The sequence below is a fragment of the Pithys albifrons genome, chromosome 9 (genome assembly GCF_047495875.1).
Source record: "Pithys albifrons albifrons isolate INPA30051 chromosome 9, PitAlb_v1, whole genome shotgun sequence".
In the NCBI taxonomy this organism is placed as follows: Eukaryota; Metazoa; Chordata; class Aves; order Passeriformes; family Thamnophilidae; genus Pithys; species Pithys albifrons.
The window spans coordinates 75,239-319,031 of NC_092466.1; the positions used below are offsets into that span (position 1 = coordinate 75,239).

At 50.8% G+C, this 243,793-nt stretch overlaps 4 protein-coding genes and 5 long non-coding RNA genes across 21 annotated transcripts; 2 read left to right on the forward strand and 7 right to left on the reverse strand.

The window, feature by feature from the left end:
- Positions 1-42,392: 42,392 nt before the first annotated feature.
- LOC139675795 (uncharacterized) lies at positions 42,393-44,700 on the reverse strand. Its single transcript, XR_011698546.1, has 3 exons — positions 44,507-44,700; positions 44,211-44,296; positions 42,393-42,884 (listed from the first exon to the last, which is right to left on the reverse strand). It is a non-coding gene; the product is annotated as an uncharacterized lncRNA (long non-coding RNA).
- Positions 44,701-57,595: 12,895 nt separating this feature from the next.
- LOC139675784 (uncharacterized) lies at positions 57,596-59,903 on the reverse strand. Its single transcript, XR_011698541.1, has 3 exons — positions 59,710-59,903; positions 59,414-59,499; positions 57,596-58,087 (listed from the first exon to the last, which is right to left on the reverse strand). It is a non-coding gene; the product is annotated as an uncharacterized lncRNA (long non-coding RNA).
- Positions 59,904-67,961: 8,058 nt separating this feature from the next.
- Positions 67,962-70,273, reverse strand: LOC139675812 (uncharacterized). The gene is made up of 3 exons (XR_011698550.1): positions 70,076-70,273; positions 69,780-69,865; positions 67,962-68,453 (listed from the first exon to the last, which is right to left on the reverse strand). It is a non-coding gene; the product is annotated as an uncharacterized lncRNA (long non-coding RNA).
- A 16,694-nt stretch (positions 70,274-86,967) lies between these two features.
- On the reverse strand, positions 86,968-89,222 carry LOC139675830 (uncharacterized). Its single transcript, XR_011698553.1, has 3 exons — positions 89,029-89,222; positions 88,733-88,818; positions 86,968-87,406 (listed from the first exon to the last, which is right to left on the reverse strand). It is a non-coding gene; the product is annotated as an uncharacterized lncRNA (long non-coding RNA).
- An 11,881-nt stretch (positions 89,223-101,103) lies between these two features.
- On the reverse strand, positions 101,104-103,137 carry LOC139675807 (uncharacterized). Its single transcript, XR_011698549.1, has 3 exons — positions 102,926-103,137; positions 102,630-102,715; positions 101,104-101,303 (listed from the first exon to the last, which is right to left on the reverse strand). It is a non-coding gene; the product is annotated as an uncharacterized lncRNA (long non-coding RNA).
- A 9,073-nt stretch (positions 103,138-112,210) lies between these two features.
- On the forward strand, positions 112,211-118,807 carry REC8 (REC8 meiotic recombination protein). The gene is made up of 17 exons (XM_071564058.1): positions 112,211-112,266; positions 112,351-112,401; positions 113,131-113,248; positions 113,290-113,458; positions 113,702-113,777; positions 114,248-114,341; positions 115,005-115,050; positions 115,388-115,464; positions 115,566-115,635; positions 115,893-115,934; positions 116,108-116,277; positions 116,697-116,763; positions 116,857-116,954; positions 117,197-117,245; positions 117,466-117,508; positions 117,935-118,009; positions 118,161-118,807. The coding sequence occupies exons 1-17, from the start codon at positions 112,211-112,213 to the stop codon at positions 118,360-118,362; spliced, it is 1,503 nt and encodes a 500-aa protein (XP_071420159.1). The 3' UTR covers positions 118,363-118,807.
- A 2,121-nt stretch (positions 118,808-120,928) lies between these two features.
- ALDH18A1 (aldehyde dehydrogenase 18 family member A1) lies at positions 120,929-149,868 on the reverse strand. 8 transcript variants are annotated; one of them, XM_071563303.1, is made up of 18 exons: positions 149,787-149,868; positions 145,798-145,921; positions 143,262-143,482; positions 141,530-141,679; positions 141,341-141,445; positions 139,898-140,056; positions 139,226-139,316; positions 137,539-137,663; positions 133,260-133,404; positions 131,575-131,648; positions 130,821-130,920; positions 129,541-129,761; positions 126,235-126,372; positions 125,935-126,130; positions 125,679-125,800; positions 123,159-123,345; positions 122,166-122,261; positions 120,929-121,712 (listed from the first exon to the last, which is right to left on the reverse strand). In XM_071563303.1, exons 2-18 carry the CDS (start codon positions 145,889-145,891, stop codon positions 121,531-121,533), a joined length of 2,406 nt encoding a protein of 801 aa, XP_071419404.1. In that variant the 5' UTR covers positions 145,892-145,921; positions 149,787-149,868; the 3' UTR covers positions 120,929-121,530. The 8 variants fall into 8 exon arrangements, with proteins under 8 accessions (XP_071419404.1, XP_071419406.1, XP_071419407.1 ...); XM_071563305.1 differs by lacking the exon at positions 149,787-149,868 and adding an exon at positions 149,642-149,679; XM_071563306.1 differs by lacking the exon at positions 149,787-149,868 and adding an exon at positions 149,469-149,553 and having other exon boundaries at positions 139,904-140,056.
- Positions 149,869-152,949: 3,081 nt separating this feature from the next.
- TCTN3 (tectonic family member 3) lies at positions 152,950-166,567 on the reverse strand. 5 transcript variants are annotated; one of them, XM_071564377.1, is made up of 13 exons: positions 166,312-166,567; positions 165,593-165,711; positions 163,716-163,846; positions 162,693-162,801; positions 162,504-162,622; positions 161,379-161,414; positions 160,899-160,973; positions 160,672-160,797; positions 159,630-159,725; positions 159,346-159,443; positions 158,587-158,752; positions 157,769-157,906; positions 152,950-154,482 (listed from the first exon to the last, which is right to left on the reverse strand). In XM_071564377.1, exons 1-13 carry the CDS (start codon positions 166,425-166,427, stop codon positions 154,261-154,263), a joined length of 1,551 nt encoding a protein of 516 aa, XP_071420478.1. In that variant the 5' UTR covers positions 166,428-166,567; the 3' UTR covers positions 152,950-154,260. The 5 variants fall into 5 exon arrangements, with proteins under 5 accessions (XP_071420478.1, XP_071420479.1, XP_071420480.1 ...); XM_071564378.1 differs by lacking the exon at positions 166,312-166,567 and adding an exon at positions 165,995-166,208; XM_071564379.1 differs by lacking the exons at positions 165,593-165,711; positions 166,312-166,567 and having other exon boundaries at positions 163,718-163,806.
- Positions 166,568-167,451: 884 nt separating this feature from the next.
- Positions 167,452-243,071, forward strand: CFAP46 (cilia and flagella associated protein 46). Of its 2 annotated transcripts, none has more exons than XM_071564374.1 (59): positions 167,452-167,744; positions 168,251-168,375; positions 169,183-169,314; positions 171,528-171,592; positions 172,086-172,250; positions 173,491-173,614; positions 174,997-175,091; positions 175,887-175,994; positions 176,363-176,462; positions 178,157-178,255; positions 179,569-179,759; positions 181,681-181,909; positions 182,898-183,018; positions 184,906-185,020; positions 185,891-186,021; positions 187,339-187,484; positions 188,018-188,151; positions 189,656-189,868; positions 191,155-191,368; positions 191,695-191,844; positions 192,559-192,666; positions 194,476-194,657; positions 196,494-196,625; positions 197,931-198,096; positions 200,749-200,833; positions 200,938-201,076; positions 201,575-201,758; positions 208,575-208,734; positions 209,946-210,169; positions 211,998-212,099; positions 212,477-212,632; positions 212,974-213,122; positions 214,511-214,609; positions 214,871-215,000; positions 215,883-216,029; positions 217,308-217,508; positions 218,444-218,550; positions 220,184-220,366; positions 221,162-221,297; positions 222,059-222,238; positions 222,654-222,842; positions 223,285-223,419; positions 224,290-224,469; positions 225,821-225,988; positions 226,815-226,912; positions 227,611-227,690; positions 228,110-228,261; positions 230,066-230,187; positions 230,605-230,690; positions 231,432-231,596; positions 233,291-233,367; positions 233,955-234,006; positions 234,094-234,129; positions 235,257-235,359; positions 236,559-236,671; positions 238,777-238,858; positions 240,707-240,843; positions 241,242-241,328; positions 242,108-243,071. In XM_071564374.1, exons 1-59 carry the CDS (start codon positions 167,693-167,695, stop codon positions 242,242-242,244), a joined length of 7,878 nt encoding a protein of 2,625 aa, XP_071420475.1. In that variant the 5' UTR covers positions 167,452-167,692; the 3' UTR covers positions 242,245-243,071. The 2 variants fall into 2 exon arrangements, with proteins under 2 accessions (XP_071420475.1, XP_071420476.1); XM_071564375.1 differs by having other exon boundaries at positions 222,059-222,226.
- Positions 243,072-243,793: the final 722 nt, after the last annotated feature.

Here is a 243,793-nt window from a genome sequence, read left to right on the forward strand (position 1 = left end):
GGGGGTCCCTGAGGGGTCTCTGCGGGTCCCTGAGGGATCTCTGGGAGTTTCTGGGGGCCCCTGGGAGTCTCTGGGGGTGTCTGGGGGTCTGGGGGGGTCCTTGGGCGGTCCCTGGTGATCTATGGGGAGTCTCTGGGGGTCCCTGGGGAGTCCCAGTGGGCTCTCTGGGGGTCCCTGGGGGGTCTCTGAGAGTCTCTGGGGGTCTCTGGGAGGTCCCTGGCGGGGCCCTGAAGGTCCGTGGGGGCGTCTGGGAGTCCCTTGGGGGTGTCTGGAGGTCTAGGGGTGTCCCTGGGGTGTCTGGGGGTGTCTGGGGGTCTCTGACAGTTTCTGGGCGGTCTCTGGGGGAAACTGGGGGTTCTCTGGGAGATCTCTGTAGCGTCCTGGGGGTCCCTGGGTGTCCCTGGGAGTGTCTGGGAATCTCTGGGGTCTCTGGGGGTCCCTGTGGAGTCCCTGGGGGGGTCCTCTGGGGGTCTCTGGGGTCCCCAAGGAGGTTGGCCGAGGGACGGCATTTCGGGCACCGGGGCTCCCCACGGGGTGTTGCCGAGGGGCGACACCTCGGGCACCGGGGGTCCCCAAATGGGGGGTCCCCAAGGGGCGACATTTCGGGCGCCGGAAGTTCCCGAAGTGGGGGGTTGCCGAGGGGCGACACCTCGGGCGCCGGGGCTCCCCAAGGGGGTTCCCCGAGGGACGACATTTCGGGCACCGGGGGTCCCCAAGGGGGTTCCCCGAGGGACGACATTTCGGGCACCGGGGATCTCTGTGGGGGTCTCTGGGGTGTCTCCGGAGCATCTCTGGTGGTCTCTGGGGTTCTCTGGAGGTCTCTGTGGGATCTATGGGGGTCTCTGGTGGATCTATGAGGGGTTCCTGTGGGTCCCTGGGGTCCTCTGGGGGTCCCAAGGTGGGTCCCTGGGGGTCTCTGGAGGTCCCTGGGGGTCTCGGAGGGGTTTCTCGTGATCTCTGGAGGGGTCTCTGGAGGTCCCTGGGGGGCATCTCGTGATCTCTGGGCGGTCTATGGGGGTCCCTGGGGGGTCCCTGAGGGTCTCTGGGGGTCTCTGGTGGATCTTTGAGGGGTTCCTGTGGGTCCCTGGGGGATCTCTGAGAGTCTCTGGGGGTCTCTGGGGGTCTCTATGAGTCTCTGGGGGTGTCTGAGGGTCCCTGGGGGGTTTCTGGGAGTCTCTGGGGCTTTCTGGGGGTTTCTGGGGGGTCCCAGGAGATCCCCAGGGGAGTTCTTTGGGGGTCACAGGGGGGGTCTCTGGGGTTCTGTGGGGGTCCCTAGGGGGTCCTTGGGGTCCCTGTGGGGTCTCTGGGGGATCTCTGAGAGTCTCTGGGGGTCTCTGGAGGGTCTCTGGGGGTCCCTGGGGGTCTGGGGGTCTCTTGGGGTGTCTGGGTGTCCCTGGAGGGGTCTGGGGGTCTCTGGTGATCTCTGGGGGTCTCTGGGGGCATCTGAGGGTCCCTGGCGGGTGTCTGGGGGTCTCTGGGGGTCCCTGGGGTGTCTCGGCGTGTGTCTGGGAGTCCCTGGAGGTCTCTGAGAGTCTCTGGGGGGTCTCTGGGGGTCCCTGGGGGTCCCTGCGGGTCTCTGCGGGTGTCTGGGTGTCCCTGGAGGGGTCTGGGGGTCTCTGGGGATCTCTGGGGGTCTCTGGGAGCATCTGAGGGTTCCTGGCGGGTGTCTAGAAGTCTCTGGGGGTCCCTCAGGGGTCTCTGCGGGTCCCTGAGAGGTCTCTGGGAGTTTCTCGGGACCCCTGGGAGTCTCTGGAGGTGTCTGGGGTTCTGTGGGGGTCCTTGGGCAGTCCCTGGTGATCTATGGAGGGTCTCTGGGGGTCCCTGGGGGGTTTCGGCGGGTGTCTGGGAGTCCCTGGAGGTCTCTGAGAATCTCTGGGGGGTCTCTGGTGGTCCCTGGGGGGTCCGTTGGGGTCTCTGGGGGTCTCTTGGAGTCTCTGGGGTCTCTGGAGGTCCCTGGGGGGTCTCTGAGGGTTTCTGGGAGTCTCTGGGGTGTCTGGGAGTCTCTGGGGGTCCCTGAGGGGTCTCTGCGGGTCCCTGAGGGATCTCTGGGAGTTTCTGGGGGCCCCTGGGAGTCTCTGGGGGTGTCTGGGGGTCTGCGGGGGTCCTTGGGCGGTCCCTGGTGATCTATGGGGAGTCTCTGGGGGTCCCTGGGGAGTCCCAGTGGGCTCTCTGGGGGTCCCTGGGGGGTCTCTGAGAGTCTCTGGGGGTCTCTGGGAGGTCCCTGGCGGGGCCCTGGGGGTCCGTGGGGGCGTCTGGGAGTCCCTGGGGGGTGTCTGGAGGTCTAGGGGGGTCCCTGGGGTGTCTGGGGGTGTCTGGGGGTGTCTGACAGTTTCTGGGCGGTCTCTGGGGGAAACTGGGGGTTCTCTGGGAGATCTCTGTAGCGTCCTGGGGGTCCCTGGGTGTCCCTGGGAGTGTCTGGGAATCTCTGGGGTCTCTGGGGGTCCCTGTGGAGTCCCTGGGGGGGTCCTCTGGGGGTCTCTGGGGTCCCCAAGGAGGTTGGCCGAGGGACGGCATTTCGGGCACCGGGGCTCCCCACGGGGTGGTTGCCGAGGGGCGACACCTCGGGCACCGGGGGTCCCCAAATGGGGGGTCCCCAAGGGGCGACATTTCGGGCGCCGGAAGTCCCCGAAGTGGGGGGTTGCCGAGGGGCAACACCTCGGGCGCCGGAGCTCCCCAAGGGGGTTCCCCGAGGGACGACATTTCGGGCACCGGGGGTCCCCAAGGGGGTTCCCCGAGGGACGACATTTCGGGCACCGGGGATCTCTGTGGGGGTCTCTGGGGTGTCTCCGGAGCATCTCTGGTGGTCTCTGGGGTTCTCTGGAGGTCTCTGTGGGATCTATGGGGGTCTCTGGTGGATCTATGAGGGGTTCCTGTGGGTCCCTGGGGTCCTCTGGGGGTCCCAAGGTGGGTCCCTGGGGGTCTCGGAGGGGTTTCTCGTGATCTCTGGAGGGGTCTCTGGAGGTCCCTGGGGGGCATCTCGTGATCTCTGGGCGGTCTATGGGGGTCCCTGGGGGGTCCCTGAGGATCTCTGGGGATCTCTGGTGGATCTTTGAGGGTCTCTATGAGTCTCTGGGGGTGTCTGAGGGTCCCTGGGGGGTCTCTGGGAGTCTCTGGGGGTGTCTGGGGGTTTCTGGGGGGTTCCAGGAGATCCCCAGGGGAGTTCTTTGGGGGTCACAGGGGGGGTCTCTGGGGTTCTGTGGGGGTCCCTAGGGGGTCCTTGGGGGTCCCTGTGGGGTCTCTGGGGGATCTCTGAGAGTCTCTGGGGGTCTCTGGAGGGTCTCTGGGGGTCCCTGGGGGTCTCTTGGAGTCTCTGGGGTCTCTGGAGGTCCCTGGGGGGTCTCTGAGGGTTTCTGGGAGTCTCTGGGGTGTCTGGGAGTCTCTGGGGGTCCCTGAGGGGTCTCTACGGGTCCCTGAGGGATCTCTGGGAGTTTCTGGGGGCCCCTGGGAGTCTCTGGGGGTGTCTGGGGGTCTGCGGGGGTCCTTGGGCGGTCCCTGGTGATCTATGGGGAGTCTCTGGGGGTCCCTGGGGAGTCCCAGTGGGCTCTCTGGGGGTCCCTGGGGGGTCTCTGAGAGTCTCTGGGGGTCTCTGGGAGGTCCCTGGCGGGGCCCTGGGGATCCGTGGGGGCGTCTGGGAGTCCCTGGGGGGTGTCTGGAGGTCTAGGGGGGTCCCTGGGGTGTCTGGGGGTGTCTGGTGGTCTCTGACAGTTTCTGGGCGGTCTCTGGGGGAAACTGGGGGTTCTCTGGGAGATCTCTGTAGCGTCCTGGGGGTCCCTGGGTGTCCCTGGGAGTGTCTGGGAATCTCTGGGGTCTCTGGGGGTCCCTGTGGAGTCCCTGGGGGGGTCCTCTGGGGGTCTCTGGGGTCCCCAAGGAGGTTGGCCGAGGGACAGCATTTCGGGCACCGGGGCTCCCCACGGGGTGGTTGCCGAGGGGCGACACCTCGGGCACCGGGGGTCCCCAAATGGGGGGTCCCCAAGGGGCGACATTTCGGGCGCCGGAAGTCCCCGAAGTGGGGGGTTGCCGAGGGGCAACACCTCGGGCGCCGGAGCTCCCCAAGGGGGTTCCCCGAGGGACGACATTTCGGGCACCGGGGATCCCCAAGGGGGTTCCCCGAGGGACGACATTTCGGGCACCGGGGATCTCTGTGGGGGTCTCTGGGGTGTCTCCGGAGCATCTCTGGTGGTCTCTGGGGTTCTCTGGAGGTCTCTGTGGGATCTATGGGGGTCTCTGGTGGATCTATGAGGGGTTCCTGTGGGTCCCTGGGGTCCTCTGGGGGTCCCAAGGTGGGTCCCTGGGGGTCTCTGGAGGTCCCTGGGGGTCTCGGAGGGGTTTCTCGTGATCTCTGGAGGGGTCTCTGGAGGTCCCTGGGGGGCATCTCGTGATCTCTGGGCGGTCTATGGGGGTCCCTGGGGGGTCCCTGAGGATCTCTGGGGATCTCTGGTGGATCTTTGAGGGTCTCTATGAGTCTCTGGGGGTGTCTGAGGGTCCCTGGGGGGTCTCTGGGAGTCTCTGGGGGTGTCTGGGGGTTTCTGGGGGGTTCCAGGAGATCCCCAGGGGAGTTCTTTGGGGGTCACAGGGGGGGTCTCTGGGGTTCTGTGGGGGTCCCTAGGGGGTCCTTGGGGGTCCCTGTGGGGTCTCTGGGGGATCTCTGAGAGTCTCTGGGGGTCTCTGGAGGGTCTCTGGGGGTCCCTGGGGGTCTCTGGGGGTCTCTGGGGGTGTCTGGGTGTCCCTGGAGGGGTCTGGGGGTCTCTGGGGATCTCTGGGGGTCTCTGGGGGCATCTGAGGGTCCCTGGCGGGTGTCTGGGGGTCTCTGGGGGTCCCTGGGGTGTCTCGGCGTGTGTCTGGGAGTCCCTGGAGGTCTCTGAGAGTCTCTGGGGGGTCTCTGGGGGTCCCTGGGGATCCCTGCGGGTCTCTGCGGGTGTCTGGGGGTCCCTGGAGGGGTCTGGGGGTCTCTGGGGATCTCTGGGGGTCTCTGGGAGCATCTGAGGGTTCCTGGCGGGTGTCTAGAAGTCTCTGGGGGTCCCTCAGGGGTCTCTGCGGGTCCCTGAGAGGTCTCTGGGAGTTTCTGGGGACTCCTGGGAGTCTCTGGGGGTGTCTGAGGTTCTGTGGGGGTCTTTGGGCAGTCCCTGGTGATCTATGGAGGGTCTCTGGGGGTCCCTGGGGGGTTTCGGCGGGTGTCTGGGAGTCCCTGGAGGTCTCTGAGAATCTCTGGGGGGTCTCTTGGGGGTCCCTGGGGGGTCCGTGGGGGTCTCTGGGGGTCTCTTGGAGTCTCTGGGGTCTCTGGAGGTCCCTGGGGGGTCTCTGAGGGTTTCTGGGAGTCTCTGGGGTGTCTGGGAGTCTCTGCGGGTCCCTGAGGGATCTCTGGGAGTTTCTGGGGGCCCCTGGGAGTCTCTGGGGGTGTCTGGGGGTCTGCGGGGGTCCTTGGGCGGTCCCTGGTGATCTATGGGGAGTCTCTGGGGGTCCCTGGGGAGTCCCAGTGGGCTCTCTCGGGGTCCCTGGGGGGTCTCTGAGAGTCTCTGGGGGTCTCTGGGAGGTCCCTGGCGAGGCCCAGGGGGGTCCGTGGGGGTGTCTGGGAGTCCCTGGGGGGTGTCTGGAGGTCTAGGGGGGTCCCTGGGGTGTCTGGGGGTGTCTGGGGGTCTCTGACAGTTTCTGGGCGGTCTCTGGGGGAAACTGGGGGTTCTCTGGGAGATCTCTGTAGCGTCCTGGGGGTCCCTGGGTGTCCCTGGGAGTGTCTGGGAATCTCTGGGGTCTCTGGGGGTCCCTGTGGAGTCCCTGGGGGGTCCTCTGGGGGTCTCTGGGGTCCCCAAGGAGGTTGGCCGAGGGACGGCATTTCGGGCACCGGGGCTCCCCACGGGGTGGTTGCCGAGGGGCGACACCTCGGGCACCGGGGGTCCCCAAATGGGGGGTCCCCAAGGGGCGACATTTCGGGCGCCGGAAGTCCCCGAAGGGGGGGGTTGCCGAGGGGCGACACCTCGGGCGCCGGGGCTCCCCAAGGGGGTTCCCCGAGGGACGACATTTCGGGCGCCGGGGCTCCCCAAGGGGGTTCCCCGAGGGACGACATTTCGGGCACCGGGGATCTCTGTGGGGGTCTCTGGGGTGTCTCCGGAGCATCTCTGGTGGTCTCTGGGGTTCTCTGGAGGTCTCTGTGGGATCTATGGGGGTCTCTGGTGGATCTATGAGGGGTTCCTGTGGGTCCCTGGGGTCCTCTGGGGTTCCCAAGGTGGGTCCCTGGGGGTCTCTGGAGGTCCCTGGGGGTTTCGGAGGGGTTTCTCGTGATCTCTGGAGGGGTCTCTGGAGGTCTCTGGGGGGCATCTCGTGATCTCTGGGAGGTCTATGGGGGTCCCTGGGGGGTCCCTGAGGGTCTCTGGGGGTCTCTGATGGATCTTTGAGGGGTTCCTGTGGGTCCCTGGGGGATCTCTGAGAGTCTCTGGGGGTCTCTGGGGGTCTCTATGAGTCTCTGGGGGTGTCTGAGGGTCCCTGGGGGGTCTCTGGGAGTCTCTGGGGGTGTCTGGGGGTTTCTGGGGGGTTCCAGGAGATCCCCAGGGGAGTTCTTTGGGGGTCACAGGGGGGGTCTCTGGGGTTCTGTGGGGGTCCCTAGGGGGTCCCTGTGGGGTCTCTGGGGGATCTCTGAGAGTCTCTGGGGGTCTCTGGAGGGTCTCTGGGGGTCCCTGGGGGTCTCTGGGGGTCTCTGGGGGTGTCTGGGGGTCCCTGGAGGGGTCTGGGGGTCTCTGGGGATCTCTGGGGGTCTCTGGGGGCATCTGAGGGTCCCTGGCGGGTGTCTGGGGGTCTCTGGGGGTCCCTGGGGTGTCTCGGCGTGTGTCTGGGAGTCCCTGGAGGTCTCTGAGAGTCTCTGGGGGGTCTCTGGGGGTCCCTGGGGGTCCCTGCGGGTCTCTGCGGGTGTCTGGGGGTCCCTGGAGGGGTCTGGGGGTCTCTGGGGATCTCTGGGGGTCTCTGGGGGCATCTGAGGGTTCCTGGCGGGTGTCTAGAAGTCTCTGGCGGTCCCTCAGGGGTCTCTGCGGGTCCCTGAGAGGTCTCTGGGAGTTTCTGGGGACCCCTGGGAGTCTCTGGGGGTGTCTGGGGTTCTGTGGGGGTCCTTGGGCAGTCCCTGGTGATCTATGGAGGGTCTCTGGGGGTCCCTGGGGGGTTTCGGCGGGTGTCTGGGAGTCCCTGGAGGTCTCTGAGAATCTCTGGGGGTCTCTGGGAGGTCCCTGGCGAGGCCCTGGGGGTCCGTGGGGGCGTCTGGGAGTCCCTGGGGGGTGTCTGGAGGTCTAGGGGGGTCCCTGGGGTGTCTGGGGGTGTCTGGGGGTGTCTGACAGTTTCTGGGCGGTCTCTGGGGGAAACTGGGGGTTCTCTGGGAGATCTCTGTAGCGTCCTGGGGGTCCCTGAGGTGTCCCTGGGAGTGTCTGGGAATCTCTGGGGTCTCTGGGGGTCCCTGTGGAGTCCCTGGGGGGGTCCTCTGGGGGTCTCTGGGGTCCCCAAGGAGGTTGGCCGAGGGACGGCATTTCGGGCACCGGGGCTCCCCACGGGGTGTTGCCGAGGGGCGACACCTCGGGCACCGGGGGTCCCCAAATGGGGGGTCCCCAAGGGGCGACATTTCGGGCGCCGGAAGTTCCCGAAGTGGGGGGTTGCCGAGGGGCGACACCTCGGGCGCCGGGGCTCCCCAAGGGGGTTCCCCGAGGGACGACATTTCGGGCACCGGGGGTCCCCAAGGGGGTTCCCCGAGGGACGACATTTCGGGCACCGGGGATCTCTGTGGGGGTCTCTGGGGTGTCTCCGGAGCATCTCTGGTGGTCTCTGGGGTTCTCTGGAGGTCTCTGTGGGATCTATGGGGGTCTCTGGTAGATCTATGAGGGGTTCCTGTGGGTCCCTGGGGTCCTCTGGGGGTCCCAAGGTGGGTCCCTGGAGGTCTCTGGAGGTCCCTGGGGGTCTCGGAGGGGTTTCTCGTGATCTCTGGAGGGGTCTCTGGAGGTCCCTGGGGGGCATCTCGTGATCTCTGGGCGGTCTATGGGGGTCCCTGGGGGGTCCCTGAGGATCTCTGGGGATCTCTGGTGGATCTTTGAGGGGTTCCTGTGGGTCCCTGGGGGATCTCTGAGAGTCTCTGGGGGTCTCTGGGGGTCTCTATGAGTCTCTGGGGGTGTCTGAGGGTCCCTGGGGGGTCTCTGGGAGTCTCTGGGTGTCTCTGGAGGGTCTCTGGGGGTCTCTGGGGGTCTCTGGGGGTCTCTGGGGGTGTCTGGGTGTCCCTGGAGGGGTCTGGGGGTCTCTGGGGATCTCTGGGGGTCTCTGGGGGCATCTGAGGGTCCCTGGCGGGTGTCTGGGGGTCTCTGGGGGTCCCTGGGGTGTCTCTATGAGTCTCTGGGGGTGTCTGAGGGTCCCTGGGGGGTCTCTGGTAGTCTCTGGGGGTGTCTGGGGGTTTCTGGGGGGTCCCAGGAGATCCCCAGGGGAGTTCTTTGGGGATCACAGGGGGGTCTCTGGGGTTCTGTGGGGGTCCCTAGGGGGTCCTTGGGGGTCCCTGTGGGGTCTCTGGGGGATCTCTGAGAGTCTCTGGGGGTCTCTGGAGGGTCTCTGGGGGTCCCTGGGGGTCTCTGGGGGTCTCTGGGGGTGTCTGGGTGTCCCTGGAGGGGTCTGGGGGTCTCTGGGGATCTCTGGGGGTCTCTGGGGGCATCTGAGGGTCCCTGGCGGGTGTCTGGGGGTCCCTGGGGGTCCCTGGGGTGTCTCGGCGTGTGTCTGGGAGTCCCTGGAGGTCTCTGAGAGTCTCTGGGTGGTCTCTGGGGGTCCCTGGGGGTCCCTGGGGGTCTCTGCGGGTGTCTGGGGGTCCCTGGAGGGGACTGGGGGTCTCTGGGGATCTCTGGGGGTCTCTGGGGGCATCTCAGGGTTCCTGGCGGGTGTCTAGAAGTCTCTGGGGGTCCCTCAGGGGTCTCTGCGGGTCCCTGAGAGGTGTCTGGGAGTTTCTGGGGACCCCTGGGAGTCTCTGGGGGTGTCTGGGGTTCTGTGGGGGTCCTTGGGCAGTCCCTGGTGATCTATGGAGGGTCTCTGGGGCTCCCTGGGGGATTTCGGCGGGTGTCTGGGAGTCCCTGGAGGTCTCTGAGAATCTCTGGGGGGTCTCTTGGGGGTCCCTGAGGGGTCCGTGGGGGTCTCTGGGGGTCTCTTGGAGTCTCTGGGGTCTCTGGAGGTCCCTGGGGGGTCTCTGAGGGTTTCTGGGAGTCTCTGGGGTGTCTGGGAGTCTCTGCGGGTCCCTGAGGGATCTCTGGGAGTTTCTGGGGGCCCCTGGGAGTCTCTGGGGGTGTCTGGGGGTCTGCGGGGGTCCTTGGGCGGTCCCTGGTGATCTATGGGGAGTCTCTGGGGGTCCCTGGGGAGTCCCAGTGGGCTCTCTCGGGGTCCCTGGGGGGTCTCTGAGAGTCTCTGGGGGTCTCTGGGAGGTCCCTGGCGAGGCCCAGGGGGGTCCGTGGGGGTGTCTGGGAGTCCCTGGGGGGTGTCTGGAGGTCTAGGGGGGTCCCTGGGGTGTCTGGGGGTGTCTGGGGGTCTCTGACAGTTTCTGGGCGGTCTCTGGGGGAAACTGGGGGTTCTCTGGGAGATCTCTGTAGCGTCCTGGGGGTCCCTGGGTGTCCCTGGGAGTGTCTGGGAATCTCTGGGGTCTCTGGGGGTCCCTGTGGAGTCCCTGGGGGGTCCTCTGGGGGTCTCTGGGGTCCCCAAGGAGGTTGGCCGAGGGACGGCATTTCGGGCACCGGGGCTCCCCACGGGGTGGTTGCCGAGGGGCGACACCTCGGGCACCGGGGGTCCCCAAATGGGGGGTCCCCAAGGGGCGACATTTCGGGCGCCGGAAGTCCCCGAAGGGGGGGGTTGCCGAGGGGCGACACCTCGGGCGCCGGGGCTCCCCAAGGGGGTTCCCCGAGGGACGACATTTCGGGCGCCGGGGCTCCCCAAGGGGGTTCCCCGAGGGACGACATTTCGGGCACCGGGGATCTCTGTGGGGGTCTCTGGGGTGTCTCCGGAGCATCTCTGGTGGTCTCTGGGGTTCTCTGGAGGTCTCTGTGGGATCTATGGGGGTCTCTGGTGGATCTATGAGGGGTTCCTGTGGGTCCCTGGGGTCCTCTGGGGTTCCCAAGGTGGGTCCCTGGGGGTCTCTGGAGGTCCCTGGGGGTTTCGGAGGGGTTTCTCGTGATCTCTGGAGGGGTCTCTGGAGGTCTCTGGGGGGCATCTCGTGATCTCTGGGAGGTCTATGGGGGTCCCTGGGGGGTCCCTGAGGGTCTCTGGGGGTCTCTGATGGATCTTTGAGGGGTTCCTGTGGGTCCCTGGGGGATCTCTGAGAGTCTCTGGGGGTCTCTGGGGGTCTCTATGAGTCTCTGGGGGTGTCTGAGGGTCCCTGGGGGGTCTCTGGGAGTCTCTGGGGGTGTCTGGGGGTTTCTGGGGGGTTCCAGGAGATCCCCAGGGGAGTTCTTTGGGGGTCACAGGGGGGGTCTCTGGGGTTCTGTGGGGGTCCCTAGGGGGTCCCTGTGGGGTCTCTGGGGGATCTCTGAGAGTCTCTGGGGGTCTCTGGAGGGTCTCTGGGGGTCCCTGGGGGTCTCTGGGGGTCTCTGGGGGTGTCTGGGGGTCCCTGGAGGGGTCTGGGGGTCTCTGGGGATCTCTGGGGGTCTCTGGGGGCATCTGAGGGTCCCTGGCGGGTGTCTGGGGGTCTCTGGGGGTCCCTGGGGTGTCTCGGCGTGTGTCTGGGAGTCCCTGGAGGTCTCTGAGAGTCTCTGGGGGGTCTCTGGGGGTCCCTGGGGGTCCCTGCGGGTCTCTGCGGGTGTCTGGGGGTCCCTGGAGGGGTCTGGGGGTCTCTGGGGATCTCTGGGGGTCTCTGGGGGCATCTGAGGGTTCCTGGCGGGTGTCTAGAAGTCTCTGGCGGTCCCTCAGGGGTCTCTGCGGGTCCCTGAGAGGTCTCTGGGAGTTTCTGGGGACCCCTGGGAGTCTCTGGGGGTGTCTGGGGTTCTGTGGGGGTCCTTGGGCAGTCCCTGGTGATCTATGGAGGGTCTCTGGGGGTCCCTGGGGGGTTTCGGCGGGTGTCTGGGAGTCCCTGGAGGTCTCTGAGAATCTCTGGGGGTCTCTGGGAGGTCCCTGGCGAGGCCCTGGGGGTCCGTGGGGGCGTCTGGGAGTCCCTGGGGGGTGTCTGGAGGTCTAGGGGGGTCCCTGGGGTGTCTGGGGGTGTCTGGGGGTGTCTGACAGTTTCTGGGCGGTCTCTGGGGGAAACTGGGGGTTCTCTGGGAGATCTCTGTAGCGTCCTGGGGGTCCCTGAGGTGTCCCTGGGAGTGTCTGGGAATCTCTGGGGTCTCTGGGGGTCCCTGTGGAGTCCCTGGGGGGGTCCTCTGGGGGTCTCTGGGGTCCCCAAGGAGGTTGGCCGAGGGACGGCATTTCGGGCACCGGGGCTCCCCACGGGGTGTTGCCGAGGGGCGACACCTCGGGCACCGGGGGTCCCCAAATGGGGGGTCCCCAAGGGGCGACATTTCGGGCGCCGGAAGTTCCCGAAGTGGGGGGTTGCCGAGGGGCGACACCTCGGGCGCCGGGGCTCCCCAAGGGGGTTCCCCGAGGGACGACATTTCGGGCACCGGGGGTCCCCAAGGGGGTTCCCCGAGGGACGACATTTCGGGCACCGGGGATCTCTGTGGGGGTCTCTGGGGTGTCTCCGGAGCATCTCTGGTGGTCTCTGGGGTTCTCTGGAGGTCTCTGTGGGATCTATGGGGGTCTCTGGTAGATCTATGAGGGGTTCCTGTGGGTCCCTGGGGTCCTCTGGGGGTCCCAAGGTGGGTCCCTGGAGGTCTCTGGAGGTCCCTGGGGGTCTCGGAGGGGTTTCTCGTGATCTCTGGAGGGGTCTCTGGAGGTCCCTGGGGGGCATCTCGTGATCTCTGGGCGGTCTATGGGGGTCCCTGGGGGGTCCCTGAGGATCTCTGGGGATCTCTGGTGGATCTTTGAGGGGTTCCTGTGGGTCCCTGGGGGATCTCTGAGAGTCTCTGGGGGTCTCTGGGGGTCTCTATGAGTCTCTGGGGGTGTCTGAGGGTCCCTGGGGGGTCTCTGGGAGTCTCTGGGTGTCTCTGGAGGGTCTCTGGGGGTCTCTGGGGGTCTCTGGGGGTCTCTGGGGGTGTCTGGGTGTCCCTGGAGGGGTCTGGGGGTCTCTGGGGATCTCTGGGGGTCTCTGGGGGCATCTGAGGGTCCCTGGCGGGTGTCTGGGGGTCTCTGGGGGTCCCTGGGGTGTCTCTATGAGTCTCTGGGGGTGTCTGAGGGTCCCTGGGGGGTCTCTGGTAGTCTCTGGGGGTGTCTGGGGGTTTCTGGGGGGTCCCAGGAGATCCCCAGGGGAGTTCTTTGGGGATCACAGGGGGGTCTCTGGGGTTCTGTGGGGGTCCCTAGGGGGTCCTTGGGGGTCCCTGTGGGGTCTCTGGGGGATCTCTGAGAGTCTCTGGGGGTCTCTGGAGGGTCTCTGGGGGTCCCTGGGGGTCTCTGGGGGTCTCTGGGGGTGTCTGGGTGTCCCTGGAGGGGTCTGGGGGTCTCTGGGGATCTCTGGGGGTCTCTGGGGGCATCTGAGGGTCCCTGGCGGGTGTCTGGGGGTCCCTGGGGGTCCCTGGGGTGTCTCGGCGTGTGTCTGGGAGTCCCTGGAGGTCTCTGAGAGTCTCTGGGTGGTCTCTGGGGGTCCCTGGGGGTCCCTGGGGGTCTCTGCGGGTGTCTGGGGGTCCCTGGAGGGGACTGGGGGTCTCTGGGGATCTCTGGGGGTCTCTGGGGGCATCTCAGGGTTCCTGGCGGGTGTCTAGAAGTCTCTGGGGGTCCCTCAGGGGTCTCTGCGGGTCCCTGAGAGGTGTCTGGGAGTTTCTGGGGACCCCTGGGAGTCTCTGGGGGTGTCTGGGGTTCTGTGGGGGTCCTTGGGCAGTCCCTGGTGATCTATGGAGGGTCTCTGGGGCTCCCTGGGGGATTTCGGCGGGTGTCTGGGAGTCCCTGGAGGTCTCTGAGAATCTCTGGGGGGTCTCTTGGGGGTCCCTGAGGGGTCCGTGGGGGTCTCTGGGGGTCTCTTGGAGTCTCTGGGGTCTCTGGAGGTCCCTGGGGGGTCTCTGAGGGTTTCTGGGAGTCTCTGGGGTGTCTGGGAGTCTCTGCGGGTCCCTGAGGGGTCTCTGCGGGTCCCTGAGGGATCTCTGGGAGTTTCTGGGGGCCTCTGGGAGTCTCTGGGGGTGTCTGGGGGTCTGCGGGGGTCCTTGGGCGGTCCCTGGTGATCTATGGGGAGTCTCTGGGGGTCCCTGGGGAGTCCCAGTGGGCTCTCTGGGGGTCCCTGGGGGGTCTCTGAGAGTCTCTGGGGCTCTCTGGGGGTCCCTGGCGGGGCCCTGGGGGTCCGTGGGGGCGTCTGGGAGTCCCTGGGGGGTGTCTGGAGGTCTAGGGGGGTCCCTGGGGTGTCTGGGGGTGTCTGGTGGTCTCTGACAGTTTCTGGGCGGTCTCTGGGGGAAACTGGGGGTTCTCTGGGGGTCTCTGGGGGTCTCTGGGGGTCTCTGTGGGATCTATGGGGGTCTCTGGTGGATCTATGAGGGGTTCCTGTGGGTCCCTGGGGTCCTCTGGGGGTCCCAAGGTGGGTCCCTGGGGGTCTCTGGAGGTCCCTGGGGGTCTCGGAGGGGTTTCTCGTGATCTCTGGAGGGGTCTCTGGAGGTCCCTGGGGGGCATCTCGTGATCTCTGGGCGGTCTATGGGGGTCCCTGGGGGGTCCCTGAGGATCTCTGGGGATCTCTGGTGGATCTTTGAGGGGTTCCTGTGGGTCCCTGGGGGATCTCTGAGAGTCTCTGGGGGTCTCTGGGGGTCTCTATGAGTCTCTGGGGGTGTCTGAGGGTCCCTGTGTGGTCTCTGGGAGTCTCTGGGGGTGTCTGGGGGTTTCCTGGGGGTCCCAGGAGATCCCCAGGGGAGTTCTTTGGGGGTCACAGGGGGGGTCTCTGGGGTTCTGTGGGGGTCCCTAGGGGGTCCTTGGGCGTCCCTGTGGGGTCTCTGGGGGATCTCTGAGAGTCTCTGGGGGTCTCTGGAGGGTCTCTGGGGGTCTCTGGGGGTCTCTGGGGGTGTCTGGGTGTCCCTGGAGGGGTCTGGGGGTCTCTGGGGATCTTAGGGGGTCTCTGGGGGCATCTGAGGGTCCCTGGCGGGTGTCTGGGGGTCTCTGGGGGTCCCTGGGGTGTCTCTATGAGTCTCTGGGGGTGTCTGAGGGTCCCTGGGGGGTCTCTGGTAGTCTCTGGGGGTGTCTGGGGGTTTCTGGGGGGTCCCAGGAGATCCCCAGGGGAGTTCTTTGGGGATCACAGGGGGGTCTCTGGGGTTCTGTGGGGGTCCCTAGGGGGTCCTTGGGGGTCCCTGTGGGGTCTCTGGGGGATCTCTGAGAGTCTCTGGGGGTCTCTGGAGGGTCTCTGGGGGTCCCTGGGGGTCTCTGGGGGTCTCTGGGGGTGTCTGGGTGTCCCTGGAGGGGTCTGGGGGTCTCTGGGGATCTCTGGAGGGTCTCTGGGGGCATCTGAGGGTCCCTGGCGGGTGTCTGGGGGTCTCTGGGGGTCCCTGGGGTGTCTCGGCGTGTGTCTGGGAGTCCCTGGAGGTCTCTGAGAGTCTCTGGGGGGTCTCTGGGGGTCCCTGGGGGTCCCTGGGGGTCTCTGCGGGTGTCTGGGGGTCCCTGGAGGGGACTGGGGGTCTCTGGGGATCTCTGGGGGTCTCTGGGGGCATCTCAGGGTTCCTGGCGGGTGTCTAGAAGTCTCTGGGGGTCCCTCAGGGGTCTCTGCGGGTCCCTGAGAGGTGTCTGGGAGTTTCTGGGGACCCCTGGGAATCTCTGGGGGTGTCTGGGGTTCTGTGGGGGTCCTTGGGCAGTCCCTGGTGATCTATGGAGGGTCTCTGGGGCTCCCTGGGGGATTTCGGCGGGTGTCTGGGAGTCCCTGGAGGTCTCTGAGAATCTCTGGGGGGTCTCTTGGGGGTCCCTGGGAGGTCCGTGGGGGTCTCTGGGGGTCTCTTGGAGTCTCTGGGATCTCTGGAGGTCCCTGGGGGGTCTCTGAGGGTTTCTGGGAGTCTCTGGGGTGTCTGGGAGTCTCTGGGGGTCCCTGAGGGGTCTCTGCGGGTCCCTGAGGGATCTCTGGGAGTTTCTGGGGGCCTCTGGGAGTCTCTGGGGGTGTCTGGGGGTCTGCGGGGGTCCTTGGGCGGTCCCTGGTGATCTATGGGGAGTCTCTGGGGGTCCCTGGGGAGTCCCAGTGGGCTCTCTGGGGGTCCCTGGGGGATCTCTGAGAGTCTCTGGGGGTCTCTGGAGGGTCTCTGGGGGTCCCTGGGGGTCTCTGGGGGTCTCTGGGGGTGTCTGGGGGTCCCTGGAGGGGTCTGGGGGTCTCTGGGGATCTCTGGGGGTCTCTGGGGGCATCTGAGGGTCCCTGGCGGGTGTCTGGGGGTCTCTGGGGGTCCCTGGGGTGTCTCGGCGTGTGTCTGGGAGTCCCTGGAGGTCTCTGAGAGTCTCTGGGGGGTCTCTGGGGGTCCCTGGGGGTCCCTGCGGGTCTCTGCGGGTGTCTGGGGGTCCCTGGAGGGGTCTGGGGGTCTCTGGGGATCTCTGGGGGTCTCTGGGGGCATCTGAGGGTTCCTGGCGGGTGTCTAGAAGTCTCTGGCGGTCCCTCAGGGGTCTCTGCGGGTCCCTGAGAGGTCTCTGGGAGTTTCTGGGGACCCCTGGGAGTCTCTGGGGGTGTCTGGGGTTCTGTGGGGGTCCTTGGGCAGTCCCTGGTGATCTATGGAGGGTCTCTGGGGGTCCCTGGGGGGTTTCGGCGGGTGTCTGGGAGTCCCTGGAGGTCTCTGAGAATCTCTGGGGGTCTCTGGGAGGTCCCTGGCGAGGCCCTGGGGGTCCGTGGGGGCGTCTGGGAGTCCCTGGGGGGTGTCTGGAGGTCTAGGGGGGTCCCTGGGGTGTCTGGGGGTGTCTGGGGGTGTCTGACAGTTTCTGGGCGGTCTCTGGGGGAAACTGGGGGTTCTCTGGGAGATCTCTGTAGCGTCCTGGGGGTCCCTGAGGTGTCCCTGGGAGTGTCTGGGAATCTCTGGGGTCTCTGGGGGTCCCTGTGGAGTCCCTGGGGGGGTCCTCTGGGGGTCTCTGGGGTCCCCAAGGAGGTTGGCCGAGGGACGGCATTTCGGGCACCGGGGCTCCCCACGGGGTGTTGCCGAGGGGCGACACCTCGGGCACCGGGGGTCCCCAAATGGGGGGTCCCCAAGGGGCGACATTTCGGGCGCCGGAAGTTCCCGAAGTGGGGGGTTGCCGAGGGGCGACACCTCGGGCGCCGGGGCTCCCCAAGGGGGTTCCCCGAGGGACGACATTTCGGGCACCGGGGGTCCCCAAGGGGGTTCCCCGAGGGACGACATTTCGGGCACCGGGGATCTCTGTGGGGGTCTCTGGGGTGTCTCCGGAGCATCTCTGGTGGTCTCTGGGGTTCTCTGGAGGTCTCTGTGGGATCTATGGGGGTCTCTGGTAGATCTATGAGGGGTTCCTGTGGGTCCCTGGGGTCCTCTGGGGGTCCCAAGGTGGGTCCCTGGAGGTCTCTGGAGGTCCCTGGGGGTCTCGGAGGGGTTTCTCGTGATCTCTGGAGGGGTCTCTGGAGGTCCCTGGGGGGCATCTCGTGATCTCTGGGCGGTCTATGGGGGTCCCTGGGGGGTCCCTGAGGATCTCTGGGGATCTCTGGTGGATCTTTGAGGGGTTCCTGTGGGTCCCTGGGGGATCTCTGAGAGTCTCTGGGGGTCTCTGGGGGTCTCTATGAGTCTCTGGGGGTGTCTGAGGGTCCCTGGGGGGTCTCTGGGAGTCTCTGGGTGTCTCTGGAGGGTCTCTGGGGGTCTCTGGGGGTCTCTGGGGGTCTCTGGGGGTGTCTGGGTGTCCCTGGAGGGGTCTGGGGGTCTCTGGGGATCTCTGGGGGTCTCTGGGGGCATCTGAGGGTCCCTGGCGGGTGTCTGGGGGTCTCTGGGGGTCCCTGGGGTGTCTCTATGAGTCTCTGGGGGTGTCTGAGGGTCCCTGGGGGGTCTCTGGTAGTCTCTGGGGGTGTCTGGGGGTTTCTGGGGGGTCCCAGGAGATCCCCAGGGGAGTTCTTTGGGGATCACAGGGGGGTCTCTGGGGTTCTGTGGGGGTCCCTAGGGGGTCCTTGGGGGTCCCTGTGGGGTCTCTGGGGGATCTCTGAGAGTCTCTGGGGGTCTCTGGACGGTCTCTGGGGGTCCCTGGGGGTCTCTGGGGGTCTCTGGGGGTGTCTGGGTGTCCCTGGAGGGGTCTGGGGGTCTCTGGGGATCTCTGGGGGTCTCTGGGGGCATCTGAGGGTCCCTGGCGGGTGTCTGGGGGTCCCTGGGGGTCCCTGGGGTGTCTCGGCGTGTGTCTGGGAGTCCCTGGAGGTCTCTGAGAGTCTCTGGGGGGTCTCTGGGGGTCCCTGGGGGTCCCTGGGGGTCTCTGCGGGTGTCTGGGGGTCCCTGGAGGGGACTGGGGGTCTCTGGGGATCTCTGGGGGTCTCTGGGGGCATCTGAGGGTTCCTGGCGGGTGTCTAGAAGTCTCTGGGGGTCCCTCAGGGGTCTCTGCGGGTCCCTGAGAGGTCTCTGGGAGTTTCTGGGGACCCCTGGGAGTCTCTGGGGGTGTCTGGGGTTCTGTGGGGGTCCTTGGGCAGTCCCTGGTGATCTATGGAGGGTCTCTGGGGCTCCCTGGGGGATTTCGGCGGGTGTCTGGGAGTCCCTGGAGGTCTCTGAGAATCTCTGGGGGGTCTCTTGGGGGTCCCTGAGGGGTCCGTGGGGGTCTCTGGGGGTCTCTTGGAGTCTCTGGGGTCTCTGGAGGTCCCTGGGGGGTCTCTGAGGGTTTCTGGGAGTCTCTGGGGTGTCTGGGAGTCTCTGCGGGTCCCTGAGGGGTCTCTGCGGGTCCCTGAGGGATCTCTGGGAGTTTCTGGGGGCCTCTGGGAATCTCTGGGGGTGTCTGGGGGTCTGCGGGGGTCCTTGGGCGGTCCCTGGTGATCTATGGGGAGTCTCTGGGGGTCCCTGGGGAGTCCCAGTGGGCTCTCTGGGGGTCCCTGGGGGGTCTCTGAGAGTCTCTGGGGCTCTCTGGGGGTCCCTGGCGGGGCCCTGGGGGTCCGTGGGGGCGTCTGGGAGTCCCTGGGGGGTGTCTGGAGGTCTAGGGGGGTCCCTGGGGTGTCTGGGGGTGTCTGGTGGTCTCTGACAGTTTCTGGGCGGTCTCTGGGGGAAACTGGGGGTTCTCTGGGGGTCTCTGGGGGTCTCTGGGGGTCTCTGTGGGATCTATGGGGGTCTCTGGTGGATCTATGAGGGGTTCCTGTGGGTCCCTGGGGTCCTCTGGGGGTCCCAAGGTGGGTCCCTGGGGGTCTCTGGAGGTCCCTGGGGGTCTCGGAGGGGTTTCTCGTGATCTCTGGAGGGGTCTCTGGAGGTCCCTGGGGGGCATCTCGTGATCTCTGGGCGGTCTATGGGGGTCCCTGGGGGGTCCCTGAGGATCTCTGGGGATCTCTGGTGGATCTTTGAGGGGTTCCTGTGGGTCCCTGGGGGATCTCTGAGAGTCTCTGGGGGTCTCTGGGGGTCTCTATGAGTCTCTGGGGGTGTCTGAGGGTCCCTGTGTGGTCTCTGGGAGTCTCTGGGGGTGTCTGGGGGTTTCCTGGGGGTCCCAGGAGATCCCCAGGGGAGTTCTTTGGGGGTCACAGGGGGGGTCTCTGGGGTTCTGTGGGGGTCCCTAGGGGGTCCTTGGGGGTCCCTGTGGGGTCTCTGGGGGATCTCTGAGAGTCTCTGGGGGTCTCTGGAGGGTCTCTGGGGGTCTCTGGGGGTCTCTGGGGGTGTCTGGGTGTCCCTGGAGGGGTCTGGGGGTCTCTGGGGATCTTAGGGGGTCTCTGGGGGCATCTGAGGGTCCCTGGCGGGTGTCTGGGGGTCTCTGGGGGTCCCTGGGGTGTCTCTATGAGTCTCTGGGGGTGTCTGAGGGTCCCTGGGGGGTCTCTGGTAGTCTCTGGGGGTGTCTGGGGGTTTCTGGGGGGTCCCAGGAGATCCCCAGGGGAGTTCTTTGGGGATCACAGGGGGGTCTCTGGGGTTCTGTGGGGGTCCCTAGGGGGTCCTTGGGGGTCCCTGTGGGGTCTCTGGGGGATCTCTGAGAGTCTCTGGGGGTCTCTGGAGGGTCTCTGGGGGTCCCTGGGGGTCTCTGGGGGTCTCTGGGGGTGTCTGGGTGTCCCTGGAGGGGTCTGGGGGTCTCTGGGGATCTCTGGAGGGTCTCTGGGGGCATCTGAGGGTCCCTGGTGGGTGTCTGGGGGTCTCTGGGGGTCCCTGGGGTGTCTCGGCGTGTGTCTGGGAGTCCCTGGAGGTCTCTGAGAGTCTCTGGGGGGTCTCTGGGGGTCCCTGGGGGTCCCTGGGGGTCTCTGCGGGTGTCTGGGGGTCCCTGGAGGGGACTGGGGGTCTCTGGGGATCTCTGGGGGTCTCTGGGGGCATCTCAGGGTTCCTGGCGGGTGTCTAGAAGTCTCTGGGGGTCCCTCAGGGGTCTCTGCGGGTCCCTGAGAGGTGTCTGGGAGTTTCTGGGGACCCCTGGGAATCTCTGGGGGTGTCTGGGGTTCTGTGGGGGTCCTTGGGCAGTCCCTGGTGATCTATGGAGGGTCTCTGGGGCTCCCTGGGGGATTTCGGCGGGTGTCTGGGAGTCCCTGGAGGTCTCTGAGAATCTCTGGGGGGTCTCTTGGGGGTCCCTGGGAGGTCCGTGGGGGTCTCTGGGGGTCTCTTGGAGTCGCTGGGATCTCTGGAGGTCCCTGGGGGGTCTCTGAGGGTTTCTGGGAGTCTCTGGGGTGTCTGGGAGTCTCTGGGGGTCCCTGAGGGGTTTCTGCGGGTCCCTGAGGGATCTCTGGGAGTTTCTGGGGGCCTCTGGGAGTCTCTGGGGGTGTCTGGGGGTCTGCGGGGGTCCTTGGGCGGTCCCTGGTGATCTATGGGGAGTCTCTGGGGGTCCCTGGGGAGTCCCAGTGGGCTCTCTGGGGGTCCCTGGGGGATCTCTGAGAGTCTCTGGGGGTCTCTGGAGGGTCTCTGGGGGTCCCTGGGGGTCTCTGGGGGTCTCTGGGGGTGTCTGGGGGTCCCTGGAGGGGTCTGGGGGTCTCTGGGGATCTCTGGGGGTCTCTGGGGGCATCTGAGGGTCCCTGGCGGGTGTCTGGGGGTCTCTGGGGGTCCCTGGGGTGTCTCGGCGTGTGTCTGGGAGTCCCTGGAGGTCTCTGAGAGTCTCTGGGGGGTCTCTGGGGGTCCCTGGGGGTCCCTGCGGGTCTCTGCGGGTGTCTGGGGGTCCCTGGAGGGGTCTGGGGGTCTCTGGGGATCTCTGGGGGTCTCTGGGGGCATCTGAGGGTTCCTGGCGGGTGTCTAGAAGTCTCTGGCGGTCCCTCAGGGGTCTCTGCGGGTCCCTGAGAGGTCTCTGGGAGTTTCTGGGGACCCCTGGGAGTCTCTGGGGGTGTCTGGGGTTCTGTGGGGGTCCTTGGGCAGTCCCTGGTGATCTATGGAGGGTCTCTGGGGGTCCCTGGGGGGTTTCGGCGGGTGTCTGGGAGTCCCTGGAGGTCTCTGAGAATCTCTGGGGGTCTCTGGGAGGTCCCTGGCGAGGCCCTGGGGGTCCGTGGGGGCGTCTGGGAGTCCCTGGGGGGTGTCTGGAGGTCTAGGGGGGTCCCTGGGGTGTCTGGGGGTGTCTGGGGGTGTCTGACAGTTTCTGGGCGGTCTCTGGGGGAAACTGGGGGTTCTCTGGGAGATCTCTGTAGCGTCCTGGGGGTCCCTGAGGTGTCCCTGGGAGTGTCTGGGAATCTCTGGGGTCTCTGGGGGTCCCTGTGGAGTCCCTGGGGGGGTCCTCTGGGGGTCTCTGGGGTCCCCAAGGAGGTTGGCCGAGGGACGGCATTTCGGGCACCGGGGCTCCCCACGGGGTGTTGCCGAGGGGCGACACCTCGGGCACCGGGGGTCCCCAAATGGGGGGTCCCCAAGGGGCGACATTTCGGGCGCCGGAAGTTCCCGAAGTGGGGGGTTGCCGAGGGGCGACACCTCGGGCGCCGGGGCTCCCCAAGGGGGTTCCCCGAGGGACGACATTTCGGGCACCGGGGGTCCCCAAGGGGGTTCCCCGAGGGACGACATTTCGGGCACCGGGGATCTCTGTGGGGGTCTCTGGGGTGTCTCCGGAGCATCTCTGGTGATCTCTGGGGTTCTCTGGAGGTCTCTGTGGGATCTATGGGGGTCTCTGGTGGATCTATGAGGGGTTCCTGTGGGTCTCTGGGGTCCTCTGGGGGTCCCAAGGTGGGTCCCTGGGGGTCTCTGGAGGTCCCTGGGGGTCTCGGAGGGGTTTCTCGTGATCTCTGGAGGGGTCTCTGGAGGTCCCTGGGGGGCATCTCGTGATCTCTGGGCGGTCTATGGGATCCCTGGGGGGTCCCTGAGGATCTCTGGGGATCTCTGGTGGATCTTTGAGGGGTTCCTGTGGGTCCCTGGGGGATCTCTGAGAGTCTCTGGGGGTCTCTGGGGGTCTCTATGAGTCTCTGGGGGTGTCTGAGGGTCCCTGGGGGGTCTCTGGGAGTCTCTGGGGGTGTCTGGGGGTTTCTGGGGGGTCCCAGGAGATCCCCAGGGGAGTTCTTTGGGGGTCACAGGGGGGGTCTCTGGGGTTCTGTGGGGGTCCCTAGGGGGTCCTTGGGGGTCCCTGTGGGGTCTCTGGGGGATCTCTGAGAGTCTCTGGGGATCTCTGGAGGGTCTCTGGGGGTCTCTGGGGGTCTCTGGGGGTCTCTGGGGGTGTCTGGGTGTCCCTGGAGGGGTCTGGGGGTCTCTGGGGATCTCTGGGGGGTCTCTGGGGGCATCTGAGGGTCCCTGGCGGGTGTCTGGGGGTCTCTGGGGGTCCCTGGGGTGTCTCGGCGTGTGTCTGGGAGTCCCTGGAGGTCTCTGAGAGTCTCTGGGGGGTCTCTGGGGGTCCCTGGGGGTCCCTGGGGGTCTCTGCGGGTGTCTGGGGGTCCCTGGAGGGGACTGGGGGTCTCTGGGGATCTCTGGGGGTCTCTGGGGGCATCTGAGGGTTCCTGGCGGGTGTCTAGAAGTCTCTGGGGGTCCCTCAGGGGTCTCTGCGGGTCCCTGAGAGGTCTCTGGGAGTTTCTGGGGACCCCTGGGAGTCTCTGGGGGTGTCTGGGGTTCTGTGGGGGTCCTTGGGCAGTCCCTGGTGATCTATGGAGGGTCTCTGGGGCTCCCTGGGGGATTTCGGCGGGTGTCTGGGAGTCCCTGGAGGTCTCTGAGAATCTCTGGGGGGTCTCTTGGGGGTCCCTGGGGGGTCCGTGGGGGTCTCTGGGGGTCTCTTGGAGTCTCTGGGGTCTCTGGAGGTCCCTGGGGGGTCTCTGAGGGTTTCTGGGAGTCTCTGGGGTGTCTGGGAGTCTCTGGGGGTCCCTGAGGGGTCTCTGCGGGTCCCTGAGGGATCTCTGGGAGTTTCTGGGGGCCCCTGGGAGTCTCTGGGGGTGTCTGGGGGTCTGCGGGGGTCCTTGGGCGGTCCCTGGTGATCTATGGGGAGTCTCTGGGGGTCCCTGGGGAGTCCCAGTGGGCTCTCTGGGGGTCCCTGGGGGGTCTCTGAGAGTCTCTGGGGGTCTCTGGGAGGTCCCTGGCGGGGCCCTGGGGGTCCGTGGGGGCGTCTGGGAGTCCCTGGGGGGTGTCTGGAGGTCTAGGGGGGTCCCTGGGGTGTCTGGGGGTGTCTGGGGGTGTCTGACAGTTTCTGGGCGGTCTCTGGGGGAAACTGGGGGTTCTCTGGGAGATCTCTGTAGCGTCCTGGGGGTCCCTGGGTGTCCCTGGGAGTGTCTGGGAATCTCTGGGGTCTCTGGGGGTCCCTGTGGAGTCCCTGGGGGGGTCCTCTGGGGGTCTCTGGGGTCCCCAAGGAGGTTGGCCGAGGGACGGCATTTCGGGCACCGGGGCTCCCCACGGGGTGGTTGCCGAGGGGCGACACCTCGGGCACCGGGGGTCCCCAAATGGGGGGTCCCCAAGGGGCGACATTTCGGGCGCCGGAAGTCCCCGAAGGGGAGGGTTGCCGAGGGGCGACACCTCGGGCGCCGGGGCTCCCCAAGGGGGTTCCCCGAGGGACGACATTTCGGGCACTGGGGGTCCCCAAGGGGGTTCCCCGAGGGACGACATTTCGGGCACCGGGGATCTCTGTGGGGGTCTCTGGGGTGTCTCCGGAGCATCTCTGGTGGTCTCTGGGGTTCTCTGGAGGTCTCTGTGGGATCTATGGGGGTCTCTGGTGGATCTATGAGGGGTTCCTGTGGGTCCCTGGGGTCCTCTGGGGGTCCCAAGGTGGGTCCCTGGGGGTCTCTGGAGGTCCCTGGGGGTCTCGGAGGGGTTTCTCGTGATCTCTGGAGGGGTCTCTGGAGGTCCCTGGGGGGCATCTCGTGATCTCTGGGCGGTCTATGGGGGTCCCTGGGGGGTCCCTGAGGATCTCTGGGGATCTCTGGTGGATCTTTGAGGGGTTCCTGTGGGTCCCTGGGGGATCTCTGAGAGTCTCTGGGGGTCTCTGGGGGTCTCTATGAGTCTCTGGGGGTGTCTGAGGGTCCCTGGGGGGTCTCTGGGAGTCTCTGGGGGTGTCTGGGGGTTTCTGGGGGGTCCCAGGAGATCCCCAGGGGAGTTCTTTGGGGGTCACAGGGGGGGTCTCTGGGGTTCTGTGGGGGTCCCTAGGGGGTCCTTGGGGGTCCCTGTGGGGTCTCTGGGGGATCTCTGAGAGTCTCTGGGGGTCTCTGGAGGGTCTCTGGGGGTCCCTGGGGGTCTCTGGGGGTCTCTGGGGGTGTCTGGGTGTCCCTGGAGGGGTCTGGGGGTCTCTGGGGATCTCTGGGGGTCTCTGGGGGCATCTGAGGGTCCCTGGCGGGTGTCTGGGGGTCTCTGGGGGTCCCTGGGGTGTCTCGGCGTGTGTCTGGGAGTCCCTGGAGGTCTCTGAGAGTCTCTGGGGGGTCTCTGGGGGTCCCTGGGGGTCCCTGCGGGTCTCTGCGGGTGTCTGAGGGTCCCTGGAGGGGTCTGGGGGTCTCTGGGGATCTCTGGGGGTCTCTGGGGGCATCTCAGGGTTCCTGGCGGGTGTCTAGAAGTCTCTGGGGGTCCCTCAGGGATCTCTGCGGGTCCCTGAGAGGTCTCTGGGAGTTTCTGGGGACCCCTGGGAGTCTCTGGGGGTGTCTGGGGTTCTGTGGGGGTCCTTGGGCAGTCCCTGGTGATCTATGGAGGGTCTCTGGGGCTCCCTGGGGGATTTCGGCGGGTGTCTGGGAGTCCCTGGAGGTCTCTGAGAATCTCTGGGGGGTCTCTGGGGGGTCCCTGGGGGGTCCCTGGGGGTCTCTGGGGGTCTCTTGGAGTCTCTGGGGTCTCTGGAGGTCCCTGGGGGGTCTCTGAGGGTTTCTGGGAGTCTCTGGGGTGTCTGGGAGTCTCTGGGGGTCCCTGAGGGGTCTCTGCGGGTCCCTGAGGGATCTCTGGGAGTTTCTGGGGGCCCCTGGGAGTCTCTGGGGGTGTCTGGGGGTCTGCGGGGGTCCTTGGGCGGTCCCTGGTCATCTATGGGGAGTCTCTGGGGGTCCCTGGGGAGTCCCAGTGGGCTCTCTGGGGGTCCCTGGGGGGTCTCTGAGAGTCTCTGGGGGTCTCTGGGGGGTCCCTGGGGGGGCCCTGGGGGTCCGTGGGGGCGTCTGGGAGTCCCTGGGGGGTGTCTGGAGGTCTAGGGGGGTCCCTGGGGTGTCTGGGGGTGTCTGGGGGTGTCTGACAGTTTCTGGGGGGTCTCTGGGGGAAACTGGGGGTTCTCTGGGAGATCTCTGTAGCGTCCTGGGGGTCCCTGGGTGTCCCTGGGAGTGTCTGGGAATCTCTGGGGTCTCTGGGGGTCCCTGTGGAGTCCCTGGGGGGGTCCTCTGGGGGTCTCTGGGGTCCCCAAGGAGGTTGGCCGAGGGACGGCATTTCGGGCACCGGGGCTCCCCACGGGGTGGTTGCCGAGGGGCGACACCTCGGGCACCGGGGGTCCCCAAATGGGGGGTCCCCAAGGGGCGACATTTCGGGCGCCGGAAGTCCCCGAAGGGGAGGGTTGCCGAGGGGCGACACCTCGGGCGCCGGGGCTCCCCAAGGGGGTTCCCCGAGGGACGACATTTTGGGTACCGGGGGTCCCCAAGGGGGGTTCCCGACGGACGACATATTGGGCACCAGGGGTCCCCAAGGGGGTTCTCCGAGGGACGACATTTTGGGCACCGGGGGTCCCCAAGGGGGTTCCCCGAGGGACGACATTTCGGGCACCGGGGATCTCTGTGGGGGTCTCTGGGGTGTCTCCGGAGCATCTCTGGTGGTCTCTGGGGTTCTCTGGAGGTCTCTGTGGGATCTATGGGGGTTTCTGGTGGATCTATGAGGGGTTCCTGTGGGTCCCTGGGGTCCTCTGGGGGTCCCAAGGTGGGTCCCTGGGGGTCTCTGGAGGTCCCTGGGGGTCTCGGAGGGGTTTCTCGTGATCTCTGGAGGGGTCTCTGGAGGTCCCTGGGGGGCATCTCGTGATCTCTGGGCGGTCTATGGGGGTCCCTGGGAGGTCCCTGAGGATCTCCGGGGATCTCTGGTGGATCTTTGAGGGGTTCCTGTGGGTCCCTGGGGGATCTCTGAGAGTCTCTGGGGGTCTCTGGGGGTCTCTATGAGTCTCTGGGGGTGTCTGAGGGTCCCTGGGGGGTCTCTGGGAGTCTCTGGGGGTGTCTGGGGGTTTCTGGGGGGTCCCAGGAGATCCCCAGGGGAGTTCTTTGGGGGTCACAGGGGGGGTCTCTGGGGTTCTGTGGGGGTCCCTAGGGGGTCCTTGGGGGTCCCTGTGGGGTCTCTGGGGGATCTCTGAGAGTCTCTGGGGGTCTCTGGAGGGTCTCTGGGGGTCCCTGGGGGTCTCTGGGGGTCTCTGGGGGTGTCTGGGTGTCCCTGGAGGGGTCTGGGGGTCTCTGGGGATCTCTGGGGGTCTCTGGGGGCATCTGAGGGTCCCTGGCGGGTGTCTGGGGGTCTCTGGGGGTCCCTGGGGTGTCTCTATGAGTCTCTGGGGGTGTCTGAGGGTCCCTGGGGGGTCTCTGGGAGTCTCTGGGGGTGTCTGGGGGTTTCTGGGGGGTCCCAGGAGATCCCCAGGAGAGTTCTTTGGGGATCACAGGGGGGTCTCTGGGGTTCTGTGGGGGTCCCTAGGGGGTCCTTGGGGGTCCCTGTGGGGTCTCTGGGGGATCTCTGAGAGTCTCTGGGGGTCTCTGGAGGGTCTCTGGGGGTCCCTGGGGGTCTCTGGGGGTCTCTGGGGGTGTCTGGGTGTCCCTGGAGGGGTCTGGGGGTCTCTGGGGATCTCTGGGGGTCTCTGGGGGCATCTGAGGGTCCCTGGCGGGTGTCTGGGGGTCTCTGGGGGTCCCTGGGGTGTCTCGGCGTGTGTCTGGGAGTCCCTGGAGGTCTCTGAGAGTCTCTGGGGGGTCTCTGGGGGTCCCTGGGGGTCCCTGGGGGTCTCTGCGGGTGTCTGGGGGTCCCTGGAGGGGTCTGGGGGTCTCTGGGGATCTCTGGGGGTCTCTGGGGGCATCTGAGGGTTCCTGGCGGGTGTCTAGAAGTCTCTGGGGGTCCCTCAGGGGTCTCTGCGGGTCCCTGAGAGGTCTCTGGGAGTTTCTGGGGACCCCTGGGAGTCTCTGGGGGTGTCTGGGGTTCTGTGGGGGTCCTTGGGCAGTCCCTGGTGATCTATGGAGGGTCTCTGGGGCTCCCTGGGGGATTTCGGCGGGTGTCTGGGAGTCCCTGGAGGTCTCTGAGAATCTCTGGGGGGTCTCTTGGGGGTCCCTGGGGGGTCCGTGGGGGTCTCTGGGGGTCTCTTGGAGTCTCTGGGGTCTCTGGAGGTCCCTGGGGGGTCTCTGAGGGTTTCTGGGAGTCTCTGGGGTGTCTGGGAGTCTCTGGGGGTCCCTGAGGGGTCTCTGCGGGTCCCTGAGGGATCTCTGGGAGTTTCTGGGGGCCCCTGGGAGTCTCTGGGGGTGTCTGGGGGTCTGCGGGGGTCCTTGGGCGGTCCCTGGTGATCTATGGGGAGTCTCTGGGGGTCCCTGGGGAGTCCCAGTGGGCTCTCTGGGGGTCCCTGGGGGGTCTCTGAGAGTCTCTGGTGGTCTCTGGGAGGTCCCTGGCGGGGCCCTCGGGGTCCGTGGGGGCGTCTGGGAGTCCCTGGGGGGTGTCTGGAGGTCTAGGGGGGTCCCTGGGGTGTCTGGGGGTGTCTGGGGGTCTCTGACAGTTTCTGGGGGGTCTCTGGGGGAAACTGGGGGTTCTCTGGGAGATCTCTGTAGCGTCCTGGGGGTCCCTGGGTGTCCCTGGGAGTGTCTGGGAATCTCTGGGGTCTCTGGGGGTCCCTGTGGAGTCCCTGGGGGGGTCCTCTGGGGGTCTCTGGGGTCCCCAAGGAGTTTGGCCGAGGGACGGCATTTCGGGCACCGGGGCTCCCCACGGGGTGGTTGCCGAGGGGCGACACTTTGGACACCGGGGGTCCCCAAATGGGGGGTCCCCAAGGGGCGACATTTCGGGCGCCGGAAGTCCCCGAAGGGGAGGGTTGCCGAGGGGCGACACCTCGGGCGCCGGGGCTCCCCAAGGGGGTTCCCCGAGGGACGACATATTGGGCACCGGGGGTCCCCAAGGGGGTTCCCCGAGGGACGACATTTCGGGCACCGGGGATCTCTGTGGGGGTCTCTGGGGTGTCTCCGGAGCATCTCTGGTGATCTCTGGGGTTCTCTGGAGGTCTCTGTGGGATCTATGGGGGTCTCTGGTGGATCTATGAGGGGTTCCTGTGGGTCTCTGGGGTCCTCTGGGGGTCCCAAGGTGGGTCCCTGGGGGTCTCTGGAGGTCCCTGGGGGTCTCGGAGGGGTTTCTCGTGATCTCTGGAGGGGTCTCTGGAGGTCCCTGGGGGGCATCTCGTGATCTCTGGGCGGTCTATGGGGGTCCCTGGGGGGTCCCTGAGGATCTCTGGGGATCTCTGGTGGATCTTTGAGGGGTTCCTGTGGGTCCCTGGGGGATCTCTGAGAGTCTCTGGGGGTCTCTGGGGGTCTCTATGAGTCTCTGGGGGTGTCTGAGGGTCCCTGGGGGGTCTCTGGGAGTCTCTGGGGGTGTCTGGGGGTTTCTGGGGGGTCCCAGGAGATCCCCAGGGGAGTTCTTTGGGGGTCACAGGGGGGGTCTCTGGGGTTCTGTGGGGGTCCCTAGGGGGTCCTTGGGGGTCCCTGTGGGGTCTCTGGGGGATCTCTGAGAGTCTCTGGGGGTCTCTGGAGGGTCTCTGGGGGTCTCTGGGGGTCTCTGGGGGTCTCTGGGGGTGTCTGGGTGTCCCTGGAGGGGTCTGGGGGTCTCTGGGGATCTCTGGGGGGTCTCTGGGGGCATCTGAGGGTCCCTGGCGGGTGTCTGGGGGTCTCTGGGGGTCCCTGGGGTGTCTCGGCGTGTGTCTGGGAGTCCCTGGAGGTCTCTGAGAGTCTCTGGGGGGTCTCTGGGGGTCCCTGGGGGTCCCTGCGGGTCTCTGCGGGTGTCTGGGGGTCCCTGGAGGGGACTGGGGGTCTCTGGGGATCTCTGGGGGTCTCTGGGGGCATCTGAGGGTTCCTGGCGGGTGTCTAGAAGTCTCTGGGGGTCCCTCAGGGGTCTCTGCGGGTCCCTGAGAGGTCTCTGGGAGTTTCTGGGGACCCCTGGGAGTCTCTGGGGGTGTCTGGGGTTCTGTGGGGGTCCTTGGGCAGTCCCTGGTGATCTATGGAGGGTCTCTGGGGCTCCCTGGGGGATTTCGGCGGGTGTCTGGGAGTCCCTGGAGGTCTCTGAGAATCTCTGGGGGGTCTCTTGGGGGTCCCTGGGGGGTCCGTGGGGGTCTCTGGGGGTCTCTTGGAGTCTCTGGGGTCTCTGGAGGTCCCTGGGGGGTCTCTGAGGGTTTCTGGGAGTCTCTGGGGTGTCTGGGAGTCTCTGGGGGTCCCTGAGGGGTCTCTGCGGGTCCCTGAGGGATCTCTGGGAGTTTCTGGGGGCCCCTGGGAGTCTCTGGGGGTGTCTGGGGGTCTGCGGGGGTCCTTGGGCGGTCCCTGGTGATCTATGGGGAGTCTCTGGGGGTCCCTGGGGAGTCCCAGTGGGCTCTCTGGGGGTCCCTGGGGGGTCTCTGAGAGTCTCTGGGGGTCTCTGGGAGGTCCCTGGCGGGGCCCTGGGGGTCCGTGGGGGCGTCTGGGAGTCCCTGGGGGGTGTCTGGAGGTCTAGGGGGGTCCCTGGGGTGTCTGGGGGTGTCTGGGGGTGTCTGACAGTTTCTGGGCGGTCTCTGGGGGAAACTGGGGGTTCTCTGGGAGATCTCTGTAGCGTCCTGGGGGTCCCTGGGTGTCCCTGGGAGTGTCTGGGAATCTCTGGGGTCTCTGGGGGTCCCTGTGGAGTCCCTGGGGGGGTCCTCTGGGGGTCTCTGGGGTCCCCAAGGAGGTTGGCCGAGGGACGGCATTTCGGGCACCGGGGCTCCCCACGGGGTGGTTGCCGAGGGGCGACACCTCGGGCACCGGGGGTCCCCAAATGGGGGGTCCCCAAGGGGCGACATTTCGGGCGCCGGAAGTCCCCGAAGGGGAGGGTTGCCGAGGGGCGACACCTCGGGCGCCGGGGCTCCCCAAGGGGGTTCCCCGAGGGACGACATATTGGGCACCGGGGGTCCCCAAGGGGGTTCCCCGAGGGACGACATTTCGGGCACCGGGGATCTCTATGGGGGTCTCTGGGGTGTCTCCGGAGCATCTCTGGTGGTCTCTGGGGTTCTCTGGAGGTCTCTGTGGGATCTATGGGGGTCTCTGGTGGATCTATGAGGGGTTCCTGTGGGTCCCTGGGGTCCTCTGGGGGTCCCAAGGTGGGTCCCTGGGGGTCTCTGGAGGTCCCTGGGGGTCTCGGAGGGGTTTCTCGTGATCTCTGGAGGGGTCTCTGGAGGTCCCTGGGGGGCATCTCGTGATCTCTGGGCGGTCTATGGGGGTCCCTGGGGGGTCCCTGAGGATCTCTGGGGATCTCTGGTGGATCTTTGAGGGGTTCCTGTGGGTCCCTGGGGGATCTCTGAGAGTCTCTGGGGGTCTCTGGGGGTCTCTATGAGTCTCTGGGGGTGTCTGAGGGTCCCTGGGGGGTCTCTGGGAGTCTCTGGGGGTGTCTGGGGGTTTCTGGGGGGTCCCAGGAGATCCCCAGGGGAGTTCTTTGGGGGTCACAGGGGGGGTCTCTGGGGTTCTGTGGGGGTCCCTAGGGGGTCCTTGGGGGTCCCTGTGGGGTCTCTGGGGGATCTCTGAGAGTCTCTGGGGGTCTCTGGAGGGTCTCTGGGGGTCCCTGGGGGTCTCTGGGGGTCTCTGGGGGTGTCTGGGTGTCCCTGGAGGGGTCTGGGGGTCTCTGGGGATCTCTGGGGGTCTCTGGGGGCATCTGAGGGTCCCTGGCGGGTGTCTGGGGGTCTCTGGGGGTCCCTGGGGTGTCTCGGCGTGTGTCTGGGAGTCCCTGGAGGTCTCTGAGAGTCTCTGGGGGGTCTCTGGGGGTCCCTGGGGGTCCCTGCGGGTCTCTGCGGGTGTCTGAGGGTCCCTGGAGGGGTCTGGGGGTCTCTGGGGATCTCTGGGGGTCTCTGGGGGCATCTCAGGGTTCCTGGCGGGTGTCTAGAAGTCTCTGGGGGTCCCTCAGGGATCTCTGCGGGTCCCTGAGAGGTCTCTGGGAGTTTCTGGGGACCCCTGGGAGTCTCTGGGGGTGTCTGGGGTTCTGTGGGGGTCCTTGGGCAGTCCCTGGTGATCTATGGAGGGTCTCTGGGGCTCCCTGGGGGATTTCGGCGGGTGTCTGGGAGTCCCTGGAGGTCTCTGAGAATCTCTGGGGGGTCTCTGGGGGGTCCCTGGGGGGTCCCTGGGGGTCTCTGGGGGTCTCTTGGAGTCTCTGGGGTCTCTGGAGGTCCCTGGGGGGTCTCTGAGGGTTTCTGGGAGTCTCTGGGGTGTCTGGGAGTCTCTGGGGGTCCCTGAGGGGTCTCTGCGGGTCCCTGAGGGATCTCTGGGAGTTTCTGGGGGCCCCTGGGAGTCTCTGGGGGTGTCTGGGGGTCTGCGGGGGTCCTTGGGCGGTCCCTGGTCATCTATGGGGAGTCTCTGGGGGTCCCTGGGGAGTCCCAGTGGGCTCTCTGGGGGTCCCTGGGGGGTCTCTGAGAGTCTCTGGGGGTCTCTGGGGGGTCCCTGGGGGGGCCCTGGGGGTCCGTGGGGGCGTCTGGGAGTCCCTGGGGGGTGTCTGGAGGTCTAGGGGGGTCCCTGGGGTGTCTGGGGGTGTCTGGGGGTCTCTGACAGTTTCTGGGGGGTCTCTGGGGGAAACTGGGGGTTCTCTGGGAGATCTCTGTAGCGTCCTGGGGGTCCCTGGGTGTCCCTGGGAGTGTCTGGGAATCTCTGGGGTCTCTGGGGGTCCCTGTGGAGTCCCTGGGGGGGTCCTCTGGGGGTCTCTGGGGTCCCCAAGGAGGTTGGCCGAGGCACGGCATTTCGGGCACCGGGGCTCCCCACGGGGTGGTTGCCGAGGGGCGACACCTCGGGCACCGGGGGTCCCCAAATGGGGGATCCCCAAGGGGCGACATTTCGGGCGCCGGAAGTCCCCGAAGGGGAGGGTTGCCGAGGGGCGACACCTCGGGCGCCGGGGCTCCCCAAGGGGGTTCCCCGAGGGACGACATTTTGGGCACCGGGGGTCCCCAAGGGGGGTTCCCGACGGACGACATATTGGGCACCAGGGGTCCCCAAGGGGGTTCTCCGAGGGACGACATTTTGGGCACCGGGGGTCCCCAAGGGGGTTCCCCGAGGGACGACATTTCGGGCACCGGGGATCTCTGTGGGGGTCTCTGGGGTGTCTCCGGAGCATCTCTGGTGGTCTCTGGGGTTCTCTGGAGGTCTCTGTGGGATCTATGGGGGTTTCTGGTGGATCTATGAGGGGTTCCTGTGGGTCCCTGGGGTCCTCTGGGGGTCCCAAGGTGGGTCCCTGGGGGTCTCTGGAGGTCCCTGGGGGTCTCGGAGGGGTTTCTCGTGATCTCTGGAGGGGTCTCTGGAGGTCCCTGGGGGGCATCTCGTGATCTCTGGGCGGTCTATGGGGGTCCCTGGGGGGTCCCTGAGGATCTCTGGGGATCTCTGGTGGATCTTTGAGGGGTTCCTGTGGGTCCCTGGGGGATCTCTGAGAGTCTCTGGGGGTCTCTGGGGGTCTCTATGAGTCTCTGGGGGTGTCTGAGGGTCCCTGGGGGGTCTCTGGGAGTCTCTGGGGGTGTCTGGGGGTTTCTGGGGGGTCCCAGGAGATCCCCAGGGGAGTTCTTTGGGGGTCACAGGGGGGGTCTCTGGGGTTCTGTGGGGGTCCCTAGGGGGTCCTTGGGGGTCCCTGTGGGGTCTCTGGGGGATCTCTGAGAGTCTCTGGGGGTCTCTGGAGGGTCTCTGGGGGTCCCTGGGGGTCTCTGGGGGTCTCTGGGGGTGTCTGGGTGTCCCTGGAGGGGTCTGGGGGTCTCTGGGGATCTCTGGGGGTCTCTGGGGGCATCTGAGGGTCCCTGGCGGGTGTCTGGGGGTCTCTGGGGGTCCCTGGGGTGTCTCGGCGTGTGTCTGGGAGTCCCTGGAGGTCTCTGAGAGTCTCTGGGGGGTCTCTGGGGGTCCCTGGGGGTCCCTGCGGGTCTCTGCGGGTGTCTGAGGGTCCCTGGAGGGGTCTGGGGGTCTCTGGGGATCTCTGGGGGTCTCTGGGGGCATCTCAGGGTTCCTGGCGGGTGTCTAGAAGTCTCTGGGGGTCCCTCAGGGATCTCTGCGGGTCCCTGAGAGGTCTCTGGGAGTTTCTGGGGACCCCTGGGAGTCTCTGGGGGTGTCTGGGGTTCTGTGGGGGTCCTTGGGCAGTCCCTGGTGATCTATGGAGGGTCTCTGGGGGTCCCTGGGGGATTTCGGCGGGTGTCCGGGAGTCCCTGGAGGTCTCTGAGAATCTCTGGGGGGTCTCTGGGGGGTCCCTGGGGGGTCCCTGGGGGTCTCTGGGGGTCTCTTGGAGTCTCTGGGGTCTCTGGAGGTCCCTGGGGGGTCTCTGAGGGTTTCTGGGAGTCTCTGGGGTGTCTGGGAGTCTCTGGGGGTCCCTGAGGGGTCTCTGCGGGTCCCTGAGGGATCTCTGGGAGTTTCTGGGGGCCCCTGGGAGTCTCTGGGGGTGTCTGGGGGTCTGCGGGGGTCCTTGGGCGGTCCCTGGTCATCTATGGGGAGTCTCTGGGGGTCCCTGGGGAGTCCCAGTGGGCTCTCTGGGGGTCCCTGGGGGGTCTCTGAGAGTCTCTGGGGGTCTCTGGGGGGTCCCTGGGGGGGCCCTGGGGGTCCGTGGGGGCGTCTGGGAGTCCCTGGGGGGTGTCTGGAGGTCTAGGGGGGTCCCTGGGGTGTCTGGGGGTGTCTGGGGGTCTCTGACAGTTTCTGGGGGGTCTCTGGGGGAAACTGGGGGTTCTCTGGGAGATCTCTGTAGCGTCCTGGGGGTCCCTGGGTGTCCCTGGGAGTGTCTGGGAATCTCTGGGGTCTCTGGGGGTCCCTGTGGAGTCCCTGGGGGGGTCCTCTGGGGGTCTCTGGGGTCCCCAAGGAGGTTGGCCGAGGCACGGCATTTCGGGCACCGGGGCTCCCCACGGGGTGGTTGCCGAGGGGCGACACCTCGGGCACCGGGGGTCCCCAAATGGGGGGTCCCCAAGGGGCGACATTTCGGGCGCCGGAAGTCCCCGAAGTGGGGGGTTGCCGAGGGGCGACACCTCGGGCGCCGGGGCTCCCCAAGGGGGTTCCCCGAGGGACGACATTTTGGGCACCGGGGGTCCCCAAGGGGGTTCCCCGAGGGACGACATATTGGGCACCAGGGGTCCCCAAGGGGGTTCCCCGAGGGACGACATTTCGGGCACCGGGGATCTCTGTGGGGGTCTCTGGGGTGTCTCCGGAGCATCTCTGGTGGTCTCTGGGGTTCTCTGGAGGTCTCTGTGGGATCTATGGGGGTCTCTGGTGGATCTATGAGGGGTTCCTGTGGGTCCCTGGGGTCCTCTGGGGGTCCCAAGGTGGGTCCCTGGGGGTCTCTGGAGGTCCCTGGGGGTCTCGGAGGGGTTTCTCGTGATCTCTGGAGGGGTCTCTGGAGGTCCCTGGGGGGCATCTCGTGATCTCTGGGCGGTCTATGGGGGTCCCTGGGGGGTCCCTGAGGGTCTCTGGTGGATCTTTGAGGGGTTCCTGTGGGTCCCTGGGGGATCTCTGAGAGTCTCTGGGGGTCTCTGGGGGTCTCTATGAGTCTCTGGGGGTGTCTGAGGGTCCCTGGGGGGTCTCTGGGAGTCTCTGGGGGTGTCTGGGGGTTTCTGGGGGGTCCCAGGAGATCCCCAGGGGAGTTCTTTGGGGGTCACAGGGGGGGTCTCTGGGGTTCTGTGGGGGTCCCTAGGGGGTCCTTGGGGGTCCCTGTGGGGTCTCTGGGGGATCTCTGAGAGTCTCTGGGGGTCTCTGGAGGGTCTCTGGGGGTCCCTGGGGGTCTCTGGGTGTCTCTGGGTGTCCCTGGAGGGGTCTGGGGGTCTCTGGGGATCTCTGGGGGTCTCTGGGGGCATCTGAGGGTCCCTGGCGGGTGTCTGGGGGTCTCTGGGGGTCCCTGGGGTGTCTCGGCATGTGTCTGGGAGTCCCGGGAGGTCTCTGAGAGTCTCTGGGGGGTCTCTGGGGGTCCCAGGGGGTCCCTGCGGGTCTCTGCGGGTGTCTGGGGGTCCCTGGAGGGGTCTGGAAGTCTCTGGGGATCTCTGGGGGTCTCTGGGAGCATCTGAGGGTTCCACGCGGGTGTCTAGAAGTCTCTGGGGGTCCCTCAGGGGTCTCTGCGGGTCCCTGAGAGGTCTCTGGGAGTTTCTGGGGACCCCTGGGAGTCTCTGGAGGTGTCTGGGGTTCTGTGGGGGTCCTTGGGCAGTCCCTGGTGATCTATGGAGGGTCTCTGGGGGTCCCTGGGGGGTTTCGGCGGGTGTCTGGGAGTCCCTGGAGGTCTCTGAGAATCTCTGGGGGGTCTCTTGGGGGTCCCTGGGGGGTCCCTGGGGGTCTCTGGGGGTCTCTTGGAGTCTCTGGGGTCTCTGGAGGTCCCTGGGGGGTCTCTGAGGGTTTCTGGGAGACTCTGGGGTGTCTGGGAGTCTCTGGGGGTTCCCGAGGGGTCTCTGCGGGTCCCTGAGGGATCTCTGGGAGTTTCTGGGGGCCCCTGGGAGTCTCTGGGGGTGTCTGGGGGTCTGCGGGGGTCCTTGGGCGGTCCCTGGTGATCTATGGGGAGTCTCTGGGGGTCCCTGGGGAGTCCCAGTGGGCTCTCTGGGGGTCCCTGGGGGGTCTCTGAGAGTCTCTGGGGGTCTCTGGGAGGTCCCTGGCGGGGCCCTGGGGATCCGTGGGGGCGTCTGGGAGTCCCTGGGGGGTGTCTGGAGGTCTAGGGGGGTCCCTGGGGTGTCTGGGGGTGTCTGGGGGTCTCTGACAGTTTCTGGGGGGTCTCTGGGGGAAACTGGGGGTTCTCTGGGAGATCTCTGTAGCGTCCTGGGGGTCCCTGGGTGTCCCTGGGAGTGTCTGGGAATCTCTGGGGTCTCTGGGGGTCCCTGTGGAGTCCCTGGGGGGGTCCTCTGGGGGGTCTCTGGGGTCCCCAAGGAGTTTGGCCGAGGCACGGCATTTCGGGCACCGGGGCTCCCCACGGGGTGGTTGCCGAGGGGCGACACCTCGGGCACCGGGGGTCCCCAAATGGGGGGTCCCCAAGGGGCGACATTTCGGGCGCCGGAAGTCCCCGAAGGGGGGGGTTGCCGAGGGGCGACACCTCGGGCGCCGGGGCTCCCCAAGGGGGTTCCCCGAGGGACGACATTTCGGGCACCGGGGGTCCCCAAGGGGGTTCCCCGAGGGACGACATTTCGGGCACCGGGGATCTCTGTGGGGTCTCTGGGGTGTCTCCGGAGCATCTCTGGTGGTCTCTGGGGTTCTCTGGAGGTCTCTGTGGGATCTATGGGGGTCTCTGGTGGATCTATGAGGGGTTCCTGTGGGTCCCTGGGGTCCTCTGGGGGTCCCAAGGTGGGTCCCTGGGGGTCTCTGGAGGTCCCTGGGGGTCTCGGAGGGGTTTCTCGTGATCTCTGGAGGGGTCTCTGGAGGTCCCTGGGGGGCATCTCGTGATCTCTGGGCGGTCTATGGGGGTCCCTGGGGGGTCCCTGAGGGTCTCTGGGGGTCTTTGGTGGATCTTTGAGGGGTTCCTGTGGGTCCCTGGGGGATCTCTGAGAGTCTCTGGGGGTCTCTGGGGGTCTCTATGAGTCTCTGGGGGTGTCTGAGGGTCCCTGGGGGGTCTCTGGGAGTCTCTGGGGGTGTCTGGGGGTTTCTGGGGGGTCCCAGGAGATCCCCAGGGGAGTTCTTTGGGGGTCACAGGGGGGGTCTCTGGGGTTCTGTGGGGGTCCCTAGGGGGTCCTTGGGGGTCCCTGTGGGGTCTCTGGGGGATCTCTGAGAGTCTCTGGGTGTCTCTGGAGGGTCTCTGGGGGTCTCTGGGTGTCCCTGGAGGGGTCTGGGGGTCTCTGGGGATCTCTGGGGGTCTCTGGGGGTATCTGAGGGTCCCTGGCGGGTGTCTGGGGGTCTCTGGGGGTCCCTGGGGTGTCTCGGCGTGTGTCTGGGAGTCCCTGGAGGTCTCTGAGAGTCTCTGGGGGGTCTCTGGGGATCCCTGGGGGTCCCTGCGGGTCTCTGCGGGTGTCTGGGGGTCCCTGGAGGGGTCTGGGGGTCTCTGGGGATCTCTGGGGGTCTCTGGGGGCATCTCAGGGTTCCTGGCGGGTGTCTAGAAGTCTCTGGGTGTCCCTCAGTGGTCTCTGCGGGTCCCTGAGGTGTCTCTGGGAGTTTCTGGGGACTCCTGGGAGTCTCTGGGGGTGTCTGAGGTTCTGTGGGGGTCCTTGGGCAGTCCCTGGTGATCTATGGAGGGTCTCTGGGGGTCCCTGGGGGATTTCGGCGGGTGTCTGGGAGTCCCTGGAGGTCTCTGAGAATCTCTGGGGGGTCTCTGGGGGGTCCCTGGGGGGTCCCTGGGGTCCTCTGGGGGTCCCAAGGTGGGTCCCTGGGGGTCTCTGGAGGTCCCTGGGGGTCTCGGAGGGGTTTCTCGTGATCTCTGGAGGGGTCTCTGGAGGTCCCCGGGGGGCATCTCGTGATCTCTGGGCGGTCTATGGGGGTCCCTGGGGGGTCCCTGAGGGTCTCTGGGGGTCTTTGTGAGTCTCTGGGGGTGTCTGAGGGTCCCTGGGGGGTCTCTGGGGGTGTCTGGGGATTTCTGGGGGGTCCGAGGGGATCCCCAGGGGAGTTCCTTGGGGGTCCCTGGGGGGTCTCTGGTGGATCTTTGAGGGGTTCCTGTGGGTCCCTGGGGGATCTCTGAGAGTCTCTGGGGGTCTCTGTGAGTCTCTGGGGGTGTCTGAGGGTCCCTGGGGGGTCTCTGGGAGTCTCTGGGGATGTCTGGGGGTTTCTGGGGGGTCCCAGGAGATCCCCAGGGGAGTTCTTTGGGGGTCACAGGGGGGGTCTCTGGGGATCTGTGGGGGTCCCTATGGGGTCCTTGGGGGTCCCTGTGGGGTCTCTGGGGGTCTCTGGGGGGGTCTCTGGGGGTCCCTGGGGGTCCCATGAGGGGTCTGGGGGTCTCTGGGGATCTCTGGGGGCATCTGAGGGGCCCTGGCAGGTGTCTGGGGGTCTCTGGGTGTCCCTGGGGGGTCTCGGCGTGTGTCTGGGAGTCCCTGGAGGTCTCTGAGAGTCTCTGGGGGGTCCCTGAGGGTCTCTGGGGGTGTCTGGGGGTCCCTGGAGGGGTCTGGGGGTCTCTGGGGATCTCTGGGGGTCTCTGGGGGCATCTGAGGGTTCCTGGCGGGTGTCTGGGAGTCTCTGGGGGTCCCTCAGGGGTCTCTGCGGGTCCCTGAGGGGTCTCCGGGAGTTTCTGGGGGCCCCTGGGAGTCTCTGCGGGTGTCTGGGGGTCTGTGGGGGTCCTTGGGCAGTCCCTGGTGATCTATGGAGGGTCTCTGGGGGTCCCTAGGGGGTCTCGGCGGGTGTCTGGGAGTCCCTGGAGGTCTCTGAGAATCTCTGGGGGGTCCCTGGGGGGTCCATGGGGGTCTCTGGGGCTTTCTGGTGGTCCCTGGGGGGTCCATGGGGGTCTCTTGGAGTCTCTGGAGGTCCCTGGGGGGGTCTCTGAGGGTTTCTGGGAGTCTCTGGGGTGTCTGGGAGTCTCTGGGGGTTCCTGAGGGGTCTCTGCGGGTCCCTGAGGGATCTCTGGGAGTTTCTGGGGGCCCCTGGGAGTCTCTGGGGGTGTCTGGGGGTCTGCGGGGGTCCTTGGGCGGTCCCTGGTGATCTATGGGGAGTCTCTGGGGGGTCCCTGGGGAGTCCCAGTGGGCTCTCTGGGGGTCCTTGGGGGGTCTCTGAGAGTCTCTGGGGGTCTCTGGGGGGTCCCTGGGGGGGCCCTAGGGGTCCGTGGGGGCGTCTGGGAGTCCCTTGGGGGTGTCTGGGGGTCTCTGACAGTCTCTGGGGGGTCTCTGGGGGAAACTGGGGGTTCTCTGGGAGATCTCTGTAGCTTCCTGAGGGACCCTGGGGGTCCCTGTGAGTGTCTGGGAATCTCTGGGGTCTTTGGGGGTCCCTGGGGGGTCCCTGGGTGGGTCTCTGGGGTCCCCAAGGAGGTTGTCCATGGGGCGACACCTCGGGCGCCGAGGCTCCCCAAGGGCGTGCTGGCCGAGGTGCGACACCTTGGCCGCCGGGGTTCCCCGAGGGGGTGTTGCCGAGGGGCGACACCTCGGGCGCTGGGGCTCCTCGAAGGGGGGGTTCCCGAGGGACGACATTTCGGGCACCCGGGGTCCCCAAGGGAGGTTCCCGAGGGCCGACATTGCTGGGCTGTGGGCAATGGGGGTCCCTGAGTTCCCCAGGCACCCCCTGACCACTCTTACCTCCCCTTACCTCCCTGTGACTCCTCTGAGACCCACGATCCACTGTGAGACCCCCCTCATTTCTCTCTGACTTCTCCTGGATCGCTTTGGACCCTCCTGAACTCCCCTGGACCCCCCTGAATCCCCCTTGGACTTTCCTCAACTCTCTTGGACCACTTTGCACCCCCCCCCAGCCCCCCTTGACACTCTCAAAAACCTTGGACCCTCTTGAATCACACTTGGACTCCCCTGGACCCCTCCAAACCCCCTGAAGCCCCCTGGACCCCTCTCAAACCTGCCTGGGACCCCTTGGACCCTCCTTAGACCCTTCTGGACCCCTTCGAACCTTTCTGGACACCTCTGAGACTCCCCTGGACACTCCTGGACCCCCCCCAAAACCCCCTGGACCCTCCGAATCTCTCCTGGACCCCCTTGGACCCCTCTGAAACCCCCTTCCACTCCCTTAAAACACCCTGAACCCTCCTGAACATTCCTGGACCACCTTGAATCCTCCTAGGGCCCCCATGGACCACCCCCTCATACCCCCAGGGAAAACCCCTGGACCCTCCTGGACCAACTTGAACTCTCCTGGACCCCCCAAAACGCTTTGGACCCCTCTGGACCCCCCTGGGCCCTCTCGGACTTCCCTGGACGTCCCATGTCCCCTGCATGTCCCCCCATAGCCTTCCCATGTCCCCAATGTTCCCCCCATGTTTCCTCCATGTCCCCTGCGTCCCCCATGTCCACCCCATCTCCCTCATGTCCTCCCCATGTCCCCTCGATGTACCCCCATGTCCCCCTGGTGTCCTCCCATGTCCCCCTGATGTCCCCCCCCATGTCCTCCCCGTGTCCCCCCCCATGTCCTCCCCTTGTCCCCCCATGTCCCCCCAATGTATGTCACTCCATGGCCTCCCAAGACACGCAGCTGCCAGCACAGGACACACACAAATCCCTCCGAAATTCTGGAACACGACATTCCTCTGCAGGGCTGAAAACAAGACGGGGAGGCTTTTTTCCTTTCCGTAGGTGGACTAATGCCCCCAAAACCAGGGAGCTGGGACAGTGGCTGCTCCCTGCACTCTGCTGCACTTTCCACAGCTCCTTCGTTGACTTCCTGGTGGATTTGTGCATCCTCTGAAGGTGGCACTTCTCTGCAAAGCAACTCAGCAAATCCCTTCAGTTTGATTTGTTTCCAGATTTTTCTCCCTAGCACCACAGAGCTCAAAAAGGAAATCAGAAAACCAAGAAAAAAACCCAAAGAACAAAAAATCGCACCGTGCCAACCCCCAGCTCCTCCCACAAAGCTCAAGGGGTCCCATGTGTGTCCCCGCCACCTCCAGCTGGCCACCAGGCCCCCAGAGCTGAGGGAAATCTGAGCAGATACTGAGAAACCTCCTTTGCTGAGCACACTCATCACTGCAGTCCTTCAGGCTTTGCAAGAGTCTGTAGGGATCAGACCCCAATTCCAATCCCTGACTACCTTTCTAACAGGTTTTGTTAGACACACACGGGGTGGTCACTCCAAGAACAGCACACAGAGACTGCACAAGGCATTACAGGATTGCCACAAAGAACAGAAGTACCTTTTCTTTCGCATGGTTTTTCCTCTGCAATAACTACCGACTGGTCTGGTTCCTACTGGACATTTCCCTTGAGGGTTCAGGGCCCTCTGGTGAGGTGGGGTTGTTTAGGGCTGATCCTCACAGGCCCAGACCAAACCCAGCCACCCCATCACTGCTGCACCTGGGAGCAGATGGAAATCTCAATACAGCATATAAATGCTCCCCTTCCCTACTACTCAGTCTTTCCTTACAGATGCAAGGAGCAGATTTACTCCATCCTTTGCAGGGACTTGCTTAACTCCTGGCACTGTCCCTGTCCCAGGGAAGCTGCACTAGGACTGTGGGTCTGGGTCCTCTCCAGGCACAATGCAGCTGCTCATATTAACAGCATCAGCAATGCCCTCATTTTTTAGCAGGTCAAACTGCCGAGATACAATCCCAAGAAAAGCAATTCTTTTCCAGATTGTCACTGCATTCAGGCTGGTGCTCACCATGCACAGAACCTGCAGCACAGACACAGCAGAGGGCTCAGGGACACTCAGCATGCACAGACAGAGCAGCACAGACACAGCAGAGGGCTCAGGGACACTCAGCATGCACAGAATCTGCAGCACAGACACAGCAGAGGGCTCAGGGACACTCAGCATGCACAGAACCTGCAGCACAGACAGAGCAGAGGGCTCAGGGACACTCAACATGCACAGAACCTGCAGCACAGACAGAGCAGGGGGCTCAGGGACACTCAGCAGGCACAGACAGAGCAGCACAGACAGAGCAGAGGGCTCAGGGACACTCAGCAGGCACAGAACCTGCAGCACAGACACAGCAGAGGGCTCAGGGACACTCAGCATGCACAGAACCTGCAGCACAGACACAGCAGAGGGCTCAGGGACACTCAGCAGGCACAGAACCTGCAGCACAGACACAGCAGAGGGCTCAGGGACACTCAGCCACTGCCATGGCTCTTCATGCACAGGGCACAAGCTCAGACACTCTCAGAGCAGCAGTTATTGAGGGTGAAACAGCTCATCTCTCAGACAATCTTTACTTACCCAAATCTTGAACAAAACAAACACTATCTGGGGTAAGAGTTAACTGTGCACTCAAAATGTCTAATTTTATATGAGCTGCCTGAATCTCCCAAGTCCATGCAACTGAACAGGAGACAACCATTACTTATAGGCCATCAAGTGGATAAATCTTCATCTTTTAAATAGCATATATTTGAGCTGATTGCTAAACTAAGTGCTGTGAAAAATAAGGCCTTTCTGAGGTTACCAGGAAAACCTTACAAAAGCCAAGTTCCAATGAACAAGAAGACACAGCAAGACCTTGCCTTCTGCCTACAACACACTTCATTTTGCTGATTATCAAACCTTAGCAAGAGACCATTCTCACAGAGGCATTTCTTCTCTGCTGAATGCAGCCCAGGGATGCAGAGCCCAAGCCACCTACCCTGCCTGGGCACGCTGTGAACAGTTTGTGCAGAGACTGGGCCAGCTGGATCCTGGGATTGTTCACCATTTGCCCCACAGGATCATGTTCTTCCTTCCCAGCAAAGGCCAGCTGGGAGAATGCAGTCTGATAGCCTGGAGTATCCTCTGTGTCAATGAAGTGCTCCTTGTCAGGGGTCGTGTCATCCTCAGGCAGCTCGAACAAGCCAAGGAGGGAGGGCCTGCAGCAAAGGAATCCTGGGGGGAGAGGGGAGGGGAACAGTGAACAGGTGAGGACAGCCTGTGCTTCACAAGAACGCTCAGATTACCTGGAACCCCTTTGCAGGGACTTGCTTAACTCCTGGCACCGTCCCTGTCCCAGGGAAGCTGCACTAGGACTGTGGGTCTGGGTCCTTTCCAGGCACAATGCAGCTGCTCATATTAACAGCATCAGCAATGCCCTCATTTTTTAGCAGCTCAAATTGCTGTGATACAAACCCAAGAATAGCAATTCTTTTCCAGATTACAGCTTTTCTCTAAGTACATTCAAAAAGAGTTCTAGTCCAGGACCTGGTTACTGTCATTCAGTTCAGGCTACCTGAGCCCCCAGACTGCTGGACTGCCTTTCAGTCTCCAGAGCTTTCCCCCAGATTCCACTTTCAGGCTAAGACTCTACAGCCTGTCAGGTTGTGAGTATTCTCAGGCCTCCTGACTATGACAGTTACAAGTCAAAAGTGGGCCCAGCTTTCCAGAAGGAATGCAAGCTGACAGTAGCCTAATTCCCTTCAGTGGAGCTCTACTCAGCCAAATCCAGGCTCAAACACATCTCAAACCAGCTCTGCCATTTGCTTTGAAAACACACTTCCCTTTGTGCAGTGAAGGATGAAAAGGTATGAAAAGCCTCAAGCTGAGTCTCACCACAACAGTGGGCCTGAAGAAATGCCAAAGGAGTTTATTGGAGGGGCCTATTCTGGTGAAAGCTTCTACTTTCCAGACCTTCAACAGCATCACCAGCAGACCCTGAAGAAGTGTGGCACCTACCACAGCTTGGGGTACTCAGTGTCCATCACGGGAGGACATTCTGTTAATGTCTTGGTGATGCCAACAGCACGGATCTGCTTTTCAACTTCTCCAAGACTCTTTCTGGATTTCAGGAATCATCATTTTCTCCAAGCCTGTTTCAAACATCCTAGTATGACAGTTAGAGAAAAAGTATCAGAACGATTTATCACCCTATGGTGACCAAAGAAAAGCAGAAACCACACAAAGCACCAGGAAACAGAGAACACAAGACAATTTGTTTCTTAACAATTGCTGCCCTCTTACATAGATCTTTGCACATACAAACTTTTTACAAAGGATAAAAACCAGAGACAGCAATGATTCCCTTTTATGACCCGCTCAGGAGATCAGTAACTTGAACTATCAGTGAGGAACTGTGGGCAGAAAATCAGAAATGAACCCCAAAAGGAGAGGCACCCGGGCAGTCAGATTAGCGCCAAACCTCCTTTGCCATTTCAGCCAGAGAGACAACTCTTTCCTGCTTCAAAGGCAAAAACTGCACAGCAGCCTGAAATACAACCCAAGCCAACAGAACACACTCCCTTTGGCTGTATGCTGCCAAGTATTTCCTGCAGAGCTCATGCCCCATTTCCTGTGCCATACTAGTTAATGAAGACGAGAAAGCAACGAGAAAAAGGATGAAGTAAAACTCCAGATGAAAACAAGAGAATTGCTTTAGAGTCAGCAGCAAAATGCATTCTAAGAAGGAGACAGGAAGGGCAGCCTTCATAAATGTTCCCTTTTACTGAAGGGCATTAACTTGCTGCTCCAAAGTTTGCCTAAAAACTGCTCATCTTCTCGGGCACCACAACACTGAAACGTGGAACGCTGGAAGCACCACTTCCATTTGGTTGGTGGAACACCATTGGAAGAACCCTGTAATTCTTGCTCCTCTACAGGAGGCATCAAGCAGATTTTAAAGGATTAATAACAGACCTTGTGTGATCTGTGTAGAGATAACATCACGAATTTCATCAGCATGGCCATCTGCCTGGGGATGATTTCAACAATGTGTCACAGCTTTGACAGAGGAACGTAAACCCTTCCTCATAACTTTATTCCCATGAAGGCCAAAATGACACAAAAGCATGGAATGTTTCCCAGCATGAACACAAACTGCAGAGAGCAGTGGTCAGAATGGCTGTGCTGTGTGGCAGGGCAAGTGTGTTGCTATTAGCTGGAGATTAAATGGAGACACTTTCAGACAAGTAACGACATCACACACACCAGGAAAGGAGGAGAACTACACAAGTCCTTTAGTTCCATTCCCTCAGTTTTCATGGAGTGTCACCTGCTGTGGCCACTGCCCTTTATGCCCCCTTGACTCCAGAGCATTTGGAGCAAGTCCCTGGAGCCACCAGAGTCCCACCCATGTACAGGATGCCTGATCTGTGCAACTGCACACTCTGAACCGCTCGTGTCACACTGGAGCTTTTCAGAGCAAGGAACTTACTTTTGATAAGTTTTGTTGGTTTGGAACTTGGAAGTCTTTGGAATAGCAGAATGAAGACCTGTTTCCTGTACCAGTCAACTGATTCACTGGAAATTTAAAAGAACAGTTATTCAGTTCACAGTGGGCTTTGACTGGTGCTGTCACTTTACAGAAAACACAGAGAAAGTTGTTCCCATCTCTTTAACTGATAAATGTGACATTTTTGCTCCTGAAGTGTTAACCTTTGGCATGACTGCACACTGCAGAACCAAAGCCCACAGAAGTCAGTTTTGAATGCAATTTGAGCTCATACTCACGGGGGCATATGCTCCATGATGCTGTTTAGCAGGTCAAAGCCTTGGGGATCACTGGCTTTCAAGGCAATCAGCTTCAGGAATCCCCCCAACACTCCAGGCTGCAAGGAAAGCAAACATGAAGCTCTAGGCAACTGTTCTTCCTAAGTGGCCCAGCAGAAAGTTGGCTCTGACCATCGAAGACACACACCAGTGCAAAAGCATCCCTAACCTAAACCAGGATTCTGATCCTGCAGTGCAGGACAAGGAAGACACGTTGTGGCTCCTTCTCACTCACTCACTCACTCACTCACTCACTCACTCCACTCACTCACTCACTCACTCACTCACTCACTCCACTCACTCATTCACTCCCTCACTCACTCACTCACTCACTCCACTCACTCCACTCACTCATTCACTCCCTCACTCACTCACTCACTCACTCACTCCACTCACTCACTCACTCACTCCACTCACTCACTCACTCACTCACTCACTCATTCACTCATTCACTCACTCACTCACTCACTCACTCACTCACTCACTCCACTCACTCATTCACTCCCTCACTCACTCACTCCACTCACTCACTCCACTCACTCCCTCACTCACTCACTCACTCACTCCACTCACTCCACTCACTCATTCACTCCCTCACTCCACTCACTCATTCACTCACTCACTCACTCACTCACTCACTCACTCCACTCACTCACTCACTCCACTCACTCACTCACTCACTCACTCACTCCACTCACTCACTCACTCACTCACTCACTCCACTCACTCACTCACTCACTCACTCACTCACTCACTCACTCCACTCACTCACTCCACTCACTCACTCCACTCACTCACTCACTCACTCACTCACTCACTCACTCACTCTCCTCAAGCCTGTTCTGAACACAAGCCCTGAGAGTTCTGCTGGTCCACATGTTCCACAGGAAGCAAACAAGGCAAGAAAATTCTGGGAAACTGCCACTTGCCAAAACCAAGTGCAGGAATTTTCCATCTCGGCTGACAAAAGCACAGGAGCCCAGGATTCACCTCACCCCCAGGACGGGAAAGCACCCACCGAGCTGCATGCAGAGTATTTGTCCGTGCATGGAGCGCCACTGAGGCCCAGCCCAGCCCAGCCCCTGCCCCGCGGCCCCGGCACTCACGATCTTGGCGGCGGCGCTGCGGGCGATGGTGCCGGCGCCGCGCTCCAGGAACGCCTCTGCAGCAGCCGCACCGGCGGCGGGATGTTCCCCGCGCGCTCCCGCGGCACCGGCTGCGGCAGGTGCGGGAAAACAGCGCCATGAACGAACACGGGATGTGGCATCGAGCAGGAGAGACAGAGAGGCGGACTCCGGGCGAGCACAGGAGGGACGGCGCGCTGTGCTCCGCGCATGCGCAGTACCGACGGCGCTGTGTATACCGCGCGTGCGCAGTAGGGACGGCGCTCCGTACTCCGCGCATGCGCAGTAGGGACGGCGCTCTGTACTCCGCGCATGCGCAGTTGGGACGGCGCGCTGTACTCCGCGCGTGCGCAGTTGGGAGGGCGCGCTGTACTCCGCGCATGCGCAGTATCGACGGCGCGCCGTACTCCGCGCTTGCGCAGTACCGCCGAAGCTCCCTAATCCGCACGTGCGCAGTAGCGATGCAGATACCGCTGCCCAAACGCCGGTTCGAATCCCGCCCTCGCCGGCCCTTCTCCCTCGCTGGCGCCGCCTGCCGGACATGTCCAAGAACTGCATCGTAGTCCAGCCCCCACCACCTCCAATGCCCGCCGGGGGTCCCCAAGGAGGGGCGTGACGAGGGGCGACACCTCGGTCGCCGGGGGTCCGCAAGGCGAGGTTGCCGAGGGCCGACACCTCGGGCGCCGAGAGTCATCGGGTTGAGGTTGCCGAGGGGCGACACCTCGGGCGCCGGGACTCCCCAAGGGGGGATTGCCGAGGGACGACAGTTTTGGGCACCGGGGGTCCCCAAGGGGGTTCCCGGAGGGACGACAGTTTTGGGCACCGGGGGTCCCCAAGGGGGTTCCCCGACGGACGACATTTTGGGCACCGGGGGTCCCCAAGGGGGTTCCCGGAGGGACGACAGTTTTGGGCACCGGGGGTCCCCAAGGGGGTTCCCCGACGGACGACATTTTGGGCACCGGGGGTCCCCAAGGGGGTTTCCCGACGGACGACATTTTGGGCACCGGGGGTCCCCAAGGGGGTTCCCCGACGGACGACATTTCGGGCACCGGGGGTCCCCAAGGGGGTTCCCCGACGGACGACATTTCGGGCACCGGGGGTCCCCAAGGGGGTTCCCCGACGGACGACATTTCGGGCGCCGGGGCTCCCCAAGGGGGTTCCCCGACGGACGACATTTTGGGCACCGGGGGTCCCCAAGGGGGTTCCCCGACGGACGACATTTCGGGCACCGGGGGTCCCCAAGGGGGTTCCCCGAGGGACGACATTTCGGGCACCGGGGATCTCTGTGGGGGTCTCTGGGGTGTCTCTGGAGCATCTCTGGTGGTCTCTGGGGTTCTCTGGAGGTCTCTGTGGGATCTATGGGGGTCTCTGGTGGATCTATGAGGGGTTCCTGTGGGTCCCTGGGGTCCTCTGGGGGTCCCAAGGTGGGTCCCTGGGGGTCTCTGGAGGTCCCTGGGGGTCTCGGAGGGGTTTCTCGTGATCTCTGGAGGGGTCTCTGGAGGTCCCTGGGGGGCATCTCGTGATCTCTGGGCGGTCTATGGGGGTCCCTGGGGGGTCCCTGAGGATCTCTGGGGATCTCTGGTGGATCTTTGAGGGGTTCCTGTGGGTCCCTGGGGGATCTCTGAGAGTCTCTGGGGGTCTCTGGGGGTCTCTATGAGTCTCTGGGGGTGTCTGAGGGTCCCTGGGGGGTCTCTGGGAGTCTCTGGGGGTGTCTGAGGGTCCCTGGGGGGTCTCTGGGAGTCTCTGGGGGTGTCTGGGGGTTTCTGGGGGGTCCCAGGAGATCCCCAGGGGAGTTCTTTGGGGGTCACAGGGGGGGTCTCTGGGGTTCTGTGGGGGTCCCTAGGGGGTCCTTGGGGGTCCCTGTGGGGTCTCTGGGGGATCTCTGAGAGTCTCTGGGGGTCTCTGGAGGGTCTCTGGGGGTCCCTGGGGTGTCTCGGCGTGTGTCTGGGAGTCCCTGGAGGTCTCTGAGAGTCTCTGGGGGGTCTCTGGGGGTCCCTGGGGGTCCCTGGGGGTCTCTGCGGGTGTCTGGGGGTCCCTGGAGGGGTCTGGGGGTCTCTGGGGATCTCTGGGGGTCTCTGGGGGCATCTCAGGGTTCCTGGCGGGTGTCTAGAAGTCTCTGGGGGTCCCTCAGGGGTCTCTGCGGGTCCCTGAGAGGTCTCTGGGAGTTTCTGGGGACCCCTGGGAGTCTCTGGGGGTGTCTGGGGTTCTGTGGGGGTCCTTGGACAGTCCCTGGTGATCTATGGAGGGTCTCTGGGGGTCCCTGGGGGGTTTCGGCGGGTGTCTGGGAGTCCCTGGAGGTCTCTGAGAATCTCTGGGGGGTCTCTTGGGGGTCCCTGGGGGGTCCCTGGGGGTCTCTGGGGGTCTCTTGGAGTCTCTGGGGTCTCTGGAGGTCCCTGGGGGGTCTCTGAGGGTTTCTGGGAGTCTCTGGGGTGTCTGGGAGTCTCTGGGGGTCCCTGAGGGGTCTCTGCGGGTCCCTGAGGGATCTCTGGGAGTTTCTGGGGGCCCCTGGGAGTCTCTGGGGGTGTCTGGGGGTCTGCGGGGGTCCTTGGGCGGTCCCTGGTGATCTATGGGGAGTCTCTGGGGGTCCCTGGGGAGTCCCAGTGGGCTCTCTGGGGGTCCCTGGGGGGTCTCTGAGAGTCTCTGGTGGTCTCTGGGAGGTCCCTGGCGGGGCCCTCGGGGTCCGTGGGGGCGTCTGGGAGTCCCTGGGGGGTGTCTGGAGGTCTAGGGGGGTCCCTGGGGTGTCTGGGGGTGTCTGGGGGTCTCTGACAGTTTCTGGGGGGTCTCTGGGGGAAACTGGGGGTTCTCTGGGAGATCTCTGTAGCGTCCTGGGGGTCCCTGGGTGTCCCTGGGAGTGTCTGGGAATCTCTGGGGTCTCTGGGGGTCCCTGTGGAGTCCCTGGGGGGGTCCTCTGGGGGTCTCTGGGGTCCCCAAGGAGGTTGGCCGAGGGACGGCATTTCGGGCACCGGGGCTCCCCACGGGGTGGTTGCCGAGGGGCGACACCTCGGGCACCGGGGGTCCCCAAATGGGGGGTCCCCAAGGGGCGACATTTCGGGCGCCGGAAGTCCCCGAAGTGGGGGGTTGCCGAGGGGCGACACCTCGGGCGCCGGGGCTCCCCAAGGGGGTTCCCCGAGGGACGACATTTTGGGCACCGGGGGTCCCCAAGGGGGTTCCCCGAGGGACGACATATTGGGCACCAGGGGTCCCCAAGGGGGTTCCCCGAGGGACGACATTTCGGGCACCGGGGATCTCTGTGGGGGTCTCTGGGGTGTCTCCGGAGCATCTCTGGTGGTCTCTGGGGTTCTCTGGAGGTCTCTGTGGGATCTATGGGGGTCTCTGGTGGATCTATGAGGGGTTCCTGTGGGTCCCTGGGGTCCTCTGGGGGTCCCAAGGTGGGTCCCTGGGGGTCTCTGGAGGTCCCTGGGGGTCTCGGAGGGGTTTCTCGTGATCTCTGGAGGGGTCTCTGGAGGTCCCTGGGGGGCATCTCGTGATCTCTGGGCGGTCTATGGGGGTCCCTGGGGGGTCCCTGAGGGTCTCTGGTGGATCTTTGAGGGGTTCCTGTGGGTCCCTGGGGGATCTCTGAGAGTCTCTGGGGGTCTCTGGGGGTCTCTATGAGTCTCTGGGGGTGTCTGAGGGTCCCTGGGGGGTCTCTGGGAGTCTCTGGGGGTGTCTGGGGGTTTCTGGGGGGTCCCAGGAGATCCCCAGGGGAGTTCTTTGGGGGTCACAGGGGGGGTCTCTGGGGTTCTGTGGGGGTCCCTAGGGGGTCCTTGGGGGTCCCTGTGGGGTCTCTGGGGGATCTCTGAGAGTCTCTGGGGGTCTCTGGAGGGTCTCTGGGGGTCCCTGGGGGTCTCTGGGGGTGTCTGGGTGTCCCTGGAGGGGTCTGGGGGTCTCTGGGGATCTCTGGGGGTCTCTGGGGGCATCTGAGGGTCCCTGGCGGGTCTCTGGGGGTCCCTGGGGTGTCTCGGCATGTGTCTGGGAGTCCCTGGAGGTCTCTGAGAGTCTCTGGGGGAGTCTCTGCGGGTCCCTGGGGGTCCCTGCGGGTCTCTGCGGGTGTCTGGGGGTCCCTGGAGGGGTCTGGAAGTCTCTGGGGATCTCTGGGGGTCTCTGGGAGCATCTGAGGGTTCCACGCGGGTGTCTAGAAGTCTCTGGGGGTCCCTCAGGGGTCTCTGCGGGTCCCTGAGAGGTCTCTGGGAGTTTCTGGGGACCCCTGGGAGTCTCTGGAGGTGTCTGGGGTTCTGTGGGGGTCCTTGGGCAGTCCCTGGTGATCTATGGAGGGTCTCTGGGGGTCCCTGGGGGGTTTCGGCGGGTGTCTGGGAGTCCCTGGAGGTCTCTGAGAATCTCTGGGGGGTCTCTTGGGGGTCCCTGGGGGGTCCCTGGGGGTCTCTGGGGGTCTCTTGGAGTCTCTGGGGTCTCTGGAGGTCCCTGGGGGGTCTCTGAGGGTTTCTGGGAGACTCTGGGGTGTCTGGGAGTCTCTGGGGGTTCCTGAGGGGTCTCTGCGGGTCCCTGAGGGATCTCTGGGAGTTTCTGGGGGCCCCTGGGAGTCTCTGGGGGTGTCTGGGGGTCTGCGGGGGTCCTTGGGCGGTCCCTGGTGATCTATGGGGAGTCTCTGGGGGTCCCTGGGGAGTCCCAGTGGGCTCTCTGGGGGTCCCTGGGGGGTCTCTGAGAGTCTCTGGGGGTCTCTGGGAGGTCCCTGGCGGGGCCCTGGGGGTCCGTGGGGGCGTCTGGGGGTGTCTGGGGGTCTCTGACAGTTTCTGGGCGGTCTCTGGGGGAAACTGGGGGTTCTCTGGGAGATCTCTGTAGCGTCCTGGGGGTCCCTGGGTGTCCCTGGGAGTGTCTGGGAATCTCTGGGGTCTCTGGGGGTCCCTGTGGAGTCCCTGGGGGGGTCCTCTGGGGGGTCTCTGGGGTCCCCAAGGAGTTTGGCCGAGGGACGGCATTTCGGGCACCGGGGCTCCCCACGGGGTGGTTGCCGAGGGGCGACACCTCGGGCACCGGGGGTCCCCAAATGGGGGGTCCCCAAGGGGCGACATTTCGGGCGCCGGAAGTCCCCGAAGGGGGGGGTTGCCGAGGGGCGACACCTCGGGCGCCGGGGGTCCCCAAGGGGGTTCCCCGAGGGACGACATTTCGGGCACCGGGGATCTCTGTGGGGTCTCTGGGGTGTCTCCGGAGCATCTCTGGTGGTCTCTGGGGTTCTCTGGAGGTCTCTGTGGGATCTATGGGGGTCTCTGGTGGATCTATGAGGGGTTCCTGTGGGTCCCTGGGGTCCTCTGGGGGTCCCAAGGTGGGTCCCTGGGGGTCTCTGGAGGTCCCTGGGGGTCTCGGAGGGGTTTCTCGTGATCTCTGGAGGGGTCTCTGGAGGTCCCTGGGGGGCATCTCGTGATCTCTGGGCGGTCTATGGGGGTCCCTGGGGGGTCCCTGAGGGTCTCTGGGGGTCTTTGGTGGATCTTTGAGGGGTTCCTGTGGGTCCCTGGGGGATCTCTGAGAGTCTCTGGGGGTCTCTGGGGGTCTCTATGAGTCTCTGGGGGTGTCTGAGGGTCCCTGGGGGGTCTCTGGGAGTCTCTGGGGGTGTCTGGGGGTTTCTGGGGGGTCCCAGGAGATCCCCAGGGGAGTTCTTTGGGGGTCACAGGGGGGGTCTCTGGGGTTCTGTGGGGGTCCCTAGGGGGTCCTTGGGGGTCCCTGTGGGGTCTCTGGGGGATCTCTGAGAGTCTCTGGGTGTCTCTGGAGGGTCTCTGGGGGTCTCTGGGGGTCTCTGGGGGTCTCTGGGTGTCCCTGGAGGGGTCTGGGGGTCTCTGGGGATCTCTGGGGGTCTCTGGGGGTATCTGAGGGTCCCTGGCGGGTGTCTGGGGGTCTCTGGGGGTCCCTGGGGTGTCTCGGCGTGTGTCTGGGAGTCCCTGGAGGTCTCTGAGAGTCTCTGGGGGGTCTCTGGGGATCCCTGGGGGTCCCTGCGGGTCTCTGCGGGTGTCTGGGGGTCCCTGGAGGGGTCTGGGGGTCTCTGGGGATCTCTGGGGGTCTCTGGGGGCATCTCAGGGTTCCTGGCGGGTGTCTAGAAGTCTCTGGGTGTCCCTCAGTGGTCTCTGCGGGTCCCTGAGGTGTCTCTGGGAGTTTCTGGGGACTCCTGGGAGTCTCTGGGGGTGTCTGAGGTTCTGTGGGGGTCCTTGGGCAGTCCCTGGTGATCTATGGAGGGTCTCTGGGGGTCCCTGGGGGATTTCGGCGGGTGTCTGGGAGTCCCTGGAGGTCTCTGAGAATCTCTGGGGGGTCTCTGGGGGGTCCCTGGGGGGTCCCTGGGGTCCTCTGGGGGTCCCAAGGTGGGTCCCTGGGGGTCTCTGGAGGTCCCTGGGGGTCTCGGAGGGGTTTCTCGTGATCTCTGGAGGGGTCTCTGGAGGTCCCCGGGGGGCATCTCGTGATCTCTGGGCGGTCTATGGGGGTCCCTGGGGGGTCCCTGAGGGTCTCTGGGGGTCTTTGTGAGTCTCTGGGGGTGTCTGAGGGTCCCTGGGGGGTCTCTGGGGGTGTCTGGGGATTTCTGGGGGGTCCGAGGGGATCCCCAGGGGAGTTCCTTGGGGGTCCCTGGGGGGTCTCTGGTGGATCTTTGAGGGGTTCCTGTGGGTCCCTGGGGGATCTCTGAGAGTCTCTGGGGGTCTCTGTGAGTCTCTGGGGGTGTCTGAGGGTCCCTGGGGGGTCTCTGGGAGTCTCTGGGGATGTCTGGGGGTTTCTGGGGGGTCCCAGGAGATCCCCAGGGGAGTTCTTTGGGGGTCACAGGGGGGGTCTCTGGGGATCTGTGGGGGTCCCTATGGGGTCCTTGGGGGTCCCTGTGGGGTCTCTGGGGGTCTCTGGGGGGGTCTCTGGGGGTCCCTGGGGGTCCCATGAGGGGTCTGGGGGTCTCTGGGGATCTCTGGGAGCATCTGAGGGGCCCTGGCAGGTGTCTGGGGGTCTCTGGGTGTCCCTGGGGGGTCTCGGCGTGTGTCTGGGAGTCCCTGGAGGTCTCTGAGAGTCTCTGGGGGGTCCCTGAGGGTCTCTGGGGGTGTCTGGGGGTCCCTGGAGGGGTCTGGGGGTCTCTGGGGATCTCTGGGGGCATCTGAGGGTTCCTGGCGGGTGTCTGGGAGTCTCTGGGGGTCCCTCAGGGGTCTCTGCGGGTCCCTGAGGGGTCTCCGGGAGTTTCTGGGGGCCCCTGGGAGTCTCTGCGGGTGTCTGGGGGTCTGTGGGGGTCCTTGGGCAGTCCCTGGTGATCTATGGAGGGTCTCTGGGGGTCCCTGGGGGGTCTCGGCGGGTGTCTGGGAGTCCCTGGAGGTCTCTGAGAATCTCTGGGGGGTCTCTGGTGGTCCCTGGGGGGTCTCTGGGGCTTTCTGGTGGTCCCTGGGGGGTCCATGGGGGTCTCTTGGAGTCTCTGGAGGTCCCTGGGGGGGTCTCTGAGGGTTTCTGGGAGTCTCTGGGGTGTCTGGGAGTCTCTGGGGGTTCCTGAGGGGTCTCTGCGGGTCCCTGAGGGATCTCTGGGAGTTTCTGGGGGCCCCTGGGAGTCTCTGGGGGTGTCTGGGGGTCTGCGGGGGTCCTTGGGCGGTCCCTGGTGATCTATGGGGAGTCTCTGGGGGGTCCCTGGGGAGTCCCAGTGGGCTCTCTGGGGGTCCTTGGGGGGTCTCTGAGAGTCTCTGGGGGTCTCTGGGGGGTCCCTGGGGGGGCCCTAGGGGTCCGTGGGGGCGTCTGGGAGTCCCTTGGGGGTGTCTGGGGGTCTCTGACAGTCTCTGGGGGGTCTCTGGGGGAAACTGGGGGTTCTCTGGGAGATCTCTGTAGCTTCCTGAGGGACCCTGGGGGTCCCTGTGAGTGTCTGGGAATCTCTGGGGTCTTTGGGGGTCCCTGGGGGGTCCCTGGGTGGGTCTCTGGGGGTCTCTGGGGTCCCCAAGGAGGTTGTCCATGGGGCGACACCTCGGGCGCCGAGGCTCCCCAAGGGCGTGCTGGCCGAGGGGCGACACCTTGGCCGCCGGGGTTCCCCGAGGGGGTGTTGCCGAGGGGCGACACCTCGGGCGCTGGGGCTCCTCGAAGGGGGGGTTCCCGAGGGACGACATTTCGGGCACCCGGGGTCCCCAAGGGAGGTTCCCGAGGGCCGACATTGCTGGGCTGTGGGCAATGGGGGTCCCTGAGTTCCCCAGGCACCCCCTGACCACTCTTACCTCCCCTTACCTCCCTGTGACTCCTCTGAGACCCACGATCCACTGTGAGACCCCCCTCATTTCTCTCTGACTTCTCCTGGATCGCTTTGGACCCTCCTGAACTCCCCTGGACCCCCCTGAATCCCCCTTGGACTTTCCTCAACTCTCTTGGACCACTTTGCACCCCCCCCCAGCCCCCCTTGACACTCTCAAAAACCTTGGACCCTCTTGAATCACACTTGGACTCCCCTGGACCCCTCCAAACCCCCTGAAGCCCCCTGGACCCCTCTCAAACCTGCCTGGGACCCCTTGGACCCTCCTTAGACCCTTCTGGACCCCTTCGAACCTTTCTGGACACCTCTGAGACTCCCCTGGACACTCCTGGACCCCCCCCAAAACCCCCTGGACCCTCCGAATCTCTCCTGGACCCCCTTGGACCCCTCTGAAACCCCCTTCCACTCCCTTAAAACACCCTGAACCCTCCTGAACATTCCTGGACCACCTTGAATCCTCCTAGGGCCCCCATGGACCACCCCCTCATACCCCCAGGGAAAACCCCTGGACCCTCCTGGACCAACTTGAACTCTCCTGGACCCCCCAAAACGCTTTGGACCCCTCTGGACCCCCCTGGGCCCTCTCGGACTTCCCTGGACGTCCCATGTCCCCTGCATGTCCCCCCATAGCCTTCCCATGTCCCCAATGTTCCCCCCATGTTTCCTCCATGTCCCCTGCGTCCCCCATGTCCACCCCATCTCCCTCATGTCCTCCCCATGTCCCCTCGATGTACCCCCATGTCCCCCTGATGTCCTCCCATGTCCCCCTGATGTCCCCCCCCATGTCCTCCCCGTGTCCCCCCCCATGTCCTCCCCTTGTCCCCCCATGTCCCCCCAATGTATGTCACTCCATGGCCTCCCAAGACACGCAGCTGCCAGCACAGGACACACACAAATCCCTCCGAAATTCTGGAACACGACATTCCTCTGCAGGGCTGAAAACAAGACGGGGAGGCTTTTTTCCTTTCCGTAGGTGGACTAATGCCCCCAAAACCAGGGAGCTGGGACAGTGGCTGCTCCCTGCACTCTGCTGCACTTTCCACAGCTCCTTCGTTGACTTCCTGGTGGATTTGTGCATCCTCTGAAGGTGGCACTTCTCTGCAAAGCAACTCAGCAAATCCCTTCAGTTTGATTTGTTTCCAGATTTTTCTCCCTAGCACCACAGAGCTCAAAAAGGAAATCAGAAAACCAGGAAAAAAACCCAAAGAACAAAAAATCGCACCGTGCCAACCCCCAGCTCCTCCCACAAAGCTCAAGGGGTCCCATGTGTGTCCCCGCCACCTCCAGCTGGCCACCAGGCCCCCAGAGCTGAGGGAAATCTGAGCAGATACTGAGAAACCTCCTTTGCTGAGCACACTCATCACTGCAGTCCTTCAGGCTTTGCAAGAGTCTGTAGGGATCAGACCCCAATTCCAATCCCTGACTACCTTTCTAACAGGTTTTGTTAGACACACACGGGGTGGTCACTCCAAGAACAGCACACAGAGACTGCACAAGGCATTACAGGATTGCCACAAAGAACAGAAGTACCTTTTCTTTCGCATGGTTTTTCCTCTGCAATAACTACCGACCGGTCTGGTTCCTACTGGACATTTCCCTTGAGGGTTCAGGGCCCTCTGGTGAGGTGGGGTTGTTTAGGGCTGATCCTCACAGGCCCAGACCAAACCCAGCCACCCCATCACTGCTGCACCTGGGAGCAGATGGAAATCTCAATACAGCATATAAATGCTCCCCTTCCCTACTACTCAGTCTTTCCTTACAGATGCAAGGAGCAGATTTACTCCATCCTTTGCAGGGACTTGCTTAACTCCTGGCACTGTCCCTGTCCCAGGGAAGCTGCACTAGGACTGTGGGTCTGGGTCCTCTCCAGGCACAATGCAGCTGCTCATATTAACAGCATCAGCAATGCCCTCATTTTTTAGCAGGTCAAACTGCCGAGATACAATCCCAAGAAAAGCAATTCTTTTCCAGATTGTCACTGCATTCAGGCTGGTGCTCACCATGCACAGAACCTGCAGCACAGACACAGCAGAGGGCTCAGGGACACTCAGCATGCACAGAACCTGCAGCACAGACAGAGCAGGGGGCTCAGGGACACTCAGCAGGCACAGAACCTGCAGCACAGACACAGCAGAGGGCTCAGGGACACTCAGCAGGCACAGACAGAGCAGCACAGACACAGCAGAGGGCTCAGGGACACTCAACATGCACAGAATCTGCAGCACAGACACAGCAGAGGGCTCAGGGACACTCAGCATGCACAGAACCTGCAGCACAGACAGAGCAGAGGGCTCAGGGACACTCAACATGCACAGAACCTGCAGCACAGACAGAGCAGGGGGCTCAGGGACACTCAGCAGGCACAGACAGAGCAGCACAGACACAGCAGAGGGCTCAGGGACACTCAGCAGGCACAGAACCTGCAGCACAGACACAGCAGAGGGCTCAGGGACACTCAGCATGCACAGAACCTGCAGCACAGACACAGCAGAGGGCTCAGGGACACTCAGCAGGCACAGAACCTGCAGCACAGACACAGCAGAGGGCTCAGGGACACTCAGCCACTGCCATGGCTCTTCATGCACAGGGCACAAGCTCAGACACTCTCAGAGCAGCAGTTATTGAGGGTGAAACAGCTCATCTCTCAGACAATCTTTACTTACCCAAATCTTGAACAAAACAAACACTATCTGGGGTAAGAGTTAACTGTGCACTCAAAATGTCTAATTTTATATGAGCTGCCTGAATCTCCCAAGTCCATGCAACTGAACAGGAGACAACCATTACTTATAGGCCATCAAGTGGATAAATCTTCATCTTTTAAATAGCATATATTTGAGCTGATTGCTAAACTAAGTGCTGTGAAAAATAAGGCCTTTCTGAGGTTACCAGGAAAACCTTACAAAAGCCAAGTTCCAATGAACAAGAAGACACAGCAAGACCTTGCCTTCTGCCTACAACACACTTCATTTTGCTGATTATCAAACCTTAGCAAGAGACCATTCTCACAGAGGCATTTCTTCTCTGCTGAATGCAGCCCAGGGATGCAGAGCCCAAGCCACCTACCCTGCCTGGGCACGCTGTGAACAGTTTGTGCAGAGACTGGGCCAGCTGGATCCTGGGATTGTTCACCATTTGCCCCACAGGATCATGTTCTTCCTTCCCAGCAAAGGCCAGCTGGGAGAATGCAGTCTGATAGCCTGGAGTATCCTCTGTGTCAATGAAGTGCTCCTTGTCAGGGGTCGTGTCATCCTCAGGCAGCTCGAACAAGCCAAGGAGGGAGGGCCTGCAGCAAAGGAATCCTGGGGGGAGAGGGGAGGGGAACAGTGAACAGGTGAGGACAGCCTGTGCTTCACAAGAACGCTCAGATTACCTGGAACCCCTTTGCAGGGACTTGCTTAACTCCTGGCACCGTCCCTGTCCCAGGGAAGCTGCACTAGGACTGTGGGTCTGGGTCCTTTCCAGGCACAATGCAGCTGCTCATATTAACAGCATCAGCAATGCCCTCATTTTTTAGCAGCTCAAATTGCTGTGATACAAACCCAAGAATAGCAATTCTTTTCCAGATTACAGCTTTTCTCTAAGTACATTCAAAAAGAGTTCTAGTCCAGGACCTGGTTACTGTCATTCAGTTCAGGCTACCTGAGCCCCCAGACTGCTGGACTGCCTTTCAGTCTCCAGAGCTTTCCCCCAGATTCCACTTTCAGGCTAAGACTCTACAGCCTGTCAGGTTGTGAGTATTCTCAGGCCTCCTGACTATGACAGTTACAAGTCAAAAGTGGGCCCAGCTTTCCAGAAGGAATGCAAGCTGACAGTAGCCTAATTCCCTTCAGTGGAGCTCTACTCAGCCAAATCCAGGCTCAAACACATCTCAAACCAGCTCTGCCATTTGCTTTGAAAACACACTTCCCTTTGTGCAGTGAAGGATGAAAAGGTATGAAAAGCCTCAAGCTGAGTCTCACCACAACAGTGGGCCTGAAGAAATGCCAAAGGAGTTTATTGGAGGGGCCTATTCTGGTGAAAGCTTCTACTTTCCAGACCTTCAACAGCATCACCAGCAGACCCTGAAGAAGTGTGGCACCTACCACAGCTTGGGGTACTCAGTGTCCATCACGGGAGGACATTCTGTTAATGTCTTGGTGATGCCAACAGCACGGATCTGCTTTTCAACTTCTCCAAGACTCTTTCTGGATTTCAGGAATCATCATTTTCTCCAAGCCTGTTTCAAACATCCTAGTATGACAGTTAGAGAAAAAGTATCAGAACGATTTATCACCCTATGGTGACCAAAGAAAAGCAGAAACCACACAAAGCACCAGGAAACAGAGAACACAAGACAATTTGTTTCTTAACAATTGCTGCCCTCTTACATAGATGTTTGCACATACAAACTTTTTACAAAGGATAAAAACCAGAGACAGCAATCCTTCCCTTTTATGACCCGCTCAGGAGATCAGTAACTTGAACTATCAGTGAGGAACTGTGGGCAGAAAATCAGAAATGAACCCCAAAAGGAGAGGCACCCGGGCAGTCAGATTAGCGCCAAACCTCCTTTGCCATTTCAGCCAGAGAGACAACTCTTTCCTGCTTCAAAGGCAAAAACTGCACAGCAGCCTGAAATACAACCCAAGCCAACAGAACACACTCCCTTTGGCTGTATGCTGCCAAGTATTTCCTGCAGAGCTCATGCCCCATTTCCTGTGCCATACTAGTTAATGAAGACGAGAAAGCAACGAGAAAAAGGATGAAGTAAAACTCCAGATGAAAACAAGAGAATTGCTTTAGAGTCAGCAGCAAAATGCATTCTAAGAAGGAGACAGGAAGGGCAGCCTTCATAAATGTTCCCTTTTACTGAAGGGCATTAACTTGCTGCTCCAAAGTTTGCCTAAAAACTGCTCATCTTCTCGGGCACCACAACACTGAAACGTGGAACGCTGGAAGCACCACTTCCATTTGGTTGGTGGAACACCACTGGAAGAACCCTGTAATTCTTGCTCCTCTACAGGAGGCATCAAGCAGATTTTAAAGGATTAATAACAGACCTTGTGTGATCTGTGTAGAGATAACATCACGAATTTCATCAGCATGGCCATCTGCCTGGGGATGATTTCAACAATGTGTCACAGCTTTGACAGAGGAACGTAAACCCTTCCTCATAACTTTATTCCCATGAAGGCCAAAATGACACAAAAGCATGGAATGTTTCCCAGCATGAACACAAACTGCAGAGAGCAGTGGTCAGAATGGCTGTGCTGTGTGGCAGGGCAAGTGTGTTGCTATTAGCTGGAGATTAAATGGAGACACTTTCAGACAAGTAACGACATCACACACACCAGGAAAGGAGGAGAACTACACAAGTCCTTTAGTTCCATTCCCTCAGTTTTCATGGAGTGTCACCTGCTGTGGCCACTGCCCTTTATGCCCCCTTGACTCCAGAGCATTTGGAGCAAGTCCCTGGAGCCAGCAGAGTCCCACCCATGTACAGGATGCCTGATCTGTGCAACTGCACACTCTGAACCACTCGTGTCACACTGGAGCTTTTCAGAGCAAGGAACTTACTTTTGATAAGTTTTGTTGGTTTGGAACTTGGAAGTCTTTGGAATAGCAGAATGAAGACCTGTTTCCTGTACCAGTCAACTGATTCACTGGAAATTTAAAAGAACAGTTATTCAGTTCACAGTGGGCTTTGACTGGTGCTGTCACTTTACAGAAAACACAGAGAAAGTTGTTCCCATCTCTTTAACTGATAAATGTGACATTTTTGCTCCTGAAGTGTTAACCTTTGGCATGACTGCACACTGCAGAACCAAAGCCCACAGAAGTCAGTTTTGAATGCAATTTGAGCTCATACTCACGGGGGCATATGCTCCATGATGCTGTTTAGCAGGTCAAAGCCTTGGGGATCACTGGCTTTCAAGGCAATCAGCTTCAGGAATCCCCCCAACACTCCAGGCTGCAAGGAAAGCAAACATGAAGCTCTAGGCAACTGTTCTTCCTAAGTGGCCCAGCAGAAAGTTGGCTCTGACCATCGAAGACACACACCAGTGCAAAAGCATCCCTAACCTAAACCAGGATTCTGATCCTGCAGTGCAGGACAAGGAAGACACGTTGTGGCTCCTTCTCACTCACTCACTCACTCACTCACTCACTCACTCCACTCACTCACTCACTCACTCACTCCACTCACTCACTCCACTCACTCATTCACTCACTCACTCACTCACTCACTCACTCACTCACTCACTCACTCCACTCACTCATTCACTCCCTCACTCACTCACTCACTCACTCCACTCACTCCACTCACTCATTCACTCCCTCACTCACTCACTCACTCACTCACTCACTCACTCACTCCACTCACTCACTCACTCACTCACTCATTCACTCACTCACTCACTCCACTCACTCATTCACTCCCTCACTCACTCACTCACTCCACTCACTCATTCACTCCCTCACTCACTCACTCACTCACTCCACTCACTCCACTCACTCATTCACTCCCTCACTCCACTCACTCATTCACTCCCTCACTCACTCACTCACTCACTCACTCACTCACTCACTCCACTCACTCATTCACTCCCTCACTCACTCACTCACTCACTCACTCCACTCACTCCACTCACTCATTCACTCCCTCACTCCACTCACTCATTCACTCCCTCACTCACTCACTCACTCACTCACTCCACTCACTCCACTCACTCACTCCACTCACTCACTCCACTCACTCACTCACTCACTCACTCACTCACTCACTCACTCTCCTCAAGCCTGTTCTGAACACAAGCCCTGAGAGTTCTGCTGGTCCACATGTTCCACAGGAAGCAAACAAGGCAAGAAAATTCTGGGAAACTGCCACTTGCCAAAACCAAGTGCAGGAATTTTCCATCTCGGCTGACAAAAGCACAGGAGCCCAGGATTCACCTCACCCCCAGGACGGGAAAGCACCCACCGAGCTGCATGCAGAGTATTTATCCGTGTATGGAGCGCCACTGAGGCCCAGCCCAGCCCAGCCCCTGCCCCGCGGCCCCGGCACTCACGATCTTGGCGGCGGCGCTGCGGGCGATGGTGCCGGCGCCGCGCTCCAGGAACGCCTCTGCAGCAGCCGCACCGGCGGCGGGATGTTCCCCGCGCGCTCCCGCGGCACCGGCTGCGGCAGGTGCGGGAAAACAGCGCCATGAACGAACACGGGATGTGGCATCGAGCAGGAGAGACAGAGAGGCGGACTCCGGGCGAGCACAGGAGGGACGGCGCGCTGTGCTCCGCGCATGCGCAGTACCGACGGCGCTGTGTATACCGCGCGTGCGCAGTAGGGACGGCGCTCCGTACTCCGCGCATGCGCAGTAGGGACGGCGCTCTGTACTCCGCGCATGCGCAGTTGGGACGGCGCGCTGTACTCCGCGCGTGCGCAGTTGGGAGGGCGCGCTGTACTCCGCGCATGCGCAGTAGCGACGGCGCGCCGTACTCCGCGTTTGCGCAGTAGGGACGGCGCTCTGTACTCCGCGCATGCGCAGTTGGGACGGCGCGCTGTACTCCGCGCGTGCGCAGTTGGGAGGGCGCGCTGTACTCCGCGCATGCGCAGTAGCGACGGCGCGCCGTACTCCGCGCTTGCGCAGTACCGCCGAAGCTCCCTAATCCGCACGTGCGCAGTAGCGATGCAGATACCGCTGCCCAAACGCCGGTTCGAATCCCGCCCTCGCCGGCCCTTCTCCCTCGCTGGCGCCGCCTGCCGGACATGTCCAAGAACTGCATCGTAGTCCAGCCCCCACCACCTCCAATGCCCGCCGGGGGTCCCCAAGGAGGGGCGTGACGAGGGGCGACACCTCGGTCGCCGGGGGTCCGCAAGGCGAGGTTGCCGAGGGCCGACACCTCGGGCGCCGAGAGTCATCGGGTTGAGGTTGCGGCGGGGCGACACCTCGGGCGCCGGGACTCCCCAAGGGGGGATTGCCGAGGGACGACAGTTTTGGGCACCGGGGGTCCCCAAGGGGGTTCCCGGAGGGACGACAGTTTTGGGCACCGGGGGTCCCCAAGGGGGTTCCCCGACGGACGACATTTTGGGCACCGGGGGTCCCCAAGGGGGTTCCCGGAGGGACGACAGTTTTGGGCACCGGGGGTCCCCAAGGGGGTTCCCCGACGGACGACATTTTGGGCACCGGGGGTCCCCAAGGGGGTTTCCCGACGGACGACATTTTGGGCACCGGGGGTCCCCAAGGGGGTTCCCCGACGGACGACATTTTGGGCACCGGGGGTCCCCAAGGGGGTTCCCCGACGGACGACATTTCGGGCACCGGGGGTCCCCAAGGGGGTTCCCCGACGGACGACATTTCGGGCACCGGGGGTCCCCAAGGGGGTTCCCCGACGGACGACATTTTGGGCACCGGGGGTCCCCAAGGGGGTTCCCCGAGGGACGACATTTCGGGCACCGGGGATCTCTGTGGGGGTCTCTGGGGTGTCTCCGGAGCATCTCTGGTGGTCTCTGGGGTTCTCTGGAGGTCTCTGTGGGATCTATGGGGGTCTCTGGTGGATCTATGAGGGGTTTCTGTGGGTCCCTGGGGTCCTCTGGGGGTCCCAAGGTGGGTCCCTGGGGGTCTCTGGAGGTCCCTGGGGGTCTCGGAGGGGTTTCTCGTGATCTCTGGAGGGGTCTCTGGAGGTCCCCGGGGGGCATCTCGTGATCTCTGGGCGGTCTATGGGGGTCCCTGGGGGGTCCCTGAGGGTCTCTGGGGGTCTTTGTGAGTCTCTGGGGGTGTCTGAGGGTCCCTGGGGGGTCTCTGGGGGTGTCTGGGGATTTCTGGGGGGTCCGAGGGGATCCCCAGGGGAGTTCCTTGGGGGTCCCTGGGGGGTCTCTGGTGGATCTTTGAGGGGTTCCTGTGGGTCCCTGGGGGATCTCTGAGAGTCTCTGGGGGTCTCTGTGAGTCTCTGGGGGTGTCTGAGGGTCCCTGGGGGGTCTCTGGGAGTCTCTGGGGATGTCTGGGGGTTTCTGGGGGGTCCCAGGAGATCCCCAGGGGAGTTCTTTGGGGGTCACAGGGGGGGTCTCTGGGGATCTGTGGGGGTCCCTATGGGGTCCTTGGGGGTCCCTGTGGGGTCTCTGGGGGTCTCTGGGGGGGTCTCTGGGGGTCCCTGGGGGTCCCATGAGGGGTCTGGGGGTCTCTGGGGATCTCTGGGGGCATCTGAGGGGCCCTGGCAGGTGTCTGGGGGTCTCTGGGTGTCCCTGGGGGGTCTCGGCGTGTGTCTGGGAGTCCCTGGAGGTCTCTGAGAGTCTCTGGGGGGTCCCTGAGGGTCTCTGGGGGTGTCTGGGGGTCCCTGGAGGGGTCTGGGGGTCTCTGGGGATCTCTGGGGGTCTCTGGGGGCATCTGAGGGTTCCTGGCGGGTGTCTGGGAGTCTCTGGGGGTCCCTCAGGGGTCTCTGCGGGTCCCTGAGGGGTCTCCGGGAGTTTCTGGGGGCCCCTGGGAGTCTCTGCGGGTGTCTGGGGGTCTGTGGGGGTCCTTGGGCAGTCCCTGGTGATCTATGGAGGGTCTCTGGGGGTCCCTAGGGGGTCTCGGCGGGTGTCTGGGAGTCCCTGGAGGTCTCTGAGAATCTCTGGGGGGTCCCTGGGGGGTCCATGGGGGTCTCTGGGGCTTTCTGGTGGTCCCTGGGGGGTCCATGGGGGTCTCTTGGAGTCTCTGGAGGTCCCTGGGGGGGTCTCTGAGGGTTTCTGGGAGTCTCTGGGGTGTCTGGGAGTCTCTGGGGGTTCCTGAGGGGTCTCTGCGGGTCCCTGAGGGATCTCTGGGAGTTTCTGGGGGCCCCTGGGAGTCTCTGGGGGTGTCTGGGGGTCTGCGGGGGTCCTTGGGCGGTCCCTGGTGATCTATGGGGAGTCTCTGGGGGGTCCCTGGGGAGTCCCAGTGGGCTCTCTGGGGGTCCTTGGGGGGTCTCTGAGAGTCTCTGGGGGTCTCTGGGGGGTCCCTGGGGGGGCCCTAGGGGTCCGTGGGGGCGTCTGGGAGTCCCTTGGGGGTGTCTGGGGGTCTCTGACAGTCTCTGGGGGGTCTCTGGGGGAAACTGGGGGTTCTCTGGGAGATCTCTGTAGCTTCCTGAGGGACCCTGGGGGTCCCTGTGAGTGTCTGGGAATCTCTGGGGTCTTTGGGGGTCCCTGGGGGGTCCCTGGGTGGGTCTCTGGGGTCCCCAAGGAGGTTGTCCATGGGGCGACACCTCGGGCGCCGAGGCTCCCCAAGGGCGTGCTGGCCGAGGTGCGACACCTTGGCCGCCGGGGTTCCCCGAGGGGGTGTTGCCGAGGGGCGACACCTCGGGCGCTGGGGCTCCTCGAAGGGGGGGTTCCCGAGGGACGACATTTCGGGCACCCGGGGTCCCCAAGGGAGGTTCCCGAGGGCCGACATTGCTGGGCTGTGGGCAATGGGGGTCCCTGAGTTCCCCAGGCACCCCCTGACCACTCTTACCTCCCCTTACCTCCCTGTGACTCCTCTGAGACCCACGATCCACTGTGAGACCCCCCTCATTTCTCTCTGACTTCTCCTGGATCGCTTTGGACCCTCCTGAACTCCCCTGGACCCCCCTGAATCCCCCTTGGACTTTCCTCAACTCTCTTGGACCACTTTGCACCCCCCCCCAGCCCCCCTTGACACTCTCAAAAACCTTGGACCCTCTTGAATCACACTTGGACTCCCCTGGACCCCTCCAAACCCCCTGAAGCCCCCTGGACCCCTCTCAAACCTGCCTGGGACCCCTTGGACCCTCCTTAGACCCTTCTGGACCCCTTCGAACCTTTCTGGACACCTCTGAGACTCCCCTGGACACTCCTGGACCCCCCCCAAAACCCCCTGGACCCTCCGAATCTCTCCTGGACCCCCTTGGACCCCTCTGAAACCCCCTTCCACTCCCTTAAAACACCCTGAACCCTCCTGAACATTCCTGGACCACCTTGAATCCTCCTAGGGCCCCCATGGACCACCCCCTCATACCCCCAGGGAAAACCCCTGGACCCTCCTGGACCAACTTGAACTCTCCTGGACCCCCCAAAACGCTTTGGACCCCTCTGGACCCCCCTGGGCCCTCTCGGACTTCCCTGGACGTCCCATGTCCCCTGCATGTCCCCCCATAGCCTTCCCATGTCCCCAATGTTCCCCCCATGTTTCCTCCATGTCCCCTGCGTCCCCCATGTCCACCCCATCTCCCTCATGTCCTCCCCATGTCCCCTCGATGTACCCCCATGTCCCCCTGGTGTCCTCCCATGTCCCCCTGATGTCCCCCCCCATGTCCTCCCCGTGTCCCCCCCCATGTCCTCCCCTTGTCCCCCCATGTCCCCCCAATGTATGTCACTCCATGGCCTCCCAAGACACGCAGCTGCCAGCACAGGACACACACAAATCCCTCCGAAATTCTGGAACACGACATTCCTCTGCAGGGCTGAAAACAAGACGGGGAGGCTTTTTTCCTTTCCGTAGGTGGACTAATGCCCCCAAAACCAGGGAGCTGGGACAGTGGCTGCTCCCTGCACTCTGCTGCACTTTCCACAGCTCCTTCGTTGACTTCCTGGTGGATTTGTGCATCCTCTGAAGGTGGCACTTCTCTGCAAAGCAACTCAGCAAATCCCTTCAGTTTGATTTGTTTCCAGATTTTTCTCCCTAGCACCACAGAGCTCAAAAAGGAAATCAGAAAACCAAGAAAAAAACCCAAAGAACAAAAAATCGCACCGTGCCAACCCCCAGCTCCTCCCACAAAGCTCAAGGGGTCCCATGTGTGTCCCCGCCACCTCCAGCTGGCCACCAGGCCCCCAGAGCTGAGGGAAATCTGAGCAGATACTGAGAAACCTCCTTTGCTGAGCACACTCATCACTGCAGTCCTTCAGGCTTTGCAAGAGTCTGTAGGGATCAGACCCCAATTCCAATCCCTGACTACCTTTCTAACAGGTTTTGTTAGACACACACGGGGTGGTCACTCCAAGAACAGCACACAGAGACTGCACAAGGCATTACAGGATTGCCACAAAGAACAGAAGTACCTTTTCTTTCGCATGGTTTTTCCTCTGCAATAACTACCGACTGGTCTGGTTCCTACTGGACATTTCCCTTGAGGGTTCAGGGCCCTCTGGTGAGGTGGGGTTGTTTAGGGCTGATCCTCACAGGCCCAGACCAAACCCAGCCACCCCATCACTGCTGCACCTGGGAGCAGATGGAAATCTCAATACAGCATATAAATGCTCCCCTTCCCTACTACTCAGTCTTTCCTTACAGATGCAAGGAGCAGATTTACTCCATCCTTTGCAGGGACTTGCTTAACTCCTGGCACTGTCCCTGTCCCAGGGAAGCTGCACTAGGACTGTGGGTCTGGGTCCTCTCCAGGCACAATGCAGCTGCTCATATTAACAGCATCAGCAATGCCCTCATTTTTTAGCAGGTCAAACTGCCGAGATACAATCCCAAGAAAAGCAATTCTTTTCCAGATTGTCACTGCATTCAGGCTGGTGCTCACCATGCACAGAACCTGCAGCACAGACACAGCAGAGGGCTCAGGGACACTCAGCATGCACAGACAGAGCAGCACAGACACAGCAGAGGGCTCAGGGACACTCAGCATGCACAGAATCTGCAGCACAGACACAGCAGAGGGCTCAGGGACACTCAGCATGCACAGAACCTGCAGCACAGACAGAGCAGAGGGCTCAGGGACACTCAACATGCACAGAACCTGCAGCACAGACAGAGCAGGGGGCTCAGGGACACTCAGCAGGCACAGACAGAGCAGCACAGACAGAGCAGAGGGCTCAGGGACACTCAGCAGGCACAGAACCTGCAGCACAGACACAGCAGAGGGCTCAGGGACACTCAGCATGCACAGAACCTGCAGCACAGACACAGCAGAGGGCTCAGGGACACTCAGCAGGCACAGAACCTGCAGCACAGACACAGCAGAGGGCTCAGGGACACTCAGCCACTGCCATGGCTCTTCATGCACAGGGCACAAGCTCAGACACTCTCAGAGCAGCAGTTATTGAGGGTGAAACAGCTCATCTCTCAGACAATCTTTACTTACCCAAATCTTGAACAAAACAAACACTATCTGGGGTAAGAGTTAACTGTGCACTCAAAATGTCTAATTTTATATGAGCTGCCTGAATCTCCCAAGTCCATGCAACTGAACAGGAGACAACCATTACTTATAGGCCATCAAGTGGATAAATCTTCATCTTTTAAATAGCATATATTTGAGCTGATTGCTAAACTAAGTGCTGTGAAAAATAAGGCCTTTCTGAGGTTACCAGGAAAACCTTACAAAAGCCAAGTTCCAATGAACAAGAAGACACAGCAAGACCTTGCCTTCTGCCTACAACACACTTCATTTTGCTGATTATCAAACCTTAGCAAGAGACCATTCTCACAGAGGCATTTCTTCTCTGCTGAATGCAGCCCAGGGATGCAGAGCCCAAGCCACCTACCCTGCCTGGGCACGCTGTGAACAGTTTGTGCAGAGACTGGGCCAGCTGGATCCTGGGATTGTTCACCATTTGCCCCACAGGATCATGTTCTTCCTTCCCAGCAAAGGCCAGCTGGGAGAATGCAGTCTGATAGCCTGGAGTATCCTCTGTGTCAATGAAGTGCTCCTTGTCAGGGGTCGTGTCATCCTCAGGCAGCTCGAACAAGCCAAGGAGGGAGGGCCTGCAGCAAAGGAATCCTGGGGGGAGAGGGGAGGGGAACAGTGAACAGGTGAGGACAGCCTGTGCTTCACAAGAACGCTCAGATTACCTGGAACCCCTTTGCAGGGACTTGCTTAACTCCTGGCACCGTCCCTGTCCCAGGGAAGCTGCACTAGGACTGTGGGTCTGGGTCCTTTCCAGGCACAATGCAGCTGCTCATATTAACAGCATCAGCAATGCCCTCATTTTTTAGCAGCTCAAATTGCTGTGATACAAACCCAAGAATAGCAATTCTTTTCCAGATTACAGCTTTTCTCTAAGTACATTCAAAAAGAGTTCTAGTCCAGGACCTGGTTACTGTCATTCAGTTCAGGCTACCTGAGCCCCCAGACTGCTGGACTGCCTTTCAGTCTCCAGAGCTTTCCCCCAGATTCCACTTTCAGGCTAAGACTCTACAGCCTGTCAGGTTGTGAGTATTCTCAGGCCTCCTGACTATGACAGTTACAAGTCAAAAGTGGGCCCAGCTTTCCAGAAGGAATGCAAGCTGACAGTAGCCTAATTCCCTTCAGTGGAGCTCTACTCAGCCAAATCCAGGCTCAAACACATCTCAAACCAGCTCTGCCATTTGCTTTGAAAACACACTTCCCTTTGTGCAGTGAAGGATGAAAAGGTATGAAAAGCCTCAAGCTGAGTCTCACCACAACAGTGGGCCTGAAGAAATGCCAAAGGAGTTTATTGGAGGGGCCTATTCTGGTGAAAGCTTCTACTTTCCAGACCTTCAACAGCATCACCAGCAGACCCTGAAGAAGTGTGGCACCTACCACAGCTTGGGGTACTCAGTGTCCATCACGGGAGGACATTCTGTTAATGTCTTGGTGATGCCAACAGCACGGATCTGCTTTTCAACTTCTCCAAGACTCTTTCTGGATTTCAGGAATCATCATTTTCTCCAAGCCTGTTTCAAACATCCTAGTATGACAGTTAGAGAAAAAGTATCAGAACGATTTATCACCCTATGGTGACCAAAGAAAAGCAGAAACCACACAAAGCACCAGGAAACAGAGAACACAAGACAATTTGTTTCTTAACAATTGCTGCCCTCTTACATAGATCTTTGCACATACAAACTTTTTACAAAGGATAAAAACCAGAGACAGCAATGATTCCCTTTTATGACCCGCTCAGGAGATCAGTAACTTGAACTATCAGTGAGGAACTGTGGGCAGAAAATCAGAAATGAACCCCAAAAGGAGAGGCACCCGGGCAGTCAGATTGGCGCCAAACCTCCTTTGCCATTTCAGCCAGAGAGACAACTCTTTCCTGCTTCAAAGGCAAAAACTGCACAGCAGCCTGAAATACAACCCAAGCCAACAGAACACACTCCCTTTGGCTGTATGCTGCCAAGTATTTCCTGCAGAGCTCATGCCCCATTTCCTGTGCCATACTAGTTAATGAAGACGAGAAAGCAACGAGAAAAAGGATGAAGTAAAACTCCAGATGAAAACAAGAGAATTGCTTTAGAGTCAGCAGCAAAATGCATTCTAAGAAGGAGACAGGAAGGGCAGCCTTCATAAATGTTCCCTTTTACTGAAGGGCATTAACTTGCTGCTCCAAAGTTTGCCTAAAAACTGCTCATCTTCTCGGGCACCACAACACTGAAACGTGGAACGCTGGAAGCACCACTTCCATTTGGTTGGTGGAACACCACTGGAAGAACCCTGTAATTCTTGCTCCTCTACAGGAGGCATCAAGCAGATTTTAAAGGATTAATAACAGACCTTGTGTGATCTGTGTAGAGATAACATCACGAATTTCATCAGCATGGCCATCTGCCTGGGGATGATTTCAACAATGTGTCACAGCTTTGACAGAGGAACGTAAACCCTTCCTCAGAACTTTATTCCCATGAAGGCCAAAATGACACAAAAGCATGGAATGTTTCCCAGCATGAACACAAACTGCAGAGAGCAGTGGTCAGAATGGCTGTGCTGTGTGGCAGGGCAAGTGTGTTGCTATTAGCTGGAGATTAAATGGAGACACTTTCAGACAAGTAACGACATCACACACACCAGGAAAGGAGGAGAACTACACAAGTCCTTTAGTTCCATTCCCTCAGTTTTCATGGAGTGTCACCTGCTGTGGCCACTGCCCTTTATGCCCCCTTGACTCCAGAGCATTTGGAGCAAGTCCCTGGAGCCACCAGAGTCCCACCCATGTACAGGATGCCTGATCTGTGCAACTGCACACTCTGAACCGCTCGTGTCACACTGGAGCTTTTCAGAGCAAGGAACTTACTTTTGATAAGTTTTGTTGGTTTGGAACTTGGAAGTCTTTGGAATAGCAGAATGAAGACCTGTTTCCTGTACCAGTCAACTGATTCACTGGAAATTTAAAAGAACAGTTATTCAGTTCACAGTGGGCTTTGACTGGTGCTGTCACTTTACAGAAAACACAGAGAAAGTTGTTCCCATCTCTTTAACTGATAAATGTGACATTTTTGCTCCTGAAGTGTTAACCTTTGGCATGACTGCACACTGCAGAACCAAAGCCCACAGAAGTCAGTTTTGAATGCAATTTGAGCTCATACTCACGGGGGCATATGCTCCATGATGCTGTTTAGCAGGTCAAAGCCTTGGGGATCACTGGCTTTCAAGGCAATCAGCTTCAGGAATCCCCCCAACACTCCAGGCTGCAAGGAAAGCAAACATGAAGCTCTAGGCAACTGTTCTTCCTAAGTGGCCCAGCAGAAAGTTGGCTCTGACCATCGAAGACACACACCAGTGCAAAAGCATCCCTAACCTAAACCAGGATTCTGATCCTGCAGTGCAGGACAAGGAAGACACGTTGTGGCTCCTTCTCACTCACTCACTCACTCACTCACTCACTCACTCCACTCACTCACTCACTCACTCACTCCACTCACTCACTCCACTCACTCACTCACTCACTCACTCACTCCACTCACTCCACTCACTCACTCACTCACTCAGTCACTCCACTCACTCATTCACTCCCTGACTCACTCCACTCACTCACTCACTCCACTCACTCACTCCCTCACTCACTCACTCACTCACTCACTCACTCACTCACTCCACTCACTCACTCACTCATTCACTCACTCACTCACTCCACTCACTCACTCACTCCACTCACTCACTCCACTCACTCCACTCACTCACTCACTCACTCATTCACTCACTCACTCCCTCACTCACTCACTCACTCACTCCCTCACTCACTCACTCACTCACTCACTCACTCACTCACTCACTCACTCATTCACTCCCTCACTCACTCACTCACTCACTCACTCCACTCACTCCACTCACTCACTCCACTCACTCACTCCACTCACTCACTCACTCACTCACTCACTCACTCACTCACTCTCCTCAAGCCTGTTCTGAACACAAGCCCTGAGAGTTCTGCTGGTCCACATGTTCCACAGGAAGCAAACAAGGCAAGAAAATTCTGGGAAACTGCCACTTGCCAAAACCAAGTGCAGGAATTTTCCATCTCGGCTGACAAAAGCACAGGAGCCCAGGATTCACCTCACCCCCAGGACGGGAAAGCACCCACCGAGCTGCATGCAGAGTATTTATCCGTGTATGGAGCGCCACTGAGGCCCAGCCCAGCCCAGCCCCTGCCCCGCGGCCCCGGCACTCACGATCTTGGCGGCGGCGCTGCGGGCGATGGTGCCGGCGCCGCGCTCCAGGAACGCCTCTGCAGCAGCCGCACCGGCGGCGGGATGTTCCCCGCGCGCTCCCGCGGCACCGGCTGCGGCAGGTGCGGGAAAACAGCGCCATGAACGAACACGGGATGTGGCATCGAGCAGGAGAGACAGAGAGGCGGACTCCGGGCGAGCACAGGAGGGACGGCGCGCTGTGCTCCGCGCATGCGCAGTACCGACGGCGCTGTGTATACCGCGCGTGCGCAGTAGGGACGGCGCTCCGTACTCCGCGCATGCGCAGTAGGGACGGCGCTCTGTACTCCGCGCATGCGCAGTTGGGACGGCGCGCTGTACTCCGCGCGTGCGCAGTTGGGAGGGCGCGCTGTACTCCGCGCATGCGCAGTAGCGACGGCGCGCCGTACTCCGCGTTTGCGCAGTAGGGACGGCGCTCTGTACTCCGCGCATGCGCAGTTGGGACGGCGCGCTGTACTCCGCGCGTGCGCAGTTGGGAGGGCGCGCTGTACTCCGCGCATGCGCAGTAGCGACGGCGCGCCGTACTCCGCGCTTGCGCAGTACCGCCGAAGCTCCCTAATCCGCACGTGCGCAGTAGCGATGCAGATACCGCTGCCCAAACGCCGGTTCGAATCCCGCCCTCGCCGGCCCTTCTCCCTCGCTGGCGCCGCCTGCCGGACATGTCCAAGAACTGCATCGTAGTCCAGCCCCCACCACCTCCAATGCCCGCCGGGGGTCCCCAAGGAGGGGCGTGACGAGGGGCGACACCTCGGTCGCCGGGGGTCCGCAAGGCGAGGTTGCCGAGGGCCGACACCTCGGGCGCCGAGAGTCATCGGGTTGAGGTTGCGGCGGGGCGACACCTCGGGCGCCGGGACTCCCCAAGGGGGGATTGCCGAGGGACGACAGTTTTGGGCACCGGGGGTCCCCAAGGGGGTTCCCGGAGGGACGACAGTTTTGGGCACCGGGGGTCCCCAAGGGGGTTCCCCGACGGACGACATTTTGGGCACCGGGGGTCCCCAAGGGGGTTCCCGGAGGGACGACAGTTTTGGGCACCGGGGGTCCCCAAGGGGGTTCCCCGACGGACGACATTTTGGGCACCGGGGGTCCCCAAGGGGGTTCCCCGACGGACGACATTTTGGGCACCGGGGGTCCCCAAGGGGGTTCCCCGACGGACGACATTTCGGGCACCGGGGGTCCCCAAGGGGGTTCCCCGACGGACGACATTTCGGGCACCGGGGGTCCCCGAAGGGGGTTCCCCGACGGACGACATTTTGGGCACCGGGGGTCCCCAAGGGGGTTCCCCGACGGACGACATTTCGGGCACCGGGGGTCCCCAAGGGGGTTCCCCGAGGGACGACATTTCGGGCACCGGGGATCTCTGTGGGGGTCTCTGGGGTGTCTCTGGAGCATCTCTGGTGGTCTCTGGGGTTCTCTGGAGGTCTCTGTGGGATCTATGGGGGTCTCTGGTGGATCTATGAGGGGTTCCTGTGGGTCCCTGGGGTCCTCTGGGGGTCCCAAGGTGGGTCCCTGGGGGTCTCTGGAGGTCCCTGGGGGTCTCGGAGGGGTTTCTCGTGATCTCTGGAGGGGTCTCTGGAGGTCCCTGGGGGGCATCTCGTGATCTCTGGGCGGTCTATGGGGGTCCCTGGGGGGTCCCTGAGGATCTCTGGGGATCTCTGGTGGATCTTTGAGGGGTTCCTGTGGGTCCCTGGGGGATCTCTGAGAGTCTCTGGGGGTCTCTGGGGGTCTCTATGAGTCTCTGGGGGTGTCTGAGGGTCCCTGGGGGGTCTCTGGGAGTCTCTGGGGGTGTCTGAGGGTCCCTGGGGGGTCTCTGGGAGTCTCTGGGGGTGTCTGGGGGTTTCTGGGGGGTCCCAGGAGATCCCCAGGGGAGTTCTTTGGGGGTCACAGGGGGGGTCTCTGGGGTTCTGTGGGGGTCCCTAGGGGGTCCTTGGGGGTCCCTGTGGGGTCTCTGGGGGATCTCTGAGAGTCTCTGGGGGTCTCTGGAGGGTCTCTGGGGGTCCCTGGGGTGTCTCGGCGTGTGTCTGGGAGTCCCTGGAGGTCTCTGAGAGTCTCTGGGGGGTCTCTGGGGGTCCCTGGGGGTCCCTGGGGGTCTCTGCGGGTGTCTGGGGGTCCCTGGAGGGGTCTGGGGGTCTCTGGGGATCTCTGGGGGTCTCTGGGGGCATCTCAGGGTTCCTGGCGGGTGTCTAGAAGTCTCTGGGGGTCCCTCAGGGGTCTCTGCGGGTCCCTGAGAGGTCTCTGGGAGTTTCTGGGGACCCCTGGGAGTCTCTGGGGGTGTCTGAGGTTCTGTGGGGGTCCTTGGACAGTCCCTGGTGATCTATGGAGGGTCTCTGGGGGTCCCTGGGGGGTTTCGGCGGGTGTCTGGGAGTCCCTGGAGGTCTCTGAGAATCTCTGGGGGGTCTCTTGGGGGTCCCTGGGGGGTCCCTGGGGGTCTCTGGGGGTCTCTTGGAGTCTCTGGGGTCTCTGGAGGTCCCTGGGGGGTCTCTGAGGGTTTCTGGGAGTCTCTGGGGTGTCTGGGAGTCTCTGGGGGTCCCTGAGGGGTCTCTGCGGGTCCCTGAGGGATCTCTGGGAGTTTCTGGGGGCCCCTGGGAGTCTCTGGGGGTGTCTGGGGGTCTGCGGGGGTCCTTGGGCGGTCCCTGGTGATCTATGGGGAGTCTCTGGGGGTCCCTGGGGAGTCCCAGTGGGCTCTCTGGGGGTCCCTGGGGGGTCTCTGAGAGTCTCTGGTGGTCTCTGGGAGGTCCCTGGCGGGGCCCTCGGGGTCCGTGGGGGCGTCTGGGAGTCCCTGGGGGGTGTCTGGAGGTCTAGGGGGGTCCCTGGGGTGTCTGGGGGTGTCTGGGGGTCTCTGACAGTTTCTGGGGGGTCTCTGGGGGAAACTGGGGGTTCTCTGGGAGATCTCTGTAGCGTCCTGGGGGTCCCTGGGTGTCCCTGGGAGTGTCTGGGAATCTCTGGGGTCTCTGGGGGTCCCTGTGGAGTCCCTGGGGGGGTCCTCTGGGGGTCTCTGGGGTCCCCAAGGAGGTTGGCCGAGGGACGGCATTTCGGGCACCGGGGCTCCCCACGGGGTGGTTGCCGAGGGGCGACACCTCGGGCACCGGGGGTCCCCAAATGGGGGGTCCCCAAGGGGCGACATTTCGGGCGCCGGAAGTCCCCGAAGTGGGGGGTTGCCGAGGGGCGACACCTCGGGCGCCGGGGCTCCCCAAGGGGGTTCCCCGAGGGACGACATTTTGGGCACCGGGGGTCCCCAAGGGGGTTCCCCGAGGGACGACATATTGGGCACCAGGGGTCCCCAAGGGGGTTCCCCGAGGGACGACATTTCGGGCACCGGGGATCTCTGTGGGGGTCTCTGGGGTGTCTCCGGAGCATCTCTGGTGGTCTCTGGGGTTCTCTGGAGGTCTCTGTGGGATCTATGGGGGTCTCTGGTGGATCTATGAGGGGTTCCTGTGGGTCCCTGGGGTCCTCTGGGGGTCCCAAGGTGGGGTCCTCTGGGGGTCCCAAGGTGGGTCCCTGGGGGTCTCTGGAGGTCCCTGGGGGTCTCGGAGGGGTTTCTCGTGATCTCTGGAGGGGTCTCTGGAGGTCCCTGGGGGGCATCTCGTGATCTCTGGGCGGTCTATGGGGGTCCCTGGGGGGTCCCTGAGGGTCTCTGGTGGATCTTTGAGGGGTTCCTGTGGGTCCCTGGGGGATCTCTGAGAGTCTCTGGGGGTCTCTGGGGGTCTCTATGAGTCTCTGGGGGTGTCTGAGGGTCCCTGGGGGGTCTCTGGGAGTCTCTGGGGGTGTCTGGGGGTTTCTGGGGGGTCCCAGGAGATCCCCAGGGGAGTTCTTTGGGGGTCACAGGGGGGGTCTCTGGGGTTCTGTGGGGGTCCCTAGGGGGTCCTTGGGGGTCCCTGTGGGGTCTCTGGGGGATCTCTGAGAGTCTCTGGGGGTCTCTGGAGGGTCTCTGGGGGTCCCTGGGGGTCTCTGGGGGTGTCTGGGTGTCCCTGGAGGGGTCTGGGGGTCTCTGGGGATCTCTGGGGGTCTCTGGGGGCATCTGAGGGTCCCTGGCGGGTCTCTGGGGGTCCCTGGGGTGTCTCGGCATGTGTCTGGGAGTCCCTGGAGGTCTCTGAGAGTCTCTGGGGGGGTCTCTGCGGGTCCCTGGGGGTCCCTGCGGGTCTCTGCGGGTGTCTGGGGGTCCCTGGAGGGGTCTGGAAGTCTCTGGGGATCTCTGGGGGTCTCTGGGAGCATCTGAGGGTTCCACGCGGGTGTCTAGAAGTCTCTGGGGGTCCCTCAGGGGTCTCTGCGGGTCCCTGAGAGGTCTCTGGGAGTTTCTGGGGACCCCTGGGAGTCTCTGGAGGTGTCTGGGGTTCTGTGGGGGTCCTTGGGCAGTCCCTGGTGATCTATGGAGGGTCTCTGGGGGTCCCTGGGGGGTTTCGGCGGGTGTCTGGGAGTCCCTGGAGGTCTCTGAGAATCTCTGGGGGGTCTCTTGGGGGTCCCTGGGGGGTCCCTGGGGGTCTCTGGGGGTCTCTTGGAGTCTCTGGGGTCTCTGGAGGTCCCTGGGGGGTCTCTGAGGGTTTCTGGGAGACTCTGGGGTGTCTGGGAGTCTCTGGGGGTTCCCGAGGGGTCTCTGCGGGTCCCTGAGGGATCTCTGGGAGTTTCTGGGGGCCCCTGGGAGTCTCTGGGGGTGTCTGGGGGTCTGCGGGGGTCCTTGGGCGGTCCCTGGTGATCTATGGGGAGTCTCTGGGGGTCCCTGGGGAGTCCCAGTGGGCTCTCTGGGGGTCCCTGGGGGGTCTCTGAGAGTCTCTGGGGGTCTCTGGGAGGTCCCTGGCGGGGCCCTGGGGGTCCGTGGGGGCGTCTGGGAGTCCCTGGGGGGTGTCTGGAGGTCTAGGGGGGTCCCTGGGGTGTCTGGGGGTGTCTGGGGGTCTCTGACAGTTTCTGGGCGGTCTCTGGGGGAAACTGGGGGTTCTCTGGGAGATCTCTGTAGCGTCCTGGGGGTCCCTGGGTGTCCCTGGGAGTGTCTGGGAATCTCTGGGGTCTCTGGGGGTCCCTGTGGAGTCCCTGGGGGGGTCCTCTGGGGGGTCTCTGGGGTCCCCAAGGAGTTTGGCCGAGGGACGGCATTTCGGGCACCGGGGCTCCCCACGGGGTGGTTGCCGAGGGGCGACACCTCGGGCACCGGGGGTCCCCAAATGGGGGGTCCCCAAGGGGCGACATTTCGGGCGCCGGAAGTCCCCGAAGGGGGGGGTTGCCGAGGGGCGACACCTCGGGCGCCGGGGCTCCCCAAGGGGGTTCCCCGAGGGACGACATTTCGGGCACCGGGGGTCCCCAAGGGGGTTCCCCGAGGGACGACATTTCGGGCACCGGGGATCTCTGTGGGGTCTCTGGGGTGTCTCCGGAGCATCTCTGGTGGTCTCTGGGGTTCTCTGGAGGTCTCTGTGGGATCTATGGGGGTCTCTGGTGGATCTATGAGGGGTTCCTGTGGGTCCCTGGGGTCCTCTGGGGGTCCCAAGGTGGGTCCCTGGGGGTCTCTGGAGGTCCCTGGGGGTCTCGGAGGGGTTTCTCGTGATCTCTGGAGGGGTCTCTGGAGGTCCCTGGGGGGCATCTCGTGATCTCTGGGCGGTCTATGGGGGTCCCTGGGGGGTCCCTGAGGGTCTCTGGGGGTCTTTGGTGGATCTTTGAGGGGTTCCTGTGGGTCCCTGGGGGATCTCTGAGAGTCTCTGGGGGTCTCTGGGGGTCTCTATGAGTCTCTGGGGGTGTCTGAGGGTCCCTGGGGGGTCTCTGGGAGTCTCTGGGGGTGTCTGGGGGTTTCTGTGGGGTCCCAGGAGATCCCCAGGGGAGTTCTTTGGGGGTCACAGGGGGGGTCTCTGGGGTTCTGTGGGGGTCCCTAGGGGGTCCTTGGGGGTCCCTGTGGGGTCTCTGGGGGATCTCTGAGAGTCTCTGGGTGTCTCTGGAGGGTCTCTGGGGGTCTCTGGGGGTCTCTGGGTGTCCCTGGAGGGGTCTGGGGGTCTCTGGGGATCTCTGGGGGTCTCTGGGGGTATCTGAGGGTCCCTGGCGGGTGTCTGGGGGTCTCTGGGGGTCCCTGGGGTGTCTCGGCGTGTGTCTGGGAGTCCCTGGAGGTCTCTGAGAGTCTCTGGGGGGTCTCTGGGGATCCCTGGGGGTCCCTGCGGGTCTCTGCGGGTGTCTGGGGGTCCCTGGAGGGGTCTGGGGGTCTCTGGGGATCTCTGGGGGTCTCTGGGGGCATCTCAGGGTTCCTGGCGGGTGTCTAGAAGTCTCTGGGTGTCCCTCAGTGGTCTCTGCGGGTCCCTGAGGTGTCTCTGGGAGTTTCTGGGGACTCCTGGGAGTCTCTGGGGGTGTCTGAGGTTCTGTGGGGGTCCTTGGGCAGTCCCTGGTGATCTATGGAGGGTCTCTGGGGGTCCCTGGGGGATTTCGGCGGGTGTCTGGGAGTCCCTGGAGGTCTCTGAGAATCTCTGGGGGGTCTCTGGGGGGTCCCTGGGGGGTCCCTGGGGTCCTCTGGGGGTCCCAAGGTGGGTCCCTGGGGGTCTCTGGAGGTCCCTGGGGGTCTCGGAGGGGTTTCTCGTGATCTCTGGAGGGGTCTCTGGAGGTCCCCGGGGGGCATCTCGTGATCTCTGGGCGGTCTATGGGGGTCCCTGGGGGGTCCCTGAGGGTCTCTGGGGGTCTTTGTGAGTCTCTGGGGGTGTCTGAGGGTCCCTGGGGGGTCTCTGGGGGTGTCTGGGGATTTCTGGGGGGTCCGAGGGGATCCCCAGGGGAGTTCCTTGGGGGTCCCTGGGGGGTCTCTGGTGGATCTTTGAGGGGTTCCTGTGGGTCCCTGGGGGATCTCTGAGAGTCTCTGGGGGTCTCTGTGAGTCTCTGGGGGTGTCTGAGGGTCCCTGGGGGGTCTCTGGGAGTCTCTGGGGATGTCTGGGGGTTTCTGGGGGGTCCCAGGAGATCCCCAGGGGAGTTCTTTGGGGGTCACAGGGGGGGTCTCTGGGGATCTGTGGGGGTCCCTATGGGGTCCTTGGGGGTCCCTGTGGGGTCTCTGGGGGTCTCTGGGGGGGTCTCTGGGGGTCCCTGGGGGTCCCATGAGGGGTCTGGGGGTCTCTGGGGATCTCTGGGGGCATCTGAGGGGCCCTGGCAGGTGTCTGGGGGTCTCTGGGTGTCCCTGGGGGGTCTCGGCGTGTGTCTGGGAGTCCCTGGAGGTCTCTGAGAGTCTCTGGGGGGTCCCTGAGGGTCTCTGGGGGTGTCTGGGGGTCCCTGGAGGGGTCTGGGGGTCTCTGGGGATCTCTGGGGGTCTCTGGGGGCATCTGAGGGTTCCTGGCGGGTGTCTGGGAGTCTCTGGGGGTCCCTCAGGGGTCTCTGCGGGTCCCTGAGGGGTCTCCGGGAGTTTCTGGGGGCCCCTGGGAGTCTCTGCGGGTGTCTGGGGGTCTGTGGGGGTCCTTGGGCAGTCCCTGGTGATCTATGGAGGGTCTCTGGGGGTCCCTGGGGGGTCTCGGCGGGTGTCTGGGAGTCCCTGGAGGTCTCTGAGAATCTCTGGGGGGTCTCTGGTGGTCCCTGGGGGGTCTCTGGGGCTTTCTGGTGGTCCCTGGGGGGTCCATGGGGGTCTCTTGGAGTCTCTGGAGGTCCCTGGGGGGGTCTCTGAGGGTTTCTGGGAGTCTCTGGGGTGTCTGGGAGTCTCTGGGGGTTCCTGAGGGGTCTCTGCGGGTCCCTGAGGGATCTCTGGGAGTTTCTGGGGGCCCCTGGGAGTCTCTGGGGGTGTCTGGGGGTCTGCGGGGGTCCTTGGGCGGTCCCTGGTGATCTATGGGGAGTCTCTGGGGGGTCCCTGGGGAGTCCCAGTGGGCTCTCTGGGGGTCCTTGGGGGGTCTCTGAGAGTCTCTGGGGGTCTCTGGGGGGTCCCTGGGGGGGCCCTAGGGGTCCGTGGGGGCGTCTGGGAGTCCCTTGGGGGTGTCTGGGGGTCTCTGACAGTCTCTGGGGGGTCTCTGGGGGAAACTGGGGGTTCTCTGGGAGATCTCTGTAGCTTCCTGAGGGACCCTGGGGGTCCCTGTGAGTGTCTGGGAATCTCTGGGGTCTTTGGGGGTCCCTGGGGGGTCCCTGGGTGGGTCTCTGGGGTCCCCAAGGAGGTTGTCCATGGGGCGACACCTCGGGCGCAGAGGCTCCCCAAGGGCGTGCTGGCCGAGGTGCGACACCTTGGCCGCCGGGGTTCCCCGAGGGGGTGTTGCCGAGGGGCGACACCTCGGGCGCTGGGGCTCCTCGAAGGGGGGGTTCCCGAGGGACGACATTTCGGGCACCCGGGGTCCCCAAGGGAGGTTCCCGAGGGCCGACATTGCTGGGCTGTGGGCAATGGGGGTCCCTGAGTTCCCCAGGCACCCCCTGACCACTCTTACCTCCCCTTACCTCCCTGTGACTCCTCTGAGACCCACGATCCACTGTGAGACCCCCCTCATTTCTCTCTGACTTCTCCTGGATCGCTTTGGACCCTCCTGAACTCCCCTGGACCCCCCTGAATCCCCCTTGGACTTTCCTCAACTCTCTTGGACCACTTTGCACCCCCCCCCAGCCCCCCTTGACACTCTCAAAAACCTTGGACCCTCTTGAATCACACTTGGACTCCCCTGGACCCCTCCAAACCCCCTGAAGCCCCCTGGACCCCTCTCAAACCTGCCTGGGACCCCTTGGACCCTCCTTAGACCCTTCTGGACCCCTTCGAACCTTTCTGGACACCTCTGAGACTCCCCTGGACACTCCTGGACCCCCCCCAAAACCCCCTGGACCCTCCGAATCTCTCCTGGACCCCCTTGGACCCGTCTGAAACCCCCTTCCACTCCCTTAAAACCCCCTGAACCCTCCTGAACATTCCTGGACCACCTTGAATCCTCCTAGGGCCCCCATGGACCACCCCCTCATACCCCCAGGGAAAACCCCTGGACCCTCCTGGACCAACTTGAACTCTCCTGGACCCCCCAAAACGCTTTGGACCCCTCTGGACCCCCCTGGGCCCTCTCGGACTTCCCTGGACGTCCCATGTCCCCTGCATGTCCCCCCATAGCCTTCCCATGTCCCCAATGTTCCCCCCATGTTTCCTCCATGTCCCCTGCGTCCCCCATGTCCACCCCATCTCCCTCATGTCCTCCCCATGTCCCCTCGATGTACCCCCATGTCCCCCTGGTGTCCTCCCATGTCCCCCTGATGTCCCCCCCCATGTCCTCCCCGTGTCCCCCCCCATGTCCTCCCCTTGTCCCCCCATGTCCCCCCAATGTATGTCACTCCATGGCCTCCCAAGACACGCAGCTGCCAGCACAGGACACACACAAATCCCTCCGAAATTCTGGAACACGACATTCCTCTGCAGGGCTGAAAACAAGACGGGGAGGCTTTTTTCCTTTCCGTAGGTGGACTAATGCCCCCAAAACCAGGGAGCTGGGACAGTGGCTGCTCCCTGCACTCTGCTGCACTTTCCACAGCTCCTTCGTTGACTTCCTGGTGGATTTGTGCATCCTCTGAAGGTGGCACTTCTCTGCAAAGCAACTCAGCAAATCCCTTCAGTTTGATTTGTTTCCAGATTTTTCTCCCTAGCACCACAGAGCTCAAAAAGGAAATCAGAAAACCAGGAAAAAAACCCAAAGAACAAAAAATCGCACCGTGCCAACCCCCAGCTCCTCCCACAAAGCTCAAGGGGTCCCATGTGTGTCCCCGCCACCTCCAGCTGGCCACCAGGCCCCCAGAGCTGAGGGAAATCTGAGCAGATACTGAGAAACCTCCTTTGCTGAGCACACTCATCACTGCAGTCCTTCAGGCTTTGCAAGAGTCTGTAGGGATCAGACCCCAATTCCAATCCCTGACTACCTTTCTAACAGGTTTTGTTAGACACACACTGGGTGGTCACTCCAAGAACAGCACACAGAGACTGCACAAGGCATTACAGGATTGCCACAAAGAACAGAAGTACCTTTTCTTTCGCATGGTTTTTCCTCTGCAATAACTACCGACTGGTCTGGTTCCTACTGGACATTTCCCTTGAGGATTCAGGGCCCTCTGGTGAGGTGGGGTTGTTTAGGGCTGATCCTCACAGGCCCAGACCAAACCCAGCCACCCCATCACTGCTGCACCTGGGATCAGATGGAAATCTCAATACAGCATATAAATGCTCCCCTTCCCTACTACTCAGTCTTTCCTTACAGATGCAAGGAGCAGATTTACTCCATCCTTTGCAGGGACTTGCTTAACTCCTGGCACTGTCCCTGTCCCAGGGAAGCTGCACTAGGACTGTGGGTCTGGGTCCTCTCCAGGCACAATGCAGCTGCTCATATTAACAGCATCAGCAATGCCCTCATTTTTTAGCAGGTCAAACTGCCGAGATACAATCCCAAGAAAAGCAATTCTTTTCCAGATTGTCACTGCATTCAGGCTGGTGCTCACCATGCACAGAACCTGCAGCACAGACACAGCAGAGGGCTCAGGGACACTCAGCATGCACAGACAGAGCAGCACAGACACAGCAGAGGGCTCAGGGACACTCAGCATGCACAGAACCTGCAGCACAGACAGAGCAGAGGGCTCAGGGACACTCAGCAATCACAGAACCTGCAGCACAGACAGAGCAGGGGGCTCAGGGACACTCAGCAGGCACAGAACCTGCAGCACAGACAGAGCAGGGGGCTCAGGGACACTCAGCAATCACAGAACCTGCAGCACAGACAGAGCAGGGGGCTCAGGGACACTCAGCAGGCACAGAACCTGCAGCACAGACAGAGCAGGGGGCTCAGGGACACTCAGCAGGCACAGAACCTGCAGCACAGACACAGCAGGGGGCTCAGGGACACTCAGCATGCACAGACAGAGCAGCACAGACACAGCAGAGGGCTCAGGGACACTCAGCATGCACAGAACCTGCAGCACAGACAGAGCAGGGGGCTCAGGGACACTCAGCAGGCACAGAACCTGCAGCACAGACACAGCAGAGGGCTCAGGGACACTCAGCAGGCACAGAACCTGCAGCACAGACACAGCAGAGGGCTCAGGGACACTCAGCAGGCACAGAACCTGCAGCACAGACACAGCAGGGGGCTCAGGGACACTCAGCAGGCACAGACAGAGCAGCACAGACACAGCAGAGGGCTCAGGGACACTCAGCTGCTCATCCAAACACTCACAGCTCCGCCCACAGGCTCTATGTTCCCAGAGGGAAAAACGACTGGACGGGACACACCTCGGACATCACAGTTCCTCTCATTCCTGGTGCCCTGCAAAGTCACAGGAAGTACAGTCCCTCTCAGACCCTTCACCCCTGAACACGAGGACACCTGCACTTTACACTGGATCCCAGGGACCTGCACAAGTGTGTTCAAGTGAGCACAAGTCGATGGCTCCCTCTGACACATCCAGCCCTCCCTTCCCTCTGAGAAGTCCCAAAGACTCCCACTCCACCCCTGCGTCTGTGCCCTGTGCAGCACCCGCACCGAGCTCAGCTCTCCCCTGGCCCTAGGACATTTCTGCACGTCACCTGTTACTGATTACAGAGCACAGGATAAGGCAAGAACAAATTTGGCAGCACTTAACACCTGGAGTTTTCTTTCTCCACAAATTGCTGCTGTTCCTCCTGGCTCTGGAGGTTCCTGCACGAGCCCTTGTCCCAGCCCTGCCACACACACACAAGAAGCAACAGGCACACAGGCGCTGCTTTCACAATTCCTGACCCAAACCCTTGCCTTTCCTGCCCAAAGCTGAGGGAAATCTGACAGAGTATTAACAAATCAGCTTTGCTGACAGCAGTCAGCGCTCCACTCCTTCGGACGTTGCAAAACTTTGTAGGGAACAGACCCAAATTCTAAAGTGCAGTCTCACTCTCTAACAGATTTTGTTAGAGAGAGAGTGAGCCGTGACTCATAGAACAGGAAAAAAAGACTGCACAAGGAATAACAGAAGGTTTCTCAGAAGAACTCAAGTTCCTCTTTCCCTCATCATGCCGGGACTGCAGGACCCAGCATTTAAAAGACCCTAGCATTTAAAAGACAATACAATTGTTACTGATTCTTAAACCTCTGCAACGTGGTTATTTCCCAGAGAACTGAACCAGCACTAAACTACTCCCACATCCCTGCAGTGCTTTGGGGAGTAGCAAGATGATGTCCCACTTGTGCTTGGAAAAATTCAAGAGAAGGAAAAGTCAGTTCCCTTCTCTCTCTCTGATCCATAAACAAAGCAGTCCTGTAGGACAACGCAGGCTATTCACAGGAGGCCTGATTTAACAGGGATAACAATGGAAACAAACAAAGCCCCCCAAAACAGGAAGGTAAAATCATGCTGCTTTTCTAACAGGAGCACAAAAAACTCATTCAAGCCTGAAAGGAAATTACAAACCACAAGAAAAAGAACCAAAAGAAACGCTCTGCCTTGATACAACTCTCTGATCGTTCCAAAGGAAATTCTCCACAGATCATAAGCAATTACCAATCATTTCGCCTCTGTAAATAAATAAGGACTTGGGTTTCTGTTCAGGTGCTGGACGTGTCCACTGAGGGTTCAGGGGTACCGTGAGGTAGTTTAGGGCTGATCCTGCTGAGAGAATGCAGTCTGATAGCCTGGAGTATCCTCTCTGCCAGTGAAGTGCTCCTTGTCAGGGGTTGTGTCATGCCATCCTCAGGCAGCTCAAACAAGCCAAGGAGGGAGGGCCTGCAGCAAAGGAATCCTGGGGGGAGAGGGGAGAGGAACAGTGAACAGGTGAGGACAGCCTGTGCTTCACAAGAATGCTCAGATTACCTGGAACCCCTTTGCAGAGACTTGCTTAACTCCTGGCACTGTCCCTGTCCCAGGGAAGCTGCACTAGTGTCCTGGGTTGAGCTGGCAAAACGCCAACTGTCCAGGACAGAGTGAAGAGGGTTCCTCCTCCCCCCAACCAGCCAAGGGAAAAAAAGAAGAGAGAGAGAAAAGGAAAAACCTCAAAAGCAGGTTTATGCTGGAACTAACTACATGTATTTACACAGAAAAGAGAAAATTAAGAGGAAACTACAATATAACACACACTTACACAAGTTATGTATAACAAGAAATAATTTCCCACTTCCCAGTAAACACAAATTCTACCATTTCAACTACAAATCATTCTAGAGAAGTCAATTCTTCAGAGACAGACTTAAGCAGAGAGAAAAGCTAAGAACAAACATTTTACTTCCCTAAGATAACATGATGGTAAGCTGGTACTCCAGGCTTGGGCCTCCCCATCCCTCCTGGGACAGCAGAGTGTCTTGCTGGGACCACAGCTGTGAAGCAACTGCCTAAGCCACTCCCACACACCAGCTCTTACCCCTTTTGAGATGATGCAATATGGTATGGAATACAATATTATTGGCCAGAAGAAGTCAGCTGTTAGCTAGCTCAGTCCAGCTCAAGTCAGCTGACAATTCCCAGGCCTAGCTGAACTTTTAAAAACTAAATTTAGGCCCATCTGGCCAAACCCATAACAACTAGGACTGTGGGTCTGGGTCCTCTCCAGGCACAATGCAGCTACTGATAATAACAGCATCAGCAATGCACTCATTTTTTTATCAGCTCAAATTGCCATGATAGAAACCCAAGAAAAGCAATCCTTTTCCAGATTGTAACTCCAGAGGGCTCAGGGACACTCAGCAGGCACAGACAGAGCAGCACAGACAGAGCAGAGGGCTCAGGGACACTCAGCATGCACAGAACCTGCAGCACAGACACAGCAGAGGGCTCAGGGACACTCAGCATGCACAGAACCTGCAGCACAGACACAGCAGAGGGCTCAGGGACACTCAGCAGGCACAGACAGAGCAGCACAGACACAGCAGAGGGCTCAGGGACACTCAGCATGCACAGACAGAGCAGCACAGACACAGCAGAGGGCTCAGGGACACTCAGCATCCACAGAACCTGCAGCACAGACACAGCAGAGGGCTCAGGGACACTCAGCATGCACAGAATCTGCAGCACAGACACAGCAGAGGGCTCAGGGACACTCAGCATGCACAGACAGAGCAGCACAGACACAGCAGAGGGCTCAGGGACACTCAGCATCCACAGAACCTGCAGCACAGACACAGCAGAGGGCTCAGGGACACTCAGCATGCACAGAATCTGCAGCACAGACACAGCAGAGGGCTCAGGGACACTCAGCATGCACAGAACCTGCAGCACAGACACAGCAGAGGGCTCAGGGACACTCAGCAGGCACAGACAGAGCAGCACAGACACAGCAGAGGGCTCAGGGACACTCAGCATGCACAGACAGAGCAGCACAGACACAGCAGAGGGCTCAGGGACACTCAGCATCCACAGAACCTGCAGCACAGACACAGCAGAGGGCTCAGGGACACTCAGCATGCACAGAATCTGCAGCACAGACACAGCAGAGGGCTCAGGGACACTCAGCATGCACAGACAGAGCAGCACAGACACAGCAGAGGGCTCAGGGACACTCAGCATCCACAGAACCTGCAGCACAGACACAGCAGAGGGCTCAGGGACACTCAGCATGCACAGAATCTGCAGCACAGACACAGCAGAGGGCTCAGGGACACTCAGCATGCACAGAACCTGCAGCACAGACACAGCAGAGGGCTCAGGGACACTCAGCCACTGCCATGGCTCTTCATGCACAGGGCACAAGCTCAGACACTCTCAGAGCAGCAGTTATTGAGGGTGAAACAGCTCATCTCTCAGACAATCTTTACTTACCCAAATCTTGAACAAAACAAACACTATCTGGGGTAAGAGTTAACTGTGCACTCAAAATGTCTAATTTTATATGAGCTGCCTGAATCTCCCAAGTCCATGCAACTGAACAGGAGACAACCATTACTTATAGGCCATCAAGTGGATAAATCTTCATCTTTTAAATAGCATATATTTGAGCTGATTGCTAAACTAAGTGCTGTGAAAAATAAGGCCTTTCTGAGGTTACCAGGAAAACCTTACAAAAGCCAAGTTCCAATGAACAAGAAGACACAGCAAGACCTTGCCTTCTGCCTACAACACACTTCATTTTGCTGATTATCAAACCTTAGCAAGAGACCATTCTCACAGAGGCATTTCTTCTCTGCTGAATGCAGCCCAGGGATGCAGAGCCCAAGCCACCTACCCTGCCTGGGCACGCTGTGAACAGTTTGTGCAGAGACTGGGCCAGCTGGATCCTGGGATTGTTCACCATTTGCCCCACAGGATCATGTTCTTCCTTCCCAGCAAAGGCCAGCTGGGAGAATGCAGTCTGATAGCCTGGAGTATCCTCTGTGTCAATGAAGTGCTCCTTGTCAGGGGTCGTGTCATCCTCAGGCAGCTCGAACAAGCCAAGGAGGGAGGGCCTGCAGCAAAGGAATCCTGGGGGGAGAGGGGAGGGGAACAGTGAACAGGTGAGGACAGCCTGTGCTTCACAAGAACGCTCAGATTACCTGGAACCCCTTTGCAGGGACTTGCTTAACTCCTGGCACCGTCCCTGTCCCAGGGAAGCTGCACTAGGACTGTGGGTCTGGGTCCTTTCCAGGCACAATGCAGCTGCTCATATTAACAGCATCAGCAATGCCCGCATTTTTTAGCAGCTCAAATTGCTGTGATACAAACCCAAGAATAGCAATTCTTTTCCAGATTACAGCTTTTCTCTAAGTACATTCAAAAAGAGTTCTAGTCCAGGACCTGGTTACTGTCATTCAGTTCAGGCTACCTGAGCCCCCAGACTGCTGGACTGCCTTTCAGTCTCCAGAGCTTTCCCCCAGATTCCACTTTCAGGCTAAGACTCTACAGCCTGTCAGGTTGTGAGTATTCTCAGGCCTCCTGACTATGACAGTTACAAGTCAAAAGTGGGCCCAGCTTTCCAGAAGGAATGCAAGCTGACAGTAGCCTAATTCCCTTCAGTGGAGCTCTACTCAGCCAAATCCAGGCTCAAACACATCTCAAACCAGCTCTGCCATTTGCTTTGAAAACACACTTCCCTTTGTGCAGTGAAGGATGAAAAGGTATGAAAAGCCTCAAGCTGAGTCTCACCACAACAGTGGGCCTGAAGAAATGCCAAAGGAGTTTATTGGAGGGGCCTATTCTGGTGAAAGCTTCTACTTTCCAGACCTTCAACAGCATCACCAGCAGACCCTGAAGAAGTGTGGCACCTACCACAGCTTGGGGTACTCAGTGTCCATCACGGGAGGACATTCTGTTAATGTCTTTGTGATGCCAACAGCACGGATCTGCTTTTCAACTTCTCCAAGACTCTTTCTGGATTTCAGGAATCATCATTTTCTCCAAGCCTGTTTCAAACATCCTAGTATGACAGTTAGAGAAAAAGTATCAGAACGATTTATCACCCTATGGTGACCAAAGAAAAGCAGAAACCACACAAAGCACCAGGAAACAGAGAACACAAGACAATTTGTTTCTTAACAATTGCTGCCCTCTTACATAGATCTTTGCACATACAAACTTTTTACAAAGGATAAAAACCAGAGACAGCAATGATTCCCTTTTATGACCCGCTCAGGAGATCAGTAACTTGAACTATCAGTGAGGAACTGTGGGCAGAAAATCAGAAATGAACCCCAAAAGGAGAGGCACCCGGGCAGTCAGATTGGCGCCAAACCTCCTTTGCCATTTCAGCCAGAGAGACAACTCTTTCCTGCTTCAAAGGCAAAAACTGCACAGCAGCCTGAAATACAACCCAAGCCAACAGAACACACTCCCTTTGGCTGTATGCTGCCAAGTATTTCCTGCAGAGCTCATGCCCCATTTCCTGTGCCATACTAGTTAATGAAGACGAGAAAGCAACGAGAAAAAGGATGAAGTAAAACTCCAGATGAAAACAAGAGAATTGCTTTAGAGTCAGCAGCAAAATGCATTCTAAGAAGGAGACAGGAAGGGCAGCCTTCATAAATGTTCCCTTTTACTGAAGGGCATTAACTTGCTGCTCCAAAGTTTGCCTAAAAACTGCTCATCTTCTCGGGCACCACAACACTGAAACGTGGAACGCTGGAAGCACCACTTCCATTTGGTTGGTGGAACACCACTGGAAGAACCCTGTAATTCTTGCTCCTCTACAGGAGGCATCAAGCAGATTTTAAAGGATTAATAACAGACCTTGTGTGATCTGTGTAGAGATAACATCACGAATTTCATCAGCATGGCCATCTGCCTGGGGATGATTTCAACAATGTGTCACAGCTTTGACAGAGGAACGTAAACCCTTCCTCAGAACTTTATTCCCATGAAGGCCAAAATGACACAAAAGCATGGAATGTTTCCCAGCATGAACACAAACTGCAGAGAGCAGTGGTCAGAATGGCTGTGCTGTGTGGCAGGGCAAGTGTGTTGCTATTAGCTGGAGATTAAATGGAGACACTTTCAGACAAGTAACGACATCACACACACCAGGAAAGGAGGAGAACTACACAAGTCCTTTAGTTCCATTCCCTCAGTTTTCATGGAGTGTCACCTGCTGTGGCCACTGCCCTTTATGCCCCCTTGACTCCAGAGCATTTGGAGCAAGTCCCTGGAGCCACCAGAGTCCCACCCATGTACAGGATGCCTGATCTGTGCAACTGCACACTCTGAACCGCTCGTGTCACACTGGAGCTTTTCAGAGCAAGGAACTTACTTTTGATAAGTTTTGTTGGTTTGGAACTTGGAAGTCTTTGGAATAGCAGAATGAAGACCTGTTTCCTGTACCAGTCAACTGATTCACTGGAAATTTAAAAGAACAGTTATTCAGTTCACAGTGGGCTTTGACTGGTGCTGTCACTTTACAGAAAACACAGAGAAAGTTGTTCCCATCTCTTTAACTGATAAATGTGACATTTTTGCTCCTGAAGTGTTAACCTTTGGCATGACTGCACACTGCAGAACCAAAGCCCACAGAAGTCAGTTTTGAATGCAATTTGAGCTCATACTCACGGGGGCATATGCTCCATGATGCTGTTTAGCAGGTCAAAGCCTTGGGGATCACTGGCTTTCAAGGCAATCAGCTTCAGGAATCCCCCCAACACTCCAGGCTGCAAGGAAAGCAAACATGAAGCTCTAGGCAACTGTTCTTCCTAAGTGGCCCAGCAGAAAGTTGGCTCTGACCATCGAAGACACACACCAGTGCAAAAGCATCCCTAACCTAAACCAGGATTCTGATCCTGCAGTGCAGGACAAGGAAGACACGTTGTGGCTCCTTCTCACTCACTCACTCACTCACTCACTCACTCACTCCACTCACTCACTCACTCACTCACTCCACTCACTCACTCCACTCACTCACTCACTCACTCACTCACTCCACTCACTCCACTCACTCACTCACTCACTCAGTCACTCCACTCACTCATTCACTCCCTGACTCACTCCACTCACTCACTCACTCCACTCACTCACTCCCTCACTCACTCACTCACTCACTCACTCACTCACTCACTCCACTCACTCACTCACTCATTCACTCACTCACTCACTCCACTCACTCACTCACTCCACTCACTCACTCCACTCACTCCACTCACTCACTCACTCACTCATTCACTCACTCACTCCCTCACTCACTCACTCACTCACTCCCTCACTCACTCACTCACTCACTCACTCACTCACTCACTCATTCACTCCCTCACTCACTCACTCACTCACTCACTCCCTCACTCACTCACTCACTCACTCACTCACTCACTCACTCACTCACTCCACTCACTCACTCCACTCACTCACTCCACTCACTCACTCACTCACTCACTCACTCACTCACTCACTCTCCTCAAGCCTGTTCTGAACACAAGCCCTGAGAGTTCTGCTGGTCCACATGTTCCACAGGAAGCAAACAAGGCAAGAAAATTCTGGGAAACTGCCACTTGCCAAAACCAAGTGCAGGAATTTTCCATCTCGGCTGACAAAAGCACAGGAGCCCAGGATTCACCTCACCCCCAGGACGGGAAAGCACCCACCGAGCTGCATGCAGAGTATTTATCCGTGTATGGAGCGCCACTGAGGCCCAGCCCAGCCCAGCCCCTGCCCCGCGGCCCCGGCACTCACGATCTTGGCGGCGGCGCTGCGGGCGATGGTGCCGGCGCCGCGCTCCAGGAACGCCTCTGCAGCAGCCGCACCGGCGGCGGGATGTTCCCCGCGCGCTCCCGCGGCACCGGCTGCGGCAGGTGCGGGAAAACAGCGCCATGAACGAACACGGGATGTGGCATCGAGCAGGAGAGACAGAGAGGCGGACTCCGGGCGAGCACAGGAGGGACGGCGCGCTGTGCTCCGCGCATGCGCAGTACCGACGGCGCTGTGTATACCGCGCGTGCGCAGTAGGGACGGCGCTCCGTACTCCGCGCATGCGCAGTAGGGACGGCGCTCTGTACTCCGCGCATGCGCAGTTGGGACGGCGCGCTGTACTCCGCGCGTGCGCAGTTGGGAGGGCGCGCTGTACTCCGCGCATGCGCAGTAGCGACGGCGCTCCGTACTCCGCGTTTGCGCAGTAGGGACGGCGCTCTGTACTCCGCGCATGCGCAGTTGGGACGGCGCGCTGTACTCCGCGCGTGCGCAGTTGGGAGGGCGCGCTGTACTCCGCGCATGCGCAGTAGCGACGGCGCGCCGTACTCCGCGCTTGCGCAGTACCGCCGAAGCTCCCTAATCCGCACGTGCGCAGTAGCGATGCAGATACCGCTGCCCAAACGCCGGTTCGAATCCCGCCCTCGCCGGCCCTTCTCCCTCGCTGGCGCCGCCTGCCGGACATGTCCAAGAACTGCATCGTAGTCCAGCCCCCACCACCTCCAATGCCCGCCGGGGGTCCCCAAGGAGGGGCGTGACGAGGGGCGACACCTCGGTCGCCGGGGGTCCGCAAGGCGAGGTTGCCGAGGGCCGACACCTCGGGCGCCGAGAGTCATCGGGTTGAGGTTGCGGCGGGGCGACACCTCGGGCGCCGGGACTCCCCAAGGGGGGATTGCCGAGGGACGACAGTTTTGGGCACCGGGGGTCCCCAAGGGGGTTCCCGGAGGGACGACAGTTTTGGGCACCGGGGGTCCCCAAGGGGGTTCCCCGACGGACGACATTTTGGGCACCGGGGGTCCCCAAGGGGGTTCCCGGAGGGACGACAATTTTGGGCACCGGGGGTCCCCAAGGGGGTTCCCCGACGGACGACATTTTGGGCACCGGGGGTCCCCAAGGGGGTTTCCCGACGGACGACATTTTGGGCACCGGGGGTGCCCAAGGGGGTTCCCCGACGGACGACATTTTGGGCACCGGGGGTCCCCAAGGGGGTTCCCCGACGGACGACATTTCGGGCACCGGGGGTCCCCAAGGGGGGTTCCCGACGGACGACATTTCGGGCACCGGGGGTCCCCAAGGGGGTTCCCCGACGGACGACATTTTGGGCACCGGGGGTCCCCAAGGGGGTTCCCCGAGGGACGACATTTCGGGCACCGGGGATCTCTGTGGGGGTCTCTGGGGTGTCTCCGGAGCATCTCTGGTGGTCTCTGGGGTTCTCTGGAGGTCTCTGTGGGATCTATGGGGGTCTCTGGTGGATCTATGAGGGGTTTCTGTGGGTCCCTGGGGTCCTCTGGGGGTCCCAAGGTGGGTCCCTGGGGGTCTCTGGAGGTCCCTGGGGGTCTCGGAGGGGTTTCTCGTGATCTCTGGAGGGGTCTCTGGAGGTCCCCGGGGGGCATCTCGTGATCTCTGGGCGGTCTATGGGGGTCCCTGGGGGGTCCCTGAGGGTCTCTGGGGGTCTTTGTGAGTCTCTGGGGGTGTCTGAGGGTCCCTGGGGGGTCTCTGGGGGTGTCTGGGGATTTCTGGGGGGTCCGAGGGGATCCCCAGGGGAGTTCCTTGGGGGTCCCTGGGGGGTCTCTGGTGGATCTTTGAGGGGTTCCTGTGGGTCCCTGGGGGATCTCTGAGAGTCTCTGGGGGTCTCTGTGAGTCTCTGGGGGTGTCTGAGGGTCCCTGGGGGGTCTCTGGGAGTCTCTGGGGATGTCTGGGGGTTTCTGGGGGGTCCCAGGAGATCCCCAGGGGAGTTCTTTGGGGGTCACAGGGGGGGTCTCTGGGGATCTGTGGGGGTCCCTATGGGGTCCTTGGGGGTCCCTGTGGGGTCTCTGGGGGTCTCTGGGGGGGTCTCTGGGGGTCCCTGGGGGTCCCATGAGGGGTCTGGGGGTCTCTGGGGATCTCTGGGGGCATCTGAGGGGCCCTGGCAGGTGTCTGGGGGTCTCTGGGTGTCCCTGGGGGGTCTCGGCGTGTGTCTGGGAGTCCCTGGAGGTCTCTGAGAGTCTCTGGGGGGTCCCTGAGGGTCTCTGGGGGTGTCTGGGGGTCCCTGGAGGGGTCTGGGGGTCTCTGGGGATCTCTGGGGGTCTCTGGGGGCATCTGAGGGTTCCTGGCGGGTGTCTGGGAGTCTCTGGGGGTCCCTCAGGGGTCTCTGCGGGTCCCTGAGGGGTCTCCGGGAGTTTCTGGGGGCCCCTGGGAGTCTCTGCGGGTGTCTGGGGGTCTGTGGGGGTCCTTGGGCAGTCCCTGGTGATCTATGGAGGGTCTCTGGGGGTCCCTAGGGGGTCTCGGCGGGTGTCTGGGAGTCCCTGGAGGTCTCTGAGAATCTCTGGGGGGTCCCTGGGGGGTCCATGGGGGTCTCTGGGGCTTTCTGGTGGTCCCTGGGGGGTCCATGGGGGTCTCTTGGAGTCTCTGGAGGTCCCTGGGGGGGTCTCTGAGGGTTTCTGGGAGTCTCTGGGGTGTCTGGGAGTCTCTGGGGGTTCCTGAGGGGTCTCTGTGGGTCCCTGAGGGATCTCTGGGAGTTTCTGGGGGCCCCTGGGAGTCTCTGGGGGTGTCTGGGGGTCTGCGGGGGTCCTTGGGCGGTCCCTGGTGATCTATGGGGAGTCTCTGGGGGGTCCCTGGGGAGTCCCAGTGGGCTCTCTGGGGGTCCTTGGGGGGTCTCTGAGAGTCTCTGGGGGTCTCTGGGGGGTCCCTGGGGGGGCCCTAGGGGTCCGTGGGGGCGTCTGGGAGTCCCTTGGGGGTGTCTGGGGGTCTCTGACAGTCTCTGGGGGGTCTCTGGGGGAAACTGGGGGTTCTCTGGGAGATCTCTGTAGCTTCCTGAGGGACCCTGGGGGTCCCTGTGAGTGTCTGGGAATCTCTGGGGTCTTTGGGGGTCCCTGGGGGGTCCCTGGGTGGGTCTCTGGGGTCCCCAAGGAGGTTGTCCATGGGGCGACACCTCGGGCGCCGAGGCTCCCCAAGGGCGTGCTGGCCGAGGGGCGACACCTTGGCCGCCGGGGTTCCCCGAGGGGGTGTTGCCGAGGGGCGACACCTCGGGCGCTGGGGCTCCTCGAAGGGGGGGTTCCCGAGGGACGACATTTCGGGCACCCGGGGTCCCCAAGGGAGGTTCCCGAGGGCCGACATTGCTGGGCTGTGGGCAATGGGGGTCCCTGAGTTCCCCAGGCACCCCCTGACCACTCTTACCTCCCCTTACCTCCCTGTGACTCCTCTGAGACCCACGATCCACTGTGAGACCCCCCTCATTTCTCTCTGACTTCTCCTGGATCGCTTTGGACCCTCCTGAACTCCCCTGGACCCCCCTGAATCCCCCTTGGACTTTCCTCAACTCTCTTGGACCACTTTGCACCCCCCCCCAGCCCCCCTTGACACTCTCAAAAACCTTGGACCCTCTTGAATCACACTTGGACTCCCCTGGACCCCTCCAAACCCCCTGAAGCCCCCTGGACCCCTCTCAAACCTGCCTGGGACCCCTTGGACCCTCCTTAGACCCTTCTGGACCCCTTCGAACCTTTCTGGACACCTCTGAGACTCCCCTGGACACTCCTGGACCCCCCCCAAAACCCCCTGGACCCTCCGAATCTCTCCTGGACCCCCTTGGACCCCTCTGAAACCCCCTTCCACTCCCTTAAAACACCCTGAACCCTCCTGAACATTCCTGGACCACCTTGAATCCTCCTAGGGCCCCCATGGACCACCCCCTCATACCCCCAGGGAAAACCCCTGGACCCTCCTGGACCAACTTGAACTCTCCTGGACCCCCCAAAACGCTTTGGACCCCTCTGGACCCCCCTGGGCCCTCTCGGACTTCCCTGGACGTCCCATGTCCCCTGCATGTCCCCCCATAGCCTTCCCATGTCCCCAATGTTCCCCCCATGTTTCCTCCATGTCCCCTGCGTCCCCCATGTCCACCCCATCTCCCTCATGTCCTCCCCATGTCCCCTCGATGTACCCCCATGTCCCCCTGGTGTCCTCCCATGTCCCCCTGATGTCCCCCCCCATGTCCTCCCCGTGTCCCCCCCCATGTCCTCCCCTTGTCCCCCCATGTCCCCCCAATGTATGTCACTCCATGGCCTCCCAAGACACGCAGCTGCCAGCACAGGACACACACAAATCCCTCCGAAATTCTGGAACACGACATTCCTCTGCAGGGCTGAAAACAAGACGGGGAGGCTTTTTTCCTTTCCGTAGGTGGACTAATGCCCCCAAAACCAGGGAGCTGGGACAGTGGCTGCTCCCTGCACTCTGCTGCACTTTCCACAGCTCCTTCGTTGACTTCCTGGTGGATTTGTGCATCCTCTGAAGGTGGCACTTCTCTGCAAAGCAACTCAGCAAATCCCTTCAGTTTGATTTGTTTCCAGATTTTTCTCCCTAGCACCACAGAGCTCAAAAAGGAAATCAGAAAACCAAGAAAAAAACCCAAAGAACAAAAAATCGCACCGTGCCAACCCCCAGCTCCTCCCACAAAGCTCAAGGGGTCCCATGTGTGTCCCCGCCACCTCCAGCTGGCCACCAGGCCCCCAGAGCTGAGGGAAATCTGAGCAGATACTGAGAAACCTCCTTTGCTGAGCACACTCATCACTGCAGTCCTTCAGGCTTTGCAAGAGTCTGTAGGGATCAGACCCCAATTCCAATCCCTGACTACCTTTCTAACAGGTTTTGTTAGACACACACGGGGTGGTCACTCCAAGAACAGCACACAGAGACTGCACAAGGCATTACAGGATTGCCACGAAGAACAGAAGTACCTTTTCTTTCGCATGGTTTTTCCTCTGCAATAACTACCGACTGGTCTGGTTCCTACTGGACATTTCCCTTGAGGGTTCAGGGCCCTCTGGTGAGGTGGGGTTGTTTAGGGCTGATCCTCACAGGCCCAGACCAAACCCAGCCACCCCATCACTGCTGCACCTGGGAGCAGATGGAAATCTCAATACAGCATATAAATGCTCCCCTTCCCTACTACTCAGTCTTTCCTTACAGATGCAAGGAGCAGATTTACTCCATCCTTTGCAGGGACTTGCTTAACTCCTGGCACTGTCCCTGTCCCAGGGAAGCTGCACTAGGACTGTGGGTCTGGGTCCTCTCCAGGCACAATGCAGCTGCTCATATTAACAGCATCAGCAATGCCCTCATTTTTTAGCAGGTCAAACTGCCGAGATACAAACCCAAGAAAAGCAATTCTTTTCCAGATTGTCACTGCATTCAGGCTGGTGCTCACCATGCACAGAACCTGCAGCACAGACACAGCAGAGGGCTCAGGGACACTCAGCATGCACAGACAGAGCAGCACAGACACAGCAGAGGGCTCAGGGACACTCAGCATGCACAGACAGAGCAGCACAGACACAGCAGAGGGCTCAGGGACACTCAGCATGCACAGACAGAGCAGCACAGACACAGCAGAGGGCTCAGGGACACTCAGCATGCACAGAACCTGCAGCACAGACAGAGCAGAGGGCTCAGGGACACTCAGCAATCACAGAACCTGCAGCACAGACAGAGCAGGGGGCTCAGGGACACTCAGCAGGCACAGAACCTGCAGCACAGACAGAGCAGGGGGCTCAGGGACACTCAGCAATCACAGAACCTGCAGCACAGACAGAGCAGGGGGCTCAGGGACACTCAGCAGGCACAGAACCTGCAGCACAGACAGAGCAGGGGGCTCAGGGACACTCAGCAGGCACAGAACCTGCAGCACAGACATAGCAGAGGGCTCAGGGACACTCAGCAGGCACAGAACCTGCAGCACAGACAGAGCAGGGGGCTCAGGGACACTCAGCAGGCACAGAACCTGCAGCACAGACACAGCAGGGGGCTCAGGGACACTCAGCATGCACAGACAGAGCAGCACAGACACAGCAGAGGGCTCAGGGACACTCAGCATGCACAGAACCTGCAGCACAGACAGAGCAGGGGGCTCAGGGACACTCAGCAGGCACAGAACCTGCAGCACAGACACAGCAGAGGGCTCAGGGACACTCAGCAGGCACAGAACCTGCAGCACAGACACAGCAGAGGGCTCAGGGACACTCAGCAGGCACAGAACCTGCAGCACAGACACAGCAGGGGGCTCAGGGACACTCAGCAGGCACAGACAGAGCAGCACAGACACAGCAGAGGGCTCAGGGACACTCAGCTGCTCATCCAAACACTCACAGCTCCGCCCACAGGCTCTATGTTCCCAGAGGGAAAAACGACTGGACGGGACACACCTCGGACATCACAGTTCCTCTCATTCCTGGTGCCCTGCAAAGTCACAGGAAGTACAGTCCCTCTCAGACCCTTCACCCCTGAACACGAGGACACCTGCACTTTACACTGGATCCCAGGGACCTGCACAAGTGTGTTCAAGTGAGCACAAGTCGATGGCTCCCTCTGACACATCCAGCCCTCCCTTCCCTCTGAGAAGTCCCAAAGACTCCCACTCCACCCCTGCGTCTGTGCCCTGTGCAGCACCCGCACCGAGCTCAGCTCTCCCCTGGCCCTAGGACATTTCTGCACGTCACCTGTTACTGATTACAGAGCACAGGATAAGGCAAGAACAAATTTGGCAGCACTTAACACCTGGAGTTTTCTTTCTCCACAAATTGCTGCTGTTCCTCCTGGCTCTGGAGGTTCCTGCACGAGCCCTTGTCCCAGCCCTGCCACACACACACAAGAAGCAACAGGCACACAGGCGCTGCTTTCACAATTCCTGACCCAAACCCTTGCCTTTCCTGCCCAAAGCTGAGGGAAATCTGACAGAGTATTAACAAATCAGCTTTGCTGACAGCAGTCAGCGCTCCACTCCTTCGGACGTTGCAAAACTTTGTAGGGAACAGACCCAAATTCTAAAGTGCAGTCTAACTCTCTAACAGATTTTGTTAGAGAGAGAGTGAGCCGTGACTCATAGAACAGGAAAAAAAGACTGCACAAGGAATAACAGAAGGTTTCTCAGAAGAACTCAAGTTCCTCTTTCCCTCATCATGCCGGGACTGCAGGACCCAGCATTTAAAAGACCCTAGCATTTAAAAGACAATACAATTGTTACTGATTCTTAAACCTCTGCAACGTGGTTATTTCCCAGAGAACTGAACCAGCACTAAACTACTCCCACATCCCTGCAGTGCTTTGGGGAGTAGCAAGATGATGTCCCACTTGTGCTTGGAAAAATTCAAGAGAAGGAAAAGTCAGTTCCCTTCTCTCTCTCTGATCCATAAACAAAGCAGTCCTGTAGGACAACGCAGGCTATTCACAGGAGGCCTGATTTAACAGGGATAACAATGGAAACAAACAAAGCCCCCCAAAACAGGAAGGTAAAATCATGCTGCTTTTCTAACAGGAGCACAAAAAACTCATTCAAGCCTGAAAGGAAATTACAAACCACAAGAAAAAGAACCAAAAGAAACGCTCTGCCTTGATACAACTCTCTGATCGTTCCAAAGGAAATTCTCCACAGATCATAAGCAATTACCAATCATTTCGCCTCTGTAAATAAATAAGGACTTGGGTTTCTGTTCAGGTGCTGGACGTGTCCACTGAGGGTTCAGGGGTACCGTGAGGTAGTTTAGGGCTGATCCTGCTGAGAGAATGCAGTCTGATAGCCTGGAGTATCCTCTCTGTCAGTGAAGTGCTCCTTGTCAGGGGTTGTGTCATGCCATCCTCAGGCAGCTCAAACAAGCCAAGGAGGGAGGGCCTGCAGCAAAGGAATCCTGGGGGGAGAGGGGAGAGGAACAGTGAACAGGTGAGGACAGCCTGTGCTTCACAAGAATGCTCAGATTACCTGGAACCCCTTTGCAGAGACTTGCTTAACTCCTGGCACTGTCCCTGTCCCAGGGAAGCTGCACTAGTGTCCTGGGTTGAGCTGGCAAAACGCCAACTGTCCAGGACAGAGTGAAGAGGGTTCCTCCTCCCCCCAACCAGCCAAGGGAAAAAAAGAAGAGAGAGAGAAAAGGAAAAACCTCAAAAGCAGGTTTATGCTGGAACTAACTACATGTATTTACACAGAAAAGAGAAAATTAAGAGGAAACTACAATATAACACACACTTACACAAGTTATGTATAACAAGAAATAATTTCCCACTTCCCAGTAAACACAAATTCTACCATTTCAACTACAAATCATTCTAGAGAAGTCAATTCTTCAGAGACAGACTTAAGCAGAGAGAAAAGCTAAGAACAAACATTTTACTTCCCTAAGATAACATGATGGTAAGCTGGTACTCCGGGCTTGGGCCTCCCCATCCCTCCTGGGACAGCAGAGTGTCTTGCTGGGACCACAGCTGTGAAGCAACTGCCTAAGCCACTCCCACACACCAGCTCTTACCCCTTTTGAGATGATGCAATATGGTATGGAATACAATATTATTGGCCAGAAGAAGTCAGCTGTTAGCTAGCTCAGTCCAGCTCAAGTCAGCTGACAATTCCCAGGCCTAGCTGAACTTCTAAAAACTAAATTTAGGCCCATCTGGCCAAACCCATAACAACTAGGACTGTGGGTCTGGGTCCTCTCCAGGCACAATGCAGCTACTGATAATAACAGCATCAGCAATGCACTCATTTTTTTATCAGCTCAAATTGCCATGATAGAAACCCAAGAAAAGCAATCCTTTTCCAGATTGTAACTCCAGAGGGCTCAGGGACACTCAGCAGGCACAGACAGAGCAGCACAGACAGAGCAGAGGGCTCAGGGACACTCAGCATCCACAGAACCTGCAGCACAGACACAGCAGAGGGCTCAGGGACACTCAGCATGCACAGAACCTGCAGCACAGACACAGCAGAGGGCTCAGGGACACTCAGCATGCACAGACAGAGCAGCACAGACACAGCAGAGGGCTCAGGGACACTCAACATGCACAGAACCTGCAGCACAGACACAGCAGAGGGCTCAGGGACACTCAACATGCACAGAACCTGCAGCACAGACACAGCAGAGGGCTCAGGGACACTCAGCATGCACAGAACCTGCAGCACAGACACAGCAGAGGGCTCAGGGACACTCAGCATGCACAGACAGAGCAGCACAGACACAGCAGAGGGCTCAGGGACACTCAGCATGCACAGAACCTGCAGCACAGACACAGCAGAGGGCTCAGGGACACTCAGCATGCACAGACAGAGCAGCACAGACACAGCAGAGGGCTCAGGGACACTCAGCATCCACAGAACCTGCAGCACAGACACAGCAGAGGGCTCAGGGACACTCAGCATCCACAGAACCTGCAGCACAGACACAGCAGAGGGCTCAGGGACACTCAGCAGGCACAGAACCTGCAGCACAGACACAGCAGAGGGCTCAGGGACACTCAGCCACTGCCATGGCTCTTCATGCACAGGGCACAAGCTCAGACACTCTCAGAGCAGCAGTTATTGAGGGTGAAACAGCTCATCTCTCAGACAATCTTTACTTACCCAAATCTTGAACAAAACAAACACTATCTGGGGTAAGAGTTAACTGTGCACTCAAAATGTCTAATTTTATATGAGCTGCCTGAATCTCCCAAGTCCATGCAACTGAACAGGAGACAACCATTACTTATAGGCCATCAAGTGGATAAATCTTCATCTTTTAAATAGCATATATTTGAGCTGATTGCTAAACTAAGTGCTGTGAAAAATAAGGCCTTTCTGAGGTTACCAGGAAAACCTTACAAAAGCCAAGTTCCAATGAACAAGAAGACACAGCAAGACCTTGCCTTCTGCCTACAACACACTTCATTTTGCTGATTATCAAACCTTAGCAAGAGACCATTCTCACAGAGGCATTTCTTCTCTGCTGAATGCAGCCCAGGGATGCAGAGCCCAAGCCACCTACCCTGCCTGGGCACGCTGTGAACAGTTTGTGCAGAGACTGGGCCAGCTGGATCCTGGGATTGTTCACCATTTGCCCCACAGGATCATGTTCTTCCTTCCCAGCAAAGGCCAGCTGGGAGAATGCAGTCTGATAGCCTGGAGTATCCTCTGTGTCAATGAAGTGCTCCTTGTCAGGGGTCGTGTCATCCTCAGGCAGCTCGAACAAGCCAAGGAGGGAGGGCCTGCAGCAAAGGAATCCTGGGGGGAGAGGGGAGGGGAACAGTGAACAGGTGAGGACAGCCTGTGCTTCACAAGAACGCTCAGATTACCTGGAACCCCTTTGCAGGGACTTGCTTAACTCCTGGCACCGTCCCTGTCCCAGGGAAGCTGCACTAGGACTGTGGGTCTGGGTCCTTTCCAGGCACAATGCAGCTGCTCATATTAACAGCATCAGCAATGCCCGCATTTTTTAGCAGCTCAAATTGCTGTGATACAAACCCAAGAATAGCAATTCTTTTCCAGATTACAGCTTTTCTCTAAGTACATTCAAAAAGAGTTCTAGTCCAGGACCTGGTTACTGTCATTCAGTTCAGGCTACCTGAGCCCCCAGACTGCTGGACTGCCTTTCAGTCTCCAGAGCTTTCCCCCAGATTCCACTTTCAGGCTAAGACTCTACAGCCTGTCAGGTTGTGAGTATTCTCAGGCCTCCTGACTATGACAGTTACAAGTCAAAAGTGGGCCCAGCTTTCCAGAAGGAATGCAAGCTGACAGTAGCCTAATTCCCTTCAGTGGAGCTCTACTCAGCCAAATCCAGGCTCAAACACATCTCAAACCAGCTCTGCCATTTGCTTTGAAAACACACTTCCCTTTGTGCAGTGAAGGATGAAAAGGTATGAAAAGCCTCAAGCTGAGTCTCACCACAACAGTGGGCCTGAAGAAATGCCAAAGGAGTTTATTGGAGGGGCCTATTCTGGTGAAAGCTTCTACTTTCCAGACCTCCAACAGCATCACCAGCAGACCCTGAAGAAGTGTGGCACCTACCACAGCTTGGGGTACTCAGTGTCCATCACGGGAGGACATTCTGTTAATGTCTTGGTGATGCCAACAGCACGGATCTGCTTTTCAACTTCTCCAAGACTCTTTCTGGATTTCAGGAATCATCATTTTCTCCAAGCCTGTTTCAAACATCCTAGTATGACAGTTAGAGAAAAAGTATCAGAACGATTTATCACCCTATGGTGACCAAAGAAAAGCAGAAACCACACAAAGCACCAGGAAACAGAGAACACAAGACAATTTGTTTCTTAACAATTGCTGCCCTCTTACATAGATCTTTGCACATACAAACTTTTTACAAAGGATAAAAACCAGAGACAGCAATGATTCCCTTTTATGACCCGCTCAGGAGATCAGTAACTTGAACTATCAGTGAGGAACTGTGGGCAGAAAATCAGAAATGAACCCCAAAAGGAGAGGCACCCGGGCAGTCAGATTAGCGCCAAACCTCCTTTGCCATTTCAGCCAGAGAGACAACTCTTTCCTGCTTCAAAGGCAAAAACTGCACAGCAGCCTGAAATACAACCCAAGCCAACAGAACACACTCCCTTTGGCTGTATGCTGCCAAGTATTTCCTGCAGAGCTCATGCCCCATTTCCTGTGCCATACTAGTTAATGAAGACGAGAAAGCAACGAGAAAAAGGATGAAGTAAAACTCCAGATGAAAACAAGAGAATTGCTTTAGAGTCAGCAGCAAAATGCATTCTAAGAAGGAGACAGGAAGGGCAGCCTTCATAAATGTTCCCTTTTACTGAAGGGCATTAACTTGCTGCTCCAAAGTTTGCCTAAAAACTGCTCATCTTCTCGGGCACCACAACACTGAAACGTGGAACGCTGGAAGCACCACTTCCATTTGGTTGGTGGAACACCACTGGAAGAACCCTGTAATTCTTGCTCCTCTACAGGAGGCATCAAGCAGATTTTAAAGGATTAATAACAGACCTTGTGTGATCTGTGTAGAGATAACATCACGAATTTCATCAGCATGGCCATCTGCCTGGGGATGATTTCAACAATGTGTCACAGCTTTGACAGAGGAACGTAAACCCTTCCTCAGAACTTTATTCCCATGAAGGCCAAAATGACACAAAAGCATGGAATGTTTCCCAGCATGAACACAAACTGCAGAGAGCAGTGGTCAGAATGGCTGTGCTGTGTGGCAGGGCAAGTGTGTTGCTATTAGCTGGAGATTAAATGGAGACACTTTCAGACAAGTAACGACATCACACACACCAGGAAAGGAGGAGAACTACACAAGTCCTTTAGTTCCATTCCCTCAGTTTTCATGGAGTGTCACCTGCTGTGGCCACTGCCCTTTATGCCCCCTTGACTCCAGAGCATTTGGAGCAAGTCCCTGGAGCCACCAGAGTCCCACCCATGTACAGGATGCCTGATCTGTGCAACTGCACACTCTGAACCGCTCGTGTCACACTGGAGCTTTTCAGAGCAAGGAACTTACTTTTGATAAGTTTTGTTGGTTTGGAACTTGGAAGTCTTTGGAATAGCAGAATGAAGACCTGTTTCCTGTACCAGTCAACTGATTCACTGGAAATTTAAAAGAACAGTTATTCAGTTCACAGTGGGCTTTGACTGGTGCTGTCACTTTACAGAAAACACAGAGAAAGTTGTTCCCATCTCTTTAACTGATAAATGTGACATTTTTGCTCCTGAAGTGTTAACCTTTGGCATGACTGCACACTGCAGAACCAAAGCCCACAGAAGTCAGTTTTGAATGCAATTTGAGCTCATACTCACGGGGGCATATGCTCCATGATGCTGTTTAGCAGGTCAAAGCCTTGGGGATCACTGGCTTTCAAGGCAATCAGCTTCAGGAATCCCCCCAACACTCCAGGCTGCAAGGAAAGCAAACATGAAGCTCTAGGCAACTGTTCTTCCTAAGTGGCCCAGCAGAAAGTTGGCTCTGACCATCGAAGACACACACCAGTGCAAAAGCATCCCTAACCTAAACCAGGATTCTGATCCTGCAGTGCAGGACAAGGAAGACACGTTGTGGCTCCTTCTCACTCACTCACTCACTCACTCACTCACTCACTCACTCACTCCACTCACTCCACTCACTCCACTCACTCCACTCACTCATTCACTCCCTCACTCACTCACTCCACTCACTCACTCACTCACTCCACTCACTCACTCACTCACTCACTCCACTCACTCCACTCACTCACTCACTCCCTCACTCACTCACTCCACTCACTCACTCACTCACTCCACTCACTCCCTCACTCCACTCACTCACTCACTCACTCACTCACTCACTCACTCACTCCACTCACTCACTCACTCCACTCACTCACTCCACTCACTCACTCACTCACTCCACTCACTCCCTCACTCCACTCACTCACTCACTCACTCACTCACTCACTCCACTCACTCCACTCACTCACTCCACTCACTCACTCACTCACTCCACTCACTCACTCACTCCCTCACTCACTCACTCCACTCACTCACTCACTCACTCCACTCACTCCCTCACTCACTCACTCACTCACTCCACTCACTCACTCACTCCACTCACTCACTCCACTCACTCCACTCACTCATTCACTCCCTCACTCACTCACTCACTCACTCACTCACTCCACTCACTCATTCACTCACTCACTCCACTCACTCACTCACTCCACTCACTCACTCCCTCACTCACTCACTCCACTCACTCACTCACTCACTCCACTCACTCACTCACTCACTCCACTCACTCACTCACTCACTCACTCACTCCCTCACTCACTCACTCACTCCACTCACTCACTCACTCACTCCACTCACTCATTCACTCCCTCACTCACTCACTCACTCCACTCACTCATTCACTCCCTCACTCACTCACTCACTCCACTCACTCACTCACTCACTCCACTCACTCCACTCACTCATTCACTCCCTCACTCACTCACTCACTCCACTCACTCACTCACTCACTCATTCACTCACTCACTCACTCACTCCACTCACTCATTCACTCACTCACTCACTCACTCCCTCCCTCACTCACTCACTCCACTCACTCACTCACTCACTCCACTCACTCACTCACTCCACTCACTCACTCACTCACTCCACTCACTCACTCACTCACTCCACTCACTCACTCACTCCACTCACTCACTCCCTCCCTCACTCACTCACTCCACTCACTCACTCACTCACTCCACTCACTCACTCCACTCACTCACTCCACTCACTCACTCACTCACTCATTCACTCACTCACTCACTCCCTCCCTCCCTCACTCACTCACTCACTCACTCACTCACTCACTCACTCCACTCACTCCACTCACTCACTCCACTCACTCACTCCACTCACTCACTCCACTCACTCACTCACTCACTCACTCACTCACTCTCCTCAAGCCTGTTCTGAACACAAGCCCTGAGAGTTCTGCTGGTCCACATGTTCCACAGGAAGCAAACAAGGCAAGAAAATTCTGGGAAACTGCCACTTGCCAAAACCAAGTGCAGGAATTTTCCATCTCGGCTGACAAAAGCACAGGAGCCCAGGATTCACCTCACCCCCAGGACGGGAAAGCACCCACCGAGCTGCATGCAGAGTATTTATCCGTGTATGGAGCGCCACTGAGGCCCAGCCCAGCCCAGCCCCTGCCCCGCGGCCCCGGCACTCACGATCTTGGCGGCGGCGCTGCGGGCGATGGTGCCGGCGCCGCGCTCCAGGAACGCCTCTGCAGCAGCCGCACCGGCGGCGGGATGTTCCCCGCGCGCTCCCGCGGCACCGGCTGCGGCAGGTGCGGGAAAACAGCGCCATGAACGAACACGGGATGTGGCATCCAGCAGGACAGAGCCCAGTGGGGACACCTCGCTGTACTCCGCGCGTGCGCAGTAGAGATACAGCTTAGGGCTACGCGCGTGCGCAGTAGTGACAGCGGTCGGACTCGACATGCACAGAACCTGCAGCACAGACACAGCAGAGGGCTCAGGGACACTCAGCAGGCACAGAACCTGCAGCACAGACACAGCAGAGGGCTCAGGGACACTCAGCAGGCACAGAACCTGCAGCACAGACACAGCAGAGGGCTCAGGGACACTCAGCAGGCACAGAACCTGCAGCACAGACACAGCAGAGGGCTCAGGGACACTCAGCAGGCACAGAACCTGCAGCACAGACAGAGCAGGGGGCTCAGGGACACTCAGCAGGCACAGAACCTGCAGCACAGACACAGCAGAGGGCTCAGGGACACTCAGCATGCACAGAACCTGCAGCACAGACACAGCAGAGGGCTCAGGGACACTCAGCAGGCACAGACAGAGCAGCACAGACAGAGCAGAGGGCTCAGGGACACTCAGCAGGCACAGAACCTGCAGCACAGACACAGCAGAGGGCTCAGGGACACTCAGCATGCACAGAACCTGCAGCACAGACAGAGCAGGGGGCTCAGGGACACTCAGCAGGCACAGAACCTGCAGCACAGACACAGCAGAGGGCTCAGGGACACTCAGCAGGCACAAGACAGAGCAGCACAGACACAGCAGAGGGCTCAGGGACACTCAGCAGGCACAGACAGAGCAGCACAGACACAGCAGAGGGCTCAGGGACACTCAGCATGCACAGAACCTGCAGCACAGACACAGCAGAGGGCTCAGGGACACTCAGCAGGCACAGAACCTGCAGCACAGACAGAGCAGGGGGCTCAGGGACACTCAGCATGCACAGAACCTGCAGCACAGACACAGCAGAGGGCTCAGGGACACTCAGCAGGCACAGACAGAGCAGCACAGACACAGCAGAGGGCTCAGGGACACTCAGCATGCACAGAACCTGCAGCACAGACACAGCAGAGGGCTCAGGGACACTCAGCTGCTCATCCAAACACTCACAGCTCCGCCCACAGGCTCTCTGTCCCCAGAGGGAAACACGACCTGACGGGACACAGCTCGGGCACCACAGTTCCCCTCATTCTTCATGTCCTGCAAAGCCACAGGCAATACAGTCCCTCAGACCCTGCACCCCTGAACAGTAGGACACCTGCACCTTGCACCGGATCCCAGGGACCTGCACAAGTGTGTTCATTTGAGCACAAGTCCATGGCTCCCCAAAATTTGAGTGCTCTCTCCCCAGTTTTTTAGTGCCCCTCCCCAAAATTTGAGTGTCCCATTCGCCAAAACTTCAGTTTCCCTCCCCAAAATGTGTGTCCCTTTCCCCAAATTTTTAGTGCCCCTTTGCCCAAAATTTGAGTGCCCCTCCCATAATTCTTCAGTGTCCCTTTCCCCAATTTTTAGTGCCCCTTTGCCCAAAATTGGAGTGCTCCTTTCCCCAATTTTTACCCCCAAATTTTGAGTGCCCCTCCCCAAAATCTGACTGTCCCTCCCTAAAATTTGAGTGCCCCTCTTCAATTTCTGAGTGCCCCTCCAGTATTTTTTGAGTGCCCCACTCCAACATTGGAGTGCCCCTCCCTAAAATTTGAGTGCTCCTTTCCCCAAAATTTGAGTGCCCTTCCCCCAAAGTTTGATGGTCCCTCCCAAAAATTTGAGTGTTCCTCCCTAAAATTCCAGGGCCCCTTCCCAAATCTGAGTGTCCCTCCCTCAAAATTGGAGTGACCCCAACCCTAATTTTTGAGTGCCTCTCGTGTAATTCTTGAGTGTCCCTTCTCCCCAAAATTTGAGTGCCATTCTCCCAATTTTTAGTGCCCCTTTCCCCAAGTTTTGTGTGCCCCTTCCCCAAAATCTGAGTGCCTCTCCCCCAATTTTTGAGTGCACCTTTCCTCAATTTTTGAGTGCCCTTCCCAAAAATTTGAGTGCCACTTTCCCCAAAACTTCAGTTTCCCTCTCCAAAATTTGAGTGGCCTTTTTCCCAATTTTTAGTGCCCCTTTCTCCAAAATTTGAGTGCCCCTCCCGTAATTCTTCCATGCCCCTTTCCCCAATTTTTGAGTGCCCCTTCCCAAAATTTGATTGGCCTTTTCCACAATTTTTGATTGCCCCTCCCTCAAAATTTGAGTGCCAAACACTTGTGGGGCCCTTTGGGGGGGTCCTGGGCACACCTGAGACGCCCCTCCCCCACCTGAGTGTTTCCCCCCCCAGACACACCTGAGCCCCTCCCCCACCTGAGTGTTTCCCCCCCCAGACACACCTGAGTCCCTCCCCTACCCGAGTGACGAGTCCACCTCCTCCCCCCAGGCACACCTGAGCCCCTCCCACACACCTGAGCCCACCCAGACACACCTGAGCCTCCCCCAGGCACACCTGAGCCCCTCCCCTACCCCCCTCCTCCCAGGGGGGTGGGGGTGGGTAGTGTGTCCCGACCCCCTTGGCGACACCCCAGGGTGGAGGGGCAGGGCCTTCCAAGAAGGGGATTGGAGGAGGGGCTTTTGGGGGGATTAAATGGGGGCTGGAGGGGCCACGACCCCTCAGAGGAGGCGATGGAGCCACAGAGGGTCCTTTGGGTGGTCCTGGTCGGCCTCGTGCTCACAGCGGGGATGGGAAGGGGGCTGATGCTGTGAGTGCCCCCCACCAAGCAGGGCTCTGAGCCACCTTAGTGTAGGGGAAGATAAAAAGTGAAGGTCCTTTAATATCACAGGCCTGCGGCCCACAGGAATACGGGATGACACGCATGTGCCCCAGTTCTTGTTTCCATGGCTTTTATAATCTCTCCAATCATTTCTCTACACATTTCTGAGTCCAGCCCTGGTTCCACCCCTGGTCCAGCCCCCCAGAATTGGGTCTGGGGGGTTGTCAAGACCCTCCATCTTCATCAGCTCCTCTGCCTCGGGCACACAAAGGTCCTTTGGAGTTCTTCCAATGTTCTGAGTTCTGGGTCACTTTGGCCTGTGTTTATGTCTTGTTCTGTGGGCCTTCTGATATCCTTCAGCTTTTTACCTTGGAAAGAGTCTAAACAAGATTAATTAACTAAAGGAATTTGAGCTCCCCATTCTGGGACAGAGGAAGTGATAGAAAGGCATTAAACTTAAACTGTTAGAAATATTAACCCTCTAAAAATCTACAACTACTGTGTTCCTAAAATCTACAAAATGTGAAAAATCAGAAACCTAAAACCCCTTCAGCATCAGGGCCCATGGAGGAGGGAGGGGCTGGAGGTCTTGGGGAGGGGGAAGGGGCCAAGGGGGATCCCCAGGTGTGTTTGGGGGTCCCTGAGGGGGTCCCAGTTGTGTTTTGGGGGGCTCCCAGGTGTGTTTGGGGTCTCGGGTGTGTCTGGAGGAGGTCCCAGGTGTGTGTTTAGGGGTCTTAGGTGTGTTTTGAGGGGTTTTCATGGGGACTCTCAGGTGTCTTTGGGGGTCTCTGGGGGTCTCCCAACTTTTGCCTGCTCCTCCCCAAAATTTGAGGGCCCCTCTGGTAAATTTGGAGTGCCCCTTTCCCCAAAATTTGAGTGCCCCTTTCCCCAGTTTTCTGAGTGCCCTTCCCCAAAATTTGATTGCCCCCCCAATTTTTGACTGCCCCTTTTCCCAGTTTTTGAGTGCGCCTCCCCAGAATCTGAGTGTCCATTGCCTCCTCTCTTAACCAAACACCAAACTGCTCCAGTACAACCAGTAAACCATACCCTACAACCAACTGGCACCTTCAGTGTAACCAGTGCAAGTCAGTTGGTAAATTACACAATGGGAACTTTTATTTAAGTTTCAATTGCTATGCAAAAATCAGTGAGAGGAGAGGGTTTACTCTAAGGGAAGATAAAAACCAAACCCACAGCCAGTGCTGCAACAGTTCAGGCTGCCCAAGAGGCCCAGTGGATGCCCTGGTGTTTTTGACTGCCTCAGAGCACACAGAGAAGGTGTCACCACCCCCACAGGCACAGCTGAGAACCCAAAGAGCAGGGACACCCTCAGCTCTTTAAGCCCTGCTGTGTGGGGATCTTGGGGAGCCTTGTGAAGTCTGCAGCTGAGAGGAGGAAAAAATGGTTTGCATCACCTTTGGCGCAGAGATCAACAGAAGCCTTTTCCAGACAACTGTGCCCCTTTAAACTCCCTGGCAGCTCCAATCTCACCAGAAGCTCTGTCCTGATACACACGGGTGTCACACACAGGTACCTACACACCTTGTCTCCAGCTGCACATGGCCAAGATCCCCTCACCCCATATGCACCAAGGGGAGTATTTTTGTGGGAAGGCACAACCCCCACCCTGTGCTCACAAACTGCCTCCTTGCAGAAAAAGAATGACTTTTCCTGGATGTTTCTCTAGTGTTGAGATCTTTTAAAACTGCCGTCATGCCCCTCCAGACGCCCCGAGGCCGCCCAAAACTCCCCCTCACAATGGCCACTGTGGCCCAGGAGCTGCCACCAAGCCCATGGGGAAGGGGGCAGGGGCACTGGGACCCTGGCAGGTGGCACAGGAGTGGGTGGGACCTTCATTCAGGTATGTGCAGTGGGGGCAGGGCCACATCTAGTGGGGGTCTGGGGGGGAAACACGACTGGGATCCTCCAAAATATGCATGAGACCTACTCAAACACATCTGGGACCCCCAAACACACCTGGAACCCCGCAGCACTCATCTGGAACCTTCCCAAGCCACACATGGGACCCTGCAAACGCACTTGGGAGACCCCAAAATACGCTTGGAACCCCAAAACACACGTGGTAACCCTCAAACATGAGGAACCCCCCCTAAATACAGCTGGGACTCCCCAAACACATTTGGGACCCCCTAAAAAACCTCTGACTCCTTCCCAAGCCACACGTGGGACCCTATAAACACACTTGGGAGACCCGAAAACACACACGGGAGCCCCTAAACACATATGGGACCCCCATAAATACAGTTGGGCCCCTCCAAACACATCTGGGACCCCCAAAATTCACCTGGGACCTTCCCAAGCCACACATGGAACCCCCCAAAGGCCTCCTGGGAGCCCCCAGCTCCTCCTGTGTTATGCCTGGAGCTGAAGCAGAAGGAATTGGGGATGATGTTCCGAGAGGAGCATCTAGGAGGGAAATGGCATCAGGACATGCCAGGCTCTGCTGATGTGTAACAGGGAAGGGGGGGCAAGGCGGGACTTGGGGGTCCCCATGGGGCACTCGAAGTAACCTGAAGATTCCTGTAGAGCACTTGGGCATCTCTGTGGGTCAATTGGGCATCACTTATGGGTCTCTCTGGGGCTTGGAGGGTCACTTGGAAGGCCCCTTTAGGTCACTTGGGGGTCTCTATGGGGCACTTGGGTTTTGCTGTGATACACTTAGGGGTCTCTAAACGTCCCTATGGGGTACTGGGGGGTCACCACAGGACTCTTGGCGTACTCTGGAGGTCCACATGAGGCACTTATGGGTCTGTATGGGATGTTTGGGGGCATCTTTGGGGCACTAGGGGGTCACTGTGGGTGTCCTTGGGGGTCGCTGTGGGGCACGCGCGCTTTTATGCAAATGAACACCACATGTGGCTGCGCGCGGGGATGAGGCCGCGCCCTTTTATGCAAATAGAGCCAGACGTGCCGCCTGCTGGAGGCGGTGCCGCTGCGGCCACGCCACCTGTGCAAAGGAAGTCCATATGTGGCTATGGCGTGACGGTGAAGCCGCGCGCTGGTTGGTAGGCAGGGACCGCGGCCGAGAGGCGAGGGAGGCAGCGCGGCAGCTCCTGGGGCACTTTGGAGCCTCCAGCAATGACGGGCGGTGCCCCCGTGCCCCCCGAGACCCCGCGATATCCCCCGGTGCTCGCTCCTTTCCGCCATTCCTCCCTGCCGGCCACCGCACTCTGATTGGCCGCCGGCGTGAGGCACAGAGCGCTACCATTGGTTTAGCTCTTCGCGCTCCTCGCAGAGACAGCGCTGATTGGTCATCGCTATTGAGGCACCCGCCTTTTCTCTGTTGCTGAGGGGAGCCGCGCGCTGATTGGCTGAGCAGCAAAAGCCCGGGAAAGAGCGGTGCCGGAAAGGGGGCGGGGCGTCCCGCGGAGAGCGGAGCGCTGATTGGCCAGAGGCGGCAGGGGCGGTACCAGCGGGGGCGCGAGCCTGTTCAGTCTGGCGGCGGCGGCGGCGGCGGCGGCGCCTCACTCAGTTAACAAATTTAATTAGTTCCGGGAGCTTGGAGGTCAACTGAGGGATTAATTAAGGCGTTGGCACCGCGGAGGATTTTTAGGTGGTTTTGGGGCTTAGGAGGGAAAATCTGGGAGGGCTTCGGGCCGGTTTACAGCCCATTTACTGACTGAAATTAATTAGTTCTCTTAATTTAATCCCTTAAGGAAATAGTTTAATTATTTAATCGATTATTTCGTTTTAGTCGCGGGTTATTAGGGGAGTTTGAGGTTTTTTTTACAGAGTTTCAGGTGTGTTTTCAGGGGGTTTAGCGCTAAAAACCTTTCTTAAAGCCAGTTTTTACTCGAGTTAAGGTGAATTGCCTCAATTTTTCAGTTTTGAGTAACATTTACCTTCGGTTCTTTAATTCTTATGCAATTTGTTCCAGTTAAATGCAGTTCAGGGCATTTTTGCCTCATTTTGGAGCCAAATTTATCTTAAACGCTTTAACTTCCTAAAAGCTATTTCTTAATTAGTTGAACTTCATTTATTTAACGAGCATTCTTACGGCTTTGGGGGCTTTCTTGGGGTATTTCAGAGCCCAGAACACCTTTTTACCTTCCATTTTTTAATGACAAATACTGCTACATATTTATTCAACCTTTATTTAACTTGGGGGGATTTCTGTAGGGGGTTTGAGGAGTTTCTGGCGTTTTAAGACCTCCGGGTCTTTTGGGCATTTTAGAACCAGAATCGCCTTTTCACCCTCTATTTAAACAATTGATATTTATTCAAATTTTCGATTTTTTTTTTCATTTTGACGGGGAGTTGGGTCTTTTCTGAGGCATTGTGGTGTCCCAATCGCCTTTTAACCCTCCCTTTTTAAAATATAACTTATTAGTATTTAAAATTTTTAGTCCACTTTATTTAAATTTTGAGCGATTTTTCGGGTTTTTTTTCCGGGATTTTAACGGCTAAATTGCCTTGTGACCCTCCGCTTTTTAAACATCATTCGACCACCGCCGTGATTCATTCAAATTTGATCACCCGATTTGGGGTATTTTTGAGCGTTTTTGTGGCGTTTTGCACCTCCCGCCATGTTCTACTACCCCGAGGTGCTGCGGCGACACACGGGCTGTTTCGGCACCATCTGGTAGGGTCCGTCCCCGCCCCGCCCGCCCCGCGGGCCCGGCCGCGCCCTGACCGGTCGGTGCCGCAGGTTGGCCGCCACCTGCAGCTCGCGGCTGCTGCGCCGGGAGTGCCTGCGCGTGGACGTGCCGCGCACCTGGTAAGGGCTGCGGCCAATCGCTGAGCGGGCTCGGGCCGCGCGGGGGGCTCCGGCCAATCGCTGAGCGGGCTCGGGCCGCGCGGGGGGGCGGCGGCCAATCGCTGAGCGGGCTCGGGCCGCGCGGGGGGGGGGGCGGCCAATCGCTGAGCGGGCTCGGGCCGCGCACCTGGTAAGGGCTGCGGCCAATCGCTGAGCGGGCTCGGGCCGCGCGGGGGGCTGCGGCCAATCGCTGAGCGGGCTCGGGCCGCGCACCTGGTAAGGGCTCCGGCCAATCGCTGAGCGGGCTCGGGCCGCGCACCTGGTAAGGGCTCCGGCCAATCGCTGAGCGGGCTCGGGCCGCGCGGGGGGGCGGCGGCCAATCGCTGAGCGGGCTCGGGCCGCGCACCTGGTAAGGTCCCCGGGCGGCCCCACTAGAGCCAATCACGGAGGGGGTTCCCCCGCCCCGCCCTCCCCTCTCCCATTGGCCGGAGGTTTTCTGGCCCCGCCCAGAGCGCGGTGCCGCCATTTGCGATTGGTCGCGGCAGGAGAGGAAACCTCGAAATTCTGAAATACCTCAAACCCCCCCACAATACTCCGAAACAGCCCCTCAAATACTCAGAATACCCCACAACGCTCCTGTGGCTACTGCCAAGACACCCCGGAGTGTTCCCGGCCCCCCAAACACCCCCGGCTCCCCTGCCCGCGCCTGCCTCGCTCCCATTGGCGCAGCTCTTCTCTAATCCCGCCCAGTGCTGCCGTGATGTCCTTCGTGGTTGGTCGCAGCGGGTGGGAGGCCCCGCCCCCGCCGGCCGGGGCGCCGCCCCCCCGGTGCTCGCTGTACCTGGCGGCGCTGCTGCAGCTCGGGCTGGCCCGCGTGTACGGGCGGCAGTGCGGGAGCCTGCTCGGTAGGGCAGCGGGCGCGGCTCGGGGGCTGGACGGGCCGGGGACAGCCTGGGGGGGGGCTTACGGGGGTCTGGGGATGTTTGGGTGGTCCCTGGGGGATTCGTGCTGTACCTGGCGGCGCTGCTGCAGCTCGGGCTGGCCCGCGTGTACGGGCGGCAGTGCGGGAGCCTGCTCGGTAGGGCAGCGGGCGCGGCTCGGGGGCTGGACGGGCCGGGGACAGCCTGGGGGGGGCTTACGGGGGTCTGGGGATGTTTGGGTGGTCCCTGGGGGATTCGTGGGTCACGGGAGGAGTTTTGGGGGGGCCCCTGAGAGGTTTCGGGGGATGCTCGGTGGGTGCTGGTGGGTGTTTGCGGGGTCCCTGGGAGGTTTCTGGGGTGTTTGGGAGTCCCGTTCCAGCCGCAGTTCCTCCCCCGCCCAGAGGAGGCGTCGCAGATCCTGGAGCGCCTGCACCGCGCGCGGCGGCCCCTGGAGATCGACCTGAGCCCCCCTCGCCGGTGGGAGACCCCCAAAACGGCCCAAACCACCCCAACATATTCTCAGAACAGCTTGAAACAACTCCAAGCCACCCCTAAACATCCAAAAGTACCCCAAAGCATACCCAAAATACTCCACAAACAACCCGAAGACATCCCATAACATCCCCAAAATACACCTAGAGAGCCCCAAACCACCCCCGGACATCCCAAAACCACTCCAAAAAACATCCCCAAAACATGAAAAAAACACTCAAAACACCTGAAAACATCGAAATCAATCCTGAAACACCCCAGAACCCCCCACAACCCACGTGGGACCCCTCAACTCCTCCAGGACCTGCCCCCCACTTCTCTGAGATCCCCTGAACCTTCCCAGACTTTCTCAGGGACCCCCAACCCACCCGGGCCTCACCTGTCCTCCCTCGAGGTCTCACCTGTGACCTCCCCATTGCCCCCAAGCCCCTCCTAACCTCCCTTTTTCCCCCCAGGACCCACTTGCTCCCTGATTCCCAGGCTCTAATGATGCAGCTGGAATTGGCCCCTGACCCCTTTTTTGGGGTGATGGGGGTGGAGCTTCTGCAGGTACCAACCCCCAGACCCACCACGGCCCCCCCACCTTGTCCCATGGTGACTCCACACTTCCCCATTTTCCCCAAGTTTCCTCAAATTTCCCCGAACTTCCCCGTTTTACACCTCAGTTTACTCCAAATTGCCACAGTTTTCCCATTTTTTGGTTCTTGGTGGGCGTGGCCACTCACCAGAGCCAGAGTGCTGGATTGGAGGAACTCTGGGGTGGGGCCTGTTTGTAGCTACCTGCCCAAACTTGCCCAAAACATGCAAATAAGCCCATTTTTCTGCAGTTTCCCCCAAATTTCATCAGTTTTCCCAGATTTCCTCATTTTGAGTTTAATTTCTCCATTTATGCCCAAATTTCCCCCAGACTTCTCCAAATGTGCTTCAGTTCCCCAAGTTTGCCCAAAAATTGTTTGAATTTGTTCTGAATTTCACCATCTTTGCCTGCTTTATTAAGATTTCATAAATTTCTCCTAATTTCCCCATTTTGTCTCTGATCTCCCCATTTTTGCCTCAAAACTTCTCCATTTTTCCCCCATTCCCCAAATTTGCCCAAAATTTCCTTAATTTTCCCCAAATTTCCCATTTTTTGCCCAAATTTCCCCAGATTGTCCACAGATTTCCCCATAGTGACCCCAGACTGGTTTATACTGGTCTGTGCCTGCCCCACAGGTAGAGGAGCTCCTGCCCCCACCCATGGAGGTCGAGGTCCCCCCAGGTGAGCTCTGGGCTATAGTGGTTTATACTGGTGGCTGCCGGTGGGTTTAGGGCTGGATGGGCAATGGTTGCTGGTCTGCTCTGGTCCGTACTGGTTTATGCTAGTGGGGTCATAGGGGTTTAGGACTGGTATAGAGCTTGTGGCTAGTGGCCCACACTGGTTTATACTGGTTGACATGGGTGTGTATTGATCTTTACTCATCCGTGCTGGTTTATACCAGTCCCTTCTAGTCCATACTGGCCCATACTGGTGGGCTCAGGGCATTCCGGGAGGCTGTATATGGGTGGATGCTGGTCTGTAGTGCTGTGTACTGGTCTATACTGGTCTGTACCTCCAGGGCCACCCCTGACGGTGTCCCCTGAGTCCATCACCCTGCGGGAACTTGAAGTTCCGTCACTGCCGCCGCCCCTGGAGGTGCCACAATTTGGGGGTCCTGGGTGGTCCCTGGGCATTACTTGGGGATTGCTGGGAGTCTTTGAGAGTCTCAGGAGTAATTTGGGGGTCTCTGGGGTCAGGAGGAGCTGCCTGAAGTGACCCCCCGGGAGCTGCAGCTGCTGCTCGAGGCTGAGGAGCTGCTGCCCCCAGGTGAGGGGGGCACTTACAGGGCAAGGGAGCACTTGGGGGGCAGGCAGAAGGAAGGGAATTGGGTGTCATGGGGCATTTGGGGGGCAGTTGAGGGGCACCTCGGGGTCACTGTGAAGCACGTGAAGGGTGGTTGGGATCACTTGTGGGGCAAGTGTTGGGCTGGGGGGATTTGGGGCACTTGGAGTCATTTTTGGGGCTGGGGAAGCACTTGGGGGCACTTGGGGTTCTGTAGGGTCACAAGGGTCTCTGCCCCACAGTGGAAGAACTAGAGGAGCTGCCAGCACCGCCTGCCCTCCCCGGTGAGACCTGGGGGGCACTTAGGGGGTGGGGCAGCACTTATGGGCTGGGGGCACTTAACGGGCTGGGGTACACGTGGGGTGGGAGCATGTACGGGGTTGGAGGCACTTGTGGGGCTATGGGGACATTTATGGGGCTGGGGATACTTACAGGGCTGTGGGCACTTCTGGGGTAGCTCTTCGACCCCTGGAGGAGCCCGTCCTGCCCCCCCCCACCCCAGAGGTCCCCGTGGCTCGGCGCCTGCCCCGTCGTCGCCCCCCACCCCACATAGACTTCCTGCCCAGCATCGCCCCAGAGCTGTTCCGGGCACAGCTGCTCCAGCCTCAAGTCCACTGTGAGCCCCTGGTGAGTGGGGAGGGGAGGGGGGGGTCTGGCCCATAGATCTGTCCCATAGATCCACCCTGACCCATAGAGTGCCCCATAGATCCCATCTCTGACCCATAGATCCCCTACCTCATACATATCCCTTAGATCTGTCCCATAGATCCTATCTCTGACCCATAGATCCCCTACCTCATACATATCCCTTAGATCTGTCCCATAGATCCTATCTCTGACCCATAGATCCCCTACCTCATCCATCCCCCAACAGATCTACCCCACAGATACTTTCTGACCCATAGATCTCTCCAGGACCCACAGATCTGCCCCAGAGATCCCCCTGCCCCACAGACCTGCCCCATAGACCCCTCTTCCCCATAGATCTGACCCACAGATCCCCCTCCCAAGTATATTATCCCATTGGTCCTTTCTCTGCCCCACAGCTGCTGCTGGAGCCACCCCACAGGTTCCGCCGCCCTGCAAGTGAGCTACTGAATGCCCCAACCCACGGTGAGATCCCTACAGCTGCCCCATAGCAGGGGTTCCTGCCCCATAGCGGGGGTTCCTGCCCCTTATTGGGTGACCCCCTGCTCTACTCCATAGAGTGGCTGCCCCCGGAGCTGTGGGAGCTGTGGGGCCGCTGTGCCCAGCGCCCTGCCCTGCCTGTGGCCCTGCCTCCAGAGCTGCCCAGCGAGGTGGAGGTGAGGCCCCATGGATCTGCCCCATAGGTCCCCAATCCTGCTCCATAGATCCCATTCACACCCTAGAGGTCTGTCCCCTCGTAGATCCTCGTAGATCTGCCTTGTAGATCCACCTCATAGATTCCTCCCTGCCCCATAGATCTCTCCTGCCTCATAGATCTGGTCCATAAACCCCAATCCCACCCCACAGATCCCAATCTTGCCCCATAGACCCCCTGCCCCACATACCTGTCCCTTTCCAGGTGCTTCGGGAGGCCCTGGAGCCGAGTCTGCCCCCCCTGCTCTCCTCAGGTGAAGCTGGGGGGTTTCTAGGGCACTTGGGAGTCACTATGGGGTGGTTTGGGGCCTCTGTGGGGCAGTTTGGCATCACTGTGGAGCACTTGGAGGTCACTGTGGGCCAGTTTTGGTCACAATGGGGATGTTTCAGTCGCTGTGGGGCACTTTGGGGGTCGCTATGGGGCGGTTTGGGGCAGGCCCAGGGTGGTCACTTTTGGCCCCTTCCCACCCTCAGAACTGTCCCTGGAACCCCTTGAGGAGGAGCCGTTGGAGAGACGGTGAGTGAGGGCAGGGCAGGGGTGGAGCTGGGACATGGGAGTGGCAGGGGCGTGGCTGGGAGGGCGTGGCAAGGGGCGGGGTTTATTCTGGGTGGGGCGGAGATTGGTTTGTGGGGTGGGGGTGGAGCTGATCCCGCCGCTGCCAATGGACGGGGGTGGGGGGGTGGGTGAGGCTTGAGTGTGGGGGCGGGGCTTACACCATCAAAGGAGGAAGAGGGGCCGTGTCCTGGGAAAGACAGGGTGGCTGGGAAAAGGGTAGGGCTTGGAAAGGGAGTGAGATTGGGAAAAGGAGCAGAACTTGAGGAAATGGGGTGGCGTTTGGGGAAAGGAGGGAGGGGTTCAGCGGTAACGTGTGAGTTGGTGAAAGTGGGTGTGGCTTGGGGAAAGAAGGTGGGGTCACACTGACCTCCCAGGTATTGCCCACAGCCCCCTGCCCGCCCCGGCCCCACCCATTGTCCCAGAGCTTCCAGAGCCAACTGGAGCTGCTCCTGACCTTCGGAGGTGAGTTGGGATTGGGATCTGTGAGGTGGGATTGGGACCTGTGGGATCACAGAGAATTTTGTGAACGCTGGCCAAAAACAGGAAAATTTGAGGAATTAGGGGAAAATTTGGAGGTTGGAATCAGGATCTGTGGCATCTGGACTCTCCCCAGGCTGATTCTGGACCATGCCCAGCGCCCAGAGGGGACAGAGCTGGCGGCCATGTTGCCCCCGGGGTCACTCCGCCCACTCGTGGCACAGATCTTTGCCCTCTGCCTAGGTGAGTGCCGAACCACGCCCATTCCCCAGGCCATGCCCCTTTCCCCTTCAGGGTCCTGCAAGCCATGCCCTTTCCGCAAAAGCGCTGCCTCTTAAGCCTCTTGCTCTGAGCACCTCCCCTTCTCCTTTTAGCCAAGCCCCCTTCCCCATCTACTCCCTTTCAAGACCCACCCCTTCCCCTAAGCTCCACCTTTTCTCTAAACCACACCCCTTTCCCAGCCCATTGCCTTTAAGCCAACCCCTTACTCTAAGCTCCATCCACCTCTTTCCATAACCCGTTTCCCCAAGCTCGGCCTCCTTTCCACAAACCATCCTCCACCCTTTCCTTGCGGCCCTCCCTTCCCCCGGAGCCCCACCCCCTTTATACAAGCCACGCCTGTTTACCCCAAATCCTGCCCCCCCCCGCGCTGGGCGGGCCCCGCCGCTAACCCAAGCCCCGCCCCCCAGAGCTCTGTGCCGCCCATTGGCTGCGGCTTGACCAGCCTCGCCCCTATGGACCAATCACTGTCTTGCTCCGCCCCCGCTCGGAATAAACCGCTTCTTTCTGTCCTGGTCATTTATTGGCTCCCGGTGATGTCACTCTAGAGAGGGGGAGGGTCCTCCAGTGTGGTGTGGGTGGAGCTCAGCCTGACCACGCCCCCCAGCAGTAGCTGGGGTTGGCAGCAGCGACAACTGCGATTGGACAAAGGACGGGGTGAGGGCAGGGTGTCGGTGAACCCCCCCCGGACGCCACAAACCCTGTCCCCCCTTCCATGGGGCAGCTGGGCCCTGCTCAGGGCTAGAGGGTCAATGGGGCACCATGGAATACACCTGGATACTCCTGGGACATGCCCACTGCACTGCGGCATCCTTGGATATACAGGGGCACACCTGGAGGCTCACCTGTCCATGCTGGGGAGGGGCTGACATCACCTGCACACACGTGGACACACAGAGGGTGCATCTGAAGTGTTTGGGAACATCTGGGGCACACCTGGGTGTCCCTTGCAGTCACCTGGACACTCCCGGGGTAAGCTGGGAGGGAGCTTCCAGGGTCCTGGACACACCGGGGGGACTTTGGGCATCCCACCCCACCTGCTCAGACAGCACCTGCAGCAGGTCCTGGATCATCAGCGGCTTCTGCAGGTTGTGGGTGAGGGGTAGCACCTGAGACCAGTATAAACCAGTATGGACCCATGGCTGCCCTATAATGGCTCTCAAGTGGCACACAGAGGCCCTCCAGTCCCCTCCATCTGCCCCAGTATAGATCAGTTTAAACCAGTATGGACCAGTACAAATTCATAGTTGCACCATCATGAACCATAGAGAGCCTCAAGTGCCCCAACATGCCCCAGTACACACCAATATAAACCAGTATGGACAGCCCTTACCAGCACATTTGTTTAAAGATGGGTTAGGCCTAACAGCACAGCAGGTGCAAACAGAAGGCAAACAATAAATTTGGGGTAGTTTTGGGGTTTTGGGGGGGTGTGCGGAGGGATCAGAGGATCTGTTGGGGGGGTTGACTTTTGGGGAGTTTCGTGTGGGTTTAAGGAGGGGTTGGGGTTGTTTTGGGGGGTTTAATGAGGATTTTGGGGGGTTAGCGGGGCTTGGAGGATTTGGAGGGCATTGTGGGAATTTGGGGAGAATTTTGTGGGGCTTGGGTGGGCTAAAGAAGGGATGAGGACTTTGTGTGGTCTTGGCAGAGGTTTTGGGGGGATTTGGGTAGGTCTTGAGGAGGGATTTGAGGGGGCTAAAGGGGTTTGGGGGTGTCTTGTGGGATTTGAGGGCTAAAGAGGATATTTGAGGGCATGTGGGAAGGGGTTAGGCAGCACTGTGGAGGGGGGATTCTAGGGGGATTCTGTGGGGGCTAAGGAGGTCTGGGGGATTTTGGGTTGGTCTTTGGGTTTTGGGGGAGGTTTGGAGAAGTTTTGAGGGGGATTGTGGGGGAGCTAAAGTGTGGGTCTGAGGGGTCTGGAGGGTTTGGGGGGACCTGGGGGGAGTTCTGGGGTGTTTGGGGTGGTTATGGGGAGGTTGTGGGAAGGCTGGGAGATTGGCTGGCTTTGTGGGGCATGTCAGAGGTTTTGAGCAGGATTTGGGGGGGGAAGTTATGGAGTTTTGGTGGGGACTTGGAGAGGATAAAGGGACTTGGGGCTTGAGAGGGCTAAGGGGTTTTGGAGGGCTTGCATGGGGTTGAGAGGGTTTGTGGAAATTTAAGGGGGTGAGGGAGGACTCTGAGAGGGCCTGAAGGTGTTTTGGGGGAAGGTTTTGGGCGAGTGTGTCCGGCGGGGGACGGTAGAGAAGAGGGCGGGAGGAAACGGTGCCCTGGTGGGGCAGCAAGCCCTGCCGAACCGAGAGAGGGATGGGACTGACTGCGGGGAGCAGCGCAGGGCGGGGAGGGGACAGACTGCGGGGAGGGGACAGACTGCGGGGAGGGGACAGACTGCGGGGAGCACCGCAGGGCGGGGAGGGGACAGACTGCGGGGAGGGGACAGACTGCGGGGAGCACCGCAGGGCACGAGCGGACACACTGAGGCCAGCGGGGAACTCTATGGCAAAGGGAACCGTTCCTATAGAGCCAGAGCTTCATTCCAGAGGCAGAATTGCTGTTGGAGGAGGGGTTGTGGAAGGTTGTTTTATATAAAATCAAAGAAAAAGAAACCTTAAGTACAAATAAATAAAATTCATGCAGCAGACAATTATGTTATTTATCTACAACAGTCAACGATACAAAGAATTAGATATAAAAGGTTTCTTGGTCAAAAGCTTACTATACATTTGGAACATTTGTCCCCCTATCTCATGAGTGATCAAATACTAAGAAACTAAGAGTAAAGCTTTCCAGCTTTTAAAAGCTGCCATGATCGTAAGTCTGAAGAAAAAACCCTCAAAACCAGAACTACTGAGTCTGTTTTCCGGAAGAGATACTTGAAAAAACCAAAGATTTATGGGAAAAAAATATGCTCCACCACCATGCATATTTGCTATTGGGAGCTCTGAGATAAAAAAAGAATGCAGCAAATAGTGAAATTCTTTCTTATGTTACCTGTATGATTTGAAGACATCTGTCTCTGGGAGAAGTGAGGTCATTTTGTAGCTAAGGAAACTCAAAAGGCGGAGGGGAAGCTCATGGGTGGGATCCTTTTGTATTAACTGCACTGCACAATAACCAAGACAATGCCCCTGAAGATGAAAACCAAACTCCTTCACCAGAGACTGCCTTGAGGCCTGGACACCTTCGGGAAATAATTATACCCCTGGACTTTACCTCCAACTGCAGTGTTCTTAGTTGGTATTTCTCTGAGGGAGTGGGAGACTCTCATGGAGATACTTCATGCTCCCATGCTCTGAGAAGTCAGAAACAACATGATTGTCCCCCCTCAACAACCACTTCGTAGTTAAGAGTCCTTCAATTCCCACTGGTCCACGTGCATGGATACGAGAAGTACTAATTCCCACTTCAGCACCTGTAGGAAACATTCAAAATAAAAGTAGTTAATCCTTTGATGATGTTCACTTCATACTCAACAGTTTTGCTCCTCTATGTCAAAAAGCCACCTGCCTTTCAGTGACCTGCCATTCTCTGCTTCCCTCAAAATGCCAGAAGTTGTGACCTGATATAAAAGTTAGAGGAGGTTAACAATGACCTTATAAATTGTAATGTTTATACTTCTGGCTGCTACAGAGTTACTTTAAGAAAGAAAGATGCAAGAGAGAGAGGCTGAACAGAGCTTCAAAGGATCCAAACCAACTTTGTGTGTCTAGGCTTCATCTTTTTGTGCAGTACCTTTCCTGAAAACCTTTCATTAGACAGTAGTAAGATAAGAGAGTAATCCTATCTTCCAGAGTTCATAGTGCCACACTCTTCACACACACCAGCAAATTCTGCAGTCACATCCCTGCAATATTTTCTCTCTTACCAAGTCCAAATCTGTAGCCATCAGAGAATCGGGTACTGGCATTCCAGAAAACACAAGCGCTGTCAACATGCTGGAGGAAGAACTCTGCTGTTTGCTCTGGGAAAGAGGCAGAGACAAAAATAAAATCCATTACATACAGAATGGTCATGTACTCCAATAAAACAATGTAAAACAGTGAACAGATGTAACAATACAACTTTCACGTGTAACTTTATCAGAAAGTATTTAAACAGCCTGAGCTATGCCATGCTCATTTATACCTCCTTCCCAGTATGCTTACCAAGCAGACACAACTGCAAATGTTAAAAACAAACTAGTGAAGACTAGAAGAAAGCAAAAGGTGTCTAATTTTAAATACATCCAGTCTAGAACCTTCAAAGAGGTATTTAGTTGTATGACTAAATGTTGTATGGGGAGAAAGAACAGCTGCCCCAAACCACGTTTGTCAGTTCAACTGAGACAGTTAAACTACAGAGTCAGCTCTCCATTAGTCTCAAACATGGAATTGTTCCAGATAATGAAAAATCCTAAACTCAACTGCGATTGCAGGTGATATTTGGGAACCACAATGCAGAAATGCCACATGCAAGTCTGTGAACTGCAAGTCATTGCCCTTAGTGACAAGACAACCATTTGAAATCAGTTCTATTTCCGGTACAGTCCCTACAAATCACTGGTGCACCAGGTCCTGTGGCAGTGGGTTATGGTATCAAACACATGCCTGTTAGTGACAGTCTGCTCAGTAGGAGGTTCAGGAACAGAAGCCTGCTTGACTCACACACTGGCCAGACACAGATCAACAGGACCTTACTGCAGCTGATTATCCTGAGTTCTGGGCTTGGTTTGGTTGGAGAGTCTCGGCACAGATCTAGTTATGTTTTGAACTGGCACAGACCCAAGAGAAGAACTACTGCAATGTAATTGGTTACATTAACACCAGGAATTGCAGTCAGACCAAAACAGTGGCTTAAGGAAAGGAGACTGGTCACTAACCATTCTCTGTGATAATAACATCTGTGTGAGAACTTCCATACTTGTGGATATGTTCAACAGCCTCTTGAACACTGTCTACCACCTCAATGCAGCACTCCAGGTCTCCATATTCCGTGCGCAGAGACTTCACTTCTGAAGGGCTAAACGTCAGGTAAGATGCAAACTTGGGGCCAGCGTGAATCCTCACCTGCAATACCAGAAACCAGAAACATTTTGTGCTACTGACCATTCCAGAGCCTTCCAGGTGAGGCTTCTTGTGATCTGTGAGAGACGGACAGCAGTCTCCTTGTGCTCTGTGTGAGATGGACAGCAGTCCTTGTGGTGCTGTGTCCTGGACTTGTAACTGCAACAGTGCTACAAACATACCAGTGCTGGGCTGTTGCTGAGCAGAGCTTGCACAGCATCAAGGCTTCCTCTTTTCCCCCCGACTCTGACGCGTGTAGAAAGAAGCTTGGGAGTGTGCAGGATGCTGGTAGGGGATACAGCCACGAGAGCTGACCAGAACTGACCAAAGGGGTATTCCATGCCAGACACTGTCACACTCAGCAATTCAAACTGAGAGGAGGGGGTTTGGAAAAAGATAAGCCATGCTCAGAGACTGGTTGGACATTGGTTTGCTTGTGGCAGACCACAGGCAATTAGCTTTGCCTCACTTGCAGGTGCTTTGGGGGCTGGTAGGGTTTTGGGTTTGGGCAGGGGGTGTTGGGGTTTTTTCCTCCTCTTCGTGCCCTTTCTCCTTCCTCTTTCCTTCACTTATCAATCTGTCTTTCAATCCACAAAGTTCCCTGCTCTAATTCTCTCCCCTTGTCCCACCTGGGGGAGGGCAGAGTAAAGCAAGCACCTGGATAGGGCTTGGCCACTGACTGGACTTAACCCACAACATGCAGTGTAAGAAAAATACGCCCATACTCGTAAAACTTGGCAGACTGGTGAATTAGCAACAGGGTCCAACAGCTGATATGCCAGGTTGGCTGCCTACCATGACAAATTGCTAACTCAGGACTCATTTCAAATCATTTAAAGCTCAGAAAGTTCTTGGGCAGGAGGACAGTACAACACTAGTGCTGGGAAAACAGCTAAAATAAAATGCAGCCAGCCTCGGTTTCAAGCAAGCAACTGCAATGCAGAAAATAACCAAAGGAATGCTTCCAACTTTGCACCTACTAAAGTTGAAGAAAAGCTTTTACCCTTTTATTTTGTGAATTGACACCAGCTCTCTCTGAAGCACATGTTTCAGACACCAAGAAGTTACTGGGTCCAAAACCAAGAAAACTCATACAGATATTTTTCATTTGGTATAAAGAAAATTTAACACAGTATCAACCTCTGAGTTTAATTATAGCACTGAGCCACCTGAACAACAAGGAATGATTTAGAATACATATGGCAGAGAAATCCTCATGCAAATGAAACATAAGAAAATTTGACAAGACAAACATAAATGGGAAGTAAGGCATAAATCTACTAAATTTGAAAGCTTTTAAGAAGGTATCTGTAAAACAGCATTTTCTTGTGCAACTATAAATTCCTTTAATTGCATAGTTCTGCCCACAATTTGCATGTTTCTGTTGTCAGGTCAGATTAGCCAGCGGTAATATCCCTCCCACTGGAGCTGGGTGGGTGAGTAGCAGTGGTAATGCACTAGTACTCACATTCCTCTCATCCAAAATCCAAACACCTACTCTGCACTTTATCCTTCCCAAAATCAAACTGAGTAAGACATCAAAAAAACCACTGAGAACTTGATCCTGGACTATTTATCAGCTTCTATTACTACAACCCTTTTAACATCATCAAAACATATGGCCTCTCTGTTTTACCTGCATTAATCACTGCCTGTATACTCTAAGTGTTAAATACAAATTGCTGTGTGAACACCCTTGATTTATGTGCAGTTCATACTATTTCATGGATATTTCTCTCCTGATGCATATCTGCTACCTTTACTGAAAAACCACTGCTCGTGTCTAGGCAACCCATTAGTATTACCGGCCTTTTGATGTTCCTTGGACATACTAGGAGGGAAAATGGGTGTGAGTAACAGGCAAACAAGAGGACAATTTAAGAAAACACATGGATGAAGCAAATTCAGAAAGGATAAAAAAGAGGAAGGGAATTCACCTGGGTAAGGAACTAAATTAATAGATTTGAGAAGGCCTTGCACCTGGGAGGTTAACAACAATTCAGCCAGAATTTGAAAGGGCAGAGAAAGGGTTGTGTACATATGCTCCACTACAGCAGATTATTTTTGCTATATAGAACTAAGTATTTGTATCCCAGTAATCACCTGTAGCTGTCCCGAATAAGCTACTTTGAAGCAATTTCTACAGAAAAACTTGATGTTGTGTGAAGCAAAGCTCTCCCTAAGTTCACTGACATGTACAAAGACACTTGCGGGTACTGAAGTGTTATGCCATCATAAAGCTAAACAGGACTACATCTGCCAGACCAAGTACTTCCAAAGTGTTAGGAAAAAACAAAAAAACCCCACAAAACACAACACACATATGAGTGACTAACCTGTTCTACTCTCAACATGTCTATGATCTGATCAAACAACGGGGTTCGCAGCAAGTCTCGATGAATTAAGAGAGTTTCCAGAGCATTACAGGCAGCAGGATATTCACACTTTGAGTCTCTGACTGAGGTTTAAGAGTAGATAATTGGTTACACAACATTCATGACAAAGACTTTGAACAGCATATTGCACTATAAATCACCGTAACTACATTGCATACTCCACACTTGAAGTTCAAGTCACCCTCTCACAGCTTACTTATCCGTGTGACCTTCTCAACGCTGGCATCCGTGTCCACGAACACATGGCAGATCCCTTCGCTGTGTCCCATCACTGGGATTCCCTTGGCAGCTTTCTGGATATTCCTGACCAGCTGCGATGAACCACGTGGGATGATCAGATCTATCAGCTTATCCAAACGGCAGAGATCTTCTACCTCCTCTCTCGTGTTCACCTGTGGGAGTTGCAACACCCACAGTTTACAGCTTCAACTCTCCAGTCTTGCCCATACTTTTTATACATACCAAAGGAATAGTTGGCTGAACTCTAGGCCCTTACCAGCTGCACTGCATCTTTGACTCCATGAATGGAGAGCGCTTCTTGGGTCAGATGATGGAGGATTTGATTGCTGTGGGCTGCCTCTTTCCCTCCTTTAAGTAATAAACCATTTCCACTGGCTATGGCCAAAGCAGACACCTGTCAAATGAGTTTATTAAACGGGAAAAAAACAACCTGAAATGTAATCTAGTTCACTGTCAGAATAATATCTACAAAATAAAACCAGAATTTTTAGTCCTATTGATTTACTCAATATTAATTTCCAGTTTTCCTTTCATGGCTCAAAAGAATCATTGCAAGTAACAGCACATTTAACTCCAGTGTTAGTGTTTCAGGAACAAACTTGAGTCTTCAGGTTACTATTGCCAGGGGGCGACTACAGTGGACAAGTCAGAGGAAACCCTGGACACAGGGCTTGATGAGAATTGGATAGCTGTGTGGGCAAACACCCCACGCAGAATAATTTTGGGAGCAAGACCTCCTGTCCTAATCGTTCCTGCAGAAACTGGCTAAGAAGCTCTTCCCATGAGCAGCAAGAGCATTTTCATCGTGCTGTTTAAAACAGAAGTCATAAATAAACAATTTTCCTAAGGCGGGGGGGGGAACCTTTGAGACAATAGGCCCAGTATCATCTTTGCTTTCATGTTTATCACCAGAAGAAACCAACTGGTATTGGTGCCCTTCTGTTTAAGATGGCATTTGAGTCCAGCAACACAATACATCTTTGTTCCTTTCTACCTAGGAGTATGTCAGACCTTATAAAGCTCTCTTCCAAGACTTATTTTACTTTTATATCCCTTATTGTCTTCTTCATCTCAATTTCATTCACAATGGCCTCACAATTCATCCACCTACTAAAAAAAATTAAAAAGCACATACTCCTTTGGAAAACAAAATCACTTCCTCTCCAGAACCTTTGAGAATGGACGAATGCAGCATTTGAGTTATTTTACTGCACTGCTATCTTTGGAGACAGATTATACATACCATTATCATCACCTCTATGTATCATCACCAACCCTACAGTCATTAGGATATCAATTGCAGCTGTTGAAATGTTGATGCCAAAATTAGCCAGGCTCACACCTATCAAGAGGTTACCTTAGTGGCACATTTTAGATGCTTGATTTAGAGAGAAAAATGTTAAACCCATCAGATATGTCTCTTCAGATCACCTCCTTTCCCCTTCTAATACCAAATGAGTAATAACAATCAAAATGCTTGATATTCTACCTCATTTGAGAAGAATATTGAAAAATAGGAAACACTTTAGAAAAACACACTGAAGTGTAATAGTCTATGAAGTCTATAGACAATTGTGTGTCTAACTGATATATATAACTAGACACTAAAAAGCAGTCTGATTGTATCTGCCTCTCCAGACCAGTATCTCAAGGGAAAACTAAACAAATAAGCTTATTTAAATAAAAAGGCATAAGATTACAAGAAAGGTTTTGATCTGGTTTGAAAAAACGAAATACCAAGAATTAAGACACAAAAATAAAAAACTTTGTGACTAGAACACAAGATAAGGGGTTTCAAAATTATTTGGTCTCTTCAAAGTATAGTAGAGCGTGACTGTATTTCTGAGCAACAATTGGATTTGGTGCAATCTGTAGGAAGCAGGCTGTAAAGGATGTTCACAGTTTGGCTCTGTAAGTATTAGGGCCAAACATGTTATTTGTATATGCTCATTAGAAGCTTATTAAGTCTTAACCCAAACAAGCATGAGATGCAGGAGTAAACTCAGAGGAGGGACTGCTCATCTGCACTCAGAGACCATCCCACTACCAGGTACAGCATGGACAGAAACCACGCAATTCAAACGCAGAGGAATCAGAGATGATCCCCTGAAGCTGCATCAGAGAACCTGGTGCGAGTTAACAAGGACAGGAGGCTGGCAGGAAGCAAAGCAACCACCAAGACAAACCATTCCAAGTCTGTAAAACAAAGCAGGGGAAGGGGAGCCAGCAGGAGTCAGTGCCATTTAAGGTTTCCCATACAGGAAAAAGAAAGGAGGAGACATCAGCTATGCAAGCCAGGACATCTGGGGCAAAGTGCAAAAAGATAGACAGAATAGAATTCAAGAAGGTAACACTGGTTATCTGTGATGAACAGAGTTGGCAGTAGGAGCAAATAATGGCAGACAAAGATCAGTGCCTTTTCATTCCACAGGAACTCCTTTCCAGTGTGAAATGGGGACCACTCACAAAATTCAGACATGAAGTACCAAACTGTCCCCTGGTTGAGTCTCACTTCCTTTTAAAGTGCCTGTACTCATCACTTTCTCCTCAAACACCTGCTCATATGTCAGAGAAATCCTCAATCAATCTTCCTAGACACATAATGTTAATTTTTAGAAAACAAGATCAGGAGTGCCTCTGCAAACATTAGTTCTGCACCCATATTTTCATGCATTATAACAGCATTTACTCAAAGCAATACCTCCACACAGCACTGCAGAGAAAGGTATTTGCCTTTAAGATACCTGCCCTATTCCTGGCACAAATGACAACCATTTAAAATATACCATTCGAGATTTTCACTACCCTTTCCAGCAACTTCAGTACTTAAGAACTTAGAACACTATTCTTCCCCACACCCATCTCCCTATCACTGAGTAAAAGCCAACATTCACTGCACACAAGCCACAGCAGTACAGAACACACCTCTCAAAGCCTGGAACCCCTGTGCTTTCTGTGCTCAGCCTTCTTCAATTTTTTTTAATCATGTATTCCTAACAGCTACTGTTAATTCCTAGCACCTGCCCTAGCCAGTTCCTGGTGAACTCCAGCCTGCAGTTCAGGTGTGTACAGCATGGACACTGAAAATCAACACATGTTGGGAGGAGTCCCCCAAGCTGTGAGTTGGCCATGGAACACACATTTGTTTAGAACACGCGGGACCTGCACCATCTGAATGTAAGATAACTCTTTCTGTATCTCAGGTTTAAAAAAACCCCTCTCCCCTCCCCCAAAGAAACCCCCAAACCAACCAACCAACAACCAAAAAAACCCAAAACAAAAAAACAACCAAACATAAAAAAAACAGCTCCCTCCACCTCTCAAAAAACCCAACAACAAAAAGCCCTAGGCCTGATTAACTGAACACTGCAGGAGCAAGTTCTGAAAATACCTCTGCAGAAAATACAGGGATGCCAATAAAATCACCAAATCTGTAGGAGAATCCAAGCAAGAGTCCTTTGAAGGAAGACTTCTCTCAGTCTCTCAATTGCTTACCAGCAGAAATACCCTTTGTTCCATCACCAAAGAATTCCCAGCAGTGCAACCTGCCCGCCTCACATACCTGTGGAAGACAGTCGGGCCGAGACTCGAAGATGACGAGGAGGACACCAATGGGCACTGTCACCTGCTCCAGCTCCAGGGCCTTTGCTATCCGTGTTCTGCGGATGACGCGGCCCACGCTGTCCTGCGAGGACGCTGCGATCTGGCGCAGACCGATGGCCAAACTGTTCAGCTTTGACGTGGACAGACTCAGGCGTTTCAGCAAAGGAAGGGCCAATCTCCCTAAAAGAAAGAAAAAGTTGTGCTGGAGATAGACTGGTCTGTATAGGCTCAGGCAAAAGTGACTTAAGCAAGTGCTGAACCTCAGGAAAAATCACATATTTCTCACACCTTATCAAGCAATGTCCCTGAGACAAAAAATGCACAGCATTAAATTTGGTAGTCACAATAAAACCACTCAAATATGACAGCGTTTTCACCCCCACATTTTCACTTAATCCAGTTTAAGTGCTTTGTACATGAAGCAACAGTAACATCTACAAAGATAAGGTTTGTCCTATTTCAAGTACTGTTGCATGTCTGACTTTCTTACCAATTTCTACCCTTGCGGTATTTCTGGAAGGTCTGGGCAGTAATTTCACAATCAGAAATGACAAAGCAGAGACATGCACAGCACTCCTGTGAGACTGGGCAAGAATTGCCGGAATTTTCTCGTCTAAGCACATTTAGACACTAAGTTAACCCAGCAATGTCCTCTAAAATACTCCAGGCAGTAAAAAACAGTTCCCTGGTATCTTCCACAGGGTATTACAATTCATGATGTGTCCTTTTCATCTATTTGCTATGCCACGTACACGTCTCAATTCCAGCTTCTCAATGAATGCATCCATCTAACACAGAAGAATGGCTTAATCCAAGCCACCCAGACAGAACCTTCCTCATTCAGAAGTGGGACACAGTTCTCTTTGAAGAACATCAGTTTAAGTGTAGAGATGACAGATTTCCCCTCAGGAGCCAAACATTACCTTAACCACCCCATAAAATACTCACTCTATGCATGACAGTAACAGAGATATTTGTTCTATTAATTTTTATTTTTTTTTTACAATACACTGCTTGGTATTTTGCAGGGCCTCAGTATCTTCTCTGACAAAAGCACTTGTTTTATGTAATAAAGGAAGCTGCAGCTGTTTACACTGACAAGCTCTCAAACCCCTTGGTTCAATGATCTGTGCCAGCCTTGATACCCAGCCCCAGGTGACAGAAGGTTCTAGTTCTGCTCATTTGTCTTGAGGCCCAGAGACATCAAGATGATACTACTACTAGGATTTGAAATATTACCTTTATTTTCAGCCTCTTCTAAGTCCTTTTTGTTTGCCAAGAGAATTTCTTCTCTCTGGTCAGTCAGTAAGTCAGCAAGACGATAAATAACCTCTGCTCTCTGGAAGAGAAAACAGTTTCTGAACTGACTTCTCACACAAAGTCTCAGCTGTTTGACATCTGGGCCCTAGCATCCATTTATGCCAACATATCCTGTCACTCTCAACTCTCCCAGTGCTTGGTCAGCTGATTTCTCCAGCCTGTATCATATTGAAAAATAAGACTGAACGCTGCTTCAGCCTTTACTTTGCTTTTTATTATCTTGCTTTCCAGGCCCAGTGTTCTTCACCAAACTCATATACTCTTTCTTTAGGAGCACCTTGTGCCACATCTTGCCTGCCCAGCTTCAGAGCAGCAACTGCCTACAGCTCTGCTTTTGCATGGATGTTGTATGCTGAACTCCACACAGGAGTCAAAGGCACAAGTTACTCCAGTCAGTTCTTCAGCACCTCTAACCACAATTAATTTCTCTGCACTATTTGACGCTCTCAGAAATGTTATAAACCCCACGTGGAACCATGTTTTACTTCACAACCCCAAGGTGCTTTATCTTTTTGCTTTTCTCATCTCTAAGCATGCTACGACACAAACGACAGACCCGGCACACGAAGAACAGATTCTTCTCCCAAGGGGCACACTTATGTTATGAATCTGTGTTATAAAACTTGCCACACATGCACAGTCTTAACAAGTTGGTACCATATTGTTCTGTCACCTGTTCAGGCTGTAGAGCTGCCAGAGTCCTGCCACCAGCTCGGGCCATCTCAGCCTGCTGTTCTACTGTAGGGCCTGCAAAAAATCCCCAAACCATGACACACAAAGTAACAGCATATGAAGAAGTGAACACTAGGCCTTCCATCTTCCCATTCTTTGCTCAGAGCAAGAAAGCAGGTACAGTCTTAAACAAACAAATTCAAGAAAACAGTTACATGGTAAACCAAAAAAATCTGTACCTGACACAAAAATACTGCTGTGGTCCCTGTGTAAAGAGTCACCACAGAGATTCTCTCTCTGTGTCAGAGGCAAGTGTGCACCATGCATCAAAAACACTGGACAAAGGGCAAAAGAACAGGGTATGTCTCAAGGCATAGTGGGCTTCTGAAAGAAGGGAGGCAAACTTTGAAAAGCTTAAATATCACGCTGAGGAATGTATGTACAGGAACATATGAACAATAATGGCAGCCAAAGCCCAATTCTGTAACAGCTCACAGAAAAATTGCTTTCCCTCTGTCTCTCCTTGTACGCATTTTAGAATAAAGTTGCTGAAATGATATGAAACGAGTCATTTACATTTCTGTTTCAAAACAAGTCATCATGTTCAGGCAGCATTTCCCCAGGAGTTCACAAGTAACTCACAGATAAACTAAGTCATGATTTTTAACTCCTGAAATGGCCTGTAAACCAGATAACTTCAAGTTCATAAATACAACCCAATTTCCATTTGAAGAAGGGTCCCATGGAAATCACCAGAGTAGGAATTCCAACGTTATGGAACATATAGAGAGGTGTAGTGGCAAGTGTAAGAAAAGAACTTGCAGACACGTGATTAATTAGACTTACTTTAGACATGTTAAAACATCTTTTTAAGGTGATGTCATACTGTACAAAGTATGGCATTTTTTGGTGTTCTTTGAGAAAAATGATATGTAAGCAGATATGTATGGCCAAACTGCGAACGCAGGTTTGGGCAGGGCTGTCCCCACGGGCCCTTCCAGCCTGCGCAGTGGATTTCAGGTGAGGCTCAGCGTGCACAGAACTGGCCCCACCGTTTCAGTCCTGAGGTTCATCTGCCACGGCCGAGCGAGCTTGGACAGTGACAGTGAAGTCCTCAGGACTAGAACCTACAGCACCCGGCATTGCCCAGGAGGGCTCCCATCCAAGTACTGATCCGGGGCTGACCCTGCTGAGCTTCCAAGATCTGACGGGATCGGATGTCAGGGAGGCATTTAACTGAGATATAAGATATATAAGCAGATATAGTTGATTTCTAATGGTTACTTGAATTTACAAAGCATGTTTCTTGGAAGAGAGAATAGGAGTAAACACCACAGAGACTTCAGCTGTTTGCTGAGTTTCTAAGTCACTTGGAGTGGGGTCACAAGATTGAAAGCTTTACTGCTGATACAAATTTATTATAGTGGGACTAACCAAAAAGGCTCTTGACTACAGTGACAAAGGGTTCAATGGATGATTTGACACCTTCATGCAAGAAATCTATTAAGGATTACTATACACAAAGAAATTCACTTGGCTTAAAATGCAAGCCAAAAGTACCACTTCACATTTGTCCCATTCTGCAAAGGTCACAAAGGGAACAAGAGCAAGGAATTCAACATTTCCTATCCTTATTCTTCAGGAAATCTCTACAGCTCTCAATGTACACATTATCTCTGTACTCACCTGCAGGTTTTACCTCTGAAAAAAAAGTTCCAACTTTTTTCCCTTCCACAATATCTGTGATGACATGACCTGAGATCTTTGGGTGGGTTCCATTTGCAATCACTACAGAGGTGCCCCCTTGGAGAGCCCACAGAGCTGCTTTCACCTACAGCAAAGGATAGAGACAGTTCCAAGAAATTCACTTGTTATTTGAGTCATCACTCACAAGACTTCTTGGGCCACTCTGATCCCCAGACTGATCACCTGTGCTTTCAAAGAGCATTCAACACAGTTCAGGAATTTCCATAATGCAGCACTGAATGAGATCATGTGTTTGCACTTTACCCTCCCTTCCTTAACCAGCTGCCCCTTTATAAGCATACTTCGAATTTTCCTAACAGTCTGCTTTTCTCAAGACTTCTGCAAGGGCACATTGGTCATATATTCTTTCTCACCGTTACCTTATGTTGAAAGTTCCTGTCAGTCTTCGAAGAAACCCAAATTTCTCTTTTGAAAATATTCTGTTGCCATTTTTTCTGACATTGATTAGCTATGATGGATTAGCTAAATCCACTTTAAGTGACCACGTGATATTACTGCAGAGCACTGTTCTTGCTCCTGTGCTGGCCCTTACGGTATATTGAAATATTACTCAATACCATGGGCTGTCTGCATTCCTCCCTTGAAGTCCGAGCAGTCTAAGCACTCCTTGATGGTCTGATTAAGATGTAGAGGTGTTGTCATTGCTTATACACCTCTGCTGAAGCGACAAAGTTTGCTGAAGGGTTACTCAGGTTTCCACACAAAGTTTTTACCTACTTCTTTCCTCTTCAGCTTCTTACTGGATTTTTTCCTTACTTGATTCAACACTTTGCTTGGGAGTACACCTACTATCTTGATAGTTGTTTCTTTTGGTAGGGTCTATTTGAAGGCTTCACACTTTTTCAGTTCTGAATTATATGCTTTTTATTTGGCATTCTTCCCCTCTTTGTTGTTATTTTGGAGGATTCAAAAAGCGTAACATCTAGGAATGATCTTCAAAGGCCAGGACTGCACTGCACTGAGCAATGTACAGAATCAAAGCATGTAACACAGGCTGCATCCCTGAGCTGAGGCCAATGGGGTGAGTTCCACAAGGCCCAGTGCTGGGTCCTGCCCCTGGGTCACCACAACCCCATGGACGCTCCAGGCTGGGGCAGAGGGGCTGGAAAGCTGGGAAAGGCCCTGGGGGGCTGTGGCAGGGGCTGGGCATGAGCCCAGGTGTGCCCAGGGGGGCAAGAGGCCAATGGCCCCTGGGCTATGCAAGCCCCAGTGTGGGCACAGCCCCAGGGCAGGGACTGTCCCTGTGCTGGGGCAGTTCTGGGACCCTCAGACAGGAGAGACACTGAGGGGCTGGAGCGTGTGCAGGGCAGGGAGTGGAGCTGGGAAGGGGCTGGAGCAGCAGGAGGGGGGCTCAGCCTGGAGAAAAGAAGGCTCAGGGGGCCTCTGCAAGCCCTGCCAGGAGGAGGGAGCAAGGGGGGGTCGGGCTCTGCTCCAGGGCACAGGGACAGGAGGAGAGGGCACAGCCTCAGGCTGGGCCAGGGCGGGCAGAGGCAGGTGAATATTGAGATAAATTTCTTCACTGAAATGTGTGGTCAGGCATTGGAAGGGGCTGTCCAGGGCAGTGGACCATCCCTGAAGGTGTTCAAAACATGTGTGGATGTGGCACTTGGGGATATGGTTTAGTGGTGAACACAGCCAGTAGAGGTCTTTTCCATCTTTCTTGATTCTATGATTCTAAATGATCTAAGGCAAGAAGACAGAACAATCTTACGTCCACAGACAGATGGAACTGAAATCCACACCACCACCAACCCCTGTGCAGTAAAAGCTGTCATGGAGGGTGGGTGGGGAGGCAGGCACCATGACCGACAAGAGCTCTACGAAATTTAGGGGCAGTGTCTTTGTAGGCATTACCCTTATATGAAGGGAAACATGTTCCTTTCCTGAACTTCAGTGTGGGAAAACTGAAATTTGCTTAGTCCTTCTATAGAATATTAAATTTACAGAAGGATTATATTATTAGTAAATTATCTTTTGAAATGCCAAGGTACTGATTAGTCCTAATATTAGTCTCTTTCCACACACTTGAGCCATTGCTTAAGACATCTCAGTATGATTTCTCTAAAATTTACCCTCCTTCAACATTTCATTGGTTCATGCCAAAATAAAAACCCCACAAACTCAAATCCCACATGCTACCTGTGGAAGAGGTACTGCCTGTGATTTCCTTAATTTCCTATCCCAATCAAAATATGGGCAACATTATCCACTACTATACTTAATTATGTGTCATTTGTTTAACTGCAAAAGCTTCGCTGCTTCCTCACTTCTGTGCTTCCCAAAGATGGTTCTACAATTTGGTATTACAGTCCCTGTTCACTGTGAGTGTCAGACAGGCCTGTCACATCAAACTCGACTACCAGAAGATCATCAACTGCTTCATTTTTTGCTCAAATTTCATTCTGATAATCGAGATTTGGTATTTGAGCCACCATCTGTATTCTATTACTGATGTTACAGTTTTCCAAAAATATCAGCCACTTCTCCACTGTAACAAATTTTTGTTACAACACCTGCACCAAGATTTGCCTCTATATGACTCAGACTTAAGGACACCGAATAACAGATTATTTTTCAATAAAAGTACTCTCTGACCTTGGCACCTTTCCCTTCAATACCTGGAACCATTTAAACTATTGTAGAAGCCAGATAAGCAGAAGGAGTTTCTGAATAAGCTCTGCAGAACCCATAGTTAGAAATGCCTCCTCCTTCTGCCACCTTCCAGTCCATGCTTGAACACTGAAGTGTGCTTTATCTGATTCTTCAGAAAAAGAAATATACACTAAGACTGGTGAAGAATTTTACTTTGATCTTTTCCTGCTTTGTCAAAATCTACTTCAATTTTTACAGATAACTTTCCGTTATCCACACTACGGAAACCTGCAATTAATCCCACGGGAGTGCATCTCTCAAGACTCAGAGAGATGTGTTGAAGTCCCACACCACACCCATGTCCATGTACTCACAGCAATGAACACTGACAGCAAAAGACTGTACACAGCACTAAAAATCGCCAGCTCTCCCACCTCTACTAATCTTGCATTCAAAACCAGAAGTATCTTGGTCTCCACCAATATATCCTTCGGAAGCAAACGGTACATGTACAAACTTGAAATGGAGAGGGAGGTACCACATCAGATTTAAGTGACAGAGATTCCCAAAGTCTTTGGATTATCACATAAGAAAGAACTGAGGACTGATTCTTATTTTAATTTAAGCCAACAGCTAATACAGTTCCAATGTCACATTTTACAAACTACTGGAATGTAATTCATTAATTGCTCTCTTCAATTCAAATGGACCTAGAAGAAAAGCTAAGGAACTCATATGCCCATTCCAGGATACTCAGAAAATAGCTGAGGCTGGAAAGGATCTCTGGTGATCGTAGTTCAACCACCTGCTCAAAGCAGTGTCAACTACAGCAAGTTACTCAAGACACTGCCTAGTCAGGTTTTGAACATCTCCAGACACAGAGCATCCATAGGCTCTCTTGGCAACCTGCTGCAGTGCAGCAAGCTCACTGTAAAATTCTTATATTTCAATTTAGGTACTTGTATTTCAGTCTATGCCCATGGCATCTTGTCTGTTCCCTGGATACCACTGAAAATAATCTGGTTGTCCTCTTTACACCCTCCCTTGCATTTATAAACAAAACTGCTCTTTTCCAGTGTAAACAGTCCTAGCCTGCAGGCTCTCCCCGTGTGACAGATGCTCCAATTCTTTAATCCTATCCATGGCTCTCCAGTGGTTTCACTGTCACAGGCCACATCCCTCTGGTACTGCAGTGGCCAGGACCAGACATAACTCTACAGACATGGTCTCAACTAGCACTAAGGAGATGAAAACAGTAATTTCCTGCTGACTTTGCTCCTTTCTAATGCAACCCAGGATGCTGTTTGGGCTGCTTTGCCCAAAGGGCATATTGCTGGTTCATGTTTGATTTGGTGTCTCTCAGGTCCCCTCTGTCCTCTCCACTGAACCTGCCTTCAAGGCAATCACTTCCCCAGCCCATACCAGTGACTGGGTCTGCTCCTCTCTGGCCACAGGACGCAGCATTTCCTGGTACTGAACTTATAAGGTCCTGCCTGCCCATTTCTGCAGCCTGTTAAGATCCACCTGGACAGCTGCACAAAGCACAATCATCTCATCCAGCTCCCTTTTCCTTCCCAAACCCAAAACAAACATTCCATATTTCTACCTTGGCTTCCATGCCACCCATTCCCACTCGTGATTTGGTTCCAAATGTTACAGACTGCTGGTCGCCTGGGTAGAATATATCAATGAGCTTTGCATCATCAGATCCTGGAGGGCTGTCAAAGAGTCCTGAAACAAATAACAAAAGCCAGTGATATACCCTCATGTCCAAAGCTCATACATGAAAAAGAAAAAAAACCAGGAAAACAAACATGAGGCTAAAACGCTGTATTCCACATTAAAGGATTGAAAACTTCCACTGAACCCTGCTTTTTGTGGGACTGAAAGCACAAAACACTCCACCAGCAGTCTCGAGAAGTACAGGTTTATTGAAAGCCTAACAAATTAAGCAAAAACTCACATGCTGAATAGCACCATGCAAGCTGGGAGGTGGTGACATTTGGTTGGGGCTAGAGAGACAGTTTACAGCTGTTGTATGTTCAGCATCAGGGCTTACATACACAAGCCCCCAGCTGAAAAGACAAAGGACAGTCCTCCTCACCAAAGCCTCAGATGATATTCTTGAATGCTGGATTCTACAGTGAGAAACTGGGCAATTCAGAAACATGTAAAAAGGGTTCAGAATTTTGCTAAGAAGGAACACAACATTACAGAGACATGCTACTAATATTTTTTTAAAATCAAATAATTTTCTGTAACTATGTTTGGAGTTGAATGACCCTTTAGTTTACCTGACACATTAAACTTGAACTGTACAACCACATTTCCCAGAAATTCTATGTGAAGAAGTACTGCCACAAACTAGAGGACACAACTGCAGACTATCTGTGTCCTTCTTGATAGCTTGGGAAGGAGAGGACACACATCTTCCCATAAATAAGATGTCACACTGAGTGAATAAGCTTGCAGGATGGCTGTGCTGCAAGTTATTTTTTTAAAAGCTGTTTTGACTATTGCTTTTATGAGTTGTTCACAGACAGTCATTTCAACTAGAATCAGCACGAAACCTGGCTGAATCTGCTAAAAGAAACTGAGTTTATGGAAGGACACCTCCTTCTTTGTCAGTCCAGGATCCACTGAAAGAAACCCATCTGGAGAAGATGAAAAGACTGACTTGGGTGATGCGGTCCGCCCTGATGTGAAACTGCAGCCACCACCCTCCTCTCTCCAGAAAACAAGTTCAACATCCACAGGTAAGAGGCATATGTCACAAGAGCACAGCTCAGAAGACAGAGCAGTGTAAGCGAAAAGCCTGAGACAGAAAAAGCTTGGAAGATTCAGGTATTTGGAAAGCAATGATCAGGACTTGTGCTGGTAACTCCCTAAAAGACAGAACCTGCTGCCAGAAGAAACAAACTACTGTAGAATGGTATTTGGTTTATACTCCTGATTCTAGACACAGCCTTTATCCTGCAGAGTGCTCCTGACTGTCATACAACTCTAGAAGCTGACAGAAGTACCACAGTACACGTGGCATTCTGGATTCTGAACAAGTCTCAGGTTCACAGGCATCCTCACCCACACACATTCAACAGTGAGATCAACAGCCTTTGGCTATGCCACACCATCAGCACGGGGTACAGGTCTTAAGGAGTTAAGAAGTATGTTGCAATTGTTCCCATAAAGAGATGAGCTGAAGAGATCAGTAAAATATGAAAAGAGGTTGGTATGACAATCTGATGTAAAATTCCACTTCGACTAAAGAGAAAGTAGAGAAATTACTGACAAACCTTCTACGTCTGAGAGGACAATCAGGAGATCAGTTTTCATTTCCACGGCTAATCGTGCTGCCAGGCTGTCGTTGTCCTTCACACTGATCACCTGCAATGCACATGCTCAGCAGCAGCACTGGAGAACGGGAGGAGCTAAGAAACATTTGGTGGCATTATACAAAAGCAAGTTACCTCAGCACTAACAAGGCCTCCTGCACTACTTTGTTCACACCCACTGGAACTTCTAAGGTGATCTTTGTGTGAAAGCACATCTGCTTTTGGAATGCAGTAAAGCAATACCAAAATGACAAGCAGTGGGATCAGTATCTGCATTCTCCACCTCGGTGCCCAGGGACAGGGCAAGAGGCACTAACTGACCCTGCTTTAAGCAGGGGTGATGACCTGCACAAGTGCCTTCCAACTGCAACTATTCCCCGAAAAACCAAACCAGGCATGCTGCTCTTTGGCAGAGCAGACATTATCTGCCCTGCTTTCACCCCACAACAATGTATCATGCTAGATACAGACAAGTTAGCACAGCCTGCCAGTACCCTCTGTCCACACACTAATTCCGCATGTGTGTTTCCCTGCTCTAGGCTTCAGAGGTCCCCAGTTATGGCAACAGTCAAGTACTCATTAGAGCTGTGCCATCTGCAAGCAGGAGCCACCCCTTTGCAATACTTTACCCACATTTACCCCCTGCAGATCACTGTTTGGCTCTGGAGGTGGAACAACAGCATCATTAGTGTTAATTATAGGGACAATATTCATCCTTAAAAGCTCGTGCAATGTTCCGTTTAAGTTGCGACGCTTTTGTTCATCATGGAAATCCAGGTTGGTGACTAAAATCTGAAAGAAAGCAAAAAAATACTTAGCCTACCACCCCTCCTGAGAACAGAATCATAAACTTAACATGTCATAACAGAGCAGTCATGCCTTTTTAGTCACTAAAGAAACACAAGCCACATATAAAGGATTTAGAATACAAATAATTCTTTCCACAACAGTATAGGTTTATATGCCTTAACTTCCACTGGAGTCTACAATGGCCTTTCTCAAGCTGACAGGTCACACGCTCCAGCAGTGCAGGTGAAAAAAAATGGTAATCAGAACACAGATGCTGATGGTAACTACTACGACTTAAATAATTCAACAGCCTATTCAGTATGTTGCCTTTCCTGGTTTCCTCCCAGTTTCATGTTTCTACTTGCAATAAGCAGAAGGGATGCTTTGTATCAAGACTTCTCCTCAGCTCACTACAACTCACTTGTTTTTCTGAAAGAATCTCGTTATTACAGCCTCCTGCATGCAGATAGCAAAAAACCCTCAATGTCTGCTCTGGAAAGACTTTTTAAATTTTTACTCTGTAATTGGACATTTAAGAACTAAGCAAACAACTCCAGCACACAAATGTTACAACAGTACTTGGAATCCATGTGTGCTCTGACCTTTTTGACAGGGACAATGAATTCATTTGTATCAAAGAAATGATAGTTGTCTACAGACTAATATAAGATTCTAATCCACCACGACCTATAGTGACTTTTAGCTATACTGTAAACATTTTCGCCATATCAGCTCTGTCATATTACAGGAAGAAGTTCCTCCAAAAAAGACTTCATACTAGGCTCCTAAACTCATTAAAAGTGTCTAAACAAATAAGGCCTTACAGTTTATGCAATTCTGTATTGTCAGAGTATTTAAAATAAGCAAAGCCTGTTTAAGAATAGTTCAACTGACACAGTTGCAGCCTTCAGTATAAGACCCAGACTAGGGAAACCACCATCCACAAGCTGGAAAGGTTTGAGGAGCAGATGGGCAGCAAGTTCTGAAGCATGGATATGCACTTCCACCAGCTTTACAGAATGTCTGGCAGTTCAACCACCTGTGATTTCTAAACCCTCGCTTTGGATCACCATTCAGCTTTTGTAAAGAGACTTTAACAGGCTCTCCCCGTTATGTAAGAGCAGGACACACCTAACTTCAGAAGGAACAAGTATATGTTTCATCTTGACAATGGACAACTCCATGTCAGAAACACTTAGCAAGGCAGTCCTGTATAACGTACTGTTTGTATGACAATAATAAGCCCCCAGAATAGCAAGTCAATGCAGGAAGGAAGGAATGCCTTACCTGAGCCGCACAGATGCTGTACTGTGTAAACATGGCCTCGTACAGGGCCATGAGCCCACTCTGGCCAGCTGCTGCACAGGCTCGGGCCTCCAACACTGGAATAGCCTACAAAGAGCAACTGTCAGGCAGTGACTGGAGCAGGTACTACCCAGCATTTAAAGAAAAGCTTGAGTGCCACTGGCCTCTCACCATGTCTTTCAGCTGGCTCTGGCCTGAGTGAAGCGCTTGTCGCACACTCTGAGAAAGCAAGATCTCGTGGCGCAACCGCTGCTTTCCAAAGGCTACGGCCCCGCTGGTGACAATCATCATCTCTCGGCCCTGGTTTTGCAGCATTGAGACCTGTAGGTACAGAAAATAAGAAACAGGGGCTGGTGTATGATCACTGCCAGCACAACAGTCCTGGCTGTGCTTTTGCTCACCAGTGCTTGCTGACACAAGCGCTGGGCTTTATCCAAGGATGCAAAAACAAGGCAACCACCCTTTAAGACACTTCTGCACACCTTCCTACCCCCTTAGGAGCTATGCCAAGGATTGCATGCCATCTACAGCTTCTTCTAAACCTTCTTTTCACAGTACCAGCTTTTATGATGGAATCGCGCTTGAATCTTCAGAATACACATTATATGGTAACACTTCTACATCCCTCACCTCTCCACCTCCATTGGACAGATAAGGAAAGGTATGAAAAACTGTAAAGTAAGAGCAGAATCTTCCACCAACCTTCTTATTCATCATCCACTCCCAAAGTTACTGCCATTATACAGTAACTTCAAATTCTAGAAGTTAAGAGGCCAACATAAAAAAATAAAAGGATTACTTCCTCCTTACCTGTATCTGGCCACATTCCTTCAAAAGCCTTAAAGCGAAATGTCTTATGTGAATTTGATTTATTATGTTAACTTTACTTCTCAGAGGGAACATGTTCAATCCTTGTCAAAGTAACCGTTTCATTTTGGAGAATAAATACATGAGTTGATCCCATCAGTTTTTCCTACAAGGAATGAGGTTTTAAGTTTTTCCCTGAAGGAACTCTGTAAATGCTCAGGTAATCAAGAAGCGTTTACTCTTTCTGCAGAGTTCACAAACTTCAGTATCACCTTCCCATGAAAGCCAACGAACACCTCAGTCCTGTCTTACCTATGGCACAAAAATCTCACTGGGCAAAACTCTCCCTCTGCACTGGGTCCGGCCCAGATGGCGTTAACTTTCCTTATAGAGGTCTGTGGTACCATGCTTTGGATTTCAGTTCTGAAACAGTTTTGACAACATTCCCATGTTTTGTCTATTATTAAATAGTGCTTGCACAGCATCAAAGCCATCTCTTTTCCCCACAGTGAGCAGCACTTGGACAGCATCAAGGCTCTCCTTTTCCCATGATGTGCCATCCCAGCTGGCAGGTGAGGGGTAGGCACAAAGTTCAGAGAGGACACATTTGGGAGAGCTGACCTGACCTGGTCAAAGGGACACTTCAAATCAAGTAAGGTCATACACAGCAATAAAACGGACTGCAGAAAAGCAAAAGGCAGGGGCTTGTCTTCCAAGGTGGCCACCACTTGAGGAGCAGCTGGGCATGGTCTGTTTGTGCGAGGTAGTGAGTGATTGCCTCAGCATCACTTGGTTTGTTTCTCTCCTCTTTGACTTATTAAACTGTGTTTATTACAACTCATGAGTTTTCTTACTTTTACTCTCCCCTTTTTCTTTCCAATTCCACTGGTGGTGGGGAGCAAACAAGAATCTGTGTGGATGCTTAGCTGATGATCAGGGTCAACCCACCACACCTTCAAGCAACAATGTCCCGATTAACCTGGTTCATGGAACGGCAGCACAAGGGGTTGAAATAGAGGGTTTATTGCAATCTTCTGTCCCACTCAACAATTACCCGGTACCTGAAGTCAAAACAAACACTGAGGCACAGGATTACCTGCTCTACAATGGAAGCCAGCCTCCCAAGGGCCAAGCCACACTCATCTCCTCGGGTCACAACAGCACTGCCCAGCTTCACCACAATCCTCTTGGCGTGCTTCAACTCACTCCGATGTGCAAAGGATTTCCCATGGGCACGGCTGAGCGGCACTGTGAGAAACGGGATGTTGCTCCAGCAACGGATGGATTCATTCCTTAATCTTTGGTTATGGTGATGGTCTGTGGAGAAAGAAAGCAAGGAAGAAGAAAAGCAGTTTCAAGTGTTACATTCAGACTTTAGGTCCTTGAAGCCAGGTAACATTTCCTCCCTTTCCAAGGCTAAAGCTCACAACACACACTTCCTGGTGACTGGGAATGAGAAGTAGTTTTCAGTTCATCCAAACAAAACGAGAATCAGTACCACCCAAGCAGCACGAACCATCCCTGAGGTATGGAAGGCAATATCCCATGCATCACAGAGCTCTGACTCTGGGAATCCAGACGACCAAAGTGAAGGACACTGTAAAAGAGCCCATACAACTCAGATCACAAGAACCAGTTCTAAAAACAATCTCTTTTGCCTTGCCTCATTAGATAGTTATAGAGAGTTTTCCTGCCTGTAGTAGCACAGAAAGCTTGACTCTTAGGAAGGAAAAGAAACACAGCTTTTACAACACCTCTAAGTCAGGTATTTCTGCACATTGCTTAAGCAGGGGCAGCTGAAGGGGGATGAACTTACGAACTCGGAGTCGTGTGGTGGTGTCCAGACCCTGGGACAGGAGACTTGGTTATGCCCCAAGCCTGGCAGTGCTCAGGCCTTCGGACAGTGCCCTCAACAGCGTGCCCAGCTTTTGGGCAGCCCTGAAGCGTCAGGCAGCGGGACTAGATGACTTATATTTTTCCATATATTCACTATCTCTAATTTGGATGCTCTATTATACAAAATAGATTCACTTATAACCTAAAGTGACTATTCTTGACGCTGCTTCTCCTGGAGAAAGATAGGAATGAACACCGTGATACATAAAAGAGAAACTTGTAATTAAACAATGCATTAATTAAGTAAATATTTAGTTCATTATATGCACAGAAGCAGCTTAAATAGTTAATCATAAATGAGGGCTGCACTAACATGTCACACAAATAAAAGTAGGAAATGGAATTTTGAGAGGAGTTTCATTTGCCTCTCATTTTCACTAAAGTCCACTTCATCTTCACTGAAGTCCTCACTGCTAATCTTGCTCTACGGCTGCATAAACCCACCTTTTTTAGTTATTTTACATCAGACTGAGATGTGAAATCAGCTCTCATTTTACATATGCCAAATATTTCTGGTGATGCAAGCCCATTAACTTGTTCCATATGCAATTAGGAAGGAACTGACCACAGCCATCCAGTTCCTGTTTTGATCAAATAGGCTTGCAGGCATCCCAGTTTTTCTATCTTGTACCTTGTCAACAGTTTCACTTCCTTAATAAAGAAGGGGAAACTTATCAAGCACACTTAAGTATTTGGCACTGCAGATCCTTTTTTTCAGTCTGCATGAGGCTTGCTTCCCAGGAGTAAAAAGGCAGAATTTCAAAATACACCTGAGCTGAACAGAACTGAAAACGACAGTGAAGAACAAACACAAAACAGTGGAGAACAAAAAAACCTTCTATGATAACTGGGTTATCACATAAGTTAGATGACTCCAGCTTTAAATCACAACTGATGAAGTAACAAGAGTAGCTCCACTCCTAGACACTATCAATACTTAGGAATAAACTCACAATTAATACTGTGAAAATTATGGACTTCTGAAAATGAGGGATACTTAGAAATATTACAAATATTACAAATACAGAAGTCAACAGAGCTGTAGCTCATAAAATATAAGTTTAGCATTTTCAAGATTTCAACATTGAATTCATATAATTATTAATAAAAGATAACCATTAACACAGAGACCAATGGGAAATTATTCTTGCACACAAGAGTAAAGAGCTAATCTCTTGATCTAATAGGGTCTATCTATCCTTGTCTTTTTTATTTCAGACCACTCATCAAACAGGCACCGAATAGTTCTCCCACATTAGATTTTCAGGAAGAGCTATTTACAGCACACCTGTGTAATTACACTCAGGATTCCTGCATGCATCTTTCCACTTTTGCCTAATCCAAATAAATTTGAGATTGGCACCTTGCTTTACTCAAGACATCTGTGGGCTGAAAATGCATATAGGGAAGCAGACACAATCAGATCTTGTTTTCCAGGAACGTATGAAGTTGAAATAAAGAACTTTAACAGCGGCAGTACTTTCACAACTGATGTTTTTGCTTGAAATCCATGTCAGAATGAAAAATACACAAACTCAGACATCCAGCTGAATAATCCTGAGTTAAGGGAGCAAGTAACAATAAGTAAGTAGAGCTTCAAACACAGTTCACTTTAGAGGTTGTAAATTTGAATGATATTAATGAGATGATTTTCCTTTCACCACAGCAAAGAGCACAGACATGCCCAGACACAGTGACCAGCAGTCCTAGAAAGGTGTGCTGTGTCTCATACATACATGAATGGGGAATGGCTGCCACAGCACGTGGAGACAACACGAAGCACCGTCCAGGGGAACGGACAACAGGACTTAGAGCAGCTTGACACAACATTCTGAGATGCCTTCTGCAAATCAAGGATATCTGCAAGTTAAAAGGGAGGAAGGAGGAACACCGGTTAAACTTCAGTGACTTTCCATCTATATTTCTTTCTTCACCCACTTCCTCACTCCAACTCCTCTCAATCCTGTACAGTCTTAATACAATTTCCTTGTGCCCACTCTCCACTTTGCAGAATTTGCTCACACACAGTGACACAGAAGAAACCGAAGGCCCCCGTTCCCTACCTGTTGCCAGAAGATCATAACTAAAGGTAAAGAAAAAAACATGGTTCCTCAAGAAGGGAAAACACTATTAGTGAATGTACCTACAATGGATAAAAGGCATAACTTTGTCCAGACAGAAGCCGGGAAGACAAAAAAATGAGAGGTTGCATCATCTAGACTTCTCTGTACACCCCACAATAGAGCATCTCCTGTACTTGTCATGAACTCATGAACCTCAGCCTTATTTAATACAGGAAACATGCTCATTCACTTTTTCCTGAGCACTATCAAACCACAAGATATTATCCATAACTGCAAGTAAGGCCATGAATTTCCAAGGTATTTGGCATTGGTTTCCCTTGACCAAACCTGTAAACATTCAGGATTCTTCTCTCTCTAAAATTCACTTCAGTAACTAAACAGCAAACAAGGGATAGAGCGTTAGCAATGTCCTATGACAGCTCTAGTTAAGTAATGCATTTACTATCACAAAGGAACGAGAGAAGATTAACAAGAATACAGTTCTCCCAGACAGTATGTAACCCATGAAACCTTTCCTTCCCCTTTTACAAAACTTTGCTTCCTACTTGCTTTCAGTCCATTTCTCTGCACCACTGGTATAAAGCAAACACCACTGCACAAGCTGTGGGACAGAGAAGGTACTGGAAAGAAGACACGAAGATCTCAGCAACGGCACTAAAAGGCTGCTATTACAAATACCAGGACAATCACAGCACTGCCAGTTCCAGCACACGTGCACATGAACACTTGGAGTTGCCCCATTATCCTGCATCAGAGTATTTATTATCCCTCATTACAATCCTTCCCAAAATCGACACCTCTACACTAGACAAGGCAGCCACCAGCAGATAACGGTTCTCTGGTCTAATAAAGCTGACAATGCATAGCATTGTAACAATATTAATCTGCAATGTCCCTTCGGTTCCGTGTTTCATGTGAAATGGCAATATTGACCCCTGCCAGGATGAGGCAAAGGTCTCTGAGCAGATGATCCAACTAAGCAAGTAGTCAAAGTTTTCTCCTCATAACAGGGCAAGCTTCAAGGAGCTGGAGAACAATCCTAGCTAGACCTTTCCCCTGAGCTCTTACCAGGCCATTCACGCACCTGCCTGTGGGGCTGCACAATTCCCACCAGTCACAGGCCTGGCTGTTCCAGCCTTCCACCTTTAAGTTCACCTTCACAACTACTATCAGAGAATCTTCTCAAGAGGGTCTTGTCTTCCTTGTCTCAGAGGGATGCTCAGAGTCCTGACAACCAGAGCTGGCAAACTACGGGTCCTTTATCCAGAACCCCTTACAATCCAAGTGTCCTGAACAGAACAGCTCCAGCTCCCTCTTCAGCTCCCTCTGCAGCCCATCTCCCTTAGGGACAGAAGCAGGCACCCATCCCTACACACCTCCTGCAACAACTCCCCCGGCAGGCCTTCAGCTCCTCCTGCAGCGACAGCCCTGCCTGGCGCTGCCCTGGCACAGCACACAGACCCACAATGGCCAGGCCAAGGGTGCCTCTCCTTGGCTTCTCCTCTGGGCTGGCAGAGAACCACCCCACGCTCCCACCATGGGGCGGCTGGCAAGGAAGAGCAGCCCCGTCCTTCTGGGAGGCTGCCCCCAGTTTCTCTTTGCCAGACACCTGTGCTGAGGGCAAGCAGACAAGGAAGGGTGAGAAGCATCAGACATGTGGATCTGGGGAAAGAAAAAGATTAGGAAAAAAAAGACTAGTTTTTGAAACTTGTGACAAAAGGCAAGGAGAGCAAGCTGACAACAAAATAGAAAGTTGAAAGCAGCAGCAGACATCAAGAAAATGAAAAGAGAGGTGAACTGGAAATGATGATGCCAGAAAGCACAGACCACAAGGTATGCTTTAAACCACAAGCTTTCTTTCAAGGCCAGTCCAACTCCTTTCTCTCCTCCCACTGAATTAAGGACTTAACAGATAATTTCAATTCTCATTTTCCATTCCACTCACATTTCCACCATTTCCATACCTGGAATGGTTCTGGTCTTCAGTAACAAACTAAAAAAAGTTATATAATATAATTAAACACAAAATACAAAAAATAATAAAACACTTCTGCCTTACTTAGAAGGAGCATTAAAAAGAAATGCAAAATGCATTATTCAGGTATCTCCCCTAGCATCAGCTTAATTTTTTTTTATTACCAGAAAAACCTACTTCTTCCAAACTAGTCTCTAAACATGACCTTTAAAAATATCATTTTCACATTATCTCTTTAAATAATGCAAGTTATCCCTATATTATTGCTAATAGAAAGCAACACTATTGGTTATTTTCATATATTTTTATCTTCAAAAAAGCTGTTAAGTAGCACAGTACATTTAGATTCTGTTCCTGATCAGCATAAACAGACTTAGTCACCTTCCAAAGCCATGAGAAATCTCAAATCCTAAAACTGGTGCCTTGAACAGCAACAATCTGCAATGCCAGCTTTCCAGTCTGTTGGCTGCAGCCCCATAGGATGTCCATAAGTATTTGCTGTGAGCTGATTAAATTAAACCAAATAAAACTTTCTCACGTTTATATATAAAGGCAAATATCTCAGTATTAGGTCATTCCACAGATGAAAAAAATCTGGAAACCAATCTGATAGAAACAGCCATTCTGTACCACATTTAAGCAATGAAGCAGAGGCAAATCAATTCCAAGGAAAGGCACACAATTGCCACGAAGTAAGTCTTTACCACAACACAAATAAGTCTCCTGTGACACGCAGAAGCTTTTGCTATTTAAACCGCTTCATTACCTTACCAAGTACAACTTTCGCAAAGGGGAAAAAAACAAAACCGATCTGCAGTTCTTCGTGCAAACTTAAACCGGACGGGGCGCCAGTTCAGAAACGCTGACTAAAGTACAGAAATACTTCAAATAAATGGTCTTTCGAGCAGATCTCTAACAGCTTCGCCGGGCTCTGCAGCGCTCCACGCACAGGGAAGCGGCGATTCAGAGCAGCGAGTGCCACGTGCTTCCTCCTGCGCAAGAGGATCCCGGCGGGGCCAGGCCGTGTCTCGGCCCCGGAGCCCTCCCAAGAGCCCCCGGCGCTGCCCCGCCGTGCCAGGCCGGCTCTCTCAGCTGGGCCGCGGCGCACCCGGGTCTGTAAAGCAGCAGCTGCGGCGGCAGGGCCGGACCCCTCGGCGGCGTCCCTACCGGGGCGGGGGAAACCGCGGGCCCACGCGGCTCTCCCGAGGCGTTTGAGCCCGCGACCCGCAGCGCCCGCCCCGCACCTGAGGGAGCAGCGCCCGCTCCGTGCCCGCTCCGCACCCCTGAGGGAGCAGCGCCCGCTCCGTGCCCGCCCCGCACCTCTGAGGGAGCAGCGCCCGCCCCGCACCTCTGAGGGAGCAGCGCCCGCTCCGTGCCTGCCCCGCACCCCTGAGGGAGCAGCGCCCGCTCCGTGCCCGCCCCGCAGCTCTGAGGGAGCAGCGCCCGCTCCGCACCTCTGAGGGAGCAGCGCCCGCTCCGTGCCTGCCCCGCACCCCTGAGGGAGCAGCGCCCGCCCCGCACCTCTGAGGGAGCAGCGCCCGCTCCGTGCCCGCCCCGCACCTCTGAGGGAGCAGCGCCCGCCCCGCACCTCTGAGGGAGCAGCGCCCGCTCCGTGCCCGCCCCGCACCTCTGAGGGAGCAGCGCCCGCTCCGTGCCCGCCCCGCACCTCTGAGGGAGCCGCGCCCGCTCCGTGCCCGCCCCGCACCCCTGAGGGAGCAGCGCCCGTGCAGGGCGAGCCGCGCGCCCGCCGGGCCCGCCCCGCTGTCCCGCTACAGCCAATCCGCGGACCCCGCTCGCCGCAGCAGCCAATCCTGCCCGCCGCGGGCCCGGCCACAGCCAATCGGCAGCCGCGGCGGCAGCGCCCGGTCCCTCCTCCCCGCCCGCCCCGGATGATGTAACTCCGCTCCACGTTGCAGCACAAAATCCTGGGCCGTGCAAGTTCCAGCCTGAGCAGCTGTTGTGTCTGGTCCCAGAGTGTTCCAGACAGCCCTGCCCACGGAACGGGCTGCTGAGCCATCTCCCGCAGCCTCCCTCCCCCTGTTCGCGCAGATGAAAGAGAAGGTTGTGCAGCCACACTCGAGAGAGCGCCTTTAGATTCTTAGGCCGTTTATAGCCTTTCTTTTCTCCACTGTAGCAGAAACCCCTCCAGAAGTGCAAGAGTGCTGGCTTTGCTTTGCATTTGCATTCACTTCTAAACTAAGAGAACCATAGAATCATTTAGAACCACAGAATGTCCAGGGGAGGCTGTTCAGTGCCCGACCACCCTCTGGGCGAAGAACCTCTCGTGGCATCCAGCCTAATTCCCCTGGCACAGCTCCAGCTGTTCCCTCAGCTCCTGTCACTGGTCACACGGAGCAGAGATCGGCTGTTACTTCACTGCACCTCCTGAGGAAGCTGCCGACCTCGAGGAGCTCTGCCCTCGGACCTTTCCTTACATCAAAGCTATTTCATATATACAATCATCTCCCTTGATGTGCCTCCATCTCCTCAGTTATCCCAGAGTACAGCGAATTACCCACGGGAGAGTACAGACCTGTCAGATCTGGACAAAGCAAGGATTTATATCGTGGCATAATATGTTTTTTTTTTTATTTTGCACTTCATTACTTAAGCAATTTCTATCATTCTATTTGCTTTTTGACTTTCACTACATCTTGAACTGACTTTTCAGAGTATCATGCACATCTCAGGTGTTTTCTTCCATGGATGCTGCAGACAAACATGAAAATAGCATTGCTTTCATACTACTAACACAACATGCACCAAGAGCAGCTGAAAAATTACTGAAGCTAAGCCTGAAAGATGCTCACTTTGCTATTGAACACAATTTTCCTAACCCCAGCAGAGAGTAGCTTATACAGCAAACACAGAAATAAATCACTAAAGCAGATCAGACAGAAATAAATCAGCAAAGCAGTTTACCCAACAAAAAATATTCCCTGACACAAATATGGAAAAGGTAATGTAGTTTCTGAAGTGACTAATCATAAAAACTTTCCCATAGAACAGCAAAAGAGAAAACTTTATTTAAGCCTTTGTAAATTGCTTCTTTCAGTGTCCTCAAGAGCAAATCTGGGAAGAAGGTAAACACTGCCAAATATCTGACAGTTTTAGGGTACAGAGTCAGCTCAGGTATAACCACTTTTAGAAATATTTGAGACATTCGTTTAAGAAAAAAACCTCTTGACTTCACAGTACAGAGACCGTTGCCAAAGGCTTTTGGTAAACCGTGTAAGCTTTGCTCTTTAGGTGTTCTTTATCTACAGTTAATCACTTTTTTCAGAGGGCTATCAGGTTACTTAAAAAACCCTCTAATCTGATGCTGTTTGTCTGCTGTGAAGAAACACTGTGTGAAGAACACAGGCTTATCACCAGGTCAGGTCAAACCCTAGGTGGTGACTGTCAGGGTCAGGCAAGTGTCAGGAGGGTTGGAATGCTTTCTTTGAGCATGGAGAAATCTTGCTATAGGCACAAGAGCCCGGCAAGGAGAGCGACGCCTCAGAGGAGCGGCAGCACCGCTCCCACAGGGCCCGGGGCCGGCCGTGCCGCTCCCACCGGCTCGTCCGGTGCTCGCAGGGGCCCACCCTGCGCTTCCCCGGGCGCTCCGCGGGGCAGCGGCGGCTCCGGGACCGCCGGCACAGCGGGACCGGGAGCCCCAGCGGCGCCGGGAGGGCTGCGGGTCCGAGAACGGGCTGTGCGGGTGCGGCTCCGCAGCGTCAGGGGTGGGGCGTCTCTGCTCTGCCCCGGGGCCGGACCCCTCGGCCGCTCCCGGGCGGGAGGGAACGGCAGCAGCGACGGGCGGCGGGAGGGAACGGCCCGGGAGGGAACGGCAGCAGCGACGGGCGGCGGGAGGGAACGGCCCGGCAGAGCCGCCTTTCCACCGAGGACCCCGCGCTGCCTCTGCGACCTCCGCCCGGGCACGGCCGAGGCTGCTCGGGCCAGCCCCACGTGGCCCTGCCCGGCCCCGCAGCCGCCGCCACCTCACGTCGGTTCCGGCCCCGCCCGCCAGCAACGAGCTGCTCTTGCTCTGAAATCCGAAACTGCATCTTTTGGCCAAGAGTCGATAGTCAGGCTTCAAGGCACATTAAAGAACATCTAGTTAAGACCGTCTTCACTCGGCCTGTGTAGAAACAGACCTACTGCCCCCAAAGGGCACGGCGGACAGCGGGGGTCACACCCGGTGCTGGCAGCGGGGCCATCACACGGCGCTGTCCCAGCCCTGCGACACCGAGCACTAGGGCTCCATCCTGTGCATTGACAAAGGGTGTGTGTGTGTGTGTGTGTGTGTGTGTGTGTGTGTGTGTGTGTGTCTGGTGCGGGACAGCGAGAAACTCCGCCTGACATTCAATGGCAGTATCTTCGTAGTCACACCTAACTGAATGATGTCAATAATCCAGAAAATAGGGATGCCAGATCCTTTTCATTCAAGCTATATTCCAGCACACTTAGCCATGTGACATTTGGGAAGTTTCTGCAGCTAACCCTCTGTTAATTCAGTTACTGTCCCCTGTAAATTAATTTCCTGCATTCCCCAGATCCGGGGCATCACAGGACACGGGACACACTACACAACAGTGTTTGGCTAAAAGCTTTGCTAAGGTACTGCAGGCACAGCTGAAAAGCCACATCTACCTAAAAATCCAAGCTTCGTGTTGTGCTGGTACCAGCAGCCCTGTGTGCCATGGAATGCAGAGTGTTCAGTCCAGCCTGCACGGGCTGCCCCAAAATCACAGTCTGTGGAAGCAGCAGATACTTGCATGGAATTCTTTCCCATCTAATAAACCGTGCAACCACTCACAAAGGTAAATATGTGAAGTTACCCCAAAATCTGCATGTTTTGTTTTGTTTAATTCGTGTTTTCTCCTTGGATACCCTAATTACATGTTTTTCAGTTTATTTTTGCTACATGCAACTATACAACTATATTTGTACAAAAGCAACAAATACCTCGTATTAGGCTCTGATCTTCCTACCCCCTATTGATTCCACTGGAGTACTTGGCATTGTACGGGGCAAATTTTTCCATCATCTGAAGAATTTATAATAAATTAATCCTTTACTAAAAATATACTTTCATCCAACAACTTCCTGGAACAACTGAGCAAATTTCCCATATGACAGACTGAGGCAGACCAGGAAGTGAGAACAACACTGTTACCTTTTGTGGTAGTAAACGTACATCCTGGTCCCAGAGACTGAGCCAGAGGAAATGTATTGCAGCAAGCTTCAGCCTCCTAATACATCTATAAATTCTTCCTAAAATAATCAATTTTTTAACTTAAGAACCATTCACAGCTCCCTCTGATGTGCCACTTAGAACTTCAGTGGCTGTCATTTTCAGTTCAGTTTCTATCTGGAGCCACAAGAGAATGTTTTGTATCTAGGAAAAACTATATTCAGACTGGTTTCTTCCAGCTAAAAAATGATCAAGAATGAAGATGTCTTGACAAACCACTGAAATTCAACTATATTTCAGAGTATGGGACATTTACAATTACTTTGCTTTGTGCAACACTATTGCTAATGTAAACAGTGATTAAACCATGGAAATTTCAATTGAATATCTCTATTTGAAAAAACATAGGAAAGTGAGTCAAAAAGTGTCACAGAGGCATGGCTGTCATGCCACAGGGACAGGTTACAGTTGACTGGCAGGCATGTCTACTCATAAAATAAGAATTCAGGCCAGCCAGGAGGGCTCCTGTATTGTAAATATTCATCTAAGTTCCATACAGAAAAATCTGGTGCTCCTCCAGCAGGGAGATAACTGAATGCAGCTCCAAAATGTTTGGATTGAACTTTGCTCCTCTCTCCATAATCCTTGGTCAGAGAGCACGCTGGGTGCCTGGGAACACGGACCAATCATTTCATGTCCTCCTCTGTGTCCTTCGTTAATGTCTCTGGATCCCTCCAGTCCTCAATTGTTTTACTGCAGTGATGTTCACAGGGGGTACATACAGAGAACAGGGGCATGAGAGGACACAGGGCAGAAGCTGGTGCTGTGGCTTAATCCAAGAGCAGAAGGCACAAAGATATGACAGGCACAGTGAAAGAACCTGAGGAGAAAACCCTGTGATCTGGATCATACTCTGAATGTATCCACCCACTTACTGAACTTTATGTACAGGCCACATCTATTTTCAAAAACAGAGAATACTAGACATTATCAGAATCAACAAAAAATAGCCAGCCAGATCACCTCTGTAACTGCCTTCTGAATCCAATGCCACCCTGAAAGGGAAAAAGATGTCAAATGGGAGTTTCCAGTGCCTTTGGGGCTGGCCCCGGGGCGGTTCTGGCCAGTTTGTCACGTCAGTGAAAGTAACTACAGTTGTCACAGGTACCGTGTGTGCGCCCAGGAACTGCAACAAGAGGGAAAGCACAGTTAAGCAGACAATGCAAAATGTGTATCTCCTCTCAGTTTTCTAATGGACACCCACCACAGATGACTGGCAAGCAAGATGTCTTTACAATGGCAGAGGTTAAGTGTATACAGTTCTCACTGGAGTAATCCCTCTTCCCCCCAGCTGATAATTAGCAGGTAAAAGATCAGTAGCTACTGTGCCTTATATGTTACAGATCTCCAAAGTGGCAGCAGTGACTCAAGCTCTGCTAGAGTAAGCCTTCTGTTCAGAGGAGAGACATATCAGCTAGTTAGTAGTAAGAATAGAAACAAAGCTAGCTTTATTTTCTATAAAATCATAAACTGTATGTAAGATAAGATCACCTGGCCAAGTGTTTGCTACCAGAAACAGACAGAACCACCACAAGATGAAATCCTATCAATAAAGTAGGGACCAATACAACAATAAATTTATTTCTCATGTTTTGGGGTTTGTTTCAGAAAGAACACATAGGTAAATATGGAATAGGGGACTGAACTTCTTAGGCCTCAATTCTATTCTGTTTCAACAGAATGCTGCGAGACAGTCAATACACTTGCTCCTTGAGTTGAGTTTCATGGCTGCCTTGGGCTGATTTAAGGCTATGTTGCTTCCAAAGGAGCAACCTCACTTCCTGCCCCACTTCCCAGCTCTGCCTGCTAACAACATCAAGAGGGAAGCTACTGGCAGTGCACCTTCCATGCTTGCACTGAGTTAAGCCAACCTGTGAAATCACCACCTCACTCACGTCCCTGAGAAGAATTTGGAAAATTGCCTTAAGAGCAAAGTTCTGTAGGAAGCATTCGAAAAAGCTGCAAGACAGAATTCATGACTCTTAAGACAGAAATACTGAGACTCCTGTTGGAGAATTTTTGTGCTGTCTCTCACAGTGAATTAAAAAACACTGCTGTGCTTAAATAGAAAAATGTAACGAACAATGCAGTGGGTACAGTCCTACTGCAGCACATGGCTCTACATGGAGTCTGCAAAGATGTATCACAAGCAGATTCCTTGTGTACACTTGCACCAGCAGCACCAATCCTGGGAGCACAATTGTGGGGCACTTCAGCCCTGTGGGTCCATCTCCCAGCCCAGCTCTGCTGCCCGAAGGTAGCCCCTGAGCGCTCCCATTCCAGAATGGCTACAATACAAGGCTGAGGCTGTTCTTATCTCATCACCTGGAAACTTCACTCACTTGCAAGGTGTCTAGCATTCCTGCTTCCAGCCAGTTTAAGCCCTTCTTGCCCTCCGTGCCAGATCAGTCCTCAGTCACAAATTACCACTGCTGAGCAGTTACAGTTAGAAGTTCCCCCTTGCTTCTGATGGATCTAAGTTCTCCTATTAATGAGTAAACACACAGTAGGCCCAACTGCCTTAGTCAACAAGAAGCCTCAAGATGATTGATTTTGTGCCTCGACCTTCAAAATCTGCCTTAAAATCAGAGAGATTAGTGCAGGGAAAAAAGCCCATTTAAACTCCTCCTCAACAACTGGGATAAGGCGACCACAACAAACTTCCAGCATGCTCCTATAGAGCTCTACATCACTTAAGAATGTCCTATATTTTTAAGAAGTCCAAATACAACTGTGACAAGATACTGTGGATGGGTGTACAAATCAGGATGTCTTTCCTGGGTTCCCTGTTTTCTGACCAGCCACTTAGACGACTCTGCAGTGATGCAGTGTGGTCTGAAGGAAAAGGTTTTCTCCAAAGAACAGTTAAAGGAACTAAACAATAGTTCTCAGAGAGAGAATATGTAGGCTAAAACTGGGAAGTGACATAATTTGAAAGTCAAGCAATGGGCAACACACATGGGTGATCTCACTGCTGTGCTCACAAATGGCTGCAATTCCTAACTACTGCCTATGGTACCAACTTGCTCCCTTGCCAATATGCCTTGAGTAACAATCCTAGTTTGTGCATTGCCATTGATGAAGTCAGGACTGATTTTAATGCCATGGGGTTTTCTTGCTGCCCAAAACTTGCTTCCTCATCATTTGCTTGGCAATACACCCTTACAGCTCTAAAGTAATCAGCATCAGTTGTTCACACAAATGAAATCCAAATCTCATTCTTCTTGATGAGCTGATCTTTACTGAGGGATATGTCCCCTGCACTTTTACTAGGAACACAAGTCTTCCTCTTCAGACAGAAGTTGTGTTAATGAAGCTGTGTAACAGTTCAGATTTAGAAAGTATTTTCGTGGGTGTCAGTTTGCCTCATGCAATGTGAGTTTTACACAGTTAATACTATCCTAGCCTGTTCTCTTCATGTATTTTGCAAGAAGGGAGGACAAAGAGTTATCATAAGATGCATCCAAAGAAACGATGTAAAGTCTCATTTAGACCAAGTCTGAAGTTCAAAGAGTATTAACACATCAGACAGATGCTTCCTGTGTCATATCTCACTGCCATGTGAATGCCATGGGCAGTGTCATCTGCTCCCCCTAAAGCCCTTACAGAGAAGCATATGCTTTGAAATATATGAGCTGCCCAAAAGACTATGTGATGTCAAAAACCCAAAATCCACTGACACATGCTTGAAAAAGACTATCTATTGTTCCTTATGGCCCTGTTAAGTTTCTGCTGACATCACCGAACCACAGAATACTTTGTGTTAGAAGGGACCTGTAAAGGTCACCTAGTCCAAGTCCCCTGCAATGAGCAGGGATGTCTTCAACTAGGCCAGGTTTTTCAGAGCTCTGTCCAGCCTGCCCTTGAATGCCTCTTTCTGGCTTACGACCTTCCTCCTTAATTCTTCAAGTCTGCTGCCATGAACATCAGTCTCTTCCTCAGCTACCTGGTGATTTCAGAACTTCTAAAGGAACAGAAATGTCTTCTTGCACAGACTATCATTATGCTCTGGGGTCTGTGAAATATAAATCAACTCAAATTCCATATCAAGGCTTTAAGAGCCAACCAGGTAAACATGGAGTAACTGAATGTTTGCAAATACAATTTTATATTGAGCATAATTAAATTTTAAAGTTTGGGTCCTTAAATGTCAGAAGGTGGTTTAGAGTTGGAAAGAAGGTACCTTTTCCAGTTGTGCAACTGAGTGAGGACAGTACCTAACAGACTGCAAAACAACTTTCCTCTATGGAGCTGCTGAATACAAACTCTTGCCATTGCAGCCAGACCACTGCTAAAGTTCAATAAATCTCAGCTTACTTAGTTTCAAGATCATTTGATTCTTTGGTTGTTAAACAACCTGTAAATCCCATTTAACTACCTCTGTGTGTGAGGGAGGGGTTTTAATTCCATACCTTCAGGGGGTGACACTGGTAAGAGTACCGTGCACCCAGTATTTGAGCTTGTGGGTTGGACAGGAGGCCCACTTTAGTCCACAGTATCTGTATCTCCAGGGTCACAGGAACCATGCAACAGGAAGTGCAATTCACAGCCTGAAAATAAAATATACTCGAATCAACTTAACATAGTATTTTAAAAGTGAAAAATGACCCCTATGGTCCAAATGTAATATTTTGAACAGCATAGGTCACTTCAGCACTAAAACCATTACTACTGATCAGGTCAACCATCCCTTTTGGAGCTATATCCATTTCACTGGCATCTCATTTCCCAACAGAATTGGTCTCAGCTGTATCGCTTGGATTTTACATTCCATTAGGCCACCTGACAGATTAATAATCAATATACAAGTATGTTAGTTGCAAACTTTCAATCTTATTATGTAAATATAAATATATCCCTAGAAAATGGAAAATCAGAAAGAATGGTAACAATAAAAACATCAAATTAATAGCAAGTAACCAGCAAGTATGAGGTCTAGAAGGCTGTTAGAAAACTATGTAATAGAACACTGGATTCAGTATTAAACTTTTTGCCCATTTAAATAGAAGGAACAGGATTCAAGTGAGACGAAGTCTGTCAGGATTTGTTGGTGTTTTCTTTTGTTAAGCACCCTAACAGTATGAACCATGACTGCTTACAGGTGTTAAGGCTCCTAAGAGGACCAGAGGACTATCACACAAAGAAAGTCTAGATGCCCACGCTTCCCTCAGGCAATACAAAGATATGAAAGGAAAAATATTCACAGTTGGTCCTGCTGAATTCACATTACCTGCATACTGCAGTTCTGAACCAGAATGGTTGTCCACTCTTCTCTCTGGGTTGAATGAGCACTGCCAGTTATAGCAAGGTCCTCTGCTCTGTTCATCCCCTGAAGAGCCCTGTATAACTTCTGCTGCATGTAACTACAGTTACTCACTTCCAGTAATGGGGACAGGCTGGAAATGAGAAAATAATAGCTTTGACAAAGTGATTTCCAGATGAAAAAGAAAAACCACTACCAACATCCTTCCTCTGTAATAACTATTTCTTCTGCTCTTCTAATGAGTCAACAAGTATTGGTATTAAACAGATGTAGTTTCAATCATCTCTGCAATGAGAAGGGCGAAAATATGGCAGGGTAATGTACAGTAAGGAAAACTGACAGCTCTTTAGCCATGTTATCACACCAGTGGTCCTACACCTACCCTATCAAAAGAACAATCCAAATAATCCAAATAATCACTTTTCAAGATTCCTTTGTAATTCACTTCTCAAATATAAACTCTACTCTTGTCCAAGACACGTTGCCAGACTTCAGCCTCATGATGTCCCTGAAAGCCTTCAGAGTGTTCGGATTATTCTAGTGGTCCTCCATCTCTCTGATACCCACATTCTCTTAGAAGGACATGAAAGATCTGTAGACACCCATTGGTGACCTCAGGGAAGGACCCTGGTTCCGTAGCACTGCATGACAGACTATGGAAAAATGTGCCAAGTGAGTCCACACCTTCCACCTGTGTCAGGAAGGATGACTGCAGTGTGTTGGTACCTGAGTTTGCAGCCTGTTCTCATGTTCCTTCCAAATTCTACTGTGTGTCTGAGGAACTGTGAGCAACTTCCATCACTTTCACTCTGTAAAATGCTCATCTGATAGACTGCAAGTCAAGAAGCCAAACAAAAGCCAAAACAGAGTACAGGACCCTTGTATTTAACAATCCACTCAGCCCACATTCCTCTTCATCCCTATCAGAGGACTACAAAGGTCCAGACAAGGGAGTACCAGAAGTCAATAAACCGAGTGATAAATAAAAACTGGTAACAGAAAAAGGATACATGCTGCATGGCACCATTGTTTGCAGTCAGCAGGGGTGCTCCAGTGATATAGCCGGGGTTTCCACTTCTGGGCAACGTGCGAGAGAGGGTCTTGCTCTACAAAGATGCAAAGGGAAGAAACAGAAGAAGAGGAAAATATTGGCATCGGTGAGATCCATTCATCTCTGAAGATCAAAGGCACATTCTCAAAAATGTAAATTTAAGCCATTTTTTGAATGACTGAATATTAGGCACTATTAAAACTCCCATTATTTGTTTCCAAAGCTTCTTTCTTACCCGGCAAGTTCACTTGCAGTCCAGGAGGCAGAAAACTAAATCTCAGTGCCCTGAAATGTGGATACTACCAGGAAGGCTCCCAGGACAACAAATTCCTATTGCTCAGCATTTGTCTCTGAGCAAGTCAACATACCAGTCTGAGTAATTCTACAGATAAACTGCAGAACAAACCCTGCCTTGACCCTGATTCTTAGGGGCACATTCCACTTTAAATTGTTTTATGGTGAGAGCCTCTGGGGATAACTCAGCAAGGTGGTACTGCACACTTATGAACCTCTGAGATCATTACTTGCCCAACTTTACATTGCCCGTATGGGACAAGATTTATGTGAACTTAACACATGTTAATATTTCCCAGATTTCCACCTGCTCCAAAGTAATTCTCTTTCCTGCTGCACAGGCAAAGTTAAAAATAAGTACCTGGAATAAATGTAGCCACTCTGTTCACAAATCCCAACAAAATACCCCCAAACCCACACAAACCAAACAAATAGCAAAAATAAACAGATAAAAACAATCAGTCCCTTGAAATTTGTGCAATGTAGGACTGCATGCTTGCACTGAGCCTCAATTTTTGTACTAGCATGGTTTACTTGAGACCAGAAATGAATCACTCCTGCCTTCAACTACCATCTGCATCCCAGGGTTCTGTTACTACTCTACCACAGTGACACTGCTCAAGTATTTACAAATCTCAGCTGTAACAAAATGGGTCATGACCTACATACAAAACTGGTAAAAGCCCACGGAGGACAGGGGCACTGACCCAGAAGTGCAAAGTGAAGTGCTGCTGCAGAGAGGATCCGAAGTTCCCGGAGATGTTGCTTACTTTGAACTGGACAGAAACACTCTGAATTCCATTTGTGCCACTATATTCTACCTCATAGATCACCTGAAAGTCCAATTCAGAGAATAATCAGAGACACAGTAAGCTGATAAGGCAATGACTTTAAGCTTGTGTTAAGCTGCTCAAAGTAAAGAAGATTCACATACCTCAGAAACCACATTGGTACATGTGTTGTTTCTCAAGTGGGGAGCTCCAGGAGGTGCAACTGCAGCGACATTTACCTGGAGACAGGAAGCACATGAACAATTGGTAATTGTTTAAAAGGGGTGTGCATCCTTTATTCTTTTCCATTGATTTTCCATCCAAGTCAGATTTACCTCCTTGCTGTAGCTGTGATCTGTGGGTATACCACCCTGCCCCAGCTGCCCCATTTTTTACTAAGAAAACAAGCTACCTCCCTTAACTTAAGCTCTATCTGTGCCCAATCATTTAAAAGTACATCCTTCCTTATATCCCTATTTTTCTTCTATAATGTCATACTTTTTTCAAAAAAACCCTTGTCTCAGACACAGTACCTTCCCATTCTCCCAAGTTCCCAACCCATGGACATTACTACGAATGCTTAAAATTCCAAATATGTTTTATTTCAGAAGTAGAAATTATTTTTATTGGTGACAGAGACTGACCTTCATGGACTGCACAATGGTGCCACTAACTGGTACCTGGGGAAAATAAACAAACCATTATACAACACCAAAGAAACCCCAAGTAAATTTCTGTGTTTGCAGATGCCTAAAGTCATGAAATCATACTAAACAGAGCTACATATTATACTGACAACATTACTTAGTTGATTCCAGATGTGTGAAACTTGCCATCATTTTGTGATCTATAAATCACAGACCTAATCCACAGAATGCATTTTAGAACATCAGAAGACAAATTTAATCTTGGCCTGGCTAACGTCCTGCAGAATGCAGATACTTTGAAGTATCACATCTCTGATCCACTCCTGGAACTCCCTTTTCTGCCATGAAGTAATTCCTTTAGCTTCCAGTTAAGGAAAAACTGAATTTTGGCCACAGTGATAAAGACAGCCTTGAAAACATGAGTTAAATCTTATCAATGGAACATCCTCTACTACAGTCATCTTGATTTAGATTTTCAGTGTAAGGGGAAACACAGTCACTGGTCTTAACAAGGTGTTCAGAGTTACAATATGGTTTTCTCATGGAACACCAGTGAAACACTATAAGGCAAGAGGAGATAATTTCATATAAACATTCACAAAGACCAGCACCATTGACCCAGGACAGTAAATCCATTACTTTGAAATTAAACAGAAATAAATCATGTAGAAATTGATATGGAGTTCAATCTATGCCTGTAAACAGAGCTGATATTGGTAAGTAGCCTTCAGTATGATTTTAGAGGTAACATACTGTGTAAAACAAATCCTCATTCTTAATCAAGAACATGCACTGCTTAGTTGATCAAGCTGATGGATAAACAGTCTGTTTAAAATGCAAGAGAGCTCTAGAAAACCCATTAAAACTATGAGGTATCAATGAAATACCTGTTAAATCCATTAAGAATTTGTTAATAATTGAAATTTATCTGAAACTAGTTTGAAGGATTACCACCAATCACAACATTTTTAACAGGTGTCCCAGCAAGAAGTCCTCAACAACTGGGAGATGATGGATGACACACCAAATGACCTTCAGTTTTCCAGTTAGCTGAAGCTGCAGAGGAAGGTAAGCAGTCAAGCAGCCAGGATTTTGCACAAAAGCAAGAAATCCGACATGCACCTTCAGCACAGTGAAGTCCCGGTAGTAGGAGGCAGCATCGAGGGCAGGGTCAGTCATGCAGCTCCTGCTCAAATTGGAAAAGATCCGAGTACAGCTTGTGCTTTTGCTGTCCAGGAAGCCTGAGTTAAGACATGACAACAGGTCAAACAGAAGCAAATCAGCCTAAGATATTCTTCCCCCTTTACTAACCAGCAGGATTTCCATCAGCACAAAGTCCACTGGCTCCCATTTTAACTGGCTGTCTAAGTGTGCTCAGTACAGATGATGAATCAAAGTAGATTAGAATTGGATCACCAGCCTGAAAAGACAATTTGGAGAAATCACAAAGTTACTGTGGAATACAAGGTGATGACATCATCTGTGCAGGGAGACAAATCTGTACTTCTTTGTGTACACACAGCTTTGTCTAAAAGGTTGTACAAACTTTTAAATATAAGAAAACTAATCAGGAACTTTTTATACACTAAGGAATGAAAACAACTGAGGCACAAACAGTTTAACAGTGTGCTCTGGTAGCCAGGAGGGCCACCTCTGTTTTGGAGTGCACCAGGCCCAGCATCACCAGCCAGTCAAGGGAGGGGATTGTCCTGCTCTGCTCTGCACTGGGGTGGCCTCACCTGGAGCCCTGAGGGCAGTTTTGAGCACCACAATGGAAGTTCTGAAGCTATTGGAGAGCACCCAAAAGAGAGCTACAAAGATGGTAAGGGGCCTGGAAGGGAAGGTGTATGAGGAGCAGCTGAGGACACTTGTCTGCTCAGCCTGGAGAAGAGGAGGCTGAGCTCAAACCATATCAGGGTCTGCATCTTCCTCACGAGGGGCAACAGAGGGACAGCTCTGATCTCTGCTCTGTGTGACCAGGGACAGGGCCCGAAGGGACGGCTGGAGCTGGGCCAAGGGAGGGTCAGGCTGGAGGTGAGGAAAAGGTCCTTCCCCCAGAGGGTGGTGGGCACAGCCCCAAGGCTGCCAGAGCTCCAGGAGGGTTTGGACAACGGGACAGGGACGGGGGATACTGTTGGGGTGTCCTGAGCAGGGTCTGGAGTTGGACTGGACGGTCCCTGTGTGTCCCTTTCAACTCAGGATATGCTACAATTCTATTATAATATGGACTATAGATACAAAAATAAGACTCTTTCAATCTGTTTTCATTAGATTTCATCAGACAACTTAATAGAAGTCTATGTGCAAACTGATTACTATTTTCTTTCAACTCACACGGTAAAACGCAGAGAATGACGGCTGGACTTGTGATGGTGCTATGAAAGAGTGTCTGCCATACTTCTCTGAGAACTTCATGAAATCAGATTCTTTGATAACCTGGGGCTGTTGGAAATAGTTCAGCTTTGCTAGAGTTCGAAAGGGAAAAAAATCCATCAATATCAAATTACTAGAAAAAAATATTGTGCCAATATTTTTAAAAGGAACAGTTGCAGTAATTATAACCTAGATTATGCCATATATTAATATCAACCCAACTGAGCACTTCTAACAAGCTAATAGGATCTATGAATAGGATGACATCATGAGTAGTTTGTTCTGTTCATGGGAAACAGATGTTAATACACAAAGTGACCTTCCAAAAAGCATGAAAACTGATTGACAGCTGTTTTAATATTTGCTGTCATTTCTCTGAGATGCCCAAATTAGACACACAGGACATTTTAATTACAGAGCACTACCAATTTATGAGATCACTAAAAGCAACATTAAATGGATTCAAAATAATTAAGACTGGTAAAACTCAAAGAAAGTATAAATAGACAACAGGCATCCTAAAAACCAGACTTTCACTTGGTATCCCACAGTGATTCCCTCCTGACCCAGTGGTATGCAATGGTATGGTTACAATGCTATAATGTATTAAATTATTGCTGCTAAAACACTGTTATAAAATGGCAAATTATTAAAGATGTGCTATGTAGACTCATCCTAATATGCTTGTTTGAACAATAGACTTTACACTATATCCAAATAAAACATGTCACAAGATTCAAGGACCAGAGATCCTACTGACAAAAGGAACAAGTCACTATTCTCAACTACAGTAGTACCAAAGAGAATTTAGGTAATCCAGTAGATTTGGGATGGGGGGGAGAAGGACAAAAAAACCCAACAAACCACCAAGCAAAGTCATTCTGCTGTTTACAGGCAGAACAGATGCTCAGAGGAACAGTGGAGCAAGCGAAACAAAAGGTTTTGAATATCCAAATACAGCATTAATCAAACAAACCAGTAAAACTTTGAAGGTGACAAAAGTCAGAGGAATATTAAACTCCTCCAAGGTTCACAAAAGGAGGTGCACAGAGCACCTTGCTTAATGATCTCTTGAGAGTATAATCACGATACTGAAAAAGCAAATGCTTGTAGTTGTGCTCTTCTCCATACAGAAAACATTCAGGCAGCATCTGTAAAGAGCTGAGAGAGGGAGCAGATAATATGAAACTAACCCTGTTCTGAAAACCCTGTTATTGGAGTCGTTAAACCTCAGCCCCTCCCAACCTACAATTCTCATGGATTTTAGGTCAGAAGGAGCTGGGACTGTGGGTCAAAACTCCCAGACCAATTACTCTAAAGAGAACATGGTGTGTTCAAATGCGAGACTCCAGTGAATTGCAATGAATGCCAGAGAGCTGGACAACAAATCAGTCAAATGAAGTAAAATGTGGAAAACAGGAAAAGAGCGTTAATGGCGTATCCTAAAAGGGCAGTGAAAAAATCATTGCCAGCCGAAAAGAAAGGACAAAAATAAGCATTTATAATAAAGAATCCAAAATACAGTAAGAAATCACTTTCTGAAATGGGCAATAGTGGAATATTTCAAACATCCTTACTTGCTGCTCCAAGTGTAGCAAACTAAGTAAAGTATCTCCGATACAGAAGCAGTAGAAAAAGGCTAACTCGTGCTTAGCCAGAAACCCTACCCATAATGGGAGTGCAATCATCTTTTTTTGTCACTGGTGATCAGACCCCGATTCACTACGGTCTCCGCAGAACAGCCGAAATAACCAGTAACAGTTACAAGGTATCATTAAAAAAATCCCCCACACAGAGGCAATCTATGAATGAAATGTGTGAAAAGAAAGGTTACTTACAGTCATCCAGTTGCACACAGAACAGATCGTGTCCACCAGGAACAGCAATTATGTCTGTAGGATAAGGGGTGTTACTTCTGAAAATGAGTGACTTTTTCACACACACTTGACTCACAGACCTGGAAAGACAAGACCCCCACACGCAGCAAACTGTTAACAAGGCTGTTCTTGCATAATTTCATATTTTACATTACTTAATGGCAGCAACAGAAGACAACATCGCTTTTCAACAGTTTAGATGAGCTGTTGCGCAACCTGCACTGATATTCAATCACAGAAAGCCTCTCCTGTCATTGCAGTAACTTTGTGGAGACTCTCTATTAGTATATTTAGAAATCACTCTGACAGAAAAAGCGGTAAAAAATTCGGTGTCCATGTATTGGAGCTGCTCTCGGTCCTCACCACGAGTGCAATCTGCAAAGCCAGATTTTACTCTGCAGTAGCCGAAATCCTCCTCCTCAGTGACGGCACCGAGCGGTCCGTACTTGCCGGGCTGGCTCCCCATCGCACAGCGCCTCCTTTCCTAAGATCGGCCTTCCCCGCTCCCACCGCCAGCGGCATCCCCGCACAGTAACCGAGCCCGGCTCTTCCCGGGCCGCCTCTCCCGGCCCCCCGCGCCCAGGGCCGCGGCCACAGCGCAGCGACGCGCGGGCAGCTGTGCCGCGGGTTCCGCCCTGGCCCGGGAGGCGCCAGAGCGGCGGCGCCGCGACCCTGCGCACCTGCTGCGGGCGGAGCGGCGGGCCAGGGCCGGGGCCGCGGGGCTGAGGGCGGGCAGCGGCGGCGGCAGGGCCGGCAGCAGGCCCAGCAGAGCCAGCAGCGTCCCAGCCCCGCGCATGGCCGCCCCTCGGCCCGGCGCGGACACGGCGCCTGCGCGGCCGCGGGGCGGGCGGGCCCTGCCGCGGGGCGAGCCCGGAGTGCCGGCCCCGCAGCCCCCGCGCCCGGGGGTGGGCCCGAGGGGCGTCCCGGGGGTTCGCGGGCCAGAGGCGAGGGGCGGGAGGGAGGGAAAGGAGGCGGTACGCGTGTGTGCTGTGGGAGCGCTGCCTGGGTACGTGTGTGTCCTGTGGGAGCGCTGCCTGGATACGCGTGTGTGCTGTGGGAGCGCTGCCTGGGTACGCGTGTGTGCTGTGGGAGCGCTGCCTGGATACGCGTGTGTGCTGTGGGAGCGCTGCCTGGATACGCCCGCGCTGTGGGAGCGCTGCCTGGATACGCGTGTGTGCTGTGGGAGCGCTGCCTGGGTACGCGTGTGTGCCGTGGGAGCGCTGCCTGGGTACGTGTGTGTGCTGTGGGAGCGCTGCCTGGATACGTGTGTGTGCTGTGGGAGCGCTGCCTGGATACGCGTGTGTGCTGTGGGAGCGCTGCCTGGGTACGCGTGTGTGCTGTGGGAGCGCTGCCTGGGTACGCGTGTGTGCCGTGGGAGCGCTGCCTGGATACGCGTGTGTGCTGTGGGAGCGCTGCCTGGGTACGCGTGTGTGCCGTGGGAGCGCTGCCTGGGTACGTGTGTGTGCTGTGGGAGCGCTGCCTGGGTACGCGTGTGTGCTGTGGGAGCGCTGCCTGGGTACGTGTGTGTGCTGTGGGAGCGCTGCCTGGATACGCGTGTGTGCTGTGGGAGCGCTGCCTGGGTACGCGTGTGTGCCGTGGGAGCGCTGCCTGGGTACGCGTGTGTGCTGTGGGAGCGCTGCCTGGATACGCCCGCGCTGTGGGAGCGCTGCCTGGATACGCGTGTGTGCTGTGGGAGCGCTGCCTGGATACGCCCGCGCTGTGGGAGCGCTGCCTGGATACGCCCGCGCTGTGGGAGCGCTGCCTGGATACGCCCGCGCTGTGGGAGCAGAGGGCTGCAGCGCCGGGGCCGGACCCGGATCTCCGGCGGGCAGCGCTCCCAGGCGGTTCCCTGGGCTAACCCTGACCCGCTCCCAGGCGGTTCCCTGGGCTAACCCTGACCCGCTCCCAGGCGGTTCCCTGGGCTAACCCTCACCTGCTCCCAGGCCGTGCCCTGCCCTGCCTTGCCCGGCCGGCGCTCCAGGCGGTGCCCGGCCCGGCCCGGCTCGCAGCGGCCCCGCGGAGGGCCCCGCGCCGCGCAGGAGCCGCAGGCCCGGCCCGGCCATGGCCGAACTGGCCGCCAGGGAGCAGCTCCGCGCCGCGCAGCGCAGCAAAGGTGAGCGGGGGGCCGCGCCTTGGGCCGGCCTTCCAGTAAAGGAAACGTAACACGTTTCACACAAAACCGGCTTGATCTTAATTTGCTTTGTCAGTAACGGTGTCCGTGGAGGAGGCGTGCTTTCTCCGAATGCTTTAAGCGTGCTTCTTGGCTATGCTCCTCCAGTCAAATTCACTTCATAGAACAGGTTTAAGAATTTAATCTCGAATTTCTGTGCCAACAGAAAGAAAACTGCTAGCAGAGTTTACGGAATTGTGAACCAGGGACTCCAAATAGTTCTCTTTCTAATGTGCTAACGTTAGTGATTTTAAATAGCAAAAGACATTAATGCTTCATCTTAGAATCATGTCTGACTTGGAACAACATGCGTTTGACATTATTTTTCTTAAACATTCTTAAATTATTTTTGAAGGAAAGATATGATATCACATAGCTCATTTGAATGCAATTATGTCAGTCACTCCACCTTGAGGCATAATAAATTCTTTATTCCTTTTTTATTGCAGATATTCAGTCTTTGAAGAATGCTTACGAGTTGATCAAATCAGCCAGTGAAGGAAAATCTGCACTTGACTCATCAGATAACTTCAGCACCGACTTGTATGTTTTATGTGCTGAACAAGCACTTCAGGTTTGTAATTTAGGCAATGTATCTGTACTGAATAAAAACATGTATGTGACATATTGTATTTACAGTTGTTAAAGTTACTACCTCAAAAACAATCCCCAAAAGTACCAGAGGGAAGTGTTATGCTTTTCAGGTTTTGGAGAGCTGTTTAAATTTTAAACATACATTTTCCCTTAAAACTCAGCTTTTAAAATATCACTATTTTATAGTCAGTGAGCAAACTGTGAAGTTTGCAATTAGACCAAAATATGCAAAGTGTACTAGAGTATATATAAAATAGTTTGCCATTCCTGGTTTCTTTCTTTTTGTGGAAAACTTGACGTTAGCAGTTTGATTATGACTGAAGAAAATGTGTCTGTGAACAGACCCTACCAGCCAAAAGAAGGGAAATTATAGTGCATTCTAATTAGGAAACTTTTTTCCCAGGCTACAATCCACTCAAATTCTACCGGTCTGAAAATTGAGGTGTAGCACTGACATCCATACAAAGTCCTGCCAGCTAACATCCATAGTTAAAAAAATTCTGTTAAGGATTTTGTCTTTAACACTTGTGTTAAGAAAGGAAACATTTTTGAATACTGTGAGCAGTTCCGTGACTGACTGAGGAGTTTTGTTTAATAAGCCATCCTTTTACATGCATTTGGAATGACAGGGGTATGCCTTTAAGTTTCAGTAAATTGTACCACACTTGGTGCAAGTGTTCATCCTTGTGTAGCTGGATGTTACTGTTTGAGTAGGCATTTTAAAAGCTAAAGTTCTTCACTGTTCATTGCATTTTTGAAGTATTAAAATGCTTTTTTTGAGTCTTAGATGGGATATCTGGAGATGAGCAGTGACTGTCTACAGATGTATTTTAAAGGGAGATTTCCTGTGAACCAGTTTCTTGGCAGAGCATATTTGTGCCAAGGCCAGCTGCATGCTCCACACTCTACTGATAATTTGGTGAGAAATTATGAAGGTTGCTTTATACTGAGCCAGTTTTTAGAAGTATTTATTAATGGATTTTTATGTATTGCTTTCATCCATTTAAAATGCACAAGGATAATCAGGACTGTGGGAAAAATCAAAGAAAAATGAGTAATTTGTAAGTAAACAAAACCAGCTGAATTAGACTAATATTTCAAACATTTTGGGGAGTGTAGTATTTTCAGACCAAATTTAGCTTTAACTCTTACAGTGATTACCAGTTTTATTTGGGAAGCATTTCCCAGGCTTGTGGGAAGTGGAGGACTAAAGGGGCCCTCAGAGAGGTTGCACATTTAGTGTGTGTGACTGTTCTGGCACTCATCAATAATAGTTCCAGCAGTACTTTGGATGTGATTTTTTGTAGTGAGGTGGTAGCAACTCAGCAGATATTTCTGCTTCTGTGCATTGCTTTAGGGGATACTGTGTCCATACATGAGGAGCAGGTTTTACCTCCTGCTGATTTTAAAATGGAGGGGGATCTGTTTTCTGTCTCCAGTATTTCACTTGTCCTCGTACTGTGGTCAGTCAGCTTTGTTAATCTCTTAGTGGTATCTGACCCCTGAAAATAGCTTTAACAGATGTTTAGATTCATGGAATATCCTGAGCTGGAGGAGACCTACAAGGACCATCCAGTCCAATCCTGGCCCTGCACAGACACCCCAACAATCCCACCCTGTCCCGTTGTCCAAACCCTCCTGGAGCTCTGGCAGCCTTGGGGCTGTGCCCACCACCCTCTGGGGGAAGGACCTTTTCCTCCCCTCCAGCCTGACCCTCCCTTGGCCCAGCTCCAGCCGTCCCTTCGGGCCCTGTCCCTGGTCACACAGAGCAGAGATCAGAGCTGTCCCTCTGTTGCCCCTCGTGAGGAAGATGCAGACCCTGATAGGGTTTGAGCTCAGCCTCCTCTTCTCCAGGCTGAGCAGACAAGTGTCCTCAGCTGCTCCTCATACACCTTCCCCTTCAGACCCTTTACCATCTTTGCAGCTCGTAGTTTGTGTTATTTGTGTTCACAAATTTCCCTGACTGATGTTGCAGTAGTTTCTTTGAATAATGTGTTTGAATTAACTTTTGAGCTAGAACCTTTTCCCTGTCATGTTATCTATACCTTCTTTCTTCTCTTAGTACATGTGCAGACCAACTGATCAATGGTCCTTTTAAAACTTCATGCACTTTTTAGATGTGATACACTTTGCATCAGTTGTAAAGCTTTTCACTGCTGTGTTCTAGATAATTTATGAAAACAGAATGGTGCAACATCTCATACTGTCTGGCCAGTAACCGTCATTCACTTAGAAAAATTTGTCCTTATTTTGGTTTCCATCCCAAGCAATCCTTCTTAGTTGATTAAGGTGCTTATGTTCTTAATTTTAAGATGCTTGTGTTCTTAGGGGCCAAGGGCAACTTCTCGACTTTAGTACATATTCCATTACAGGTTCTTCTTTCTGATTTTCCCTTTATCTAAGCAGTTCCTATTTATTGCTCAGTACCCTTTCTTATGCCATCCCAGAGCCCAGTAAGTCAGTCCCAGCTCTCTTGGAGAGTTTAGTTCTCTCTTCTGTCACACTGTAGAGACCTCTCCAATGTCATCCTTCGTGTCATCACCCAGTTCCACCTTCACTTTGCCATTTCCACTTTCAAAATCCCTTTTGACTGTCTCAGCCCTCCCTGCAGGAATTTGTACATACTGATGAGATCTCCCCTGAACTGCCTTCTTCAGGCTCAGCAGTACCAGCTTGTTCAGGCCTTCCCCATAGGAGACCACCACGACAGACTCTTTCAGGTCACTTGTTGGAGCTGTTTTGGAGCAAATAATACCTCAAGTTTTTTAATGGGACAAAACAATGTATTTCCCCCCACCTTAAACCTGCTCTTGCATATTTCTGAACTTTATTTGCTGAAAGCTTAAAAAGTATGCAGTTTTGCAGCTCTGGAAAATTTCAGTCCTGATAATTAATGTTTGGCAGAAACAAAAAAAACTGAAAATACAGATTTAAAATTTGAAATCAGAACAACATAGTAAAAGATAATGCAACCAGTTTTTAGTTATTCTGGTTCTATGGCAGCATGTTTTCGTTGAGATTAGTCTGTAAATAAAATTTATGAGATGTGAACATACTGAAATAGGAAAATAATGTACTGATTTATAAAGGCCGTATTCAAATTGCATTGGCTTTTCTTTTCTTCTGTTCTAGGAAGGGTTTGAAAAGTTTGTGCTGTTTTTTATGAAAGCAATAGATTTTGCCAGCCATGATAGAAGGTAGGTCCAACTGATGTGTTAACTCTTAAGTCCCAGGAGATGTTACTGAGTTAGATTTTTGGTTGTTTGTCTGAAGTTTTCCCTAGATAGCCTGGACTTACGTTGTTTGGGTTTTTTCTTTGGATTTTTCCTTCCATTTTGTCACTTCTGTAACTGCTGTAACAACACAAGAATGCTGAACCCTTACATGGCCAGGATGAATAATCCTGTGTAAGGCTGGTAGGTGTCTCAGCATTTCTTACCCTTTTGTACTTATGCTCTATAGAGTGAGAGCACCACGGTAGCTGATTTTTAAGGGGTTAATTATTGAGTAGGGCTTAATTGCAACAGTGACCATGTTCTTGTGCTGTGCTTGTCTTCTCAGTTACTAGTCTGGATTGGCTCTAAGGAGAAATTCCAGTTTTACTTCTTAGAAGTGTCTTAAAATACTTAAGCTGTAATTTTATGTTTAATCAAGTCCATGAAATACTAAATTTTGATTCTTTTTTTTCAGATACTATTTTCTGGTATATAATGCCTCAGTTCTTTATTGGCGACTTGTGAGGCCCTTTCTTAAGCCTGGATTCCGCCATTGCCTTATTCCCAGTCTGTCTCAGGTTGTTACAGCATTAAACCAAATTGAAGAGCAAGACAAGGAATGGAGAGCAGAACTGATGATGTGAGTGTAATTGTATTTTCTCATATGGGCATTTGGTGGTGCTCGTGGATGTGTGGTTGCCACCTCAGGTAGTCTTTACTAAGGTGAGTTTCATTGTTAACGCTGTAAATACATTTGTTGTGGAAAGCTTAATTCATAACTTTTTGAAGGGACATAAATATACTCAACATAAAAGATGCTTTATTTTAATATTTATTTTGAGGTTAAAATTTTAGTGGCAGAGACAGCTGGGCCCTAGGTCTGATTTGAAATAGCACAGTTGTTTTGTATGTAATATTTGAGTCATTCATAATAACTGGAAACAAACGGTGTGTTACTATCAATTATTACCATTCTCACATTTCCTGAGCAAAGCTGAGCAGAAACCTTAAGATAACTCTCCTGAGGTAGTTTTATGTGCAAAATGATGAGTATCCATGTAATTTTTCCAGGTCCCACAACCTTTTCTCAGAGATGTTTTGCTCTGCTATTCTACAGACTGTTTCCAGTTCCTCTTACACTTATAACACATTTTTGCCTTTTCTCTTTGTGATTTTTTCTTTTTTTTGTCTGTAGCTGATGGTTTATTGCTATGCAGCATTTTCTTTATGAGCTGAAACTGGAGGGGACCAAAAAATTAGGTAACAAAAGCATTCCAAGGGGTATTCTAAGGACCATGTAGATTACCGTGCGTGCGGGGTTTTGGTACCAAACATATTCTTGCTAAGGTATTGATAAGAACAAGCAAGTGAGCATGATGTGTTTGTGTTATAAAACTAATGGTTGCATTCATTTTTCTTACATTTGTATTTATTTTTAAAATATTTTTGTTATGATTCTCGTGGTTGTTAGTTTATTTCATTGGATCACAAACTCTTTTTCGCTTACATAAATTATTGAAAATCCGGTTGCAATTTCCAATAGGAATAATTTTCTATTGCTAGATGTCTTTGAAACAGTGGCCTTTCCAGTAGTTAAGGGAGAATCTTCTCACACTCTTTTAAACAATTCCTCCTTTTAGATCGGGATATCTTGTGGAGAAAAGTTTTCACAAGGCTCTTATTTGTGATCTGCACTAAATATGTGTTAACGGCTGGATATCTCTGGGAGAAGCAAAGATGTAGAAGTTAGAGGGTGTCTTTTGTGCTGTCAGTGCTTGTACTGCATTCAGGAGTGCTACCTTGAATACAAAGAGTGTTGAAAAATATAAGAATTATTTCAGAAAATAAGTATTTAATAAAAGTGTTTATTTGATCTGCAGAAATTTACTCAAGTGCTTCCTTGATGCTGCAAAACTGGAAGAAGCAAAAGAGTTTTCATCAACTGCAGCAGTCTTTATTAAAGAAAATGTTCCAGAGAAATACTCTCAAATATTTTCTCTAATGGTAATGAAGGAAAATATTCTAAACTCCCAGTAAGACAGGAGCTTTGTCTACATTTCATAAGATCAGTAATAATTGTTAAATATGCTGTTTGCTTTGTTTAAATTCTGTGGGCTACCACACAATTCAGTGGCTATGCAGAGATTTTCACAGGTTGTTAATTTTTGATACTATAAACTAAAGAGCTCCCTACTGCTCCATGTTATTTTAATACAACATAATATAACCAGGGTAACTGTTGCTATCCCTACGAATTCTGTTTGGGAATAATCACTGTTAACACAGAAGGTGCAGTGAGTGCAGCTGAGGCTGCTGTGTGCCTGTTAGTGCCTGTTGACTTTTCTCATGTAGATAAATACTTAAACGACCCAGATTGAACCCTATAAATAATTCTGGGAATTGGAGGATATGGCAATAGTTCACATTTCTTGCAAGCCCTTAATTTGGGAAATCAGAGGGTAAAGATGCATGTGGCAAGAGCAGAAGTAGGCAAACAAAACTTGGAAGTTGTATGCAGTCATATTTTCATTCTGTTACACTTCCTGTTGTCTTCTGTCTGTCCACAATCACTGCATTTCAAAAGTGTTTGTTTATAATAGAAAGTTTTCTAACATTTGAATTAAGAGAACCAATATACAACATTCCAGGGGTGTGTTAATAATGAAGCAATAACATTGGTGCAAGCTTGAAATTACTTTTGTATTTTTAGAGGTGTTGTTGAGAAGAGCTATTTGACAATGTCCCTAAACAGAAGAATGAAATAGTTCTAAAATTGTACTTGGGCTACAGAAGGAGGATCCACACTATTGAATGTTTTAGAAGCAGCACACTGAAGTCCTACAAATCTTTCTGTTCCAGTACAGATTAAGTAATCAGTCTGGGTAGCTATGGGCAGTCATGGAGGAATTGTCTGCACACTATTAATGTGGAACTCTACAGTTACATTGAAGTACCTACAGTTTATTGTCATTTCTTCATAATATTTTTTCCTGTCTATGTAGTTACAGATAAACTTGACTAGGGCTTGTTTCTCACAGCTGGATGAGATGATTTCAGAATGAGTGCTGTCAAAAGGTGTTATTAAAATGTATTAATTGGAATTCTAACTCAGATGTTAGTTCCACATTTAGATTTCTGCTGATAGGTCTGATCCTGACTATTGGAAGGTTAGTATAGCTGTACTGGGTGATCTTTTTATTATCTATGCAGAACAACAAAAATTATCACAGTAGCCACACTGCCTTTAAAGTCCATGAAAAAGCCTACAGTCAATATACCTGCTGTACTTTAGTCCTGTTAAGTGTCTGTCACTTATTAATCACTTAATCAATTATTATTCAATTATTGTTGCTTGTTTAGCCAGTAATTAAGTTGTTATTTTACAGGTGTATCACAAACTGATGGATATTTCCCAGGTAGAGAAGGAAATACAAAATTCCATCCATCTTTCAGTTATTTATAAAATGCAGATGTTAAAATTGTAAGTATGAAAATGTATCCTTCCACTTTTACTTTAATGCTGCATGTTATAGTGGGCGGTTCATGTTCTGATATCACACATTCCAGTAGAAAAATCTACTGCAAAGATTAGTTTCTTAAAAGGAAAATTACAGTGACAATTTGGATAGTAACTGTCAGGCCTGTCTAGAGAACAGCCTCAGCTAAAAAGTGAGCTGGTCTTTGGTGATGTAGGGAGTACCATGTTGGACAGGTAGTCTCAGGAGATATCCAACAGACTGTGGTTCCATAGACAAGTCATGTACAAGAAAAGTAAAGGTGAAGTGGAGAAATGACATCTGAAATATCATCCATAAATCACAGGATAGGAAGCATAATGATTTTTAAAGTCTTTAAATTTTAAAGACATAAAACAATTTTGATAATTAGACTTCATAACAAAATCTCGGGGTTTTTTTAATGTCTCAACATTTCCACATTTTAGAAGTATTCTTTTCTAAGTAACACTGCATTAATTTATAATGACATTTTAAGAAAGGAGTTTTGCACACCATTTATTCTGGAATAAAATTTATCATCTGAAATATGAATGAATATGCATGAATGTTCTAAGTGCTTTGTATCTGCTATCTCTGAGTAACTTACTTGCCATACTGAAGTAGGGTTTGCTGATGTTTTTTTAATTGTATTTCAAAATTCAGGTACCCTGTGGATGCCTTGGACTAAGCCATCCATTCTGACATTAGAGTTATTTTAAATTTTTAATGCAATAATGTTTCTTATGAAAAATGATGACCCAGTTCCAAATATGTTGCAGGCAGTGGGACACAAATGACTTTCCAAGTGATGCCACTGCAAATCTGAATTCATTATATGTGCTTTTGAAACAATCCGATGTGCCTCCCACGTTTGTTCTCAGTGTGAAGTGAGTTTTGCTTGGCATGGTCCTGTGGAAGTTGGTTACAGTAGTTTGTGTTGCTTTAACATGAAGGTCATCTTAAAAATGGATAAAACCCTATTAGGCTTTATTAAAGAACCCGGCATTAAATATTTTCTTCCATGCAGCTCTTAGTGTAATATGATGAAATCTTTTCATAACCACCCCTTGTTGTTAAAATGTTATTCCTTTTTCCTTGTTAACTGTGAAAATTACAAGTATAGTCGCATGTTCTGTAATATTCAGATAACTTGAAGGTTTTCAGGTACATTGCACAGCTACTTTCAAGTAGGTGTTTTTATAATTCCATGGAGGAGCAATATCAAACTCTCTGAAGTGATTTTTTTTTTTTGAAGGATTCCTTTGATTCTGGAATTAGCTCATTTTTCTATGAAAGTAAACTGCACTGAGCTGGCCTCTCGTTGTATCCTCAATTTGAAAAGTGCTGGGATTACTGTAAGTATTAACTGCACCGGCTTGGGGATTTTTGATTACAGACACACACCCCGTTTTTGTGTTTATTTTTAAAAAATAGAACTGATGGTTCTGGCTTCTTCTGTCCATCTGTGTATTGTTTATATATTCATTAACATAAATAATTGTTGGGCTAAGTGATCTATTCCTGAACTAGAGAGAAGATGCAAGACCACAAGTTAGGGTGTAGGTAGGCCAAGGGGATTAGCAGTGCAGTTCATTTTGGAAAATAAATGCTAACTGTAAAGTTTTGCTTATGTTTTTAAAATGTTACCTGTGGAGCAGTTTGATTGGAAGTTAAATTCAGATGTCTATTACAATGATCCTACTTTGAGCTGCTTGTAAATTTAGTTTATCCTCACTGGATTGTTTTTAATTCCAGATGCCTAATTCAGGCCCGTTATTCTGAACATTTCTTGCAAGTTTGAAATCATACACAGATCCATAGCATTCCACTAGAAGATGTGTTTGAATCCCCCAGATCAAAGATTAACAAGGATTTAATTTGAGTATTTGTGTAGACAGTAGTAGCAAGTATCTGTTGTGTGGCAGCAGCAGAGAAGCCTTGCCTGTATTTTAACCTTCTCCCTTGGAGTTGGTGTGTTTTTAAGTGACCACCTTCAGATTGCCCAGCATTGTTTGGCAGGGACCCCTTCACAGCAGAGTGAGGGAATTCTGGATCTAATTTCCAGTTCCTTGGCTTTTGCCAAGTGCTGACAAATTTTTTCAGTTATAACATGAATGCCATCTGTGTGTGTTTGCCACATCATGTCTGGAACAGTTGTGCATTTATCTCAGTGTTCCACGGTCTCGTCTGTTTTGCAGTCATGGGGGCGTTGAATTTACAGCGGGTCACGCTGGATGGTTTGGTAACAGCTGGGGATGACTGAGGAATGGGGACACTGTCTGCATTTCCCTACTGCACCCATTTGAGCCAAGTACAACATATCTTAGATGTTCTGTGATCCATACATACAGTTCATATGATTTAGTAGTCAGATCTCTCCTGAGAAGTTGGAAGTCTAACCTCTTTTTTCACTTAAATGTTTCACAGCCATCAAGCTGAATCCTTCCTGTCTTGACTAGGGCTTATTTATTCCAAGCATGTATCTTTTTAACAGCATTTATGAGCAAATGGAAGAGGGTGGATTTAAATCAGATATTGGGAAGAATTTCTCCCCTACGAGGGTGGGCAGGCCCTGGCACAGGTGCCCAGAGAAGCTGTGGCTGTCCCATCCCTGGGAGTGTCCCAGGCCAGGCTGGACAGGGCTTGGAGCAGCCTGGGCTGGTGGGAGGTGTCCCTGGAGGGTCACCTTCACCTGGGGAGTGGGACGAGGTGGGGTATAAGGTCCTTCCAACCCAAACTACTCTGGGATTCTATGATTTTACTAGAATTGAAATCAAAGTAGAAGAAAAATGAGGTGTACACTGGTTTTCTTACTGAAAAGTCTGGTAACGAACCACTTAAAAGTTACTTTGCAGCCTCAGTTTAGTAAAAAGTAACTGCTATTCAAACAAATTCTACTGCCTTTGCACTGTTTCAGTTAATTATCTCTCATAGTGGGATTTTTAGCAGGAAAGTGCAATGCTGTGTTAGTATAATTGCATGGGTTTAATCTTTATCATATTTCCTTTTAATTATTAAAATTAGCATTTTGTTTATTAATACTTCATAGGAGCAAGGGAAACTTATTGAAATAGAATGCCTGGAATATGAATATGAAATGAAAAAAAACAGCACTAAAATTGTGACTTACACCAAAGGAGTTGTTGAGGTATGTTCATTAACAGTAACTTCAAGAGAAAAGTGAGTTTTAACTTGTTAAATGTGGAAAATTGCATCTGTGCATCTTAATTACATTATACTGATCAGAAATTATTTTAAACTTTGTATTCTTTTAAAGTGGGCTGACAAGGGAGAAACAGGGAGAAATAAACTGCAATTTTATATTCCTCCCTTAAGTCTCCTGTGTGGCTGTAGAGGTTCACAGTACGTTACTTTCCAAGAGCAGGGACGGCAGCATCGAGGCGCGGAAAGGCAGCACTCGCGTGTTTTCAGTTTGCCTTTATGGGAGATGCTTCCATAGAATATCTTCAGTTGAAAGGAACCACTAAGGGTCATCAAGTCCATCTCAGCTGTGGTTGGGTGTTATGGGCAGTCTCATACAAATTCTTACATTAGAGAAATGCAGAGTATTCCTGATAAATCGTCACACTGGGGAGGATTTTCTTCTGTGGTCAGTTGACTCGGTTATAGTTCAGACCATCAAAAGCAGAAGCCTAAATATCAATGTTATCAGTGGGATTAGAGAGATGCCCACAATGAGCAGCTCAGAATCACCCAAAGTTCCTAAAATGGGAAATAGTAATATGTGTAATGGAAATTGGTAGTGCATAAACTCACTTCTATCTATGGCTGTTCTCATTTTGGAGTTCAGAAATTACATTCACCTTTTGAAAATAAAAGTTCAGTAATTCCTCATGATATGAAATACTACCAATGCTAAAATGTAAAAAAGAATATTTAGGTATTTCTAAACTTTTGGTCTGCAGAGTCTGCAACTGGAAAGGTTTTTTGATTTTTTTTTTTTTACTTATATAGCCTCTAAAATAATGTAATAAATGGCAAGTGTCTGTTACGGTAGGTAAGGCTGTGCTTTTAGATTTAATAGGAACCAAATTTAATTAACATTGTAGCAAATCCCATTAATAATATTTCTTTTTTTCCTCTCCTGTATGCAGCATCTGTAGCTTAGTATGAAAGAACAAAAAGCTAAGCCACCTGAATTCCCAAATATTCACAATTATCAATTTCTGTTCATCATAAGAAAGGGGAATAGCTGACAGACTTCTGCCTGGAATATGTAGTGGCAGCCTGGAGCACCTAAAAGAAATACTCCTTAGTTATCAACCCCTATTTACAAAAGAAACTTTTATTAAAGGAATTATTAAAAAAGAAGTTTCCAAAGTCTGGAGGCTGAGGGACTGATTTCTACTGGAAACAGTCCAAAGGTTAAAATTTGGAGGAACATTTAAGCAGTTGCATTCATTAAATGCAATATATGCTAATTAATTTTTGTTTACGTAGGCTCAGCTGAAATTGATAAAAAATCTTGAGTTAACCTTAAAACGTGCAGTTCAGTTGGGAGATCCTAATGTGATTCAGGTTGTTTGTGCAACCCAGTGGAATCTGTGCCTGCCACTGCTACAGCACAACCTGCACCAACACGTGCGCAAGCCCCTGATCTCAGTTGCTGATGCCCTTGAAGAGATTGACAGGTAATTTTCTATGCTGTGCACTTTTGTTACTTTGGAAGGTCTCAGCATCAAACTCATTTAAAAACTCCAGTTGTCTGATAATAAGTGTCTTTGAAAATTTTCCACTAGCTTGTAATACATGAATATCTGCATGTTGCATTCAAGTCCCCATTTATCACTTAAGTATAGGTTCCTTTCAGGCAAAATCCCACACTGTTTAATGACCTATAGCAAATAACTGGAATACTTTAGGAGCTGAATAATACTCTAGTTAATCAAAATTCCAAAGCTGCAGTGTGAGTGTATGTGTTGGACTGTGGTTTAGATTCTTGTATTGCCATAACTTCTGTTGGTTAAAAACATAAAATTAAAAAATTAGTTTTAGAAAGGCATCATGGCTTCTGTATTACATGTCAAATAAGAAACTTCTTGCAAGATACTGCTTTTGCATCTTTCATGGTACTTTTAAATAGAAAAAGTTACTGTATTAAGAAAATTTATTATTTTTTCAGGTATTTTCTTCTGTTTGCTATTATGTTGTACTTAACCTTAAGCACCTAAGTATTTTCACCTTTTTTGTTGAGTCAAACAAGTAAACCTCACTATATGGTATTTAGTTGAGTTTGGACCTCTGCATAGGCTGACTGCTGAGAGCAGAGATCAGAACTGCAGTGGAGTGAGTTACAATTGGCACAGGCTGCCACTTGAGCAGGAAGGGAGGTGGTTCCTGATGGAGGTATTGCAGAGGAGGGTGAGGAATCAGTTTTTCAGTTGCATAAAGAGGAAACAGACGCCTGAAGAAGTGGAAACTGGCATATATAAAAGCACTATATTGTATTACTGTACTGTTATTCAAGCCTTTCATAGACTTCCCATATAAAGAGAGCCAGATCAGCACAGGCAACTTGGATATTTATACTAAAGATCAGCAATGACCATTTTTCTCTAAAAGTTTGCAGGTTGGGCTTTTGGGGGTCAGAGGTTTGGCTTTGGTTAATCTGTATAATCGTACCAATCCAGTTGACTCAACCTCTGCTCTGACGTGGTACTGTCACTTGAGACTGAATGAAGTCACTTGCCCCTATTAATTTGTCTATCCTAATTTTGATTGGATTGTAGCATTAATTGTAGCTACTTTGGTTCACAGGAGAAGGGTGATATTTGCTCAGTCAGGTTGGCTCTGACGTGGCCATACATGAGTTTTGTGGAAGATATTTGACAGGCTTGAAAACTCTTTTTCTCTTCTCTTCCTCATAACATTGTTTTCATTTATCTGATTTTTTTTGTTTTTCTTCCTGAAGATAATCTAAAGTACCATGTAGAGCTCTGAGCTGTCATGGACAGCGTCCTGGGGCAAGTTATGAGTAGGGAGCCCAGTGTACCTGAGGCTGGAGAACGTACAGATTTTGGAAAAAACATGCTGGTTTCAGAGTGGAGTGAGCAACACCTGGGCAGAGACACTACTGACAGTGAATGTGTGTGCCCGAGGTGAGCCAGCTGGTACAACCAGGGCTAGACTTCTAGGAGTGTTACCTTCTGCTGAAATGTTAGGAACTGATAGTGAACTTTTATCAAAAGTGACTGTTTTCCATTACATTATCTTTTCTCTGTCAGCTAACTACTTTTGAGAACCTATTCACTTGGTTTGCACACCTAAGTAGTACAGAAAAAGGGTTCTACTAGTACACAAAGATCAGTTAGTCCACAAGATTGTTGCTTTCTCCTGCAGGGTTAATGGTAGTAAAACACAGTTATATTTTCTTAGTAATTTCCATTAAAAAGGCATGATAGTGAAAATGAAAGAAACAAGTCACTTAAAAAAGGAGTATCAATTTTCATACTACAATCACTTTTAGTTACTTTCATTGTTTTCTGAGTTCTACATCTAAGAATTTTAGTGTGCCTCATTTTAACTGTTTACACTTGAATTCCTGTTCCTCAGCATATTGACTGTGTTGCGTTGCCAAGTTCACATGGAAATAGCTCGAATTGAAGAAGATGGAGAGAGACTGGAGGCTGCTGTGGCACATTTGCAAAAAGCTGCCCACCTGGACAGCAGTGGGCAGTACCAGGAGCATCTGAGACTGTCCTTGAACCGCCTTCGTTGGTGCACGGAGCTGTACCAGGCGCCGGAGCGCCAGGAGGACCGGGCGGGAGTGATGATTGAGCAGGTGAGCCCGAGGAACAAGGGCTGGGGCTGGAACAGGCTTGTTTGCTAAGTTCTAGCAGAGGAGAGCCAGCTGTTCAATAGAATTGAGTGCTGGTGGAGCCAGCCTCGGCTTGCTTCAGCAAACTGCCATTGAAGCTGTTGTGCTGCTTCACAGCCGGGTGATAGAGGGTTTTTTTCCCAGTTACAGTCAAAGCTTTTTTCTTGGGGGGAGGGAGTTAGCTGTTACTTAGCAATAATAGAAGCAAAAAAGAAGCTTAGTAACAATTGTCAACAGTTAGGATTTCATTGCATGAAGCAATGTTTTATTTGATCAGAGAAGCAGTGTCCAAATAGTTAAACACCTTGTCTGGCTTTGAGATAAATCAGTATTATGTGACACTTAAAATTTTGGTATATAGTAGAAAGTCACAGTGTAGTCATTGTCAAGAGTTCCTGTACCTAATTCTGATGTGCTGCCTCAGCACATGAACAAAAATCTTGCTGGCAACTGATTTTTTGTCTGTTTTAAATGCTTTTCTATGCAAGTTTACTCTGTTTAAATGTTACTTTAAAATAAGGACTTGCACCTCCTCTGACTTGGACTCGTTCTGAGAAGACCGGGAATTTTCTGGTATCTTGTAGCAACTCATTGCACAATGGATGTGTTACTGCTGATTTGTAAATAAATGCTGTTCTTTAAGAAGGTATAACATAATGATAGGTTTTATACTGAAGAATCTACTGTAGGGAATCATGAGAAGCATGAACATTACTTCATATTAAATTATCCTTTGTGTATTCCTGTGAATATCAGCACAAGTTCCACAGTCACTTTCAATGACAATAATACTGGAAAGTGATGTGTAAGGTACATGAAGATACACAATTCCTATAGGTATTTTTTTGGTAGTAGCAAGCTATATGATCTGCATTCTGTTATGTTTAGTAAGGAAGGTGTAGTTGGAATATAAAATGAGCCTTAATAACAACGAGGTTTTTTCTTTACATAGGCTAAAAGGGGAAAACAAAATGATAATGTGAGGAAAAAGAGATCCCTTCTGGTAAATGCAGGTCTTGCATTGGCTCCTGATACATTTCAAATAGTCCTTGACAGTGAAAATGAAGCAAAAGGTAAAGTTCACTTGAGTGACCAAAAGTTACTACACTTGGTTTGCTTTGCACACTCTTAAGGGCTGAGCACAGCACCTGGTGCAACATGGAGAGTGCTGCAGTACAGGGGAAGTGACAGTTTGGAATACTGTGGTACAATTCCTGCCAATGTCATTAGGAATCTAAAAATTGTATTGTGATACTGGAAAAGGTGTTGTTTTCCTCTCCAGATTTGTCTGAACCTTCCTGTTGTGCTGTAGTGGGCTGGAAGTAGTTCCGTTTTATTTTCACTATGAGCAACTCCCCAGTGTTCTTATTCAAGGTCATTTTTATCTGGTGTTTTCAGAAGTTTCACCCCATAATACTCTGTGTTAATTACACTGTGTGTTTGTTCTGTGTTATTGTCTTTCTATTCTAAAATCTTGCTTCTGAGAGTTTGAGTTCTGTACAGCAATCGAGCCATTAATTAATTATTTACCTTCTAAAACATGGAGCACAAATACCCATGTTCCTTGTGCCCCACACATTTGGTTTGTGACTATACAGTGCTGGGTTGAAGGAAAATGGACAGGGAACACTTTGCAGATTGCTTGAACTGTTTTGTCTTATCTTGGTAATAAAGCAAATGTGTGACTAATGTAACAAACTTTGAGCACAGCCAGCATTCTCCCACAGCAGACACTGTGCTGGAGGAAGGGAATGTTACAGGACGAATCCTGTACTCCCAAAGCAGCCTCTTTGTGCTGTGCAAGACCTTGCAGTGCTCTCATGCCATCTGTTCAGCCAGACTGACCTTGCACAACTTGATCAACTGATCACTTACAAGCCAGAGTCTTACTTACAGATCAGCTATTCCACTCTGTGCAGTCCTTGTTAGTATGTGAAAACAATGTCATTTTCATACATGATTTAATGAGATAAAATGCATTGTATTTGTGAAATTAAGAGAATTAAAAGCATGCACATCTCCTTGCTTTTAAATTTTCAGTTTGCAACACATTAACCTTCCAAGATGAGTAATTAAAATGAGTGAGGCTATTACAATGTTGCAACCATTCCAGAATTTCATTTGACATAACCGTTTATAAAATATTGTTGTGAAAAAATTTGTTTGTTCATGAGACTGTCATATAAATAGTGAGTTTTTTGCTTTTTCCATGACACTTAAATTGCAACAAGCTTACACATGTTTATTGAAGGAGTAGTAAAATACATATGCAACTATGTGATTAAAATGTACATATGACAGGACATCAGATTTATAGTGTTATTTTTTCTTTTCAACCTGCACAAAATCTTTTCATTCTCTTTTGAGATATATGGTTGGCTAATTTAGTGAGAGCAGTACCCACAGATCCTGAGAGAAATATTCTTCAATCCACAATTCTTTCCAGTTCTTTCCAGTACCAGTGTTGGTACTGTCAGTGTGCATTGTACTGGACAGGTTGTGTCAGTGCTCTGTGCACAGTTGGATTACACTGTGGTATTACATGCTGGATAGTGCACTGCAAAAAAAATTTAGCAAGAATGGTAAGACACTGTGCCTTGCTCTTGTCACTGTAAGTAAACCTGTTCATATATGTCTTTTAAAGTTAGAAGTAGTTTTTATGTACTAGAGCACTACAAGTCCTGTCAGAAAAGAGGTGTACTTGACATATTTGGGGCCAAACAGGCATAGGTAGTTTTTGGGTGGGACAACTATATCTGAAGATCTAGAAGAAACAGTAGATGCTGGTGTGGTATGGGTTTTTTCATGTTGGTTGGTTGGTTTGGGCAAAGCTTGAAGGAATGAGAAAAGGACTGGATTTTTAATGTATCAGCAAGTAATTATGAATCAAATTACTTGCCTTTCATGTGCATTTTTAATCTCTATTTAAAACCACCTTAAATTCTTATTTCTTTGCAAAGTTTCCTCAGGTAAAAGTCAAATAAGCTTCCTCTGTGCAAAAGCCCAGCATCACATTAAGAGCATGGAGAAAATTGATGAGCATTTGAAACACTTAAACGAAAATGGCAAAGAGAGGTAATTACTGTAGGCCAAAAGTGTATCTTTCTTCTTGTGCTGAGGTCTCTGCAGGGCCCGTTTCTCTTGCAGAGGTTCAGTTACTGGATGGTACCTGGGGAGGGGCTGAGTCCTTGAGTCAGCCCAGCACTGAAGTGTGTGGTTGGTTCCTGCCACGCTGTGTCACGTTCCCGTGCCGTGCAGAGCTGTGCTCCTGCTGTGTTCTGATCTGCTCTCACTGCACACCTGACTCGCCTGCGCTGCTGGTAAAAGCTCCACACACCGAAGGATGAGGGAATTAAGGGCTTGTACTTGATGCACAGCTGAAACTTGAAGAGGTCCTTATAGGTCCTTGTACCACAGCACGTTACAAGTTTTATTGGTAAAAAATTAAGTTGTACATTCTGAGAGTCAGAAGGATTGATATGGAGAAAAACGTCAGGTTTCATTATGAATATATACAATTTTGTCATTATTTAAAAGGTGGTGTTTTCTGCTGCACTAAAAATTGCTGTGATGAAATTTAAAGTAATTTGTTTTCTAAAATATTCTGAGTCCAAATTTGTTTTCAAGACTTATTTTTAAGTACTCAGCATCTGTTATGAAGTATTTAGTTTACTTTATAAGACAGAAAGTTAAGGTTGTCACACACGTTTTGAAATTTCAGTATTGTGTCCCGCTCTTGATATGCTGAAGAGTTTGTTTTTAATTAATGGAGTAGTAGTGTTATCTTTGCTATTGACAAGAAGTCTTCCATTTATTATTTTTGAATAGATTTAATTGGTTTTGCCTGGTGGTCATCATTCTTGACTTGATTTTTTTTGTTGGTCCTGAACCACCAAAGATAATCTTGCTCACAAACTAATTTTACTTTTGTTTTTCCTTTGTTAGAATTATCCTTTGGGCCAATTTGGCAAAGGTTGCCCGTAAACAGGAAGTCTGGGATGTCTGCCGTGCAGCATGTAGATTCTGCCTCTTGTATGAAGATACCTTGTTTAGAGAGGTATCAAAGCCTAAAAAAAGTAAGTGAACAATTTAATTTGAATGTTGTAAGAGGAACTTTTCCCTCACTTAGTAGCGTTACTGGTTTTCTTTCTTCCCTTTTCCAGAGTTCCCTGAGCATCCTGTGTGTCTCTGTGTGTTGGCATACATGGAATGTTCTTGCTACCTCTAAATCTAGAAACCAGTCAACACAATTTTTGTTGAAGCCATGCTCTACTTCAGAAGTGTTTCACCAGTGCTGCAGGAAAGCACTTGGATGAAATGCATCTACCTGTCTTAAGACAATGGTCATCTAGGTTCATATTATCCTTGCCTGAGGAACCTGAAGAAAAATGGTCACTTTGTGTGAGGCTCACGTGGGAACATGTTTTGCTCATGTGGTAACATGTTTTACCCTTTGTGCCCTTATTTATCATTCCCTGCGGTATCCAGTACTGCAGCTTGTTCCCTGAGGGTCTGCTGGAAACCTGCCACACATCTTAAAGGAGTTCTCAGCTTGGCCAAAGGGCACTTTCAAATCACCTGCTGCTTGCTGGCTTTTACATGTGTTCAGTAAAGTTGGGTTTGCCAGGGAGTTCATAAAACTCACCTGTAAGAACAGATGAGATGGAGCATTTTTCGGAAGCCAATGTTAATTGAACCTGTTCCACTTCTGTGCTTTAGATTGTTTCCAAGGTGCACTTAAAACAGGGCATGAATTTGCCTGTTTTCATTTCCAAGTGTTGCATTTCCAGACTTGCAATGTTTAATCTTACAACTCTTTTTCCAAACTAAAGGGAAGAATAAGCTCTTACCAGAAACAGAAGGCAATCATGCTCCAGCAGCATCATGAATAGAAACTGGTGTGTTCTTACAAACTTTGTGTTTATATTCAAAGAACTGATTTATTATTTACTTTTCTCTTTACTGATGTGTGTTCCCAGAACGTCAGCCTAGTCCATGGGATAAACAGGCAAAGACTTCAGCCACTCCAGAATGTTCAGTGCTCCACTGTCATGTATGCAATCATGTAACTAGAGGCCTTGGGGTTTATTCATACACCAAAATGTAATTTCAGTGTGCATTTTATGACTGAGCAAGTTATTTGCTGCAAATGTTGAAGTTTATGCGCAAATGCAGCAAAAATCCCAGGTAACCCATGTGTCAGCACTGCCTAAGGACAGGCTTGGAGTGCAATAAATGCTATTAATGAGAAAAGTTAATTATGTGAAAAAATTTTAAATCTTTTCTTACTGACTCTTCCTTGGGAATTTAAGAATGTGTAGGGATTTGTAAATTATAAATTGAAGGTGATGATTTGGATGAAAATAATAGTGGTGTTATTTATTTACTTTTAGCACAGAAGAGCAAAGCTGGTGCAGCCGAGATGGTTGGTGGTCAAGGTGATACCTTCTCAGGAGAGTCACTGCTGCCTGCTAATTCCTTCTCTTTGGAAACACATTTGCTCAGAATATTAGCAGAAATAAGATTCATTAATGCCGAGGTAAATAAATTACACAGCTGTCATTCATACTTGTTTCATTTAGTTTTGGTTTATGTATAATTTTATGTATAAATCTTGAAGCACTGGAATTATGAGTTTAGTTATTTTCTGTCTCCCTAGGAACTAGAGGATGAAGTAGTTTCGTGAAACATATTTATCAAAATACTACGTGACAGTAACTATGACAATAGTTTCACTGCAGGTGGTGATAATACTTTTTTACCAAAGATTCTCCTGTAAATGTTTGACATGTAACATTTTGTTGCTGGATCCTTAAAGTTCCAGCATGATTAAAAAAATTATATACATAAAATATGGAAGTTTTTCTCAATGTAATTATTTAATAAAATTAGCTGTAGACATTTTTAAGATGATGAAGTATTTTGCATTGTATTTCATGTACATGCCTGTCCAACATCTGAAAAAGCATTTGGTATTTTCTAATCTTTGAAGAGGCAACTTCTATACTAAGTCATAGTCTGTTCTCACAGTTATACCCTGGACAGATAATTTATTTCTCTGTGTCTTTCCAGGCAACTATTCATTTATTAAGATTGCAGGGAATTGAACTGAATGATCATGCTGTACCTCCAGAAGATGCAAACCAGTATCATCCAGACGATGTTTCATATCTTCCTGAAAGTGATCCAGAATGGAAAACATACAGGTGCTTTTCCTTAATTACAGGTCGAGACCTGGGAACTCCAACAGACTGTTGTTATCAGACACAGATGATTACAGAAGCTATTTCTCCTTAGTAAAGTTCATTAGCAACAGAATCTTCATTTTTGTAGGTAGTCAAGGAAATGGAAAGAGGATCTAAGAAAATAGCTTGAAATAATTTTTCTTTGCTTTCATTCTGAAGTGTGGATTTTATTTTTCATTTAATGTTTTTCTCTGGAACTAGAATTTAGTATTCCAACCTTAAAAACTATTGAATGTGTCTGTATTAACATTTAGATAATTAAATTCTTTATTTAAAAATAGGTTTTCCCAAATCAAAAGCCTCTGTCTTGCTTTATGGCTCCTATAATGACAGTGATTTCATAGTCCTGAATGCGTACAATGAATTATATCAGTTTGTGAATCGTCTGTTCCATCCAATCAGCTGAAATGAATCTGAGAGGGTAGAATATAGCAAGTATTGTTTTTTCTGGTCTCCAACAATTATTTCTTGTGAAGGGGAAAAGGAGGGAAAATTTTGAGACTATGCTTTGTCTCTGCTGTTCCCATTCCTTCTGATCCTTGCCTTGTGGCAGTGGTCATGTCCTGAGAGAGCAGAGTGACAGAGTTGTGTCCTTGTGTCTGTTCATTCTGTCTGAACATCAAGTAAAGTTTCTCACACTGTCTGCAGATGTTTGGTAAAACAGGAAGAACTATAAACTGATCAGAGCCAACGGGCAGAGAAGATGAGAGTTCTGTGCCAAAATTTGCTACCTGCTTTCTTTTGAGTTTAAGCAATTAGATCAAAACCCATAGGAAAAAAACCAGTTTGCTCTACTGTGTCCTGTACCGTTATTGACACAGTAATACCCAGTGTCGGTTTGTGCTTTTGGCTTTGTGAGTTGTGTTTTTAGTATTGCTTTTTCTAAGTAATGGTCCATTTTGATAATTAGCTAAAAAAAATTTATTGAAAGAAAGTTATTGCATAGACTATGAGAAGGATATTTATTCTATTTAAAAGGAGTACAACATTTCAGAGCATCTGGAAGTGCCTTTTGAGTGCAAGAACTGTCGTAAGTACCAAAGGTGCATCCTTAGCCCCTGAGTGGAACTGGGAGTGTACTTACATCTATGTCCAAGTAGAGCCCAGTGTGGGTATTTAATGATGTCTGGCACTGATGGGGGCAATGCCATCATGTGCCACACATGCATTTAGAAAAAACCCGTGTGGCTGAAGCATGAACCACAGATACTATTTCTGAAGCTAGGAGCATTTTAGTGTCAGAGACTATTCATTTTATGTTGATACCATTTCCTTTCCTGAGTCATCTTCTCATCCCAGTAAAATGTCAGTCAGTGGATGAGGACTTAATAAATGCCACTGAAAAATAATTAAATTTTTCTTCTTGTAGCTGGTTGAGATGTACTATTGCTTATTTAACCATACCATATAACTCCTTCTAGTGTTGAAGCTTTGGAATAACAACTTCTTTCTATTCATTTTATAGTCTATGGATAGACTGCTTATCTGGGTATGCTATGGAAAACTTCCTGCGTGCAGCTGAAATAGGAGAACTACTGAATGAAGCCTGGATTGTCCACAATGCTGTGGTATATATCTTAAATTACAACAGACATCTGATTACTTCAGGAAGACAGAGAGAAATCATTGAGTATCTGCAGACTCTCCTTGGAGCCATCAAGACTGTTGGGCACAATGGGTAAATTTAGATGTTTGGATATGAACATGCTTTCTTCTTCTAAAATATTAAAAAAATATTTTTGCAAACATTGTAAGTCACTTTGTGCTGTGAAAGACATTTCTTGCTGCCTTTGGTTAGTAGTGGAAGGACTCTGGTATATATAGAGTAGCTCTAAAGGTCAATTTAATTTTTTGGTGTGAAATTTACATTTTAATTCTTTCTGTTTGTTCTTTGTTGCTGTACACTGTAAGCCATATTAACTTTGGGCCAATCAATATTAATTTCTCTTCATTATGGAATGTGCATGTGAAAATAGCATTTTGTTAAGCTGGTCAGAAAATTGGGAGAATTTTCTTAGACTATGAGTTTGCATGACAGCTCAAAATGTGTTGTCTTCAACTACTCACAAGTTGAACTCCATTGTAAATATAGTTCATTGTAAATGTTTCTAATCGAAGCAAGTTGGTTGCTACTGATTCTTAAGTAAGAGAAAATAGAAAACAAAATAAATAAAGGGAACGTGCACATTAATAGACCATGAAAAGGGGAACAGATTGCACAGTGGTTTGGAGAAATCCTGTGCTGTAGAAAAAGCAGAGGCAGAATGATTGACTGCTGCAGTCCAAGTCTGCCCATGGGACACAATCCTGGAAATTTTAGCATGATTATTGACAGTGACCTCAGCACTAGGCAGGGTAAAGGGCCAGCAGCAAATGAGTCTCTTTTAACAGTACTGGGAAACAAAACCTAAATTGCAGTTTGTGCAGAGATGAAGATTGGTAATACCTGCTTATTAATTCTGATACTTACCTTAGTTTTATATCAGCAGTAATCTATCCAGTTCATGTTTTCTCAAAAAAACCCTTGCAGCTCAGCACTGAGTGGATTGGCATGAGAACCATAAACAAATGGGTCCATGTGAAGGGTTTGGCTTAGGATAATTTTTAGTAAACAACTATTGCTTTCATGTATAGCAGCCTACTAATAAAAAGTTATGTTTTAATGTCTGTCTGACAAAATATGAATTTTAGTTTTTTTTTTCTGTGATGAAAGAGAACCTTTAATTATAGAAAGAGCTGAAAAAAATGGATGTAAACTCTGAAAGCTGATTGTGGGTTTTGTAGTTTTAAGCATTTAAACTGCTTTTCCAATGGGCAAACTTTTTTGCAACATTCATCATTTTGCTTTTTAAGAAAAAACTAGATTTTCAAGTAATACTTACTAGTTGAAATCAATAAACTTTTGCCTGCCTTTTATTTTGATCTGATGCAATATGCCCTTCTGATTTTTGTTTTCTTCTACAGAAGTGCTGAGATTTTACTGATGTTATGTAATGCTTTGTCTCGGAGCCTGATTATTCCTTGGATTCCAGAGGCAAAACCTGCTGTGGAGAAAGAAGATGATACAGCAATAGACAGTGGCAGAAAAGCTGCAGCAAAGAAACATGAAACAGCAAATGTCACACAATCTCTTTCAGTAGATCCTAGTGGACTTCCTGACATCAAAGCTGCCTTGGAGGTACAAACCCCTTATTTTTTGTAGTTCCTTTTGTTCTGCTGTCACATATTACAATTCCTATAAACTCAATTGTAGAAATTTTTGCAAAAAACATGCTGCCATGTTTTACAGTTCTGCCACACAGGTCCTCCCCAGGGCACACTTGCCAGCTTGAGGCTGAGGGCTGCAACTTCCATTTGTCTGTGGGATCACCTAAAGGAGATGTTATCAGGCTTAGAGATGAATGTGCAATAATTTTAAAATAACTAATCGGTGGCATGTTCCATACAAGAATTTTGCCACATTTCTCTTGTGTTTCAGGTTCTTTTTTCTCTCTTGGTTTTTAGATTTGTGAATTTGCCCTAAATGTGATGACTGGAATCACACCTAAGGAAATGGTCCCTGTTGCTGCACAGCAGCAGGTCATTGCTACCTGGGTGAAAGCAAAGCAGTTAAATCAGCAGCAGATCAGAAATAAACCTGGGACTCAGGACAAGGTATGATTTCCCTGAAATCCTTCAGAATACTGAAACTTCCTAAGAAAAGTTAAATTCATGTATTCATTTAATAACGACTGAAGTTATCAATACATGTTTTCTTTTGTATATTTGAATACAATGTGACAAAAAATTTTGGCTGTTGTTCCAATAAATCCTTATGGAACGTAGCAAATTCTTCACATTGGGCATAGCACTTCTTAACTCTACTCTCTGTTGTTTGCTGCCATGGTGATGTCATATGGTGACTGCTGAGCAAAGTTGAGCTTGAATTCATATGAGTGAAATAATAAAATATCTCCATTAAATATGTTAAGAAAAATCATCTATATTTATATTGACATTTACTGTGGCTTCTTTATATATAGATTATAGACCTAGTAAGTTGGAAAGCAGTATTTTATTCCAATATTTTCATTTTATAATGTCCATAAAACTGGAATTCCTTAATGAGATATGAAATTTACCTTAATTGTCTTGTTGAATATGGGGTTTTAGTGTTGAAACTGTAGTAGTTCAGAGTCCACAATGTTAAATAAAAATTTATAAACACATAAAATCCCCCTTTTTAAGGACACAATAGGGATGAGGACTTGCTTAAAGCAAATTGAGGTCTTTAAGCATTATTATTACCTTGTCAGCTTAATTAATGTTGTCAATATTATTAACTTGCAAAAAAAAATCTCATAATGTGAATTTTTTGTTTCTGCTTAGAATAATGATGAAACACAAAATCCAATGGCAAGAATTCTTGTTGATCTGGAAATGTATTCATGTAACGGCTTGGGTCTCATGGATTTCACTGTTCCTAGCTTATCTCAGGTATTTCTTTTTAAATTAGCTCTTGAGTTTAAAGAAATTGCATATTATGTGATCTCAGTTTCAATTTTGAATGGAGGCAAAATTAATTTGGAAACCTGTATTGTACCATTATTTCCTTTAAGAATTTCCAAGAGATTGGATATTTGTGACAGGAGGAAGATTTTTGTGACAGAATGTTTTCATTTCTCCAAAGAACAGATTGCATTAGAATACCAGCATTAGAATTATATCCATGTTGCTCCAACAGACTGTTTCCATAACCAGAAGATGGGCATTGGGGACTCAGGTGAATTCTGTACAGAACCATACTTCTAACCTTTCATTTTTCTCATGGAGAAAACATATAAGAATCACACAGTCATTTAGATTGAAAAGCATCTTGAGACTATCCAGTCCAACCATCCCCAGCACTGCCAAGGCCACCACTAACCCATGTCCTCAAGTGCCACATCCACACAGCTTTTCAATCTGTCCAGTGACAGGGACTCCACCACTGCCCTGGACAGCTGTGCCAGGCCTGGACAGCACTTTCTGTGGAGGAATTTCCCCAATAGCCAAACTAAACCTCCCCTGGCACAGCTCAGGCTGTTTCCTCTTGTCCTGTCCCGTGTCCCTGAGAGCAGAGCCCGACACCCCTGAACCGGCTCCCTGCTCCTGTCAGGGAGTTGTAGGGAGGTGTAGGGTTCATGTTAGAAGTATTCAAAATGTCAACAGAAAACTTCACATTGTAGTGAAGTTACTTTTGGCAGTTACAACTACACTTGGTTAATATTTAAAGAATTAGGTGACTTGTTGATGAGTCTTATACAATGTGTATTTTCTTGAAGTACTTGCTTTTGGTCAGTCTTTGGTAGTTGCTCACAATGAACAGTGAGTTTTCCTGTGATCCTGTTGGTTACCAGGCTGCTCAAGAGCAACAGAGGTAGTGTAGAAAGCTTTATACCTTATATTTTCAAAACAGTGAGTTGTAGCCTTACCTGTTTGATTACCATCTTTATAGTTTCTAACTCTTGTAAAGAGCTTTCTTAGCTGGGATGTATTTCCCCATTTAGCTGGGAATCTGGTGGTATTGGCCAACACTTTTGTAGAAATTCTTCTTTCTGCAGAATGGGATCTGGGCCCTCATAAATTTGTAGGTATCGAATTCTAGTTTACAGATTTATGCCAAGTACTATGAGTTGGCTTTAGGTATTGCTGTGCTGGCTTGGTTTCATATGACAGCGTTTGCATTTGGCCCAATTCATTAACAAGCACAGCTGGAACGGAAAGGAATGAAAACATTTAGATCCTACGATAAATCTAGATATGAAACAACATATATATATATGTTTAGGTTGGAAAAGACCTGTAAGGTTATGGAATCCAAGCTTCCATATATTTATATATATCTCAATTTTATATTACAACGACTGGTTGTTGTAGAACCAGTTCTATCTCCCATTCTCACTTTGGCTTAACTCAAATGGTCTCTGAATTTTGAGTCCTGTTCCACTGATTTTTGAGAGAGGACTGAGGACAGAATAAGTCATGGCAGATACTTCTGGCCAAAGGGCATGCACACTTACAGCTGAATTTACACACAGTGTGGTATAAGGTGAATGATGCTTCTCTTGTATATTGTGGTTGTACTTGCAGCTCTTTAGTTTTCTGGATGGTTTTATCGTGCATGTGTTCCATGCCCAGCTGGATTGTAAGGAAGATACATCTGTAAACATGTAAGTGCTGTGGAAAAGAGCATAATAAACCCCTAAAATTTAAAGTCTTTTTTTCTTCCTTTTTTCCTCTTTTTTCTTTCTTTTTCCCTGCTAGTTAGTGAAACTGGCTTTGGAATGCAGTTGGTCAGATTCCTTAGTGGAGCTGCAGACACTGACACGACTTACCTATTTCGCGTATGTGTCACAAGACTATGAAATAGTGACAACTTGTTCCAAAAGGATCTTGGAATCAGATGGGAATTCTGTCCACAACAGAGATACGAAGAAATTGGACATGTAAGTACATGGAATTTTGCAAGATACCTGGTGTAATTGAACTAAGCTTTAAAGAAATAATGTAGAGGGTAAATGCCACTGGTGACATAACCAAAAATGAAAGGATCTTTTTTTGCAAAGAAACTGTACAGTTAGAGATGAAAGTGAAAGGCAGTGAGAGATCCAGATTGTGGCTCTGGACCCAGTTCAGGAAGACAGATGAAGTTTGTTATCCAAGTGAGTCAGCAGGTCATCCCAGGAATGATTGCTTTTCTGAAATGGTCTCTGGCAATCATGGTATTTTGACTGTTTTATAATCTCCAGGCAGAAAATAGCTGATTCAAGTTCTTCTGCTGATGCAAATTGCTTCCAGTGCTGACCTGCCTCTAGTACACCAAGGGTCTCCACAGTTCCTGGGCCAGGGTGAGCCTGGGGGTGATGGAAGCTGACAGCAGCTCCTGGATTGCAGGCTCTGCTGTCAGGTGCCCCTTATGGACTCAATGCCACTGTGCACAGGGGTGCATTAGGAATGAAACTCATGTCTCTAAAAGCCCAGTCTCTTACTTAAGTGATAATTCAAAACTTTCATTCCAAATCAAAGAAAAAACCAAAGTAAGCCAACCAAACAAAAAAAAAGTCACAGAAGGATTTCATAAATAATGGATCTGTTGGTAGAGTCCTTTAGTACAGAAAGGTGATATCCTTTGATCCCTCTATTTTTTTACTTAATTTCCTCCAAAAGCAGGATTTAATTTTGTCAGAAGAGGAAAGAATCAGCAATTTTTTGGAATGGAGGAAGTTTAAAATAAACATATGAAAAGATTTGGGTACAATATATTGTTCAATTTTTTCTCTCCAAAGTAACTTCCCTTTAAAAACAGTGTTCTGCTCTTTGAAACTCGTGCTTGTTTTCTGCCTGGTGAAACAAAACCCGTGTAACACCAAGTAAGATACCCTAATATGAAACGCATAGTTTCAGATCTTTACAGAAATTGAGAGAATACTTGCTGCACATCCAGCAATCAGCAAGGTGATGAATGCTGAAGTGTTTGATTCTTTGACAAAGCATTGTAGTCATGGATCGTCAATGCTGTTTCCACAGCCTGGGGCCAGGGAGTTGGTTCTGACCGTGTTGCTGGGTCGTGCTGCGGGCACTGGTGCCCTCTGGTGTGCCCGGACCGGGGCTGTCAGTTCTCACACAGGGTAGCACAGGGCAGCTGGAGGGTTTGCACCTGGTAACTAACACGTTAAAAATCCTGCAGATTGTGGTTCTTCTTTCTTACAAAGTCACTATTAACCAAAAGTTTCAAATTTATTGGCTTATTAATTTTTAACTGATTAACTGTGACATTGAAACCTACATTGTTTTCTTTTAAATATAGTAGAATAGGATCTATATCAATTTCTCTAGAGCCCTTTGCATAATTTACCAAACATAAGCATTACAAATTAAAAAAAAAGTATCAAAAGTTGTCTAGTTTTCCTCATTTCTGTTTTGAATTGCTTACTGTGTAAGTCTGATTTTGGACTAATATTTTGTTTGAAGTACAATAGAGAAACATGAAGAGAAAACTACTCATCTAATTTCTTCCCTTCCTAAATATAGATAATATTTTTTTTTAAATCTGATTTTACAGATTTATTTTCGTTGGAAGTGTGAAAAAGGTACTTTATCTTTTCACAAAATGTTCAGTTTTTGAAATGTTTTATAATTTTAAAATAAAACTCAGCAGAAGCATTTGTAACTTCCAAAGCAAGGGACATCTACATAGTGGCAACTTGAAAACATCATTGATAGGAACTGGGAAGGTCTTAGACTGGAAGACAGCACTTCCTGAAGTGTTCACCTTTGTGCAGGCCCGGTGACAGAGTGAGACAAGAAATATTAAGCACCACTGCCTGTATACAAGGACAGAGCATAATGGAACATCTGTCTGGAAGAAAACATCTGCGTGTAGCAGCATCAAAAGCCTTTGCTCAGAGTGCCAGGTATGTTTTATTTTGAGAGAAGACTAATATAAAACATATCTAAAATTTGATTACCAGTTTGGGAATCAACATATTTTCTCCCCAAACTGATAAAAGTCAAAATATTTCCAAGTTAAAATGTTTAACAAAGGATTTGAGAAACTTTTCTACTTCAGTAAATTTGTCCTTTCCACATAGCTGGTCTTGTAGTGTCATGGGATCATAGGCAAGCATGGCTGGCAGGACTTCAGAAGGGATCTGGTGCAGATTCTTCTTGCTGAAAGCAGGGTCAGCCCCGGGCTTTGTCCAGTCTGGTCCTGAGGGAAGGCCCTCGGCCTGTGTGAGTGCCCTGCAGCACTGCCTGGCCATGTTCACGGGGGATCTCTGCATGTCCACACTCTGAACCCTGCTCATTTCAAGTTGGGCCTGTTCCTGCTTGGCCTGCCATGCACTGGGAGGAGCCTGAGCGGTGCTTCTCAAGAAGAAACTTCTCCTCATTAGGTCCCCCAAAGTTGACTCCTCACCTGTCCCTCTTCTCAAAGCAAGTGCAGTCCAGTCCTTGGATCATCTTGGTGGCCCTGCACAGCACTCCTTGTGATTTGCCCATGTCTGGCATGTGTTGGCTGGCCTAGAATTGGCTGCAGGAGTCTAAATGTCATCTAAAAGGTGCTGTCTAGAGAGTGATCAGATTGCCAGTTTCAAAAAACTGCTTTTATAAAAATAGTAAAACTATTCAGTTCGTGATTATATTAAACCAACGCATCATTTTTCACTAAATTTTCAAGCTTTTGCTCACTCAGGTGATTATTATGTTGTATCACAGTCTGGAGAATTATTAAATTTTATTAATTCAAAGTAACATTTGCATAAACTGTGCTTAAAGCAATTTGAATGCAGCTGGAGGCACTTGGGACACTGTGCTTAACAAAAATCCATAGCTTGTTAATAATTGTTTTGTTCTATTTTTTGATAGTTTTTAGAATGAGAAGTTAACATAATAGGAAGCCAAAAAAGTGTATTATGGCAACATCTTAAGTAGATTTCTGCTGTTTTTAATGAATGCTCTTGAACTAAGATTGTACAGAAATACATTAAAGTAATCAATATGCTACTTATTTATTGCTACTTCTGAATGTGGGAAGGTGTTTGGTATATAAAAATGGAAATCACCTTTTGTATGAAGTTCATATGCTAATTCCTCACTGCTGAGATTACATATGGTGGTGTGTAAATCAGGTAAACCCAAATATTTGTAGAAGTAAACTCCTTTATTTTGGCTGAAGTGGGATTGTTTTCCCTCATTAAGATTTGCTCCTCTTTCTTCAGGTATGCAGGTGAAGCTGGAAATTACTCCCTCGTAATGTTTGCAGCAAGACACTTTTGGAATGCATGTTTACCTTGGCTGGGCTCTCCACATGACAGAGAACAGCTTAAAGAACCTACTGAAATAATTCTTAAGAGTATCATTAAAGCAGAATCTAAAAATAAACAGGTAAGAGTTTCTAACAGGTATTGTTAACTGTGCTTGTGTTCAGTGATTGGTTCTGATGGTAAAGAAGCTTCAAGATATCTTTCCTAAGAGGGGAAAGGGACTTACTTGGCATAAACACACTCATGGTTTTCTTACCTTCGTTCACATAACACACGTTGGACATACAGGGACTCACATACTTTTTAGTCCATTTGATGATTCTTAGGATTTTAGGCACTTGTCAAACTCATAAAAGTTTTCCTCAAAGTAATTTGCTCTCTGATTTAGAAAATTCTGAAAATCCAGGAAAAAAAGTCACTTCTAGAAACTCTGATAATAGATCCTAAAACACTTGCTCAGAAAAAAAAAGTGTTACTAAATGAAGGCTCCCCCTATATGCAGATTCAAATTTCTCTTACCTGCAAAAAGGAATTTTCACTTTGCATATCTTCAGGCTTTTAACAGACTATTTAGCACTTTGGCATAGGAAGAAGTTATAATTTAGATGGCATGGAGTCTGTGATAAAATTAAATACTTGTTGGTGATGAACAGTGTGTGTAATCCAGAGAAGTCATCCCCCCTGAAGCAATATGTAGGTGATGTGCATTGTACAACACATCTCACCACGTGGACTTCCTTCTGCACACTGAAACGTCCATGTACATTTTCAACTTCTCTTACTTCAGAACTCGACAGAGCTGATCTATTTCTCCTTCTAGATTTCATTTACGTGTCAGTGAAGTTCATGTGAGTTTTCCTGTGCATTTCCATGGGCACAATTTCAATTAGAACTTGAAGGGATTGTTGATGACTCTGCATCCAAGCTCAGTGGTACAAATAAGAGTGCATCTCAGATCATCAAGCAGTGTAGTAGAGCAATAAAAACTTCAGTTTCAGTTCTCCTCAAGCCATGTTTAAATTGCAGATAATCAGAGATGGTGACTGGTCTCCTTATTCTGAGTGTGTGGGACCTGATGAGTACAATGTGTACTTGAAAGCACAGTGAAGACTGTAAGCTTAATGGGATTTTGACAGTGTTTAGATACATAAAAGTAACTGCCATAAGCACAGTCCTAAATTTTCATTTATTTCCAGGGATATATTTAAAATTATTAAAAAGGAATATTTCATTGCATGTATATCATTAACTCACTACCAGAGTGTATTTTCAGAGTGAATCCTTAATAAATTGTATTAAAAAGAAAGACTTTAATGAAGACAATGAGTTTACAGTTTAGGTAGCATAGATCTTTTATGTTTGAAAATGTTAGTAATTCTTATGAGTTAGCAGTAACTTCAGATAATAGTTAGGAAAAATTATTTCCTATAAACAGTGTTCAGTATTTGATTATTTCTGGAGTTACCCAATTATTTTGATACATACACACCGTGGAAACCTTTCGAAGAGGCAGGAACAGCTCTCCAGTGATCCCTGATTAGGCTGACTAGGCACTTTTAAAATGCAGTCCCATCTGGAGAAGCATATACCAGCAGATGTCCAGATGTTCATTCCCCAGTACCCTCAAATCCTTCACTGCAGGACTGCTCTCCGTTCGTTCCCCAGTCTGCTCTGGTGGTGGGGTTTGCCCTGACAGAGGTGCAGGACCTTGCTGAACTTCACAGGGTTCCCTTGGACCCACTCCTGCGGCCTCTCAGGGTGCCTCTGGGTGACACCTCCTCCCTCTAGTGAGTGAAGGCCACCACTCCCCTCGGTGTCACCGGCAGATGTGCTGGCAGTGCCCTCAACCCCCTCGAGTATGTCAGCGATGAACTAAACAGTGTTGGTCCCAGTAAGAACCTGTGGGATACCACTCGTTACTGGTTTCCATTGGATGTGGAGCCAGTGACTGGAACTCTTCAGGTGCAGCCATCCAGTCACTTCCTTGTGCATCCAACGTTCCATCCAGCAAACCTGTATCTGTCCAGTTCATCAGCAGCAAGGCTGTGGGGCACCGTGTCCAAGGTCTCGCAGAAGGACAGGTGGATCACATCTGTAGTTCTTTCGTTGTCCACTGATGCAGTCACTCCGTTGCAGAAGGCCACTAAATCAGTCAGATTTTGTGCCTTCATGGAAGTAAATACTGATTGACCAAATCTGATAAATCTCTGACAATGCTAATGTAATACCCAAAGGTTGTGACTGTAGCTCAATTAACTTATTGGCATTGTCCTTTGTGTATTCAACAGTCAACATGTCATATGTGGATCTGTTTGTCAAACAAGATAATGAATTTACCTTTGAAGATGGAAAACTGTGTTGTAGAGAGGGAAATGGTTAACAAATTTCCAGTCTTTGTGTGAGAATCGTGATAGATTTTCCCAGGTAAAGCCTGGAGCAGGAGTGTAGGACAGAGACCTCCAGAGGGTCTCTGTCTGCTTCAACTCCTCTGATTCTCTGAGACGACTTCGAGAGTTCTTGTTATTTAATGACTGTAACTGATTGAATATTATTGAGTCTGCTGGTTATTGTTGTATTGGGTTGGTATTACAGGACTCAAATCTGGAGAAATGCCTGTGGCTTTCCTGTGCTCAAGCAGCTATTTAAGTTACAGGTTACTAGTTCATAGTCGCTGTATGGATTGGTTTACAGATAAAACAGAAGTTCAGTAATCCTTGAAGATATAACTGAAAGATAAAGGCCTTTTTTTCCCCTTTTTTTTATGTCTCTTTAGGAAACGAAAGACACGTGGCCTTTGCATCAGTGGATGACAAAGGATTTTCAAAGTATTGGGTTAGCAGTTGAACGCCTTCTCCCAGGCATGTTCTTCCTTTTTTGATCTGGTAATAGAAGCCCAGTATTTTGTAATATCGTTCTTCTAATTCTGCAATATATTAATAAATCATTTGAATATGCTTCAAAGGTGCTGAGGAAGATCTGATAATAAGAATCTCATTATATGGGTTATTATTCCACATATATGGTGATAAAGCTGATTGGGAGACAGCACTTAAAGTCCTGGATGAAGCTGTTCAAGTTTTGCCTCAGACAAGACACAAGCTGTAAGTTGGTTCACTTACTTTTATTAAAATAAGCATCTTGATTCTTGAGAAATATAAAACTCTTTGAGTATTTTTTTATTTTACATGGGGAAAATACTATTTATCAGCCTGTCTGTTCTTAGAACAGAAAACACTGTTGTATCTTTTCAATGAGAAAGACATGCATAGGCAGTGCTTCCTGTCATTAATCTGTAAATCTAGTTTTTAAAAAACTTGTATATCAGTAATATCGTACTGTCCAAGAAAATAGATGCATGAAATGTGGCTATGAGGCAGAAGCTTTAATTTTCCTAACTGCAAACTCATTTGCATTAAATGGAAAGTAATTATCCAGGGTTCTGTTTCTATAATCTTACCCAAGTTCCAGGTTTTATGCCCTTTTATGACAGTTTGCAAACTTTGCATCTTTGTACCATACTGATATGAACTAGTAGATCTACAAAGTTACTGTAAAGGTACAGATGCACATAATTTATAATTTGTTGGATCTTTTTCTAGCCTGATTTTCAAACACATGGCTACAGTGAGGGCAGGATTGGGACGCAATTTTATGGTGGCCATTCAGAAAATCAGTCGTGAAAATAAAGAGTATTTGTCACAGATGTGGCGTCACTTGGCGACAGTCTCCAGAAGTACTGCTGGCCAGTTGAGCTGTTTCCAAAATGCAATCATTGCTTCACAGGTTTGTCAGTTGCTGCTGTTTGTTTCTGTTGTAGTTTGGGATTATTATGTAAATTCTCTCCCCTGCCACTTAACTGCCCAGGCCAGCGGTTGACAAAAGAAGTAGTTAACTGTGATCGCTGGGGTGGGGGCAGGTTTGTCTCTTTTGGTTTTTTTTTGGATATTCTCCTCAGTCTTGGCTCGGCGGAACGGGGGAGTGGGGGCTCCAAGGAGGCAGGCTGCCCTGCTGGTTACTGCTGGGGTTTTCCCTGGCTGTCTTGCCGCTGCCTACTTCGGATTACTTTTTCCTGCCGTGCTGCTACCTGCCTTGGATTTGCTGCTGGTCGCTCGTACCTTTTCTGCTTCTTGGACGGGGAACACAAGGGAAAGAGACTGAGTCCATCTGAAAGCCCACTGCTCGTCTGTTTCGCTGGAGAGGGACTGAAACTCACTCTGCAGCCAGCGGGCTGTGACAAGGACACTTAAGTATAACCTTTTCTCCCGGAGGAAAACCTGCTGGGTTTTGTTGTTGTTTTTTTTTTCTCTTATGGTGTTGGGGAAGTGGGTTGCACTAGTCTGTTTACATATATATATATATATATATAGCAGTTATCCTTCTTGTATTAAAATTCCTTTTCTTAAATTTGATAAAGAGTGGTGTGATTATTGAGGAGGAGGCCCCTCCCCTGCTTGTGGGTAAAACATTTTGGTTTTTCCCTCAAACCGAGACATTTCTTGGCGCCCAACGTGTGGGGCTTGTAAACAAAGAAGGATAACTGCTATTTTGTGGCACCATGTGGGTCTTGAGCTTAGAGTTCATCAGGACCGTCCTGTATAATATATTGGCTTTTTGTTGGTACAAATTCATGCCAAAAGGAGCGGCAGGTTTAAGTCTTATCAACAAATCAATGAGCAAAACTCAAATAGCCGCAATTATTATTGAGTTCTTACTCTGGATTTATGGTGCCATGAATTCGATGCCTTTGGATGTCATGTGGGTGGTGCTCTCCAGGCTGTTTTCCTGCCGCAACCTAAGCTGCTACCTCTGGGGATTCAGTGATAATAGTACGGACCCTTGGGAAGGAACAAAGGGGAATCTCTTCTCCCAACCCTTTGTCCATTCCCCATTCAAGTCTGCTACAACAGCTTTTGAGATGTTTAAATTCTCCCTGGATGCCAGAGATATCTTGCTCTTTATGGTTTTTCTGCAGGGTTGTATCCCTGCAGCTTACAGAATGTTTGAAGGTAGGGCCAGGGTTTTTCCAGAATGCATTCAGAAACCTAGCCCAGTGAAGGGGGAAAAGCGAGAGAATAAAACCCCTGATGCCACAGTGAAGGGAGAAAAGGATGAGGCTAAACCAGGAGGACAGGCCAAGCCTATGGAAGTTGCCCCTATTCAGAAAAGGAAATATAAGACCAAATTAGACCATCCAGCAGACGATGAGGGGGCTGCTGCACCTCCACAGCAAGCAGACCCAGAGCCTGAGATTATCACTGAGTCATTGTCATTTGATAATCTCCGTAGTTTGCGGAAAGACATTGCTCGACACCCGGGTGAGCCCATCCTGACTTGGTTGATCCGAGTTTGGGACCTTATGGGTGAAACCTTACAACTGGATGGTGCTGAAGCCAGGTTTTTGGGGGCTCTGGCCCAGGACGTGGCTATTGAACAGGTGTTCGTGAGGGAATCAAAGCCCCTTTCACTCTGGGCACGACTTCTAACGAGTGTAAGAGAGAAGTTTGTTTATAGAGAAATCCTGCAGGAACATCATATTAGGAAGACTTGGAAGACGATGGAAGAAGGAATTTTACGTCTGAGGGAGATGGCAATGATGGACGTGCTTTTTGGAAGAGGTGGGCAAGCCAATAATGACCCTGACAAGGTCAGATGCACACCACATATGTGGTGGGACCTTTCACGCTCGGGGCCAGCTGAATACACCGATTTCCTGGCATCCATGTATAGGGAAGAGAACCAAGAAACAGTGGGCGCTGTAGCAAATAAGCTCCGGATATATGAAAGCATGACCCACAGCCCAACGCAGGCCCGTATTTCTGCTGTAGAGACATTGGTTGAGAGTCTCAAGACGCTGCCTGCAGAGGTAAAAGCGATCAGAGAGGAAATTAGGGAAAGTCTCCAAGTGGCACCAGTGCGAATGAGAACCTCTGAAGTCAGAGCCAGACGCCCCCCAGCCAGAGGAAGTGGACAGACCTCACGAACTGAGATGTGGTACTTCCTGGCCAAACATGGAGAAGACATGGGACGGTGGGATGGGAAACCCACCCGTGCCCTTGCAGCCCGAGTACAAGAACTGAAGGAGAATGGAAGAAGGTCAGTGAGAGTAAGTGCAGTCCCAGTTTCCCACGGGCAAGAATCTGACCCACAGGAGGGCACCTCCCAGGTGTACTCATCGAGAAAAGGTTCTGACCGCTATGACCAGGATCAGTGTTAGAGGGGCCCTGCCTCTAGCCAGGTAGAGGCACGGGACAACCGTGTCTATTGGACTGTGTGGATTCGATGGCCTGGTACATCAGACCCACAAAAGTATAAGGCTTTGGTTGATACTGGCGCTCAATGCACATTAATGCCATCAGGACATGTGGGCTCAGAAACTATTTCTATTTCTGGGGTGACAGGGGGATCTCAAGAGTTGACTGTGCTAGAAGCTGAAGTGAGCTTGACAGGGAGAGATTGGCAGAAACACCCCATTGTGACTGGTCCAGCCGCCCCATGTATCCTGGGCATTGACTACCTCAGGAATGGATATTTTAAGGACCCAAAGGGGCATAGATGGGCTTTTGGAATAGCCACTGTACAGACAGAAGGGATTGAACAATTGAACTCATTGCCAGGTCTCTCAGAAAGTCCTTCTGCTGTTGGACTGTTGAAAGTTGAGGAACAGCAAGTGCCAATTGCCACCACGACAGTGCACCGTCGGCAATACCGAACGAACCGTGATGCTGTGATCCCCATCCATAAGATGATCCGTGAACTGGAGAGCCAAGGGGTGGTCAGCAAAACCCACTCACCCTTCAACAGCCCCATCTGGCCTGTGCATAAGTCTGATGGAGAATGGAGATTGACTGTGGACTATCGTGGCTTGAATGAAGTTACCCCACCGCTGAGTGCCGCTGTGCCGGACATGCTGGAGCTCCAGTATGAACTGGAGTCCAGGGCAGCAAAGTGGTATGCCACTATTGACATTGCTAATGCGTTCTTCTCCATTCCTCTGGCACCAGAGTGCAGGCCACAGTTTGCTTTCACCTGGAGGGGCGTGCAGTACACCTGGAACCGACTACCCCAGGGGTGGAAACACAGTCCCACCATCTGTCATGGACTGATCCAGACTGCACTGGAGAAGGGTGAGGCTCCAGAACACCTGCAATACATTGATGACATCATTGTGTGGGGGGACACAGCAGAAGAGGTTTTTCAGAAAGGAGAGAAAATCATCCAGATCCTTTTGGGAGCTGGCTTTGCCATCAAACGGAGTAAGGTTAAGGGACCAGCCCAAGAGATCCAGTTCCTGGGAGTGAAGTGGCAGGATGGACGCCGTCAGATTCCAACAGAAGTCATCAATAAGATCACAGCAATGTCTCCACCTACCAGCAAAAAGGAAACACAAGCCTTCCTGGGTGCCATAGGGTTCTGGAGGATGCATATCCCAGCATACAGTCAGATCGTAAGCCCTCTCTACTTGGTAACCCGTAAGAAGAATGATTTCCACTGGGGCCCTGAGCAGCAACAAGCCTTTGACCAGATCAAGCATGAGATTGCTCAGGCTGTAGCCCTTGGACCAGTCAGGACAGGACCAGACGTACAGAACATGCTCTACTCCGCCGCCGGGAATAATGGCCTGTCTTGGAGCCTTTGGCAGAAGGTGCCTGGTGAGACTCGAGGCCGACCACTTGGATTCTGGAGCCGAGGCTACAGAGGATCTGAAGCCAACTATACCCCCACAGAGAAAGAGATCCTAGCCGCCTATGAAGGAGTCCAAGCCGCCTCAGAGGTGATTGGCACAGAAGCACAGCTGTTTCTGGCACCTCGACTACCAGTGCTGAAGTGGATGTTGTCAGGACAGGCTGCCTCTACACATCACGCCACTGATGCTACCTGGAGCAAGTGGATTGCCCTGATTACGCAGCGCGCCCGTATAGGAAAATCAAATCGCCCTGGGATCCTGGAAATCATCACAAACTGGCCTGAAGGTGAAAATTTTGGTCTAGCAGATGAAGAGGAAGAGCAGGTGACACGTGCGGAAGAAGCTCCACCATACAATCAATTGCCAAAAGAGGAAATACGCTACGCCCTCTTCACCGATGGCTCCTGTCGCATTGTAGGGACTAATCGCAAATGGAAAGCAGCTGTATGGAGTCCCACCCGACAAGTTGCAGAAGCTACTGAAGGAGAAGGTGGGTCGAGTCAGTTTGCAGAGCTTAAAGCCGTGCAGTTGGCCCTGGACATTGCTGAACGAGAGAAATGGCCAAAGCTTTACCTCTACACCGACTCATGGATGGTGGCCAATGCTCTCTGGGGATGGTTAGACCGATGGAAGAAAACCAATTGGAAACGCAGAGGGAAACCCATCTGGGCTGCCGATATATGGCAAGATATTGCCACCCGAGTAGAGAAGCTGATTGTGAGAGTCCGCCACGTAGACGCACACGTGCCCAAAAATCGGGCCAATGAGGAACATCTCAACAACCAACAGGCAGACCGAGCTGCGCAAGTGAAAGTATCACAGACAGATCTGGACTGGCAGCACAAGGGAGAGCTGTTCTTGGCTCGATGGGCCCATGATGCCTCGGGCCATCAGGGCAGAGATGCCACTTATAAATGGGCACGAGACCGAGGGGTGGATTTAACCATGGACATTATCTCTCAGGTTATCCACGACTGTGAGACATGTGCTGCCATTAAGCAGGCTAAGAGAGTGAAGCCCCTGTGGTATGGTGGACGCTGGGATAAGTATAAGTACGGGGAGGCCTGGCAGGTTGACTACATCACACTGCCACAGACCCGCCAAGGCAAGCGCTATGTGCTCACCATGGTGGAAGCAACCACAGGGTGGCTGGAGACACACCCAGTGCCTCACGCCACTGCTCGGAACACCATCCTAGGCCTGGAAAAACAAGTGCTGTGGCGACATGGCACCCCAGAACGAATTGAGTCAGATAATGGAACTCATTTCAAAAACAGCTTAGTTGCTACCTGGGCGAGAGAACATGGCATTGAGTGGGTGTATCATATCCCCTACCATGCACCAGCTGCCGGGAAAGTTGAGCGGTGTAATGGACTGTTGAAAACCACTTTAAAGGCGTTGGGTGGAGGGACTTTCAAACACTGGGATCAACACTTAGCAAAGGCTACATGGCTAGTCAACACTAGAGGCTCTGTCAATCGAGCCGGCCCTGCCCAATCAGAACCCCTTCACACTGTAGATGGAGACAAAGTCCCTGTAATACACCTGAGAGGTATGCTAGGGAAAACAGTCTGGATCAACCCTGCCTCAGGCAAAGGCAAACCCATTCGTGGGGTTGTCTTTGCTCAAGGATCTGGTTCCACCTGGTGGGTGATGCAGGAAGATGGAGAGACACGATGTGTACCTCAAGGGGAACTTATCTCTGGGTAAACGACTCATATTACTGTATTTGTAAACACTTAATTATTTGAAAGAAAATTTAAGTTTAATGTAGAGTATCGGCATGGAAGAGAATTTAGGGGTGGATAATGTTGTAGTTTGGGATTATTATGTAAATTCTCTCCCCTGCCACTTAACTGCCCAGGCCAGCGGTTGACAAAAGAAGTAGTTAACTGTGATCGCTGGGGTGGGGGCAGGTTTGTCTCTTTTGGTTTTTTTTTGGATATTCTCCTCAGTCTTGGCTCGGCGGAACGGAAGGAGTGGGGGCTCCAAGGAGGCAGGCTGCCCTGCTGGTTACTGCTGGGGTTTTTCCCTGGCTGTCTTGCCGCTGCCTACTTCGGATTACTTTTTCCTGCCGTGCTGCTACCTGCCTTGGATTTGCTGCTGGTCGCTCGTACCTTTTCTGCTTCTTGGACGGGGAACACAAGGGAAAGAGACTGAGTCCATCTGAAAGCCCACTGCTCGTCTGTTTCGCTGGAGAGGGACTGAAACTCACTCTGCAGCCAGCGGGCTGTGACAAGGACACTTAAGTATAACCTTTTCTCCCGGAGGAAAACCTGCTGGGTTTTGTTGTTGTTTTTTTTTTCTCTTATGGTGTTGGGGAAGTGGGTTGCACTAGTCTGTTTACATATATATATATATATATATAGCAGTTATCCTTCTTGTATTAAAATTCCTTTTCTTAAATTTGATAAAGAGTGGTGTGATTATTGAGGAGGAGGCCCCTCCCCTGCTTGTGGGTAAAACATTTTGGTTTTTCCCTCAAACCGAGACAGTTTCCATGCTGATGGAAGGATGCTTCTTAAGTGATTCATGGGATTACAAATTGTATGAGGTATAGAACTGAACTGGTGGAGTGGCCATATGGTTGGCCATTACTTTTTATAACTTTGAGATTGCTCTTCTGTAGGAAAACTCTGTATGGTTGAATCTTTGTATCCAGAAAATTTTAGTTGAGTCCTGCAAAAGAAAAATGTCTAAGAGCAGCAAGACATTTTAATAATATAAAGAATTAATTGGTGGAGTTTTCTGTTACATTCTCTGTATCATAACTCTGATTATATGATGCCAGTAAAACTGCTTACTGTCAAGTTTTTATTTTTTGCTTCTGTTCAGACTACACTAAAATTTAAAATATCATTTTGATAGTTTACATTAACAAATAAAATTTAACTCCTCCTTTATTACTTTTATAGAAACAAGAAGATGAATGGCAGAGTGTTGATTACCTGATGGAATTTGCTGAATGGTTATATTGTAATCAGTTTCCCCTCAGTGATGCTACTAAACCTCTGGACTGGGCAGTGGATCTCCTGCTGCAAATGAAATTCCCTGTGCAACCCTCACAAGAGGAAGGTATGTAATAGGTGTTTCTCTTTCAGAGGAACTTCTCAGCAGCAAATGCAAGGACCATGTTAAATTTACAACTTCATTATCACACACAATGGCACCAGCTGGCCTGTATTTTCTCTTACATTCACTGTCTTCAATCAGTGCTGCTTCAGTCATCTGTGGGTTCTGTGCTGTGCCATGGAGCCCTCCCCTCAGGCTGGTGGTATAGGAAGGTGCTGCTCTCATCTGATGGGGGGTTCCCAAATCAGGAGAAGTGCTGGGCAGTTTGGTGCCAATACATCCTAATGGAGGGATAGATGGAACTGCAGGGAATAGCTTCTGTGCCAAGGTTTGGGTACCCAGCTCCACTGCCTTTGCCTTGGCTCCTTGCCAAGTATCTTGGCATTGGTTTTTCAGAACTGACCTTCAAAGGGATGTGCCTTCCACTGCTTGCATCACTGTCAAAGTCCCTTGGTCCTTTTATTTGTGTCCTCTTGTAGTGGTGTGGCCTCAGTGCCCTGTTCTGATAGGACACCCCACTACTCAGGTGAGGAAAAAGGTATCTGATGTCTGGAACAACACTGTCCTGTGTGGCACTGATGAACAGCTGACCTGCTCTTATTTTGTGTGACTAGATGAAAAAGTTCAGACAAGTACTTCTGGTGTTTGCATCGAGGAAGAAAAATGTTCAGTGTCTGTGGTATCACACATTTGATTAAAGTCACAGTAGCAATATTCTGTTCATAATTTTCTGTTAGTGGTTTTGCTGGGTTTTTTTTACAGTCCTATGTAAATTTTGTGTTATTTCTGTAGTGATCTTCCCACCTAGTTTCCCCTGGTTGCTTTTGATTAATGGTCTTCTTATGCCATTTAAGTTTCAAGAAAGTTTTTACAAAGCTTTTAATGGAAACTGAAATAATATAATAAGGAAAATTAGATTCAAATATTAAACAGCCCAGGTTGGAAGGAACCTCAAAAGATCATCTGGTCCAACCTTATGTGGATTTCATTTCTCTGTCAGTCTTACATCATTTAATAATCATAGCTGTGAATTATTGATTGAAAACATGGTGCAAGTAGCACTTTACCATCATAGTAAGAACATCTTAAGTAGATGGATTTCTATTTTTCTTTTTCTCCCCTTAATATTTTAATTTTCAATTCAGAAATTTAACTTTTGAATACATTTTTGCAATGCTGTTGCTGTGAGCATGTGTTTGCTTTTGTTTCAACAGAAAATGTTGCTATACCAGAATGTTTGCCTACGGAAAATACTAAGATGGAGAGTGGAGCAAATGACACCATGCCCCACATTAATTTGGAAGATTTGAGTAATATTAAACAGCTGGAAGCTTTGTTCAGAGCCCAGACATTAATGGCTGTCATTTCTGGTGCTGCCTCTCCGTGCCACCAGCAGCACTGTTTGCTGGCGTGCGCCTGCATCGCCCGCATCTGGCAGGTGGGACCTGGGGAGCACACCTTGGCTTGGGCTATAATGTGGCCAGTCTGTTTCAGGCTTTCTTGGGTAACTGGGTAGTACCAGCTACTCATCTGATGTTTTAACGTTGTCTTTAGAGTTTTCAGTTTTATGGTGTGGTTACTGTACTTTCTCAGCCCTTGGGATTAAACAAGAGAACTGTAATCTCTGGGGGAAAAAAGAGGAGACACAAAGGATAAAGCAATGGCCCAGTGTTTCTCTGAAGTATAGTGATAAGTTTTGTGTCATATGTTCTATAATTGTGTGTTTTCAATTTGCTAAAGAATCTGAAGAGTGGCAGAATATATACTGAAAACAGTGATTTCAGATGTGCCTTCACAAAATTGAATCTAAAAGGCTGTCATTTGACTGAAAGGATTTGTTCACCCATTAATTTCTCTAATTACTTTCTCATTGTTACAGAATTCCAAATCAAACAAATCTATTTCATTTCTCAAGATATGCCTAATTGTAATGGCCATTTACAATCAAGGCAGCAGTCATAGGAAAACAATTATACATTAAGTAAATCTTTGAAGGGACTAAATCTATACTTGATAACAGTAATGCAGCAAATCATTCTAGAAACAGTTGGGACATATGAACTAGGTTGGTAAGGTATAGCTTGTGCATAACTTTATTCCAATTAGATGTAAAAGTCTGCAATTTTAATGTTTAATGTGACAGAAGATAGGAATTTGAAAAATAAAAATTGGATATTGGTATTTTCAGATTTACACAACTATAAGTTTAAACATCCTACCCTTGACTGAGGGTCTTGCTGGAGAGAAAACAATCTGAAGGGAGTACTAATGGATGAATAAGCTATTAAAACTAAAGTGGTTAGTGCTGCTGTCAGGGCCAGTCATAAGACAAGAGTAATTATAAGAATGATATTTACAGCTGAACAGTATTGTGAGAAAAAGAATAACCACGTGGTGTGAAAGAAATTAAAGTACTCCAGGACACTTTGTTTTGAGAGTGCAAAGTGAAGCAGACTTGACTGCAGGCATCTGTTTCTAAAGCAGGCTCTTTAAAGTGTTAGGACTCCATAAATAACTCAGGAGAAGATCTTAAATTGCTCTCAGAAAATCTGAATCATCTCAGCCAAATCAGCTGCAGCTAATTTAAGAGACATGTTACCTTTAACTTGAAATTTTCATGTGTTGTGCAGTATCTAGCATCAGTTTTAATTAGTGTTTTGTATTCTATTCTTGATTCCTCCAGCAAACTCATAAATCATCTGAATTGAATGTGTTTTTGGTTTGATTTTTTTATTTTAGGTAAGATCAGAAACTGTGCTATTACATGTGAAGGGAAACTTTCAATCAATTCTTTCTTATGTTGAATTACTTAGAAATTTCTTTTCTGTAACATTCATCAGTAACATTGTAGAGCTCTAATCCAGAAGGAGAACAAAATGACTCTGCAGTCTTGCAGATTACTTTTATATGAAATCTATTCCTTGTAGAACATGAAGGTATCTAGACTAGGGGTTACAAGAATTGAATTTGCAGCCATCGAGGTTACAGAGAGTGTAGCTGTAGCGTTGATCACAGGATTGATGTGGTCTTTGTCAGTCCTGCTGCTTAATTGCATTGCCGATTGTCCTCAGTGCTTGTACAAACAATGCAGCAACCAGGAGGCTCTGCAATGGTTGTTTTCTGAAGAAAACTCAGCAAACAGAACATGATATGTGACATTTGTTACTAGCTGCAGGCAGAGACTTGCAGTGGATAATAAATGTTACTAGAAAGTGACATTATTACTGCAGATTCAAAATAATTAACTGTAATTTTTTATTGTCCAGATATCATTGTCAGCATCAGGATTTTTTATAAAAGCATCATCAAAGTCTTCACAACCTACAACTCCTCCTAAAAAAGAGAAGGGCAAAAGGAAAGAAAAACAAGTAAGACCTGATTTCCTGTGAAATTAGAACAATCCTCTTTCTGAGAGTTGTCTGCCTGGGCTCACTTGGTAAATAGTTTAGATGCTTTCCTTGACAGACTCTCACAACCTGTGGGGAGTCTCTCTGTGAGTCAGTGTATCATAGCAGCTTCACTCTCCACAGGTCAGGAATTTAGAGATACTTTTTCTTTTCTTTTGGTTGTTACATTGGTCGAGATGCTGCTGTTTTGTAAAACCCACAGTCTAGAGGTCCAAGAAAACCCCCAATCCAACTAAACTTCAAAGGATATTAAGAAAATGTGTTCATTTTTTAAGCTGAATATTTAATACCAATAAGATTGTTATTTTGACCTCATAAGTGTCTTGTTTTTGTTCCAGCTTGATGGTTTTGTTGCAAAAGAGAAGCCTAAAGTTGATACCTTACCAGCAAGTGTGGAGGAATGGGCCCAGTATGACTGTCCCAATGAAGTCAGAGATGCTTTTAAACAGAATACAAATAGCTATGGTATTAACTGGAATAATTTCCCCAAACCTGTAAGTATACTGCTCAAAATTCTAGATAATTTATTATTTAGGGAAAAATGAATCCTGTAAAATTATGTGGCATTTTAGTTTTTCTGTCTGTGTATGTTCAGAGATCTGTCTGAAATACTTTGATGTTGTAGGATTCATTAATACTTCAGTTTGTCCCCTCCATTAAATGCACTCAACTTACAGAATAAATTCAGTGGCTTTTTCTGTGCCTTACTGCTCTTGCAGCTTGAAAGCTTATTTGGACCTTTTTTGAGGATTATTTTAAAACTGAAACTGTGATGATTAATTTATTTTCTACAAAATTACATTTATACTGATGGAACTAAAACATTTCTTTTCAGACTTGCACTTTGTATTTTATGGATCTTTTATCTAAAGAACTACAGAAGATTTTTTGCCCCCACTTTGTTCTTCCCATCTTCCAGCTGGCTGAAGTTATTGCTAGTGAAGTTGTGGAATGTAAAAGTCTGTCTGATCTCTATCACCTCCGGTTTGTATCTTTTATTTATTTTAAATAGAAGACAAAGTGAATGGATTGGGCCATCCATTAATATTTCACTAAAAAGTAACAAGGCTTTTTGTGACTTGCTGTTTTATATTTGTAATGGTTTTTTATTTCATTTTCCTTTTTATGCATTTTAACAGGATTTTGATAGACTGGTTTGTGGAATGAAAGTTTATCTGTTACTAAACATCATCTGCACATGGAAAGTGCCTGAAGCCAGACCACTTCCATGTGAATAATTTTTGAAATACTCTATTGTCACCTAACTGAAAAAAGCAAAGTCCAGAAAAGTTTCAGTAAAAGTGTTACCTATTAAGTATTCAGAAGGCAAGGGTCCCTTCTTGCCTCCAAAATCTCTCCAGCTAAAGGGCCCAAAGAAGATTCCCTGATAAGTGCATTTTCACAGAGGTTTGCTTTTGTGACCAAAACAACATTAATTTTTATGGATGATCACCCCTAAAAGTTTTGATTTAAAAATATTAAATATGCATGCAGTAGAAAATTCTTGTTATTTTAGTTAAAACACTTAATTATGCTTTTTTGAAAGTTACTGAATATTGTTTGCTTAATAAGTAACAGTTACAAGCAGTAATTGTTTGCTTATTTTCTGACAGTTTGCCAAATGCCATGTAAGGTCTCTTTAAAATGCTGGACACTGAGCCCACAGAGTGGAATAGATCAATATTCATGTATATAAATATACGTGTTTATCTGGGCTGCCAACTGATTACCAAGTTAGTCTTACAAGTCTAAAAGGGATTCACTGATAGCAAATTATTTTCAGCCAAGATTTGCCAGACAAAGTTTTTGTTGACTTTTTATTTCGTGGTATTTTATTTCTATCTGTGAGCTGATGTCTCTGTGTGATTAGAGAGGGGCACGGGAATATGTTGCCCTTTACTCAGTGTAGAAAGGTGGGTCAGCACATCCAGTGGCTGAGGGTTTGCCTTATTGTGAGTATTTCAGGCATTTACCAGATGGTTTTTGCCATTCCATTGGAGAGGTGGAGGTTTGATGGACAGACTGGTGCTCCTGGTGCTGCCCCAGCCCCAGCACTGGCCGAGGCCGGGTCGGACGGGGCTTGAAGCAGCCTGGGCTGGTGGAAGGTGTCCCTGCCGTGGCTTTGGGTGGCTTTGCAGGTCCTTTCCTTCCCAAACCATTTGGTGAATCTGTGACCTCTGTCAGCTGGTCGTTTCAGCTACAGCATTTCCCGTGTTTTTATTTACAGTCTTTGTTATTGCCAGTATTAATCAAGACTTGAGAAGGTGGGATTGATGAATGTGGAGTGTGTGCTCTTTATATATAATATGTTTATATGATGTAACGTGAAGGGCTTTGATTGTTTCTTACACATTTTTTCTTTTTATTTTTAGAATTGCCCTTATATGTTCAGATTTAAAATTGAGTCAGGCATCTGTGTATCATGAGAGAGCTGCTGGAGAAACCCATATCAGTGACTTGGAACAGGCAATGTATGTATTTTCACTACTCAGGCTGTATTTAGTTGAGACTTTTTTTTCCTACAGTTCATAAGTACTGTTGAGGGAAAAATATTAAAAAACATGATCTCTGAAGACAACTTTGATGTATTAGCTATGCCCTAAAATTCTGTGCATGGTTGTTGTGTGTCTATTCACAGAGTGAGTATGTGATGAAGATTCCTAACACTAATACTTCATTATGAGATGCTTTTAAAATATACTTTAATTTAGTTTTTCTTTCTTGTGATTTAGGTGTAGGCAAGAGATTGGACTGAAAAAATCAAAAACTGAACATACAAAAATAGAAGAAAGAAAAATAGCTTTTGAAAATGCTGAACTGAATATTAGTAAGGATGTAAATACCCTTAACTCAAGTGAAAAGGTGCTTATTTCTGTTTCAGTTCCTATACTAAATTACTGCTCACTTTTTAAAATACCTTGCTAGTTTGTTTTTAGGTAATACTTGAGAAATACATGAACACAAAAGCATTAGAGATGCATGCTGCCTAAATTCTGCTGGCAGGCATCAGCTGAAGCTGAGCTGGGTTTGTATTGAGGAAGGGCGAGAGCGGAATCTTTGTTTGTAAAACTGCTTTTGTATAAATGGGTTTTGGGACTAATGCAAACCAATGGAGAAGACTGAGAAGCAAAAAAGACACTGTATTCACTCTTGGTCTCATTTTTTTCTCTTCTTTCTCCATTACCACATACTGTTTTGCTTCCTCTTATATGTTGTTTTAAAGGTATGCAAATATTTCATCTCTGTGTTTACTGTCTCTTCTTTAGGAAGGTAATTGTCTTACTGACTTTTTAAAGCTTACCTGCACTTTGATTTTTATTATAACTATTCTGTCCTTATTTTCATCATATCATTTTGCTCTCTTTGTATTTTTTTTCCATTCTTATGCATGTCAAATACCTTTCTTTCTAATTACTAATCTTCTCAAGTCCCCTCTTTTAGCTCTTGTAAATAGTTTTTATTCCTTGAGTTTTAGCTATTACCAACTTCTTTGTGACACTAGCATATCCCAAGTATGTAGTCTGTCCTAAAATTAGTTTTAATAACGTATACTTAGTAGTTGAATGCCTTTTGAGGATTATAGAATCCAAATCTCACAATAAACATGTTTGCCTGTAATAGAATGTTGAATTTCGAAGTTAGAAAGTAGAGCTGGACTGGGCAATATGATGGCTAATAACAATTGTATTCCATATAGATCAGTTTTGAAATTTAGGAAGGTGTAATACTTTTGTTATTTTTCAGGTTTTTGAACTAAATGCAGCAACAGGAAAAGGACTGAGTGCACTTTCTTTCCCTTCCTTGTGGATTGAAAAGGCTGATGTACTAATTCAGCTCGGCTTGTATCAACCAGCAAGACTTCTGCTTGCAGAGGCCCATGCTGCAACTCAGGTACAATAAAAACTAGGTAGAAAAAGAAACATTAATAAAGTATGGAGGAAAAATGTTCATTTTGATGCAATTACTCCTCATAATAATAATCAAACTGTAAAACTAAATGTTCTCTCCCCACCCCAAACCAATATAATTTTAAGTTTCTACATAGATAGTATTTATATATATGGCATTTATATATATGGCATTTCAGTCCAACTTTATGGGAGTTGCCTGAAGGTTATTTAAATTTGTGCAGTAGTGTTATCATCTCTGTTTGGTTTGCAGTGGCCTTGAAGGATACAGGGATATCCCAGCCTTTTCTGTTTAAACAGGTGGAGGACATTGAGGGTTTGCTCAGAAGAGAGAGTGTGTTTAGCTTCATCCTCTCAACATCTTGGTTGTTTAAATGTCTGCTTACTTCATTTTGAACTTCATTAGGGTTTCACTGCAAACTGCGTTTTGGTGAAACCAAAATTAGGCCTTGTCTCAGTACAGTGAAGGGTTTACATTTCAGATCTTTTCCCTATACCCACCACTCTCCACTATAGCACTGTGCTTCCTCATACAAGTTACTGAAATATAAGTATTGCAGCAAATCCTTTACCTTAAAAAAATATAGTTGTTATTCTGTTATTTTGTGTAATAATTTTTCTCATGCAAGTAGAAACTGTCTGTGTCTATTTAGCATAATCATGAATACTTTGAATAATAATATATGAATAATATTCAGTAATAAGACAAGCCTCTTTTTCAAGCACTAATGAAATATTGTATACAGAGAAAAGTTCAAAATACCTTAGAGAGGACAATCATTTTAATTACATAATTTCTTTCTAGTACCTTGTATGTCTATATGCTGGTCTACAAGTATTATGCTGTGTTTGTCCCTTATATCCCACTGGTTATATAGCTTATAACTCATGGGAGTTCTCTGGATCTGTAGTGTATCCACATCCAGTTCACAAAAACATCTTCCATCACCACATTTGTTCATCAGATCCTGACAAACACTAGTAGATTTGTACATGCTAAACAATGGCAGAAAAGTTGTGGGATAGAAGATAGGGGAACATAAAGAAATGTAAAGTAGATTTGAAGTTCTTGATACGAGGGTTGACACTTCATGTTTTTGATAAAAAAGAAGGCATATAAGGAGTAACGAAGAAATTCAACAGCTAATTGAGGAAATACCATTACCTTTTTATTTCTGTATGCTAATGTAAAATGTGTGCAGACACATATGAATAGCAGTAGTGGGTATTTGGTATATAGATCACATCTCTTGCTGTGTAGGAATTGAGGGCCCTGTCTGATGTGTCAAGGTGCTTGTACTTACTGGCTGTGTTGGCTAACGTGGAAAAGAACCACAGACAAGCTAAAGCACTGCTGGAGAAAGCACAGCTTCTGGGAGGAGATGAGCAGTTCTGGTACCACAGTACTCTGAGTCTGACAGAAGCAATTCTAGAGGAAGAGGTGGAAGGAAAATGGAGCATGGTAAGGAAAGTTTTTGGATTTGGAGGTTGTGGTTTGGGTTTTTTTCAGCAATGGTCCCTCTCAGTGAAATATTACAGCCTTTTCATTTCAATAAAAGCAAAATTAGGTGTTAAATGCACTTAATGTTGTTTTCTCTGTGTGTTCAACAAACGTTAATTACAGATTCCAAACACATGCAGGCCACTAGGAATCAGATTTTACCCAGAAAAATTTAGGATGTTCTTATGATAAGCCCTATATCCTTCTACTGAAATAAGAGCAATTGTAATATAGCACGTGTGACTAAACCCCAAAGATCTGATTCTCTTGATTAGAATGCTTTTGTTTTCAGACAGTTGTGGTGTGTTTATTTTCCATATTTATTAAAAATTATACCTTTCAGTATTATTTCCTAGTATACTTTTCCTTTTGAAGTATATCAAATAGTTTTGCAAATATGATTTCTGGATTCTGGAAGATACTGGTAAAACATACATATATTTTTATAAAAACCTTTTCCTATCTGACCTGTAACATTAAAATATCCATTTACAGTTCAGCCCTTAAATTTCATGAGTTTCAGCCTAAATATAGTCTTGTGTCTGTGATAATCTGCCCTGTACTGATAAGGTGTGCAAGTCTGTGCTGTATGGAGGGATTGTTTTGATTTGGGCTGAACTCATATTTAATATCTTTTGCTCTGCACCTCCAAGATGAGTCTGGCTCCATCTTCTCTTCCTGTGTGTATGCCCACAATTCCCTTGATTATCAAAATATCTAAGTATGATCATCACTCAGACTTTCTAGACTTATTTACAGTTATCAAGAGCTAGTTGGGGAATCCTGGGGAAAGATAATTAACATGTTTTGTGCAAAATGTAAGCTTTCTAAATTAATGTTTAATACTAATACATAGACATTTAATAGAATTCTGAAAATTCTGGTGTTACCTGCAGGCTTGTGAGATCCTGGGACACACTGTGAAGGTGCTCCAATCCACATCAGTGAGGAGGCCTGGGAGGCAGGCAGAGCTGGGGTTTATGGTTGCATCCCTTGAAGCCAGGTACCTGTCTCTTCATTCAGATATGCCCAGCCTCTAATAAGCACCTGCCTTGCAAACAAATGTGATTTTTACAATGCTTCCATATTTTGCTGTGGTACATTCTGTGGATTCTCAAGTATGTTTGTTGTAAGTAATTTATGTGGTGATTCGGGTTTTTTAAAATCTGGATTTCCTTCCCAATTTCTTCATTCTGGTATGTAGCCCTACTGCCTGTTAAGGTGGTGAGTTCAGATAGCACAGCCTGTTGTGCACAGTTTGCAGTGCAGGGTACCCGAAGGTGGGAGGTGTATCTGCCTGTGCAGAGGTGTTTGTTGGAGCTGCATACCACCCTAATTAGATGCAGGGATGTTACCGGGAGGATTCATGAGAATTCCAAGCCAAAACTATGACACTGTTTAAAATTCAAGCAAATAGCATTTATTGCCAAGAAATAGCAAACGAAAGGAAAACTGAGAAAAGGAAAGAAAAAAGCCCCAATCCAACCTGCACTCACTCATACGCTACTCACTCAGTTGCTGTCCATCCCGACCCCAGTGTGCTCAGGATCCCCAGCATGACCAGCTGCTGCATCCCTGGGCTCCGCTGGCTCAACACGCTCAGCCGCGTCCCCGCAGGAGGCACCGCTGTCCTCGGTGCCAGCACACACAGCGCTGTCCCCTCTGTCCTCGCTGTCCTCGGTGCCAGCACACACAGCGCTGTCCTCTCTGTCCCCGGTGCCAGCACACACAGCGCTGTCCCCTCTGTCCTCGCTGTCCTCGGTGCCAGCACACACAGCGCTGTCCTCTCTGTCCTCGGTGCCAGCACACACAGCGCTGTCCCCTCTGTCCTCTCTGTCCCCGGTGCCAGCACACACGGAGCTGTCCTCGGTGCCAGCACACACAGCGCTGTCCTCTCTGTCCTCGGTGCCAGCACACACGGAGCTGTCCTCTCTGTCCTCGGTGCCAGCACACACGGAGCTGTCCCCTCTGTCCTCGGTGCCAGCACACACAGCGCTGTCCCCTCTGTCCTCGCTGCCCTCAGTGCCAGCACACACCTGCTCCTGGAGCAGGGACTGTCTGTTTATACTCACTCTGGGCTGTCTGTCTGGGCACCTGTGGCCAGCACAGCCCAGAGGCCCCCAGTCCCTGCCCGTCTGTAACTGGAAGCCCCTTGAGCCTGCATGGTGTGTATTGAGGGTCTCCCTTTTGGGTCAGTGGTCGTTACTTCATCCTCCTCCTCTTCTTCTCCTTGACTCATCCTTGACTGGCTGTGGCAAGTAGCCAGACCGCAGAACAGTCTCAGTGTACACAAGATGTGTCACCTTCAAGGACAAAGTCCCCCTTACCAGTTCTTGTTTTTCATAACTTGGCAAGAAAAGAACAGACTCTTGCAGGTGGCAAGGCCAGTCATGGACCAAATAAAGTGTCTCATCACACACGAATACAATGGAACAAGTGTCACCTCATTTCTAATCTCAAAATACAATATTTTGATTTCTTCAGAACTTACTGTAATTTGTAAAACACACATTTTAAGAATTAGGAGGCTTTTAATAGATTTCTTAGAATATAAAGGAAAACAGAGAAATTGTGTCCGTTCTCAAACATAGTCTATGCTTTCTTACTACTGTGTTGTAACTAATTTTTTTTCCTAGGAAAATACTTATTCAGATACATTTTGCCCAAGATCATGTGACAATTAATGCTGAGTCTGCTCAGTTGCCACATATGCTACAGGAATATTACAATAAATTGCTTCAAATTGAGAAGGACTTTGTTCATTATGGGCATAAAAACAGCAGTGCTGAGATACTGCTGGAATGTGCAAATATTCATAGGTAAGACTATAACTCTAGGAATAATTTTATTTAGGTTGAACTCGCCCACACAATGCATTGTTTATTTTTTGTAGTCTAGTTAAAGATGGAAAAGAGCAGATAACATCGTTAGGTTTTATATATTGGTGTTACATCTCTGTTTGCATTCCTCATGTGTTCTGTGTTCAGAAAAGTACTGTAGAATCAAAAATTCTTCTTACTGAAGGCAGAGTTAATCTTAAGTGGTATCAGTGATTTGTGTTCTGTTTTGAAGTCAAAGTATCAAGGTCTCTGAGTCAGCTTTTTTACTTCTTATTTGCAAAAGCCTTTTAGCAGCCACACCAATCATTCTCAAGTATTTACAGGCTTTTGCCATTCCTGCTGTTGAAAGTTTCTTTCGAAACTGCTGCAGTAGTAAAAGTGCAGAACATGGTGTGCCTGGCATCCCAGCTGCCTCTGAGATACCACCCTAAAACAATGGGGGTATGATTTGTACCTGTGCCGTTTTGTTCCTGGGAAATACATTCTCTCAAAGATTATCTGCCTTTCTTTCTTTGAGTCTTGGCATCCCCTTGCAGTGCAACAGGGCAGTTCCACGAGAAGGACCTTGGGAAAAGAGCTTGTGAACATTCTCTTCTTTTCCTGGTTGAACATTTCAAAAAACACACGTACAATCTTTTGTTAATCTTTTTATCTATTAATTAATTAAATGAAGACATTAATTATTTTCTTACATATGTTCAATAGTACTTACACCATAAAAATAAGCACTTTCTTATGTTAGTTCCTTTGGGTTTATGGTGGTGTTTTTTTCAGGATGATTGCCAAGCAGAAAAGGAGCAGGAAAGACAAACATGGTCATTATCTCGATGCTTGTAAGTTGGCTCAGATGGCAGTATCCAAAACTGAGGAAGTGTTTCAGAATGTTTGGAGTTTATTTGCATTTAATGAGGTATGGATATTTTTTTCCCACATGTGGAAAAGAAATCTAGTTTAGTTGTAATATTCACTCATTCTTGGATAATTCCTGGAAGCCCCAGATGAGATTATCTTTTTGCAATAATAAGCATCATTTGAATATAGAAAGAAATACTGGATGTCAAAAGAATTTATGGTTTAAAAACAGATAAACTGAAGATTTGTTTAGTCTTCATCAATTTTATTTAATTCTGAAATTTATCAGATAGCTACAAAAGAAGAAGTATAAAATTGGAGATATTTTTTATTTTCTAAGTACCTCAAAAGTTTAAAATTTTTCAGCATTAAGTGTTTCCTCTCAGGAGGAAAAAAAAAGGTTTACACAGAACATTATTATAAGTAAAGAAAGTCTGTCCCTGTCCCCAAAACAGTGTATTGTGGGTCATGAAGGCCTGCAGCCTCCTTTTCCAGTGTGTGCCATCACTGTGCTCTGCATTCAGCTGTGTGCACTCATGCTCTGGGAACTGGATATTTGTACCAGGTGCTTAGAATGTGAAAAGCAAAAACCAGCTGCTCTTGGTCTGTCCAGCTACTTTGATTGCTTTATTATGTATTTGACATGAAGTTTATCTTTTCAATTGCTTAAATATCACCATTGCAATATTTCTGCTATATCAAGTGACATTGCTAAAATCTTTGCTTCTTTAATTAAAAGAAACACAACATTCTAACTTCTAATCAGCTAAATTTGCAAAAATACGTGAAATTAGAATTCTACTTTCTTTTGTATTTCAGAGTACAAATATTAGTATCCCATTAATGAGGCAATTAGCTAACAGGAAAATAAAACTTGTAGAAATTCTTTTGGATATTTTTCATCTTGTTATTACTGAGAAAAAGCGTAAAGAAGTGGGAGAGGCATCACCTCATGAAATTGTGGAGGCATTCATCATTGAAGAGGAGGTATCAGAACAAGTAATACAAAATATTTATTCTTATGAATTGCATAATAAGGTGAAACGGAGTTTTCCAGTGATGTTTTCCATAGGACAACTTCTTCCACTACTGAGGAAAGAGGTTCCCAGACTATTCCTGTAGTTCTGCAGCAAAGGAGGTTCAAGTGTGTGGGTTTAGTCCTGGGGATGGTGTATTGGGCACTCTCCCCTTATCCTGTGTTTTCCTTGGCACTGATTGTACTTTGCTTATGGATGTTACATGGACTTTTTTTAAAATCAGTTGTTAATCAATTTGTCTGTCTCTTAAAGACATCTCATTTGTAGTTGAATAATCACATTTAACATACATATTTGTATGTGAATATCTGTGTGCTACATTTTTCTGTCTCTGTGGATGTATATGAGCAGATAAACCTAAATGTGTATTTTGCCAGGATTGGAAGCATATGGAATGCACTGTGGGTCACCTGACATTGGCTCAGTTAGCAAATGTACAGAATCTCTGTAAAGGCTGTGCTGACATCAGATCCAAATGCCTGTATCTGACTGGCAAAACTCTTCACTTACTTGCCATTGATGAAGATCCTGTGTATTCAGAGATTTACTGGAATCCAGATGTTATGGTATGTATTCTTATCTGCACTTGAATTAATTCCTATGTGTAAAGTTTGTCTGCCACAATATTTTTTCTGTGTATGTTTGTATAAATCTGCTCGTTACTGTTCTAGTAAGAACCCCATGTAAGAAAAGGAAGGTTGGTTGAGGTGTTATAAATTCAGTGGTGAATTAAAGCATTCAGAAGAAATTAATGGAGGAAAAACACTAGAAAGTGAAACTCTTAGAGGCTGTACAGGGACTTTTTAGTTTCTGCTGTCATACTAACATTGTAAGATATTAAGAGATCTTTGTCTGATGATATTAGTAAATCTCTCACCATCAAGGAGTTAAGGTAGTGATTTTTTTCAGAGTACTGCATTTGCACAGAAATTTTCACAAAAGAAATGAAGCCAGCCTTACTTAGTGGGATGATTATTTATTCTTTTTTTTTTGTGCTGTGATGGGTAGGAAGAAGCTAAATCAAACATCAAGAAATCTTCCCTCACTTCAGCAGAATGCAGAGAACAGGATGGGACAGACAGCAGTTTACTGACTGATAAATGTCATAATGATAAGTACAGGAGGAAAATACAGGAATTAAAGGTACATGAACATATGAGCTTCAATTAGAATTTGAATGCTTGTTTTTAATAGAAAAATAGGCAACTCACCAGTTCTATTTGAACTGATAATGGAAGTGTCTGGAACACAAACTTGAACTTACAAAAATAAGAAATCTACAGAAGACCCTCCAAAACCAGCTTTCCATCCCTGCCCTGCTGTGTCACTCTGTCCCACCCCACAGGATGTGGGAGCTCCTGTGGGAGCTTTCCCACTTGTTCCCCGATAGGAATAATTTCTCCCTCAGTGGTTTCCCACTGATGAGCATGTAGCAGCCAGGACTAGGTGAGCAGGCAGCTTCCTCCCTGCCCCACAGAAGTGTCTTTCAGAGGGAGCATAACATTTTGCAGACTGGAAGCAAAGAAATTACTGCTGACACAAAACATATAAAATTCAGTGAGCTGATCTCTGTTAACTGCTGCCTCTGAAAGCACTCCATGAATTTGGAATGTACAGTTTGTGTTGCCAGTAAGATCAATAAATACCTGAGATAAGAGATTTGTGGGTTTATTTGGATTAAATATAGGTAACCTTCACTGGAAACAACTGCATTGATCCTTGGCTCTGAGCAGCTCATATTGCCTGGAATTTAGTCTGTTCTGTTTATGTTAAAAGCAAGTATTATGCTAAAACATTTCTTTTTTAATGCTGTATAACAGATGCTGATGTCTGCTAAATACTTAATCTATATATGTGTATTTAAATCATATATTAAGTAAATGCCTTAAAAGGAAAAAGCATTAAAATTAGTCATAAAAAAAGCAATACTTATTTTCTCTAACACAGTGGTAATCAGTGTATATATAACAAATATTTAATATTCATTTTAATATAAACCTTTTTATCATCTAGAAGGCACATCTTATGGCTCAGAAGTATCTTTCTCAGTCCAGTGAGGCTTTGCTGCAGTGTATGGGGATTGCCTTCAGTCAGAACATTACTGATACCCTCACTCTTGCTAGTTTGGAAATGGCTGAATGCTTTCAACAGTTTGATCCAGTTTCAACAAGCCAGTTTTTGGCACTTCATCAGGTAAGGCAGCAATGGATGTGCTGCTTTTCAGTGGGAGAATGTTGGAAGTTGCATAAGCAAAACTGTATTGGCGCAGCCTGAGAATTGGCCATACAGAACATGTGGAGGGTCCCTTGTGATAACTGGTGAGTAACACAGGTCATCAAATACACCCTGTGCTTGCTGAGTTCCAGTCATTTATCAGTGATTTATAGTAGTTGTGTTAGCTGTTGTGTGTGACCTGAAGGGCATAAGAAAGGTACCCATTCGGTTTGTCAAATGAACACATGCACACGTGGTCCTGCAGAGGGCTTGGAGGTACGGGAATCGTTCATGTGAGTCATTCATGTGCCTCCACCCCAGAGAAGACACAGAGCAGCTGAGACTTGTGTTCCCCACATCAGGAATGAATAGCACATAGTTCCTACACCATCATCTCTGTTACTGAAATACCAAAATGCACCTTACACTGCTTTTATTTCTGCCATGTCAACTCAACTGAAGGAAGTTATGACAAGCAGAAAGCACCTGACCCTCTGTCAACACTTGAATTTGCAAATATCAGAACCCATGGATGGAGTGACTGGTTAGGTCTTGTAATAAAAGTCAGAATCAGCTAATGCTGAGTGTCGTGCTTATTCCTGTACTCCTGCAGCACACTGTATTATTAGTGCTGTGCTGCCATCTTGTTAGTGAACAAGCTGAGTAGGATGCATCTCAGGGCACCAAAACCAAGAGTAATCATGTCTTTTACTGGGCAACAAATTCTGCTGATTCAGTTACTACTGCCCAGAAAGGTTTGTACTAAGCCTTCCTTTGGAATTTTTGATTAGGTCAGCCTGAATTGCCTTTTTTTTATGTAACCTGCATTAAAAGGAAAAAGGTGTTTTAGCTCTTAGCTAGCATTGGTTCAAAGGGCAGGTTGGTACCTTTGCTGAAAGAAAGGTCTATATAGTCTTACCCTTTATTTTTCCCTTTGTAGAAGCGTGTTAATAAGCTGTGTCATGTGCTGGCTGCCCAGTAAAGGCACAGGAACAATGAAAAGACTCAGCTTACTTGAAAGGCTAAGTTCAGAATATGGTATTTGCCATTCCATATGTACTTGAGATGACTAAATGCAGAAACCTAAATGATAAATGTAGACAAAGAAATCAATTCCAGCTATTCATATTTAAGAACTCTTCCGAAGTTACTGCCAGACTGTTGACATGAGCCTGTAAGCATAAATGGCAGTCTTCTGCTAGTTCATCTCACATTTCAAGCAAGAGACTTTTTATTCCACAGAGATAGATATATGTTGTAACACACATCGTGTGTATGTGTATTTGTATAATTTTTGTGAGGAAAATAAATAGATGTAATAATTTTACAGAGCTGCTCAGTGTCTGTGCTGATGAAGAGTGTGCTCCTAGCAGCTACATCCAACACCAGCAGCTCTCAGCTGGCAGCATTGCTGCATCTCCAGAATCATTTAAAACAAAACAGAAACACGAGCGATCTTCTAAAATGTGTGGAACAGCAACTGGCTACTTCTTCAATGGTAACTTTGAGATGAGCTACTTATTAAGGTTTATATATATTGTATAAAAGCACACAGAGACACATCTGTGTGTGCATATGGGGCACAGGACAGTGGTGGGTTGACAGTGCTGGGAGTACAGTTGGACTCTGAACAACCTGAACAATTCTGTGCTTCTGTGAGCCACCTCTGCACTTTCCCCTGCTACCAAAACCAGGCCACATAAACCAAATATAATTTTATATAGTACTTGGTGAGGTGCCTGTTCTTAGCAAAATTTTGAAGGACTTTTACAAACATAAATGTTACTGTGAATTATCCTACTCCCTTTATTTGCTATTATTCTGCTAGTATTTGATAGAGTTTTAACTTCAGAAACAGTGTAGTGGCCAAAAAAGTCATGTTGATATGAACAGTGTAGTAAGTTACAGTATTTTTGTATTAAATAATATTTATGCATCTTTCTGCACTGCACAAAAATTACACAGTCATAGAATGGTTGAAGTCAGAAGAAACTCTGCAGGTCATCTTGTGAAACAGTCCTGCTCAGGCAGGGCCAGCCCGAGCCAGTTACCCAGCACTGTGTCCAGATGGCTTCTGAATGTGGAGGTTCCACATCCTCCCTGGGCAAGCTGTGCCACTGCTTACTTTGCTCCAGGGAAGCAGTTCCTGTTCTTTTGGCAGTTGCTGGTCCTGGCACATCTGCTGAGTGTTTGGGCCTTTTTACAGATAGATATATGTGTCAGTACCTTCTTTCCTAGAGTTACTACAAATTTTCTAATGAAAGAGCTGAGAATGAGGTTTATAAAATCTATGAAAATAATGCTTCTTTGGAACTATTGTACAGGCATGGAGAAACCTCTGTATTTCTGTTGAACATTTTAATATAATGGATGAATTGCCCTCCAATTTCTGCATAGTAATTCTCCAGCATTCAGAAGACAGGTATAAAATTTCATCATTTTGGTTTAGCATTGTTTGTTGCAAACGTCATCTTTTTTTACCTGTAAATAATTACTATTTTGGTTATTTATTGCCTTTCACTTCTAATTTTGCTGTACTTGAATTTTAGGTTAGTGAAAAAATTAATATATAAAGAAAACTGCCTGCAGCTTCAAGCTGGACATTTTCTCTGTACTTTTGATTTCCCTAATTATCTCTTAAATCTTCAGAGGTCCCTGAAAGGTTTCAGGCCCCTCTTCATATCTTCCTAAACTGTGGTAGTAGTTTCCAGCCCCTATTGCTTATGCTCTGGGAAATGTTAGGAAGGGGCATATTTAGCTTTATAAAGCCACCAATTATGTGGTTACTGCAGCCTAATTAGCAACCACTCATAAATGAGTTACAGCAACTGAGTATGAGTGCAGTCACCAATTGTAAAATGTTTTAAACAACTGCCATGGAACAAATGGAAATCTACCTTATTGGCTGTATAGGAATAAAAAACCTGACCTTACTGCTCTCAGTTTGCTCCAGCCAGGCCTTGCAGGGTTTGGAACCCAGGGTGGGGGGAGATGCTGCATTTGCAGAGTATTTGAGCACATTGAATTCGAGGGCAATAATCACTCAACCAATAAATCTGAGTCATATAAACAAGGCTAAACAGTCAAATAATCTACTCAGCACTTTCCTGCTTTCCATAGATCATATTTGTACAGCTCCTTGATGGAGATGCCCAGAGTAAGCACTGCACAGCAAAAGGGAAAACTCCCCCAGCCCATGGGTAGGTACTGCTTTTACTTGTTTGAGAGATAAAAGTCATTGCACTGATGTTATGAGGGCTCACAGCTCTCACTGTTGCAGGCAGTAAAATTTCAAAATACCTTTTCAAATAATTTTGTCTTCTTAACCATCAAGAGAAAGAAATTCCTAAATATGTTTTCTTATCAGGTACAATGTACCTCGTCACAGTTTGCAGAATTTTTGTTTATATTTGAAGGCTGAAGTTGTAATTGATAAATAATTGTAGAGGGTTTTTTCACTGTTCATTTCTGTATATAGTTTATGCTTATATATATGTCTGTATTTAATTTTTTAAAAATATCATGGCTTTAGAAACTGATGGTCTTTGTAGAACCATTTCTGCAAGAATGAATGCATCTCAAAGGGAGTCTGAAGAGGGTGTTATCCTCCTTTTAACAGTGCAGGCCAAAGTGTCTCGATTTCCTGTGAGTCCTGATGCATTTCACGTTTTGTTGGAAAAAGTGCATCTGTACAAGCAGCAAAAGATCAAGAGTCACTTCAAACAAAATGTCATTCAGAACTTGCAAGAGTGTGTCTCCAAAACAGATGTGGTAATACATTTTATTAACTTATATTTAAAATAGAGTGAAAAACATATACTAGAAATACAGCAGGCACTCTTTATGCAGAATTTTTCAGTTTATTCCAAGTGTAGCATCCCTGGTGTTCACAGTTACCAAATGCTGTGTAGTCTGCCACAAAACTTAATCTTACTGTGTTATTATTGCTGTGTTCAGGATCATTGAGAAGCTTTGAAATGTTCAGTGCTTTATCAGCATTGAAAAGTGATGCAGTTGAGATCAGTTTACTTGAAAATGTGCTGTACTTCTGAGATTTGCATTTGCAAATGTGCATTGCTTTTAATATCACATGAAAGCTGCTGCTGTTTCCAGGACAGAACCCAAGATCATAGATTGCAACCGTTTAACCAAAATAAAACTGCCCTAGCCAGAGATTTCCAACACAGAGGAGTTTTTTCAGGGGCCCACAGTATCTTCTGAACTGGAGCTCCTTATTTGGACACAGTTGATTCAAGTCTGTTAGTCACAAAATTCTGCTTCAAGAACATGCCTTGTTGGAGTCTTAAGTTTGTAGAACACTCTTAAATTGTAGCTGACAAAAGCTCTCTGTTGCTGCAGGAAGGCTCCATTCATAGGGACATTGTCACAATCAGTGGGCACAAGTTGTGTAACACAAGGGGACTGGAAAAGCCTGTGACTTTCACAGGCACTTTTAATCTGACAGGTGACAGAACGTTTTCTACACAGGAAATGTACAAGTCTACAGCCTAGCATTCTAATTTACTTTAATTTTGGCTTCATTAGAGAAAACTTAGGTTTCCCAATACCAAGGAAAACTCACTGTTAAATATAGCATTACCAAAAGCTGGTATAGGCCATCATCATAAGTATAAAGGTAAAAAAATAGAGGTCATATTGAATTTTCTGTACAAGTTTTCATTGTTTTAATTATACAACTTTGACAAATCTGATTTTTGAATTGTAGTTCTGTTTTATTCATCATATTGGCATCTTTCAGTTAAAACACCCATTACTGAAGATGGGTGAGGTATTGGTCATTTTCTCCCATGGCCAATACTTGTTGTATTGGCAAGTTTGTAAGAAGATTACTGTAGCTGTGTGAGTCAAGAACAAGGTGCTGAGATAATGGCAGGTGGAACAGATGACAAGAACAAGTGGCTCAGGTTTCTAAGTGCACGTGTTGCAATGCCCAGTCCTGTGCCAGCCTGTGCCAGCCCCACAGGGCCTGGGTGAGGAGCCCAGGCATCAATGCCAGCACTCCTCACCATTTGGTTGGACGTTTGGCCAGGGAGTGGTTTTGTGTTGGATTTCACGAGCTTCAGTTTTCAGTGTCCTCCTCTCCTACATGGTTCTATTCTCTTCTTATCTGTTTTCTTAATCTGTTTACTTTGTTCATAAATTGGCTCCACTGATCTCTCCATACATTTTCATTTGCTTCTGTGTTCATCGTGCAGTTTCTCTTCACTTCTCAAAGTTGTCCCTGCCCAATTTCTTCTCATTATTTGGTGGAGCACATTATCTTTTCTTTCTGCTCTACTTTACTGCCATTCCCTATTGAAATTGCTGAAGTATATTAATTGTTTAAGTAATAAATAGTGACGTCTTGTACTGATTCCTGTGTTAGAATATTTTGCAAAATGCTGATAGGAAATCTTGAAGTAAAGTAATTTTGAAACTGACTTTTTGTATTTTCCATTTTATGATGTTTCAAATTACTTGATTTAGCCTCTGATATAATATTAAAAAATTTATATATATTTAACCAGAATGGAGGGGGAAAGTATTCCAATTTTTGTTTCACTGTGTGTGGTAGACTCCAACAGAGAAAACAGACGATGATGGCCTTGATTCAACATCAGATTTCTCTGAAATATTAGAAATGATGGAAGAATATCTGAAACCAGTGCTGTCAGAGTTTGATTTTTCTGCTCTCGGGTAAGATGCTGACTTGTTCGATTATCATTTGTGGAGACAGAACTCTGACTCAAGTCCTTCAAATAAAGGAATGGGTTTAGCAAGAATGCCCTATTGCATGAAGGTTTTACATCCTGAAAGACAGGACATGCAGGGTGTGCCAGACTAAAAGACTGAGCAACGTGGTAGGCTAATGCCCATTTCTAACAGGCACCGTTCTGCAGTTTGTTACACTTATCCTTAAGTTCAGGAGGCAACATTATAATTAAACTATTTAAAGATGGGATTTCCAAAGGACAGAAAGTCCGAAGGGAGCACATCCCTTTGTGTAAAACTTCACTGAGATTGAAGCAGTTTTGTCTTTGTATTTCCTGTGAAAATTTTTATTTACACGAGTATTAGTGCTGGTAATGTTTTCACTGAAATGCCTCTTTCCAGAGAATCCCAGTGTGTAACGACTTCAGCAGCTGAGGCAGGAAAAAAGAATGTGAAAGACAAGGACACTAAACAAGCTGGAATGCGAGGTATGGGCTCCCCGAAGTCTGTGTGTGTGTGTGTGCACAGACAGTTTTAATTTTATTTAAAGCAGGGAGAAAACAAAGGCTTCAGCCTTTGCTTTGTCTGGTTTATTTTCTCTATCAAGTATTTCAGTGCACTCTCAGAGAGGTTTTATATGCTGGATGGAACTATCCTTCTGCATTTTTCTAGGGTTTTCCAAACAATACAAGCTGCAGATACCTAAATGAAACACTAGAATAAAGAGCTTTCTTAAGTCTGTAGATCTCTTTTTGTTTTGTCTTTTTCTGCATTTCATGGGCTCTGACAGGTTGCTGCCTTGAATGCAAGGCTTATGCTCTAGTATGTCCCTAAACATGTCTCGAGTAGTTCTGAAAACTGGATAACTTGTCTGCCATGTCTAGAGAAAGACACATTATTGGATAAAGGTTCCTTTGCAACTTTGTGCTGTTTAACCCAATATTGTACAGCAGTTTTACAGCAATTTTACAGTTCCTGAGTGTCCATAGAGCTGGACTGGGGTGTGAGAGGGTTGGTTATTAATAGAGCCATGGATTTCCCTCTGAGGAACTGGGGCTCGTAAGTGCGTGGAAGTTTGAGAACATCTTAGGAGTAATGGTATCAAAAGAAATATTTTTGATCCACAGTACAATGGAGTTCATGTGTCATAGAGAAGATTTAGTTTTTGTCATCTGTCTGCAGTTATTAACATACAAACTGAGAACTCCTAAATCATGTTCTGTCTTTAGATAGAGCCGTGGATTTAGGATTGTGTGTGGTATTACTAGGAGATCCACTACTTATGGAATTGCCTTTGGAAGCTCTGAGTGTATTTAAAGAGGAAGGAATAAGTTCTGTATCCAGAGATTTTTCTCTCCAGATTCTCTACAATCGCCGACACTTGGCTGAGTCAGGTACTTTTAGATAAACATTCTTTCATTCACCAAATTATGCAGAAAACCAGATACTTAAAGTTTAAATACTATGAATGGTACTGTGTATTCCTCTGGAAGTCTGCCACGTGGAATAGATTTACAGTATTTTAGATGGACTAAATGGTACAGTAGACTTTTTTTCAATGATGATCATGGGAGCAGTGGTGCCTTATTTAAAATAACCTCTATACATTAAAGAATTATGTAAAACTCGGTGGAATCTGAAATGGTTTACAAAGTTTCAAGCCAAGTCTCAAGTATGGTCTTAAACTTTCTGAAGCTTTTTTCAGCTGCACTGAAAAAAATTAAGAATTTACACTTCTGTTAGTTTTCTTTAACAACACTGTAAGACTGCTCAGAATATCAAGTGTAAAGAACTTTTAATCTCTGAACCACTTTCCTCTTGGTTCTTGTGCTATGAATGTGGAAATCCCCACAGGCTTTGTGAACCTGCAGATACTTGGACCCTACAGAAACTCTTTAGTGAAATGGGTTGAAGGGAGGTAGTTGAACATTTGATAAACTCGACCTCGTGGCATCCTGAAACTCGTTTCTTAGATTTAGAAGTGAATAATAAATGCAGGCAGTGTTTGTATAAATCAAAGGTACCTTCTATTACTGAAGTTAAAAATTTGAAGTTGCATTTTGCTCATGCATAGATAAAACCACACGGAATTATTAAAACTGGTTGGTCTAAGTTAAAAAATTGACCTAGTTTAGAAAATCTCTCTGTTTGGTGAAAGGGTTCTGTTCCAGGGAGGTTCCTGTCTGTAATATTTAGCAGTATTTAGCCTTCAGTGTAACCTGTCTTCTGTTCTTTCATTTCCCTCCTTCTTTCTAAAGGGAAAGAGCAGTAAATAATCTGAGATTAGAACATTTTTGGTTTACATACCCATTGATAAACTATTGCAGGTCTTTCAGAAATGTGATTTTTCGAACATGTAGGTTTTTTCCATTTCTGTTTTTCCCTTTTTTGAAGTGAAGCTCCTCGTGGCTGCCTGATTTTGGGTGCAGATGAATGAGAGGGAGCACAGTTGCAGTCTCTGTTGGTGCAGTTGTGGCCGTGGCCACTGGCTGGGGGAGCAGGAGCCAGAGGGGGTGACTGTGGGTCCCAAAGTGCCACCAGCCCGCAGGGCACTCTGGGCACTGCTGAGCCTCGTGCTCTGGGTGAGGCTCGTGGACACAGGCAGAAATACAAGTCACTTTGCTGGGCTTTTTAAAATTCCCTTGAACAAAGAATTCCAATTCAGATACGACACTTTCTTTTTCCTTTCAACATCTGCATGTCCCACAGAAGCTTCAGTAATGCTGGTAACATCAGCTGGTGCCAAATGTGGTGATAGGCCTAGAAAGTGCTTTGATAATCTCTGCTCAACTCTGTCAGAAATTCTCAGTGTAGTGAACCATTTTCCTGCCTAAGGGATGGCATCTCCTGCTTGTTTTCCACTGTAAAACCAGTATTTTTAGGCAAGAAAGTTTGGGTAATGTCCTTGTCACTGTCTTCTGAAATGAATTTTTGTTTTTCTGCTTTAACCTGATGTTGGTATCACTGTTTATTATTACTGTTGTTTATTGTTGTTGTTGTTACTACATCATATTTATGCAATCCTTTGAGGGCATTTGTTTTCTGAAACTGCCTGTATATTAAAAAGATGTTCTTTTCCATTTCCCAGAGACTGAAGTTAAAACAGATGTTGAAAGATCTCAAGAAACAAAACCAAAATCACATCAGAAAAAGAATGTTCAAATGGTGAACTTTCCACATTTTTAAAATAAGCTCAGTAGGAATAGCTCTTATTTTTGTGTTAAAAATGTTAAAGAACTTGCATAGAAAAGTGTTAAAAGTGGCTTGCATAGAAGCTCATTATGTGTGTTAGAGTTTTGAAGAGGAATAGATGCCACGTAAGCCCATAAGAATTTTGCTTCCTGCTGATTTTGGAAGGAGTTATTTCTTGGAAAAGTCGTACTTTGTAAATGGGACATATTTAATATTTAATACCAAGAGATCTGCTTAAAGTTACTAAAATACTTCCTGCAACAATATATTATATTTCATATAGTGTATGCATGTATTGTATGAGTGTATATCTGTATTTGCATATCTATCTGTGCACACACATGTATATTTGTAATGGATGTCTATGCATTTTAGATAGTGCAGAATAATTGATGCTTTTCATTTCCATTGACAATTGAGTATCATCTTCACTAATCCTGCCTTCAAAGTTGGTTTTGGACACATTTTCCTGTTAGTTGTTTGAGAGAAAGAAAGTAATACTGTTAATATTTGACTGAAACTTTTACATGCAATGGAATATGTACTCTTTTTAATTGTAGGCAGCAGTTAATTGTGATTTACCCTTGAGTGTTGATGCTCGTAATTTTAAATGTATCCTTTCACAAACTGTGAGCCAAGTGTATCAGCTAAACTTTTTTCTTATTTAAATCACATTGTTTCTGCTTAACTGATTATCAGACATTGTGGACCCCTATGATGAAGGAAGAGAAGCAGGTAATATGTATTAAATAATACATTCTTCACCATCTACCCATGGAATTGAGAAATTTTTGTACCCAAAAATGCAGTCATGACATCAAGATGTTGACAAATGCTCAGCTGTTCCTGAGGACAGCACTGTGTGTCCCCTGGGAACAGGCTTCAGTGAAACAATTTAATGGTAAATGGAGGGTTTTAATTGAACCACAGAATCCCCGACTGGTTTGGGTGGGAGGGACCCCAAAGCCCACCCAGTGGCACCCCTGCCATGGGCAGGGACACCTCCCACCAGCCCAGGCTGCTCCAAGCCCTGTCCAACCTGGCCTGGGACACTCCCAGGGATGGGGCAGCCACAGCTGCTCTGGGCACCTGTGCCAGGGCCTGCCCACCCTCCCAGCCAGCAATTCCTTCCCAATATCCCACCTCTCCCTGCCCTCTGGCAGTGGGAAGCCATTCCCTGTGTCCTGTCCCTCCATCCCTTGTCCCAGGTCCCTCTCCATCTGTCTTGTTGGCTCCTTCAGCTACTGAAATAGTTTTTAGCTCTGAACACAGCACAGAAGCAGCTACTGAACAATCAGTGGTGTAACAGAAAATGTCTTCGTGCACTTCAGTTTCTGCTTCACAGCAGATCCAAATAAACCCCTGTTCATGTGCTCAGCATCTGGCTCCAGAGTATATCTCTGACCTACACTAGTATGAAAGTGCAGTCAAAAAGAGGAAATGATTTGTCATTAAATGTGCAATGTCCTTGGAGAGCAGAGGTGAGGTTGGAGTCTTGTTTTCTGAAATTGGTGCTCTGAGTCCTCTCTGAGCCTCTGGAACAGAACTGTGTAAGCAGTTTCTTTTCTTTACCCTTTTCTCAGGGTAACTACATTTTTTAGTTTGTGCTTTTAAAGTATTTAACCTGTCTGCCAAATAATTCTTGTACATTATAAAATATACTTTTCAAATCAGAATCACAGTTTTACTCTGAAAATGTCCCAATTGTGTTAATTTTAAATGCCAGACTTAGGTTTCAAAAAATATGAAATTTAATTATGACCTCTAAATATTATAGTGTCATTTAAAATTATTGAAATTCATATTTCCCAGTGTAGTTTGCAGCATGTTATGCTCATAGTGATGAAATTCTGTTGTTACAGAAGCTTCAAGTCCTTCCCAAAAAATAAAGGAAATCCTAGAAAAATACCATGACCTGTTGACAGTACAGTGGGAAGGTGTCATTGGCAACATGCGTGTTCCAAGGTGTGTAATACTGTGCCTGCTTTCTTGTCTTATCCCTGTTTCTTTTTTAAAGTTGTGCCTGTTTCCAGAGCCTTCAGTCATAAAATAGGGTCCTATTTTGCTGAGCTGGTAAACACATAACAGACCATTGTTGTTGTTTGAAACACAGATTTAGGTTTGTAGACAGAATATTTTAGGGATCTGAAATACAGTGCCACAGGGCCAGGTGGGTTTTGTCAGAGTTGCTGTATATGTAGGTAACCTAATTTTGAAAGAAAGTCTCCTGGTGCAGTCTTGGATTAATAAATGCATGAGAGCATAAGTATAATTTCTGGCTTTGCTCACAACTGGTTTTAAATCCAAGTCTCAAAACCTGTAGCATCTCCATGCACTGGAGTCATCTCTAAGGCTGAAGCACAGATTTCAGAAGCAAAGTGGTGAAGGTAGATCTCACAGTTCCCCATTTGAAACACTGATTATGGAGCTAATACCATTTTATGGAGTGTGTTCATAAACAAACTTTGTTCTTTGTAGATGTACTTTGGTTTTAAGATGAAAACCGTAGAGGGATAAAAGGGATCTCGAGAGGTCAAGCAGTGACGAGTCCTGTCAGTCAACATGACCCTCCCTGGCCCTTCCTTCCTCACTGCTGTTTTATCCATCAGTCCTTTGGAATCTTCCCTAATTAGTTAATGTCACTGACTAGGGTCTTTAATGTTTCTTCCTAGCAATTACGAGGATTATTGTTACCAAACTGGAGGTTTTGCTGCCAGCTGGGCTAATCACCCACATCTCTTGTTAGACCCTCATGGCTTTGTGCCCTGGTGGGTACAATGGGGGCATAAACAAGGACTGCCTTTGAATGTTAGACTCCAGACTGGGATTTCAAACCACACAAAGCATACAGCAATGTTTTTAATTTTTTTAATGGAAAGGCAGGTATTTATCTAAAAATACAGTATGCCTCTTGCTCAGTAAGAGATGTTACTAAACTTAGTAAAGCCCTGTATTAAAATAATTGCTGTTAGTAGTCCATGTGAGTTACTACACTTCTCATAGAGTTCTGCAGTCTGGTCTGTCTCCTTGCTTTGCATGCTGAATTTAGCTGTAATTATTTCTGGAGTAAGTAACGCCAAAGTGTTTGCTGTGGATAATTTTTGAAAAGTGTTCTTGTAAATAGTAACATCAAAGTAACTTCCCTTCTTTGGTCATTCTTTCAGCCAAGCAGAGTGGGAGCAGCTGCTGACAAGCTGTAGTGCATTTCTGTTCTATGGCATGGAGAGATTCATGTCTCATCTATTACTGAACAGATTGGTTGCTATGAACATCCCAAGTAAGATAAGCAAACTGAGAAATACTTTTTAATTGCACCACCTTTTATTCCTGGGTGTGTCCTACTGTATCATTATCATAGTGTTGATCTTAGCAATAGGAGCTTTTTTTGAAATACAGGGTTTTTAATCAGAAAATGACTATATTATGTAGGTTTTATTCTGTTGTACAGCTTTCTTGTTACTCCTCACAAATAAAATGAGTCCTTCCCTGCTTCCAAATGTTGGAATTTCTGAGGTTCAGAAAAGGGTTTCCATCTAATGGTTCTCCCAGTGAATCCTCTCCTTTTCTTTGGAATTAAGTATTTGGTTGGACAGTATTTTTTATTGCTTAGAACAAGCTCTGCAGTGCCACTTCTCCAGAATTCTCTCAATTCTGGGTTAGTGCTGAAGGATTGCTGGGGGATTATGGAGCAGTCGTAGATTCGGAGAAAGTACATTTTTCTCTGCTTCTTCATGACTAATTAGTCTTTCTGTTGTAGCCTAAGGTTTGGCTTAAGGACTAGTTTTTCAGATTCACAATCTTCCTTTCTCCTCCTACTGCCCTTGCACATCTGGAAGAAGCTTGACTTTGGAGCTGTGTGGAATTTGTCAGTGGAGCCAAGTTGCTGTGTTGTTATGTGTAAAGTGAGGACAGTGCACATCAGATTGTGAGGTCCTGCAAAGCAACAGGAACCTTCTTCATGAACCTGTGATTTTAAAAATGATTTAAACATCCATATGTCAGTTTTATGGGAAATAAGAAAATATGTCTTCTATATCTGTTGTTCATGCCTGAAGATGAGGTTTCAGATATCCACGGGCCGACACTTACGCGTCTGGCACCTTCTGGAAAGTTGTTAAACCTTGTCCTGCATCCTACTTGTAAAATATGCCAGGATTAATTCTGCCTGAGAGTCCTGAAAGCTCTAACCTAGACCCAGTATTATTAAATATTGGGTTTGGTCGTTTAAATGGTGTACATAAAACACACCACTGAATCTGGGCGTGAGACCAGGCTGAGAAGGAGAGAGCAGGGGTTTAGCAAATGCTGAAATGCAAGATCAGAATGCAAATCAACCCTGCTTTATGCAGGGCATAATTTGGGAAAGGCTTAGTAGGAGGTGTTACAGTTAAAGAAAAATAGTCAATCAAACATTAGTAAGTTAGGGAATGGCTACTTAAGGGGCAGAATTACAGAACAGAGTCAAGATGGGTAACAAATTAAACAATGTACTCTTCCTAGGCTTAAAAAGAAACAAACTCTGTATAGGGGTGACTATACAGGGCTGTCATTTGCAAGTTATATGAAATAATTTTCCACCCTACGTTGTTTTGCTGAGGTCTCAACTGGAGAAGAATATTGACAAAATAGAGTAAATTACTGGTGGAGAACATTAGGAGTGGTCAGAAGACTGTACCACAGTTTGTGTGCTTAGTTCTATTCATAAATACGTATGTGCACTGATAGGTTTATGTGCATTTAAAACACACTTTAGGAGGAAAGACTGACATATTGGGAGGAGACATAAAGGTTACCAAGTATGTCAAAGGCTTTCCAGACAAAAAGGTAATTTACTTCTCATCTTCTTGGGTCAGGAGAAGAAGTAACAGATTAAACTACAGAAAACCAAACAGCAGGCAAAGCCTTTTAATTCTGAGAGTATTCTGAGTTATTTGCTGGAGACCTGTAAGGAAATGAGGCCTGTTGGAGGTGTAACTTGGCTGTAACTTGTGGAGAGGAGCTGCATAGAAACCATTTCCATACTTGCATAGCATAAACTCTTCCAAGAGTTTGTAACTACAGAATTGAGTCATACAGGTCATTGGCAGGGGTAAAATGGCATGTGGGCTTCATTTGCAGTTATCCTAATGTGGCACTGCAAAAAACCTGCAAAATACTACGGAAAAGTGTAGCAAAATTACATCAAATAATGTTAGCATGACTTTATTAGTTACTTTACATAATACTTGACAATTTTGGCTGAAATACATACATTTTATATTAGTCTTTTAGACTGTATTCAAAGAAAGTAATTAGCTGACAAAAGTCCTGATTTACTTATATTTATTACCCTGGGCATTATTATTAGTGCAAATACCATTGCTGTAATATGTTTTTTTCCAGAATGCCATTTGATGATTCTTCTGGATCAGGTACGATCAGAGCAAAGTTACCAAAGAATTACAAACTCTGATATCCACAAAAGGTAGGGTAGAGTTCAGTGAAGTCCACATAAGGCAGACTATTTCAAAGCAAAGTTAAATCCTGTGTTATGAATATTCTCATTTCCTTCTGCAAGTAGAAGGGTTTCTTTATAGGGCTAAATAGGATGAAAACTCTGTTACAAGGCAGTGATAAGAAAGTCAGACACAGAAGCCTTACTACGTTACACTTACCTGCCAAACTGAGTTCATGATTCTCAGTCTGTTCCAGTTGAGTGCATAAAACTTCCCCTTAAGAGATAAGCTGGTAAGAGTCCCCCTGAGGCTTCTTGCACTGAACAGTTTAACAATCAGGTGGATTTTTGTTTGAGTAAATTATTATGACATATCAAATAACCTGTTCAGAGTTTTTAATATTACTAATTGCAGTTTTTTGTCCTTAAAAGTGTCTCAGTATTTTTCTTGCTTTTAAGTTGATGGGGGGAAGGGTTTGTATTCTTTTGCTGTATGTCCATTATGAATTCTTGTCATGTGACAAGTGAGTTTTAAGGTATTAAAAGCAATAAGAGTAGTTTGAGTGTCCTGATTCTATTAATGAGTTATTTGGCCCATGCAGAGTTTTCAGATAACCTGGTTATACTCCTGAGGGACAGGATGTGTTGCAGAGGGGTGCAGATGGAGAGGAGCACCGGGCAATCAGCTTGAAGTTTAACATGGACAAATGACAGACTCTGCTCTGGGGACACCAGTATGAACCAGAGAGGGGTGGCTGGAAGGGCCCTGCACAAAGGGACCGGAGCTGTGCCTGGGCACTGACAGGGCAGAGCTCATCCTGGAGGCATAAATATCTCCTGAGTTTTCTAATTATTCATTCCACAAAGAGGAAATAGAAAAGAATCTCTAAAAATAGTGTTTTATTAGGGCAACAATGCACGAGTTAAGCTCAGTCGTGTGTCAGGTAGGTTATACTCACATCTACCTATGTAAATATGCAGATCTCTGAGTGTAGAACAACCTCCTGGTGGGTTTTTTTATATCCTTTTTCACCTTCCCTAAACAGACATTTCCTAAACCAAACCTTAGAGTAGTTTTTCCAACTCAGAACTTTTCGAGTTTCACTGTAATGGATTGGTGAACTTATCAATAGGATTTATATGTTTGAGTCTAAAAGCCTCCTGAAAGTTTAGAATAACATATGTTTAAAACTGAGTCATATAACTCCACAGGCACTCAAAGCATCTCCTCAAAAGATTACTGAAACCTTTAATTATCATCTTTTGATAAAGTTACCATGAAAAGCAGAGCCAAATAAAACCAAAATTCAATTTTCTGTTTACTGCAGTTCCAACCTTATGGAGTATCACTCCCCTCCCATCACTAAAACAATAATAGTGAAGATGCTTATTTAAATATTCAGCAGCAAAAAATCAAATCCCACATTGAAAGTGTCTTGCTTTTAGGCCTCCAAATTAATACCATACTTAAGACAAAGAGCAGGGTTTCAGTTCCTGCAATGTTCTGTGTCTAAACATGTCTTTGCACGTGATCCCAACATTTTGACTATCTTATAAAAGATGCTCTGCAGTGTTTTGTAGAGCTAGTGTGTGACTCCTCCTTTCACATATCCTGAAATGGCCAGAACTACAGTGACATGACAGAGAGCAATCCTAGTGATAGAATTGCATGTTGGAAAGATGTAAAGTTACCCAAATTCATTGTATGAAATTCAAGGTGCTGTATGAATGTCAGAAAACATTTTATACTCAGCATACAAGAAATTGCAGTCTGGCATTCTTTCTCCTTCTTTTAAAAAGCATTGCATATTTAGTTGTATTTTTTATATATTCTGTACATGCTTCTTTCATTAGTCTCATGCTTTTGGTTTTCTTTAGTTGCCTACATGTTGCTCTAGAGAGACCAACAGCGACAGCGATGCTGCTGAGCCTGCCTGGTGCGGGCTGTGTGGTGGCCACGCAGTGGTGCACGAGCCTGCAGGAGAACGCAGGGAGGCTGGAGATCCTGCTCCACAGTGAGTGTTTGCTGGGGCTTCGGACTCTGGGTGGTGCAGCTCCTCTTCTTGGCTCCTCACCAGCCTTGGAGTTCCTGTAGGACATGAACTGTGTGGTGCTGACAGGCTGATCTTTCAAACAGAACAGTGAGCTGCTTAGCACGGTGTTAGTGGGCTGTTGGTTGATGGTCGTACCACAAGAACAGGATCTCTGCAGTGAGGGGCAGTGCCCCAGGACTTGGCAAGCTGTGGGCACACTGGCCACGGGGTGAGCTCACGTTCTGAGACACGTAACTGGATCTGTAAAGGATCCTTTTGCACTGAGTTTTAAATGTGGAAGCACCAGACTGTGGGCTTGGTACTTCATTATATTTCAAAACTTTCATTAAAAACTCACAGAAACTACCATTTCTTTCCAGATTTGCTGAGCACTGGTAGAACAACCGGGCAGACAGTCCATATTCTTCAAAAGAGTGGAATTCACAGGAAAAAGGACTCCATTGAGAGTAAGAATTACAAATCTTGGTACAAGAGACTGGCTGGGCACATTAGCTAGAACCTGGTATATCTGTGAGTGGTTGACAGCTATAAGTGAAACCTTTCAGGTGAGCTGTGACAATTTTCTGGGACAAATCTTACAAGAATTGAGAGTCAGAAGACCCCTGATACAGTATCATCATTGGAGTAGCCATACTTTTAAACATAAATGCAGTTTTGGGGGAGAATTTGTCATAGCTGACCAAAAGCTAAAGTTTGTGTTCCACTGAACTGTTACAAAATGAAGCAGTGGGACTGAAAAGGTACATCAGGAGCATGGCATAAATAATATAAGTGGTATGGATTATAGACTGCAAAAAGATCAGCAGTGATTTCAGACAGTGTGCATTGTAAAGGGCACACTAGACACAAGAAATTATACCTGGCATCTTCTGGAGAGGGGGGAAGGATTTTTCGGTAAAACAACTTTTAATATACTCACTATAAAATTGTATTGCTGTTTTTCAATGTGTGGGACTTACCTCTTAAAATAAGGGTTAATAAAATAAATTTTAATTATAACTTGCATGGTCATAGAATTGAAGAGAGAAAGAATTCACATCAGAAACATTCCCCAGTTTTCTGGGTTGTTTTAGAAAATGCTTCTTGGATATAGTGGCAGTTACGAGTATTTTTAAAAGAACTCCAGGTGTTAATCAAAGAGAAGATGTGTTGAATTAGGCACTTAGAGCATTCTTATATTCAGTCATATTCAGAAACAAGAATGGTTTTTGCAATATTTTTATAGTGGAAGTGGATTCTCCCAGCCCTCCTGGAGACAGAACAGAAGAACAGACTGCTCAGAATTCCTCAGGTCTTCCTGCAACTCATCCAGCATTTTTCAACTGTGTGCTCTATGGTTTGCCCAACATCATTTTGGTGTAATTTGGGTCAGTCTTTCCATGCTGGGAACACTTTCACTGTGCACAGGGACCCTTTGCAGATGATTTCTTGATGGCCTGAGGAGAGGTGAGCTCAAGAAAATGCACATTTTGCTGGTTTCTGTTAATGTAAACAGTGTGATACTAGAATAAGAGTCAGGAAAACAGAATATTTAATTTAGAGATTCCAGTTAGTACTGAAAGGTTTTCTGAACTCAGGAGTCCTTTAAAGGAATTTGGTGAGAACAAACACATCTTAGAGCAAAGTGGGCTGCTGTTTGTCAGCCTTGATGCATGAATGGAATTGGAATATGTCCATGTCAGTGCTTCCATTTGGAAAAATGTTTCCTTGATGTGTTTTATTTTTACATGGAAGTTCATTAGGAACATAGCTGAAACATTTACCAAGTCACCTTATTCTGAGCAAACTGATTTTTACTTTTTGTATAGAGGTAGTTGTAGTTTAATTAGAGAATAAGGTGGTGTTGAATAAAATGTTTAATAATTTTTCCTTTCTTTATTTTCCTATGATTTTTCCTGAACAACAAAAATAAATCTCAAATTATTTTAAAATCTCAAATAAGATTATTCTGTGTATGGATTTTGTAATATGCTCTGTTGAACAGCAATGCATTTTTAAATTGCATACTTTCAAACTTCATTTGTGGTGATAGCAGTAGAAATAGATGTAAAATAAGTAGCATTTTTGGAAAGTATAAATCTTTGATTGTTATTCCAACTAAAACCAATTTAAAGAGGTTTTTTCCAATAAAATGGTAATGTCTGTTTCCTGTGACGTGTCCAACACTGACAAAAGATTAAAATGGCACTAAACCCCCGTTCTTGGCTACCTGGTGTGTTACAGTCAGAACCTGATAACGAGTTACAGGGCCAGAAACCATAACTGCAAAATATGTTCCTTATGCACACAGTAGAATATAAGTGTGTGCTTCCTTCCCTCTTGCTCTCACAATGCAGTTAGATGATCTCACAGGAACTGCAGCTGCTCTGTCAAGCTGTGCTCCAAAGGAAGCCTCTGTAACCTAATTTAGACAGGACATACGTTTTTTGTGGCCTGTATGTGACCATTCAATGGCAATACCAGGTTAAGTCAAGAGGAGATCAAAGACTACTGAAGTGACCCAGTCTGAACATTAAGGATTCCATGTAAGATATTTTCAAGCCTCTGAACTTGCCATGTTTTGCCAGATACTGGCATGAGTTCCTTTCCGAAGTTCTGGCATTTGTGTGTTTATTTTTAGGTCTTATGAGGTACCTTTGCATTGCATCTCTGTGACATGCTGCTTTTCTAAATCCTCTTACTGGTATTTGGGAAGCTCAGGGATTGCTGAGGTAGAGGAAACAATTTGTCTTGAAGGAAGCAAGTGTTTACACTTGTTCAGTATAGCAAATATTGTTAATTTCTTACTTATTTCCGGTACTATTTTCACATAATTCACCAACACGTTAATTGCTGTGAAACTCTATTTCCCTGCACTTCATGTGTTGTTTACCTTGAACAGCATCTTTCCAGTGCTGTCTTTTTTTGTGTA

Bases quoted from the DNA above. Each gene is read 5' to 3' on its own strand.
- ALDH18A1 (XM_071563303.1), bottom strand. From the start codon at position 145,891: ATGTTGTGTCAAGCTGCTCTAAGTCCTGTTGTCCGTTCCCCTGGACGG. The intron at 131,649-133,259 runs GTGAGTACAGAG...GATTTTTTGCAG, and splicing joins TTCAGAGGTAAAACCTGCAG to GCCCTACAGTAGAACAGCAG. The intron at 122,262-123,158 runs GTTAGTGACCAG...CCTCTTTCCCAG, and splicing joins TGTTATTATCACAGAGAATG to AGCAAACAGCAGAGTTCTTC.
- CFAP46 (XM_071564374.1), top strand. From the start codon at position 167,693: ATGGCCGAACTGGCCGCCAGGGAGCAGCTCCGCGCCGCGCAGCGCAGC. The intron at 189,869-191,154 runs GTAAATTTAGAT...TTTCTTCTACAG, and splicing joins AAGACTGTTGGGCACAATGG to AAGTGCTGAGATTTTACTGA. The intron at 212,100-212,476 runs GTAAGACCTGAT...TTTTTGTTCCAG, and splicing joins GCAAAAGGAAAGAAAAACAA to CTTGATGGTTTTGTTGCAAA.
- REC8 (XM_071564058.1), top strand. From the start codon at position 112,211: ATGTTCTACTACCCCGAGGTGCTGCGGCGACACACGGGCTGTTTCGGC. The intron at 113,249-113,289 runs GCCCGCGTGTAC...CCTGCTCGGTAG, and splicing joins CGCTGCTGCAGCTCGGGCTG to GGCAGCGGGCGCGGCTCGGG. The intron at 113,459-113,701 runs GTAGGGCAGCGG...TCCCCCGCCCAG, and splicing joins GCAGTGCGGGAGCCTGCTCG to AGGAGGCGTCGCAGATCCTG.
- TCTN3 (XM_071564377.1), bottom strand. From the start codon at position 166,427: ATGCGCGGGGCTGGGACGCTGCTGGCTCTGCTGGGCCTGCTGCCGGCC. The intron at 162,623-162,692 runs GTTAGTAAAGGG...GTCTTAACTCAG, and splicing joins TGCTGATGGAAATCCTGCTG to GCTTCCTGGACAGCAAAAGC. The intron at 157,907-158,586 runs GTAATGTGAATT...TTTTATTTTCAG, and splicing joins TTCAGAACTGCAGTATGCAG to GCTGTGAATTGCACTTCCTG.